The 288,358-nt window shown below is 42.5% G+C and overlaps 3 protein-coding genes and 1 long non-coding RNA gene across 17 annotated transcripts in view; 2 read left to right on the top strand and 2 right to left on the bottom strand.

Annotated features, from left to right (window-relative positions):
* Positions 1–17,528, bottom strand: part of LOC129855643 (DENN domain-containing protein 1B-like) — a 179,712-nt gene extending 162,184 nt beyond the window's left edge. For 3 of the 6 annotated variants that reach the window (XM_055923525.1, XM_055923519.1, XM_055923520.1), the window contains exons 1-2: positions 17,072–17,526; positions 16,402–16,466 (exon numbers count right to left, since the gene is read on the bottom strand). In XM_055923525.1, the coding sequence (XP_055779500.1) occupies positions 16,402–16,466; positions 17,072–17,088 (82 nt within the window). In that variant the 5' untranslated portion in view covers positions 17,089–17,526. Of the gene's footprint in view, positions 1–16,401; positions 16,467–17,071 lie in introns of those variants that run through there. The other 3 variants (XM_055923522.1, XM_055923524.1, XM_055923521.1) reach the window with 2 other exon arrangements.
* A 50,696-nt stretch (positions 17,529–68,224) lies between these two features.
* Positions 68,225–80,949, top strand: LOC129855639 (LIM/homeobox protein Lhx9). 5 transcript variants are annotated; one of them, XM_055923510.1, is made up of 6 exons: positions 68,225–68,382; positions 71,791–72,026; positions 73,001–73,203; positions 73,790–74,148; positions 76,757–76,956; positions 77,559–79,769. In XM_055923510.1, exons 2-6 carry the CDS (start codon positions 71,844–71,846, stop codon positions 77,808–77,810), a joined length of 1,197 nt encoding a protein of 398 aa, XP_055779485.1. In that variant the 5' UTR covers positions 68,225–68,382; positions 71,791–71,843; the 3' UTR covers positions 77,811–79,769. The 5 variants fall into 5 exon arrangements, with proteins under 5 accessions (XP_055779485.1, XP_055779483.1, XP_055779486.1 ...); XM_055923508.1 differs by having other exon boundaries at positions 71,652–72,026; XM_055923511.1 differs by lacking the exon at positions 68,225–68,382 and having other exon boundaries at positions 71,252–72,026; positions 73,793–74,148.
* A 691-nt stretch (positions 80,950–81,640) lies between these two features.
* Positions 81,641–275,408, top strand: LOC129855640 (serine/threonine-protein kinase Nek7). Of its 5 annotated transcripts, none has more exons than XM_055923515.1 (10): positions 81,641–81,831; positions 183,412–183,499; positions 201,170–201,310; positions 214,171–214,233; positions 216,786–216,896; positions 218,871–218,979; positions 219,068–219,175; positions 225,505–225,599; positions 235,206–235,319; positions 240,300–247,457. In XM_055923515.1, the coding sequence occupies exons 2-10, from the start codon at positions 183,440–183,442 to the stop codon at positions 240,411–240,413; spliced, it is 915 nt and encodes a 304-aa protein (XP_055779490.1). In that variant the 5' UTR covers positions 81,641–81,831; positions 183,412–183,439; the 3' UTR covers positions 240,414–247,457. The 5 variants fall into 5 exon arrangements, with proteins under 5 accessions (XP_055779490.1, XP_055779491.1, XP_055779492.1 ...); XM_055923516.1 differs by lacking the exons at positions 81,641–81,831; positions 240,300–247,457 and adding exons at positions 107,285–107,708; positions 274,865–275,408; XM_055923514.1 differs by lacking the exon at positions 81,641–81,831 and adding an exon at positions 107,288–107,708.
* LOC129855642 (uncharacterized) lies at positions 219,970–223,443 on the bottom strand. Its single transcript, XR_008759530.1, has 2 exons — positions 222,748–223,443; positions 219,970–220,683 (listed from the first exon to the last, which is right to left on the bottom strand). It is a non-coding gene; the product is annotated as an uncharacterized LOC129855642 (long non-coding RNA).
* Positions 275,409–288,358: the final 12,950 nt, after the last annotated feature.

The following is a 288,358-nucleotide window of genomic DNA, read 5'->3' as shown; positions in this document are numbered from 1 at the left end:
ATATTGTAGCAAGGATCTGAGGATCACATGAGGAGCCTGTCAGACAGCTATCAATCTCCAGCAGAACGACACCACCACTGCTGCTGCTTGAAGGGTTCGATGCAGGCAACACGATACTGTTGGAAAGATGGACAATCCTAAAGTGTTTCTGTTTCTCGTACCGTTATTAAAGTAGCTAGGTGGACACTATTTGGTTCTGTCGATTTTTCAGTTCAAATAAAAATGTGCACAGCTCCAGATGTTTGTGTGGGGTACTTTCTGGACCACCTCAGAAAAAGACCCATGGGAAACACTCAACCTGAATGTATTTTTTAGCTCGAAGAAACAGCATTGGGGGTGTTTTAAAGTTGCCCTTGTATCTGCTTTCACTGAGACTAGTCAGGCTACACTCAGCATACATTTACATATTTGTCATTTAGCAGTGCATTCATCTTAGGATAGCTTGGTGAGAAACAACTACATCAATACAGTTTGTAGTTATCCTGCCTCAGCATCAACAACAAATGAACAACAACGATTCACGTAAACAAACCAGGAGTAAGCAATGACTTGGCCTACCACTACACAAGGGCATTAGGTAGAGAGAGGCAAGGTTGAATGTGTCTTCACGAGCATATTTCACAACGCCATTGCTCTAATCTGTTAGCCCTGTCATGTTGCCGTCATCATAGCCGAGTCCTCTCTACTAGCCAGTAACGGAGACACTACAACTACAGAAGGGCTTTCTTTCCTCACCTTGAAAACTAGACAGGAACTAGCCTAGATGAATGTCCTGAGGTATTACGACAATGAAGCCCGACGGAAGAGAATGGTGAGGTGGATCAGAGCATGCACCAGTGCACTTAAACAATGACAACACTGAATATGCAAATTCCCTCTGACACTCAGAGATACAGAACACCCATGGAACAATCATGTGAGAGAATGATGTGTGACAACAAATGAGCCAAATGTTGCGCAATGACAAAATGGCACTACTCATCCCTCACAATGACAGCCATTGGCTGTGACCTACATTCCGTTGTGAAAAATGGGCTGCTTCCCAAATAAGGGGCCAATGCTCCCCGTCTAAACGCCAGCATATTCCCAGTAAGCGTATGTACCCAGATCGTGTAAATGGGGGTGTTGCTGGCTGGCTGAGGAACAGTTACAGCCCCCAGAGGACATACGGAGTGGTTAAGGAGATGCAAGACAGACACACACTCCAGACTATAGGTTACACGTTTATTTTGGCACGGCATGGCACTTGATTTTTCTAACCTTCATAAATGACCCACAGTATCAGACACCAATAATGGAAATGAACAAGAGGATGAAGATTATTTTGTAGTTTCCTTCTGCAGGGTGATCAGTTAGGCTATTCCATGTTCCTCTGGGTAAAGATGCTAACGTTTCATTATGAGAAGTAGTGGAGCCATAGGTCTTGGCCTAACTCCTGACTCAACACAAAATCCTGTCAGTCAACTCAAACATCTGTGTAACAAGTAGAGTTGCAAAGGGTCGGAAACTTTCCGGGAAATTTCCGGAATTTTAAATGGGAAGTTAAGTCCTGGAATTTGGGAAATGTTGCTTAAATTCAGCTAAAAAAGTTTGCTTATAACAGTGAACCTTTTTTCGTGGGATACACATATGGCAATTCTAGGTCTTGTGGCTTATTTTGGTTAAATTATGTCCAATTCAATGGAATTGCAACCCTCTGCATGCACAGTGCATTCTTACATCACCTGTAAAGCTGATTTTCAAGATCTTGCACACTAATGAGATGCTATTGAGCCCACACTACTACACTGTCTGAGCCAAGGACTATATACTGCTTTACGGTAAGTTTTGATTACAATACTGGGTGGGGTTAATATATTTTATATGCAAAACAAAAGGCAAAAGTCTTCTCATGCTTTGTTGATTTCAAAAAAAGCTTGACTCAATTTGGCATGAGTGCCTGCTATACAAATTTAAGTGGTGTTGGGGGAAAAAACATACAACATTATAAAATCCATGTACGCAAATAACAAGTGCGTGGTTAAAATTGGCAAAAAACACACATTTCTTTCTACAGAACCAGGGGGTGAGACAGGGATGCAGATTAAGCCATACCCTCTTCAACATATAGATCAACGAATTGGCAAGGGCACTAGAACAGTCTGCAGCACTCGGCCTTAGCCTACTAGAATCTGAAGTCAAATGTCTTCTGTTTGCTGATGATCTGGTACTTCTGTCCCCACCCAAGGAGGGACTACAGCAGCACCTATATCTTCTGCACAGATTCTGTCAGATCTGGGCCCTGACAGTAAATCTCAGGAAGACAAAAATAATGGTGTTCCAAAAAAGATCCAGTTGCCAGGAACACAAATACGAATTCCATCTGGACACTGTTGCCCTAGAGCACACAAAAAACTATACATACCTCGGCCTAAAGATCAGCGCTACAGGTAACTTCCACAAAGCTGTGAACGATCTGAGAGACAAGGCAAGAAGGGTCTTCTATCTCATCAAAAGGAACATCAGGATCTGGCTAAAAATACTTGAATCAGTTATAGAACCCATTGTCCTTTATGGAGGTCTGGGGTCCGCTTATCAACCAAGAATTCACAAAATGGGACAAACACCAAATTGAGACTGTGTACAACGTAAAACACCAAATAATGCAGGCAGAGCAGAATTTATTGAACCTTTATTTAACTAGGAAAGTCAGTTAAGAACAAATTCTTATTTACAATGATGGCCTACCGGGGAACAGTGGGTTAACTGCCTTGTTCAGGGGCAGAACGACAGATTTTTACCTTGTCAGCTCGGGGATTCGTTCCAGCAACCTTCCGGTTACTGGCCCAACGCTCTAACCACTAGGCTACCTGCCGCCCCAATTAGGCCGATACCCGCAAATTATCAAAATTCAGAAAATAGACGTTAAATTCTACAACCACCTAAAAGGAAGCGATTCCCAAACCTTCCTTAATAACAAAGGTATCACCTACAGAGAGACGAACCTGGAAGTAAGCTGGTCCTGGGGCTCTGCTCACAAACAGAGCCCCAGACCCCACAGAGCCCCAGGACAGCAACACAATTAGACCCAAATCATGAGAAAACAAAAAGATAATTACTTGATACATTGGAAAGAATTAACAAAAAAAACTGAGCAAACTAAAATGCTACTTGGCCCTAAACAGAGAGTACAGTGGCAGAATACCTGACCACTGTGACTGACCCAAAATTAAGAAAAGCTTTGATTACGTACAGACTCAGTGAGCATAGCCTTGCTATTGAGAAAGGCCTCCGAAGGTCAACCTGGCTCTCAAGAGAAAACACACTATGTGCACACTGCCCACAAAATTAGGTGGAAACTGAGCTGCACTTCCTAACCTCCAGGCAAATGTATGACCATATTAGACACATATTTCCCTCAGATTACACAAATCGACAAAGATTTCGAAAACAAATCCAATTTTGATAAACTCCCATATCTATTGAGTGAAATACCACAGTGTGCAATCACAGCAGCAAGATTTGTGACCTGGTGCCACAAGGGCAAGAAGAACAAACACCATTGTAAACACAACCTATATTTATGTTTATTTATTTTCAGTTTTGTACTTTAACTATTTGCACATCGTTACAACACTGTATATAGACATAATGACATTTGAAATCTCTTCATTCTTTTGGTACTTTTTGGAGTGCAATGTTTACTGTTAAATTATTATTGCTTATTTAACTTCTGTTTATTATCTATTTCACTTGCTTTGGCAATGTAAACATATGTTTTCCAAGCCAATAAAGCCCTTAAACTGAAAATTAATTGAGAGCGAGAGAGACTATAGCGGAGAACCAGAGTTGTAGTTTCTCTTCAGTTGTCAGACAGACAGCTCCAACATTGGCAAGACAGACAGACAGCTACAGGGTTGCCAAGCAGCCAGAGGCCAATCCTCCGCTGCCCAGTAACATCCACCCTGCTGTCTGTCTCTCTACAGTCCAACAGAGCAGGGCCCAGAGACCAGCAGGACTCTAGAGCAAGACTACAGAGTCTCAATGTATGAGTGACAGATGAGAGGGAGCTACAAATTATCCAAACAAACAAAAGACCAAGGCAGAATGAGGTGCAGATAACTTCATAAGTGAGTGTCAAACTCTGAGCAGTTATGATGAGACTTCCTAATTTCAATTTAAGAAGAAAAAAAAACAAGCCAGACATTTTTCCATCTACATGGAAGCCAATTTAACTAACAGAAAGGAGAGTGAGAGATAGAACAAGAGAGAGAGAGAAAGAGAGAAAAGGGTGTGAGACCCGGGGGTTGTCCAGGAGTGTTGGTGCCTGTGTGTGGAGTATGGCCTCTCTTATGACCAATCAACACCCTCCTCATTACCGTGGCATCTGCAGCTCCTCCAATGGCCTTCCGCCTGGGTGTGAGCCCGCCGCGACCGCACCACGAGGCCCACAACCAATCAAAACACAGAACCAGCGCGCGGGAGGTCAACGTGCAAAAGTGACATTTTTGCAGAATGTCAACATTCAACCTTTTCTAAAAGTGCTACCATGCGGGTGTTTGCAGTGCGAAGACGCAGGAAGGGAGGGGGGAGGGAGGAAAAGAGAAAATGCATATGGAGAGAATATGTGGAGAGAATAATGCTTGAGGGTGTGATACGGTAGCAGGGAGGCAGAGAGCAACGCAGCCGGCTAACTAGCTGGCAGGAGGTGACATTCTGAGACCTTGGGTTGCAGTGAGAGAATGTTCTCTGGCACAAGAACAATAGTTCTGATTCATAATTGGTGCATGCATGGAGCGAGTGAAGTTAGGAGGGCATCTGAATCAAAGGCCATTCTGTTATTATGGCTGTCTGGTTCCTCAACTCAAGTCTATGGAGATGCAACTCTTATCCGGATAGAGAGAATGCATCAATATCAATACAGCCATCAAGCAAATCTCAGTAACTCAGTTCAATGTGAACTCCTACAGTATTACCAGTAAAGAGCCATCTGAGGCCCTTGAGACAGGCCATGAATTTGTCCACAATTCAGTGGAACAAGACACATTACTCGATGGAACACGACCACTGTTCCAGTTCCATCGCCGCACACAGAAACCAACGGTCCATAAATCAAATACTGATAAACAAAAATCAAAGACTGATAAAGCCACTGACTGGTGTTGTGTTTTTTTTTTTTTACAACAGCAAATCGTTCAGCTAATTGCAGCATGAGTGCAGTTGTAAAATAGATATGGTGATCTATTAACTTTATAGCTTTGTTACCGGGAGCAATCTGGCTGGAGCGAGCGGCTAGGACAGGTAGCATCTGTTCCCACCTACTGCCGTTGTTTGGCACCGCACCGCTAGCATCATCTGCTAGCTTTGGCAGGGCCCTGGAAACACATCAATATGGCTCTATGTAGCGGAGTGCCGACAGGGGCCCGCACTAGCTAGCATGCCAGTCACTCTCAGGGAGCCGACATGATCTAGCTCAGCTCACTGCCTGCCTGCCTAGGCATCCACTACTCTGAGCCAAGAGAACTGAGCAGGGCAGAGAGGACTGCTCTCTGTAGGCCTGCTGGGGAAAGCAAAGGACTCACAGTCATAGAGAGTTTGACTAGGTTGGCCAACGTTACAGTTAGACCCTGTTGCTTCCTCTGAGCATTCAATTCTTCTGCCCATAATGAACATAGGAATTGTAGGCTAATTCTAATTCTGTTGCAGAGTGAAGTTGCTCACCTTTTAATTTACCTGAATATTGAGCCCTGATGATAACTCTACAGAATCACAAACCACATTTCTGCCTCCACAGTTGCAATAATTCTTAAGAATGGGGTACTGAATGCTAGTAAATATAGCCTAGTCTAACGACTCTAGGCTAGCCCATGAACAAATCAACAAGATGTCACTCTCCTAAAGGTTTTGATGACTCCTGGTCAGACATTTTTCAGTGTCATGCTCATTGTTCAACACAATCTCTATGAGACAAATCATTTCCAGAGGATTTCGTATTCATTTTTATGCATTGTAAGAATGAAACCACTCAACACTGTGGCATAGCTCCCCTAAATTATATAACATTACATATTATCCCAAATGTATAACCCTAAATTACATAACACCAAAAATTTGCATTGAAAAAAGTACTGCATCCATGTACCAGAGTTAGAAGCCGACTTAAATCCAAGGCTTTAAGTCAGAGTCCAGCCCAAAGTAATGTGCAACAATATCTCCTATGGGTGAGTGGTCATCCAGCCCTGCGAACAATGCAGTCAATCAGAATAACCCTGTACTGCAGGGTGCTGATCTCAGGCCTCTTATGAAACCCTGTGTGCTGTGCTATACTACAGGGAGGTGGATGAGCTGGGCTCATTCAGTGATGTAAAGTTAGATTGCCTTTAGACCTATAGTATTATTACTAGTGTGTGCATGGAACTGGGAGTGGTATAAGACTTATATTGCCTACGGAGCTGTGAGGGGAACGGCACCTCCGTACCTTCAGGCTCTGATCAGGCCCTACACCCAAACAAGGGCACTGCGTTCATCCACCTCTGGCCTGCTCGCCTCCCTACCTCTGAGGAAGTACAGTTCCTGCTCAGCCCAGTCAAAACTGTTCGCTGCTCTGGCACCCCAATGGTGGAACAAACTCCCTCACGACGCCAGGTCAGCGGAGTCAATCACCACCTTCCGGAGACACCTGAAACCCCACCTCTTTAAGGAATACCTAGGATAGGATAAAGTAATCCTTCTAACCCCCCCCCCCTTAAAAGAGTTAGATGCACTATTGTAAAGTGGTTGTTCCACTGGATATCATAAGGTGAATGCACCAATTTGTAAGTCGCTCTGGATAAGAGCGTCTACTAAATGACTTAAATGTAAATGTAAATGTAATAAGACAATACATGTATGCTAAATAGAAAACCAATACTGAGCAGTTCTCAAACATGGTTAATGTTAAGCGCCACATGCACTGTGTGTTTAATGATAGTTAATTATAGTTTAGTCAGCAATTCCCACACACAAGTGACACATACTGTACGCAAAAAAACGCACAAGACCATATGCACATATTCTCTCTTCTGGCCAAAATCTCAGCTCAATCAATGTGAAACCTGCATCAGAAAAAACCCACTCTGTGTCCTGAAGTTGCCCGTCTCCCACTGGCCTAATGCCACTACTATAAATGGAAGGTGTTAACGGCTGTGTTGACACATACAACAGAGGACAGACAGAGCGGTAGGAGGGTGTGAATATATATAGGCTGTTTTAAAGTTTTATTAGTCGTATGTACAGGATAAAAATTGTCCAACTAAATACTTACTTGCGGGTTCCTTCTCGACAATGCGATAACAGTAAGGAATAATAAAAGATAAGAATACGAACATGGCTCAGTAGAATAAACATTTTAGCATAAGTATAATACAGGAACGCACAATTGATAGTCCAATATTTACACATGTTTTGGGCAAGAGGGGAGTGGGGGACAAGTGTTTAAATTGTGCAGTATTTAAGAGTCTGGTAGCAGCAGTTGTGATGTGTGTGTGGCGTGAGTGAGTGTGTGGCGTGAGTGAGTGTGTGGCGTGAGTGAGTGAGTGAGTGAGTGAGTGAGTGAGTGAGTGAGTGAGTGAGTGAGTGAGTGAGTGAGTGAGTGAGTGAGAATCTTGTTTCTCATGGTCAGAGTTCTTTAGGTGCCTTTGGGAAAATACAAGCTGGCTGTCGTGTGCCTTTTACTGAGGAGTGGATTCCATCTGGCCACTCTACCATAAAGGCATGATTGGTGGAGTGGTGCAAAGATGGTTGTCCTTCTGGAGTTCCCACAGAGGAACTCTAGACCTCTGTCAGAGTGACCATCGGGTTCTTGGTCACCTCCCCGACCAATGCCCTTCTCCCCCGATTGCTCAGTTTGGCCGGGCGGCCAGCTCTAGGAAGAGTCTTGGTGGTTCCAAACTTCTTCCATTTAAGAATGATGGAGGCCACTGTGATCTTGGGGACCTTCAATACTGCAGAATGTTGTTGGTACTATTCCCCAGATCTGTGCCTCAACACAATCCTGTATCAAAGCTCTACAGAAAATTCCTTCGACCTCATGGCTTGTTTTTTGCTCTGACATGCACTGTCAACTATGGGACCTTATATAGACAGCTGTGTGCCTTTCCAAATCATGTCCAAACAACTGAATTTACCACTGGTAATCAACTTGTAGAAACATCAAGGATGATCAATGGAAACAGGTAAGACCTGAGCTCAATTTCGAGTGTGACAGAATATTATGTAAATAAGGTATCTTTTTTATACACTGCTCAAAAAAATAAAGGGAACACTTAAACAACACAATGTAACTCCAAGTCAATCACACTTCTGTGAAATCAAACTGTCCACTTAGGAAGCAACACTGATTGACAATAAATTTCACATGCTGTTGTGCAAATGGAATAGACAAAAGGTGGAAATTATAGGCAATTAGCAAGACACCCCCCAAAACAGGAGTGATTCTGCAGGTGGTGACCACAGACCACTTCTCAGTTCCTATGCTTCCTGGCTGATGTTTTGGTCACTTTTGAATGCTGGCGGTGCTCTCACTCTAGTGGTAGCACGAGACGGAGTCTACAACCCACACAAGTGGCTCAGGTAGTGCAGCTCATCCAGGATGGCACATCAATGCGAGCTGTGGCAAGAAGGTTTGCTGTGTCTGTCAGCGTAGTGTCCAGAGCATGGAGGCGCTACCAGGAGACAGGCCAGTACATCAGGAGACGTGGAGGAGGCCGTAGGAGGGCAACAACCCAGCAGCAGGACCGCTACCTCCGCCTTTGAGCAGGAGGAGCACTGCCAGAGCCCTGCAAAATGACCTCCAGCAGGCCACAAATGTGCATGTGTCTGCTCAAACGGTCAGAAACAGACTCCATGAGGGTGGTATGAGGGCCCGACGTCCACAGGTGGGGGTTGTGCTTACAGCCCAACACCATGCAGGACGTTTGGCATTTGCCAGAGAACACCAAGATTGGCAAATTCGCCACTGGCGGCCTGTGCTCTTCACAGATGAAAGCAGGTTCACACTGAGCACATGAGCACATGTGACAGACATGACAGAGTCTGGAGACGCCGTGGAGAACGTTCTGCTGCCTGCAACATCCTCCAGCATGACCGGTTTGGCGGTGGGTCAGTCATGGTGTGGGGTGGCATTTCTTTGTGGGGCCGCACAGCCCTCCATGTGCTCGCCAGAGGTAGCCTGACTGCCATTAGGTACCGAGATGAGATCCTCAGACCCCTTGTGAGACCATATGCTGACACATGCACATTTGTGGCCTGCTGGAGGTCATTTTGCAGGGCTCTGGCAGTGCTCCTCCCGCTCAAAGGCGGAGGTAGCGGTCCTGCTGCTGGGTTGTTGCCCTCCTACGGCCTCCTCCACGTCTCCTGATGTACTGGCCTGTCTCCTGGTAGCGCCTCCATGCTCTGGACACTACGCTGACAGACACAGCAAACCGTCTTGCCACAGCTCGCATTGATGTGCCATCCTGGATGAGCTGCACTACCTGAGCCACTTGTGTGGGTTGTAGACTCCGTCTCGTGCTACCACTAGAGTGAGAGCACCGCCAGCATTCAAAAGTGACCAAAACATCAGCCAGGAAGCATAGGAACTGAGAAGTGGTCTGTGGTCACCACCTGCAGAATCACTCGTTTATTGGGGGTGTCTTGCTAATTGCCTATAATTTACACCTTTTGTCTATTCCATTTGCACAACAGCATTTGAAATGTATTGTCAATCAGTGTTGCTTCCTAAGTGGACAGTTTGATTTCACAGAAGTGTGATTGACTTGGAGTTACATTGTGTTGTTTAAGTGTTCCCTTTATTGTTTTGAGCAGTGTATTTTATACATTTACTAAAATGGTGATTAAATGAAAACGTCATACCGCAAAATTTAATAGCCTGGGCGTTTATTTGCTTAAAATCACAGAACACAACAGGAGCTAAAAAGAGACAGGCTTCTAATTTCCTTAATTTTGTACTGATATGCAGCCAGGACAATTCAATTGTAAAGTACCTCAATAAACAATATTGTTGCTTTGATCACATCAGAAGATCTCCTCGCAATCTCCAAAATAAAACAGCCACAGGACAACTTTGTTTGGACCTCGTAAAGGACCATTCTCCGAAACGGAAGACATATAGCTAGCTAACAACCTCTTTTTCCACATGGGAAAAAAAAAACTGTGGACAGAGACTGGCTAGCTACGTTAGCTAGCTCGGATTTTCTACAAGGAATCTGCCTTCCGGAAAAAAAGCTTCTCCCAAGTGGGTGTGATACCTACTCCCTTTGCCTGTCTCCCCCTGTCTGGTACAGGTACCCCCGCCACACTCCGCCCTCTCTCTAAGATTTCACTTGCCTCCAGAACACATGCACTGTTGGGGCGAGTGACTCTGAACTTAAAATGATTAGCCCCAAGTCGTTATATTTTTTATTGTGCTTTATGCTATTTGCCTCCTGCGTGCTTTGTTGACTATGAACTTGCTTGTTTACCCAACCGTGGGACAGACTGTTTGTTCCCACACTCGGTAATCTGACTCTCTATTGGTTACAAGGACTCTTGGCCTCCCATCTAATTCTAACCACCTCTGCCGGCTTTGTATTCATGTTACCTGATGCAATTGCTGTACAATATGATATTGTTTCCATCTAATGCACATTCAAATGTCATAAATCAACAACGCAGAGCTCTCCCTGTCCTCTGCCGTGTCCTAATTGTATTACTGCTGATGATGTCTGGAAATGTGCATGTACACCCTGGCCCATCTACTGTCGCTATCCCCAATTCTGACTTGTACTCTGATATCTGCTTCACTGATTTCTGCTCTCGTAAAAGCATGGGTTTTCTGCATGTTAACACTAGAAGCGTATTACCTAAAATAGATCAATTGAAAGTGTGGGTTCACAGCTCAAATCCAGATGTGTTGGTCATTACTGAGACGTGGTTAAGAAAGAGTCTTTTGAACACTGATGTTAACCTTTCTGGTTATAACCTTTTTCAGAAAGACAGATCTTCCAAAGGTGATGGAGTGGCAATCTTTACCAAGGAACACCTTCAGTGCTCAGTTGTCTCCACCAAGTATGTATCCCCAAATAATTTGATTTGCTGGTTTTAAGCATTAAACTTTGAAATAGCTCTTTGTTGACTGTTGCTGGGTGTTATCATCCACCATCAGCACCAGCAGGTACCCTGCCTGCCCTAAGCTTTCTCCTGGCACCTTATACTTGTCCTGCTAGGTGACCTAAATTGGCACATGCTTTATCCACCTGACCAAGTCCTAAAGCAACTCCCTAAATATGATGTAAACCTCGCCGCCACTGGACTCTGGAGCAGGGGAAACTTGTTCTCTGGAGTGATGGATCACGCTTCACCATCTGGCAGTCCAGTGGACTAATCTGGGTTTGGCAGATGCCAGGAGAACGCTACCTGCCCGAATGCATAGCGCCAACTGTAAAGTTAGGAATAATGTTCTGGGGCTGCTTCTCATGGTCTGGCTAAGGCCCCTTAGTTCCAGTGAAGGGAAATCTTAACGCTACAGCGTACAATGACATTCTAGGCAATTCTGTGCTTCCAACTTTGTGACAATGCCTCCGTGCACAAGCAAGGTCCATACAGAAATGGTTTGTCGAGATCGGTGTGGAAGAACTTGACTGGCCTGCACAGAGCCCTCACCTCAACCCCATCGAACACCTTTGGGATGAATTGGAATGCCGACTGCGAGACAGGCCTAATCGCCCAACATCAGTGCCCGAACTCAGTAATGCTCGTGGCTGAATGGAAGCAAGTCCCCCGTAGCAATGTTCCAACATCAAGTGTAAAGCCTTCCCAGAAGAGTGGCGGCTGTTATAGCAGCAATGGGGGGGGGACCAACTCCATATTAATTTTGGAACGAGATATTCGACGAGCAGGTGTACACTTTTGGCCATGTACTGGATCTGACTTCAAAAGATCACTACATAACAACTGTTCTCCTCTCCTCTCTCAGCTACCAGGGAACTCCTCATTGTAACAGCCATGTAGGCTAATAATAGGCAGCGGCACTAGGCAGCACAGTGTGACTAAGTGGTCTACTCTGCTGACCAAGGTTACCATACTGTCCCATCAGCAAAAGGAGGAAAAAAAACATACAGACCTAGGCCTACCTATAGCCTTCCTACGGTCATTCTAACAGGGTTATTCTACAGGCATGTGACGAAGACGCACTACAAAGCCCCATTTGTGAATCCGATGTCATTAAACGTAAGCTACATTCAATTTTATAAAGGACTTTATTAAATTGGACTTCTGATAAACAGAAATCAAATAATGAATGAAGCCCTTATTAAATTAAATGTAGCCCACATTTAATGACATCGGATTGACAAATGGGGTTACACTAGGTGTAATCTCTTGTAGACAGATGCACGTAACATAACTGGTAACATAGCAGCTGTCAACAGACTGTGGGATGCGACGACTCATTTGGTTATTTTTTAAATAATGTTTAATTTGGACATATCACGAGTTTGCAGGTTTTAGCATCTTTCGAATTGGGGGGGACATTTGACCCATAGACTTGCAAAGAGAGGGGGTGGCCCTCCTCGTTCAGCTTCTGTTTTCTAGTATCTTTTCTGACATATCTACCCTAGAAAGTAATAAAGCATCTGAGCAATTACACAAGATTTTAGTTCTGGCTATCTGAGATTCCCGCCATTTCAGACCGCTTTATTCCTGCATTTTGAATGTTTGTTCATGTTTCCCCAAATTAAACTTAATTTCTGCTAAATCTACACTCCAAATAATCTTACAATAATCGCGAGAGTTACAACATTTAATTCCCGTTACTTGCAACATTGTAGAAATGTCTGTTATATTTAGGTACGATACATCGTAGTTTTTTTGTTTTCTTACTTTTTACACCAATTTTCTCCCTAATTCCATGGTATCCAATTGGTAGTTACAGTCTTGTTTCATCGCCGCAACTCCCGTACGGACTTGGGAGAGGCAAAGGTCGAGAGCCGTTGGACGAGAGCCGTGCGTCCTCCGAAACACAACCCAACCAAGCCAGACTGCTTCTTGACACAATGCCCACTTAACCCAATGTGTCGAAGGACACACCGTACACCTAGCAACCGTGTCAGCGTGCATTGTGCCTTAGACCACTGCGCCACTCGGGAGGCCCACGATACATTATACATACATTATTGCATTTCATTGAACATTTCCTCTCCTCTGAGATGTTTAAAGTGCACATGAACATTTGAAATACGAAGTTGCCGATTTATTTAGAATAAATGGTGTTTGTTTGCTGGAGCTCCTCATCTGTGTCAAATGGACGATAAGCCTACCTTTTAAAATTACAAGTGCACGCTAATTGTGAATTAAAGTTCCTTTATGGATGGGTTATGATTATGATTGTCTGCTTTAGACTATTATTATACAATGTAATTACAAATTGAATACCAGTTTGGTTATTTAAATGTCATTTTGACAGTGATATATCCCAGGGAAGGGCTACAAGAATATACCCGTTTCAGCTTTCTTTGGCAGTTCGATCTTGGCAATTGTGAGCCGAGGCTGACAAGGCCCCAAACTAAGTCTTTATTGAATAGACAGGTTTGCCTGCTCCAATGCATTTTCTTTTGCTTGAACAGTTATATAGCCTGTTGAAAAGTATGCAAATATAAATTTGGATTATTTGGAAAATATTGCCAAAAGCTCTCTGGACCACTATCATCTGTTGTACAAACACAACCTCTGCACCTGCATGTCCTGCAACATTTCCGCACTTAATTTAAAAAATTGGAGGCCCCTTACACTTCAGTGTTGTGACGCAAAAATTCTAGCAAAATGCATCGAATTAAAATGATATTGTTGGATATTATTCATCCTAAATCAGACAGGTTTTTTATGGATAATACTTTGGAGATAATAAGACTGGAAACAATAGAACACTATGAAAAATCTGGGAAACCAGGCATGGAATTCATAGCTAATTTTGAAAAGGCTTTAGATAAAGTATGACTGGAATTTATTCATAAATGCTTGGATTATTTAAATTTTGGAGAATCTCATATACAATGGGTTAAGGTTATGTATAGTAACTAACCCTAGGTGTAAAATAGTAAATAATGGCTACTTCTCAGAAAGTATCAAACTGTCAAGAGGAGTAAAACAAGGTTGTCCACTATCGGCATATCTATTTATTATGGCCATCAAAATGATAGCTCTTAAAATCAGATCGAACAATAATATCAAGGGGCTAGAAATTTTATTTGGAATGGCAAGCCAGACAAAATGAAACGGGCCTATTTAAAAAAACATCACGACTAAAACCTTCTGTGATATCGCTAAGTAGTTGGAAGTGAAACTTCTTCCATTATGAACAATAGAAACATGAAGAGGCTGAAATATGAGAACTACTTCTTCATTTAGGCTATTAGCTGTGAAAACATGGCCGATTTTGATAAAATTATTGGAAATCAAATCTATATCAAATGAATTGTCTTTAGCCATGTGAAGACAGTGGGTAGATATATGCAAGGTGCTTTTGGCAGCGTACCTAACACATGTTCAGCGTACCTAAGGCATGCTATGGCTGGGCTGTGGTGAGAGTAATAGAGGAAGTTTCAAACAGCTAGGCCAAAGCCTGTCCATTATGACTCAGAAAGAACACCATCTAATACCACACACACACACAAAAACAAGACAAACTTGTCTTGAGGAAAAGAGTCTAAAGCACACAGTGGAGCTCAGCATCACCATAGCAACCTAATACCTCAATACAGGCCTAAAGTAAGTACACATTTCATGCTCCCACACAATCCATCAATCTGAATTGAATAATATCTTAAAAACAAGACAATCTATTTCATTCATAAGCAGCAGTGTAGAAGAAACGTATCATTCCACACATCCCCATAGACTAGAACGCAGGCCAATTTTAAAGGAAAAGGGAAATCAATAAAAATTGGAAGTTTGGTCAATTCCCTGTTTTGATATCTGAAACCCATTATTTTAAAACAACAACCTGTCAAAATCACAAGATTCCATTTGCAACAAATATATCTCTCTGGATCTCCTGTGAGCCTAACAACCTCTCCTAATGCCTGGCCATTCATCCACATCATAACCCACTTCCTGTACCCTACAACTCTCCTGTCCAATGAGGAGGTAGTAATCGGCTGTAGCAGCACACTTATCCAATGAGGTATAAGCATTTGGTTGTTCCATGGGAGCTGAGGGGAGTGTAATGTAGATGTGAGCTCCTGAGAGTCTGGCTCCGGATACGAGTCTGACCCTGGATCATTGAGAGAGAAGCCAGTTATTTCAGTACAGGCCCAAGGTTTATGAGTTTGGTTTTAAATCTAATATCTTCGTTAGGTCCAAGGATAAGTTTCCCTCTTTATTCTGGTCAGCTCAGCAGCTGCACCACTGAACCATCCACAGAACACCTCTTTAATGTCAGAACTGAGGGGGGAAACGAGAGAGCTGGTATAATGTGTACAACAACTGTTTTTACCTGATATTCGACTTAAGGGTGGACATTGGATATCAATGTGAAATATAGGTTGTTTTGTTTCCCATAGGCTACTCAGAAAAGTTAGAACCATTCTTTGTTGACCGGAATGATTCCCTGGTTATTCTAAGCACTTGTGTTTTCTATTCGACTGGTGGAATGTTTGACAATCACAAATATAAAGAACAGCTGATGCTGGCTACTCATGGCCTGGACTGGACCCAAAACAGTCTATGTTGGGAGTCGCTGCTGGAACCTGGGTTGTTGTGGTTAAAACATTTTTAGAATAATCTATTTGGTGAGTCACAAGAAAATGAAAAATGGTAGATCTGGACCATAATGCAAAAACTTTCAGAAAACAACTACTCCCTTAACTTTCCCACATCCCCTGTGAGAGAAGGTGAAATAAGACTCCAAACACTGGAATCTATGCTCCCAACTAAGTGTGAGTTTCTTAGTCAACATTCCAACCTTTAACCTATCCTTAGATCTTCACCAGGTGTCAGTCTGTTAACTGTTGTAAGCCTGTTATATTGGCGAAACAGTCTGGTAGTCTTGGGCCACGCCTAATAACTACACAGACTTACCTAATCACCACCTCCACTGTAGCCTAGGGCTTACTGTACCAACGTGGACTCTGATTCAAGCATGTCTGGTGAGAATGCGACTCTCACTAATGTCTGTTATCTGCAGTCTAAGAGTTTCCTAGTATTCAACCTAAATGGGCACGCTATTCACAGCTTTTATAAAGGCAAACGTCTCTGTTTCTAAAGTGTATTGATAGTATTGTCTGGCAGTGTGTACGATACTAACTAGGCAGAGGGAAAAAAAGATCTGTCCATTTCTCTCTCTCCATCCAGGGCAAATCAATAAGGATTTGTGGTGTAACACAAGCATGCTCATGTTATCTTACCAACCTTCATTTTCAGATGTTGGGCATGCAATCTGTAGTACCAAATCAAACGTCCTTTCGGGAATCTCGCTGTAATAAAAACGAGATTATGACTTTAGCTAGGGGCAAAATAAACGTATGTGTACAAACATAATTTACGGTATGCAACAATTGCTAACTTGCTACATCAACAATATATGCAACATAGCAGTTCATATAAAGGAATCATCTGTCGAGTTCGCTCTGTGAGCTGGCCAGACATCAAAGCAATTGGATTCTCGCGTGATTCATTTGATGGTCGAGAAATAACTTGATGATAGCTAGCGGTAGCTGACATTCGTGGTGAAATGCCTTGTACCTAAAAGTCTGTATTGATACCAGATGATATTGTTTACTTTTGGACCGTTAAATACTAGAATATCGGTGAGCTTTGTCCTAGGCTAACAGGCTACTTAATTTAGCAACTTGATGAAGATGTATGGCTAGCCGTTAGCAGGCTTGCTAATTGGTCAGCTAGCGCGAGACAGCATTAGACTGACCCAAATGCTAGCGCATGCCTGACAGACGGCTAAACAATTCCATCATTAACTATAGATATCTCAAATTACGCCATGCGTTGTTCTACAATTCACACACGTTTAATAACAATCCATAAAACAGTGTTATCTATATAAGTAAATAAACTCTCCTCTTACTTTATTCTGCTGTCCATGGTTTACAACATCGCGACAGATCGCGCCACCGGCTTTACTGTTCGAGACCAAGCTTGCGTTCTGAAGCAGCGTGAGGTCCGTAACTTGTTCAACCTTTCTGTCTGATCGCTGCCGATAGTACAGGCACACTTCAAATATGCATGGTATCTAGTAGCGATGTGTCTTCCTTGTTCCTGATCTGTGCAGCTGGAGGTTTCAGTGCCACAGTATTGCTCATCGCTAGATGGGATGCAGTTTATGTCAAATATACGTCAAAAGTAGATTTATTTTAACCTAACCTTGACCTAATTATCCTAACCTGTGACATTGATTATCGTAACCTGTGTGACTTCTCCTAACCTACGAAAAGTCAATTCTGACACAAACTGTATCCAGTCTAGGCTAAATCCATGGTATTGCCACAACAAATAACACCAGGAAGTGGCTGTCAAAAATGTAGTGACGTCACCTCGTTTGATAAACCCTTTGGAGTGTCTCCCCCAAATCCTCAGAACAGGAGTGGTTTCATCATGTCTCCCTCCTTGATTAAATCTGATCTCCTTATTATGTTGTTTCATAGTAAATGTTTAGTAATTGAGTTTTATGTTTTTATTTTGTTGTTATTACACAAGTGGAATAGGGACTGCTTCTTCACAAGTAAGAGCAGTGATGTGTAATATGTGTAATGCTATGGCATGAAGGTAGCTTCCTAGGTTGTTATTGTGTGTTATTCACCTTCACTCGACTGCCTGGATCTGATGTCATTTACAACAAACATGACCAGAGCCTTTTGATTGTTATAAAATGCTTCTCTTGATGCAGAGGATTTTCCAGTGTGCATATTTTGGGCATTTATGCATGCATTCCACATTTGCTGCGGTAAATAGGCAATAATTCACACACAACTCTTAGTAGCCCAGCCTAAGATGCTTACTCATTATATGAAGTATTGGGAGAGAGCCCCTGTGTAAGCCCATATTTGTCCCTTGGTAAATTGAAACCAGTGTGTGTGTGTGTGTGTATGTGTCTCCTAGCCCTCTTGAGAGTAGACCTGGCTGGGAGCCAGTTTCCTGCAGGCAGACTGAAGGTAATTAAGTGGCAGCAGACTGGGACATGCTGTTGCAGGTTTCTCCTATGATATGATAATGGAAGGATCCTGCTGGTGCTGTCTCAACCTTCACAAAAGCATTACCTATATGCACAATACGCATAGGGCTGGAGTCAGGAGGGAATAGCCTACTGTGGATTAAATACACCACTTTATGTGGTTCAACATTTATTTTATTTCTTTGTGTGTGTGTGTGTGTGTGTGTGTGTGTGTGTGTGTGTGTGTGTGTGTGTGTGTGTGTGTGTGTGTGTGTGTGTGTGTGTGTGTGTGTGTGTGTGTGTAATAGGGATGGTTTGGTAAATCATGCTTGTGTGATGAGTAACATTGCCTGAGAGCTGAAGACTATAGGCTTTAGCTCATCAAGCAGGCATATATTTTTGTGGCATGCAGATGACCCAGTCAGTCACATACACAGGGTTGGTTCACAGTATATTTTATTTCAATGTACAGTTTATGAGGCAAGCATACACAGTGCAGTAGCAGTTCCACTGAACATTATTTGAAGCAAAAAATAAAAACGTATTAGGATAAACCCTATTAAACAGGACAGTTGTAAAGGTATATAATGACAGTGATGTCCATTGGATATGTAAAACACTCTTGCATACCAAAGATAGAGGATCAAAATAAAATGACACCAGAAGTCCGGAGTTCCGGTTCCAGTGGCATGCATTGAAACACGTGGTCTCTTCATGGCTTTCTTTTGCAAATTACTATGAATTAGCAGACTTATTTTGTAAAACTTGTCAATACTTAACATCATATTAAGGTGTGGGACACTCATTGTGTGACAAGAATTTGTCTATCTACAATTCAACTGTGGAAACATGACATCACTCAACAGAAAGAGCTGGCCGCTTCTACTGTATCCAGAGATTGTTTATGAGGAGATTACCTCGGCCTTTTAGGTCAGGGTATATGCTGATCCTCTTCCCTGCATAGGTCAGACCCCGGATTCCGCTTGACTTCAAAGCTGTGGATCTGTACAATCATACACCGAGATCCGTTCCGGAGAAGACCCGTGCAATACGCAATGTTAATCAGTGGCATGGGACCCAGCTTCTCCTGCTTCAACAGTTCATAGAAAAGATTGCCCATGAAGGCAGTTGGGTTGCCCACTTCCACACCAGTTTCAAGTCCTGTGACCTGCACATGAATTTACGGGAATTCTTTTTGAGTGATTCTGTCTTCTCTTTTAGGAGTTTGATTATCCCTTCGAGCCTACCTTGTTGTTTCCAGGTTATACAATTGTGCCGCTGTTGCATTGGCTGTCCTCTCCAAAATGTCCACTTCTGTTGAATAGGTCTCCACTTCAGCACTGAGCACTGCCAATGATTCATTTACAGGTTTTAATTGTAAGTCAAAGGCGACCTGAGTGCCGAACTGTTAAAACAAAGGGGGACCTACAATGAGGTGAGATCCCAGCTACGCAAGCTAAACCAGAGATGCATCTTCATCCACCCAGCAAAAGTCCTCTTGACCTTCCAAAACACAACGCACACATTTTCCACTGTCAAGGAAGCTCAAGACGTCTTTGAGAAGCACATCAAACCCAACGCACAAGGGGACAAGCCGACAGATGGAACCCCATGACTGGTGTATTATCCAGGTATGCTATCGATTCACAATCATGTAGCCTAGCCTATGGTTATGATGCTTCCCTCAGCATGAAGGTGGCTCGTTGATCGACGGAGTCAGTTTTATTGGGGCAGCACGCACTTTTGTCCAAATCCTCGTTGCCTTCCACCTAGAGAGGAAGTCTGCCTTGTGTAGTGTATATACACTAGGGGGCTTTGGATTCCAAAAGTAGCTTACCAAACATAAGGGTCCAAGGCACTCTTTGACTGTAGCTAGCAACAACATTTCATCTTCTTGATCAATTTTATATGCCTTTTTAGTCTAGCTAGTCTGGCGTTCTATATTTTACGACGTTACTTTGTAGCCATCTTATTCAACTGTTACTAATCACCTACATTAAAGACTACTCAGATATGCGAATTTTAGCCACAGAAGCAAACTTGTCTCTCTAGCAGTTGCTAGATATTGTACACCAAGAGCTTAAACTGCTCTTACTACTCAGGAGGAGAAGAAGAAAAAAACAACTGAGAAAATGGCTAGTTCGTCCACTGAACGCTACAAGAGAGGGGACGATGGAGAATACATGTCTCTCTCCCGAGTGGCGCAGCAGTCTAAGGCACTGCAGTCTCTGGTTCGAATACAGGCTGTATCACATCCGGGCGTGATTGGGAGTCCCATAGGGAGGCGCACAATTGGCTTAGCATTGTTCGGGTTTGGCTGGGGTAGGCCGTCATTGTAAATAAGAATTTGTTCTTAGTTATAAAAAAAAATACTTAATACAAGAATATATATTACATTTGTCAAACCTATGTGAAGCATTGACATTTTTAGCAAGTGGCAGTACACAGTAAAGTATCGCTGAGAGTTATAAGCTAGGAATCTCGACAGTTTGTGCCATCGTCACGGAAGTGTGCCAGGCTATCTGGCATGTTCTGAAGGAGAATTTTGTTGCTTATCCCGCAGTTGAAAATGGGTAGAAATAGCCAGAGAGTTTGGGGATCGTTGGAATTATCCGTTTTGTGCAGGAGCTCCCCATCCAACCTGGCAGAGCTTGAGAGGATCTGCAGAGAAGAATGGGAGAAACTCCCCAAATACAGGTGTGCCAAGCTTGTAGCGTCATACCTAAGAAGACTCGAGGCTGTAATCGATGCCTATTCTTCAACAGAATACCTTCGTAAAGGTTCTGAGTACTTGTGTAAATGTGAAATATCAGTTTTTATTTTTAATACATTTGCAAACATTTCTAAAAACCTGTTTTTCCTTCGTCATCATGGGGTATTGTGTGTAGATTGATGAGGGGGGAAAACTAATCAAACCATTTTAGAATAAGTGGAAAAGTGGATACTGAATACTTTCTGAATGCACTGTATACTCTCTGATGACAACCTCATTGATGCTCATAATACTAATGCAAAAGAGTACACTTTCTATTCAAACGGGCACAAAATACAAGTTTTACATATGAGCCTATCTGATCATCATGCGTTTTACTGTTAGGCACAAACATCAGAATCTCCTAAAAGAGCCACAAAATGGGGCTTTAATGTTTCCTTCCTACAAAATTCTAATTTCTATGAACAATTTGAAAGTGAATTAGGTGAACTATTATCAGAACCAAAATGAATCAACCAAAGATTATCCTGCTTCTAAAGACTTGTACACCTCTGAATGTAAATCCACACCAAGGCAGATTAAGTCATTTTTTAAAGAATTACAACTACTCTTCTCTCAACTGAAGAAGATGGCTTGCTGGGACCCCAAATGATGTATCTCTCCTTGAATTAAAAAGGGTATTGGCTAACATGAATAAGGGCAAATCACCTGGTTGTCACGGTATTCCTATTGAGGTCTATTTAACATTTTAGAACCATTGTTGTCCACTGTTACTTGAAATGATTAAGACAGCCGTTCACAAAGGTTCATTCGGAAAGGATGGAAATACAAAACAAATGTAGCTTTTATTTAAAACAAGGCATGGACGCCACCCAGTGCTCTCACTATCGCCCTCAATCTTTGATAAACACAGATATTAAATAACACTACATGACCAAGAGTATGTGGACACCTGCTTGTCGAACATCTCATTCCAAAATCGTGGGCATTAATATGGAGTTGGTCCCCCCTTTGCTGCTACAACAGCCTCCACTCTTCTGGGAAGGCTTTTCACTAGATGTTGGGACATGCAGGGACTTGGTTCTATTCAGCCACAAGAGCATTTGTGAAGTCGGGTACTGATGTTGGGCGATTAGGCCATGCTCACAGTCAGTGTTCCAATTCATCCCAAAGGTGTTCGATGGGCTTGAGGTCAGGGCTCTGTGCAGGCCAGTCAAGTTCTTCCACACCGATCTCGACAAACCATTTCTGTATGGACCTCGCTTTGCGCACGGGGGCATTGCTAAAACATGCTAAAACCACCACCAAACTTTACAGTCGGCACTATGCATTCGGGCAGGTAGTATTCTCCTGGCATTTGTCAAACCCAGATTTATCCGTCGGACTGCCAGATGGTGAAGCGTGATTAATCACTCCAGAGAACGCGTTTCCATTGCTCCAGAGTCCAATGGCAGCGAGCTTTACACCACTCCAGGCAACGCTTTGCATTGCGCAGGGTGATCTTAGGCTTGTTTGGGGCTACTCGGCCATGGAAATCCATTTCATGAAGCTCCTGACGAACAGTTCTTGTGCTGACGTTGCTTCCAGAGGCAGTTTGGAACTCGGTATTGAGTGTTGCAATCGAGGACAGACGACTTTTACGTGCTACGCACTTCAGCACTCTGTGGTCCCGTTCTGTGAGCTTGTGTGGCCTGTTACTTCGTGGCTGAGCTGTTACTGCTCCTAGATTTTTCCACTTTTTCCATCTTCCTTTCCACTTTGTTGGAAAGGTGGCATCCTATGACGGTGCCACTTTGAAAGTCACTGAGCTCTTCAGTAAGGTCATTGTACTGCCAATGTTTATCTATGGAGATTGCATGGCGGTGTACTCAATTTTATACACCTGTCAGTAACGGGTGTGGCTGAAATAGTCTAATCCACTAATTTGAAGGGGTGTCCACATATTTTGTATATATAGTGTATTTTCTACAAGTCTGTTGTCTCATCTCGAAACTTATTTACCCAAATTGGTACATCTTAACCAAATGTTAACAAATGTATGTCAACAAACAATTATCAATTATCCTCAGATAACCTTCGTCGTCTATTTACATATCTTACATGCATCATCAGAAACTTCCACAGTTATATCTCTCGATGCAGAAAAAGTTTTTGATAGACTAGAATGGTCATACCTTTGGTCAGTTTAGGAACATATGGAACTTGGCTTTAATTTCATTCATAAGTTTAAAATACATTATGCCAGTCTCTTATCCATAGTAATAACAGGCAATACCTGCTCTTTTCCATTCAGAATAACTAGAAGTAGCAGGCAAGGTGATCCCATCTCACCTCTGCTATTTTTATTGCCTTTTGAGTCCCTGTCCCAGGCAATTAGACAATCAAAAGAAATTACACCAGTATCTCTCAATTCTACAGATAATTTAATCTCACTATACGCCAACAATATCTTACTTTATCTAGACAATGTATCCCAATTCCTCCCAAAAGCTCTGAAGATTAAACTGAATTTGTCCATCTCAATAAATAATAAACCTAACCAAATGTACCATATTGCTCCTCAATTCTCTGATGGAGGACAATACTTATTTCCGTCCTTAGATAAAACCATTGCCAGAAACTTTAACAGAATGCTCAAATCAATTAAATTCGACCTAAGTAGATGGACTAATATCCCAGTTTCTTTAACTGGCGGAATATCTATTGTCAAAATGAATATATTGCCACGGCTGCATTTCTGTAGTTCAATGCTTCTCTTGTCTCCCCCTTCTGGCTATTGGGATAAAACCTATAGTTCGGTTTCAAAATGTACAGTTGAAGTCGGAAGTTTACATACACGTAGGTTGGAGTCATTAAAACTGGTTTTTCAACCACTCCACACATTTCTTGTTAACAAACTATATTTTTGGCAAGTCGATTAGGACATGTACTTTGTGCATGACACAAGTATATTTTCCAACAATTGTTTACAGACAGATTATTGCACTTATAATTCACTGTATCACAATTCCAGTGGGTCAGGATTTTACATACACTAAGTTGACAGTGCCTTTAAACAGCTTGGAAAATTCCATTTAAGTAATTTAGCAGATGCTCTTATCCAGAGCGACTTACAAATTGGAAAGTTCATACATATTCATCCTGGTCCCCCTGTGGGAATTGAACCCTGGTCCCCCCGTGGGAATTGAACCCACAACCCTGGCATTGCAAGCGCCATGCTCTACCAACTGAGCCACACGGAACCTGTGTGATGATGTCACGTAGACCTTGTAGACCTCCACAAGTCTGGTTCATCCTTGGGAGTAATTTCCAAATGCCTGAAGGTACCACGTTCATCTGTACAAACAATAGTACGCAAGTATAAACACCATGGGACCACGCAGCCGTCATACCGCTCAGGAAGGAGACGCAGAACGCCTCCTAGAGATGTCTCCTAGAGATGTCTCCTAGAGATGAACAGACTTTGGTGCGAAAAGTGCAAATCAATCCCAGTACATTAAAACGAGTCCTATATCGACATAACCCGAAAGGCCGCTCAGCAAGGAAGAAGGTGGTAAATGACCTTTTAATGGCGTCAGACCGAGGCTCTGCATCTGTCCTCGTGCTACTAGACCTTAGTGCTGCCTTTGACACCATCAATCACCACATTCTTTTGGAGAGACTGGAAACCCAAATTGGCCTACACGGACAAGTTCTGGCCTGGTTTAGATCTTATCTGTCGGAAAGATATCAGTTTGTCTCTGTGAATGGTTTGTCCTCTGACAAATCAACTGTACATTTCAGTGTTCCTCAAGGTTCCGTTTTAGGACCACTATTGTTTTCACTATATATTTTACCTCTTGGGGATATTATTCGAAAACATAATGTTAACTTTCACTGCTATGCGGATGACACACAGCTGTACATTTCAATGAAACATGGTGAAGCCCCAAAATTGCCCTCGCTAGAAGCCTGTGTTTCAGACATAAGGAGGTGGATGGCTGAAAACTTTCTACTTTTAAACTCGGACAAAACAGAGATGCTTGTTCTTGGCCCCAAGAAACAAAGAGATCTTCTGATTGGCCCTAACTCCCAACTGTTCACTGTGTCCCCTAAATCAGGTAGGCAAATTCCTCCATATGATGTGGGAGTGCCCTGCATGTAAATGCCTCTGGGGTATAGTTACAAAACTAATTTTGAAGTGCATGAATATAAATACTCAATGCTTTGCATCTATTATGTAACTTAACAATGATAGCTCCTTGACTCTCTCAATCGCTCAGGTGACTGACGAGCAATCCTACTTGCTAAGGGGTGGTGGGGAAACATGTTTTCCAGGAGGGGGGGGGGGGGGGGGTCTTCTGAGCAGCAGCCTACAGGTACAGGTTCAATAAAGTCCAAGGTGGCTTAGCAGTTCAGACGTCTTTTTCTGTTCCGTATTGTCGTGTCCTGTATATATATATATTTACACCTTTCTTCGCATATCTTTTATTTATTTATTTTATTATCCAAGAACTCAACTACAAAAGCTTTTCCTGCAAAAGCTTTCCTGCAACCCGCTTCACCAATTACAAAAAGTGTTATTTACCTCAATCTGAAAATCCATCGTGGAAGCTAACCAGGGGCTAATTCAGAAGCTAGCCTGAAAGCTAACCAGAAGCTACTCCGATAGCTAGCCAGAAGCTAATCTGTAGCTGCCCCGAAATTAGCCGGTTTGCTGGCTAGCGTTGGTGTTTCAGCTGCCCACGTTTAGTGGTCATCAGTTATTCCTTTAGCTCGATAATCTACCGGCACTTTTGTGCAACGCGACTCGGACCGGAGCATTCCGGGACTCTTTTTCTCTCAGTTTCCCCGGATTCCAGCCGCAGGCTCTGGACACTTGCACCTTGATTTCGCAGCTAGCTAGCTGCAAACCGTGTGACTATTGGCTTACGTCGACCCCGGAGCAAACTCAAATCATTCTGGAGCTAGCCAGCTGAGGAGTTCCATCACCATCCGGACCCGTTTCTTTTGTTGCTGCTGCAGATACGGAACCCCACCGGGCCTTCACGACTGACTGCCGCGACTGACTGCCGACGTTATCTGCCCGAGGGATTTATCCAACTGGCACCTCCGTCCCGACGTTACCTGAACGCTCATCTGAGGCCCGCTAATCGTTAGCTGTCTTATCGGCTGCTATTTGAACAAGTATATCGGACAACTATTATTATTATTATTATTTATTTATTTTATTTTTTTCCTTGGGTCACTATATCTATTTTGCCAATTCGGATTGATCCCCTCTACCACACGGAACCCCACTAACCTACCGACGGAAACGCACGAGGTATCTACAAACAGACCTCCATCCTATGCTGCTACCGATAGCCATATACCCGGCCAGCTGTCTGGATCGCCACGACCCCAACCAACCTCTACTCACTGGACCCTTATTGATCACTCGATTAGCATGCCTCTCCTTAATGTAAATATGCCTTGTCCATTGCTGTTCTGGTTAGTGTTTATTGGCTTATTTCACTGTAGAGATTCTAGCCCTGCTCTCTATACCATATCCAACCTCTCAGTTCCACCACCCACATATGCGATGACATCACCTGGTTTCAATGATGTTTCTAGAGACAATATCTCTCTCATCATCACTCAATACCTAGGTTTACCTCCACTGTATTCACATCCTACCATACCTTTGTCTGTACATTATTCCTTTAAACTATTTTATCGCCCCCAGAAACCTCCTTTTACTCTCTGCTCTAGTAGCTCTAGGCGACCAATTCTCATAGCTTTTAGCCGTACCCTTATCCTACTCCTACTCTGTTCCTCTGGTGATGTAGATGTGAATCCAGGCCCTGCAGTACCTGGCTCCACTCCTATTCCCCAGGCGCTCTCTTTTGATGACTTCTGTAACCGTAATAGCCTTGGCTTCATGCATGTTAACATTAGAAGCCTCCTCCCTAAGTTTGTTTTGTTCACTGCTTTAGCACACTCTGCCAACCCGGATGTTTTAGCCGTGTCTGAATCCTGGCTTAGAAAGACCACCAAAAATTCAGACATTTTCATCCCCAATTACAAGATCTTCAGACAAGATAGAACGGCCAAAGGGGGCGGTGTTGCAATCTACTGCAAAGACTGCCTGCAGAGTTCTGTTATACTATCCAGGTCTGTTCCCAAACAATTTGAACTTCTACTTTTAAAAATCCACCTCTCTAAAAACAAGTCTCTCACCGTTGCCGCCTGCTATAGACCACCCTCTGCCCCCAGCTGTGCTCTGGACACTATATGTGAACTGATTGCCCCCCATCTATCTTCAGAGCTCGTGCTGCTAGGCGACCTAAATTTGAACATGCTCAACACCCCAGCCACCCTACAAACTAAGCTTGATGTCCTCAATCTCACACAAATTATCAATGAACCTACCAGGTACCACCCCAATTCCGTAAACACGGGTACCCTCATAGATATCATCCTAACAAACTTGCCCTCCAAATACACCTCTGCTGTTTTCAACCAAGATCTCAGCGATCACTGCCTCATTGCCTGCATCCGTAATGGGTCAGCGGTCAAACGACCTCCACTCATCACTGTCAAACGCTCCCTGAAACACTTCAGCGAGCAGGCCTTTCTAATCGACCTGGCCGGGGTATCCTGGAAGGATATTGATCTCATCCCGTCAGTAGAGGATGCCTGGTCATTTTTTAAAAATGCCTTCCTCACCATCTTGAATAAGCATGCCCCATTCAAGAAATTTAGAACCAGGAACAGATATAGCCCTTGGTTCTCTCCTGACCTGACTGCCCTTAACCAACAGAAAAACATCCTATGGCGTTCTGCATTAGCATCGAACAGCCCCCGTGATATGTAACTTTTCAGGGAAGCCAGAAACCAATATACACAGGCAGTTAGAACAGCCAAGGCTAGCTTTTTCAAGCAGAAATTTGCTTCCTGCAACACAAATTCAAAAAAGTTCTGGGACACCGTAAAGTCCATGGAGAATAAGAACACCTCCTCCCAGCTTCCAACCGCTCTGAAGATAGGAAACACTATCACCACCGACAAATCCACTATAATTGAGAATTTCAATAAGCATTTTTCTACGGCTGGCCATGCTTTCCACCTGGCTACCCCTACCCCGGACAACAGCACTGCCCTCCCCTCTGCTACTCGCCCAAGCCTTCCCCATTTCTCTTTCTCCCAAATACAGTCAGCTGATGTTCTAAATGAGCTGCAAAATCTGGACCCTTACAAATCAGCCGGGCTAGATAATCTGGACCCTTTCTTTCTAAAACTATCTGCTGAAATTGTTGCCACCCCTATTACTAGCCTCTTCAACCTCTCTTTCGTGTCGTCTGAGATCCCCAAAGATTGGAAAGCAGCTGCGGTTATCCCCCTCTTCAAAGGGGGGGACACCCTTGACCCTAACTGCTACAGACCTATATCTATCCTACCCTGCCTTTCTAAGGTCTTCGAAAGCCAAGTCAACAAACAGATTACCGACCATTTCGAATCCCACCACACCTTCTCCGCTATGCAATCTGGTTTCAGAGCTGGTCATGGGTGCACCTCAGCCACGCTCAAGGTCATAAACGATATCGAAACCGCCATCGATAGGAAACAATACTGTGCAGCCGTATTCATTGACCTGGCCAAGGCCTTTGACTCTGTCAATCCCCACATCCTCATTGGCAGACTCGACAGCCTTGGTTTCTCTAATGATTGCCTCGCCTGGTTCACCAACTACTTCTCTGATCGAGTTCAGTGTGTCAAATCGGAGGGTCTGTTGTCCGGGCCTCTGGCAGTCTCTATGGGGGTGCCACAGGGTTCAATTCTTGGACCGACTCTCTTCTCTGTTTACATCAATGATGTCGCTCTTGCTGCTGGTGATTCTCTGATCCACCTCTACGCAGACGACACTATTCTGTATACTTCTGGCCCTTCTTTTGACACTGTGTTAACAACCCTCCAGGCGAGCTTCAATGCCATACAACTCTCCTTCCGTGGCCTCCAACTGCTCTTAAATACAAGTAAAACCAAATGCATGCTCTTCAACCGATCGCTGCCTGCTCCTGCCCGCCTGTCCAACATCACTACTTTGGACGGCTCTGACTTAGAATATGTGGACAACTACAAATACCTAGGTGTCTGGTTAGACTGTAAACTCTCCTTCCAGACTCACATCAAACATCTCCAATCCAAAGTCAAATCTAGAATTGGCTTCCTATTCCGCAACAAAGCATCCTTTACTCATGCTGCCAAACATACCCTTGTAAAACTGACCATCCTACCAATCCTCGACTTCGGTGATGTCATTTACAAAATAGCCTCCAAAACTCTACTCAATAAATTGGATGCAGTCTATCACAGTGCCATCCGTTTTGTCACCAAAGCCCCATATACTACCCACCACTGCGACCTGTACACTCTCGTTGGCTGGCCCTCGCTTCATACTCGTCGCCAAACCCACTGGTTCCAGGTCATCTACAAGACCCTGCTTGGTAAAGTCCCCCCTTATCTCAGCTCGCTGGTCACCATAGCAGCACCTACCTGTAGCACGCGCTCCAGCAGGTATATCTCTCTAGTCACCCCCAAAACCAATTCTTCCTTTGGACGCCTCTCCTTCCAGTTCTCTGCTGCCAATGACTGGAACGAACTACAAAAATCTCTGAAACTGGAAACACCTATCTCCCTCACTAGCTTTAAGCACCAGCTGTCAGAGCAGCTCATAGATTACTGCACCTGTACATAACCCATCTACAATTTAGCCCAAACAACTACCTCTTTACCTACTGTATTTATTTATTAATTTATTTTGCTCCTTTGCACCCCATTATTTCTGTCTCTACTTTGCACTTTCTTCCACTGCAAACCAACCATTCCAGTGTTTTTTTAGTTTTTTATTTGACTTGCTGTGTTGTACTCACTTCGCCTCCATGGCCTCTTATATTTTTATTTATTTATACATATATTTGTTTGCCTTCACTTCCCTTATCTCACCTCACTTGCTCACATTGTATATAGACTTATTTTTTTTTTCACTGTATTTTTGACTATATGTTTGTTTTACTCCATGTGTAACTATGTGTTGTTGTATGTGTCGAACTGCTTTGCTTTATCTTGGCCAGGTCGCAATTGTAAATGAGAACGTGTTCTCAATTTGCCTACCTGGTTAAATAAAGGTTAAATAAAATAAAAAATAAAAATAAACATATAATTTGAAATGGATAATGTAGGTGTACTCCCCCCCCAACAAACAAATAACAAAACAAATAAAATGTGGGTAAAATATAAAATAATAATGCCAACACTAAAGGAAGATGTCATGTCAGATTCTATCATTTCAAAGCAAGACTTGTCTTCAGATAGCTAGGCATGCTTTATTGTTGGTGCAGAGAAATTATGAAGTTATAACATTCTCAAATGACTGTGGCTGCTGTGTAGTGTGTACTCATGTGTAGCATATGTACAGTGCCTTCACAAAGTGTTCATACCAGTTGACTTCTTCCACATTTTGTTGTGTTACAGCCTGCATTTCTTAAATTGAGATTTTGTAACACAATACACTGTTAAAATAGAAAGTCTCAAAACACCATCATTGTGTAGTATAACCAGCAAAAGTAGTACACCTATGCTGAGATCTGGTGTTTCAGTGCATGTAAAAGGCAGCATCAAAACACAAAAATAATGTTTTGGCAGACTGTGTCTCGCTTACAATCAAATGGTTTTAAATTGAAAATGGTTTATAGCATAAATATTGATGATTTTCAGTCAATATTTTGATTAACATTTTAAAGACAAATTGAATACTTTCCCAATGGTAGGCTTTGGCACTAATTATAAACTACAGTTGCCAGGCCTATTGTGAGATTAGAAATAATGGCGCAATCAAAAATTATTTGAGTTATGTAAGTTATAGCAGAGGTAATGTGTAAAGTAGGTACTCATGTTAAGAGGTGTATGTGAACCTGGGTCTCCTGCTTGTCAAAATACTTCCTAGTCCACTCAGCCAGTCTTCCGACTTGATATAAGTAGACTTAACATGAACTCAATAAAACATTTATTTAAGTCCATGTTAAATCAAATTATGTTGAATCTAAATAGGTCCTAGGGAGAATATTGTTTGTGAAATTCAACCTTCATTTTTTCTGTGCTTTGTTTAGACAGTTTATAAACAGAGAAGGGGTGAAAGTAGGAATTTAACGCCACAACTGCTGAGGAAGTAAGATGGAACATTTCTTTGGAATTTTACCCACTCAACCACACAGCCACGTACTGTGTGAGGAACTTGCCCCACCCCCCATGAGGCATAGAGGTAAAGATAATGCGTTCGTGGCAGGTGTGCCTTCTGACAAACTCTATGGTCAAGTATAAAAGCATGCAAGTTTGCGGGCGCCTCTCCTGTGTTCTGGTCCTTCACAAACTTGGACAGGTGGAAATACACCAAACGCTCAAATGAAACTCTCCGAAACATTCGAAGAAAGTATGTGCCAATGAAAACGTGAGTATAAAATGAAGTAAACAGAAAATGACTTCACTTAATAGCTAGGTTTCCATGGAATTGGTGACAAATTTCCAATGCAAATATTCTATAATCAGTATAAAGAAAATGTGCGCATTTTCTCACCAGTGGTGTTTCCACCATACTGATTTGTTGCAGATAAAAATCAGTGTGTGATGACGTAGTGCACACAGTTTACTTTTTTTGCTTAAGTTTTCATGTACCGAATAAAAATCTAATGTTGAATGTGTTTCCATTGCATTTTCAACTCGACTGATAGTTTTGTCACAAAAACGGTTGCGTTAAATAGCTAACGTGCCTACTCTGATCTTGGCACGTGCGCTCAAGCCAACAGCTCGCAGATAGTGTGGGTAGGCGAGCCTACATGATGTGATTATTATGGATATTACTGTCAAACGGCAGTCAAGCATCGATCATCATGTCACCAGAATAAGACCCTCGATATTCATTTGAAAGGATCATTAAGATCACTGTGCACTTTCACCACCCTGGGAAGTTCATCATAACTTATTTCATCTGTAGCATGGTTTCCCTAGCATCGGGGGCAGCTCTAGTGCGGGACGAAGAACCCGCTCGGCTTGCGGATCCACCATCTTTGGTGGCGGCTCTGGTGCGGGCCGAAGAACCCGCTCATCCTGAGGATCCAGCCATGGACCCAGGTTGAACACTGTGCCTGGACTGGACCTAGATGCCGAGGAAGGCTCCTGCCATGGAGCTGGACTGGATGCCGTGTTTGGAAGCCCGGACCGTTGACCTTCGCCGAAGGTTCCGGGCCGTGGACCGTCGCCGGAGGTTCCGGGCCGTGGACCGTCGCCGGAGGTTCCGGGCCGTGGACCGTCTCAGGAGGTTCCGGGCCGTGGACCGTCTCAGGAGGTTCCGGGCCGTGGACCGTCTCAGGAGGGTCCGGGCCGTGTACCGTCTCAGGAGGTTCTGGACCGTGGACCGTCTCAGGAGGTTCTGGACCGTGGACCGTTGTTGGAGGTTCCGGACCGTGGACTGTCGTTGGAGGTTCCGGACTGTGAAACGTCGCCGGAAGCTCTGGACTGGGAACTGTCACGGAATCTCTGGACTGGGAACTGTCACCGGAAGCTCTGGACTGGGAACCGTCGCCGGAAGCTCTGGACTGGGAACTGTCGCCGGAAGTTCTGGACGGAGATCTGTCGCCGGAAGCTCTGGAAGGAGAACTGTCGCCGGAAGCTCTGGACTGGGTATCGTCGCAGGAAGCCTGGTGCGTGGGGCCGGCACTTGTGGTACCGGACTGGTGACATGCACCTCAGGGCGAGCGCAAGGAGCAGGCACAGGACGTGGAGGCCTGATGCGTGGGACCAGCACAGATTGCACCGGACTGTTAACACGCTGCTCCAAATGCCTGCGTTGCCACATACTCCTCGCCAACTCCATTCTCCGGTATCCCGCCAAGGAAGGCGATCCTGTCCTGCCAGGATTTCTTACCAAGTCCAGGATCCCTTCCCATCCAGGATCTCCTCCCAAGTCCAGGATACACTCTCCTCCTGGGCACACTGCTTGGTCCTGTTGTGGTGGGATATTCTGTCACGTTCGTTTGTAGAAACGGACCAAGGCGCAGCGAATGTTGAGTTCCACATAATTTATTAATAGTGAAACTTACCAAAAACAATAAACGAACAACGAACTGTGACTACAGAGGTGCTACATACACTTACTCACAATACAATATCCCACAAACACAAGTGGGAACAAACACTACTTAAATATGATCCGCAATTAGAGACAACGATTACCAGCTGCCTCTAATTGGGAATCATACAAACCACCAACATGGAAACATGAAAACTTAAACACCCACATAGAAACAATAAACTACACTAACCCCCCAGTCACGACCCTGACCTACTCCACCATAAAAAATAAGGACTCTCTATGGTCAGGACGTGACACCCACCATGTTGAGCAGACAAATGATCTGTCAGCATTTAGAAAATTGTACAGAAACTTACTGTTTCCATCACAGCTGTCATTTTTAAAATTTGTATTTATGACTTTACTCACATAACTGTGGATGGAAACGTAAAAATGACATTTGTTTTGTGTACCAAGATCTTTAGCATTTTGATATATTTAATAATTGCATATTTGTATTGCAATGTATTAATACTATAGTAAGCGTTTAATAACCTAATTATGCATTCACGTATTATCATTATTGCTTGTTATTTGCTATTTCTCGGTCTCCCTACAGAAAAACATACATACATACATTCTACTTTATCCACCAGCTGGTCAATCCTAACCAAAGCCGATCAAGACAAGAATCACAGACTAATGCCAACTGTCTACGCTGTCATCTAACTCAACTGTACTGTAATTCAATCCATCTGAACAACTTTCCATGCCACGCATCATCTTAATTATATAGACTCAGTGGATGACTGGCGGATCTTATTCAGTTTTGTTCAAGTGCTACTGCCAGCATTAGCAGTCATTGCTGTATTCCCCCCCCCCCCCCCATGAATGTGAAATATAATGACATTTCTGTTGATTTTGAAGAATATTAATATGATAAATACCTTAGATCTTTGAACTGTCTTTATCCATATAAAAATGTGTAAGACCTGTTAATGTTTTGTCATTTGATCATTTGCAAAGAGAATAAAGCATTTGAAGCTTTAAAATCATGTCTTAAAAAATGTATTTTGAACATATGAATAATCCTGTACAAACCAAATTTGTGTTTTCACAAATCAATCTTTCCTCCTGTCCTTTGTTTGACCATAATACTGTACATTCAACCTTTTGGAATTACTGATGAGTTCATAAACACACCATATACTGTAAGAGCAAGGAATATACAATAAAAAGGAGAGATTCCTATTTTTAGTATGGAAACTCTAGAAGAAGGGATCTAATTCTGCACTAGACGGGATTCGAAACACCACAATAATGTTTGCGCTTTTGAGAGTGAAAACAACACCAAAAGAGAAGGGATCTAATTCTGCACAACTCGATGACTCGAAACGCCATAATAGTGTTTCCAACCTTTTCCAGGTTAATATACACAGTCTCTGGCAAGGTGTTACACAACTCTTGATTCTGTGGTATTACAACACACCATGTCATGTTTCAGAACGCCTCAGAATGAATATTTCAGTACACCTTAAATCTGTCCCAATACCCTCTCAACCATGTGTTAAAATACTCCAGAAATGTTGAGGTTTCATCTCCTTTAAGGTGGTGGCAGTTCAGTTGTCGCTAGTTGTAGTGTTACAGAGCACTTCATTTTAACAGTGCACCCCATAATGTCAAAGTGGAATGATGGTTTTAGAATTGTTTTCATATTATTAAAAAAAGAAAAGCTGAAATGTCTTGAGTCAATAAATATTCAACCACTTTGTTATGGCAAGCCTAAATAAGTTCAGGAGTAAAAATGTGCTTAACAAGTCACATATGTTGCATGGACTTTTGACATGATTTTTGAATGACTACCTCAACTCTGTACCCCACATTGACAATTACATTTATGACCAAATGTATGTGGACACCTGCTCGTCGAACATCTCATTCCAAAATCATGGGCATTAATAAGAAGTTGGTCCCCCCTTTGCTGTTATAACAACCCACATTCTTCTGGGAAGGCTTTCCACTAGATGCTGGAACATTGCTGCTGGGACTTGCTTCCATTCAGCCACAAGAGCAATTTGTGAGGTTGGGCACTGATGTTGGGCGATTAGGCCTGTCTCGCAGTCTGTGTTCCAATTCATCCCAAAGGTGTTCGACAGGGTTGAGGTCAGGGCTCTGTGCTGGCCAGTCAAGTTCTTCCACACTGATCTCGACAAACCATTTCTGTATGGACCTCACTTTGTGCACGGGAGCATTGTCCTGCTGAAACAAGATATGGGCTTCCCCAAACCGTTGCCACAAAGTTGGAAACACAGAATCATCTAGAATGTCATTGAGTGCTGTATTATTAAGATTTCCCTTCACTGGAACTAAGAGGCCTAGCCCGGACCATTATTCAGACTTTAAAAGTCGGCACTATGCATTTGGGCAGGTAGCGTTCTCCTAGCATTTGCCAGATGGTGAAACATCACTCAAGAGAACGTGTTTCCACTGCTCCAGAGTCCAATGGTGGCGAGCTGACACTTGGCATTGCGCATGACTCGGTCAACTTACAGACGACCTGGGCAGCTCTAGCAGGGCAGAAATTTGACAAACTGACTTGTTGGAAAGGTGGCATCCTATGACAGTGCCACGTTGAAAGTCACAGTGCTTTTCAGAAAGGCCAATATTTGTGTATGGAGATTGCATGGATGTGTGATCAATTTTATACAACTCTCAGCAAAAGGTGTGGCTACAATAGCCAATCTACTAATTTGAAGGGGTGTCCACATACTTTTATATATATTTTGTTAACCTTTATTTAACTAGGCAAGTCAGTTAGGAACAAATTATTATTTTCAATGACGGCCTAGTAACAGTGGGTTAATTGCCTTGTTCAGGGGCAGAACGACAGATGTTTTACCTTGTCAGCTCGGTTACTAGTCCAACACTCTAACCACTTGGCTACCTGCCGCCCCATAGTGTATTTTTGTATGTATAGTATATTTCATTTAAACATTAAACATATGTTGAGGATTAGCCTATACAACTAGATAAATGTGGTATAAAATTCTGATTTCCAACGTTGAAAGCAAACCATTTCACTGAAGTTCTCACGTCCTCTGCATTTCCGACCACAAACAATCTTTATTTTAATACACATGAATACACATTTTGTGTTATTAGTCTCGGGCAGAATTAACCCACCACTGTCACTCAAATTCAGTTGCCACATTACATTAGCTGGATATGCACAGTAGACACATAGTAAACAAACATGGCTCAGAGCAGAACATAACCTTGAAAGGACCAATTATTGCCCACTCATCAACCTCATGTTTTACATGTGTAATACAATGCATGCATACTACAGTAAAGTATTGCTGTGTGTTTTCTGTCGTCTACATTGCTGTTTTCTTTTGGCCTGTCTCGAACAGTGAGCTTGTTCATGTTTTGAAATCCTTGATTTTGGGAGAAATACAGCAGGGCATATTTGAGTAATCTTTGTGGCGAATTACAGTAATATTCCTGGTTGAAATGCGTTGGTTACTACAATAGCTTTTTATCACGTAGAATTTGACTTGAATTATTTCTATAAATCTCATAGCAATGCAAATTCAATACAAGTAGGGGTGCCGTGAAGATGATCGGACTGCTGTGATGGTCACCTGCCAACAGGCGACAAGGACTGAGGAAACGCATGATACAATGTATTGATTTTACTTTAATCTGCCACATTTTAGCCTACAAGTTGCTGTAACTGCAACTATTTCATATTTTGCTGCACCAATGTGTCGGAGGAAACACTCTCGAACTGACTACCGAAGTCGACCGACCGGCCCACCACAAGGAGTTGCTAGAGCAGAAAAGGACATCCCGGCCGGCCAAACACTCCCCTAACCCGGACGACACTGGGCCATTTGTGAGCCGCCACACGGGTCTCCCGGTCACGGTCGGCTGTGACACAGCCCGGGATCGAACCCGAGGCTGCAGTGGCGCCTTTGCACTCATTATTGAATTTGTGATTTCCAACTTGTTGCGTAATGTTTATGTCCAATGGCCGATGAACACTGATACGTTTTGTCTATAATTTCTCTTCATATGACAATGATTGAAAAGGATTTGCCAGTAGATTGCCGAATTGAAGCGTGATGATGACTGCTTGCTAAGATTTTGAAAGTATGATGTTGACATGATCAGTCAAATCAAAGCTAAGATAGACATAACGTGATTTAACGTAATTTTATCTGTGGCCGATGACCTTGAGCCTTCTTGGATGGGCACTTCTAATGTAACTCTATGGCAGCACCCGAGGGGCTTGAACTTTCAAGCTCTACCCGTAGATTTTGCGTTGACGTAGTGTCCCCATGAGTGACAGAACACTGAGCAAATCACGGCGCAACTAGAGAACATTACCAACCCCTACGCTCCTTATTTTCCACTGGCTGCGCCACCACCACAGAAAGCACTTAGCTAGGCTGAAAAACCTGCATTTTGGAACTGCCTTACTCAAGGAAGCAAAAAAGAGACCATGTTTCTATGCAGCTTTATTAACTAATTTAGATACACTACCGTTCAAAAGTTTGGGGTCACTTAGAAATGTCCTTGTTTTTGAAAAAAAAAAAAAATCCATTAAAATAACATCGAATTGATCAGAAATACAGTGTAGACATTGTTAATGTTGTGAATGACTATTGTAGCTGGAAACGGCAGATTTTTTGATGGAATATCTACATAGGTGTCACGTTCCTGACCTATTTATGTTAGTTTTGTGTGTTAGTTGGTCAGGACGTGTGGTTGGGTGGGCATTCTATGTTATCTGTTTCTATGTTGGTTTTGGTTTGCCTGGTATGGCTCTTGATTAGAGGCAGGTGGTTTGCGTTTTCCTCTAATCAAGAGTCATATTTAGGTAGGGCATTCTCACTGTTTGTTTGTGGGTGATTGTCTCCTATGTCTGTATGTACGTTCGTACCACATGGGACTGTAGCGTTTGTTTGTTTGTTTCGTTTCGTTTCGATGTCGTCCGTTTCCTGTACGTAAGTTTATGTTTAGTTATGTAAGTTTATGTTCAGGTTTCGTTCAACGTCGTTTTCTTGTTTTGTAGTTTGAAAGTGTTGTTTCGTTTCGTGTTTCCATCTTTATCGTTGTTTAATAAAGATGGCTTATTTCCCAAAGCCTGCGTTTTGGTCTTCAGATCCCTCTCTCCTCACCTCATCCGAGGATGAGGAGAGCGTCACTCGTTACAGAATCACCCACCAACAACACGCTAAGACCAAGCGGCAAGGGAAAACGAAACGGAGTAAGGGACAGGAGAGAAAGGAGCAATGGACATGGGACGAGGTTTTGGATGGAAAGGGTTGCTACACTTGGGAGGAGATCCTAGCTGGTAGAGATCGCCTCCCATGGGAACAGCTGGAGGCACTGAGGAGAGCGGAGGCTACCGGAGAGAGGAACCGGAGCTATGAGGGAACGCGTCTGGCACGGAAGCCGAAAAAGCCCGTAAGTAATTCCCAAAAATTTCTTGGGGGGGGGCTAGGAGGTGGTGGGCCAAGGGCAGGTAGGAGACCTGCGCCCACTTCCCAGGCTTACCGTGGAGAGCGGGAGTACGGGCAGGCGCCGTGTTACGCAGTAGAGCGCACGGTGTCTCCTGTACGAGTGCATAGCCCAGTGCGGGTTATTCCACCTCCCCGCACTGGGAGGGCTAGATTGGGTATTGAGCCAGGTGTCATGAGGCCGGCTCAACGCGTCTGGTCTCCAGTGCGTCTCCTCGGGCCGGCATACATGGCACCGGCCTTACGCATGGTTTCTCCGGTTCGCCTACATAGGCCGGTGCGGGTTATTCCACCTCCCCGCACTGGTCGGGCAACCGGGAGCATTCAACCAGGTAAGGTCGGGCAGGCTCAATGCTCAAGAGAGCCAGTACGCCTCCACGGTCCGGTATTTCCGGCACCACCTCCCCGCCCCAGCCTAGTACCTACAGTGTATACACTACGCACTAGGCTACCAGTGCGTATCCTGAGCCCTGTTCCTCCTCCACGCACTCTCCCTGTAGTGCGTGTATCTAGCCCGGTGCCTCCAGTTCCGGGTCCACGCACTAAGCTACCTGTGCGTCTCCAGAGCCCTGAACCCACTGTATCTTCTCCCCCTACTAATCCTGATGTGCTTGTCCTCAGCCCGGTGTCACCAGTGCCGGTACCACGCATCAGGGATAGAGTAGGCTTTGAGAATACAGTGTGCCCTGTCCCTGCTCCCCGCACTAGTAGGAAGGTGCTTATCCTTAGCCCGGTGCCTCCAGTTCCGGCACCACGCACCAGGTCTACAGTGCGCCATATCCGGCCAGAGCCATCCGTCTCCTCAGCGCCATCTGAGCCATCCGTCTCCCCAGCGCCATCTGAGCCATCCGTCTCCCCAGCGCCATCTGAGCCATCCGTCTCCCCAGCGCCGTCTGAGCCATCCGTCTGCCAGGAGCCTGCAAAGCCGCCCGTCTGCCATGAGCCTGCAAAGCCGCCCGTCTGCCATGAGCCTACAGAGCCGTCAGCCAGACAGGAGCCGCTAGAGCCATCAGCCAGACAGGAGCCGCTAGAGCCGTCAGCCAGACAGGATCTGCCAGAGCCGCTAACCAGACAGGATCTGCCAGAGCCGCCAACCAGACGGGATCTGCCAGAGCCGCCAACCAGACAGGATCTGCCAGAGCCGCCAACCAGACAGGATCTGCCAGAGCCGCCAGCGAGCCATGAGCAGCCAGAGCCGTCAGAGCGCCATGAGCAGCCAGAGCCGTCAGCCTGCCATGAGCGTCGAGAGCCGTCAGCCTGCCATGAGCGTCGAGAGCCGTCAGCCTGCCATGAGCGTCGAGAGCCGTCAGCCTGCCATGAGCGTCGAGAGCCGTCAGCCTGCCATGAGCGTCGAGATTCGTCAGTCAGCCATGAGCTGCCCTTCAGCCTGAAAAGGCTAAATACCCAGAACTGCCCATCAGTCCAGAGCTGTCTCTCTGTCCGGAGCTGCCTTTCAGTCCGGAGTTGCCCCTCTATCCTGATCTCCCTCTCTATCTTTATCTACCTCTATATTCTTATCTATCCCTCTGTCTTGGTTTATCTCTCTGTCCCGGTGTTGTCATTATTAGATGTATTATTAAGAGAATTGTGTGGGGGAAAAAAGAGGGTGGACATTCTTGGAGGGAGGAAGTTAGGATGGATTATGGTGGGGTGGGAACCGCGCCCGGAGCCTGAGCCACCACCGTGGTTAGATGCCCACCCAGACCCTCCCCTAGACTTTGTGCTGGTGCGTCCGGAGTTCGCACCTTGTGGGGGGGGTACTGTCACGTTCCTGACCTATTTATGTTAGTTTTGTGTGTTAGTTGGTCAGGACGTGTGGTTGGGTGGGCATTCTATGTTATCTGTTTCTATGTTGGTTTTGGTTTGCCTGGTATGGCTCTTGATTAGAGGCAGGTGGTTTGCGTTTTCCTCTAATCAAGAGTCATATTTAGGTAGGGCATTCTCACTGTTTGTTTGTGGGTGATTGTCTCCTATGTCTGTATGTACGTTCGTACCACATGGGACTGTAGCGTTTGTTTGTTTGTTTCGTTTCGTTTCGATGTCGTCCGTTTCCTGTACGTAAGTTTATGTTTAGTTATGTAAGTTTATGTTCAGGTTTCGTTCAACGTCGTTTTCTTGTTTTGTAGTTTGAAAGTGTTGTTTCGTTTCGTGTTTCCATCTTTATCGTTGTTTAATAAAGATGGCTTATTTCCCAAAGCCTGCGTTTTGGTCTTCAGATCCCTCTCTCCTCACCTCATCCGAGGATGAGGAGAGCGTCACTCGTTACAATAGGCATACAGAGGCCCATTATTTAGACTAATTGAGTATCTGGAGCATCAGCATTTGTGGGTTTGATTACAGGCTCAAAATGGCCAGAAACAAAGTCCTTTCCTCTGAAACTCGTCAGTCTATTCTTGTTCTGAGAAATGAAGGCAATTCCATTCGAGAAATTGCCAAGAAACTGAAGATCTGGTACAACGCTTTGTACTACTCCCTTCACAGAACAGTGCAAACTGTCTCTAACCAGAATAGAAAGACGAGTGGGAGGCCCTGGTGAACAACTGAGCAAGAGGACAAGTACATTAGTGTTTCGTTTGAGAAACAGATGCCTCACAAGTCTTCAACTGGCAGCTTCATTAAATACACCAGTCTCAACATCAACAGTGAAGAGGTGACTCCGGGATGCTGGCCTTTTAGGCAGAGTTCCTAACAATGCAATCAAATGTCAAACAATTCAAATGTAAAGGGAAAAAAATCCCCCCCCAAAATCAAGAATGACGGGATGAATCCAATTAACAACCCAAATAGCACTGTAGCGGTATCAAAATGCAATCTATTCATACTGTTTGTACACCGGGGGAATTAACACAAGATAAACTAAGAATGATATGTACAGCAGTAGATGCAGTGCATTTGGAAAGTATTCAGACCCCTTGACTTTTTCCACATTTTGTTACATTACAGCCTAATTCTAAAATGTATTAAATCGTTTTGTCCCCCTCATCAATCTACACACAATGCCCCATAATAACAAAGCAAAAACAGGATTTTAGAAATTTTTGCAAATGTATTAACAATAAAAAAATGAAAATATCACATTTACTTAAGTAAGCACCTTTGGCAGTGATTACAGCCTCGAGTCTTCTTGGGTATGAAGCTTGGCACACCTGTATTTGGGGAGTTTCTCCGATTCTTTTTGCAGCTCCTGTCAAGAACTCAGGTTGGATGGGGTGTGTCGCTGCACAGCTATTTTTCAGGTCTCTCCAGAGATGTTCGATCAGGTTCAAGTCCAGGCCCTAGCTGGGCCACTCAAGGAAATTCAGAGACTTGTCCCGAAGCCACTCCTGCATTGTCTTGGCTGTGTGCTTGTAGTTGTCCAGTTGGAAGGTGAACCTTCGCCCTAGTCTGAGGTCCTGAATACTTATTTTCCACCATAATTTGCAAATAAATTCATTAAAAATCCTACAATTTGATTTTCTGGAGAAAAAAATTCTCATTTTGTCTGTCATAGTTGAAGTGTACCTATGATGAAAATTACAGGCCTCTCTCATCTTATTAAGTGGGAGAACTTGCACAATTGGTGGCTGACTAAATACTTTTTTGCCCCACTTTATGTAAATAAGGTATTTAAAATATATATATATATATATTATTTGTAAAAAAAAAAAAAAAAAAACATTTTTTAAATCACTTTGTCATTATGGGGTATTGTGTGTTGATTGATGAGGAAATTGTTTTATTTAATCAATTTTAGACTAAGGCTGTAACGTAACAAAATGTGGAAAAAGGGAAGATAAAAAGGGAAGAATACTGTGCGAATGCACTCTATATTAGAGTGAGCTGTGTCAAGAATCCAGTATATAAATAAATATGAAGTGTGTATAAACCATGTAACTAAAATACAAAGTAGCAGAGGTGGGACCAAATCATTGTTTTACAAGTCACAAGTAAGTCTCAAGTCTTAGCACTCAAGTCCCAAGTCAAGACAGGCAAGTCCGAGTCAAGTCTCAAGTCCTAAACGTTGCGTTTCGAGTCCTAAATAAGTCATATCTTCACCAAATGTAATACCATTTCATATTTTTAACAAGAGTAATAGTTAGTATATTAAGTATATTACATTTACGCAAATCATGAATGCTTTAAAAAATATCTATATTTATTGCTTTCCAAATAATCTCTATTTTTCCATGGAAATTCATGGGTAGCCATGAGAAAGACCCCCCCATAGCGATCGACTATCCAGGATCGCTATGGGGCGCTATCGGGCGATGTAGGCTTGTACACAATCGCCCAACCTTAACACACACACACACACTCTCTCTGTGTGTGGTTACAGTAGGCGAATGTATGTCAATGGTTTTAGGAACAGCAGTAACATCAGGCAGGATTTAGGCTGCCAACTGCCTAGCCAGTTGTAGCGCAATCTTGGGTGCAATGATCACGTTCCCGCACTAACTGACTGTGTAGAGGCTCATTGATTTAATGTTACGTTAGCCTACATGCTACACTAGCAAAGTTATATATAGCTGTCGGATATATTAGCCACGACTTACCGTTTCTTGTGCAGCTTCAAATGTTGAACAAATTTGGAAGTTGTTGCTCCTCCGTCTGTAATTTTCTTCCCGCCGCATGTTTTGCAAGTTGCAATCTGTTTTTTGTTGACTACTGCGTAGTACTTATATCCTAAAATAATAATTTGCGGTATCATCTTTCCAAGGGCTCCGTCTGAATTCACCAAACGACGTTCCTCTGCACTGCCAAGCGCAACTTTTTCTCAGCTGGCACAATTTGATTGGATGCTGTCCGTATCAAACTGTAATCCATTAAATGAAGAGTTGATGCACTGCACACTTTTTTTAATAGCGTCATTTTTCATATTTGGGCTTTGGGACGGTATCAAGTCAGTTCGAGTCAAAAGGCTCAAGTCCAAGTTAAGTTACGAGTCATTGGTGTTAAAGTCAAAGTCGAGTTGTAAGTCATCATATTTGTAAGTCATGTGACCCAAGTCCACACCTCTGCAAAGTAGTGTTGACCAAAGCCATAAACTATCTTAGGTGTGCGTGAGATGTCAATTTCCATTATTGATACTAAGCTTTTTCTATGTCATGTTAGCTGTGTACTGCGGTGGACGCGAGGCGCTTGCTGCTAGCGCTAATGTTTACATGCTTATACAACTCCACAGCTAAAAATATTCAAGTTGTTGGGAAACTGAACACAGATACAGCATGTGGAGAAGAAATTACTGCTATCAATTCTGCTCCAAGAGTCCTAACATTTTCCTGCTCCAAGAGTCCATGCAATTCTGAGCAGGCACTCCGTTAGAGAGCCCTGTCAGTCGAGCACGCTCATAAAGTATGGTGCACGAGATAACGTGCGTTCAAGTGCAGGCTTGCAATTACTCTCACTGCCATCGGCATTGACATTGTGCCAAAAGTCAAAACGTGTAAATTACCACTTTAAATATTACATTGTTGTAATAATGTTAACACTGACTGGGGTGATGAGATGGGTAATAGCTGGACAAGACATGCAAGTGTGTTCACTGTTCTACCTTCCAAGGTGTCTCACTTAACCAAACACTTAACATTTGTATAGACCTAGTTTTCTTAACATTGGCTCATAATGTGTGTGTGTGTGTGTGTGTGTGTGTGTGTGTGTGTGTGTGTGTGTGTGTGTGTGTGTGTGTGTGTGTGTGTGTGTGTGTGTGTGTGTGTGTGTGTGTGTGTGTGTGTGTGTGTGTGTGTCAAGCCACTGATGTTCCCCACCAAACCTTTGACAGAACTCTTTCTCCATTAACCCACTCCCAGCCCGGTCCGCAGCAGCAGCAGCAGTAGGTGTCACCCTTCAATGCCTGCTGGGCTTCTCTGTAGTAAATATTTTCCATGGCTCCTGAGTCTGGACTGAGTGAAGCAAAGTTGGGTGAGAGAGACTTGAGGAGTGTGGCAGTGGCAGACAGTGGGTGGGGAAAGAACAATGCAGAGAGAGCAGTGCCAGTACCTGCTCCTCTCTGGGGCCCCTGCGATGTCATGTGAAATGACAGGCCGTGTCATCAGAGAGCCCCAAGCCTTTCTCCGATTGTGGCCTGGCTGACTGTGGGCTGGCTGCATGGCTGCCTGTCAAAGCCGAAACTAGTGAACTCTGCTTTTTGAAACAAACTGAGAAGTGACGTTTTGGAACTTCAGAACAGAATGAAGGGGTTTGGTTCATGTTTTTCTCATGTACAGGAAGGTGTTGGCTGATGTCTCATATACCTCATACACCATGTCTCATAAACACACAGGCGGTGGGGTTGAGTACGCCACAGTTTATCTTACAATTTACACAAATCCCCATTTAAACCCCTTGTCAAGCTCTCCATTTCGCCATTTAAATGTGCTTAGTGTGTGTGCGCTGTACAATCTCAGGCAAGAATTCTCATCAGCTCAGCTGTGTGTATAAGCTTTTGATTCTGTTCTTGGCACGGTATACCCTCTGTGTGCAGTGGTACCTGTAGTGAAAAATCAACATCACAAGATCCAGGCAGCTCTTTACATCTGTTTCCATGCTTAGGGTCGTGTCTTCTCTCCTCTCTGACCTAACGCAATCTGTTTGTGTGTGTGTGTGTGTTCCAGGCTAAGAGGCGGATGTACATGCACCCAGCCAATGGGTACAAGGTGTAAAAAGAGTTTGCACACCGCCAGAGAGGAAATTGCCGCGGTAGTGGCAGTAGACACATGAGTTCTGTTTTCTTGGTCTGACACAGACAAACACACAGCCCTGCTGTTACAGTAAAACTCACTCACACTCTGTCCCCCACCCCTCAACCCAAACCTCTGTTTCCTCTTTAACTAATTTCATTATTTCATTCTTCTCACAGTGTCCATATGGCCAAGTCGATGTAGACCCAGCCAACAAAAAACAGTTTAACTCAATGTTTTATGTACAGTTTACAAACACTTAGGTTGCACTCATTAAAACTCATTTTTCAACCACTCCACAAATTTCTTGTTAACAAACTATTGTTTTGACAAGTCGGTTAGGACATCTACTTTGTGCATGACACAAGTAATTTGTTTACAGACAGATTATTTCACTTAAAATTCACTGTATCAGAATTCCAGTGGGTCAGAAGTTTACATACACTAAGTTGACAGTGCTTGGAAAATTCCAGAAAATGTCATGGCTTTAGAAGCTTCTGATAGGCTAATTGACATCATTTGAGTCAATTGGATGTATACCTGTAGATGTATTTCAAGGGTCTACCTTCAAACTTAGTGTCACTTTGCTTGACATCATGGGAAAATCTAAAGAAATCAGCCAAGACCTCAGAAAAAGAATTGTAGACCTCCACAAGTCTGGTTCATCCTTGGGAGTAATTTCCAAATGCCTGAATGTACCATGTTCATCTGTACAAAGATGAACAGACTTTGGTGCGAAAAAGGCAAATCAATCCCAGAACAACAGCAAAGGACCTTGTGAAGATGCTAGAGGAAACAGATACAAAAGTATCTATATCCACAGGAAAAACGAGTCCTATATCGACATAACCTGAAAGGCCGCTAAGCAAGGAAGAAGGCACTGCTCCAAAACCGCCATAAAAAAAGCCAGACTACGGTTTGCAAATGCACATGGGGACAAAGATCGTACTTTTTGGAGAAATGTCCTCTGGTCCGATGAAACAAAAATAGAACTGTTTGGCCATAATGACCATCTTTATGTTTGGAGGAAAAATGGGGAGGCTTGCAAGCCGAAGAACACCATCCCAAAAGTGAAGCACAGGGGCGGCAGCATCATGTTGTGGGGGTGCTTTGCTGCAGGAGGGACTGGTGCACTTCACAAAATAGATTGCTTCATGAGGTAGAAAAATGATGTGGATATATTGAAGCAGCATCTCAAGACATCAGTCAGGAAGTTAAAGCTTGGTCGCAAATGGGTCTTCCAAATGGACAATGACCCCAAGCATACTTCCAAAGTTGTGGCGAAATGGCTTAAGGACAACAAAGTCAAGGTATTGGAGTGGCCATCACAAAGCCCTGACCTCAATCCTATAGAAAATGTGTGGGCATAACTGAAAAAGCGTGTGCGAGCAAGGAGGCCTAAAAACCTGACTCAGTTACACCCAACTTATTGTGGGAAGCTTGTGGAAGGCTACCCGAAATGTTTGATCCAAGTTAAACAATTTAAAGGCAATGCTACCAAATACTAATTGAGTGCATGTAAACGTCTGACCCACTGGGAATGTGATGAAAGAAATAAACCAACCAAATCTTGCCTAGGCCCCCCAAAAGGCTAGCTCCGGCCCGGGATGCACCAAGCACACTGGTTTAGTGTGGAAGGCATGATATAGTCTGTGTACTGTGTTATTTTGGACTGCTTTGAGGGTGTGTGTGTTCTTTCTCAGCGCCATGCTAAATGATGAAATTCAGAGTGGTGTGTGTGCAATACCCTCATCCTATGAATCACTAGTATTCTGAGTGGGATTTTAGTCTCACAACAGTGGGGGGCTGGAGAAGGGGTTGCTCACTGCAGCCTACATTTGTTTAAGTTTTAACATTTGACCATGTTCATTTTTCATCAGTGATGGAATGTACTGCAAATAAGTACATTCTTTCCCTTGACTATGACTTGAAATGTATTTATTTTATTTCAATGAATGTCTGAGTTAATAATGATAATACTGTTACTGTATCCAATTTATTTAGTTACTGTCTAGATTTTTTGAGGGAGTATGTGAGATAGGCATCCAGCACACTCAAAAGTGCATTACAGGATCTCTGCCTTCAGGGTAGAACTATTGGAGACAAAGCCAGAGGAAACCCATATCTCTTCATTTTCCCTAGGTATTTATCTTCCAAATGTACACACGTGAATTTGAGAACCATTTAAAACACAAAACACTCCACTGAACTGTCTGTCTACTACTGAAAGGATGTGCAGTTAAAAATAGTGTGCAGGTCAAGGTTCATCTCTCAGCCTGGCTAGCTGGTTGTACATAAGTTGATGGAGCCAGCCTGTTAACAAACAAGCGGTGGACATCAACAGGCTCGCTCCCTGCTGTATTTACCAAGGAGCCTTCTGGCATCGCAAGGCTTCTCCATGTCTCCCTGCGGCTGCTCCCCCGATACACAGCCCTAATGAACCCTGGGCCTCTCATCAGCCCTGCAACACTGGGAGGCAGACCACCCCGACACATGCACACACTCAGGCACATGCACAAACGCACGTACCCACAGACATGGACACACACAAATACACAGACCTGGGCAGATTGCAATGAAGGTCTCCTCTAAAACCAGACTTTAGGCATTGTAGAAGACACCGCACAGCGTAGCCCTAAAGCCAGAGTGAGCTGAGGACAACCTTACATTGAAGTACCTGTGCGCGTGTGTTTGAATAAACCAGAGATGTTTAAACCTGTGTGACTTGTGTGTATGTGGGTGGTAGGAGGTAGCGCTATACCCCTGGGCACTGGCTCCGAACCTGCCACACACACTTGCCCATCTCCGCTTGATGGGGCAAACAGCGTCGGGATGAGTGAGTGTGTCTGCCGCGGAATCCTGTTGAAGCCGCCTACTGGCGCGGCCACAATTTTCCCGGACAGGTGGGTCCCAAAGGCAAAGTGCTTAGTGATCAGGAGCAAACCCCGGCGAGCGGCTACAAGGAGATTCATGATCCCAACAGTGCTGAGCAGGACAGGTTTGCCGCAACGCGTCGTCAGCCCAGATGAGAGGCAAATTTATTGGGCAACGGTTATGAAGCGAGGCAGCGGAGCGTAGTGGCAACAACAGTTCTACACGGAATGGCGAAGGAAGGTGTCACAGTCATCAAGTACCTGGGCCCGCCTGCCTGCCACGGGTCTGGGAGTTTTGCCTAGGGACTAGTCTGTCACATTACACTAGATGCATTGCCATTCAGGGCCTGCGCGCTCCCGCAGCCTGACTATGAAATAGGCCAACTTTCATGTCTGCCTCATCTCTCTCAGTCGCCTCACTCCACTGATGGCACAGTTGGAGAGTTTTTTTCTTCTTCTGTGCTACAGCAGTTGGCGACTGAAATGCAAACACAGCAGCAGAGCACTCAGTCAGTCCCTCCGCAGCGCTAGCTAGACAGATATCTGGGAAACTCACAGTAGCAAGAAACAGGAAACTGGAAATGTCCCCCGCTCTCTCCTGGCTTGTCGCGTTGTCAGGACCTGGTGCTGAATTTGCTCATGACATATAGGGCTATATTTGTGAATTCTGGATTCTTTAGAATATCTCAGGGAATTGTTTGCGTTTAAGTATTTAACCTATAATGAATATGTTACATTGTCCTGTGCAATAGCTACTGTATTGTTACATATTATTAACCATAAAGAAATGAGTGTGATTACATATTGTGTTGATAGAAATTATTGTTATATTTAAGTAGTATCAATAGTTGTGTCAAGCATGATCCATATTGACTAAGGACCTGCATTTAGTTCCATGAAATACTGTATATCAATGATTTAAATCAAACTGTACGATGTGTCTGAACATTTTCTTTGTTCCAAGGACTCTTGGATGATTAGTCCAAATGAGGACTGAAAGAGATCCTAATAAAATAAAATACATCTCAGACAAAATCTCAGACAAAGGAAAATGCAATGCAGTCCCATTTCACCGTGTCTGTTATTGTCTTGGCAGAACCATAGCCCATCGATTCCAGGCTGTGACTTGAGTGGCGGTCTGCCTGGGCAGTGGCTAGTAGTGCATTTATTTCAAGCTATTTGGACTGAGCCACTCTGACTGACCTTCAAGCTGAAGCATATGTTGTTCAGGAGCGGCTAGGTCCTGCTGCGGTCCTGCCGTATGCCTGAAACAGGATCGCAGGCAGGGAGATGTCCAGTTTGAAGCCCTGACTGGCCAGAGAGGCTTCTATCCTCTCCAGCTGACAGGCCAAGCTCTCTCCATCTCTTTCTCAAACACACAAACACACACAGCCCCGCGGCAAAAGGCCCAGCCACAGTCACTCTCAGCCTCCATCACTGCTGTCCAGCCAGGGTTTGACACGGGTTGGCGGGCAAAACGGGAGTGTCAGCCGCTGTGTGAAAGGAACATCAGTCTCAGCATCTGTCCGAGCAGTGTGTGTGTGTTTGTTTGTGTGTGACAAAGACAAATCACAGTGGGAGGGTGGTTTCTTTGCACTGTGTGTGTGTGTACATGCGTGCGTGTGTGTACGTGTGTGTGTGTGTGTGTGTGTGTGCGTGTGTGTACGTGTGTGTGTGTGTGTGTGTGTGTGTGTGTGTGTGTGTGTGTGTGTGTGTGTGTGTGTGTGTGTGTGTGTGTGTGTGTGTGTGTGTGTGTGTGTGTGTGTGTGTGTGTGTGTGTGTGTGTGTGTGTGTGTGTGTGTGTGTGTGTGTGTGTGTGTGTGTCTTGAGCCAAGCAGCAGCTGAGCAGCCCCTACAAACATCAACGTCTGGTCGTGCAACAGAGACAATGTCATCTGGCCCCGGGGCTGGAGCTTCACCACTGATCAGATGGACAAGCAGCTCCCTGTGGTAGAATTACAGCCTGACAAAAACACCATACACCTCTGAGTGACAGTCTACAAACCAGATTCCCTTGGACAGACAGGCCTGCGAATAACACCGAGCAGCAGTAGGCTTTTCAGCAACATCTCAACTGGTGGTCAAACCAGCTGCGCCTGGCCAGAACACTGCCACCGCCAGACGAGACCGTGTACAGGGGGGGAGGAATTTGAATTTGAATTTAACCTTTATTTAACTAGGCAAGTCAGTTAAGAACAAATTCTTATTTACAATGACGGCCTACACTGGCCAAACCCGGACGGCGCTGGGCCAATTGTGTGCCTCGCCCTATGGTACTCCCAAACACGGCCGGTTGTGATACAGCCTGGATTCGAACCAGGGTGTCTGTAGTGATGCCTCTAGCACTGAGATGCAGTGACTTAGACTGCTGCACTACTCAGGAGGGAAGGGAGAGAGTGGGAGAGGGAGGAGCTGTAGCCTTGAGATACTGCAGAGTTTGGGACTGCACTTTTTGTGTGGAGATACTAGATTGTGTGGAGATACTAGATTTGTGTGGAGATACTAGATTTGATGTGGAGATACTAGATTTGATGTGGAGATAAAGAGGAGGCAGCAGTTGGCGTTCATAGGCTCAGGCTGGCTAGTTAAGAGCTAGCTCTCCTATTCTCCATCTGGCAAGGAACTGTACAGGGGGCTGTGATGTGGGGCTCCGGCAGAGCATGGAGTGGGGGAAGGGAGAGGGGGTGGAAGAAGGAGAAAGCTGTTGGAGACAGAGAAAGAAACGGAAAGGAGAGAGAAGGAAAAGGAGAGAGATATACAAATAGAGGGGGAGAGAACCTTCCAAATGATTCTACAGGGAGCTAATTGCCAGACCCAATAAAACCAAATCAGAAACACAAAGTCACACATTTCCACTTTTTTGTTTTCTACAGGCCTAAAACGTAATGAGGTATGCCCATCATGCCCACTCTGTGTTTGTAAATAATTCCACGATGGCTTACCCAAGTGGCCACCCACAGCCTCACGTGATGCTCGACTAACAGTACACTCTTAGAAAAAAGGGTTCCAAAAGGGGTTCTGCGGCTGTCCCATAGGAGAACCACTTTTGGTTCCAGGTGGAACTATTTTAGGTTCCATGTAGAACCCTCTGTGGAAAGGGTTTTAAATTGAACCCAAATGGGTTCTACCTGAAACCAAAAGGAGATCTTTAAAGGGTATATCCTATTTAAAGGGTTACCCTACAGCCGAAAAACCTTTTTTGGTTCTAGATATAACCTTTTTTTGTCTAGTAGTGTACAGTCTCCCTTTCACCACCACTCCCTCTCTCCTGCCCTCCACACCTCCCTCTCTCCTGCCCTCCACACCTCCCTCTCTCCGGCCCTCCACACCTCCTTTTTGCCTCTCCTTCCCTCTTCCCCTGTCACTGTTTACCTTTCTTTACAGTATCCTCTTCTGATGCTTTCCTCTCCCACGCTGCTTTGGGAGTTTCTCCATGAGATGTCACATGAGGTGACCAATAAATTATTCTTCCAGATGAACTCTAGATGTATGGTAATATTATATGGCCCACAGCTGCAGGCATCCACGCTGTGTGTGTGTGTGTGTGTGTGTGTGTGTGTGTGTGTGTGTGTGTGTGTGTGTGTGTGTGTGTGTGTGTGTGTGTGTGTGTGTGTGTGTGTGTGTGTGTGTGTGTGTGTGTGTGTGTGTGTGTGTGCGTGTGTGTGTGTGTGTGTGTGTGTGTGTGAGAGATGTTTTCATGCTGTAGCATGTTGATGTCGTTGCATTACAGATGAGCTCCATTTTAATGTCAAACAAGTGAAAGAGTTGCGCAATCTGACAATACACTATGATCATGTTTTCAAGTCATTCTATAATTGGTACCTATTGGTGTCAGTGCTCACTACTTTCAATATGAATATTATGCATCACTTTATTCAACAAAAAAATCTAACTCTGTTGTATGACAAGTTATAAATGCCAACATTTTGGAGACCATGACTTGTTATTTATCATGCTCAAGTAGGCTTAAATCCCACCCTTCTTTTAAATCATATGATGACATACATTATGCTGTGCACTGCAAATACTGTGGCAGCTCCGTTCATCAGTAAGATTCAATATTATCCCAGTGTAAGATATCCTCATGTATTAAAAAATGCACATTATGTCCAAAAGCTTTACTGCAAATAATTTACTGCAAAAATTGTTACATTGATATTGTGAGGGGGGGTGGGCACAAAGTCATGTAACCCAATATTGCAAGCTCTGATATTGCAAAAATGTGGAATATACTGTAAGTAGTCAGTTGTCTGCCCTACAAACAAACAGCTTTAGGATATCTTAATGTATCGTGGAAATGTATCCCTGTGTTTACAGGTTTATAATATGCGGAAATATCAACTATGAATTTTGAATGTACAGTAAGCTTTAATTTTTGGTAGCTGATTAATAGACCACTTTCCAAGTCAAATTTGCTCTCATTCAATGCTGTATGGTCCTGCCTGACAAAATACATACAGTTACAGATCTTTTAACGTTGTGGCTACTGTAATTGGCTCTAAGGGGATAAAAGGGGGCTCAAATTTATATTTTTGGGATCCAGCGTTCCTTAAAGGATTTTGTATCTTTTGCCCCTACCCCTGCAATTTAGTCAGGGGGCCACCACAGATGTATCTTCGGGGTCACCCTGGATTTTGCCTCAAATCCAATACGGCATCCAAAATCCAATATGGCTGCCATAGTATCATTTAATGGAGGTCAAATCACCTGTAAATATGAATTTTGTAGATGGGAGGATTTTTCAGAATTGTGTACAACACGCATGCCCATAAAGACTGTTGTGGTGTAAATAAATGTTTCTCTGAATCAATATGGCCAACATAATTACACTCAGACACCTTCGCCTGCATATGAATTGCCCTGGTTTATTTTGTATTATGTTATTTTGTCTTTAAAATGGTTTCATACGGCTCTTGGTATAACTAGAACCACGTATGAATGGCACTGCCATGCCTCTGTTGTGTTTGAATAGCGGAAGTCAACTACCTTTTCAATGTGTGTTCATGTTCTTCACAACACAAGCACGTAGTACTGTTAACAAGTTACAGGAAAGCAACCTGTAATACAACAGTCAGCCACTCTAGTAGCATACAGTGCATTCGGAAAGTAGTCAGACCCCTTGACTTTTTCCACATTTTGTTTTACGTTACAGCCTCATTCTAAAATGGATTTAAAAAAATAAAAAAATACTCCATAATGACGAAGCGAAAACAGGTTTTTGGAAAATACTTATTTACATAACTATTCAGACCCTTTGCAATGAGACTCTAAATTGAGCTCAGGTGCATCCTGTTTCCATTGATCATCCTTGAGATGTTTCTAAAACTTGATTGGAGTCCACCTGTTGTAAATTCCATTTATTGAACTTGATTTGGAAAGGCACACACCTGTCTATATAAAGTCCAACAGTTGGAAGTGCATGTCAGAGTAAAAACCAAACCATGAGGTCGAAGGAATTGTCTGTAGAGCTCTGAGACAGGATTGTGTCGAGGCACAGATCTGGGGAAGGGTACTAAAACATTTCTGCTGTGAAGGTCACCAAGATCACAGTGGCCTCCATCATTTGGAACCACTAATACTCTTCCTAGAACTGGCTGGCCGGCCAAACTGAGCAATCGGGGAAGAAGGGCCTTGGTCAGGTAGTTGACCAAAAACCCAATGGTCACTCTGACAGAGCCCCAGAGTTCCTCTGTGGAAATGGGAAAACTTTCCAGAAGGACAACCATCTCTGCAGCGCTCCACCATTCAGGGCTTCATGGTAGAGTGGCCAGATGGAAGCCACTTCTTAGTAAAAGGCACATGACAGCCCGCGTGGAGTTTGCCAAAAAGCACCTAAAGGACTCTCAGACAATGAGAAACTCTTCGGCCTCAATGTCAAGCGTCACGTCTGGAGGAAACCTGGCACCATCACTACGGTGAAGGATGGTGGTGGCAGCATCATTCTGTGGGGATGTTTTTCAGCGGCAGTGACTGAGAGACTAGTCAGGATCGAGAGAAAGATTAACTGAGCAAAGTCCAGAGAGATCCTTGATGAAAACCTGCTCCAGAGCGCTCAGGACCTCAGACTGGGGCGAAGGTTCACCTTCCAACAGGGCAACAACCCTAAGCATACAGCCAAGACAACGCAGGAGTGGCTCCGGGACAAGTATCTGAATGTCCTTGAGTGGCCCAGCTAGGGCCTGGACTTGAACCCGATTGAACATCTCTGGAGAGACCTGAAAATAGCTGTGCAGCGACGCTCCCCATCCAACCTGACAGAGCTTGAGAAGGTCTGCAGAGAAGAATGAGAGAAACTCCCCAAATACAGGTGTGCCACGCTTGTGGCGTCATACCCAAAAAGACTCAAGACTGTAATAGCTGCCAAAGGTGCTTCAACAAAGTACTGAGTGTCACGTTCTGACCATAGTTCTTGTGTGTTTTGCTTGTTTTAGTGTTGGTCAGGACGTGAGCTGGGTGGGCATTCTATGTTGTGTGTCTAGTTTGTCTGTTTCTATGTTTGGCCTTATATGGTTCTCAATCAGAGGCAGGTGTTTTGTGTTGTCTCTGATTGGGAATCATATATAGGTGGCTTGTTTTGTGTTGGGGTTTGTGGGTGGTTGTTTTCCTGTCTCTGTGTTTTCTCTGCACCAGCTAGGACTGTATCGGTTTTGCAACATTTTGTTATTTTGTATCGTTGTAAGTGTTCACTGTTTCGTTTTATTAAACATGTTGAGCACTGGCTACACTGCGTGTTGGTCCGATCCCTGTTACACCCTCTCTTCTCACGAGGAAGAGGAAGGCTGCTTCTGTATACTTCTGTACGTAAATGTGATATTTCAGTATTAGATTTTTTTTTACATTTGCTTTGTCATTATGGGGCATTGTGTATAGATTGATGGAGGGAAAAAGTTACAATTTCATACATTTTAGAATAAGGCTGTAAGGTAACAAAATGTGGGAAAAGTCAAGGGGTCTGAATACTTTCCAAATGCACTGTATATGCACAGCTCTAACATTTCCCTTCTTTTTCAAACTAAAACTAAGTGTGTAAAATTGAATCAAAGTATTTGAGATGACCAGGACATGAGTGTGTCCTAACATAGTGAGGAGACAAAGTGCCAGTGTAGTTCTGTGCCCTGGTCAGGTTGCTGTAGTATCCAGTGTAGTTCTGTGCCCTGGTCAGGTTGTGTAGTATCCAGTGTAGTTCTGTGCCCTGACCAGGTTGTGTAGTATCCAGTGTAGTTCTGTGCCCTGACCAGGTTGTGTAGTATCCAGTGTAGTTCTGTGCCCTGACCAGGTTGTGTAGTATCCAGTGTAGTTCTGTGCCCTGGTCAGGTTGTGTAGTATCCAGTGTAGTTCTGTGCCCTGGCCAGGTTGTGTAGTATCCAGTGTAGTTCTGGGGCCTGACCAGGTTGTGTAGTATCCAGTGTAGTTCTGTGCCCTGACCAGGTTGCTGTAGTATCCAGTGTAGTTCTGTGCCCTGGCCAGGTTGTGTAGTATCCAGTGTAGTTCTGTGTCCTGGCCAGGTTGTGTAGTATCCAGTGTAGTTCTGTGCCCTGGCCAGGTTGTGTAGTATCCAGTGTAGTTCTGTGCCCTGACCAGGTTGTGTAGTATCCAGTGTAGTTCTGTGCCCTGACCAGGTTGTGTAGTATCCAGTGTAGTTCTGTGCCCTGGCCAGGTTGTGTAGTATCCAGTGTAGTTCTGTGCTCTGGCCAGGTTGCTGTAGTATCCAGTGTAGTTCTGTGCCCTGACCAGGTTGTGTAGTATCCAGTGTAGTTCTGTGCCCTGGCCAGGTTGTGTAGTATCCAGTGTAGTTCTGTGCCCTGGCCAGGTTGCTGTAGTATCCAGTGTAGTTCTGTGCCCTGACCAGGTTGCTGTAGTATCCAGTGTAGTTCTGTGCCCTGGCCAGGTTGTGTAGTATCCAGTGTAGTTCTGTGCCCTGGCCAGGTTGCTGTAGTATCCAGTGTAGTTCTGTGCCCTGGCCAGGTTGTGTAGTATCCGGTGTAGTTCTGTGCCCTGGCCAGGTTGTGTAGTATCCAGTGTAGTTCTGTGCCCTGGCCAGGTTGCTGTAGTATCCAGTGTAGTTCTGTGCCCTGGCCAGGTTGTGTAGTATCCAGTGTAGTTCTGTGCCCTGGCCAGGTTGCTGTAGTATCCAGTGTAGTTCTGTGCCCTGGTCAGGTTGTGTAGTATCCAGTGTAGTTCTGTGCCCTGGCCAGGTTGCTGTAGTATCCAGTGTAGTTCTGTGCCCTGGCCAGGTTGCTGTAGTATCCAGTGTAGTTCTGTGCCCTGGCCAGGTTGCTGTAGTATCCAGTGTAGTTCTGTGCCCTGGTCAGGTTGTGTAGTATCCAGTGTAGTTCTGTGCCCTGGCCAGGTTGCTGTAGTATCCAGTGTAGTTATGTGCCCTGGTCAGGTTGTGTAGTATCCAGTGTAGTTCTGTGCCCTGGCCAGGTTGCTGTAGTATCCAGTGTAGTTCTGTGCCCTGACCAGGTTGTGTAGTATCCAGTGTAGTTCTGTGCCCTGGCCAGGTTGCTGTAGTATCCAGTGTAGTTCTGTGCCCTGGCCAGGTTGCTGTAGTATCCAGTGTAGTTCTGTGCCCTGGCCAGGTTGCTGTAGTATCCAGTGTAGTTCTGTGCCCTGGCCAGGTTGCTGTAGTATCCAGTGTAGTTCTGTGCCCTGGTCAGGTTGCTGTAGTATCCAGTGTAGTTCTGTGCCCTGGCCAGGTTGCTGTAGTATCCAGTGTAGTTCTGTGCCCTGGTCAGGTTGCTGTAGTATCCAGTGTAGTTCTGTGCCCTGGTCAGGTTGTGTAGTATCCAGTGTAGTTCTGTGCCCTGGCCAGGTTGTGTAGTATCCAGTGTAGTTCTGTGCCCTGGCCAGGTTGCTGTAGTATCCAGTGTAGTTCTGTGCCCTGGCCAGGTTGCTGTAGTATCCAGTGTAGTTCTGTGCCCTGGCCAGGTTGTGTAGTATCCAGTGTAGTTCTGTGCCCTGGCCAGGTTGCTGTAGTATCCAGTGTAGTTCTGTGCCCTGGCCAGGTTGCTGTAGTATCCAGTGTAGTTCTGTGCCCTGGTCAGGTTGCTGTAGTATCCAGTGTAGTTCTGTGCCCTGGCCAGGTTGCTGTAGTATCCAGTGTAGTTCTGTGCCCTGGTCAGGTTGCTGTAGTATCCAGTGTAGTTCTGTGCCCTGGCCAGATTGCTGTAGTATCCAGTGTAGTTCTGTGCCCTGGTCAGGTTGCTGTAGTATCCAGTGTAGTTCTGTGCCCTGGTCAGGTTGTGTAGTATCTAGTGTAGTTCTGTGCCCTGGCCAGGTTGTGTAGTATCCAGTGTAGTTCTGTGCCCTGGCCAGGTTGCTGTAGTATCCAGTGTAGTTCTGTGCCCTGGCCAGGTTGCTGTAGTATCCAGTGTAGTTCTGTGCCCTGGCCAGGTTGTGTAGTATCCAGTGTAGTTCTGTGCCCTGGCCAGGTTGTGTAGTATCCAGTGTAGTTCTGTGCCCTGGTCAGGTTGTGTAGTATCCAGTGTAGTTCTGTGCCCTGGCCAGGTTGTGTAGTATCCAGTGTAGTTCTGTGCCCTGGCCAGGTTGCTGTAGTATCCAGTGTAGTTCTGTGCCCTGGTCAGGTTGTGTAGTATCCAGTGTAGTTCTGTGCCCTGGCCAGGTTGCTGTAGTATCCAGTGTAGTTCTGTGCCCTGGTCAGGTTGCTGTAGTATCCAGTGTAGTTCTGTGCCCTGGCCAGGTTGTGTAGTATCCAGTGTAGTTCTGTGCCCTGGCCAGGTTGTGTAGTATCCAGTGTAGTTCTGTGCCCTGACCAGGTTGTGTAGTATCCAGTGTAGTTCTGTGCCCTGATCAGGTTGTGTAGTATCCAGTGTAGTTCTGTGCCCTGACCAGGTTGCTGTAGTATCCAGTGTAGTTCTGTGCCCTGGCCAGGTTGTGTAGTATCCAGTGTAGTTCTGGGGCCTGACCAGGTTGCACAGCTAACAGCTACGTCATTCTGCCCAGCTGCAGCAACAAGGGCACATCAAATAAAAAAATCCAATCAAATGTATTTGCCACATGCTTTGTAAACAACAGGTGTAGACTAACAGTGAAATGCATACGTACAAGTCCCTCCCAACAATGCCCTCCATTTCCTGTAGTTCACGATCAGCTCCTTTGTCTTTCTGATGTTATGGAAGAGGCTGTTGTCCTGGCAACACACTGCCAGGTCACTGACCTCCTCCCTATAGGCTGTTTCATTGTCATCGGTGATCAGGCCAACCACTGTTGTGTCGTCAGCAAACTTAATGATGGTGTTGGAGTCGTGCATGGCCCCACAGTCATGGATGAACACAGAGTACAGGAGGGGACAATGGACGCACCCCTGAGACGCCCCCGTGTCGTGGTGAGGGTCAGTGTGGCGTATGTGTTGTTGTCTATCCTCACCACCTGGAGGCGGCACGTCAGGGAGTCCAGGATCCAGTTGCAGTGGGAGGTGTTCAGTCCCAGGGTCCTGAGCTTAGTAATGAGCTTGGAGGGCACTATTGTGTTGAACGCTGAGCTATAGTCAATGAACAGCGTTCTCACATTGGTGTTCCTCTTGTCCAGGTGGGAGAGGGCAATAAGGAGTGCAATAGAGACTGCGTCATCTGTGGATCTGTTGGGGCAGTATGTGAATTGGAGTGGGTCCCGGGTGTCTGGGATGATGGTGTTGATGTAAGCCATGACCAGTCTTTCAAAGCATTTCATGCTTACAGATGTGAGTGCCACGGGGCGATAGTCATTTAGACAGGTGCCCTTGGCGTTCTTGGGCACAGGGACAATGGTGGTCTGCTTGAAACATGTAAGTATTAAAGACTGGGTCAGGGTATATGCAGTATCATTCCTGTATTGATTGGCAGGGTATTCAGAGAGGGCAGGGTACTCGGTGGTGATCAATTTCTATTTCTACAACAGTTGGGTGCAGGCACTCAGCAGATGCGGCTTGCCTGCTAACTAAACCCATTGACTAACTGGAATGTTATCTCAGCCTGAATGATGCTGGGGATACTCCAGTAGTGGAATGATTGGTTGTCTGGTTGTGAAGGAGAATCTGTGAAAGGGCTGTGGCAAATGGATCTGCTGTTAGATCTTTCCAACACCTAGTTAACCTGTGATTTCATTTTTTTATGTTGAATGTGGGAAAGAAATCCTGCAGGTCACGTCCTACATATTCCTTTAAATTTATTTGGGAGTCGGGCGGGATGTTTATTTGGCCGATATTTACTGTGGGTAGTTGGCTGTGATTACGGTCTGGAGCAGGCCCGGCAGGAGATGAGGAGAGTGATAGAACCTGTGAGGTTGACCTCAGGTTACCTAGAGGTTACTTGGAGTATAGGTCATAGAGTACAACTATGACTCATTGGTTATGAGGGACCAGGGGTTGGAAATGCTTCAGGGAACAGAACCAAACACCGGGAATAAAAGTGATCCATACTGTTCCGGAACAGAATCGTTATTTTAAAAATGCTAGGAAACAGGATAATAACAGTATTGTACGTTCCAGCCATTCTTTTCTAGTGCCACAAAAAAACTAAACAAAGAGCCTATGCAAAACCCTCACTCTGTCATTCAGAAATGTATTCCAGTGTCTGCCTGCAAGCTGAAAATCTTTGCCACTGTGTGTATGTGTTTAGGCTACTTGCACCTCTCCCCTCCGAAGCAAAGGCTACTGTACTGATGTTAGAAGCGTGCGACGATAGGGAGAGAGATTCTTTATTCGCTTTAGTTTTTATTCGTTTTTAATTCTGGTGCTGCTCTGCACACACAAGCTTGTTAGCTTGCTAGCTCAAGCTTGTTAGCTAGCTAGTTCAAAGGACATTCAAACTTCCTTCATAGAAGCTGCTCCACTAGGCATAATTCTGTGGACCTAATTCGGATAATGCATGTCATAACAAGATGCCTAGCGCTTCAAGCCTGCTCCTCAAAATTCTCTTGCTTTTTTTCACAAACCAACTTTATTTTGCTGGTCGGAACAGTGGAACGGAACTGAAAAAATAGTGGTTCAGTTCAGAACAAAATGATTGGAAAATAATGTTGGTTCCAACCCCTGTGAGGAACTTAAGCACAGCACCACACACATATACATTTGAAGATGACCCCTGGGCTTTGATGGGAAGTAAAGGGGTTGCAGAGGTGGTGGAACTGATCAAGCATGGTGCACAAAGACCACTATCTCAGAGTCAATCCCCAACCACCATACACGATGACATACAGCGTCTTTAAGTTTGCCATCCTAAGGGGCGTCTTTTTTTGCCACAGGTGGCATTATGTCCTTATATGGATGTTGGGATTACTGAACATTTCCCCAGACCAATGCATGAGTCATCAAAGCATGAGCTCATTCTTCAAATGCAAGTTCAGTTCAGGTGTCACATGGGCTAGTCAGCCATGGGTGGTAGCAAAATAGGTACATATCAGGGCAATGCACGCCAGCACTTTCCAGATGGCATTTTGTTGAATGGCCTCCTGACATCCAGTTCCATGGTGTCTATATTAACTGCTAGAGGGGGGACTGATGGTGGAGTGGGCCTATCGACAGTTCTGGGAGATTCAGGATGGAATTGATATTGATCACCTGCCTTATGTGCTTGTCATGTGTGGTTGCATCCACCCCATTAGAGTCCTGCACTGACGGGGCTCCCGAGTGGCGCAGCGGTCTAAGGCGTCACTACACATCCGGGTTCAATCCCGGGTTGTATCACAACTGGCTGTGATCTGGAGTCCCATAGGGTGGCGCACATTTGGCTCAGCGTAGTCCAGTTTAGGGGAGGGTTTGGCCAAGGGGGGGTTTACTTGGCTCATCGCGCTCTAGCGACTCCTTGTGGCAGGCCCGGGCGCCTGCAGGCTGAGCTCAATCATCAGTTAAATTATGTTTCCGCCGACACATTGGTGCGGCTAGCTTCCTGGTTAAGCGGGCGTGTGTTAAGAATCGCAGTTTGGTGTTTCGGAGGAGGCATAACTCGACTTTCTCCTCCTGAGCCTGTTGGGGAGAAGTTTGAAATTGGGGGTAAAATACACAAAATAGAAATTTTATTTTTAAAAACTGCGTGGGCATGAATTATAAGCCCAAGCCCTACCCATGCCCGCAACGTTCAGACCCTACCCTACCCAGGCCCGATCGCTTCAGAAATAACTTCCTCTGTTAGTATCCATCTGTCTGTACCTCGCGCTGCATGTGCTCTGTGCATGGTGTGCTTGTTAGTATCTATAGCAACGCCTCTGCTTGCTGTTCTGTTCAACGACGAGACAAAGAGCAGTTAGCTGTAAACTAGCTACTTTGTCACTCTAAACTCCAGCAAAACTCAAGGAAGATTACTCTATACCAGTACCCCCTATATATAGCCTCGCTATTGTTATTTAACTGCTGCTCTTTAAATATTTGTTACTTTTATTTATTTTATTGTTTTATTTGTATTAAAACTGCATTGTTAGTTAAGGGCTTGTAAGTAAGAATTTCACTGTAAGGCTGTTGTATTTGGCGCATGTGACAAATATTTAGATTTGACGAGGTTGAAGCATTTCTGACACCATGATATGCACTGCGCAGCAGAGCACAAGCAAATGGCTCAGCTTCAAATTGTTAATGATCAATTTAGTGATACCCGAGTCCTACCTGTACCCTAGTTATTGATGAAATAACAGGCCCTACCCAGCCCTAACCCAATGTATAATGTTGGGACTTGGGTCGGATAGTAGAGCTCTACACCACAATGTCACCAAGTTAACATACTGTATATAACAACTCCAGGGCAGACAGCCTGGATGGTGGACATTATTTAATTTTTTAAAGAAATGTGCCATCTTAACCCAAACAGCATAAAAGTGGACCGGAACATCCCAATGCCCATCACAAATGCAGTGAGGCAGCGGAAGTTCATGTTTGATTTAGGCAACTGTACTAAACTAGCACTGAGTCAAAACTTAATTCTAATTAATACGGAGGTGACTTAAGAGGCTAATCCTGGAGGCACAAGTTATACCACAGTTGGTATACCTCAATTTGTATAGCTATGGAGAGGGTGTCCAGGGTTCTCTTTCCTTAAGTTGGAGATTTCGAGTTGCCTCATTGATCTTCAAAGAGGCTCACGACTTGGAATGCTTGGTGTTGCCATGCCAAGCAGTCTGCTGCCTTTTCTACATCCAGACAGTGATGGGTTTGAGTGTAATTATAGCATGCTTTTTGGATTCCCAACATAGTTGAATTACACAAAAATAGTACTGAGTACTGGTCATAAGTACAATAAATGTATGAAATTCCATTTCGTAAATGGGAGACATTAGAGATGTGAAAAAACATGGTTGTGTTTTGTTCTATCTAGAGTAGGGGTATCTGAAAATGAGAGCGCTTTTTGAGGACTAGCCGCTAGCCTATAAGTGGAATTGCAACAGCCATGGAGCAGTTTGTATCTGGACAGTGCAACATAGGCCTACCTAATATGACACACCTTATTTGGGATTCTACAGGTAATGGAATGATCTACCCAGACTGAACAATTTCTGTAGCTAAATTTCCATCCAACTGGTGAAAGATTTTCATACAAATATTCTAAAATCAGCATTAAAAAAAAGATGTGCATTTTCCCACCAGTGGTATGTTTCCACCAAATGGACTTGTTACGGATACAAATCAGTGTGTGCTGACATAGTGCACACAATATTTTATTTTTCGCTTAAGTTTCCATGTACTGAATAAAAATCTAAAGTTCAATGTGTTTCCATGGCATTTTCAACTATACTGATACACTGTATATACAAAAGTATGTGGACACCCCTTACCCTGGACACCATATGTGAATTGATAGCCCCCCATCTATCTTCAGAGTTCGTACTGTTAGGTGATCTAATCTGGGATATGCTTAGCACCCCTGTCGTCCTACAATCTAAGCTAGATGCCCTCAATCTCACACAAATTATCAAGGAACCTATCAGGTACAACCCTAAATCCGTAAACATGGGCACCCTCATAGATATCATCCTGACCAACTTGCTCTCTAAATACACCTCTGCTGTCTTCAACCAGGATTTCAGCAATCACTGCCTCATTGCCTGTGTCCGTAATGGGTCCGCGGTCAAACGACAACCCCTCATCACTGTCAAACGCTCCTTAAAACACTTCAGCGAGCAGGCTTTTCTAATCGACCTGGCCCGGGTATTCTGAAAGGATATTGACCTCATCCCGTCAGTAGAGGATGCCTGGTCGTTCTTTAAAAGTGCTTTCCTCACCATCTTAAATAAGCAACTAAGAACCGATATAGCCCTTGGTTCACTCCAGACTTGACTGCCCTTGACCAGCACAAAATCATCATGTGGCGTACTGCATTAGCATCGAATAGCCCCCGACATATGCAACTTTTCAGGGAAGTTAGGAACCAATACACAAAGTCAGTTAGGAAAGCTAAGGCTAGCTTTTTTAAACAGAAATTTGCATCCTGTAGCACAAACTCCCAAAAGTTTTGGGACACTGTAAAGCCCATGGAGAATAAGAGCACCTCCTCCCAGCTGCCCACTGCACTGAGGCTAGGAAACATTGTCACCACCGATAAATCGACGATAATCAAGAATTTCAATAAGCCTTTTTCTACGGCTGACCATACCTTCCACCTGGCTACCCCTACCCCGGCCAAAAGCTCTGCACCCCCCACAGCAACTTGCCAAAGCCCCCCCCCCCCCCCAGTTCCTCCTTCACCCAAATCCAAATAGCTGATGTTCTAAAGGGGCTGCAAAATCTGGATCCCTACTAATCAGATGAGCAAGACAATCTTGACCCTCTCTTTCTAAAATTATCTGCCAAAATTGTTGCAACCCCTATTACTAGCCTGTTCAACCTCTCTTTTGTATCGTCTGACATCCCAAAAGATTGGAAAGCTGCCGGGGTCATCCCCCTCTTCAAAGGGAGTGACACTCTAGACCCACACTGTTACAGACGTATATCCATCCTGCCCTGCCTTTCTTAAGTCTTCGAAAGCCAAGTTAACAAACAAATAATTTTGAATCCTACCGTACCTTCTTCCACTATGCAATCTGGTTTCCGAGCTGGTCATGGGTGCACGCTCAAGGACCTAAACAATATCATAACTGCCATCAATAAAAGACAGTACTGTGCAGCCATCTTCATCGACCTGGCCAAGGCTTTTTCCACTCTGTCAATCACTGCATTCTTATCGGCAGACTCAATAGAATTGGTTTCTCGAATGACTGCCTCACCTGGTTCACCAACTACTTCCCCGCTAGAGTTCAGTATGTCAAATCGGAGGGCCTGTTGTCCGGACCTCTGGTAGTCTCTATGGGGGTGCAACATGGTTCAATTCTCGGGCCAACTCTTTTCTCTGTATATATCAACGATGTCGCTCTTGCTGCTGGTGATTCTTTGATCCACCTCTTCGCAGACGACACTATTCTGTATACATCTGGCCCTTCTTTTAACACTGTGTTAACAAACCTCCAAACGAGCTTCAATGCCATACAACACTCCTTCCGTGGCCTCCAACTGCTCTTAAATGCTAGTAAAACTAAATGCATGCTCTTCAACCGATTGGTGCCCGCACCCTCCCTCCCGACTAGCATCACTACTCAGGACGGTTCTGACTTAGAATATGTGGACAACTACAAGTTCCTAGGTGTCTGGTTAGACTGTAAACTCTCCTTCCAGACTCACATTAAGCATCTCAAATCCAAAGTTAAATCTAGAATCGGCTTCCTATTTCGCAAAAAAGCCTCCTTCACTCATGCTGCCAAACATACCCTCGTAAAATATACTATCCTACCGATCCTTGACTTCGGCGATGTCATTTACAAAATAGCCTCCAACACTCTACTCAGCAAATTGGATGTAGTCTATCACAGTGCCATTCATTTTGTCACCAAAGCCCAATATAAACTGAGCAAAAAAAGAAATGTCCTATCATTGTCAACTGCATTTATTGTCATCAAACTTAACATGTGTAAATATTTACATGAACATAACAACATTCAACAACCTCTTTAGTGTCCTAAGTTTTCATAATGTTCATTAATTGTTAATGGTTCATTGAGCAAATATGGGAAACAGTGTTTAAACCCTTTACAATGAAGATCTGTGAAGTTATTTGGATTTTTACGAATTATCTTTGAAAGACATGGTCCTGAAAATTTGACTTTTTTTTTGTTGTTGCTGAGTTTCCTACCCACCACTGCAACCTGTATGCTCTTGTTGGCTGGCCCTTGCTACTAATTCATCGCCAAACCCACTGGCTCCAGGTCATCTATAAGTCTTTTCTAGGTAAAGCCCAGCTCACTGGTCACCATAGCAACACTCACCCATAGCATGCGCTCCAGCAGGTATATTTCACTGGTCATCCCCAATACCAACACCTGCTTTGGCCGCCTTTCCTTCCATGTCTCAGCTGCCAATGACTAGAACGAATTGAAAAAAATCACTGAAGCTGGAGACTTATATCTCCCTCACTAACTTGAAGCATCAGCTGTCAGAGCAGCATACATATCACTGTACCTGTACACAGCCCATCTGTAAATAGCACACCCAACTACCTCATCCCCATATTGTTATATATTTTTGTTTTGCTCTTTTGCACCCACGTATCTCTACTTGCACATCATCATCTGCACATCTATCACTCCAATGTTAATGCTAAGTTGTAATTATTTTGCCACTATGGCCAATTTATTGCCTTACCTCCCTAACCTTACTACATTTGCACACACTGTACATAGTTTTTCTATTGTGTTATTGACTGTACGTTTGTTTATCCCATGTGTAACTAACTCTGTGTTGTCATTTTTGTCACTGCTTTGCTTTATCTTGGCTATGTCGCAGTTGTAAATGAGAACTTGTTCTCAACTGGCCTACCTGGTTAAATAAAGGTGAAATATATATATATTTTTTGCAAATGTGCCTACTCTGGTCTTGACACGTGCGCTCTAACCAAAAGCTAGCAGATACAGTGCGGGATGGCTAGTGTACATGGTTAGACTATTATGGATAATACTGGGGGGGATAATTCTGGAAAGGAGCATCACGTTTATCACCGTGCACCTTCACCACCCTGTGAAGTTCATCATAACTTCATCTGTAGCCTAAAAACTGCATGGTTTCCCAAGTTGTAAAGGGAGGATAGAAGACCATACATCATAACATCCCGTGTCTCCAAGTTCACTTCCATATGATGGTTATGTGGTCCCGTGTAGCTCAGTTGGTTGAGCATGGCGCTTGCAACGCCAGGGTTGTGGGTTCAATTCCCACGGGGGGCCAGTACAAAAAAAGTATGAATGTATGTACTTGTAAGTCGCTCTGGATAAGAGCGTCTGCTAAATGACTTAATTGTTGTAATTGTGGTTATTATTTTCATATTTGCGGATAAAGGCGTTTCCTCCACCATGTCTCGCATAATTAATTTTAACAACACAAAAAGATCCCACCATCATGTCAAAAAAACAAATTTTATATTAGCAACTTTTGAAAATTCCTGTTTCCATCAAAGCTGTCATGCTTTTTTATATATGGTATGACTTTACTCACATAAAAACTGTGCATGGAAAGTTATTAGCTATGTTCCCATCCAATTGGCCACAAATTTCGATTTGAATATTCTAAAACCCACATGAAAAGAATATGCACATTTTCCCACCAGAGATGTGTTTTCATTAAATAGATTCATTGCAGATTAAAGGCTGTGCGTGATGACGTAGTGCACATAAAAATAACTTTTGCGGTTAAATTCCAAAATACTGAATAAAAAATAAAAAGTTTTTCAACTCTACTAATGGTTTTGTCACAAACAAATGTGCGTTATGTAGCGAATGTGTTCTCTCTGGTCTTGGCGTGTGCGCTCTAGCCAGCAACTCGCACTTGCAGATACAGTCTACTACATAATGAGATTATTATGGACAAAAGAGAGAGATTTGTTTTATTTGTCAAACGGCAGACAAATATCGATTTTTAATACATTTTACCACAAAAAAAGATCCCACCTTGTTTAGCATATTTGTTCTGTCAACATTTGGAAAGTTTACTGACATATTTTTATCAGGCCTGTCATGAAATCTTTATCCGATGTAGTTCTACTTTCCTCGCATAAAAACGACGGAAACCTTTCCAATAAATATCAAAGGTCTTATTCAGGTGACAGCAATGCTTGGCTGCAGTTTGACAAAAAAAAAGTATTGCTCTTTTGTCCATAATAATAGCATCATGTAGGCTATACTCGCACTCTATCTGCGAGCTGTTGTCTATAGAGTTCACGTGCCAATACCAGAGTTCGCACACTTGCTATATAACGCAACATTTTTTTGTGAGAAAAACATCAGTAGAGTTGAAAATGAGATGGAAACCCATTTAACTTGTATTTTCTATTCAGTACATGAGAATATAACTGCAAAATGTTTTTTTTATGTGCACTGAATCATCACCTACAGCCTTTATCCTTTCTGGTGGGAATATGCGCATATTGATTTATGAGGATTTTATAAATATTCAAGAAAATCTGTCAATTGGATGGAACCCTAGCTAGTGTAGTAGAATTATGTTGACCATCTTCCATTTTTCATTGTAAGGCCTACCGGTAGACCTATTGACTGGAGGAGAGACGGAGATTGACTCAAATTGGAATGGAACCATTCAAAAACATAGAGGATATTTTTTTCATGTGATTAGAAAACACTACATGTGAATGCCAGAAGCCTAGACCATTTCAGATCAGAAAGTCAATGTAATGATTTTTTCCTGTCTTCAAAATCACAATATTTCGTTTCAACAGTTTTCAAGATTTCCCCTGATTTGGGCAATATACCTATATAACATATTAGGTTAATGACATGTGACACAACATAGATTCATGTTAAGTTTCATAATAATCTCAATTGAATAACATTATTTCTATGCACTGTAAGGTTATTAGGAGTGCAACTTGCTGTTTTCATCTTCAACAGATATTGTTAAGACTGTTTGACTGCTGAGCTCAATCATTTATTAACATGGATCCCTGCTATCAGGGTGTATGTAACAAACACTTGACCTGATTTTATTCATATGGGCAATGACATACTGATATTTTGGACAAACCGGTGATGTGTGTGTGTGTGTGTGTGTGTGCTCGTGCGTGCGTGTGTCTCAACGTTGGCTCGTGAGCTCTCATTAACCGTTTGTTTGAGAGGGTTTGGTGGAGGGAGAAGAATATATATATATATAAATATCTTCTCGCCAAGCGGTAGGTTTGTTTTAATTGACACTCACTAGGACTACAAGAAACAAGGAACAACCCCCATCTACCGGCAGAATCTCTGCTATCCTCTCCTCCTCCTCCTCCTCTCCTTTCCTCTCTTCTACAGGCCCGCAACCTTCTCAATACAAGGTTGGTTTCTATACCAGGACAGCGCATTATCAGCCTGAAGGTAACCTCAACTTTCACCTGAATTACACATTTTCACACAATTATTCGATGTGCTATACATTATATGCACATGGTTGCTATTTTCCGAGGTGCGTGTGCAAAAGTTGTGCGTGTGTGTAAGCTATAAGACTTTGCATTCATAATGACGGATATAGTGAGCGGTGTAACTGAGCTTTGAGAAAGCCTATGTTGACGGATTGGCGATATTTCTTTCATTCACAAGAAAACAAAAGTCAGCATTGAGCCGCCCGTGGAATAGTTCAAATATAGCTGTCTTATCTGTCATTGTTCCGAATACAGTATGTTCATGGTCAACATTTTGTTTGAAAGAAATCAAGGTGGGAATTGAGAAGAAGCTGCACAGTACATTGAACTGCGTGATTCTCAGCAAAGCCGCAGCAAAATAGTGAAAAGGCACGAGAGGGAAAACGGACTAAAAAGGAATTCATAGTAGCCTAAATGTGTTGCCAATTCTCAAATGTCATGATAAATAGTCTTCTGGCGCCACCCAAATAATAGTAAAATAAGGAGGAATTCTGACAGGAATGTAAATACTCTTGTTGGCTCATATATTTCATTTTATTTATTTTATTCTTCACGAGACAAAACCCCCGCATGGTTAAGAACAATACAGAGATGAATTCAAGGCTAAATATAAAAGCCCACTCGTTTAAAGACCAATACATTATTTTCGTAAGAGGATAATTATATGTGTCGGAGTCATTATTATTGGCATTAGGCTCTAAATTGCATCATCAATGGGCATTTCTTTTAAACATATAGCAGACAATTACGCATTTATATAGACTAACGAAGAACCTGCTATAGGCCTATAGACTTGTGAAATACTAAGAGGGGATAAACTAAGAGGGGATAACGTTAAATATCGATCTAAGTTTAAAAAACGAAATAGGTTGTTTTCCATTTCAGATATGAACACTGGGAGAGCTCGTGCATGCACTGACGCATTTTAATCCATTTTCACTTGGATGAAATGTCATTGCTGGAGGCCAGGGAGACACATGCATCTAGGGGCTATGTAACATTTCCTATTCCTTCTGAAGAGGCACAATGAAATAATAATAATAACAATAACATGGATAATTTTATTTTCTCAAATAAATAAGTAACAACAGCTATAGCCTACATTTTGTATAGGCGTTTTTAAATTAGGTGGGCCACTTCTGCGTGTTCTATGCTCTCTTGGGACCGCATAATAAACACTTCAAGTAAATGTCACACTGAACTGCACGTTTTCCGTTTTAGGTTTTCTTTGTCCAAGTGAAATTAATCCTGAGTACCTTTTTTTTATATTATTTTTTTTACTTCAGTTGTTTGAAACTGACAGACCGCAAATTAACTCCGCTGCTGCTATATAGCACATCCACCTCCTTTAAAGTTTAGACATTTACGCGCGGTGTTATCTAGGGGGCCCCAATTAAACACACGACTTTTGATCCCCGCGACAAAATGGAAATGTAACAGGTCTTAAAATGATTGGTGTTGGCGTGAGGAAGCGCACCTGCAACTTCATGGAGCTTTGGGGAGTCTAATGGTCCGGACTGTAAGGAGAGTTATCTTTTGTCCTCTGACACAAAACCTTTAATTCTCCCAGACGTGTTTTATTGTCTGTCAGGCCTCGGCCGGGAACTTAGGCACAAAACGATACACACATTCGTTATAGATAATATAAATTACTTCTTCAACCACATGCTATACAAACAATAAATATATTTTATGGAATTCAATATCTTGGATTAAGGTGCACAATTTAAATGTAAAAACAAAGAAACAAACCGATTTAGCAAATATCATGGGTGTGTGTTGTCACACATTGGAGAGCGAAGCCTGTCTGTCAGTGTAAGGTGATAGTTTGAGTACAGAATGTTTAATTGGAGAGACGAGGGACATGCTAATGAGTCAGTGACGGATAATTAGTTTACGTTGATTTTAGGTTACTGTTTAATTGAGAGAGCATTGATCTGCCTTTAAAAGCAGTAATTAGGGCCTACGTTACTTAACACAGAATGCAGCCTACCACTGTCACTTCAACACATGCAGCTATATAACTCGACAATTCATATAAGCTAATGTCTTCTTAATTGGGAAAGGCCTAACGTATTATGTTGGTTATCAGAAAAAGAGAAAAGGGCCTGGCATTTGTCCGTTTTAGAATGGGCCTATGTATTTGCCATGCACTATTTGAGGCATATTTATCGTATATAGGTCTAATATTATTTCGTAGGCCTACTCGTGTTTTGTAGGCTAAACTGGACATATGTTGGCTATGACACACACACATACACCCACCATGTATTCTATAGTATTAATTCATCAGAATCCGGGTAAATTGAACCGTTTACCAATACAACTAATATTTTAAAAATCCAATCCAGAATGTTAAACTTTTTTTTTTTTGTAAACATGTTATAGCCTTACTTAGTTATTAGGCCTACACAGCACGCTCACAGGTAAACGACTATCACATTTAAAAATGCACGGCGGCAAAAAATACATGACAAGGAAAGGTATCACCCTCACACGACTGTTTCACTTATGACGTGCCTTTCCACTCGACGTTTCACATAGTTATCGAATCAAATTCAACAAGTGAGGCTACTGAAACTCCATATTACATTTTATACAGATTAAAAGACGTTCAAATTACAATTCAATATCCAAGGTTTATCCTTCTAATTCAATCACACCAAGAGATTATGCAAATATCACTAAACCGTATCGTGTCACTGCGATTTAGACTCCACTAATGTCGTCGGATAACTAAAACCTATAGAAAAGAAAAGTAATGAAAATGTCAATAACCAAAGTGTCTCTCTCCACGCTCTCGCAGCCTGCATGCACGGCGGGTTAGAGGGGAGAGTGACAGCTCTTTGTTGGTGAATAGAAATCAGTGGCATAGAGAGAGGGAACGACTCCTCCTACCAAATTATCCAAACTGGGCAGGCTTTTGCTCTCTTCACAAATAGGACACGGCTCTCCAACTCAGGCAGTCCCAATCTGACCTTCAAGCACACGGAACCCTATAACGTGAGATCGGCGCGGGACTGTCGAGAGAAAAACACCTAATCTAAACTTCTGCAATTTTAACCGTCCATCACCACCATCATCATCAGTGCATAAACTGGCCACCGCCGGATCAGCTGGACTATACCTATTTAAATTTTTTTTTTTACAAAACATTCAGGGGAGAGGAAATAATTTCTTCCTGCCTTGATTTCTCCCCGTCCCTCATCTCTCCACCACTTGCAGGGGAGGTGAGCTGAGCTGAGTGTGTCTCTTGTTTGTGTGTGTGTGTGTGTGTGTGTGTGTGTGTGTGTGTGTGTGTGTGTGGTGTGTGTGTGTGTGTGTGTGTGTGTGGTGTGTGTGTGTGTGTGTGTCTGTCTAACAGTCTAACAGCAGAGCCAGTCGGATGCTCTGAGCCTACGGGACGCAGAGCTGTCTATGGAAGTTGTGGGCTGCAAGGCAGAAGCGAGCAGTTGCACATTGCGTCGTTCAGGAGCGGGAGCCATGCTGTTCCACGGGATCTCCGGTGACCACATCCAAGGCATCATGGAGGAGATGGAGAGGAGATCCAAAACCGACTCGCGCCTGGCCAAGGGCGTTCAGCTCAACGGAAGGGAATCGGTAAGAAAAATGAACTAAATGCAATGTTTTCTTTTCTTGTTCTGACATCCATGAGGATTAACACTTACATCCAAATGGGCATAACTGTTTAAATGCAAGGAAATGCTTTGTGAAGCTGTAGTTGGGGTAAGATAGCTGCAAGAAATAATCACTCGAAAGAAAATGTTGGGGTTAATATTGCGTTTATAGGTTCCTATATGGACAAAAAAAAATGTTTTAAACACCATGCATGTGTGTGGAAATGTTCGTATGTAATACAAATACATCCAGTTATCAACTAAACTAAGTAAAAGTGCATAAAGTAAAAGTGACAATTATTACTCACATTTTGCCCAAATTGTTACACAATTTATATTTTGAGCAAATAACTAATTGCTGTTATTGTTTATTTATATAATAGATAGGCCTAATTAAACAGTTATTACATAGATAATAGTTTGGATATTATTAGCATCTACATAATAATTCATTGTTATTATTATTATTATTAATTGTTGTTCTTTTGGCAGTAATGCTAAGTTATAGACGTTTGAAAGTAGCTGGACATAGCGCACCAGGCTGTCGATACAGCTTATTTTAAATGTGCAATGAAGCGCAATTAATTATTCTTTGTCATTGTAATACATGTATGTATACAGGCTCCATTTGTTAGATACATTGAATGAGTTACTCCCTAAACACAACGGGCCCTGCATGTTGACACATTTTCAGCTCCGCAGGAATATCTTGGGATTGGCTTTAAAACCGAACTGTCATAAATAGGCTACTTAAGAAAGTCTAACGATCGTTCTACTATTTATTTATTTTTAAGAAAATGGTGCAATGCTCATATTAGGCTAATATGTAATTTTTCAGATAAGTTACAGTTTTATCACACACAAGCCAAACCCCACATTGGGAAGTATAGTCCTCACCACATTCACAGGATGTGAGCCATGCATTTCCACATGTATTAATATTCCCCTCCTCTCCAGACCATGCCTTCAATGGGACCGGAGAAGCCCGCGTTGTGTGCTGGCTGTGGAGGCAAAATCTCGGATAGATATTACCTACTCGCTGTGGATAAACAGTGGCACCTGCGGTGCCTCAAATGCTGTGAATGTAAACAACATTTGGAGTCAGAACTCACGTGTTTTGCCAAGGATGGCAGCATCTACTGCAAGGAGGATTACTACAGGTAAGAAAGCATACGGTTATGAATTGTTTTTTTTTCTATAGGCCTGGTGAAATGATTGATTTTAATATTCGACGATTGAACACACACGCTCTCTCTCCCTCACTCCCTGTGTGTTTGGCATTAGGCCTGTCATACAAACTATTGTTAATGTCTGAAACAATAGACCTATAAACACACAGGCCACAGAACATTTGAAATAGGCTATAGGTTAAATGTACGCACAGAAGGCGTATTGGTTCGATCAGCTATAGCTTTGGCATATTCAACAAGTCATACAAGGAAGGCCCCATATAATGCATCTACTACATGGAAATATAAATAGCTGTAATAGCCAAGCAGCCTAAATATCAGAGGCAATCTGTCGTCTCTTGACCATGCTGCATATGCGAGGTGTTATTAAAGGCCTGCGGATGGAGGTTATGACATTACAAGCAAACTGCTGAAAAAAACACAGTAAGAACATGGAGTTGTATTTTATGTAGCCACTCGCGGTGTGTGTTTGTGTTCCATTTTTTCAATCCTATTTTGAGTGTTTTATAAGTGTTATGTCTGGGCGTGTTTTTAAGGAATTGCGTCCTTGTTTCAGAAGGTTCTCAGTGCAGAGGTGTGCGCGCTGCCACCTCGGGATATCGGCATCGGAGATGGTGATGCGTGCACGAGACTCGGTGTACCATCTGAGTTGCTTCACGTGCACCACGTGCAACAAGACCTTGACCACCGGCGACCACTTCGGCATGAAGGACAGCCTGGTGTACTGCCGGGTCCACTTCGAGACCATAGCCCAGGGAGAGTACCCACATCCCGGCCTCAACTACTCCGAGCTGGCGGCTAAAGGCGGAGGTCTGGCGCTGCCTTACTTCAATGGCACTGGGACAGCTCAGAAGGGAAGGCCTCGCAAGAGGAAGAGCCCCGCCATGGGCATAGACATCGCCAGCTACAACTCAGGTGAGGAGACGGAGAGGAGAGGAGTTGCTGGTTGGGGAGTTGTACGCACAGAAGGCTATTGCGCTGTTTGAAAATAACGTTTCGGTGGGGATGTTTTGATTAAGGCCTATAACCTGTTGTTAGGCTACATGCTAACTAACAAACCCATGACGCGCGCTGGTGAACTGAATAGAAAAGAGAATGTCGAATATGGAGATTTCATTAATTATTTGGCTTGATCCGTGTTTAAGGGCATAGGCCTCATGTCTGTAGTCCTACACCAAAAGCAATTTTAACCAAAAAAGGGGGGACAAGAAAGAGAACAATTAGCCATCCCACACCTTGGAAGATGCCTGCTATAAATGTGTGCTCTGTTCATGAAGTAGCGTATTTGCATTTCTCCTCTTTAGGCTAAATTGCATGCTGTCAAAATGATCAAAAATGTACCCCCAGTTAACCATTAGATTGACTTTTATAGCCTAATTATGGCTCTCATTAGGTCATCGAATTTGTAAAATGGGTACACACATGAACTTGAACCAGTGACCTAAGCACGTGCAGGGGGTAAAAGTAATTTGGGCTCAACTATTTAAAATGTCGCCTTTCGTCTTTCTTGGGGGAAATTGCCTCCTCGTTATACATTACAGGTAATTTTACAATTAAAAACTGGCTTTGGAAACGTGAATGTTATAATCTAACCAACCCCGCGGCGTCTCTTTTGTTGTCGCTTTTTACAATTAGTGTCCGGTTGAGAAAGTTCGTCACTGTGTGCCAAATTTGTTCTGTTCTCCATGCATGGAGAGGAATAAGGGTAATCTGCGTGTTAAATAATTGTTCTGCGTTAATTGAAGGTGATGTAGGAATCCCTGGCTTCCAACCACTGAATCATACTCGGAAGGTCAGCACAGTTCTCAGAAACAGAGTGAGTGAGATGGAGCGGGATACAAAAAAAACAAAAAAAACAAACAAGCAACAACATTACATCCTCTCCAGTATCTAACGTTAAATAAAAATTAATTTGAATTGTTTTCATGCGATGCTTTTGTTATGTCCTCTAATATAGTCTATCCCAGGCCTAATGTGTTATGTTTCTTGGACTACAGTATTTTGCTTTAATAACGACAAGGGTGGTAAGGGTTCTTTTCAACATGTCCATAGGCCCCTTAATTTGTTTTCTGTTTTGTATTTATGTCCAGCTGTAGATGTTGTGCTCTTTCCATATTTTAAACACTTTTGGTTGCACTGCAAAGAAATATGATTGAATTTAGCTCTGAATTAAATCCTGCTTTTGTCTATAGCATTCAAAAAACATTCCATTAGGTATAATCAGAAATTGCCTGTCTTTCACAGTCAGTTTCGAGCAAAAATGTTGATATTGTCTATATCCGGTTTAATGTTTACGTTCCATCGACTCTATATGCCTATAGCCTACGTCTTTAGATAATTATTCCATGCGGTCAGTCCCATGTCGACCTTGCAGTTGGTATACCTACTCAGCATGTTTTGTTAGCGACCCCTGGTGGGTAGTTGTAGAAATAAAGGCACTCAGCAAGCAATCATAGCTGAGGAAAATGGGATACCCAAGATTGAAAGATTTAGGTGTTATTTTATTGCAGTGCTTTTAAGATGCTTGTCTAACATGAATTAAGATGCATATTTGACATCTGAAAATGAGTGTTTTAAGTTACAAGTTACTGATGAAATATGAGTGGTAGTCTTGGACTATGGCCAATATTTATTTGAAAAATAAATAGATTCTGTAGTCCAGAGATATTTCATCCTAGCTTTATCTGTGTTCATGTTTAGTTCTGTATCAACTAAACGTCTAGTTTGGGTCTGTGAAACCAGCACTAAAGTCTGTCATTTGAACTATGTTTTGCATTTGCAGGGGGCGGAAATATCAAGATAGCTGTCTTGAATATATTAACAGCCTGCTATAGCCTTTGCTCTCTTTTATTAGTCAGAGATTTAGAGATGACCGCTTTAGCTAATAGGCCTATAGTAGAATGAGTAAAGTCTGTTATAGGAATATGCTTTAAGCATGTCTGCTGGATGTGTTGAAAATACTAGTCTTTTGATCGTGGCATGACAATCAATTATTTTAAATATTTTCCAATAAACATAGGACAGAATATTAGTATGGTGCATATTGGAAGTAGAGATTACATTTGAATGACGAGACATTATTTCTTTCTTTAAGCACAGAGGAGCAGAAATGCTAGCTAGACCAAATTTGGGGACTGATCAACTCCTACTGTAGATATGGATCTGCTTGACATTCTTTCTAAGGGGTTTGTGTCCGTTACATTTTGAATAACTTATGTTTGATTCAATTAAAGATTTAATTCAATCTTAACTGAAAATGATGGCCAGGTTTTGGCCATTATATGCCTTTAATTCCTGTTCAATGGAATCATAACCTTATCCTAACCCTGACCGGATGTGCTGTATCTTTCTATAACTAACAACCTTGATTTTGGGAGTGCTGTCTATGTTGTCAACTCGGGATTATATGTACGAGGACCAACAGCACCCTCCTTTTTGTTTGAAGAATTATACTGCAATGCACACTTTACCACAGTATATCCGTTCTAACTTTGCACCCCCTCCTTCTCCTTCTCTTGGTCAGGTTGTAATGAGAACGACGGAGACCACCTGGACCGTGACCAGGCCTACCCTCCCTCCCAGAAGACCAAGCGCATGCGCACCTCCTTCAAGCACCACCAGCTCCGCACCATGAAGTCCTACTTTGCTATCAACCACAACCCCGACGCCAAGGACCTCAAACAGCTTGCCCAGAAGACAGGCCTCACCAAAAGAGTTCTACAGGTAAGCAGCAGCCATCGCCCTCATTTCTGACCTCTGACCTAGTATGACATCATCACTCTATATCCCCCAGTCTATTGTCTGTTCTCACATTTGACCATCAGCACCATTCAAGTCCATTGAAATCATCTTTTTTTATACAATTTTTTTCATTGGTTTTCTACCGATGTTGTATGGAATGTTGTTAGGCACCAGGTTCCTTGATGTACTGTATGAAGGAGATGTATGGTATTTGTAGTGTTTAGGATTTCTAGACATATAATTCATCCACGTATCACTCCCAATCTCCCTGGGTCAGTGGTGGGAAGAGTAATTTAAGAGAGAGTGCACAAGTCTGTAAGGATCTTTTACAAAATAAAAATACTCTTTCAGCTGGTCATTTCTCATTTGGTTTCTACTCCCTGAGCCCAAAATAATGGCGTCAAAAACAGTTTGTAGGTATTGTTCTTTACTCTTTCTACTCTACGGGGAGAGTCAGGTAGTGGACAACACTGTGATGTCATAATCATTGCATTTTTTTTTAGAAAGAAAGAAAAGAGACAAAGAAAATAAGTTCATAAATTAGACATAAACATAAAGTAAAAGCCATTGGATTGGATTTGCAGGTATGGTTCCAAAACGCAAGAGCCAAATTCAGAAGGAACGTTTTGCGACAGGAGAATGGTAATGACAAGGCCGACGGCACGTCACTCCCGCCGCCCTCGTCCGACAGCGGCGCTCTGACGCCCCCCTCCAGCGCGGCCACACTAACAGACCTGACCAATCCCTCTATCACTGTAGTGACCTCCGTCACATCTAGTTTGGACAGCCATGATTCGGGGAGCCCCTCACAGACTACCTTGACAAACCTTTTCTAGCAAGCTCTACGACTCTAAGCTCTTAACTCATTTATGTTTTTTTTTTTCATAATTTGCATTTACATTTTTTTTAAACACCTTTAAAGAAAACAGAGACAGTTCTGTGGATACAGGAAGTACTGTACCCAACAAAAAAAGCAACAAGATCAACAAGAACAACTACAGCAACATTTAAACAGGAGGAAATGATGTTGATGTGTAGCATTTGCAACCGCTTGGCAGCTGTTTGTAGTCAACGTATTTAGTGATTGGTTTTGTGTAGAGGACATTTTGAATCTGGACGGCATTGAACAATTATGAAGAGGGTTCAACAATCTTGAACCGAGCCCAAATGCAACTATTTAAAATGGGGAAAGTATATTATTTTTACTTTATTTTATTTCATTTGGTCATTTGATTGAGTCTAAATTTATCCGTCCCTGATAATTAATGTATTTTTTACTGATCAATTCATTTCAAATCATTAATATTTTGCTCTAGAAATGTGTATGTTAGCACTATCCTATTTAAGACATATTTAGATATTTAGTTTTTTTTTCGAAATCGTTGGAATATACATTCGAAGAATACGCTGTAAAATATAATTCAGAGTTATCCTGGACCTAACAAAACATTGGATTATTTTATGGATTAGTAATTCTAATCTCTAAATTGCATTGTATACATTACAAGAACCCGGACAATACAACTCAAATGCCAGGTGGCTGCTGTGACCTCAACATGCATTTTGTCTTGACACACCTCAAATGTGGAAAAAAATCAATAACAACGAAACAAATCTATAGATCTGTACAGTGGTAACTGTCAAAGATGTAATGCAGTAACATTGATATTAGAAAGAGTTCCACAAAAGAAATCAGTGAGTGAAATTCTGATTGGGACACAGTTTAATTGGCACTGTTTGAAAGGATTGTTTCCATGACAGTGCACTTTGTCTAATCTGCTGGCCAAATTTTACATACCAACACACAAATGGATTTTTAAAAAGTTTATCTGGATTCAACGTTCCCGTAGAATTACTGTTAAATAAAATACTGCCCATAATTTTGCTCAGGGTAAAGAAGGGTTGATAAAAAAAAGGGAAAAGGGAGGGATGACAATGTGGCAGATTAGAGGCGTAGAGCTGACAGAAACTTTACAATGACCTCAGAAACCTAGAGATAGTAGAAGACATGCAGCCAGTGGGACAAATAAATCATCCTCCATGTTCACGTTAGGCCATATTTATACTTTCTTTACGATCACTTGCCACTGAACAGACCAAAAACATGTTTCCTCTCAATGAATTAAGAGAAAGAAAGAGAAGCAGTCCTTCTGCAGGGTTCTAACATTTTAAATTAGTATTTTTTTGTCTTCTGGGCCAGCTGTTTAAGGTCGTTGGCGTTGGGGTTGTGGTTGATAGCAAAGCAGGACTACATAGTGCGGATTAAGAGAAAGAAAGAGAAGGAGTTCTTGCTGCTGGGTTAAAACATTTTATTGTAATTGTCACTATTTGTTCTATTGTAGAACAAAGCGTTATTCTCAATCTACTTGATGAAGTAGATGCCTAACTCAGTTCTATGTGCCTTATGATATAACTTGGAAGAAAGTTTGTGAACTTCAGGATTATATGTGTTGTTTGTTAACTGATTCACATACTTGTGACGCCTCACTAGTTTTGTACTGTTTTACATCTTATTTCTGAAGATCTTTTTATGGTGTATCCTGTTAAAAGGGGGCAGCGATGTCATAGAAAGCGTTTGTGCACTCTTTCAGATATAGTTGGTTAATCCAAGAATCTTATAAATTGATTTTCGTGTTAATAGTTCAGTACAGTAAGTGTTCTATCAAGATTGTCCATGTTGCCCTGTTTCTTGATAAAGATGGTGTATAGAAACTATTTCCCCTTAAATATTTATGGACCAAACGGTTGTTATATATCTTATTAAATTTGTGTGAATAAAAATACTTTGCTTTAAATGAGTTTTTTATTTTTCATTACACTTGCCATTTTTGTGTTGTTCCTTAGATACTGTTTTATTTTTTACTCACATCAACAAATGAAAAAGCATTCAATGATTGATTGACCAATTCAAAACAAGCGTTCCACATTTTTACTCTTATTTTAATTTCCTATTTTATGGTGTTTACAGTTTTAAAGTAATGCCCCATGGATTTGCACCTAAACCAGGTAGTCCAAAAATTATGAAAATTGCTTTTTAATGCATGAATATGGCTATAACTTTTTAAAATTGAAAAAGGAATGCTGCAAAGCACACATTGATTGATATATCTATGTAGAGCTAAAGTGAAGAGTAAATGCAGACCCATAAAGCCAGGTTGCTCTGTAGTTAATATATTGTTACTCTATGATTTCTTTCAGGGAGAACAAATCTTGGGGCATTACAGCCAAACTTCCCGACGTTTGAAAATTCCCTAAAGTATTAAGAGAAGGGGAATTCCTCACCATTGAAGACAAAGACAATATTAGGATAAGACCATAGAATAGAGGAAAAAAATAAACAAAAACATGTTTTAGTCCAAAACAACAAAATAAATATTTTAAACGTTTTTCCTGAACATTTGAATCCAACTACAGAGGATAATAGTGTGTGATTACTGATATCCTTATGAAAAAAGACTTGACTGCTCTTTGTATTGGAATGCCATTCACACACAGTGAAATAAAGTTGTATAGTAACATAGTTGTATATAGCAGAGCAGCCTGGCAGCACAGGAGATGCAGTGGGATTAAAAGACAGCAGACCTTAAACAACACTACAGGACACGAACACACACAGAGACACACACCCACTCCCCTCCCTTACCCCACACACTCCTAACCCCACCCTCTACAGAATCGGCTTACTCTATGAAAAAAGTGATTTTGTCACAAATGTAATTTTGTAAACACATGGCCTCCTTGAAACTTGGGAGCAGGACGGCCATCAAACAGGCTGATGAAGAGGACTGCAGAATTGGCGCTTTGCAATCTGGCTTCACTAAGGAAAAGAGGAAGTAACAACAAAAAAAAAGACGAAAAAGATTCCCATTTTGCATGCACTTCATCTTGATAACATTATCCTTGAGATGTATTTTGTTTGATGCGTTGTATTTGTATCATTCATTGTCAGCTGTGAAATAAACCCTGTGAAAATCCTGTCCCTGATCCTGGTCATGCCCACATATTTTATGATGGAAAATGAAATGTCATTGTGAGGACATGGATGGATTGTAATGCTTGAAACCTATTTATGCATGTACATGACATTCAGCTAACCAAGGACAATATTAACAATACAATTATTATCTGATTTCAATATTGTGGTTATTCTTAGGTTATTGGTTACTATGCAGCATTACTTTCAATTACACAACCAGCACATGCAATTCCTAAGTGTGTGATTACTCATAATACTGTAGATTACATTAATTAATGTAGAATTCAAGCTATTTACGATCTGTTTTCTGTTCAATTACATTTTTAAAGCTCTGGATGGAGTCTATTCAGACTCCTGACAAATGTGGGCACTACATTTCATTCCAGAGATAAACAACAATTATATTTGACTATCCGCGTCTCACGAATCACATTGCGTGGACTTTAGCAGCAACATGATCCCACCTCCTTACCCTGGTTCCTTCAGTGTGGTGTACTTACTGCTCTACGATGAATGCTACATATCCATGTTAGGAAAGAGTGAGACAGAGGGGAGCAGAAGGCCGGGATTGGAGGGAGGGAGGTAGGTAGGAGGGAGGGGAACGTTGGTGCCACATGGGGCCTAGTAAAACAGCTCGCTGTTGAATTCCAACAACGTAGGAAACAGCAAACGCTACAGACAAGTCCAAGCCTAAACCTCACTCACTGGGGTGCCGGCCGTGCTGTTTTCCATGCCCGGGTGGTGGACGGTTTACACTAGCGAGCAGCAGGAAGTGGGATTGCAACATGACACAAACAAACAGTGTCGGCCATCTTGGATTCAGGAGATTCTGGACATCATCACAGCATCCTGCTGACTGACAAGAATGTGAAGGGATGGAGGTTGGTGACTGGAATGCTTCTTATTGTAACAATTAGTGTGCAAGTGTGTTTATGTGTGTGGCAAGTAAAAGACAAGTTCAGCTGTTGACTAGTTGTGTGTAAGATATGTGGTTTGTAGAATGCCTCAGATTATAATGGAGCATTGCGCAGACTGCAGGGTCTTAAATACTAGTAGATACCATTGTACAATTACATTCATTTTACAGTTGTCTCAAATATGCTTTGTAATTTTATTTATATTTTCGGATTATTAAACATTTTGCGAGGGATAAAATCCCCAAATCCCTACAGGTGAATGTTCCAACATCTAGTGGAAAGCCTTCCCAGAAGAGTGGAGGCTGTTATAGCAGCAAAGGGGAGGAGCAACTCCATATTAATGCCCATTGTTTTGGAATGAGATGTTCGACGAGCAGGTGTCCTGTCCACATACTTTTGGTCATGTAGTGATGCTGAATTTCTGGTTTCCTGTTGAAAGAAAATGGAAGAATAGCCTGTTTGAATAGAAAGGGAACTATTTTGCTTTAGGGTTATGAGCTTGCCAGGTGTCAATGAGGTTGTAATCAGAGAGTATATGTTGGAGAGACTTGGTTGCCTGTGAATTGGAGTTGGTCTTATTAGTTTTGTCCTGCATGTCCAGAATTGCATTCATGTCTGTCCCAATTACCAGTTGGAATTCAGTTTATTCAAGATGTTATTTATAAGAATTTTTGAAACAATAAAAAACATACACACAGACGCACACAAACATCCCCCCTGCCCAGACCCAACTGCTTCTCCCCTCTCCAGCATACGCATCACTCTCCGCCACATGGCCTCAAACTGCACCATTTTGTTTCTCTCCTTCGCCCATGCACTTTCAATATTTAGATAAAGCATTTAACCTTTCCATTGTGTTAAAGATGGATGATTGGTTGATCTCCAGCTTTTAAGTATACGTTTTTTTTTCAAGATAATTGATGAGAAAAGTATCATCCAACTCATTGGGTATCTCACTGCATCCTCATATGCAGTGTTAATTCTAACAATGTCATTGATTGCTAACCACCTTAAGATCGAGTTATTTGTAAATATTCTGAATATGTTCATGGTCCTACAATATATGCTTAAACTATTGAATCACTTGCTGTGGTAGACATAAGGGATAATATTTGCTTTATAAATCTTGTTTTATGTTCTGAATCTAGGAAAACATGCCAAAATGCTAACAAAAAATTGCAGCCATTTGTGTTGCACCGACTGTGGTCCAAACACTTAAAAGACACACCCTTGTCCATTTACCCTCGCCTTATGCCCTTGGAGGGTGGTCTAAATGATAAGCCAAGCAAGGGAAGTTTGCAACATAAGCCCCTCAGCCCTCGTTTTTAGTCGGCTTTGCGAGTGTACAATTATGTTCACCCCGGGGCCTGTAACTCTCCACAATTCAATTTGCGACGATTGTACATCCGCTAAGAAAAGTCCGTAAAAACAACATTAATGGAGAAGTCAACATACAAGTGTAAGTAAAAACTAATGCAAATAAGTTAGAAATGTTGCTACTATGTAAAAAGTAAATATGTTTTTGTTTGGTTACATTTTGGAAATTGTAGTAATAAAACATTTTCCTTCTTCAGAAGATCCAGATGGGCAGGCTAACGTTTGTTAGCTAATTAATTTGCTAGCTATCATACAGTAGGTGTATATTAAGAATTATATATATATATATATATATATATATATATATATATATATATATATATATATATATAATTGACTGTAGCGCATATAAAGCACCCACAAGCTACCGGTGGCTGAAAACACAATCATTGCGGGATGAACGAGTGACGAATTTCCGGCCAAGGGTGGTCCATTTAAAAATCATTCCTTCCTCCCTGGCCCCTTGCCCTGCAAGTGTATACTCGTCAAACGTAATGACACGTCATCAAAAGTGTCCACTTAATTTGAGGGCTGAGGGGATAGGGTGTGTCTTTTAAGTGTTTGGACCGAATCCCCTCAGTCGGGGAAACTGGAAACATCCCGTTTTGAGGGGAAAGGGAAGGGAGCTTGTGACGCAACTTCTGCTTTTGGACGTGAGTCCCGCTGAAATGAAACATATATGGATGTCTATAGTTGTTCCAGGCTGTATCACAAACGGCCATGACTGGGAGTCCCATAGGGCAGCGCACAATTGGCCCAGTGTCGTCGGGGTTAGGGTTTATTGTGAATAAGATTTTTTTCTTAACTGACTTGCCTAGTTAAACAAATGTTAAATGAAAATAAAATAGTGCCTGTCTTTCTTCGAGGTTAAGTTCTTGCCACAAAGTCTACAGACACCACACCAATTTTGTTGGTGTCAATTTTGTCGGAGATTCTGTTATCGTTATATAACGCTAGCTAATATCTGGAGAGCAGTTATCTGAGGCACGTGCTAGCTTGCTCTCTGAAGTTGCTTCCATCCGGAATATTAACAAGGCGACACTCCATTAACTGGTTGAACAGTGCAGAAGAGTACCAACCCTACAATTGTTTTTCTCTCATCATGACCAGAATGTGGGGCATTTAGTTTCAGCCGTTTCTTTTACGTCTGCTAAGTTAAGTTATTTGTGTTGTATCGGGGGCAGTTATGCATAAGGTGATGGGTCAAGTCGTAGGTTAGGTAAGGTTTACATTTGAAAGTAAATCTCAAGGGCTGCATTGCAACGAACAAGCTGAACTTCGCACGTACCTCTGTGTTAATGCTGGTTTCCTTAAAAAGATACTACCAGGAAATTACACAGAGTTCTAGGCTAAAATAACCGTGGTTACAACGAAAAGAACACCAGAATAAATTTGCAGACCATCTGCTCTGACGTTGTTACGTTGTCAAGCCGGCTTGATACTAGACAGTGGAAATGGTAATTGTCTGCGTTCACTACTCCCGCCCCAATGAAGTAACGTCCTATCAGCAGGGGCGAAAATCTGATATCAACCTTGGAGGGGACAATTACATGAAATTTTCTCAGGAGCAATTCCTGAGGGGGACACCAAAAGTAGTGCTGTAACACATAGACTATGTTGTAATATGTTAAATGTATATTGAGGGACCATAATCACTACTACTGGATAATTGTTAGGTACAGTAGTTAACTGAAGGGTTGTCCCAACTTGTTTAAATCATTATAATACTACTAATAATAATAGTTATAGCAATGTTCCTTATCAGTGCAGTGTTCCTCTCTCTTGAAACGTTTGCAAGAGTTTGCGGTTCTATAAATTGTGGGTGTGGCTGATATGGTTTTGTGTCATCACTGAGGTAACTGGACGATGCTGTGCCACTGTCCCCTATACTGGTGCTGCTGGCAACAAGGGTGACACCTGGTCCTGCCGTGGCTGTGACACTGTCCTCTGAAGTCTCTCTCCTTGGCTCTTTCCCTTTCACCACCCTCACTGACTCACAGTCTGTCTCCTAGAAAAGAAATAAGGTGTTTGCTGTACTCCTAACTACCGGTACCCAAAACTACACAATTAATCACAACAGCAATACCATTGCCGTAAACAAATCTTAGTTTAGTCACCAGTTTGAGTTGAGTGGGGGTATTCATGGCATTTTCCAATTATGTCCCTATTTTACAAATCAAAAAAATTGAGAACCTTTCATAATGTTGCCAAACAAAGACTCAACAAACTTACCTGAGACTCCCTGTCTCTGCCAGTCTGTCCCTGCATATCTGTCCCCAGCTCTGCTGTCTGTGTGCCATCTGTTGCCTGCTCTGCCTAATGACATCATTGTGAAATATTTCCATTAGCATTTCACTTATTTCTTATGAACATTTTATCAACTGGTCTTTGAGATATTAGGCTACTAGAGTTCTTACTTTGCGTTTTGGTGTACTGAAAAATACTCTGATGTCCGTCTTTTTACTTTTTTCTGACATTTTTCTACCTGGCTGGCTGGCTGACCGGTCTAGCTGCACACACACATTTACACAACACATGCTGCAACGTTTTGAAATTTTAACATAGTTTGTTTCATATTGGCAGGCTTCCAACAATAGCTGAATTTGCAAAGCTAGCGAGCACCAATTCCGTTTCTGTGGTGTTTGCTATAATCTTTGCTACCTGGTTAAAGGTGAAAAAAATAAAAAATTCACTAGCGACAATTTAGCTTTTGCAACGAAACCATTAAATATATTTAAGACAATGGTATAAGAGAGTGTAGTTCTGTTCAGTTTGGACTTCAGTTTATCGCTAACCTTATCACAGGGACTTTGAACAGCCGCATGCTAATCTTGGAATAAACTGACGATAGCAAATATTCCATCTTTGACGACGCCACATAAATGGAATAGGTACTAGCTAGCTTGATAGTTAATGTTTGCTTTAGTTTGCGCGCTAGCTCTGCAAATTCAGCTAGTGTGTGAACCCTGCAACGTGAAAAAAATATATACATTGCTAAAGCGCGATTGACTGGATTACCTCACGTCAGTTACGTACATTGAGTGCCTTTCGGACAGTAGATACGAGCCCTCGATTACCTTGCCAGCTAAAGAACTGGCAGTGGATCAAACCATTGTGAGGCAAAGGGCGGGGGGGTCGCAATCTTGTGAAATTTAAAAACGCGCTATTAAGTGTCTATAATCAGCACAAGTGCTTTCATTGCGTATTATTAATATTATTGAAATTACATAGTTATGTTTACAGTGATATATTGGGGGGGACAAATCATATTTTCCCCAGGATGGGGGGGTCGTGTCCCCCCCGTCCCCCCTGGGATTTCCGCCTATGCCTATCAGGGACAACAAAATCGGAAATACGATGTCAATTACGATGATTTGGTTAACACTTTTAATTGCAGACATTTACTTATGCCTACATCGAGGCTACTCTTCTGTGAAAAAAAGTTATTGAAGACCAACTTAAAATGAATTACATTGTAAATGAAAGTTATATGGATTGCAGTAACATGTGTGAAAGACAATCTTTAATTAAGATAATAACTTCCAAATAAAAATACAAGATAATTTCATAAAATACAACAATCATGATTAGTTTTAAATGTCAAATGTGTAGTCTACAGTTCATTAATATTTAATTTTCCCCTATTGATAAAAATGGCCACATTTTATTTAGACAAGTAATTAATGGATTACATAAATTGTAAACAAACAAATAGTTTACAACATTACTTTTCCATTCAATCATAAAATGTCTAGGGTAGGCTACATTGCCAAAGTAGATTTGCCATGGTAAACGAGGAAATGAAATACTCTATTTCAGTTGTACAGAGTGATTGTGAAATAGATAAATCATCCATATTCTGATAAAATAGCAAGATTAAATTGTTCCAATGATAATCCTCACCAGAGGGCGAAATAGTCTTGAAAAATCGACATCTGCTTTTGGGAGAGGTAAATCAGGGGTCAATAATGGTTGTAATTGAGATCAACTGTGTGGGTGATTTTAGCATGTATTGATGGTTTAACGAGCGATCAGGTGACGATAATCTGGTGGCCATCGATGGTTGCAATTTGTCCAATGTAATTGGATTTAAAAGCAATAGCGCAGAGAGTGGTGCGAAGAATATGGTGGAAGGAAACTCTCTCGACCATGTTTACACCAATCCAATGCTCCAATGCTTTTTAACTTCAGTAGTACTTGTAATAAGAATCAAGTTAGCTACCTAGTCAATTTTTTTCCCTGAGCTAGTGATTACGATGCACAAGCTAGGCCTATTTTAAACATTACAATCTCCTGGCCGCATTTACCCGCCAGATTCAGTAGCTTGAAAACCCCCCAAAAGCTTGAAGACTTTATAATGTTAGTTAGTTTTGGAGTCAAAGATAATAGTTTCAGTATAGTTTAGTTTTTCAAACCGGTTTGTTAATAATTTTATTTCAGTTCACAAAATAGTTTTTTCATGATTAGTTTTAGTTTGTTTCAGATTTTGTTTACTATAACAACCTTGGCACGCAAGAACGCACGCACACACACACGGGCCAAAACAAAGTATGGTATTGGTATTATCACAGATCTGTGGGTCTCTCACGTGACGTACATGTTTCTCTGATAGTGTCAGTTCAAGGTGTGTGTGTGTGTGTGTATATATGTGTGACTGTTCCGCACCACCGCCAATAAAGGTGTGCATTTCACCTCTACAGAAACACACACAGACAAACACACACGGATGTCAGAGATGTGACGATCTCGACAAGACACTGCTTGGCAGGTAGCCTAGTGGTTAGAGCGTTGGACCAGTAACCGAAAGGTTGATAGATTGAATCCCCAAGCTGACAAGCTAAAAATCTGGCATTCTGCCCCTGAGCAAGGCAGGATTTGGATTTAAAAGGAATAGCGCAGAGAGTGGTGCGAAGAATATGGTGGAAGGAAACTCTCCCTCGACCATGTTTACACCAATCCAATGCTTTTTAACTTCAGTAGTACATGTAATAAGAATCAAGACTGTTCCTAGGCCGTCATTGTAAATAAGTGACTGACTTACCTAGTAAAATCAAAGTAAAAAAAACAAACAAGTAAACTCACAACAGCCTGCAGGCTGTTAAGACACAGCAGTGATAGAGGGGAAGAGGGTGTTTTGGGGCAGAGGGGGAACAGGTCTGCCCTGTGAAGAGGTGGAGAGATCTGGGGAGGGCAACCCCCCCCCCCTCCCAAAGAAAACCTTAATTCCAATCATAGATTTCTACTGCTCCTGTAGCCAAATTATCATTTTTTAACATAGGACTTTATTTTCTACAACAACACGCTCACTCATCACACATTGCAGTCTAAGCAAGCTAGAACCACATATGAAAGGGAGTTGATTAAAAGTATCTTTGCTAGAACCACTAATATGTAGGCTATATCAGTTTATCATCACGGTTTCACTTCAGTATTCTATGGGTGAAGTGAAAGAAGGTAAGGGTTAAACTTAACAATTAGGAATTCATTCCCACTGGTTAAGGTAAGGGTTAAGGTTTGGGATAGGGTTTAAACAGAAATAATAAAAACTCAAAACAAGTGCCAATGCCAAGCACTGGGATTGATCCCGCGATCCTCGGAGCCAAAGCTCATGGTTTAATGGGAATTGTCACCCTAGCAAGCCACAAGCCCACTAGATGTTAATATGCACTTGCGTTGCCCCTATTGGATGGCATCTCTCGATGTCCTATGGATCTGGATAAACGTCTAATACTGCAGTGTGATTTGGTGTGACCTGGCTAGAATGTAGGCCAGAATAGATGAATCAGCTCGTTAACTAGACAATGCTGTCAAAATAAACTAACTAGTCTTTAATTGATCCGAATTTGTTCTGCTACTGACAAACAGTTGACCTGCAGTTGCTCCGTTCCCTGATAGTAAGACACATATAAGCAACTCCAAAGTAACCTACTACTGACAGTATTCATTTCAAACTCACCCCCCAGCGCCGGTAAGTAGCTTGTGCGCTTGCAGTAGAGAGGACTTTTTTTTCAAGATTCATGAGTAATGATCTACTTTGATGGGCAATTCGTTACATTTAATGTTGCAATAGAGAAAAGAGACTAAAAATGTTAAAAAGTTATTTGTTTGAAATAAAACCCGCCACCAATCAAAAGGACACTTTTTCATAGGACGGCTGTATCTGTGCACGTGTCTGTCTGCACACACAAAGGATAAGTTCATATACACGACTCATCCTTCACATCATTATAAGGCATCTCTCCTGTGTCTCAATTATACAGAGCTCTCCCTACAGCTAAAACTGTATCTCTCTCTGTTTCTAACGGCGTTATTATTCCGTATCTACATTTAGTTGGTCTGTGAAGTCTTACATCTAAACAACCTTGAATATACAATGATCAGGGATACTGACTATGGGTTGCAATTATACTTGTGCAAACCTCACACACATTGCCTGCAAGTTTATCTGGCTATCAATAAGTAACATCACATACATACTTTCCTGTGGCTGGGAGATGGCATATGGAAACAAATGCCCTGACTGACTGCTGTAACAGGTCAGCTTTACTCTGCCTCACTCTAACCTTTAAAACTCCTGGACACATGTTTTATTTATTTAACCTTTATTTAACTAGGCAAGTCAGTTTAGAACAAATTCTTATTTACAATGACGGCCTACACCGGCCAAACCCTGACAATGCTGTGCCAATTGTGCTCCGCCCTATCCCAATCACGGCCGGTTGTGATACAGCCTGGATTTGAACCAGGATGTCTGTAGTGACGCCTCAAGCACTGAGATGCAGTGCCTTAGACTGCTGCGCCACTCGGGAGCCCACATGCTCCTCTCCTATCCTCTGATCTCTCCATCTGCTGGCTGTATGAAGTATGATCTCTATCACATCGGCTTTGACTACAGCCTCTGTGTGTTTCACACAGCAGTCATAGTCAACCCCAGACACAGACAGTTAGAAAAAAAGACGACAGTGAAAATAAGAGTTGACTTTTACAGTAAACATATGATGCCTGTGGCTCTACCAAGGTGACATATGTAATAGATACATAAAAATGACAGACAATGTATAGTGTACAAAAAATGTAATAATTTCAAACGCATGTCGAAATACAGTAATAACCTGTTAAATCTTTAAAGATGTGATATTATACTTATCATACTTATAAAACTTTAGATTTGCAGAAAACAATTTTATGAAATAAAATGTATTTTTATGAAATACACTTGACCATATTTCTGTACGTGTTCAGATTTCATTGTGCATTGGTGACAATGTAAATAATCTGTAGTTTTTATAATGAATTTGACCATTTCAAATCAAATCGACTTTTATTTGTAACGTGCTGAAATGCTTACTTACAAGCCCTTAACCAACAATGCAGTTAAGAAAAATAAGAATTAAGAAAGAGTTACTGAATAAACTAAAGTAAAAAATAAAAGCGCAACAATAAAATAACAATAACGAGGCTATATACAGGGGGTACCATGCAGGGGTACAAATTATTGGATGGTAATAAGTAAATGTAGGTAGGGGTAAAGTGACTATGCATAAATAGATAATTAACAGCGAGTAGCTGCATCGTTAAAAAAAGGATGGGGGGGGGTCAATGCAAATAGTCCAGGGAGCCATTTGATTAGCTGTTGAACAGTCTTATGGCTTGGGGGTAGAAGATGTTAAGAAGCCTTTTGGACCTAGACTTGGCGCTCCGGTACTGCTTGCCGTGCGGTAGCAGAGAGAACAGTCTATGATTAGGGTGGCTGGAGTTTTTGGCAATTTTTAGGGCCTTCCTCTGACAATGCCTGGTATAGAGGTCCTGGATGGCAGGAAGCTTGGCCCCAGTGATGTCCTGGGCTGTACACACCTTGCGGTCGGAGGCCGAGCAGTTACCATACCAGGCAGTGATGCAACCTGTCAGGACGCTCTCGATGGTGCAGCTGTAGAACTTTGAAGATCTAAGGACCCATGCCAAATCTTTTCAGTCTCCTGAGGTGGAATAGACATTGTCATGCCCTCTTCACGACTGTCTTGGTGTGTTTGGACCATGATAGTTTGTTGGTGACTTGGACACCAAGGAACTTCAAGCTCTCAACCTGCTCCACTACAGCCCCGTCGATGAGAATGGGGGCGTGCTCGGCCCTCCTTTTCCTGTAGTCCACGATCATCTCCTTTGTCTTGATCACTTTGAGGGAGAGGTTGTTGTCCTAGCACCACACTTCGAGGTCTTTGACCTCTTCTCTATAGGCTGTCTCATTGTTGTTGGTGATCAGGCCTACCATTGTAGTGTCGTCTGCAAACTTAATGATGGTGTTGGAGTCGTGCTTGGCCACACAGTCATGGGTGAACAGGGAGTACAGGAGAGGACTGAGCACTCACCCCTGAGGGGCCCCCGTGTTGAGGATCAGCGTGGCAGATGTGTTGTGGCCCACCCTTACCAACTGGGGTCAGGAAGTCCAGGATCCAGTTGCAGAGGAAGGTGTTTCGTCCTTAGCTTAGTGATGAGCTTTGAGGGCAAAATGGTATTGAAAACTGAGTTGTAGTCAATGAACAGCATTCTCACATAGGTCTTCCTTTTGTCCAGGTGGGAAAAGGCAGTGTTGAGTGCAATAGAGATTGCATAATCTGTGGACCTGTTGGGGTAGTATGCAAATTGGAGTGGGTCTAGGGTTTCTGGGATGATGGTGGTGATGTGAGCCATGATCAGCCTTTCAAAGCACTTCAAGGCTACAGACGTGAGTCTGCTTGAAACATGTAGGTATTATAGACTCGGCCAGGGACAGGTTGAAAATGTCAGTGAAGACACTTGCCAGTTGGTCACCGCATGCTTCGAGTACACGTTCTGGTAATCCGAGTGGCCCTGCGGCCTTGTGAATGTTGACCTGTTTAAAGGTCTTACATTGGCTACGGCGAGCGTAATCACACAGTCGTCCAGAACAGCTGGTGCTCTCATGCATGCTTCAGTGTTGCTTGCCTCCAAGCGCACATATAATTAATTTAGCTCGTCTGGTAGGCTTGTGTCACTGGACAGCTCGCGGCTGGGCTTCCCTTTGTAGTCCGTAATAGTTTGCAAGCCCTGCCATATCCGACGAGTGTCAGAGCCAGTGTAGTAGGAAATAATCTTAGTCCTATTTTGATGCTTTGCCTGTTTGATGATTGATCTGAGGGCGTAGCGGGATTTCTTATAAGCTTCCGGGTTAGAGTCCCGCTCCTTGAATGCGGCAGCTCTACCCTTTAGTTCAGTGCGGATGTTGCCTGTAATCCATGGCTTGTGGTTGGGGTACATACAGTCACTGTGGGGACGACATCATCGATGCACTTATTGATGAAGCCGGTGACTGATGTGGTGTACTCCTCAATGCCAGCGGATGAGTCCCAGAATATATTCCGGTCTGTGCTAGCAAAACAGTACTTTAGCTTAGCATCTGCTTCATCAGACCACTTTCGTATTGAGCGAGTCACTGGTACTTCCTGCTTTAGATTTTGCTTGTAAGGAGGAATCAGGAGGATAGAATAATGGTCAGATTTGCCAAATCTAGGGCGAGGAAGAGCTTTATATGCGTCTGTTTGTGGAGTAAAGGAGGTCTAGAGTTTTTTTCTCCTCTGGTTGCACATGTAACATGCTGGTAGAAATGAGGTAAAACGGATGCATTAAAGTCACCAGCCACTAGGAGCGCTGCCTCTGGATGAGCATTTTCTTGTTTGCTTATGGCTTTATACAGCCCGTTGAACGTGGTCTTAGTGCCAGCATCGATTTGTGGTGGTAAATAGACAGCTGTGAAAAATATAGATGAAAACTCTCTTTGTAAATAGTGTGATCTACAGCTTATCATGAGATACTTTACCTCAGGCGAGCAAAACCTATAGACTTGTCTAATATTTGATTTTGCGCACCTGCTGTTATTGACAAATAGACACAGACCGCAACCCCTTGTCTTACCGGAGGCAGCTGTTCTGTCTTGCCGATGCACGGAAAAACCAGCCAACTGTATGTTATCCATGTTGTCGTTCAGCCATGACTCGGTGAAACATAAGATATTACAGTTAATGTCCCATTGGTAGGATAGTCTTGAAAGGAGCTCATCCAGTTTATTCTGCAATGATTGCACGTTGGCCAATAGGACGGATGGTAGAAGCCTGTTACCCACCCGCCGACGAATTCTCACAAGGCACCTAACCTGTGTCCCCTGTATCGGCATCTCCTCTTCTTGCGAATGACAGAGATTTGGGCCGGGTCGGGTGTCTGGAGTAAATCTTTCACATCTGACTAGTTAAAGAAAACATCTTTGCCCTGTTCGAGGTGAGTAATCAATGTTCTGATATCCAGAAGCTCATTTCGGTCATAAGAGACGGTGGCAGAAACATTATGTACAAAATATGTTACAAACAATGCACAATTGGTTAGGATCCCGTAAAACGGCAGCCATTCTTTCTGGAACTCTTCTGATAGCTAGTAACTTTGTAAAAAAAAGATTTACATGTAAAGCTGAAATGTCTTGAGTCAATCAGTATTCAATGCCTTTGTTATGGCAAGCCTAAATAAGTTCAGGAGTAAGGATTTGCTTAACAAATCACATAAATTGCATGGACTCACTCTGTGTACAATAAATGTTTAACATGATTTTTGTTATGACTATCTCCTCCGTAGCCCACAAAAATAATTATCTGTAAGGTCCCTCAGTCCAGCAGGGAATTTCAAACACAGATTCAACCACAAAGACCAGGGAGGTTTTCCAATGCCTCGCAAAAAAGGTAATTTACTGGTAGATGGGTAAAAAAATAGAATTAACATTGAATATCCCTCTGAGCATGGGGAAGTTATTCACTACACTTTGGATGGTGTATCAATATGCCCAGTCACTACAAAGATCCATCCTTCTTAACTCAGTTGCCGGAGACGAAGGAAATCGTTCAGGGATTTCACCACGAGGCCAATGGTGACTTTAAAACAGTTACATAGTTTAATGTCTGTGATATAAGAAAACTGAGGAAGTGTCAACAAGACTGTAGTTACTCCACAATACTAACCTAACTGAAAAAGTGAAAAGAAGGAAGCCTGTACAGAATAAAATATTCCAAAACATGCATTCTGTTTGAAAAAAGGCACTTAAGTAAAACTGCAAAAAATAAGGCAAGGAAATTAACTTAATGTCTTGAATACAAAGGGTAATACTTGGGGCAAATCCAACACAAGACATCACTGTGTACCACGTTTCATATTTTCATGGATGGTGGCGGTTGCATCATGTTATGGGTATGCTTGTCATCAGTAAGGACTAGGGAGTTGTTTATGATAAAAATGAATGGAATAGAGCTAATGGCTGTCTAGCAATGATCAACAATCAACTTCACAGAGCTTGAAGAATTTTAAAAAGAATAGTGGGCATATATTGTGCAATCCAGGTGTGGAAAGCTCTTAGAGGCTTAACCAAAAAGACTCAAAGCTGTAATCGCCGCCAAATGTGCTTCTACAGTTTTGACTCAGGGGTGTGAATACTTATGTAAATGAGAGACTTTGTCATGTAGTGTATGTGGACACCTGCTTGTCAAACATCTCATTCCCAAATCATGGGCATATATATGGAGTTGGTCCCCACTTTGCTCAGCCTCCACTCTTCTGGGAAGGCTTTCCACTAGTAGTTGGAACATTGCTGTGGGGACTTGCTTCCATTCAGCCACAAGAGCATTAGTGAGGTCGGGCACTGAATTTGGGCGATTAGGCCTGGGCCAATTCATCCCAAAGGTGTTTGATGTGGTTGAGGCCAGGGCTCTGGGCAGGCCAGTCAAGTCCTTCCACACTGATCTCGACAAAGCATTTCTGTATGGACCTCGCTTTGTGCACGGGGGCATAGTCATGCTGAAACAGGAAAGGTCCTTCCCCAAACTGTTGCCACTGATCCAGAGTCCAATGGCAGCAAGCTTTACACCACTCCAGTCGACGCTTGTCATTGCACATGGTGATCTTAGGCTTGTGTGCGGCTGTTTGGCCATGGAAATCCATATCATGAAGCTTCTGTTGAACAGTTATTGTGCTAACATTGCTTCCAGAGCCAGTTTGGAACTCAGTAGGGAGTGTTGCAACCGAGGAAAGACGATTTACGCACCACATGTTTCATGACTAGAAGATCCCGTTCTGTGAGCTTGTGTGTCCTAACACTTTGCAGTTGAGCTTGGTTGCCCCTAGATGTTTCCACTTCACAATAACAGCATTTACAGTTGACTGGGACATCTCCAGCAGGGCAGACATGTGACAAACTGACTTGTTGGAAAGGTGGCATCCTATGACGGTGCCACGTTAAAAGTCACTGAACTCTTCAGTAAGGCCATTCTACTGCCAAACGGGTGTGGCTGAAATAGCCAAATCCACTAATTTGAAGGGGTGTCCACATACTTCTGTCTATATATTGTATATTGTATTTTGGTATTTCATTTTCAATAAATTTGCAACAATTTCTAAAAACATGTTTCCAATTTTATCATTGTGGGGTATTGTGTGTAGATGGACGAGGAGAAAATCTATTTAATCCATTTTGAATTCAGGCTGAACACAACAAATTTTGGAATAAGTCAAGGGGTATGAATACTTTCTGAAGGCACTGTAGTTGCTTACCAAGACATTGAATGTTCCTGAGTGGCATAGATACAGTTTGAAAGTGGTTGTTTACCAATGATCAACAACCAACTTGACAGAGTTTGACAATTTTTTTTAAAGGATTATGTGTAAATATTGTACACTCCAGGTGTGCAAAACTTTTACAGACTTACCCAGAAACTCACAGCTGCAGTGTCTGCCAAAGGTTGAATACTTATGTAATCAAGAAATTGTCACGGCTCAGGAGAAGACCCAGACACAGACAGTTAGAAAATAAGTAACAAAAGTTTAATACAAAAACAGGGGGCAGACAAACGACAGGTCAAGGGCAGGCAGAGGTCAGTAATCCAGAGCAGAGTCTAAAAGGTACAGAACGGCAGGCAGGCTCAGGGCAGTAGAATGGTCAAAACAGGGACTAGAGGAGAAAAAAAATAGGAGTACGGGAAAAACGCTGGTAAGCTTGACGAGACAAGACGAACTGGCAACAGACAAACAGAGAACACGGGATAATGGGGAAGATGGGCGACACCTGGAGGGGGGTGGAGACAAGCACAAAGACAGGTGAAACAGATCAGGGTATGACAGATATATTTGTGTTTTATTTATCTTTCATGTTTTACAAATGTTAGAATTTTTCTTCCACTTTGACATTACAGAGTATTTTCTGTAGCTCTTCAACAAAATAAATTAACACATTTTTCAATTTTAATCCCAGTTTGTAACACAACAAAATGTGGAAAAAGTAAAAAGTTGTGAATACTTTCTGAAGGCACTGTATACAATATTGTTGAAATAAAGAGCACTAAAGACATTTGGCGATGTCACCTTTTAATCTGAGCCATTTTGTTTTCAACAATTAAGAAAGAGCTCAACTTCTTTTTTTAATGTTTGTCAGTCAGTCTACCTCAGAAAGATACCTCAGTTAGATACCTCATTCACCCATCCAGCTACAGTAGATTACCCCCCCCCCCCCCCATCCTTCTCAGCTGATTGTACCCTGGAGAAGACAGACACCTAGAAGTTTGCAGATGGGGAAGAAAGTAAAAGAGAACACAATCTATACACACACAAAAAAATCCTCAAATCAAATGAAAGATCTCAGCTAAATAAACAATATCAGTGTGAGAAAATACGTTTGCCATTGGTTTAATGCAGATCAATGGTGTGTGCCACTTTTAGAACAATGGAAATCCAACACCATTATTAAACAGATTTCCACCACAGAAACAGCTAGGCGCGGCGCGTGTGTGCGGAGTGCATATTAAACCATGAGGATCTCTTGTTGCAGCTCCCCTCGCTGCCTGATGCATTACGTTTCATCCAGCCATCTAATTATTCCCTCAGAAACCTGAATTTTGAAGTTACAAAAGAGCGTCCCTATCTGTCACTGAGCGCCATTGATCTTATTGAAAGAAAATGTGGGTGTAGAGGAAACCCAATATAACTCCATGCCATTAAATTCCACACAGCATTATTCACCAACAGAATTGACAGATTTCCCTGAGACATTTCTTTTAATCTTCAACTGTTGTTCAAGAAGAGAAAAAAAAACTACACTTCAGGCCTTTTCCCTCTTTCCATATTTGTGAGGAGGTTAACAAAAAGGCTATTGAAGTAGGGAGAAAAAAATACTCTTCCTTATAACTTGTTGATTATTAACAATGAGGAGGAAAATACATGTGTATGTGTTGTATTAGGGTTGTGTGAATTGTCAGGCTGTATTATTCATTGTCGAAAATACACACTGAGTGTACAAAACTTTAGGAACACCTGCACTTTCCATGACATAGACCAGGGGTGTCAAACTCATTCCATGGAGTTCCTTACTAATCCGTGACCTTAATTCATCAATCAAGTACAAGGGAGGAGCGAAAACCCGGAGACACTCGGCCCTCCGTGGAATGAGTTTGACACATGAAAACTATGATCCGTTATTGATGTCAGTTGTTAAATCCACTTCAATCAGTGAAGATGAAATAGAGGAGACTGGTTAAAGAATGATTTTTAAGCCATGAGACAATTGAGACATGGATTGTGTATGTGTGCCATTCTGAGGGTGAATGGACAAGACAAAATATTTAAGTGCCTTTGAACGGGGTATGGTAGTACGTGCCAGGCGCACCGAGTGTGTCAAAAACTGCAACGCTGCTGGGTTTTTCACGCACAACAAGTGTCCCATGTGTATGAAGAATGGTCCACCACCCGAAGGACATCCAGCCAACTTAACCCAACTGTGGGAATAATTGGAGTTAACATGGGCAAGCATCCCTTTGGAACACTTTCGACACATTGTAGATGAATTGAGCAAAAGGGTGTGCAACTCCATATTAGGAAGGTGTTCCTAATGGTTTGTACACTCCGTGTAGTTTTCAGGGTCATTATTGTTACCAATTTTTATGTAGGTCTATTGTGTGGGTTTGTGACAAAGAGAGAGAGAGAACCTGAAGACCTATATGTGTTTGTGCATATGTCTGTGTCCAGGTATGGGATGGAGGGGGCAGCTCAACCTTTTCTTTCTGTAATGATCACAGTACGGTAATTGGTAAACATTAGAATAATATAGAGGTTATAGGAAGAGCTGTGTCTTCAACGAGGTCCGGAGGGCAGCATTGTGAAACTAGTGACATTAAGGTCACGTGATTATACGGCCACTTTTCAAAATAAAGGTCCCCCCTGACATTTTTTTCTTAAAGGAATGTTTTTCTGATTTAAAATCACAAAAAAATATATAGTTTAAGGTACGTAAACATACATTTATTAAAAATACAAACAATATATTATTACAATTAATTGAACAAAGATCTATTTAATGTATTATATATATTTTTAACTGTAATGATGTGTTTTATTCCCCTTTAAAAAACAACAACAAAAGAAACACAATACCAACACTGTTGCTGGAAGTTTATTTCTATTTATTTAACCTTGATTTAACCAGGAAGGGCTCATTGAGATTTGAAATGTATTTTTCAAGAGCGTCCTGGCCAAGATAGGCAGAACAAGTCATTACACAATTACAGACAGACAACAGGAAAAACTACAGGTAATCTAGACAAAAAACATAGAATTCACCAGAGTATAACAAAATCATAAAACAGAAAATTAAAAACATTGACAGGTCAAGGAATCAGCCTCCAAATCCTTCATCAATGATTTAAAAACACCAATCGGGACAAGTTCTTCCAGTTGAAAAGTATTTTGAAAGGCTTTCCGAGGCCGATGGCGCAGAATACATAAAAGCCCTTTTACCAGATTCAGTTCGGACATTTGGAACAGTTAGCAGGATAAAGTCCTGAGAATGAAGAGAGTACCCATCACATTCTGAACAATAAAAATGCCCAAATAAAATGGTAGTAAATCCAAAATGGCTTTGTAAATAAAAGTATACCAGTGACTGAGCCTACAATTAACTAGAGAAGACCAGCCAACCCTGGTATATAAAGTACAGCGGTGCGTAAGGGTTTTGCAGTTTAAAATAAATCTCATTAACTGCTGTCAACTCGTAACAGAACAGGATTTAATCGTGTTTTGAAGAGAACATTTACAAATTGTCTCTGTCTACTTTGGAACTGTAACTTTGGAAGGGGCACAGAGTCCGTCCCCCCCCCCTCTCAGTGTCTTCAGAAAGTATTCATGGATCTTTCTATAAACTGGGGTACCAGTGAGGATTTCCTATAGTGGACAACTTCTTACAGCTGTTGATTAGTCATTGATAATAATCTGCACATTTTATTTCATTTCATTACATTAAGATATAAGCGGGGAGCACTCAATAAAATTTAAAACCTGTTTAACCCTTTATCATAGTTGGTGTCTTGACAGATTTGTCCAAAATCATGCAACATAAAACATTACTTTTCTGTCCTTGCATTTATGGCAGTGTAAGTTGTCGTTATATTATATATTAAGCATTTCTTCAGTTAAATTAGATATTGAACTTGAACCCTGTAAGAATCCTCCCAGCTAGCAAAGAGGACTCGGCCCAGTCACGGCCCTATCTGGTGCGCCGGAACTGATTTAAATCGGTGGTGTCCGGCTCGGCGATGTCATATAGAATCACTGCCCAGAATCGGCCTGAGTACATCAGGCTGATTCTGTCTGCTATAACTAAGCCAACACTGCCGGTGCCTTGCCTGAATCCCCCCAATTCATATTTGCATCGGGCCACTAACTAATGTATTAATATTACCCATGCAACCCCCTGATAGTTTTCAATACAGTTGCATTATACTCGTTCAAAATACAAGCAGCTCATAACGCACATAACACATCATAGGAAATGGGTGATTGACAACCACAAATGAATACATATCATACTAAATGGAGTGTCTCGCATTTACATAAAAATAATACGAAATGCTCTGAAACCAGGTTGTACATCCACAACATCAACTCCAGCTGCTGCATGGCCTGTGACTAAAAACTAGCCTTTCACTACAACCAATACCATTGACATCCATCTCTCTCTGGTCATGGTTTTAAAAGTTTTGAAATATCACTGCAATATATGGGGCTCCCGAGTGGCGCTTCATCTCAGTGCAAGAGTCATCGCTACAGTCCCTGGTTTGAATCCAGGCTGTATCACATCCGGCTGTGATTGGGAGTCCCATAGGGCGGCGCACAATTGGCTCAGCATCGTCCGGGGTAGGCCGTCATTGTAAATAAGAATGTGTTCTTAACTGACTTGCCTAGTTACATTTTTTTTTAAGTATCAACTTTGCTGTGGGCTCGTTGGAAGCTGCAGTTTTGAAATATAATTGTAACATTGTCTTAGAAGAACAATATTGGCAAGCCAATTCAAGCATTGCCAATATGCCTAACTTTACTAGTGTCTTTAGTAGAGCATTTTGGCCAGTTTTATGGTAAAGAGAATTTGGTGAATAATTTGCATGGCCTTATACATCTAAGTGATGACTGAATATTATCTCAGGGTTTCCTTTTGAAAACTTCTTAGGTCAAAGAAAGAAAATGGTTTGAAGTTATAAGACGTATGTCAGAGTTTGAACATGCAACTTCTGATTGTTGTACTAAGGTACTATGTGAAAGAATCTCACAATGATGGTGCTATTATAAGATTAGGAGATCTTTAAAAAAAACATGGCATGCCATTGCTCCATTAAATACTGCATGATGCGTAGGCTGGAATGCTTTCAATTCTTGAATACCTGATATTATTGAGTAATACAATAAATCACTATGCTTCATAGTGATGTCACATACCAGTCAGTGAATGTAAGGAAATACAGTCTAGCCTATGAGCGTATAATGAGTTCACTTCTGTCACAAACCTTTTGACAATCCAATGAACTCAAATGACAGTGTGGCTTTAATGTTTTTCTGAATAATAAATGTACATATGTAAATTGATTATATATAAAATGTAAAGTAGTGAGAACAGTTGCAAATGCAAATTGGTCTTCATTTTTAACTTGGGTCAAACTTTTCGGGTAGCCTTCCACAATCTTTCCACAAGAAGTTGGGTGAATTTTGGCCCATTCCTCCTAACAGAGCTGGGGTAACTGAGTCAGGTTTGTAGGCCTCCTTGCTCGCACACGCCTTTTCAGGTCTGCCCACACATTTTCTATAGGTTTGATGTCAGGGCTTTGTGATGGCCACTCCAATACCTTGACTTTGTTGTCCTTAAGCCATTTTGCCGCAACTTTGGCAGTATGCTTGGGGTCATTGTCCATTTGGAAGACCCATTTGCGACCAAGATTTAACTACCTGACTGATGTCTAGAGATGTTGCTTCAATATATCCACATAATTGTCCTTCCTTATGGTGCCATCTATTTTGTGAATTGCACCAATCCCTCCTCCAGCAAAGCACCCCCACAACATGATGCTGCCACCCCCATGCTTCACGGTTGGGATGGTGTTCTTCAGCTTGCAAGCATCCCCCTTTTTCCTCCAAACATAACGATGGTCATTATGGCCAAACAGTTCTATTTTTGTTTCATCAGACATTTCTCCTAAAAGTACGATCTTTGTCCCCATGTGCAGTTGCAAACCGTAGTCTGGCTTTTTTATGGCGATTTTGGAGCAGTAGCTTCTTCCTTGCTGAGCGGCCTTTCAGATTATGTTGATATAGGACTTGTTTTACTGTGGATATAGATATTTTTGTACCTGTTTCCTCCAGCATCTTCACAAGGTCGTTTGCTGCTGTTCTGGGATTGATTTGCACTTTTCGCACCAAAGTACATTCATCTCCAGGAGAAGGAACCTGACTCCTTCCTGAGCGGTATGATGGCTGCGTGGTCCCATTTTTATTACATTTTTAAAAACCTTTATTTAACTAGGCAAGTCAGTTAAGAACAAATTCTTATTTTCAATGACGGCCTAGGAACAATGGGTTAACTGCCTTGTTCAGGGGCAGAATGACAGATTTTTACCTTGTAAGCTCAGGTATTCGATCTTGCAACCTTCCGGTTACTAGTCCAATGCTCTAATCACTAGGCTACCTGCCGCCCCATGGTGTTTATACTTGTGTACTATTGTTTGTACAGATGAACATGGTACCTTCAGGCATTTGGAAATTGCTCCCAAGGATGAACCAGACTTGTGGAAGTCTACAATTGTTTTTTCAGAGGTCTTGGTTGATTTCATTTGATTTTCCCATGATGTCAAGCAAAGATGCATTGAGTTTGAAGGTAGGCCTTGAAATACATCCTAAGGTACACCTCCAATTGACAAAAATTTTGTCAATTAGCCTAACAGATTTTTCTAAAGCCATGACATAATTTTCTGGAATTTTCCAAGCTGTTTAATTAAAGGCACAGTCAACTTAGTGTATGTAAACTTCTGACCCACTGGAATTGTGATACAATGAATTATAAATGAAATAATCTGTCTGTAAACAATTGTTGGAAAAATTACTTGTGTCATGCACAAAGTAGATGTCCTAACCGACTTGCCAAAACTATAGTTTGTTAACAAGAAATTTGTGGAGTGGTTGAAAAATGAGTTTTAATGACTCCAACCTAAGTGTATGTAAACTTCTGACTTCAACTGTAGGTATTCCTCTTGTCCAGATGGGATAGGGCAGTGTGTAGTGCAATGGCGATTGTATTGTCTGTGGTCCAATTGGGGCGGTAAGCAAATTTAAGTGGGTCTAGGGTGACAGGTAAGGTGGAGGTGATATGATCCTTGACTAGCCTCTCAAAGCACTTCATGATAACAGAAGTGAGTGCTATGGGGCGATAGTCATTTAGTTCAGTTTCCTTTGCTTTCTTGGGTGCAGGAATAATGGTGGCCATCTTGAAGCATGTGGGGACAACAGACTGGGATAGGGAGAGATTGAATATGTCCGTAAACACACCAGCCAGCTGGTCTGCGCATGCTCTGAGGACGAGGCTATGGATGCTGTCTGGGCCGGCAGCCTTGCACGAGTTAACAGGTTTAAATGTCTTACTCACATTGGCCACGGCGAAGGAGAGCCCAAAGACCTTGGTAGCGGGCCGCGTCGGTGGCACTGTATTATCCTCAAAGCGGGCAAAGAAGGTGTTTAGTTTGTCTGGAAGCAAGACGTCGATGACGTGGCTGGTTTTCTTTTTGTAGTGCGTGATCGTCTATAGACCCTGCCACAAACGTTTCGTGTCTGAGCTGTTGAATTGTGACTCCACTTTGTCTCTATACAGACATTTCGCTTTTCTGATTGCCTTGCGGAGGGATTAACTACACTGTTTGTATTCGGCTATAACCCCAGTCACCTTTCCATGGTTAAATGCGATTGTTCGCACTTTCAGTTTTGCACGAATGCCGCCATCCACGGTTTCTGGTTAGGGTAGATTTTAATAATCACAGTGGGTACAACATCTCCTATGCACTTCCTTATAAACTCACTCACCGAATCAGCGTATACGTCAATATTATTCTCTGAGGCTACCCGAAACTATTAGCGAGCTGGACACAGTCAAGACACTGTATGAATGTAAGTCCATTATACTTTCTACAGTTTCAATTTGGTTTAAGTCATTTTAAAATATATTGAGTTAATTTTCCTCACCCCAAAAATCCATAAGGTGTTGATTATGACGTGTCCACTGTGGGGCTCTATAGAACAGGTATGTTTGCGGCTCCTCTAGAACAGGGGTGTCAAAGTTGACACGTCATAATACCCATAAAACCTAGTGGTCAAACACGTAAATGGTTCCAATAGTTTTTTCACCTTTCGTTTTTCCTATAGGGGATTTCTAAACCACTTAGAACAAGGTCTGTGTTTCATGTAGGCTTTCCCTGGCGTGACATTTTGATAACCATGTAAATCTCTCAGACAAGGTGACTTATATCAATATATTCAGCTCTATTTACTGAGATTCGAAAATGCTAATTAGTATCAAAGGAGACATCGTACAAGACTACAACATCCCTGCAAGCACCTGTACGCCATCTCTAGCTGGGCAGTGTGGAGTGCAATAGAGATTGCATCATCTGTGGATTTGTTTGGGCGGTATGCAAATTGGAGTGGGTCTAGGGTTTCTGGGATAGTGGTGTTGATGTGAGCCATTACCAACCTTTCAAAGCACTTCATGGCTACAGACATGAGTGCTACGGGTCTGTAGTCATTTAGGCAGGTTGCCTTTGTGTTCTTGGGCACAGGGACTATGGTGGTCTGCTTGAAACATGTTGGTATTACAGACTCAATCAGGGACATGCTGCAAATGTCAGTGAAGACACCTGCCAGTTGATCAGCACATGTCCTGGTAATCCATCTGGCCCCGCAGCCTTGTGTATGTTGACCAGTTTAAAGGTCTTACTCACGTTGGCTACGGCGAGTGTGATCACACAGTCATCTGGAACAGCTGATGCTCTCATGCATGCCTCAGTGTTGCTTGCCTCAAAGCGAATGTAACAGTATAACTTTACGTCGTCCCCTCGCCCCGACACGGGCGCGAACCAGGGAACCTCTGCACACATCAACAACGGTTGCCCACGAAGCATCGTTACCCATCGCTCCACAAAGGCCGCGGCCCTTGCAGAGCAAGGGGCAACCCTACTTAATGTCTCAGAGCAAGTGACGTAACTGATTGAAATGCTACTAACGCGCACCCGCTAACTAGCTAGCCATTTCACATCCGTTACACGAGCATAGAAGTGATTTAGCTCGTCTGGTAGGCTCGTGTCGCTGGGCAGCTCGCAGCTGTGCATCCCTTTGTAGTCTGTAATAGTTTGCAAGCCCTGCCACATAAGACGAGCGTCGGATGATTCAATCTTAGCCCTGTATTGACGCTTTGCCTGTTTGATGGTTCGTTGCAGGGCATAGCAGGATTTCTTGTAAGCTTCCGGGTTAGTGTCCCACACCTTGAAAGCGGCAGCTCTACCCTTTAGCTCTGTGTAAATGTTGCCTGTAATCCATGGCTTCTGGTTGGGGTATGTACGTACAGTCACTGTGGGGACGACGTCCTCGATGCACTTATTGATAAAGCCAGTGACTGATGTGGTGTACTCCTCAATGCCATCGGAAGAATTCGGGAACATGTTCCGGTCTGTGATAGAAAAACAGTCCTGTAGTTTAGCATTTGCTTCATCTGACCACTTTTTTATAGACCGAGTCACTGGTGCTTCCTGCTTTAATTTTTGCTTGTAAGCAGGAATCAGGAGGATAGAGTTGTGGTCGGATTTACCAAATGGAGGGCGAGGGAGAGCTTTGTATGCGTCTGTATGTGGAGTACAGGTGATCTAGAATTTTTTCCCCTCTAGTTGCACATTTAACATTTTGATGGACATTGATAGAACTGATTTAAGTTTCCCTGCATTAAAGTCTCTGGCCACTAGGAGCACCGCCACTGGGTGAGTGGTTTCCTGTTTGCTTATTTCCTTATACAGCTGACTGAGTGTGGTCTTATTTATTTATTTATTTACCGTTATTTTACCAGGTAAGTTGACTGAGAACACGTTCTCATTTGCAGCAACGACCTGGGGAATTGTTACAGGGGAGAGGAGGGGGATGAATGAGCCAATTGTAAACTGGGGATTATTAGGTGACCATGATGGTTTGAGGGCCAGATTGGGAATTTAGCCAGGACACCGGGGTTAACACCCCTACTCTTACGATAAGTGCCATGGGATCTTTAATGACCTCAGAGAGTCAGGACACCCGTTTAACGTCCCATCCGAAAGATGGCACCCTACACAGGGCAGTGTCCCGAATCACTGCCCTGGGGCATTGGGGTATTTTTTAGACCAGAGGAAAGAGTGCCTCCTACTGGCCCTCCAACACCACTTCCAGCAGCATCTGGTCTCCCATCCAGGGACTGACCAGGACCAACCCTGCTTAGCTTCAGAAGCAAGCCAGCATCTGTCTGTGGTGGTAGCACAATTGGTTGGGCGCTTGTAAAACTGCTGCCATTTCTTGCGGCGCCATTTTAAGGAGTCTACTACTGTATGTATGTGTGAATGGTGACAGAATATTACCCCAGCTGTAGGTCCATTTGAGTGTGTGTGGTCACTTAGGCCTGCATATCAACCAGTTCTGGGAACATTCAATATTTGGGCTGCTTGCTCTCAAAGTGCTGCTTGAATATCTTCAGGCTTGTGTCTATAAAAGGTCAAGTACAAAATGGAGGACCTTAGTCTGTGGCTTAGGTTGAATTCAAAGTTGACACAAATGATAAACTAAGCAATAAGTTGCAACAAACTACAACACATATTAAAGACTGTACCACACAGGCCAAGTTTCCCAAAAGCATCTTAAGGCTAAGTTCATTGTTGGAACCTTCGTATGAGCATCGTTAAATCTCTGAGCTGTTTCCCAAAACCATCATTACTAAAGTGGCACTTGAAAACCGTAGCAGGTATGACTAAATAAGGTTACATAACCTTGCCTACTTGCTATAACAATGATCTGCTGTACAGATTGTAACAGAAAACAGATCAATGTCTTCCTGCAGTAAAGTTTGTACACTGTTGACTCAAGAGAAGATGCTAATCAGCCAATCTCTTAAACCTTTCAAAATGCCAGACCAAAATAATTCAGTTAACTAGGGTAGCTACAAGTCAAATAATACTTGAAGTGCCCACCCCTCACCCACAGGCACAAACAAACGTCAAAAACACCTAGCTTCACCAGCTACATTAGCTAGATAGTTAACTAGCAAGCTAGACTGTTGGTTTATAAAAGCCAAGGAAAGCAAATTTGTATAACTATTTCTCATACATTTAAATAGCTAGACATATAGACGGTGGGTATAATTTGTTGAACGTTCCAACCGAAATCTGTTCCAAAAACTTTGTAAATAACACGGTTGCCAACAAACAGTTGTATAGCGGCAGAATAAGATAGCGTGTAGGGAGTGGGCTATTCAATTACGTAAATACAGGCAAATGTATTGATAAACATCAAAACGTCACGCCAGGGTAAGCCTACTCTGAGCACAGATGTTATTTGAAGACGTTCTAAAATCCGCTATGGGAAAAATGAATGGGGAAAAAACGATTGGAACCATTTCCGTGTTTGACCGCTAGGTTTTATGGGTATTGTGATTTATATTGCTGTACTCTATAGGCTACTACTTCTGATACCTGTAAATCTGCCCTTAAAGATTACTGAAAATAAATATATATATTTTCGTTTCACGCCAGTGGAATTTGACAGGTCCCCTCAATTCTTTGACGTTTACCCCGCCCCATCAATCCTGGGTTGTTTACAATACTGCCACAGGCCAGGAATTGTGAGCGGCTGACGGACTCTTTTGGAACATACCTCGTCAACTAGCTACTTTTACGATAGAGGTCGTCTCTGAAAAGTATTAGCGCACAGGGAAAGGTGCCACGCAAGAGCGGCCCGGCAACTCGACTGCAGCACGACCTTGGATTGGAAAAGTAAGCACCAAAGAAAACAACGCCATCGCCACCCGAAAATAATAGTAGCGAGGCGCCCACTTCCTGGTAAGAATGCAGAAGTTTGCTAGCTAGCTAACGTTAGTTAACAAACTTATCGAAATTGCGGGGTAATTTGCTAGCTAGCTAACGTTAGCTAGGTTCGAGTGTCCATACCATTGTCACATGTAAAACTTAACTAACGTTAGTTGGTTAACAAACTAAGCGAATTTACGGGGTAATTTGTAAATATTCCACGGAAAGTTTAAGTAAACAAGACGAAAGCAATGCGACTCAACTTTTCATCGTACTTTAACTAACTCGCTAGCAATCCATCTGTTTTATAGTTTCTTGCAAGTTACTAATAACGGTATGTACTGTCAACAGTTAGCTAGCTAGGTTGGCAGGTGTTGTATAGTGATAGCTAATGTGCTACCTAGCTCATATAACGTTTGTCGTCAGTTTAGTGAATGCCAATATTTTTGCTTTTCCAAACTTTTGCCAGCCTGCCCTGTGTTTCAGTTCTCGTGTCTTGTCTGATGTCCCAATGGAAATATGGTGTTATTTCAGAACAGTTATAATTCACAGACGGGTTGGCTGACAACGCCACGAAATGATGTGGCCGGAAGGTGTGCGTTGTTATGATTCTGAACGTTGTCATGTCTAGATGGGATCCATCATGTGTCAAATTTACCAAAAAAGTTTAGCATTTTAGCTAATCCTAACCGTAACATAATTCCCCTAACCTGCCATGTTCATTCTTCTTATATGCTGCGTACGTTCTCCTAAACCTGCTACGAAAAGTAAATCATTACAAAAGCTTCTAGCCATGACCTCCTGCACTGGGAGCCACATTTTAAATGGAATACATGGATCAGGGTGGGAAAAAATCGAATTAAAACAATTTAAATGTGTTTTCGGAAGGGCTGTGGTCACCATTCATGTAATACATTTAAATGTATACATCAGATAGCTCCTCAATACTATTTCATAGTTTTTTCATAGGGACATTATTTTCCTATTTCAATCCTATGCTTGGTGTGACTTTTATGGACAGAGCAGACCATCTGATATGCCCTTAAATATTATGATATGCAACCTGGAATAAAAATTTAAGAGGAACAGTGTTATATAGCGATAAAAAAAAAAAAATCTCACATCTGTGCAGTTTGCAAGCGATGTTGTTTGGCTACATTGTATTGTTGTTTCCTCTCCTGAGTGTACTGGTTGTATTGTATAATTATGCTTGACTGAGAACCACGGGTTTAGGGCTGTCCCCAACCCCCAAAAATGTTGGTCGAACGAAAGTGTTCTTTCAACTAGGAATCGGCCGATATTAGCTAAAAATTCCAACATCGGTATTGGCCCAATGTCTAGTTTAACGCCTATGTGCAAAACCGATGTCAAAGCTGACGTGCATACCTATATAACGTAGATAGATTATGTAATGACGCCACAAAAAATATAGCGCTACAGGTGCAACACAGCATTCCTAACCTAGCCCACAATGTCTGCTGTGTGGATCGAGCAGTCAACAAGTCAAGCAGTCATTTGAAAGAGTAAGACAATTTCAGCGAGACAACTCAAGATAATGGAATTCATTGCCCTTGACAATCAACCGTTCTCTGTTGTGGAAACTTGCCTAGAAGGACGGTAGGGGGAGGATTCTATCATCAAATGTATTTCTTAGTTAGGTTGGCTGTGATTGGTTGCAATTTCAGTTTAATCCACCAGAAAATAAAAAACATCATTCAACAAAAAGTATTATTAATATGTGTCACATCCGACTGTGATTGGGAGTCCCATAGGGCAACGCACAATTGGCCCAGTGTTTCTCTCCCTCTAAAAACAGAAATAAATGTTTTGGCCGTTACAAATATTATTTTGGCCTTTTATTCAGATTACAATTGCTCACTTTCGTTTTTTTGAGAAGGAAATAACCTCCAAAATATCGTTCTATATTATGAAGTTGATGGCACAGTCATATAGCCCGGCACCTACATAATAAAGCTGAGTGACTCACTCATTCATGGCTTTGGATCAAAATAAATAAGTACCAACATTCTTTCTGATAGCCTTTAATAAATACATGTTTTGATTATCCTGACCTGGACACCATGTACAGTATTATAATAGCATTCCCGATTGGCAAAATGCGTTGCTACAGATGCAGGCTCGATACCCGTGCCGTCGATACCCGTGCCATCCGCCACCGGGAGACCAATATGTAATTATTAGCGGTCACGTCATTTAAATAAATATTTTTCGATATACTGGAGGCCTACCGTAGGCGACATGAGTCTCACTAGTGTTGAGTAATGTGCTGTTAAAAGTGGTGTAGGTCTTATTTATTTAAAAAGCATATTGAAGTTAGAAGCAATAGGATTTGAAGCAATAGCCTACAACTATTTTAGCACCGTTTCACGCTGCTCTGAGACAAACATGGGGACTGGTCTTGATAAATCAATGAGATTTTTATTTTCACGATCTCCGTTTGGGTATTGGTTAGACTAGAATTAGAAAATTAGGGTGTAGAAATGTTATGCTCTTAGTGTAACCTTATTTAACTAGGCAAGTCAGTTAAGGATAAATAGTTATTTACAAGGACAGCCTACTCCTTCCTCCCCGTCGGGGAATTGAACCCCGGTTTCCCGCGTTCCCGCACAACACGGGGGTTCTTTAGCTAAATAGCCCAGTACTGTAGCCTACTCCGACCGTCACATTGTACAGCGCCATATTTTCCGTCCCATCCTAACGGAAACCTAGAGGGTTTGTCTTGGAATAGAAACACCTTACTCAAATGAATTAAGCAACATTTTTCAAAATCAGTCCCATATGCTATGTTCTTACAAAAAGGTTTTACATTCTATAGTACAGCCACTATTGAAGGCTATCAAATGCTTCTCAAAGATTCCCTCTGGTGGTCAAACTAGAACTAACTAGCTTTAATGGCTATAATGGCTGACGCTTAAATAACGTGCCATAGAATTATGCGGCACTACGCAAGCTGTGCTGCAGAACGCTGCAACTTTTAAAGGACGAACCACTGTAGGCCTGTTTTGACGTTTCCACTGGTTCAGTGTCCCATTTATCACTTTCATGCTGAGTGGTTATCAAAAGTGAGCGAGCCGGGAAGATTTTTCAAATACATTAAACTCAATGGATGTAAAAACAGACTTTGTTTGCTTGCTCTTCTGAGATGAAGAAAAAAAATTACATTGAAGCTCCACAGCTCATTAGTAGTGTTGCGTTAAGCCAATCAGAAATACTATCAGACCCCCAAATTTGGCACATTTATATGCCTACATTTGTGACTCACCACCTGGATTCGGTCTTATGTAGCAAAATGTGACATTTTTATTTTTTATTTTTACAGTGGATAAAAGTAGAGATTCAGAGCTACAAAATTGTATATCATACACTGCATTTGAGGAACAATGGGAAAGTAATTCTGCTTTGAAAGTTGATGAACTTGTAAACTCTCTTTTGAGAGATTTTCGCCTTTTAAATGTTTTGGTATGTAGTGAATAGCTCCTCTTTGTCTAAACCCATTCAGCATCGTTCACACCCTTTTAAGCTTCAGCACCACCCATCTCATTTCGCTCTCGGAGCGCACACTTGATTTATTTACCTCCTGATAACATGAAAACAGCCTAACTAGCTCTGCTAGGAACCATTTCATTACGCTTTTTTGCAGACGTTTACTGACACCGGCCATATTCAACGGTGTTGTAGACATGTCACGTAAGGTTAGCTAACGAGCCAGCCAGCTAACATTAGGTAGTTAACCTTTGTAGCACAGGCGTTCCGCTTGCGACCCACCTCGACAACATCCCGGTGAAATTGCAGAGCGCGAAATTCAAACTACAGAAATATAAATATTTAACATTCATGAAAATACATGTGTAATACATCAAAATAAATCTTATCTTCTTGTTAATCCAGCTGCTGTGTCAGATTTCAAAAAGGCTTTACGGCGAAAGCACACCATGTGATTATCTGAGGACAGCGCCCCGCATACAAAACCATAAAACATTTTTCAACCAGGCAGGTGCGAAACGAAAGTCAGAAATAGCGATATAATAAATGCCTTACCTTTGAAGATCTTCTTCTGTTGGCACTCCAAAAGGTCCCAGTTACATCACAAATGGTTATTTTGTTCGATAAAGTCCTTTATATCCATAACTCAGTTTAGCTGGCGCGCTTCAGTCAATAATCCACCGGTTTCCCTCCAAAATGCGTACAAAATGAATCCCAAACGTTAGCAATAAACTTATCCAAACAAGTCAAACAACGTTTATAATCAAGCCTTTGGTACCCTAAAAGGTAAATATACAATACATTTTAAGATGGAGAATAGTATGTTCATTACCGGAGATAAATAACAAGAAACACACTTTCCTCCATGCGCATGGAAACACTACAGCCAAAATGGGAGCCACTTAGAAGAACTACAACTTCTAGCTAATTTTTCCAAAAACCAGCCTGAAACTCTTTCTAAAGACTGTTGACATCTAGTGGAAGCCCTAGGAACTGCAATCTGGGAGGTTTTCGCCTTATAATAAAAGTGACAGCCATTGAAAACAGTGGTAGGCTGAATTCTTTTTTTTTGGGATGGTTTGTCCTCAGGGTTTTGCCTGCCATATCAGTTCTGTTATACTCACAGACATTATTTTAACTGTTTTAGAAACTTTAGAGTGTTTTCTATCCAAATCTACCAATTATATGCATATCCTAGCTTCTGGGCCTGAGTAACAGGCAGTTTACTTTGGGGACGCTTTTCATCCCGACATCAAAATACTGCCCCCTTGCCCAAAGAGGTTTTAAACAACAATGAACAAAGTGCCAACAATGTCTAACATTAAGCTCTAACTAGAAAAGTAAACAACTCTGGGGAAACAAATAATAGCATCCGCTAGGGAGCCTGCCAGCTAACGTTAGCTAGCTAGCTAACAGTACACTATAGCTTGAAATGAAACCCCTTTCTGTCAAATTTGAAACATGTAATTTCTGAAAATGTAGCTAGCTATCTTATCTGTACACACCATCATGCATGATGGACACGTCTCCCTGTCAGGAATGCCATACCACGTTTTCCCTTAGTTTGAAGATGTAATCCGGAGACAGGTGTTTCTCCATCTCATTAGCTATCATACTCTAATTCCACTGATTTCAAAACTTGACACTCCAGAAAGTGGAGAGCAACACTTATGCAGCTCCACTACGCAATCATTTAAAAAAAAAGCCGCGTTCGACAGGATTACCAACACACTGACAAGCTCAAATAGACAGCAGCCTTCAATATGGCAGACCAATCTGAACTCCCCTCTCAGCATGTCCAGCCCACTCATTATCTCAGCCAATCATGGCTAGTGGGAAGGTTGCTCACTTTTTCTGTGGCTTAACCAACAAGGCTCGTAATTTGACAATTTTATTCATATTTACAGATGGCATACAAGTTTTGTTATTAAGGCACATGAAAGTTCACATGTTCGAGAAGGCATTTCTGCCAAAAAACGCATTTTGACCAAAACAATTTTTTTTTTACGTTCAAAAGGCTTTCCTGTGAAGTTGTTACTTGCGACATACGCCTAGTTTCCTGAATCAGGTCACATTTGCATACAGGCCAAGTAGCCTTTAGGCCTACTTCTATGCCTAATCAGGTGCATGTCCTTACTCAACATTGACAGCAGGGCGCAAAACACAAGACAATTACTAAATTGACAAAACTCATAAATGGAATGAAATAAACCAAAACTTGTTTCTCACACATGTAGCATAGGTTGTGCACTCAACATCGTGTTCTCTCTGACAATGAGAACGGTAAAGACTGAAATAATAATATATTGAATGCATTAACAAAAATGACCTTAAACAAACTAACATTGTAGATTGTACATTTACCGTTAATTCCTAAAATGTCTAATCAAACTTGAACAATTCGCACACGTTATGAAACAATGAATGTGCACAAATTGGCGGGAGAGAGCTAATTCTGGAGAGAGACGTGCATTTTAGCCACACTCCCCTTCTTGGACTGTGCCATCCCCGTGGCCTCTGCAATGGATTAGTTCACTGAGATGGGCGCAAATCAGACAGGTGTCTCGTGTGCCATAATTTTTTTTTTTTATATATTTGCTACTGCTTTACAAAAACAAAATATTGGTTGACCAACAGCGTATAGGCTATTACATGTCACTGGAGTAGGCTAGCATATAGGCCTATATTTCATTTTCTCACAGCATCTAAACTGATTGGACCAACTTCTGAAAATACCATGCTTAGATTCATAATGACATCTCCGATTGAATTCTTTGCTAACTGCGACAGTTTTGTTGCAAACAAGACAAACTGGTTTGGCATTGGAGAAATATGGTACGAAGAATATCTTTTAATAGGGTACATACGCCTATTAATATAGACCATGGTAATCTTTCCACTGTAATCAAATCAAATTGATCTTATTGTCATTGAATTGATTAGCCCACTAACCACGTTAAATGTGTAGTGTAGCCCACACTGTGTAGGGCTATGAATTGGGCCGCTAGTAGGATATTGGTGACCTTTTAGTAGTGGTTTCTTTGTAGCAATTCAACCCTGAAGGCCTGATTTACTCAGTCTCCTCTGAACAGTTGATGTTGGCTTGTCTGTTACTTGAACTCTGTGAAGCATTTATTTGGTCTGCAATTTCTGAGGCTGGTAATTCTAATGAACTTATCCTCTGCAGCAGAGGTAACTCTTTGTCTTACTTTGCTGTGGAGGTCGTCATGAGAGCCAGTTTCATCATCCCGCTAGATGTTTTTGCGACTGCACTTGAAGAAACTTTAAAAGTTCTTGAAATATTCTGCGTTGATTGACCTTCATGTCTTAAAGTAATGATGGAGTGTCGTTTCTGTTTGCTTATTGTAGACGTTTGCTTACTCTAGACATATCTCCCATGTCATGTTAATGGGTAGCTGCCCATACAAATATAATGAATAGAATGGGCTTGTAGCCTCTCAACCTAGCAATTATGACTGGTAAACTCATTGTTACACTCGCAATGGCTGCATGCTATTGTGATGCAATTCCCATGGTATTGTCCCAGTCCGTATTACACAGAACATTGCGGCCCCGACCGCTAGGGCTGCAAGATTTGGGCAAAATATCTAATTGCGATTTATTATTTTTGGGCAGATATTGCAATTGTGACTATGAATTGCATTTTTTCAAACACGTAGGGGAAAACTTGGTAATTCCATCAGACATCGTTTTAAGTGTCAGTGTAGAGAATAACACTTCTAAAATGGGACCATGTGAATGAGTACATACTGTGCTAACTGAATACAAAACCAAAGGAAATAAATATTTTCCAACATTGTTATAGGCTACATATGATAGTAGATATGATTATTACACCTACATATTAACAAACATGCATTTTTAAACTATACTATGCTATACGACGCTTCTCCCCCGATTGCTCAGTTTGGCCGAGCTGCCAGCTCTAGGTAGAGTCTTGGTGGTTATAAACTTCTTCCATTTAAGAATGATGGCCACTGTATTCTTGGGGACCTTCAATGCTGCAGACAGTTTTTGGTACCCTTCCCCAGATCTGTGCCTCGACACAATCCTGTCTCTGGGCTCTACATACAATTCGACCTCATGGCTTGGTTTTTGCTCTGACATGCAGTGTCCTCTGTGGGACCTTATATAGACAGGTGTGTACCTTTCCAAATCCTGTCCAATCAATCAATCGAATTTACCACAGGTGGACTCACATGAAGTTGTAGAAACATCTCAAGGATGATCAATGGAAACAGGATGCCCCTGAACTCAATTTCGAGTCTCATAGCAAAGGGTCTGAATACGTATGTAAATAAAGTATTTCTGTTTTTATTTTTAATACATTTGCAAGGATTTCTAAAAACCTGTTTTTGCTTTGTCATTATTATTCCATCCATTTTAGAATAGGCTGTTATGTAACAAACATTTGCGAAACTGAAGGGGTATGAATACTTTCCGAATGCACTTCACTAACCTAAATAAGAGAATGAAAGGAAGCCTGTACATAATACAAATATTCCAAAACATGCAATAAAGTAAAACTGCGAAAATTGTGGCAAAGAAATTCACTTTGTGCCGAATAATAACCTAAAAAACGCAAGACAAAATGTGTACTGGAGTTGCTTACCAAGACAACCCTGAATGCTTCTGAGTGGCTTGGTTAGTTTTGACCTAAATCGGCTTAAAAATATATGGCAAGCCATGAAAATGGCCGTCTAGCAATGATCAACAACCAACTTCAGTTAGAAGAATTTTAAAAAGAATAATGTGCAAATATTGTACAATCGAGTGCAAAGCTCTTAGATTTAGCCAGAAAGACTCACAGCTGTAATCGCTGCCAAATGTGATTCTAACGTGTATTGACTCAGGGGTATGAATGAGATATTTATGTATTTCATTTTCAGTAAAAAAAAAAAAAGAAAACATGTTTTTACTTTGTCATTATGCGGTATTGTGTTTAGGTGGGTGAGAACCCCCCAATATAATACATTTTGAATTCAGGCTGTAACACAACAACATGTGGAATAAATCAAGGGCCATGAATACTTTCTGAAGGCACTGTGTCAGGTAAGCAACCTTTGCAGTTAACATTTAATTGAGAATGTTTTTGGGGAAAATATTTCTGACTGTTATCATAAGCATCGCTAACTGGCTACATAGAGTGATAGACAAACGCGCGCACCAAACAGACAGACAGGCAATTTTGATGGAAATTAATTGGCAGATAATGTTACGTTTGCCTTTTTAAGCCAGTTGTGGCTAACTGGGGGTCAATGTGGCATTACCTATTAAGCCCACTTCCATCTTTTGGATTCAAAATAAAAAAAGACATTTTCTGCAGTTAATGTTATACCTATTCATCTGGTGGTTATATCAATAACAGCTTTTATTCTAAACCAATCTTTTGTTTTATTAAGTTATTGACAATTATTTTTAAGTTCTCACTAGTAGCCAATTTCAAAGCTGCAATTTTTTGGGGGTGTTTAGGTGACCTGCAGATAAACACTTTTCTTATATTATTTGTACCTTAACCAATAATTGATCAAACTTTATGTAAAATGAAAAGATTAATGTACTGATATATGCACAAATAGGATGGCATTTCAGGGCCATTTTTTTTCATGCTGGCAGTCGTGCCTGCACGCCAGAGTCACACAGTAGCAACAAGGAAATAGATTTCAGGCATTCACAAGTTACATTTTTAAATGCATCTTGTCTTATTTTACTTTTAAATTAACCTGGCGTTGTTATGCATGTATTACATTTGAGTAAATTTGAACATTTCTCAGGTGGGCTTAAAGGGTACAGTAGCACAAACACTCCCTGTGAATGTAAATGGCAATAAACAAATACTAACTTTGCATAATATTGTGGTTTAAAGTGTATATTTATACCCCAAACCTTTCATTTCCAAATATTAAACTAATCATATCTTGTTTGAAGTCTATGATTAGTTGAATCAGTTGTGTACTGTTTTGGCGAGAACAAAAGTCTAAGTCCACATTGATCTCTGTGGATATGATTGGACACCCCCCCCCCCCCCCTCTTAAGAGTGCTAGGCTTCATGATGAGTAGTCATGATTGGTTTATTTTGATTACTTGAGAGGAGATTATATTAATCACTTTATGAATAAGAATGGTCAGTTTTAAGTTTTGAACATTTAGGAAATTAATTAAAATAGATGATTTAAGAGGTGGGCTTATTTGGAACACCCATGGGGCTTACAGGGTACATTCGGTATCCATTAAGCTCAGTCCAGAATTTGTTTAATCTCATGTAAAGTTTTATGAAATATGTCAATCTTTCATTTTGTCTCGACCTTTTCTTACAGAAATTAGGACAGTATATGTTAGAAATGTCTCAACTTAGATTTTGTTGGGCTTAATAGGTACACTTTCGCTAGATAGTAGATAAAGTTTATGACAGTTCGCGAGGGATCACATGAATAAGTGCATGGACTTTCAGAATTGATTGGCGGGTTACTACCTGTTGGAGACCCCTGTTCTAGACCCCTATGGTAGAAGTTGAACTATGTACCTAGGCCTTTTGTCCCACTCCCAGAACACTATATTGTGTCGTACTGGATTGAGAACAATGAGCTCACCTCACAGCTCACACAGCCATTGTTTTAACAGCCCCATGTCTCTCAGCTCTATTCCATCAGTAGGCCAGAATAGAATGCAACCAAAGATTATCCAGGAGTGGCTGAGTGGTATCACATCATTCTATTGACCTTTATTATTACTCTCCCTTCTGTTTCTACATCCCCTCTCCGTCAAAGACAACAAACCAAGCCAGCATCAGCCAGGTGATGGAGATCAGATCACTGTCTGATTCTCTGAATTACACGATCAATGATCTAGTCAAAAAAACCCGATGGCTGCTCAATCAATGGCAGCCAAAAGCTGCCTGCATCAGACAGGGCTGAGCGTCAACAGGTTGTAAAATTTAGGCAGGGCCGCCTGCCAGTAACCTTGTTTTTGATTGCTGATGAGACGTGAATTGTTTTTGGCAGCCTTTGGTGAAATGTCATGAATTGTTGCATTGTAAACCAGGTTATGCCTTTGTTGTTGCGTAGTCTATAAATCTGTCTCGCATAGGCTTATCTCGTTTTGTCTCATGTTTGATATCGTAACAGTTTCCGTCATTAGAGTTATGTTTTTAGATTAGACCTATATGCCAGGGCTCTATAAAATCTGTTTTATTTTTTATTTTATTTTAAAGTTTTTCCTTATTCTGCTTTCTCCAGGGGCCTTTTCCAGTTTTCACACTCAATCACTCTTTTTTAATAGAACATCCACAGTGCTTAAATCACATCAGGAGACTACTTTTGACATCTGGGGAAAATATGGGATATTTTGGGTGTAGTTACACTTTGTGATGGTAGAGTTTGCAAAAAAAATGCCCACGAATGAATCAAAATAATCATAATATCATTTTGCCAGGTAAACATAGAGCCTCGTGAAATTATGCAATAGGGCATTTCCACAGAAACCGAATTACGCTTTGACTCAGTTTTTTCCACTTTAAAATGTATGCCAAACAGAACCATTGATTTTAAAGTTTAACAAACCATACAACTCTATGCACAATGACTACTTTTAACAATTTCCACAGGAAAAAAAGGGGGAAAAAACTAATTTAGTGGAAGAACTGTGCAGATGCAAACTTTGGTAACGAAATTACGGTAAAATCTCCCTCAGATTTTTATGCGACCTCTGAATTAAGATTCAAAGATGTCTGCAGAAAGAATGGGGTGTCAGCTATGGCCACCTAACCACTAGGCTACCTTTTGGGGCGGCAGGTAGCCTAGTGGTTAGAGTGTTGGACTAGTGACGGAAAGGTTGCACGATCAAATACCCGAGCTGACAAGGTAAAAATCTGTCATTCTGCCCCTGAACAAGGCAGTTAACCCAGGTGGCCGTCATTGAAAATAAGAATGTGTTCTTAACTGACTTGCCTAGTTAAATAAAGGTAAAAAATAAATAAAAATACAACAGCGTAGGGTAGAGTTCAGCATAGTAAAGTGGAGTACAGTACAATATACTTGTTGTACTTTTGCATTGTACTGCTCTCTACTTAAGTGATAATGCCAGTGAAGCCGGTGCCTTGAAGATATATTGGCACGGGTGTTGTGAGTCCCGAGACGAAGTCGAGGGCCGGCAAAAACAGGGGCCAAATATATCCTCCAAACACTGGCTTCAAGGGCATTATCACTTTTATACAACAGCTTACCAACATCTTCAAATAAAGATGAACATATTTTATTTTAAAAACCATTTTTGATGAATTTATTCATACTATTTCATCCTTCCACAAGATATAGTCCCGAAACAAATCTAGGGTTGCTACCCAAGCCGGCTGGTTGTTCGTTCTATCGGTTCGATTGCCAGAGACGTGACCCATTCGTTCAGTCTTTTTGTTCTGTATCTATGGACGCAACTCAGCCGTTCGTTCTAAATGCTCTATTGCCGTACTAGCGGGCAACGTTCTTATCCCTTGCCTGCTAGGTAGCCAACTACGGCTACCTTGCAGTCACGTCAGAATAACAACAAAGTATTTGCATTTGTTTAAGCTGATTTCTAGTGACATTTATTTGGATAAATCCGTATCAATGATCTAATGATGCACGATTTCACCTGGCATGGAGAATGTGCTCTCTCGTTAGGACACAGTCGTCCAGAGGAGCTAGCCAACAACACAGCTAACACAATAACTTCAAACGGAAGCTGGAAAGACTGCAAACTAGTGGCACTTCATTTAGTTTGACCTGTTTTCTATTGATATTTCTTTGTATATACACTGCTCAAAAAAATAAAGGGAACACTAAAATAACACATCCAAGATCTGAATGAATGAAATATTCTTATTAAATACTTTTTTCTTTACATAGTTGAATGTGCTGACAACAAAATCACACACAAATTATCAATGGAAATCAAATTGATCAACCCATGGAGGTCTGGATTTGGAGTCACACTCAAAATTAAAGTGGAAAACCACACTACAGGCTGATCCAACTTTTTGATGTAATGTCCTTAAAACAAGTCAAAATGAGGCTCAGTAGTGTGTGTGGCCTCCACGTGCCTGTATGACCTCCCTACAATGCCTGGGCATGCTCCTGATGAGGTGGCGGATGGTCTCCTGAGGGATCTCCTCCCAGACCTGGACTAAAGCATCCGCCAACTCCTGGACAGTCTGTGGTGCAACGACTGTTGGTGGATGGAGTGAGACATGATGTCCCAGATGTGCTCAATTGGATTCAGGTCTGGGGAACGGGCGGGCCAGTCCATAGCATCAATGCCTTCCTCTTGCAGGAACTGCTGTCACACTCCAGCCACATGAGGTCTAGCATTGTCTTGCATTAGAAAGAACCCAGGGCCAATATGCACCAGCATATGGTCTCACAAGGGGTCTGAGGATCTCATCTCGGTACCTAATGGCAGTCAGGTTACCTCTGGCGAGCACATGGAGGGCTGTGCGGCCCCCCAAAGAAATGCCACCCCACACCATGACTGACCCACGCCAAACCGGTCATGCTGGAGGATGTTGCAGGCAGCAGAACGTTCTCCACGGCGTCTCCAGACTCTGTCACATGTGCTCAGTGTGAACCTGCTTTCATCTGTGAAGAGCACAAGGCGCCAGTGGCGAATTTGCCAATCTTGGTGTTCTCTGGCAAATGCCAAACGTCCTGCACGGTGTTGGGCTGTAAGCACAACCCCCACCTGTGGACGTTGGGCCCTCATACCACCCTCATGGAGTCTGTTTCTGACCGTTTGAGCAGACACATGCACATTTGTGGCCTGCTGGAGGTCATTTTGCAGTGCTCTGGCAGTGCTCCTCCTTGCACAAAGGCAGAGGTAGCGGTCCTGCTGCTGGGTTGTTGCCCTCCTACGGCCTCCTCCACGTCTCCTGATGTACTGGCCTGTCTCCTGGTAGCGCCTCCATGCTCTGGACACTACGCTGACAGACACAGCAAACCTTCTTGCCACAGCTCGCATTGATGTGCCATCCTGGATGAGCTGCACTACCTGAGCCACTTGTGTGGGTTGTAGACTCCGTCTCATGCTACCACTAGAGTGAAAGCACCGCCAGCATTCAAAAGTGACCAAAACATCAGCCAGGAAGCATAGGAACTGAGAAGTGGTCTGTGGTCACCACCTGCAGAACCACTCCTTTATTGGGGGTGTCTTGCTAATTCCCTATAATTTCCACCTGTTGTCTATTCCATTTGCACAACAGCATGTGAAATTTATTGTCAATCAGTGTTGCTTCCTAAGTGCACAGTTTGATTTCACAGAAGTGTGATTGACTTGGAGTTAAATTGTGTTGTTTAAGTGTTCCCTTTATTTTTTTGAGCAGTGTATTTCAACTGGCTGAGAAAAGCTGCCTGCCTGTCTCTGTCTCATCCCGACTCCAGCCTCATTCATTACTGTGTGACAGCTGTAGATCGAATTTGAATATTGAAACTATGTTGCAAATGTCGGAGAGACAGACAGTAATGTTTATACAAATCTCCGCTGTTGAAAGCCAAATGTTAGTCTAAAGGAAATGTGAGATAATGTCTAGAAGATTTTTATATTGGAGATCAAGTTTATAAATTGCCTGGGTGGTCTGATGAGACAGTGGATTGTGCAGTCAGATCGAACAGAGTAAATAGGCATTTTAACGTCATAGATTTAGCCAGTGTTAACTTGTAAAATAGACCGTCTGGAATGCAATTTCAACCAATCAGCATTCAGGATTTCACACACACATTGTAAAATGTGCTCTACTCACTGTGCTGTATTGCATTGCTGTATTCTTCTGTATTGTACTATACTGTGTGCTCACTACATTGCTGTACTGTACTCAGGGCCTAAAATGAACACCCGCTACCTGCCAAATGCGGGTATATTTTGGCATTGGCGGGTAAGCATGTCTAATTCACCAGCCAAGTTGGCGGGTGGCCACACTCGGGGCTCTACAGTGAGAGCATTTCATACAAATAGTCAATTGTCAAGTATAGGCACATGCGCGAGTTATGATTTTATAGAAAAATAAATGCGTCAGTAGCGGTTTTTAAAGTATTTATGCTTTTGTTTCATATCTGGTTATCCGCAAAGAAATCCTAATCCTAAAATTATAGCAATCCCACCAGAGCAGCAACACTGCCTGTCGGAGGGCCTGTGCGTGCTGTTAATGAAGTACGGAAATATTTGTTTTTAGAAGCATTGGCACAGGCATAAAAGTTGGTCTAATTTACTTGAATGTCTACTGAAGTGAGACTTTGTCTTTGTGTTTCCTGGCTATTTACATTGTGTTCTCAAGCTAGGTTGCTTTTCAATGTTAGCAAAGAGACATCATAGTCCTCTACTAGTATAATTCTCACAGGCACATTGATGACTCAAGTGGCCCGTTACCAAGGTAACCTTAAAGGGGACCTGAACATTTATATCTTATCTGTGATATTTTGTTTAAAAGACTCCATTCACAGAATATCAAATTAAGTTTCCCACATTTACTTCTTACTAGTAATACATTTCTTGTTTTAGAAACATTACTATGCATGCTCGTCTGTTATGGAAACAACAAATTGGCTGGTAAAAAAAATCTGTTACATTTGATCTACCTGCCACGGTGGATGGAATACGGAAAAGTATTATAGGCCCTGACTGTACTGTACTCGAATGTGCCCAACTCACCGGACTGTACTATCCAAACTTGTGGAACATACAGTACCAGTCAAAAGTTAGGACAGAACCCTACCAATTTCAGGGGGTTTCTTTTACTATTTTCTACATTGTATAATAGAAGACATCAAAATTATGAAATGACACACATGGAATCATGTAGTGACCAAAAGTGTTATTTTAGATTATTCAAATTAGCCAGCCTATCACGTTTTAAGGTATGACCCAGGTGCAGACAGTGTTAAAGAAACAAAAGTTTATTCTTTAAACAAGGGGCAGGCAAATGACCGGTCAAGGCAGGAAGGTGTCAAAAGTCCAGAGAGGGTGTAAGGCACCGGAACAGCAGGCGGGGTCAGGTCATGCAGAGGTCGGTAAATCCAGAGTAGAGACAGAGGTACAGGACGGCAGGCAGGAAAGGGTAAATAGAAGATAGCCCTATTTGGTAAAATACAAAGTCCATATTATGTCAAGTACAGCTCAAGTAAGCAAAGAGAAATGACAATGTTTAACACTTTAGGTTACTACATGATTCCATATGTGTTATTTCATATTTTGTCTTCCCTATTATTCTACAATGTAGAAAATAGTAAGAATAAAGAAGAACCCTTGAATGAGTAGGTGTGTCCATACTTTTGACTGGTACTCTACGTCTACAGTGACTTCAGAAAATATTCACACTTTTACTTTCTTCCATATTTTGCTGTGTTACAGCCTTAATTTACAATGGATTCCGTTGAGATTTTGTGTCACTAGTCTACACACTACCCCATCATGTCAAAGTGGAATTATGGTTTAAGAAATGTTTACAAATGTATTAAAAATGAAAAGCTGAAATGTCTTGAGTCAAGTATTCATCCCCTTTCTTATGGCAAGCCTAACGTTCAGGAATAAAAATGTGCTTAACAAGTCACATACGTTGCATGGACTCACTCTGTTTACAATAATAGTGGTTAGAATGATTTTTGAATGACCACCTCACACGTACAATTATCTGTAATGTCCTTCAGTAGTAAATTTCAAACACAGATTCAACTACAAAAACCAGGGAGGTTTTCCATTGCCTCGCAAAGAAAGGCACCTACTGGTAAAATGTCTTCTTCGCTGCTGCATAAATTATGTAATATGCCCGGGAGATATGAATACTGTAGCTAGCTAAGAAAGTAATATTAAAGCGTATGTTGTGTAGTAAGCAGTTAGTAGCCCATGTGCCTCACCCTAATAATTTGGTCCCTTTCCCCCTCATAACTTGTACATCTCAATTGTCAGTAGGAACCAACTTTGTTTAAGCAAGTCAGCCATATCCGCTATGCTTTTTTAAAAAGGCAGTGAATGCGGCTGAATGAACTGTTTCGCTACCAGACAAGGCTCTGCTGATAGGCAGGTGTAGCAGTGGTAGATGGGCAGTGGTAGATGGGCAGGTGTAGCAGTGGTAGATGGGCAGTGGTAGATGGGCAGGTGTAGCAGTGGTAGATGGGCAGTGGTAGATGGGCAGGTGTAGCAGTGGTAGATGGGCAGTGGTAGATGGGCAGGTGTAGCAGTGGTAGATGGGCAGTGGTAGATGGGCAGTGGTGGTAGATGGGCAGGTGCAGTGGTGGTAGATGGGCAGGTGTAGCAGTGGTAGATGGGCAGGTGTAGCAGTGGTAGATGGGCAGGTGTAGCAGTGGTAGATGGGCAGTGGTAGATGGGCAGGTGTAGCGGTGGTAGATGGGCAGGTGTAGCGGTGGTAGATGGGCAGGTGTAGCGGTGGTAGATGGGCAGGTGTAGCGGTGGTAGATGGGCAGGTGTAGCGGTGGTAGATGGGCAGGTGTAGCGGTGGTAGATGGGCAGGTGTAGCGGTGGTAGATGGGCAGGTGTAGCGGTGGTAGATGGGCAGGTGTAGCGGTGGTAGATGGGCAGGTGTAGCGGTGGTAGATGGGCAGGTGTAGCGGTGGTAGATGGGCAGGTGTAGCGGTGGTAGATGGGCAGGTGTAGCGGTGGTAGATGGGCAGGTGTAGCAGTGGTAAGGATTCACTCCATGGCGCTGAAAAGAAAGCTCTGCTGTTGGGACAGATGCTATAGTGCAAGTAATGTATTATTATTTTAAAAAAATCACCTTTATTTAACCAGGTAGGCCAGTTGAGAACAAGTTCTCATTTACAATTGTGACCTGGCAAAGCGAAGCGACAGAAACAACAACACAGAGTTACACATAGAATAAACAAACGTACAGTCAATAACACAATATAAAAAAATGTGTGTGTGTGTGTTTATATATATAAATGATTTTTGTTCAGTGCTGTGTAGTGTCTTTGCTGGCATGCGTACAATTTAATATTTTTAATCGTTTACACCATCAAGATTGACATGCTAAAATTGCCACTGGCGCTGTGAAATGTTATAAAACCACTTCTCTATCACACAAATCTGTCTCTGTCATTCTGTCTGCTAGTGTCCCTCTCCCCGCCTCTAACTGGGTCAAGTTACACAACCGGCTCATGCGGCTGCTTCAAACATCGGCGGCAAAAGCAATTCTCTGATGTGATTGAGGTTGTGGCCACTTGTGATGACTTATAAAAGCAATTATCGGCTTACTTTCCAGTGAGAACTGCATGTTGTTAATCCTTTTCTGGATGTAATGAAACAATGGCTAAGATGACTGGGCACGAGTCAGCCTATGTAGCCTTTCTCTTCCTGACCGTTCGAGTTGAGATGAACTCGTTCCAAATTCTTGCAGTGACAGTTTTTCTGGGCCGCTTCAAATTAGTTTGTTTACAATGGAGTTTGTTTTAATAAAATGACTTTATTCCAACCAGCAAATGTCTTTTAGGAAATCATGCAATCATCGCAGAATACAGGCTAATGCATAACATGGTGGTTTTGAAGATAATATTAATATTAACATTGCTGGACTGTGGGCAGGAGCTGGATGAGATCTGGCGGGATGACGGCAAATAAACCTGCGGGGAAAGCTCGTGGGAGAGGGTGGGCACGGTACCAAAAAATCTGTCCCGCGCAGACCCTTCAACCAAACCAACAGTCCTAGCTTGCCATTATGAACCTCAAATTTAACAATGCCAATATTGTTTTCAATTCGACTTTTGCTTTCAAAAGCAGCTCAAACAGGACATGTACAAATGACCTATAGCCATTGAAATCTGCAGTGCAAATAACATGCATTATAGGGAACTAATGCACGCTCTAGAATGCCTTTCAATACAACTATTCAACAATACCATGGTATAAAATACTGTCTTATATCACACATATAGGTGGGCTATATTATCTGAAAAATACAAAATAAGTGTGACATCTTGTGATACCCTTCAGCGTGATGTAAAGAGCTGAAATTGTGTGGTCATGGCTCAGGCTAACCCAGTTTGTAGTCAGTTTTCCTTCGGAGCACAGCAGACCTTGATGAGAAAGGGATCAATGTTTCAGAAAATTGAACACTTTCATATCAAACTAGGAGCCGGGATGCATCCTCTAAGGATATTTGAATCTGTGAACATCAGTGACCCTCAGAAGATAGAGAGAAATTCTTGTCAAGCCTGTTCCTCAGATAGGAGAAATATTGACAGCCTAGTTGTTTGACGGGATAAAAACAGCCTACTCTTAGCACCCCACCAAATATCATGATAAGACCGTAGAGCACTTTTAGAGGCCAATTTTGGCACACAATAAGGTTGGTCAATTTATTAAGCTAACATACTGTTCAGGAGAAGCCTCGTAAACGTTCTACCTATAGCCTAGGCGTAGCATGTATCATTTCTGTAGCGGCGGAGAGGGACTCTCTGACATCATGCAAAAGGCAGAACTTAATGTAGCTTAAACAGCCTCAGGAGGCTTCCTAAGTCGAACGTGCATTGAGATAGGGGGGAAAAAAACGAACAAAAAAATTGTTATTGTAAAATCCCCAAGGGCATGATGACTGTAAAAAGTGGTCAGATGACAAATGTCTCATCCCATCTTTAATACGATACTGAACCTCGCTGCACGGCTACAACAGGAAACTGCCACAGCAGAACAGATTTGGGAAATTCCACTGTGCCGAGGCACCAAGGCATTTGAACAATAGAAAGGGACAGGGGGATACCTAGTCAGTTGTACAACTGAAAGCATTCAACTGAAATGTGTCTTCTGCATTTAACCCAACTCCTCTGAATCACAGAGGTGCGGCGGGCTGCCTTAATCGACATCCACAGCGCCTGGGGAACAGTGGGTTAACTACCTTGCTCAGGGGCAGAATGATAGAGTTTTACCTTGTCAGCTCTGGGATACGATCCAGCAACCTTTCGATTACTGGTCCAACGTCCTACTCGCCAGGCTACCTGCCGCCCCAAGAGGTGAAGCAGCACTGATTCACGGAAACCTCTACAAATATAATTGCACTGTAGCCATTTCAAAACATATTTCAATCAAACATTTAAATTTAACGGATAAAATAAATATATAATATTAGGGCAGGCACGCGGACGTAATCACAGAATACCGACATTTAAAATGGAATTCAACAATATTCAAAAATGGATTAAGCATGCTAGGGAATAAACCAAATGGATTGAATTTGCCCAAATGTATCATAAGACATTAACAGAATGTAGGGCTGTCCCCGACATAAAAAAATAATAATCTTGGTCGACTGAGTCGTCTGTTCTTTCAACCAATTAATTGGTCTACATTTTAAAGTGTATTTAGTCTCTCTCTCTCTCTCTCTCTCTCTCTCTCTCTCTCTCTCTCTCTCTCTCTCTCTCTCTCTCTCTCTCTCTCTCTCTCTCCTCTCTTCTCTCTCTCTCTCTCTCTCTCTCTCTCTCTCTCTCTCTCTCTCTCTCTCTCTCTCTCTCTCTCTCTCTCTCCTCTCTCTCATCTCTCTCTCCTCTCTCTCTCTCTCTCTCTCTCTCTCTCTCTCTCTCCTCTCTCTCTCTCTCTCTCTCTCTCTCTCTCTCTCTCTCTCTCTCTCTCTCTCTCTCTCTCCTCTCTCTCTCTCTCTCTCTCTCTCTCTCTCTCTCTCTCTCTCTCCTCTTCTCTCTCTCTCTCTCTCTCTCTTCTTTTTATATATATATATATATATATATATATATATAGAACAAAAATAAAGAAATCAGTCAATTGAAATAAATGATTTACTCCCTAATCTATGGATTTCATATGACTGGGCAGGGGTGCACCTGGGAGGGCATAGGCCCAGCCACTCAAAATTAGTTTTTCCCCACAAAAGGGCTTTATTACAGACAGAAATACCATCAGCTGTCTGGGTTGCTGGTCTCAGACGATCCCGCAGGCGAGGAAGCCGGATGTGGAGGTCCTGTGCTGGCGTGTTAACACGCATTCTGCGGTTGTGAGGCCGCTTGGAGGTCAAATTCTCTAAAACAACGTTGGAGGGGGCTTATGGTAGAGAGATTAACATTCAATTATCTGGCAACAGCTCTGGTAAACATTTGTGCAGTCAGCATGCCAACTGCACGCTACCTCAACTTGAGACATCTGTGGCATTGTGTTGTGTGACAAAACTGTATGGAACATTCTGGGATCTTTCATGAAACATGGGACTAACACTTTACATGTTGCTTTTATTTTTGTTCAGTATACAGTACCAGTCACCTACTCATTCAAGGGTTTTTCTTTGTTTTTATTATTTTCTATATTGTAGAATAATAGGGAAGACATCAACTATGAAATAACACATATCGAATCATGTAGTAACCAAAAAAGTGTTAAACAAATCTAAATAGAATTTAGATGTTAGATTCTTCAAAGCCACCCTTTGCTTTGATGACAGCTTTGCATACTCTTGGCATTATCTCAACCAGCTTCATGAGGAATGGTTTTCCAACAGCCTTTTTTTTATTTATTTTTTATTTAACCTTTATTTAACCAGGTAGGCAAATTGAGAACACGTTCTCATTTACAATTGCGACCTGGCCAAGATGAAGCAAAGCAGTTCGACACATACAACAACACATAGTTACACATGGAGTAAAAACAAACATATAGTCAATAATACAGTGAAAAAAAATAAGTCTATATACAATGTGAGCAAGTGAGGTGAGATAAGGGAGGTGAAGGCAAACAGATATATGTATAAATAAATAAAAATATAAAAAGGCCATGGAGGCGAAGTGAGTACAACACAGCAAGTAAAATAAAAACAAAAAAAAACACTGGAATGGTTGGTTTGCATTGGAAGAAAGTGCAAAGTAGAGACAGAAATAATGGGGTGCAAAGGAGCAAAATAAATTAATAAATAAATACAGTAGGTAAAGAGGTAGTTGTTTGGGCTAAATTGTAGATGGGTTATGTACAGGTGCAGTAATCTATGAGCTGCTCTGACAGCTGGTGCTTAAAGCTAGTGAGGGAGATAGGTGTTTCCAGTTTCAGAGATTTTTGTAGTTCGTTCCAGTCATTGGCAGCAGAGAACTGGAAGGAGAGGCATCCAAAGGAAGAATTGGTTTTGGGGGTGACTAGAGAGATATACCTGCTGGAGCGCGTGCTACAGGTAGGTGCTGCTATGGTGACCAGCGAGCTGAGATAAGGGGGGACTTTACCTAGCAGGGTCTTGTAGATGACCTGGAACCAGTGGGTTTGGCGACGAGTATGAAGCGAGGGCCAGCCAACGAGAGTGTACAGGTCGCAGTGGTGGGTAGTATATGGGGCTTTGGTGACAAAACGGATGGCACTGTGATAGACTGCATCCAATTTATTGAGTAGGGTTTTGGAGGCTATTTTGTAAATGACATCACCGAAGTCGAGGATTGGTAGGATGGTCAGTTTTACAAGGGTATGTTTGGCAGCATGAGTGAAGGATGCTTTGTTGCGGAATAGGAAGCCAATTCTAGATTTGACTTTGGATTGGAGATGTTTGATGTGGGTCTGGAAGGAGAGTTTACAGTCTAACCAGACACCTAGGTATTTGTAGTTGTCCACATATTCTAAGTCAGAGCCGTCCAAAGTAGTGATGTTGGACAGGCGGGCAGGAGCAGGCAGCGATTGGTTGAAGAGCATGCATTTGGTTTTACTTGTATTTAAGAGCAGTTGGAGGCCACGGAAGGAGAGTTGTATGGCATTGAAGCTCGCCTGGAGGGTTGTTAACACAGTGTCAAAAGAAGGGCCAGAAGTATACAGAATAGTGTCGTCTGCGTAGAGGTGGATCAGAGAATCACCAGCAGCAAGAGCGACATCATTGATGTAAACAGAGAAGAGAGTCGGTCCAAGAATTGAACCCTGTGGCACCCCCATAGAGACTGCCAGAGGCCCGGACAACAGACCCTCCGATTTGACTCACTGAACTCTATCAGAGAAGTAGTTGGTGAACCAGGCGAGGCAATCATTAGAGAAACCAAGGCTGTCGAGTCTGCCAATGAGGATGTGGTGATTGACAGAGTCAAAAGCCTTGGCCAGGTCAATGAATACGGCTGCACAGTATTGTTTCCTATCGATGGCTGTTACGATATCGTTTATGACCTTGAGCGTGGCTGAGGTGCACCCATGACCAGCTCTGAAACCAGATTGCATAGCGGAGAAGGTGTGGTGTGATTCGAAATGGTCGGTAATCTGTTTGTTGACTTGGCTTTCGAAGACCTTAGAAAGGCAGGGTAGGATAGATATAGGTCTGTAGCAGTTAGGGTCAAGGGTGTCCCCCCCCTTTGAAGAGGGGGATAACCGCAGCTGCTTTCCAATCTTTGGGGATCTCAGACGACACGAAAGAGAGGTTGAAGAGGCTAGTAATAGGGGTGGCAACAATTTCAGCAGATAGTTTTAGAAAGAAAGGGTCCAGATTATCTAGCCCGGCTGATTTGTAAGGGTCCAGATTTTGCAGCTCATTAAGAACATCAGCTGACTGTATTTGGGAGAAAGAGAAATGGGGAAGGCTTGGGCGAGTAGCAGAGGGGAGGGCAGTGCTGTTGTCCGGGGTAGGGGTAGCCAGGTGGAAAGCATGGCCAGCCGTAGAAAAATGCTTATTGAAATTCTCAATTATAGTGGATTTGTCGGTGGTGACAGTGTTTCCTATCTTCAGAGCGGTTGGAAGCTGGGAGGAGGTGTTCTTATTCTCCATGGACTTTACAGTGTCCCAGAACCTTTTTGAGTTTGTGTTGCAGGAAGCAAATTTCTGCTTGAAAAAGCTAGCCTTGGCTGTTCTAACTGCCTGTGTATATTGGTTTCTGGCTTCCCTGAAAAGTTGCATATCACGGGGGCTGTTCGATGCTAATGCAGAACGCCATAGGATGTTTTTCTGTTGGTTAAGGGCAGTCAGGTCAGGAGAGAACCAAGGGCTATATTGTTCCTGGTTCTAAATTTCTTGTATGGGGCATGCTTATTCAAGATGGTGAGGAAGGCATTTTAAAAAAATGACCAGGCATCCTCTACTGACGGGATGAGATCAATATCCTTCCAGGATACCCCGGCCAGGTCGATTAGGAAGGCCTGCTCGCTGAAGTGTTTCAGGGAGCGTTTGACAGTGATGAGTGGAGGTCGTTTGACCGCTGACCCATTACGGATGCAGGCAATGAGGCAGTGATCGCTGAGATCTTGGTTGAAAACAGCAGAGGTGTATTTGGAGGGCAAGTTTGTTAGGATGATATCTATGAGGGTACCCATGTTTACGGAATTGGGGTGGTACCTGGTAGGTTCATTGATAATTTGTGTGAGATTGAGGGCATCAAGCTTAGATTGTAGGGTGTTCAAATTTAGGTTGCCTAGCAGCACGAGCTCTGAAGATAGATGGGGGGCAATCAGTTCACATATAGTGTCCAGAGCACAGCTGGGGGCAGAGGGTGGTCTATAGCAGGCGGCAACGGTGAGAGACTTGTTTTTAGAGAGGTGGATTTTTAAAAGTAGAAGTTCAAATTGTTTGGGAACAGACCTGGATAGTATAACAGAACTCTGCAGGCAGTCTTTGCAGTAGATTGCAACACCGCCCCCTTTGGCCGTTCTATCTTGTCTGAAGATCTTGTAATTGGGGATGAAAATGTCTGAATTTTTGGTGGTCTTTCTAAGCCAGGATTCAGACACGGCTAAAACATCCGGGTTGGCAGAGTGTGCTAAAGCAGTGAACAAAACAAACTTAGGGAGGAGGCTTCTAATGTTAACATGCATGAAGCCAAGGCTATTACGGTTACAGAAGTCATCAAAAGAGAGCGCCTGGGGAATAGGAGTGGAGCCAGGTACTGCAGGGCCTGGATTCACATCTACATCACCAGAGGAACAGAGTAGGAGTAGGATAAGGGTACGGCTAAAAGCTATGAGAATTGGTCGCCTAGAGCTACTAGAGCAGAGAGTAAAAGGAGGTTTCTGGGGGCGATAAAATAGTTTAAAGGAATAATGTACAGACAAAGGTATGGTAGGATGTGAATACAGTGGAGGTAAACCTAGGTATTGAGTGATGATGAGAGAGATATTGTCTCTAGAAACATCATTGAAACCAGGTGATGTCATCGCATATGTGGGTGGTGGAACTGAGAGGTTGGATATGGTATAGAGAGCAGGGCTAGAATCTCTACAGTGAAATAAGCCAATAAACACTAACCAGAACAGCAATGGACAAGGCATATTTACATTAAGGAGAGGAATGCTTAATCGAGTGATCAATAAGGGTCCAGTGAGTAGAGGTTGGTTGGGGTCGTGGCGATCCAGACAGCTGGCCGGGTATATGGCTATCGGTAGCAGCATAGGATGGAGGTCTGTTTGTAGATACCTCGTGCGTTTCCGTCGGTAGGTTCCGTGTAGTGGGGTTTTGTTCAGATAGCAGCCGATAAGACAGCTAACGATTAGCGGGCCTCAGATGAGCGTTCAGGTAACGTCGGGACGGAGGTGCCGGTTGGATAAATCCCTCGGGCAGATAACGTCGGCAATCAGTCGTGAAGGCCCGGTGGGGTTCCGTATCTGCAGCAGCAACAAAAGAAACGGGTCCGGATGGCGATGGAACTCCTCAGCTGGCTAGCTCCAGCATGATTTGAGTTTGCTCCGGGGTCGACGTAAGCCAATAGTCACACGGTATGCAGCTAGCTAGCTGCGAAATCAAGGTGCAAGTGTCCAGAGCCTGCGGTTGGAATCCGGGGAAACTGAGAGAAAAAAAGTCCCGGAATGCTCCGGTCCGAGTCGCGTTGCACAAAAGTGCCGGTAGATTATCGACCTTGAAGGAGTTCCCACATATGCTGAGCACTTGATGGCTGCTTTTCCTTCACTCTGCGGTCCAACTCATCCCAAACCATCTCAATGGGGTTGAGGTTGGGTGATTGTAGCACTCCATCACTCTCCTACTTGGCCAAATAGCCCTTAACTGCCTGGAGCTGTGTTGGGTCATTGTCCTGTTGAAAACAAATGATAGTCCCACCAAGAGCAAACCAGATGGGATGGGGCGTATTGCTGCAGAATGCTGTGGTAGCCATGCTGGTTAAGTGTGCCTTGAATTCTAAATAAATCACAGACAGTGTCACCAGCAAAGCACCATCACACCTCCTCCATGCTTCATGGTGGGAACCACACATGCAGAGATCATCCTTTTATCTACTCTGCGTCTCACAAAGACACGGCGGTTGGAACCAAAAATCGAACATTTGAACTCATCAGACCAAAGGACAGATTTCCACCAGTCTAATGTCTGTTGCTCGTGTTTCTTGGCACAAGCAAGTGTCTTATTGGCATCCTTTAGTACTGGGTTCCTAGCAGCAATTTGACCATGAAGGCCTGACTCACACAGTCTCCTCTGAACAGTTGATGTTGAGATATGTCTGTTACTTGAACTCTGTGTGAAGCATTTATTTGGGCTTCAATTTCTTAGGCTGGTAGCTCTAATGAACTTATCCTCTGCAGCAGAGGGAACTCTGGGTCTTCCTTTCCTGTGGCGGTCCTCATGAGAGCTAGTTTCATCATAGCGCTTGATGGTTTTTGTGACACACTTTCAAAGTTCTTGAATTTTTCTGTATTGACTGACCTTCATGTCTTAAAGTAATGATGGACTCTCTTTGCTTTTTTGAGCTGTTCTTGCCATAATATGGACTTGGTCTTTTACCAAATAGGGCTATCTTCTGTATACCAACCCCCCCTACCTTGTCACAACACAACTGATTGGCCCACAAATGTACTTTTTAACAAGACACACCTGTTAATTGAAATGCATTCCAGGTGACTACGTCATGAAGCTACTTTGAAGAATCTCATGTATATTATGTATTTTGATTTGTTTTAACACTTTTGTGGTTACTGCATGATTCCGTTAATTCATAGTGTTGCTGTATTCACTATTATTCTACAAAGTAGAAAATAGTGAAAATAAAGAAAAGCCCTGGAATGAGTAGATGTGTCCAAACCGGTACTGTATATACACACCCTAATGTGTTTTAATAAAATCAGCTATATACTTGTCTGATACTGTTTGATGAAATTAAACACACATTACTCAAGAGGGAGACAGAGATCAAGATAACCAGAAGAGGAAAACCTTAACCTGACCGGCAGTCCTCCTTCTGCTCCTGCTGGCTTTCGCAGAATCCACCATTACTCTCCTGAAGATCCCGGTAATAGGCAACAAGAGGAGTCGGCAACCTTTCTCATGTGGAAATGCCTTTTTATCTTAGAGTTTCTACCGATCTGCGTGCCAGTTATGGTTTTCATATGCACATTTTTCGTGGAACAGTTTCATTTCATTTATAATAACGCCTTCGTATCTCAAAATCGTTGTCATGTGCTTAATCAAAGTTCTATCCAAATCAGGATCAAAATTATACAAAAACAAAAAAGTAACTTAAGTTGCCATTGCCAACTATGTAAAAATAGCCTACATAAAGCCAACAAATAAAAACATCACAGCCTGCAGGTAGAAAATATGCTCATAAAAATAAATTCCTATAAAACACATTGGCAACGCTTGCACTAGCAAACTTGCAATATTGTACAAATTATTTTTCCGCCCTCAGTTTCGATTGCCAGTGAGCTCAGGACAGACACAGCTGTAGGCTATTTTGCGCAAGGGATAAGAGCTCATCAGGTAGACCTATTTATGGTTCCTTTCGATCAGAGCATGTCATTTTTCCCTTTCAGGCTGCGTGGTTATCGTAAGAGAGAGTTGGAAAGATTTTTCAAATACATTGAGGAACTATTGTCATTCTCAATGGATGTAAAACAGACTTGTTTGCTTGCTGTTTGAAGAAAATATTACTTTGAAAAGCTCCACAGCTCATTAGTGGTGGTGCGTATAGCCAATCAGAAATATATCAGATCCCTAAATGGGCACATTTTATATGCCTACATTTGCGCACAGGCCAGGTAGCCTATAGGCCTACTTCTTTGCGTAATCAGGTGTGCGTTCTTACTCAACATTGACAGAAGCTCTCCAAACAAAAGACAATGACTAAATTGACAAAACTCGTACATTTTATGAAATAAAACAGTTTCTCACAAGTGTAGCATAGGCTTTCGGCTCTGCAAACAATGTGTCCACTCTGACAACGAGGATGATAAAAGACTGGAATGATCAAATATTGAATGCATTAACATAAATGATCAGAACCAAACATATATTGTAGTTGAGAAATTATATGATTTAACAGTAAATGTAGGCTTTTTACTGGTGATATGTAATGTGGAATTGATAGACACTAACAATCAAGGAAAAATTTCACACATTGAATTCATGAAACAATGAATGCGCACATATTGGCGGGAGAGAGTACATTTTGGAGAGAGACGTGCAGTTTAGCCATTCTCCCCTTCTTCCTGGACTGTGCCTCTGCAAGGGATTAGTCTCAGCCTCCGCAATGGATATGTTCACTAAAATAGGTTTCACGTGTGGCATAATTATTATTATTATTATTTTTTGATATACTAAACAAAAATATAAACTTAACATGCAGCAATTGCAGCGATTTTACTGAGTTACAGTTCATATAAGGAAATAAGTCCTTATATGGGAGGCCCACTCATTTGGGGGCAAGGCCCACCCACTGGGGAGACAGGCCATGCCAGTCAGGAATCAGTTTTTCCTCACAAATGTACTTTATCACAGACAGAAATACTCCTCTGTTTTATCAGCTGTCCGGGTGGCTGGTATCAGAAGATCCCGCAGGTGAAGAAGCCAGATATGGAGGTCCTGGGCTGGCGTGGTTACACGTGGTCTGTGGTTATAAGGCCGGTTGGATGTACTGCCAAATTCAACGAATCCAACCGGCTTATGGTAGAATGGTAGAAAAATTAACATTTCAATTCTCTGGCAACAGCTCAAGTGGACATTTTTGCAGTCAGCATGCCAATTGCATGCTCCCTCAGCTTGAGACATCTGTGACATTGTGTTGTTTGACAAAACTGCACATTTTAGAAAGGACTTTTATAGTCCACAGTACGAGGTGCACCTGTGTAATGATCATGCTTCTTGATATGCCAACTTTGTGGCAACAGTTTGGGGAAGGCCCTTTCCCGTTTCAGCATGACAATGCCCCCGTGCACAAAGCGAGGTCCATATAGAAATGGTTTGTTGAGATCGGTGTGGAAGACCTTGACTGGCCTGCACAGAGCCTTAACCTCAACCCCATCAAACACCTTTGGGATGAATTGGAACGCCGACTGTGGGCCTAATCGCCCAACATCCGACCTCACTAATGCTATTGTGGCTGAATGGAAGCAAGTCCCCGAATCTATGTTCCAACACCTAGTGGAAAGCCTTCCCAGAAGAGTGGAGGCTGTTATAGCAGCAAAGGGGGAGCAAATCCATATTAATGCCCATGATTTTGGAACGAGATGTTCGACAAACAAGTGTCCACATACTTTTGGTCATGTAGTGTATATATGGCCTTGGGTTTTAGATTATTAACCTGCTGAATGGTGAATTTGTCTCCCAGTGTCTGTTGGAAAGAAAACAACCAGGTTTTCCCTCTAGGATTTTGCCTGTGCTTCGCTCCATTCAATTTTTTATTTAATTAAAAAAAAATACTCCTTAGTCCTTGCCGATGACAAGCATACCTATAACATGATGCAGCCACCACAATGCTTGAAAATATATGAAGAGTGGTACTCAGTGATGGTGAAATTCCTGTGCAGTTTCCTTCCTCTCCGACAACTGACTTAGGAAGGACACCTGTGTTTTTGTAGTGACTGGGTCTATTGATTCACCATCCAAAGGTTAATTAATAACTTCACTATGCTCAAAGGGATGTTCATTGTCTGCGTTTGTATTTTTTTAAGACCCTGAATGACGGGTCGCCACTGCACAGCGCATTTTAGACAGCGATAAAAATATTCTGAAATAATTTGCGCAAGTAAAATAATATTTTCATCCCAGATTTGTCTTTCTGACCGACGCCAACAGCATGAACCATTCCAACCGTGCCACAAACTTCTCTGATGGGCGACGCGGGAGTCCCGCAGTAATACAGGGCTCTAGTTTGGTTAGCTAAACTAGCAAATCTGTTTGTTTGGTTACCACGGCAACTACTGCATTGATCTAGGAAACTACTTCAGTGGATGTTGAACACATTTCTAATGGCAAATGTGTTCAATTATAACCATGGTATAAAAGGGATAATCAACGAGGGGCTATGCATTCTCTGGAAAATAATGCAACTTCGTGGAAGTTCAGTTCTACTCCGCTAGCGCGTTGTGGAACACACCTTCCAATTTGTTCATTATTTCCAGCGAAAGCAGGAAATACTAAATAGATCCCTTACTAAATAGATACCGCTATTTTAGCCTCTTATACTGTGTGATTACCAATATTGCCCTAGAGTAGGCCTAATTAGGCTTTAATTAATAAAATGTTTGAAAATGAAAGATTATGTCTAGTAATTAAATATAATGAAGACATGATAGCAGAATAGGGTTTTCCTGATTTTATCAAGAACTTCTGACATGATTCCCCCCCAAAAACAAAATAAATAAATATCCTGGACCGCTGTCTAAACCTTATAGCACCTATGACTAATGAATTTAGATAAAACCTACAGAATTTCTTTATGCTTCAGCCCATATGATTTTAGTTATTTAATCTCTTTCTGTATCATTTTTATTTTATTGCTCAGACACTTGCGAGGCAGGCATAGCTGGGGTGGCAGGTAGCCTAGTGGTTAGAGAGTTGGGCCAGTAACCGGAAGTTTGCTGGATCGAATCCCCGAGCTGACAAGGTAAAAATCTGTCGTTCTGCCTCTCAACAAGGCATTCAACTCACTGTTCCCCAGTGGGCCGTCATTGTAAATAAGAAATTGTCCTTAACTGACTTGCCTAGTTAAATAAAGGTACATTTTAAATTATTGTAAGACGCTGTCTGTTATCTTAACTGCAGCTCAAGCCATGTTTGTGGCAGATTGTGAACTGTGCACAAACAGATTGCTCAAAAGCACAAAGTGCCTTTATTGGATGTTGTGTAGGCTAGTCCCCTTCCCTCTACATCTCTTTTGATTATCCCTACACACAGACTACAACTACCCCAGGATGCAGATTCACTTTCATGGAGTAATTACAAGATGCTACGAGCCACTGTAAGCAGTGACAGCTGCAGTATGCATTTGTCAGCATGAGACGAGACAAAGGCAGAAGGAATTTGCACTTGGAATGGCAAAAAAATAAAAAGAGAGAGGGCAGAGCATCATTCCAAATGGAGGCGTGTTTACTGTGGTGCTATGGGCGTTTGTTTCAACGTAGATGAGTCTTAATGCTTCACAGAGGATTTACAGCAGAAGAGATTGACTACAGCGTGTGACTATGTTAAGGCCTGTATCTGGATGTTTCACCTCCTTTTGCTATTGTCAGCTAGGGAGGGACTCTTCCTCCATTTGTAACCCAACTCGGTGCAGCCTTCTCTTGAGCTCTCAGGTCCTGGGTTTGGCCTGGGGGTCTGGAGCTCTTGTCAAGTCCGAGAGGCATGGAGAGAGGTTCTATAGAACCCTACTCTCCTGCCCGGCTGTCCCTAAACACTTTGGGATTCTCCTCTAGCCATGACCCCATCTCTCTGGGTCTCTGTCAGTGGCAGAGAGGTAGATGTATATATTTTTTTATTTTTACGCATGTCCAACTTGACACAGGAGCTAGACAAAACTAGAAATAATAAAGTAATATCCACTCTGTGGGCTTCTCCAACACGTGTTTGATACGCAAACAACATTTTGACCATCATGCTATATCAGATGAAACATTGTTTGGGTATCACATTTAGGCAACGCTTTTATTAAAGTTGCCTTGTGGGATCAAAGGGCGAACGGTGAGCACCTGGTCCTGGATATTACTCATATATGTTTTTCTCCAGTGTGAGAGAAGATGCTTAGGCAGCCATTTCCTTCCTTGCAGTAGGCTAGGAGCTGACGGATGCAGCAGGCAGGAGGGAGGCTGGGCTGTAGAAGCAGCCATGAGGTTCAGGAGCTGGGGCTGGCTCTGGCTCCTTCAGAAGTCCTGCCAAGCTGCGGCCGGGAGACTGAAGACCTCTGCCAGTGTGCTGCGGTCGTGGGCCAGCGAATAAAAATATTTTACAGATGTCTGAAGCCAGGCCCGGGAGCCAGCGGGGTATTTAGCTGTTGTTGAAGGTCTCAGGGTGTGTGTGTGAGAGAGGGTTGTGTGTGTGTTAGTTTATTAAAGTGAAAGGTGGGGCTACAGCAAACAGGAGCTTACATTGGTCAGTACTTTAGGAGCGGTTGGAGTGCCTGTTGGGGGTGAGTTTGGGGGCTGAGGAGGAGGAAGTTTGCTGTTGGAGAATAGCCTGGCTATGCCATCATACTGTGCTGGGGGGGTTGGAGTACAGTAGTGCCTCAGTCTGGTTCATGCCACCATACTGTGTTTGCTCTGCTGGGCTAACAGTAAATACATTTTAATAGTAAATATTTAAGTGGAGCAGTAGCAGGCAAGCGGCATGCGGCAGCAGGCTGTAAACAGGAGCGCGCCTCAGCCCAGCCTAGTCGTTTTGAAGCCTGTGCACCAGGGCCCTTGGAAGCCTCAAAACACACCGCTTCGCTCCACGACACAGCCCAACGCAGCCCATGTCTCAAAGTAAGCGTTTCGTCAGAAGAAGGCAGGTGGCAGGGGCTGGCGGTGTCGCGACAAAAGGCATCCCCTGATTAAAGAAGTTGCCTGTCTTTGAACGGGAGGTCTGGTGTAGCGGCGCGGCCGGTGTCTCCAACGTGGCTCCGGGTCAAACAGTTGCCACGGAACTCCTGGAATTTATGCTTTTTTAAGCTTTTTCATGTTCAAATCGTAACACACACACACACACACACACACACACACACACACACACACACACACACACACACACACACACACACACACGCCAGTCAAAGGTTTGTGTGTGTGCGCTTGCATAATACACACACACTCCCTACCGGTCAAAAGTTTTAGAACACCTACTCATTCAAGGGTTTTTCTTTATTTTTACTGTTTTCTACATTGTAATATAATAGTGGAGACACAAGCTAGGAGGGAGGGAGGGAAGGCCTAGTTGGTATCAGGACTGCCAGGGCTGGCACCTTCTCTATTGTGGAGAGAATCTCTCCCCCTCCCCCACTCTTCCCTGCTCTTCCCTGCCTTCCCCTCTTCCCTGCTCTCTCCCTCCCCATCTCACTCTATTTTTTCCCCCTTTCCATCTCTCGCCTTAGGTCATTTCTATCTAAAATGACCCATGAGCACCAACAATCGAAGTTCATAGGAGCATGTCAAATTGGGTGTCGAATTAAAGCGAAGAGTCTATTTATATATATATATATATTTTTAATTAAGGCATGTATATATTTTAACTATTTTACATCCTAAAATTGTGGAATAAGCAAAGGCTTTGATTTCTTGTCAAACAGATGGGAAAGGGGTCTTAGAAACATCTACCAGAAAAAGTCTTAAAAGGTATTAGAAAAGCTTCAAAACATAATAATGTTGAAATAAAGACCCCTGCCAACTAATATCAACACTTATTTTTAGTTTTTGAGAATATTTTCTGCCTTCTGTAAGTTTAAGAAACATTGCCTTGTGCCTTTTTTAATTCCATGACCAAAAACCACATACTATATCTTTAAGATATTTTCCAATTTCTCTCCCTCATGAAGTTCACAGAAGTAACAATTAAAGGTTGACCTATTCATTGGTTATAGTGTTTTTACTGATATCAATTTTGTTTCTGAATTACTCATTTTATTTATAAATTATTAAATCGGTAATAGAATATCCGAAAAATCTAACGGAATTTATGCAATTGAATTTGCTACATTGGGAGGTCATAGCAGTCACAAACCACCGTTTGGTCACCTGCTACTATCCTCACTACCACTGGCATACTTATGTTCAGCTCATAACTGCTTTATCTTTCTGTTGTCTTGGTCAATGCAAGTCTGGACAACCTGTCCTGTCCATCGGTTGGTCTGTCTGTCTGTGTCTCCAATTAATGTCACCTCGTGCGGCTCTTACTGACACCTAACCGTGAGCCCCCTTTGTTTCCATTTACTGTAACCAGCATCCTCACCCACCGGACCAAATCTGAACCAATCATAGATGTCTATGTTTGGGCCAAATGAAGGCCGGTCCAGATGTCTGTGGACGTTGAAATCAAGGCTGGTCTCGATCGGACCAAAAAGCTGTCTGTGGACTACTTTTGGACAACATTTTAAACTACTTTTCAACGTCCATGGACATGTCACGGGGCAGCTCTCAGCTATGCTTCTCTTTTGTAGTCTGTAATGGTTTGCAAGCCCTGCCACATTTTGACGAGCGTCGGAGCCGGTGTAGTACGATTCGATCTTGGTCCTGTATTGATGCCTTGCCTGTTTGATGGTTTGTCGGAGGGCATAGCGAGATTTCTTTTAAGCTTTCGGGTTAGAGTCCCGCTCCTTGAAAGCGGCAGCTCTACCCTTTAGCTCAGTGTGAATGTGGCCTGTGTCATGTCTCTGACTATGATTTAAATGAGATGACATGCTATTTTCAAATCGATTACCTTACGTTTAATTTTTGATTAAATAATCAGGCAATGACTAACTCATTAGGAATCCTGGGGCACCACGGAAGCATTCGTTTATGTAGAGCGGCTATCTCCCAAATCCACTCTTAAAGATCTGAAGATCTTTTATATCAATAGCAGTCACTTGTTAATCGTCACCTTATTCATTCTCATTCTGATTGTCGTAAAGTACTTGGTTATCTGTACGAACCCTAACGAACAAGTTGAATCAGCAATACACAAATTGGCTTAATTATTTATTTACTAAATACCTAAACGATCACACAGATTTACATATATATACAGACAGGGTAGATCATACATCGATTACTAATCATGTCATGAAAAGACCCTAGTGGGCTAACCCGATATGACTGCTGGTTACACAAAGGAAGGGGGTTGGGTTTAAATGAAAGAGTGGGAAGACTAAGAGACAAAGGGATTGGGTCTATCGGACCTTGAGAAGCTATGCAACTGTAAATACAGAATCTTATGCATTCCAATAACCGCCCATTCGGGGAAAAGGAAAATGCAAGATATATATATTTACTCTAAGCTGCGCTTCGATAAATCGGTCGAAGATGGAAGACTGGTTTTCCCAGCAAAGATCGCCATTGTCCTTTGACAAATTTTTCTGGTCGTAATGTTATAGAGCGGATACGTTGAAATACCCTGTCGTTCTTAAGAGATTGTCTGTCCTTTTTCTAGGCCACGTACGTTTATAGCAGCAGCTGATAACTCAACGTCTAGGATGTATCACTTCTTCTTTAGTGAATAATAGTTCAAAATTCATACCAAGATGCCATAATAAGCTCGTGCTGTATTCTGGCTGGTCTAGTCGAAATTCACCATTCCAGCGTGGTGATCGTCACCTCCACGTGATCTGGTCTCATGTAAATTTAGTCGTTAAACCATTCGCAACCACAGCTCATGCCGGGGTTTGCTTAGTCTAATGTGAATTGGGTCACGGGGGCTTTTGTACTGTGGACGAGAAGGGCGTGTTTCATCCCTCTTCAACAAATGTCTGTTCACTTGGGGTGTGGCCACTGAGTGAGCATAAGTTTACTTATGAAAACAATTCTCTCATTTAGAAGCTAAAATCTAATTTTCATCTTCTCACAAATAGTTTCATATTTTAAACATTTAAATTGCATAACAATTCCACGTGAATCTGATAACTAGAATGTGTGGACTTTTGAGATACAATTTATGCCATCCTATCATCAGATGTCCCAGACAACAACTGATTTGACATCATATTCTTTAAGTACCAAAGGACACTTTTAACTGGTTGAGGAAGGGAAATATTGTTCCTTTCCCCAGCCTTTTGATTTTACCATACGTTCTCTGTGGTAATACAGGATTTTCCAAGAGTCCATTCTGTGTAGACTGGAGAGAAAAGGGGGAAAGGTATTTATGGGGGGGTCATGAACCTCACCCAACAGGGCAACGTCATGACACCTGTAATCCATGGGTTTTGGTTGGGGTATGTCCGTACAATCACTGTGGGGACGACGTCATCGATGCACTTATTGATGAAGCCAGTGACTGATGGGGTGTACTCCTCAATGCCATCGGAAGAATCACAGAACATATTCCAGTCTGTGCTCGCAAAACCGTCCTGTAGCTTAGCATCTGCTTCATCTGACCACCTTTTCTTTATTGTCAGTCACGGGTGCTTCCTGCTTTAACTTTTGCTTTTATGCAGGAATCAGGAGGATGGAAATATGGTCAGAATTGCCAAATGGAGGGCGAGGGAGAGCTTTGTACGCGTCTCTGTGTGAGGAGTAAAGGTGGTCGAGAGTGCCCCCCCCCCCCGGTTGCGCTGGTAGAAATTAGGTTAAACGTATAAGTTTTCCTGAATTAAAGTCCCTGGCCACTAGGAGCGCCGCCTCTGGATGAGCATTTTCCTGTTTGCTTATGGCAATATAGAGCTCATTGAGTGTGGTCTTAATGACAGCATCGGTTTGTGTTGGTAAATAGACAGCTACGAAGAATGCAGATAAACTCTCTAGGTAGATAGTGTGGTCTACAGCTTTGGTCATGAGATGCTCTACCTCAGGCAACAAACCTCGAGACTTACTTAGATATCTTGCACCAGCTGTTGTTTACAAATATACATACACCGCCACCCCTTGTCTTACCACAGGCTGCTGTTCTATCCTGCCGATACAGTGTATAATCCGCCAGCTGTATGTTATTCATGTCGTCGTTCAGCCAGAACTCGGTGAAACATAAGATATTACAGTTTCTAATGTCCTGTTGGTAGGATATACGTGCTTGTAGTTCGTCCACTTTATCATCCAGCGATTGTACGTTGGCCAATAGTACCAATGGCAAAGGCAGATTAGCCACTTGTCGCCGGATCCTCACAAGGCACCCCGATCTCCTTCCGCGAAACCTCCATCTCTTTCTCCTGCGAATGACGGGGATGAGGGCCTGTTCGGGTGTCTGGAGTAAATCCCTTTCATCCGACTCATTAAAGAAAAATTATTTGTCCAGTTCAAGGTGAGTAATCGCTGTTCTGATGTCCAGAAGCTCTTTTCGGTCAAAAGAGACGGTAGCAGCAACATTATGTACAAAGTAAGTTACAAACAATGCGAAATAACAAACAAAATAGCACGGTTGGTTAAGAGCCCATAAAACGGCAGCCATCCCCTCTGGCGCAATCTTTACTTTTTATTTTACATTTTTATTTTTTTGACTCCGAAAGTGATCTTGACTCAAAGGTTCGTGATCGCTGATTTATAGTATGACTGCACCAGCCGTTAACATGTCTGCCAGCTGTTGATTGCTCACTTAGTTACTTTAGCTTTAATTAGTGTTATTTAGATGGAAGACGTGAGCCAAATGTGGTAGCTCTACAGTTAGCTAACGTTACCGTAGACGTAGTAAGCTAGCTCTTTCACTTATCCGGTAAAGTCCTGATAATCTATGCTGGTGCTGCTGACTGTTTTGTGATCCGTTATAAGCCACATTGTTGGTTGGGACAGCATCCACTTTGAAAAGTAACATATTGCTGTAGCCCTCCTTCCATTGTTGATAGCCATAGAAGTTTTCAAGGAGGAAATGTGCCCCTTTTTAAATAGTGCTATTTAAACCGCTCTAGCTCAGCCCCTGTTAATCACACAAACTAATGGTTGGTACCATCGGATACAGAAGAAATAGACAAATCCAAATAGATGAGTCCAGTGGTAAAAAGAAGTCTAGCTCAAACACACTATGTTTAAAATGGGTTAGAAGTCCAAATCGTGTTGGCGTTGCGGCGGGACTAGTTGGGTTAAATAACCCATCAATCCAATCAATCAATTTATCTGTTTTAGAATGCAGCTCTCACTCAGGTCTGACTCCTGGTAGCCTATGCTAATTGTTAGTTCATGTGTGATCAAGGTTTTCTAATTACCCTAAGGTCAGAAAACGCAAAGCTATAATGCAAGCTCACTGATTAGCATAATTTGTTGACAGTTCAATATTGCAAATGCATCTCAGTGGCTTGGGGAATTATTAAGTGAGAGATGAATAAATTAGGTATTTTAATATATGATGGTTGAGCCCAGTAACTTTAACCCTGTAGGTCAAATGGTGTTGAAGATCTGTAGTGGTGTGTGAGTGAATGTACGGCGCCTATGGCCTTAAACTTCTTATGGCTGCAGTCCCGTTAACGGGATCGATATGACAACAGCCAGTCGAAGTGCAGGGCGCCAAATTCAAAAAACAGAAATCTCATAATTAAAATTCCTCAGACATTCATGTGTTTTATATCATTTTAAAGGTAATCTTGTTAATCCCACCAAAGTGTCCGATTTCAAATAGGCTTTTCAGCGAAAGCACTACAAACGATTATGTTAGGTCACCACAAAACCACAATAACCACAGCCATTTTTTCCAGCTAAAGATGGCTTCACAAAAACCAGAATAGAGATAAAATGAATCACTAACCTTCAATTATTTTCATCAGATGACACTCATAGGACTTCATGTTACACAATACATGCATGTTTTGTTTGATTAAATTCATATTTATATAAAAAAATCAGAGTTTACATTGAGGCGACTAGATTCACTAGTGGCAAGAAAAACAAGTGACTTTGCATAGCCACATCGTTTCAACAAATACTCATAAATATAGATGATAATACAAGTTATACACATGGAATTATAGATATACCTCTCCTTAATGCAACTGCTGTGTCAGATTACAAAAAAACTTTACGGAAAAAGAAACCCACGCTATAATCTGAGACGGCGCTCAAAAGTAAAACACCACAGTAGCAAAGATGGCGTCAACATAAACAAGAAAATATTTGATAAATATTCCCTTACCTTTGATGATCTACATCAGAAAGCACACCAGGAATCCCAGGTCCACAATAAATGTTTGTTTTGTTTGAAAAAATCCGTTATTTATGTCCAAATACCTTCTTTTGTTAGCGCGTCTGGTTTACATATCCAAACGCTAATTCTGGTCAGAGTTATATCGGACAAAAAATTAAAAAAGTGATATTACCGGTCGAAGAAACATTTCAAACTAAGTACAGAATCAATCATTAGGATGTTTTTAACATATAGCTTCAATAAAGTTCCAACCGGAGTATTCTTTCTTGTCTTCGTGAGCAATGGAACGCAAGTGAGTACCACGAGGAAAAAGCATGATCAGAAAATGGCTGCTTGATGGACACCTGACTGATTCTGCTATCATTCTCTCCCACAACATCATAGAAGTCTCATTATAATTTCTATTGATGGTTGACATCTAGTGGAACCCCTAGGCAGTGCACAATCATTCATATCTCAAGGGGATTTCATTAGGGACTCTGGTGAATACATACAAGCTCAGATTTCTGACTTCCTGTTTTGATTTCAACTCAGGATTTTGCCTGCCAATATGAGTTCTGTTAATCTCACAGACATAATTCAAACAGTTTTAGTAACTTTAGAGTGTTTTCTATCCAATACTAATAATAATATGCAAATATTAGCAACTATGACCGAGGAGCAGGCCGTTTGATATGGGCACCTTTCATCCAAGCTACTCAATACTGCCCCTTCAGCCATAAGAAGTTAACTGTGCCGTTCAGTCTTCTCCATTTCAACCATGCTACCAGACCAGAATTACTCCCCTTCTACAAAAGACAGTTCCTCTGTGTCCCATAAAACATTCCGCAGAAGAGACTCTTTTAAGTTACACTGTGCATCTCTGATTAAGAGAGGAAGATGAAGAGAGCAAGAGTGAAGAAAGAGAGAGGATGAGTGGAGAAAGTGATGAGTAAAGGAGCATGGAGGAAGAGGGTCATAGGAGACAGGATTGAGGGATTTATGAGGATAGAGAAAGACAGAATGGGAAAGGAGAGGGGGTGAAGAGAGGAGAGACGTTTCCAGAGGTAGGACTAGGGTGAAGAAACGCTGCTTTGGGTTAACAGGCCAAGCTGGCTGTGTCTAAATCAGGTAATGTGGAGCTGGAGGGCTGTAGAACACACAGCAACATCCTCTCCACAGCTGAAAAGGGAATTCCCTGCAGGAATACATAGGGCAGGAGAGAGGGGTGGGGGAAGAAAGGGGAAGAGGGGAGGTGTGACCCCTTAAGGCGTCCGCAAGCTTCCCAGCCAAAACAGTTCGGGAAGATTGGTGCATATATTATGATGCCGTTTTTGTTTGTTTTGGACTTCAGTGATGTTTTTTTCTGGCTGTTCGGGCACACACCATTTTTTCTGGAGATAAGCTGAAGTCGGTAGCCGAAGTCTATGCCCCTTCGTCAGTGATTGGTCAACAGTTGGGATTCTTCAATAAAGGCTTTGTTGTCATTCAACGAGAGACAACTCGTGTTCACACACATTTTTTCAATGAGATACTGCAACAAACATCTTAGTTAGATATAAAATTGCGCGACTAAGATCTTTTCGGCAAAAACGACCAAATGAATGACTGATTTTCTTTCTTAGAATAATTCAGACTATTTTGAGGAAGTGTGTTTTTTAAATGTATTTAACCTTTTTATTTAACTAGGCAAGTCAGTTAAGAACATATTCTTATTTTACAATGGCGGCCTACCCCGGCCAAACCCTCCTCTAACCCGGACGACTCTGGGCCAGTTGTGCGCCGCCCTATGGGATCACAGCAAGTTGTGATACAGCCTGGGATCGAACCAGGGTCTGTAGTGACACCTCTGGCACTAAGATGCGGTGCCTTAGACCGCTGCGCCATTCAGGAGCCCTAAACTGGCTACGGCATCTCAAAATGGACAAACAGTACTATTGCCACTTTTTTCCCCCCTCATTTAACAAGCAAAGGTCTTTTTAAGAGAGTATGCAAGCACACTCGTTCGGTTCCTCTGCTAGGCGCCAACCAAACTAAATCTGCCGACGCCTTAGGGGCAGTGTGATTCTCTGATGGTTGACTCCACTCACTCTCTCTGCAGGAGTGCTAGCCGATGCGTTCCAACGAAGGGGGTCGATTGCAGGAGAGACGCAACCTCTCGTGTGTGTGTTCTTGAAATCTCTCCAGTCATGTATGTGTGTTCCTAATGTCTTCATGATTCACCTCAGTAAATTATCTGAGGAGACTGGCGCAGACAACATGCTTTCTGTAGTCTGTTCATACCTCAGACATTAGGGTTGACTACCTCAGGTTAGACTTCACTGGCTAGGTTCACTCTCTGGCCTTGACACTAGGAATAAACTCAAATGCTAAACGTTGTTCATTACATATTGACAGAAGTTTGTTTTCTTTCAAATACAGGTAGACTGAATTTGAGCCCTCATTGTGCTTCTCTTTGCTGGATCTGGTTAAGGGTGTAGGGGTGTGTAAGCGGTTGCAGCCAGCGAGGCCTACCACAGAACTAGTGGTGTAACGGTTCACCAAACCCACGATTAGGTATTGCGGTGTTGGGGTCACAATACACTTCAGCTGAAAAATGAAATTCCTGTTATTGTAGATAATTTTATGTTATTTGACAAAATACTCAAAATTAGCCTCCCTTGTGGCGCAGTGTGGTCTAAGGCACTGCATCGCAGTTCTTGAGGCGTTACTATAGACCCGGGTTAGATCCCAGGCTGTATCACAACCGGCCATGACCGAGAGCCAGGCTGTATCACAACCGGCCATGACCGAGAGTCCTATAGGGCGCCGCACAATTGGCCCAGCGTTGTCCGGGTTAGGGGAGGGTTTGGCCCGAAAATCTATCACAATTCAGGTCCACACGTGTTTCCCCAACTCTGTAGTTGGTGAAGAAATGGTGCATGTAGTTGTTGACTGCGCTGCTACCCTTTTTGCCTGCCTCCCATATATATATTTTGGAATTATATTTTTGGAGTGTATATCTATCCATCTATATCCTTAATCAGTATAAATGAGGAAATGTTGCTTACTTGTTGAGCAAAATCAAAGCTGTAATCTCTCCTGATGTCTTTGCTTGCTGGTTCAGTAGGGGCCCCCAGAGACAACTGCAGGTCTTGACAGGTGGTCTTGCAGTCAGCAATCATCTTCTGGTAGACAGACTGCTCACTCTGAACAAGCAGGAGATGCTGCTCTTGCTTCTTCAGCTTGGCTGACTTAACAGCTTCTGCCAGATTGGCAGATCTGAAGACCTGATAGTTGAACCTCTGGCACTGCCAACACAGGTCTGTCCTGGTCTTAGTGCTTGAGATGTGGGGCAGCAATTTTCTCCACAGATTCCTGAAGACAGCCCGACTACACGTACCTCTGGAAAATACAGGAAAATGTGAGATCAATTAAGGTTGTGCCAATCATGTTGGAGGTCAATTAGCTTCTCTGGGGCAGGTGGGACGCAATTGTCCCACCGGCCAATAGCCAGGGAAAATACAGGGAGCCATATTCAAATAACATGATATAAAAATCAAACTTTCATTAAATCACACATGTAAGATACCAAATTAAAGCTACACTCGTTGTGAATCCAGCCAACATGTCAGATTTCAAAAACTTTTCGGCAAAAGCATAAGATGCTATTATCTGATGACAGCACATCAGTAAACAAACAGAGTAGCATATTTCAACACTGCAAGCACGACACAAAACGCAGAAATAAAATACACTGCTCAAAAAAATAAAGGGAACACTTAAACAACACAATGTAACTCCAAGTCAATCACACTTCTGTGAAATCAAACTGTCCACTTAGGAAGCAACACTGATTGACAATAAATTTCACATGCTGTTGTGCAAATGGAATAGACAAAAGGTGGAAATTATAGGAAATTAGTAAGACACCCCCAATAAAGGAATGGTTCTGCAGGTGGTGACCACAGACCAATTCTCAGTTCCTATGCTTCCTGGCTGATGTTTTAGTCACTTTTGAATGTTGGCGGTGCTTTCACTCTAGTGGTAGCATGAGAGGGAGTCTACAACCCACACAAGTGGCTCAGGTAGTGCAGCTCATCCAGGATGGCACATCAATGCGAGCTGTGGCAAAAAGGTTGGCTGTGTCTGTCAGCGTAGTGTCCAGAGCATGGAGGCGCTACCAGGAGACAGGCCAGTACATCAGGAGACGTGGAGGAGGCCGTAGGAGGGCAACAACCCAGCAACAGGACCGCTACCTCCGCCTTTGTGCAAGGAGGTGCGCTGCCGGAGCCCTGCAAAATGACCTCCAGCAGGCCACAAATGTGCATGTGTCAGCATATGGTCTCACAAGGGGTCTGAGGATCTCATCTCGGTACCTAATGGCAGTCAGGCTACCTCTGGCGAGCACATGGAGGGCTGTGCGGCCCCACAAAGAAATGCCACCCCACACCATGACTGACCCACCGCCAAACCGGTCATGCTGGAGGATGTTGCAGGCAGCAGAACGTTCTCCACGGCGTCTCCAGACTCTGTCACGTCTGTCACATGTGCTCATGTGCTCAGTGTGAACCTGCTTTCATCTGTGAAGAGCACAGGGCGCCAGTGGCGAATTTGCCAATCTTGGTGTTCTCTGGCAAATGCCAAACGTCCTGTACGGTGTTGGGCTGTAAGCACAACCCCCACCTGTGGACGTCGGGCCCTCATACCACCCGCATGGAGTCTGTTTCTGACCGTTTGAGCAGACACATGCACATTTGTGGCCTGCTGGAGGTCATTTTGCAGGGCTCCGGCAGTGCACCTCCTTGCACAAAGGCGGAGGTAGCGGTCCTGCTGCTGGGTTGTTGCCCTCCTACGGCCTCCTCCACGTCTCCTGATGTACTGGCCTGTCTCCTGGTAGCGCATCCATGCTCTGGACACTACGCTGACAGACACAGCAAACCTTTTTGCCACAGCTCGCATTGATGTGCCATCATGGATGAACTGCACTACCTGAGCCACTTGTGTGGGTTGTAGACTCCCTCTCATGCTACCACTAGAGTGAAAGCACCGCCAACATTCAAAAGTGACCAAAACATCAGCCAGGAAGCATAGGAACTGAGAAGTGGTCTGTGGTCACCACCTGCAGAACCATTCCTTTTTTGGGGGTGTCTTACTAATTGCCTATAATTTCCACCTTTTGTCTATTCCATTTGCACAACAGCTGTGAAATGTATTGTCAATCAGTGTTGCTTCCTAAGTGGACAGTTTGATTTCACAGAAGTGTGATTTACTAGAGTTACATTGTGTTGTTTAAGTGTTCCCTTTATTTTTTTGAGCAGTGTATAAATCATGCCTTACCTTTGACGAAATTCTTTTGTTGGCACTCCAGTATGTCCCATAAACATCACAAATGGTCCTTTTGTTCAATTAATTCCGTCGATATATATCCAAAATGTCAATTTATTTGGACCATTTCATCCAGAAAAACACAGCTTCCAACTTTCGCCAAGTCACTACAAAAATATATCAAAAGTTACATGTAAATTTACCAAAACTTTTCAAACTACTTTTGTCATACAACGTTAGGTATTTTTAAACGTTAATAATCGATCAATCTGAAGACGGGATGATCTGTGTTCAATACAAAATGAAACCAAACTGACGCAACTTTTTTCATAACGTGACCCTCTCCAAAAATTGACTTCATGTGACCCTCATTTACGATAGCCCTACTTCTTCGGTACACAAAGGAATAACCTCAACCGATTTCCAAGGACTGGTGACATCCAGTGGAAGCGGTAGGAACTGCAAGCAAGTCCATTAGAAATCTGGTGACTCATTGAAAAGACAGTAACATCAAAAGAATACAAATTCTGAATGGTTTGTCCTCAGGGTTTTGCCTGCTACATAAGTTCTGTTTTTCTCACAGACATGATTCAAACAGTTTTAGAAACTTCAGTGTTTTCTATCCAAATCTACTAATAATATGCATATCTTATATTCTGGGGATGAGTAGCAAGCAGTTGAATTTTGGCATGCTATTTTTCCCGAAAGTGAAAAAGCTGCCCCCTGCCCTCAAGAAGTTAAAATAAATAAAATGTGTTTATGCTTTACATACCAAGTGTTGTCATCAATTCCTTGTAGAGACGCCACACTGCTGCTTTTGTCACATGGGATAGCAGCAGCTTTCCACCAAAGTGTTTGTGTCCTAGGTGGCGTCCTGGTAATACTATTGCGTTATCCTCTGTTGTTGAAGTTCACAACTCACTGCAAGTCCTCAAGCTTCAGGTGTAACTTGTGCTTGCTTGGGCCAGCTCTCTTTTTGATGGGAGGCAGTAGACCATTCTCCTTGTATGACTGGTGGAGGGGAGTCAGGAGTTGTTCTACTGATGCTGAAAGACACATTTCAGATACTAACGTTACAGACACTTCATACATGTAAGTTGATGTTAGCTAGCAACCTCCGCTAACGTTAGCTAGCTAACATCAAGCTTTAACTTAGTCTTTTGTTTAGACATGTAACGTTAGCTAGCTAGACATATGCCTAGTTTCCTAAATCGGGCCACATTTGGCAGCGATTACAGCCTTTCGTCTTCTTGGGTATGACGCTACAAGCTTGGCACACCTGTATTTGGGGAGTTTCTCCCATTCTTCTCTGCAGATCCTCTCAAGCTCTGTCAGGTTCGATGGGGAGCGTTGCTGCACAGCTTTTTTTCATGTTTCTCCAGAGACGTTTGATCGGGTTCAAGTCCGGGCTCTTGCTGGACCACTCAAGGACATTCACAGACGTGTCCTGAAGCCACTCCTGCGTTGTTTTGGCTGGGTGCTTAGGGTCGTTGTCCTATTGGAAGGTGAAGCGTCACCCCAGTCTGAGGTTCTGAGCGCTCTGGAGCAGGTTTTTATCAAGGATCTCTCTGTATTTTTCTCTGTTCACCTTTCCCTCGATCCTGACTAGTCTCCCAGTCTCTGCTGCTGGAAAACATCCACACAGCATGATGCTGCCACCAGCATGCTTCACCGTAGGGATGGTGCCAGGTTTCCTCCACATGTGATGCTTGTCATTCAGGCCAAAGAGTTGAATCTTGGTTTCATCAGACCAGAGAATCTTGTTACTCATGGTCTGAGAGTCTTTGGTGCCTTTTGGCAAACTCCAAGCGGGCTGTCGTGGGCCTTTTACATAGGAGTTGCTTCAGTTTGGTCACTCTACCATAATGGCCTGATTGGTTGAGCGCTGCAGAGATTGTTGTCCTTCTGGAAGGTTATTCCATCTCCACAGAAGAACTCTGGAACTCTGTCAGAGGGTTCACTCTCCTCCCCAGATCCTTCCACGTCTTTGGCACCCGGGGAACAGTGAGTTAACTGCCTTGCTCAGGGGCAGAATGACAGATTTTTATTTGTCAGCTCGGGGATTCGATACAGCAACCTTTTGGCTACTTGCCCAACGCTCTAACCGCTAGGCTACCTGCTGATGGATGCCACTGTGTTCTTGGGGACCTTCAATGCTGGAGACATTTTTTGGTACCCTTTCCCAGATCTGTGCCTCGACAGAATCCTGTCTCGGAGCTCTACGGACAATTCCTTCGACCTCATGGCTTGATTTTTGTTCTGACGCACTGTCAACTATGGGACCTTATATAGACAGGTGTGTGCCTTTTTCAAATCATGTGCTATCAATTGAATTGTGGAGTCCAATCAAGTTGTAGAAATATCTCAAGGATGATCAATGGAAACAGGATGCACCTGAGCTCAATTTCGAGTCTCAACAAAGGGCCTGAATACTTATTGAAAATAAGGTATTTCTGTATTTTATTTAATACATTTGCAAACGCATCTTAAACCTGTTTTCACTTGGCCATTATGGGGTTTTGTGTGTAGATTGGTGAGGACATTTTTTTTATTTAATCAATTTTAGAATAAGGCTGTAATGTAACAAAAAAGAGAGGGGTCTGAATACTTTCTGAATGCGCTGTATATATAGCCTACAGCAGAGCCATATACTGTTGCTGCGTGCTCACGTGGAGTGCATGGAACATTGATTATTCTTGGAGAAAGTTACATTTTAAAATAGAGCTCATCTCTTCAATTTTGAGAATTATTTGGAAATGGTAAACATCTTACCTGCATGCGACTCTGTAGGAGAATTTGAAAAAGTAACTTTTTGGCACTCTTAAAACTGCTTATTTCACAATCTTACAATAGACATATTTATGAAAGTCAAGGATTGAGGGGGTTATGACTGGCGGAGATATTTTTTTATTCATATTTAGTCAAAATGACACATCCATTATCTGTCATTTTCACGGTAACGGCGCCAGCCCTAACACACACGCAAGGTCATGCACACACACACACACACAGAGTCCCGGCCCGGTAATCCTCGACATGAGCGGTCCACCTCACGTTTGCACTCAGCTATGGAACTAGACTTGCCTGGGACCTGCTCTTCTCACGTTTTACTAATGGTTCCGACATCTTACTCTTGTTATTTTGCCTTATCCAAACTGCAACATTGATGCAGGAGAGCTACTCCTAACTGCCAGGGGGAAGAAAAAAGCTGCATGGAGGGAATAGGATAGAAACCAATTGTTTTCGTCAGTGAAATACTACCCCAAATGCCAGGTGTTTTTTTTCCCCTTCAAAGATGCAGGGAATAAAAACAACAACGACTTTTATCTGCTAACGCAAGCAGGCACAAACATCACATTCTAATTGGCAGAGAGTGATGAAATGAGTTGTCATCCTATTCCTTGCCTCTGGACATATGCACCAGAAAAGAACCACAGACAGACCGACAGAGAGGGAGGGAGAAAAGGGGGTGGGAGAGAGGGATAGACGGGATGCTCCAGTCACGTCTGTAGGCTTGTGTTAGCATGATCGCTACGCGCCTGCGGGGCTAGCCCTCTAGCCCAGTCTAACACAGGCACCTAGCCTAGCTTGATCACGTAGCCTCGTGCCATGAAGTGTCACATTCCATGCTGGTCCCAGCTCATTTGGGGACGGTCAGCGACATGGCTAAAAAACAAAACCCTGGCCGCCTGATTAGACCTGGAGGTTTGTGTGTAAGTGTTCATTTTGGTCACTTATTTTAGATTTAGTTTTCAGGACCCTGTCTTTCTAGGATAATTCGTAAAAATCTAAATATATAACTTCCGATCTTCATTGCAAAGGGTTTAAACACTGTTTCCCATGCTTGTTCAATGAAGCATAAACAATTAATGAACATGCACCTGTGGACCGGTCGTTAAGACACTACCAGCTTACAGACGGTAGGTAATTAAGGTCACAGTTATGAAACCTTAGGACACTAAAGAGGCATTTCTATTGACTCTGAAAAACACCAAAAGAAAGATGTCCAGGGTCCCTGCTCATCTGTGTGAACGTGCCTTAGGCATGCTGCAAGGAGGTATGAGGACTGCAGATGTGGCCAGGGTAATAAATTGCAATGTCCGTACTGTGAGACACCTAAGACAGCGCTACAAGGAGACAGGATGGACAGCTGATTGTCCTCGCAGTGGCAGACCACGTGTAACAACACCTGCACAGGATCGGTACAGCCGAACATCACACCTGCGGTACAGGTACAGGATGGCAACAACAACTGCCCAAGTTAAACCAGGAACGCACAATTCCTCCATCAGTGCTCAGACTGTCCGCAATAGGCTGAGAGAGGCTGCACTGAGGGCTTGTAGGCCTGTTGTAAAGCAGGTCCTCACCAGGCATCATTGGCAACTATGTCGCATATGGGCACAAACCCACCGTCGCTGGACCAGACAGGACTGGCAAAAAGTGCTCTTCACTGACGAGTTGCGGTTTTGTCTCACCAGGGGTGATGGTCGGATTCGCGTTTATCACCGTAGGAATGAGCGTTACACTGAGGCCTGTATTCTGGAGCGGGATTGAGGTGGAGGGCCCATCATGGTCTGGGGCGGTGTGTCACAGCATCGGACTGCGCTTGTTGTCATTGCAGGCAATCTCAACGCTGTGCGTTACAGGGAAGACGACGTCCTCCCGCATGTGGTACCCATCCTGCAGGCTCATCCTGACATGATCCTCCAGCATGACAATGTCATTCTGCTCGTTCTGTGCGTGATTTCCTGCAAGACAGGAATGTCAGTGCCAGGAATGCCAGGGCCAGTGAAGAGCACAGATCTCAATCCCATTGAGCACGTCTGGGACCTGTTGGATCGGAGGGTGAGGGCCAGGGCCATTCCCCCCCAGAAATGTCCAGGAACTTGCCTGTGGCTTGGAAGAGTGGAGTAACATCTCACTGCAAGAACTGGCAAATCTGGTGCAGTCCATGAGGAGGAGATGCTCTGCAGTACTTCATGCATCTGGTGGCCACACCAGACACTGACTGTTACTTTTGATTTTGATACCCCCTTTGTTCAGGGACACATTATTTAATTTCGGTTATTCACATGTCTGTGGAACTTGTTCAGTTTAAGTCTAAGTTGTTGAACCTTATGTTCTTACAAATATTTACACATGTTAACTGCATTTATTTTGAGCAAACTTAAGTGACAGGACATTTCTTTTTTTGCTGAGTTTAGTTGAGGTTTAGTTTAGTTGAGTGTTGTGTCCTGGCTTCGCATCATTTCAAAAGATTGATGATTGACTGTCAATTCTGCCAATGAGAGGATTGCATGAAATGATTGGACAAAACGGATGAAAACAAACTTCATGTCCATTACTCTCACATGGAATTTTGTAGACTAAAATGAAAAGTAATTTGTAATAGGTATTGTTTTATTTTTTTCAGGGTGTCTTGTTATCGTCATGGTTTTAGTCAGGAAAAATAGGTTGTTGAAGAGTGTTTTGTTCGTCATAGTTATTGTTGATGAAATTACACTGATGTTTTGCGCATGTATGTGTGTGGAGTAGCAGTGTGTTCTGGGTAGTGCTGAGCGATTAGCTCTTTTTGAGGTCTTCTTCAGTTTGTTTTTTGATTATTATTTTTTTTACATTAAATTATGTTTTTTCAATTATTTTAGAGCTTTTCCATTGAAATTCCAAAGATAAATATTCAGAACATTAATTTGCCACAACATTGAAAACATTCCATTGTTTTATTCCTTTTTTTTGGTGGGGGGGGAGTGACTTTATTATTTAATTCCTTAGTCATCATCTCATCTCTGCTCAGGCAGTAGCAGCCAGCCAGACAGACAACTATCTAATGTTCTCTGTGCTCTGCAACGAGTCATCCTATTTAGCTAGGCTAGCTAGTAGCTGCCTATGCTGAAGAGCTATCTGACAAAATCATATTTTTTGTAGTTCTTCGAAGTAGATAGGGCATACTTTAAAGACGGCTAATTACCAAGAAGTACAAATATCAATAGGGTAGAGCTTCCGCACGAAAGGCCTGGGCGATATGGCCAAAATATCATATGATGGTATTTGACAATATTTCATATTTTTGAATAATGAAAGTTCTAAGTATGCTTTACGAGTAGTTCATGACCCTAGGGTGGCAACACATACATTACATTTTGATTTGTTTTATACTGTTAGATTTAAGTCTAAACAAATTATTTTATGCTTTCTCATCGATTTCTGCATTTCCTGCACTTTTGTTTTCATTTCCACACTTTGCCACGCATGATATGGGTATAAAATCTAGACCTAGTTAATTGGTGAACTGATGGAAATATAAAGATTATTCTAATTCTATAGTTTGAATATACTGTAGTGGGCAGCACCTTGAATACATTGTTGTTTGAGAACGAATGAATAAACCAGGGAGGAATTATTGACCGGGTAGGAACCAAAGTTTTGGTCAGTGTTTCCAGGTGACCCTAATTAGAAGTAACATTGTTAACTTACCTCATGTACAGTTGAAATCGGAAGTTTACATACACTTAGGTTGGAGTCATTAAAACTCATTTTTCAACCATTCCACACATTTCTTGTTAATTAACAAACTATAGTTTTGGCAAGCCGGTTAGGACATCTACTTTGTGCATGACACAAGTAGTTTCTCCAACATTTGTTTACAGACACAGTGAATTATAAGTGAAATAATGCATCACAATTCCAGTGGGTCAGAAGTTTACATACACTCGGTTGACTGTGCCTTTTAAACAGCTTGGAAAATTCCAGAAATTGATGTCATGGCTTTAGAAGCTTCTGATAGGCTAATTGACATCATTTGATTCCAGACCCTGCAGAGTGCATGAAATGAACGGCGAGCAACTGATCTCTCCTTGAGTGACAGAGGCAGGGCTTGGTGCTCGGAAGCATCATGCAGCAGGAGGGGGAGAAAGACTACTCAAGTAGCAAACGGAGTAAACTATAAAAACTGACACACGCCGGAGTTGCTTTTAACAAACCAAACATTGAAGGCAAAGTTAAAACCCAAACCGGTCCGTGCATCAATACCAATATATAGTAAAATACGGTATACCGCCCTACCTCACTGTCTCCATGCCTCTCGTCACTGTATACTTAAGCAATAAGGTACAAGGGGTATATGGCCGATATAGCATTGTTAAGTGATGTTCATATGCACGACGCAACGCAACGCAGATTGCCTGGTTCCAGCCCTTAGCCGTGGTATATTGGCCATATACCACAAACCCCCCCAGGTGCCTTATTTCTATAATAAACTGGTTACCAATGTAATTTAGAGCAGTAAAAATGTACATACCCTTAGTATACTGCATGATATCCTACGCCTGTCAGCCAATCAGGATTCAGGGCTATAACTACCCAGTTTATAAATTGCTTTATCATGCGGTCTCTGTCCGGGGCCGGGAAGAACATGGCAGGCAGTGCATGCGCAATGCATTATGGGCATTGTAGTTAACATATGTTCAGTTTTTTATTAAGAAAAATGTATTTCACCTTTTATTGAACCAGGTAGGCCAGTTGAGAACAAGTTCTCATTTACAACTGCGTCCTGGCTAAGATAAAGCAAAGTAGTGCGACAGAAACAACACAGAGTTACACATGGGATAAACAATCGTACAGTCAATAACACAATAGAAAATCTGTATATATCTGTATATATCTGTAAATCTGTATATATTGTTCCAGCAAATGAAGTAAGGCCATAAATAGGTCAATAGTGGCGAAGTAATTACAATTTAGTAATTTACACTGGAGTAATAAATGTGCAGATGAGGATGTGCAGGTAGAAATACTGGTGTGCAAAATAGCAGAAAAACATATGGGGATGAGGTAGGTAGTTGGTTGGATGGGCTATTTACAGATGGGCCCTGTACAGCTGCAGCGATCTGTAAACTGCTCTGACGGCTAACGCGTAAAGTTAGTGAGGGAGATAAGTGATTTTTTTTTGCAATTTGTTCCAGTCATTGGCAGCAGAGAACTGGAAGGAAAGGCAGCCACAAGAGGTGTTGGCTTTGGGGATGACCAGTGAAATATACCTGCTGGAACGTGTGCTACGGGTGGGTGTTGCTATGGCGACCAATGAGCTGAGATAAGGCCGAGCTTTACCTAGTAAAGACTTATAGATGACCTGGAGCCAGTGGGTTTGGCGACGAATATGTAGCGAGGGCCAGCCAACGAGAGCATACAGGTCGCAGTGGTGGGTAGTATATGGGGCTTTGGTGACAAAACAGATGGCACTGTGGTAGACTGCATCCAATTTGCTGAGTAGAGTGTTGGAGGCTATTTTGTGACCAGCTCGAAAGGGCAGACACACTGAACTCTATCTGAGAAGTAGTTAGTGAACCAGGCGAGGCAGTCATTAGAGAAACCAAGGCTGACTGCCCTCCAACTGCTCCTAGATCTGTGCTGAACTAGGTTGAATATTTTCCTGTTGAAAAATACAACTTCCTATAGCGTCACACAGTTCGTTCTTGATTTGATTTCTCTCATGTTTGTTTTGATTTCTCTTTAGAGAAACGGCACGTTGAGGTCACAAAAAACACGGAACTAAATGAAATTCAAATAATTGAACCAACTTTGGTCAATTACTTGTTTAATAACCCCAATAAAAAACATTTTGGTTAATCGCTCAGCACCAGTTCTAGGTTGTGTTGCGAGAGTTTAGTGTACCCTGAGGCAATGCAGATATTTTCAGCCAGGGCCTGGGATTGGCCATCCAGTCCTAAAGGTTAATGTAGGTTCTTCTTTTGAGAAAAAGGTTTGGCAACCACTCTCGGGACTATAGAGCTATAGATAGATAGATTCAGCCCTTCAAACCAATGTCTGGTGGTGTCATATTCAATGGAAAGATCTATGAAAGAGTGTTTGTCATTGAATACACATTCTATGGAAAGTGTAAGTATGCTAGCCAACATACTGACATTATATATATATATATATAATAGTATACCGATCTTATTGGGTTTACAGTGCCTTAAAGTATTCACACCCCTTCGACTTTTCCAAAATGATCTGTAAGGTCCCTCAGTCGAGCAGTGCATGTCACACAGATTCAAACACAAAGACTAGGGAGGTTTTCCAATGCCTCGCAAAGAGGGGCACTTATTGGTTGGTGGGTAAAAATGTAATAAAAAGCAGACATTGGAATATCCCTTTGAGCATGGTGAAGTTATTAAATGCACTTAGAAGGGTGTATCAATACACTCAGTCACTCAGTCACTGCAAAGAAACAGGTGACTTTCCTAAGTCAGTCGCCGGAGAGGAAGGAATCCGCTCAGAGATTTCACCATGAGGCCAATTGTGCCTTTAATACAGTTAGAGTTTAATGGCTGTGTTATTTTGGGGGAAAACACAACATCACTGAGTACCACTACTCATATTTTCAAGCATATGGTGGTGGCTGCATGGGTATGCTTGTCATCAGCAAGGTCTAGGGAGTTTTTTAGGATAAAAAGAAAAGGAATATAGCTAAGCACAGGCAAAATCCTAGAGGAAAACCTGGTTCTGTCTGCTTTCCAACAGACAATGGGAGATATTGTGACTTGTTTCAGGAAACAAGGCATATGTCGCAGGTCACTAAGTCACAGGAGAGCCATTTGAAAGTCAACTTTTTTATTTTTCATAAATGTTTTTGTTGTTGTATAAATGCCTCCTGGAACGTGAACTTTAATGTGCCTTAACAACATACTTGTATGCCATCTGTAAATACAACTACAATTGTTTAATTACGAACCTAGTTGGTTTAGCCACGGAAAAAGCGGGCAATTTTCCCGCTAGCCATGATTGGCTGAGATAATGAGTGGGCTGGACATGCGAAAGATGAGTTCAGATTGGTCTGCCATGTAGCGGGCTTCTGACTATAATATGAGCTGGGCAACCAAGGCATCCATGACAGAGCTGGAGAAGCATCCATGCATGTATACAGGTAAAATAGTCTAGCTAGCTAAATTTTCAAATATTACACGTTTCTAATTTTGTCAGTCTTTTTAATTTCAAGTTAAAGTGCACTGTTAGCTAGCTAATGTTAGCTGGCTGGCTCGCTAGTTCGCTAGCTAACGTTACATGTATGATCTGTGTAGTAATGTTATTTGTATCTCAGATCCATTTACATTGCTTGTTATAGCATTGGACCTGGTTGGTTAGCTACCTGCAAATTCATGCAGGGTTGTAACGTTATGAGTTGGGCTTATGGTTGATTGTTTAGCTAGCTACATGTCTAAACAAAAGACTCTGCTATGCAAGTAACCATTTCAATAGAACGTTCATGATGTCACTGCGACAACTGTTGATAGACGTTGCTGGTAAATTCGCTCTGGCGATCTACTCGGATTTCAGAGCACTCTCGTCTGAGTGTGCCAGAGTGCAGAATCACTGACAAATTGCCGAACGCTCAACACCTGTTGAATATGGCCGGTGTCATTTAAATGTTGACAAAAAAGTGTAATTCAGTTGTTGCCAGCAATACAGTTTCAGTCACCAATGCTCTTGATAACATAAATTGTCCGTTCTTAAATTCAATTGTACAACTCTCTGAGTTTACGAACGCCCAGAAAACACTCCAGGTTTAAATTTACAAACACACCCATAGTATAAACCAGCCTTATAGTCTTGAAATCTTTGGTTGTTTAGTACATGGCCTCACATGTGAATCCTTAAAGAGATGGGTGGGGCTAAAGCTTAAGAGGGTGTGAAAGATGCTGATGTGGGTGTAGACAAAGAATAGCTCACCATTAGGTGTACCAAAATATTCAAGGCCCATTTTCTCAAAAGTGAGGTTAGTTGATCAACTTTCAAAGCAGTATTACTTTCCCATTGTTAATTAACTGTAGTGTATGATATACAATTTTCGAGTCTCTACTTTGATCCAATGTAAAAAAAAAAAAAAAAAGTTTCAAATTTTGCTACATAAGCCCGAATCGAGCTGGTCGGTCACAATTCACCTTTCAGCAGGACAATAACCTAAAATACTAGTACAAATATATACACTGGAGTTGCTTACCAAGACAACATTGAATGTTCCTGTGTGGCCTAGTTACAGTTTTGAATTAAATCTGCTTGAAAATCTATGGCAAGACTTGAAAATGGCTGTCTAGCAATGATCAACAACCAACTTGACAGAGCTTGAAGAATTTATTTTGAAGAATAATGTGCAAATATTGTACAATTCAGGTGTGCAAGGCTCTTCGAGATTTACACAGAAAGACTCATAGCTGTAATCGCTGCTAAAGGTGATTCTAACATGCATTGACTCAAGGGTGTTAATACTAATGATATTTATGCATTTCATTTTCAATACATTTTCAAAAATGTCTAAAACATGTAATCACTTTGTCTCTATGGGGTATTGTGTGTAGATGGGGGAGAAAAAATCGAATACATTGTGAATTCGGGCTGTTTCACAACAAAATGTGGAATAAGTCAAGGGGTATGAATACTTTCTGAAGGCACTGTATCATCTTGACTCTTCTGGTTTTAAGATTACACAAACGCAGGCAGCCATTTTCCACCTGTTATTGAAAAATGGTACGAAATGTACCTGTCTGTATTAATTGCTAGGCTATAATGTTTGTTTCATGTTGTTTCTTTGAAACAAAATGGAAATAGACCACATTGACAGACAGTCATTAGTCGTTTTGTATCAGATACGCCTAGCTAGCTGTCATCCTTTTATGATTGCAATCATAGTTTGTCTTTACAAACACAAGTGGAATGTGTTTGTTTGTCAAGTGATCATTAGCATCCTCCTTGCCCTTCCATCTCCAGACATCAAACAGAGAGGGTCATACTCAGCGCTAACTATGCTGCCTTCTGCTGTAAGCCACCTGCAGGAGTGACGGCAGCGGGACAAAAGGCCTCCCACCACTAAATGTCCTCAGAGCTGGCCTGAAGAGGACAGGACAATAGGCTGAGAGGTGGCCTTAGCATTCACACATGTGCCAACTAGTCTGAACAACAGAGGAAAGGAGGAGGAGAAGCCTGACACCTGCATGCACTTTAGGCCTCGGCTCAATGGCAGACATTTGTACTGTATGTGGGTGGTGAGGTGGGTTGGGCAACTGAGAGGAGAGGGTGGATGGAGAGGAGCATGCATGCACAGTTTACACACACACACACACACACACACTGGAGAATTGTGTGTGCGTTTGTGTGTAGAGGAGAGGTGCTAGAGTGAGGCCACCATTGAGATGAAGACAGAGGAGATAGTATTGTAGTGAGACTGGAGGGCTTCCAGCTTTAATGGGCTGACTAAGTCCTGTTGGCCCAGGAGACCGAGGCCAGATACTTCAAAGCTAGGTGGGGAAGGATGGAGGCAACAAAAGCCATAACACACACACACAATGTGGGCTGGTGAGCTAGTTTGTGTGGGCAGGCAGGCAGGCAGAGGCAGGGGTTTATAAATCAAGCAGGCCTCCCATGCAGCCAGGCAGGCAGCGCCATTTGTGTTGTGCTATTTACTTCTGCTGGGAAATAATGATTAGCCTATAAACCTGTGTGTGAAAAAAAAATGTAAAGGAGGCCTATTTATAGTGGGAGAGAGAGCAGTAGAAATATGGATCGCTGCTCTGTGGCCTGCCTCTTCCTTAAGGCCTCAGCACTTTTCCCTCTCTTCTTTCTCGCGCTCTCTCATCTTCTCCCTGCTCTGTGCTCCCTCCGGTTGGAGAGGGTGAAGGTTTAAGGAAGAATGGATGAAGGAGAAGGAGAAAGAGAGACTAGTGTGTTAGCCGGTATCCAATTCTTTACCAGTTGAATATCGCTATCAGGTCAATTTGATATAATTATTGCTTTGTTCCCGTTTTATTCAGATCATTTCTTTCACTATCATATCTGATTTAACATCCGTTGTTGAATTCTGATTGAGAACATTTGAAAGTGGAAAGTGTTTGACTGTGTCTGTGTTGCTAACTGTTCTGTGAAGCCAGTTTCAAAGCCTCCTCTCCTCTCACACCCAGAGAGACAATGAGGTCTCTATTTCTTATTCCATTACATCCTGAGATACCAATTGAAAGACCGCTGGTGGTGGAACGAACACGCACGCACGCACACACACACACACACACACTTCCGTCTGTACTAATGATTTTAATAGTGATTAAAATAAGTGGGAGAATGTAAAATATGTCTCACTTCTTTAATATCCCGAGCCTGCCTTCATTAGTTTGTGTGGCTTCAGTCAAAGCCTAGCTGAGCCGAGCAGCGCCATAATCAGTCCAGATGAGGCATGGGCCCATGGCTTTCATGAAGACTGACTGAAAGGTCCCTACTTCTTGTAATCATGGGCACCACTTCCACCGTCTTCTGTTGCTCAAAGGTGCCTTTGATTCACACAGATCCTGTTCTCAAATCACTGCCACAGTCACATCTCTATCTTTCTGCCCTCCCTCTTTTTTTTTCTCTCTTTCTCTTTACTTAGGCCTCTACTCCCTCTTTCTTTCTCTCTATTGCTCTGTATCTCTTGCTTTACCTCCTCCCTCCATCCTTTTTAGCTGTTTCCCGTTCTCAAACATATACACGGGTCTGGGCTGTATAGGGAGGAACGTCGCTCTCTTCTCTACACCTCCCTCCCATCTCGCCTTGATCCACTGTTTAATCCCCCTCCCTTTTTGTTTTTCTTCCCTCTTTTCTTAAATGAATAACGCAGATGGGAGGAAGTGGGGATGAAAGTGAAGCTAAAGCCAGTGTCCTCTCTCTCTCTCTCTCTCTCTCTCTCTCTCTCTCTCGGCGCTGCTCTCCATCACACTCTGAACCAGCTCATCAGGCGAACGAGGAGAGAGACTGGGGAGGGTAGGGGTTTAGGTAACTGGGTTTGGGTGGGAAACTGAGGGGTGAAATTATGTATACTTGTCCGTGTGTTTGTAGCCAAAATTCAGAAAACATTGCTCAGAGATAATTTGAGTCAAGATGGGATTGAACATAGGTGGGATTGAAAAACAGCTGTATGAACATTTTTTAGAATAAGAAAACATTATCTAGATGTAGACCTATCTTTCTTTCTTAAAAGATCTCTGAAGATTTATTTTGTCTCCCCAGAAACATTTTTGACTGAATTGAACTGTGTGTTTGTTTGAGTGCTACATTGCTCACATGGTTTGCTCCTCCAGAGTGAGTGCTTGCCGTTAATTGTTCTTTCGTCGTTAGTGGTCTGACATAAACTAGCAGTCTTAATTGATCCTGTTAAGAGATGTAGAACCCAGATGCCTCGTGGGTATTTTGACAGGAGCCCGGGTAAGGGAGAGGAGAGGTGCTCGAGTCAGCTCCCAGCTGAAACATCAGCAGGAGAGGAGACTGATGTGTTAATAACCACTAGTGAGGGTGACTAGTGTCCCAAATAACACTCCAGCCTTGCCAAAATGTCAGGCTGGACCAACGCAGACACTCACGGCGTCCTCTCTACTAGCTTATGGACCACAGCAAGGGATCAAGAGGGGAGTGGTCCAGCTAGAAGAAAAAGACCACGTCAGTTATGGACATTTTATTTATAAAATGTTATTTTTGGCGTGGCAGAGTATGTCATTTAGCCATCTGTTTGTTTTTTTATAAATGTGGGCAATTTTTTGATACAAGATTTAGGGTAAGCTGTCATGCTTTGTTTCAGTTATTCCTTGATCACTTTATTCAAAAATGTCTGAGCAGATCACATTGTAAATAAAATCAAGATTGGATGGGACACAGACTGAGCTGTTCTGATGGTATTATAGTCTCCCTCTCCAGCATTTGTGTATTATTTCATACCATTAGTTGGAAAAACCCGTTGCATTTTGAATGATGATAAATTGCTTGGAAACAAGCTTTCAAAGGGCGATTGAATCTCATGATTTGGCCTGGTTTTTCATCAGTGCTCATTAAGAAATGCTAGCGGCCGTGACTGAAGGCAAACGAGAGTTGTCTTGAGGGTGTGGTTTGATGTGGGTGTTTCTTGGCTGTGTCTTTGCCATTTAATCACAGCAAGCAAGGCCAGAAATGAGTACAGCGAGGTAAGCTGAGCTAACTTTGCTACGGAGAGAACATAGGTTGAAGTTGAGGACTTCTCCCCTCCTGACTCGCCATCTCAAGATGGTCAGCTAATTCAGTTCTAAATGCAGTACAGTGAAATGCCTTCCTTGCAAGCTCTTTTCCCAACAATGCAGTAATCAGTATCAGCAGTAAAAATATTATAAACATATGTACTATGTAGCTGATATTTCTCTGTCAAATTGGCTATGGCAAGATGGTAAAAGCCCGTGTCTTAGAATGTGTTTCATAAGACTCTCGTTTTACAACACCTTGCTACGAAAGTGGCTTGCAACTTAGGTTCATCACGTCATGTAAATGCATGTTACCGTGGAAATGGTATCACCTCCGAGTTGAATGCCCGGTCTTGGGTCAGCTGTCTTACATCTATGTAATGCACAGCTAGTTTTGTCTCATCTCGTCCATCCTTATGTCGTCTGTTTAGATATTTCCCGGGGAGAAAATCCCAAAACTACTTCAGTCCCTACAATGGGTGTAGGCTACATGTGGACATTGGACAAACATTACCCTGCAATGAGTTTGTTTGTGTTACAAAGACATTTTATGCTGTAAATATCATATTGTTGTGCTTATAAAGACTGTATGCCTACACTTACCTAGCAAATCAAAAATAAGTTGTATTTAGAGTAACCTGTCTAACCAGAACTAGATCTTCATTCTATTTGGCTGTCTAATCACACACTGATATGCACAGCTCTCTGGGGTGAGGTTCTGTCTTCAAGTCTTCAGAGGGTGATGAAGTCCATTCCATCTATGTAATGTATTACAGGTGGTGGCAGGAAGGGTGGAGTGCATGGCAATCCCTCCAGGATATCACAGAGTGTGCCTCAACCCATGGGTCCAGCAGGCGGAGTTCAATAACTACAGGCAGATGCGAGATGCAGGAGGATGGCACTCTTCTCATACCACTCTGTAGGCTACTGACCAGTTCAAGGCTTTCTCCAGGAGGATGCTTTGCATCGGTCAGGAGCTTACCAAGTAATATGAGAAGAGTGCAGTTGCTTCACTTACGTGGATGATCTAAACAAAGTTATTTAGAGATCCTGATTCACAGCAAATTCACAAGGGACACGTGCCAGCGTGGCACTGACTTGATGGCATTGCTCACTTGGGCCAGGAGTAATAGATTGGCACAGTGGAAGGGGGCACCTCGTTGCAAGACACAAGACACATATATACACACAGCACTGATTACATTATCAATGGTGTTTCGGTGAATAACAGGACAGCTAGTATTTTGACCATTGACAAGATAAAATGTGACCAACCTGATTTTAAGTGTCTTCCATTACTCTAAATCGGGACTGGTGTCTGGCAACTGCTTCAGCCTTCTGTAACACCTCCTGATCTGGTAGGGGGGTTTCCCACGACGCTGCTGAACAACAAATCCACCAGGTTTTATACGTAACCTGTGAATGAGATCAAATATCATCACTCAATAAACCTATAGCAAGATAATTACTTTCTGTAGTTTGAAAGTAATTTATATGCTAATAGATGGACTGTAAGTACAGAATAGACACCGTTACTATGCAACCAGTTGTTTGTTGCTGAATACTTGCTGATACATTTTGCTATTTGCTGCCATAGCTATATTTGTAGTAGATAAGTACCATCCTTCATTTATTTTTGCCCTAGAAAATAAACAAAATTTTATGAGAACAGGCATGTTGTTTTGGGTAAGCAGACTAAGCCCCAAATGCTAGGTAGCTAGCTACCTAACCTGCAAATCAACGGCTCAAACACGAGATGTATGTGGCAGGGTCTACAGACAATCACGGATTACAAAAAGAAAACCAGTCCAGTCGCGGACATAGTCTTGCTCCCAGACAAATTAAACAACTTCTTTGCGTACTTTGAGGACAATACAGTGCCACCGACACGGCCCGCTACCAAAGACTATGGACTCTCCTCCTCCGTGGCTGATATGAGTAAAACATTTTAAACGTGTTAACCCTCGCAAGGCTGCCAGCCCAGACGGAATCCTTAGCCGCGTCCTCAGAGCATGCGCAGACCAGCTGGCTGCTGTGTTTACGGACATATTCAATCAATCCCTATCCCAGTCTGCTGTCCCCACATGCTTCAAGATGGCCACTATTGTTCCTGTTCCCAAAAAAGCTAAGGTAACTGAACTAAATTACTATCGCCCCGTAGCACTCACTTCTGTCATCATGAAGTGCTTTGAGAGACTAGTCAAAGATCATATCACCTCCACCCTACCTGATACCCTAGACCCACTTCAATTTGTTTACCGCCACAATAGGTCCACAGACAATGCAATCCCCATCACACTGCACACTACCCTATCCCATCTGGACAAGAGGAATACTTATGTAAGAATGCTGTTCGTTGACTACAGCTCAGAAGTCAACACCATAGTACCCTCCAAGCTCATCATTAAGCTTGAGACCCTGGGTCTCGACCCCACCCTCTGCAACTGGGTCTTGGACTTCCTGACGGGCTGTCCCAGGTGGTGAAGGTAGGAAACAACATCTCCACTCCGCTGATCCTCAACACTGGGGCCCCACAAGGGTGCGTTCTCAGCCCTCTCCTGTACTCCCTGTTCACCCGCGACTGCGTGGCCATGCACGCCTCCAACTCAATCATCATGTTTGCAGACGACACTATAGTGGTAGGCTTGATTACCAACAACGACGAGACCGCCTACAGGGAGGAGGTGAGGGCCCTCGGGAGTGTCGTGTCAGGAAAATAACCTCTCACTCAATGTCAGCAAAACAAAAGAGATGGTCGTGGACTTCAGGAAACAGCAAAGGGAGCACCCCCCTATCCACATCAATGGGACAGCAGTGGAGAAGATGGAAAGTTTTAAGTTCCTCTGTGTACATATCATTGACAAAGTGAAATGGTCCACGTACACAGACAGGGTGGTGAAGAAGGCGCAGCAGCGCCTAAATGTCACCACATTCACAGATGCACAATTGAGAGCATTCTGTCGGGCTGTATCACTGCCTGGTACGGCAACTGCGCCACCCACAACCGCAGGGGTCTTCAGAGGGTGGTGCGGTCTGCACAACACATCACTGGAGGTGAACTACCTGCCCTCCAGGACACCTACAACACCCGATTCACAGGAATGCAAAGAAGATAATCAAGGACAATAACCACCCGAGCTACTGCCTGTTCACCCAGCTTCCATCCAGAAGGCGAGGTGAGTACAGGTGGATCAAAGCTGGGGCAGAGAGATTGGAAAAACAGCTTCTACCTCAAGGCCATCAGACTGTTAAAAAGCCATCACTAGCACAGAGAGGCTGCTGCCTACCTACAGACTTGATATCATTGGCGACTTTAATAAATGGAACACTAGTCACTTTAATAATGCCACTTTAAGAATGTTTACATATCTCCCATTACTCATCTCATATGTAAATACTGTGTCCTTCGCTATCTGTTCTTGACCATCTATTGCATCTTAGCCGCTCTGTCACTGCTCATCCATATGTTTTTGTACTTATATATTCTCATCCCATTCCTTTACTAGATTGTGTGTTAGGTTTTGTTGTGGAATTTGTTAGATATTAGGTTTTGTTTTGGAATTGTTATACTGCTTTACTGCCGGATCTAGAAGCATAAGCATTTCACTACACTCGCAATAACATCTGCTAACCATGTGTATGTGACAAATAAAATTTGTTTTGATTTCGTTAATTATATCTTTGTCTGAGTTGAAATTAGTTGGCTAGCTAACGTAAAAAAAATATCCTATTTACACTTTGTAGTGAATTTTGACACGAATGAATGTTTCTAACTTACATCGATGCAACATATGCCGTTTAAAACCAGATACGTTGGTTATAAGGGACAGATGACCTTTAATGTACATATAAGAAGAGTAATTTTTCCCCCCCAATATAAACAAACTCAGGAGAGATTGCGTTGTGCACACTTTTTAAGAATTTCAAAGCTCGGCACTCTTAGGCAAATGAAAGCTGAATACTTGAAAACAAAAGCCTAACCAAACCAAAGTAAACAACAGTGGCGGGCGGACGCGCAGCCCTGGTGCGTGCCACACTGCCACTCAATGACGGGTTGGCAGATTGGCAGCTAATTAGCATGATTAACCTTTACTAAATCACCCTGATTCTATCACCACGGAGACGGTGTGCCACTCAGTAACTCCTAAACTGGGCATTTTAATTGGCTACGTGGGGGAATACTGGAGCTCTGTCTTCTGTCCTGACAACCAGACGGAGATGGACAGACACTGTCACAGTGAAGGATACACACATCAACACAAGTGTGACTTGTGTGTGTGTGTGTGTATCTCAAGCAGTGTGTTTGAAAGGAAATGTTCGTATTGCATTCCACTCCGTCAGTGCCACAGAATAGTGTGTGTGTGTCATGCTGCAGTGGCGTGAGAGAGCCGATGGTGACAGATGGTGAGTCATTATAAATGTTGAAGCCTTTATCTACCTACAGTGCCTTAAAGTATTCATACCCCTTGACTTATTCCACATTTTCTTGTGTTACAAAGTCGGTTTAAAATGGATTTAATTGTCATTTTTTTGGTCAACGATCTACACAAAATACTCTTTCAAAGTAGGAAAGAAATTCCAACATTAGTTTTAAAAAAGTATGAAAAATAAAACGCTTATCTTGATTACATAAGTATTCCATCCCCAGTGTCAATACATGTTAGAATCACCTTTGGCAGTGAGCACAGCATTGAGTATTTCTGGTTAAGTATCTAAGAGCTTTCCACACCTGGATTGTGCAACATTTGCCCATTTTATTATTTAAAAAATTCTTCAAACTGTCAAATGTTTTGTTGAACATTGCTAGACAAACATTTTCAGGTCTTGCAAAGGTCAATTCATCTCCCAGTGGCTGGTGGAAAGCAGACTGAACCCGGTTTTCCACTTGGATTTTGCCTGTGCTTAGCTCCATCTCGTTTCTTTTTTTTATCTTGAAAAACTCCCCAGTCCTTAACGATTACAAGCGTACCCATAACATGATGCAGCCACCACTGTGCTTGAAAATCTGGAGAGTGGTACTGAGTAATGTGTCATTGGATTTGCCCTAAGCATAACACTTTGTGTTCAGGGCACATGTTTTGCAGTATTACTTTAGTGACTTGTTGCAAACAGGATCTATGTTTTGGAATATTTGTATTATGTACAGCTTTCCTACTTTTCACTCTGTCATTTAGGTTTATTAATGTGGAGTAATTACAATGTTGTTGTTGATCCATCCTCAGTTTTCTCCTATCACAGCCATTAAACTCTTAACTGTTTTAAAGTCACCATTGGCCTCATGGTGAAATCCCTGATTTGGTTTCCTTCCTCTCTAGCAACTGAGTTAGGAAGGACGCCTGTATCGTTGTAGTGACTGGGTGTATTGATACATCATCCAAAGTGTAGTTAATAACTTCACAATGCTCAAAAGGATATTCAATGTCTGCTTATTTTTTACCTATCTACCAATAGGTGCCCTTCTTTGCGAGGCACTGGATAACCTCCCTGTTCCTCGTAGTTGAAATTCACTGCTCGACCGAGGGACCGTACAATTATCTGTATGTGTGGGGTACAGAGAAGTCATTCAAAAATCATGTTTAACACTTTCACAGGGAGTGAGTCCATGCAACTTATTATGTGACTTGTTAACCTCTCTGGGGGTAGTTGGGACGCAATTGTCCCACCTGGCCAATAGCCAGGGAAAATACAGAGCGCCGTATTCAAATAAAATGATATAAAAATCTAACTTTCATTAAATCACACATGTAAGATACCAAATTAAAGCTACACTCGTTGTGAATCCAGCCAACATGTCAGATTTCAAAAAGGCTTTTCGGCGAAAGCATAAGATGCTATTATCTGATGATAGCACAACAGTAAACAAAGAGAGTAGCATATTTCAACACTGCAGGCACGACACAAAACGCAGAAATAAAAATATAATTCATGCCTTTGACGAACTTCTTTTGTTGGCACTCCAATATGTCCCATAAACATCACAAATGGTCCTTTTGTTCGATTTATTCCGTCGATATATATCCAAAATGTCAATTTATTTGGCGCGTTTCATCCAGAAAAACACAGCTTCCGACTTACGCAACGTTACTACAAAATATCTCAAAAGTTACATGTAAACTTTACCAAAAGATTTCAAACTACTTTTGTAATACAACGTTAGGTATTTTTAAACGTTAATAATCGATCAAATTGAAGACGGGATGATCTGTGTTCAATACAAAAAGAAAACAAACTGACACCTTTTCTGGTAATGTGCCTCTCTCAAACAATTTACTTCAAGTGACTCTCATTTAAGATGGCTGTACTTCATTACACAAAGGGAAAACATCAACCAATTTCCAAAGACTGGTGACATCCAGTGGAAGCAGTAGGAACTTCAAACAAGTCCCTTAGAAATCTGGTGTCCCAATGAAAACTCTTTAAAAAAAAGTAAAAAAAAAAAAAAGACAGTGACCTCAAAAAAAAGAAATTCTGAATGGTTTGTCCTCGGGGCTTTGCCTGCTACAAAAGTTCTGTTATACTCACAGACATGATTCAAACAGTTTTAGAAACTTCAGAGTGGTTTCTATCCAAATCTAATATAATATGCATATCTTATATTCTGGGGATGAGTAGCAGGCAGTTGAATTTGGGCATGCTATTTATCCAAAAGTGAAAATGCTGCCCCCTACCCCGACGAAGTTAAGCAAGTTCTCACTCTTGAACTTAGATAGACTTGCCATAACAAAGGGGTTGAATACTCAAAGCACTTCAGCTTTTCATCTTTATTTAATTTGTAAAAATATATTTCCATTTTGACGTTATGGGGTATTATGTGTTAGCCAGTGATTTAAAACAAAAATTCTCAATCCATTTTAAATTAAGGCTGTAGCATAATTTTTGTTGAAAAAAGTAGTGGTGTGAATTACTTTCTGAATGCACTCGGATCAATCGATCGATCTATCTACTGTGCATTCCGAAAGTAATTCACACCCCTTGCCTTTTTCCACATTTTGTTACGTTAGACTTTTTTAAAAAATGGATGAAATAATTTCCACCCCTCATCAATCTACACATAATACGCCATAATGACAAAGTGAAGAAAGGTTTTTTGACATTTTTGCAAATGTAAAAATATATTTTTTAACATACCTTATTTACACAAGTATTCAGACCCTTTCCTATGAGACTTGAAATTGAGCTCAAGTGCATCATGTTTACATTGATCATCCTTGATGTTTCTACAACTTGGGAGTCCACCTGTGGTAAATTCAATTGATTGGACATTATTTGGAAAGTCACACACCTGGTCTGTATAAGGTCCCACAGTTGACAGTGCATGTCAGCGCAAAAACCAAGCCATGAGGTCAAAGGAATTGTCCGAGACAGGATTGTGTCTAGGCACAGATCTTGGCAAGGGTACCAGAAAAATTCTGCAGCACTGAAGGTCCCTAAGAACACAGTGGGCTCCATTATTCCTAAATGGAAGAAGTTTGGAACCACCAAGATTCTTCCGAGAGCTGGCCATCCGGCCAAACTCAACTCTTTGGCCTGAATGCGAAGTGTCTTGTCTGGAGGAAACCTGGCACCAGTGGTGGAAAAAGTACCCAACTGTCATACTTAAGTAAAGATACCTTCATAGAAAATTACTTGAGTAAATGTCTCTAAAATTATTTGGTTTAAAATATACTTAACTATCAAAAGTAAAAGTATAAATCATTTCAAATTCCTTATATTAAGCAAAAGCAGATGGCACAATTTTCTTGTTGTGTAAATTTACGGACAGACACGGGCACACTCCAATATTCAGACATCATTTACAAATGAAGCATGTGTTTTTAGTGAGTCTGCCAGATCAGCGGCAGTAGGGATTACCAGGGATGTTCGGTTGATGCGTCAATTTGACGCTTTTCCTGTCTTTCTATGCATTCAAAATGTAACAAGTTCTTTTGGGTGTTAGGAAAATGTATGGAGTAAAGAGTACAATATTTTCTTAACCTTTCTGGCGCAGGCGTTATGCTAGCGACCCACCTCGACAACATCTGGTGAAATTGCAGAGCGCGAAATTCAAATTACAGAAATATAAATATTTAACATTCATGAAAATCCAAGTGTAATACATCAAAATAAAACTTAACTTCTTGTTAATCCAGCTGCTGTGTCAGATTTCAAAAAGGCTTTATGGCGAAAGCCCCCCAATGCTATTATCTGAGGACAACGCCCCGGTTACAAAACTATGAAAAACATTTTTCAACCAGGCAGGTGCGCCACGAAAGTCAGAAATAGCGATATAATAAATGCCTTACCTTTTGAAGATCTTCTTCTGTTGGCACTCCAAAAGGTCCCGGCTACATCACAAATGGCCCTTTTGTTCGATAATGTCCTTATTTATATCCATAAAAACTCAGTTTTGCTGGCGCGCTTCATTCAATAATCAACCGGTTTCCCTCCTTCAAAATGCATACAAAATTAATTCCTAACGTTACCAGTAAACTTATCCAAACAAGTCAAACAACGTTTAGAATCAATCCTCAGGTACCCTAATACGTAAATAAACGATACAATTTAAGACGGAGAATCGTTATTGTCTTTACCGGAGATAAACAACAAAGAACGCGCTCTCATCCATGCGCATGAAAACATTACAGCCAAAATGGGAGCCACTTAGAAAAACTACAAATTCTAGAATTTTTTTCCAAAACAAGCCTGAAACTCGTTCTAAAGACTGACATCTAGTGGAAGCCCTAGGAACTGCAAACTGAGGTTTTCACCTCATAATATCCATGAATAATATCCATGACAGCCATCGGAAACAGTAGTAGGCTGAAAATATTTTTTGGGGGGGTGGTTTGTCCTCGGGTTTTCGCCTGCCATATCAGTTCTGTTATACTCACAGACATTATTTGAACTGTTTTAGAAACTTTAGAGTTTTCTATCCAAATCTACCAATTATATGCATATCCTAGCTTCTGGGCCTGAGTAACAGGCAGTTTACTTTGGGCACGCTTTTCATCCAGATGTCAAAATACTGCCCCCTAGCCCAAAGAGGATTTATTAAGGAATGTAGTGAAGTAAAAGTAGTCAAAAATATGAATAGTAAAGTACAGATTCCACTTACAGTTGACGTCGGAAGTTTACATACACCTTAGCCAAATACATTTAAACGCAGTTTTTCACAATTTCTGACATTTAATCCTAGTAAAAATTCCCTGTTTTAGGTCAGTTAGGATCACTACTTTATTTTAAGAATGTGGAATGTTAGAATAATAGCAGAGAGAATGATTTATTTCAGCTTTTATTTCTTTCATCACATTCCCAGTGGGTCAGAAGTTTACACACTCAATTAGTATCTGGTAGCACTGCCTTTAAATTGTTTAACTTGGGTCAAATGTTTTGGGTAGCCTTCCACAAGCTTCCCATAAGTTGGGTGAATTTTGTCCCATTCCTCCTGACAGAGCTGGTGTAACTGAGTCAGGTTTGTAGGCCTCCTTACTCGCACACACCTTTTCAGTTCAGCCCACAAATTTTCTATGGGATTGAGGTCAGGGCTTTGTGATGGCCACTCAAATCAAATAAAAGTTTATTTGTCACGTGCGCCGAATACAACAGGTATTCTTACCGTACAGTGAATTGCTTACTTACAGGCTCTAACAAATAAGGCTCTTCACGACTGTCTTGGTGTGTTTGAACCATTCTAGTTTGTTGTTGATGTGGACACCAAGGAACTTGAAGCTCTCAATCTGCTCCACTACAGCCCGGCAATGAGAATGGGGGCGTGCTCGGTCCTCCTTTTCCTGTAGTCCACAATCACCTCCTTAGTCTTGGTTACGTTGAGGGACAGGTTGTTATTTTGGCACCACCCGGTCAGGTCTCTGACCTCCTCCTTATAGTCTGTCTCGTCATTGTCGGTGATCAGGCCTACCACTGTTGTGTCGTCTGCAAACTTAATGATGGTGTTGGAGTTGTGCCTGGCCATGCAGTCATGGGTGAACAGGGAGTACAGGAGGGGGCTGAGCACGCACCCCTGGGGAGCTCCAGTGTTGAGGATCAGCGTGGCAGATGTGTTGCTACCTTGTAAGAAAGCTAACGTTTAAGTTCCTTGCTCAGAACATGAGAACATATGAAACCTGGAGGTTCCTTTTAACATGAGTCTTCAATATTCCCAGGTAAGAAGTTTTAGGTTGTAGTTATTATAGGAATTGTAGGACTGATTCTCTCTCTACCATTTGTATTTCATTAACCTTTGACTATTGGATGTTCTTATAGGCACTTAAGTTTTGCCAGTGTAACAGTATAGCTTCTCCTCGCGCCTACCTGGGCTCGAACCAGGAACACAACGACAACAGCCACCCTCGAAGCAGCGTTACCCATTGCTCCACAAAAGCCGCGGCCCTTGCAGAGCAAGGGAAACAACCACGCCAAGTCTCAAAGCGAGTGACGTTTGAAACGCTATTAGCGCGCACCCCGCTAACTAGCTAGCCATTTCACCTTGGTTACACCAGCCTCATCTCGGGAGTTGATAGGCTTGAAGTCATAAACAGCGCAATGCTTGTCACACAACGAAGAGCTGCTGCAAAATGCACGATAGTGCTGTTTGAATGAATGCTTACGAGCCTGCTGGTGCCTCGCACCGCTCAGTCAGACTGCTCTATCAAATCATAGACTTAATTATATCATAAAAACACACAGAAATACGAGCCTTAGGTCATTTAATATGGTCGAATCCGGAAACTATCATCTCGAAAACAAGACGTTTATTCTTTCAGTGAAATACGGAACCGTTCCGTATTTTATCTAAGGGGTGGCATCCCTAAGTCTAAATATTCCTGTTACATTGCACAACCTTCAATGTTATGTCATAATTACGTAAAATTCTGGCAAATTAGGTGGCCCAATCCGTTGCATATACACTGACTCTGTGCAATGAACACAAGAGAAGTGACACAATTTCACCTGGTTATTATTGCCTGCTAACCTGGATTTCTTTTAGCTAAATATGCATGTTTAAAAATATATACTTGTGTATTGATTTTAAGAAAGGCATTGATGTTCATGGTTAGATACACATTGGAGCAACGATACGCACCGCATCGATTATATGCAACGCAGGACACGCTAGATAAACTAGTAATATCATCAACCATGTATAGTTAACTAGTGATTATGATTGATTGTTTTTTATAAGATAAGTTTAATGCTAGCTTGCAACTTACCTTGGCTTACTGCATTCGCGTAACAAGCAGTCTCCTCGTGGAGTGCAATGAGAGGCAGGTGGTTAGAGCGTTGGACTAGTTTACTGTAAGGTTGCAAGATTGAATCCCCCGAGCTGACAAGGTTAAAATATGTCGTTCTGCCCCTGAACGAGGCAGTTAACCCACTGTTCCTAGGCCGTCATTGAAAATAAGAATGTGTTCTTAACTGACTTGCCTAGTTAAATAAAGATTAAATATCAGTGTCCAAAAATACAGATTTCCGATTTGTTATGAAAACTTGAAATCGGCCCGAATTAATCGGCTATTCCGATAATCGGCTATTCTGTAGTCAATTAGGCAGGTTGCCTTTGTGTTCTTGGGCACAGGGACTATGGTGGTCTGCTTGAAACATGTTGGTATTACAGACTCAATCAGGGACATATTGAAAATGTCAGTGAAGACATCTGCCAGTTGGTCAGCACATGCCCGGAGCACATGTCCTGGTAATCCGTCTGGCCCTGCAGCCTTGTGTATGTTGACCTGTTTAAAGGTCTTACTCACGTCGGCTACGTAGAGAGTGATCACACAGTCGTCCAGAACAGCTGATGCTCTCATGCATGCCTCTGTGTTGCTTGCCTGGAAGCGAGCATAGAAGTGATTTAGCTCGTCTGGTAGGCTCGTGTCACTGGGCAGCTCACGACTGTGCTTCCCTTTTTAGTCTGTTATAGTTTGCAAGCCCTGCCACATGAGAAGGGGTGTCGGAGCCGGTGTAGTATGATTCAATCTTAGCCCTATATTGACGCTTTGCCTGTTTGATGGTTCGTTGCAGGGCATAGCAGGATTTCTTGTAAGCTTCCGGGTTAGAGTCCCGCACTTTTGAAGCGGCAGCTCTACCCTTTAGCTCAGTGCGAATGTTGCCTGTAATCTATTGCTTCTGGTTGGGGTATGTACTAGAGGTCGACCGATTAATCGGAATGGCCGATTAATCGGGCCGATTTCAAGTTTTCATAACAATTGGAAATCGGTATTTCCGGGCGCCGATTTGCCTATTTTTTTTACACCTTTATTTAATCTTTATTTAACTAGGCAAGTCAGTTAAGAACACATTCTTATTTTCAATGACGGCCTAGGACCGATAGATTTTTAACCTTGTCAGCTCGGGGGATCCAATCTTGCATTGATTACATTGCATTCCACGAGGAGCCTGCCTGTTAGCGAATGCAGTAAGCTAAGGTAAGTTGCTAGCTAGCATTAAACATATCTTATAAAAAAACAATCAATCAATGACTGTCATTGCTCCAATGTGTACTTAACCATAAACATCAATTCCTCTCTTAAAATCAATACACAAGTATATATTTTTAAACCTGCATATTTAGCTAAAAGAAATCCAGGTTAGCAGGCAATATTAACCAGGTGAAATTGTGTCATTTCTCTTGCGTTCATTGCACGCAGAGTCAGGGTATATGCAACAGTTTGGGCCGCCTGGCTCTTTGCGAACTAATTTGCCAGAATTTTACATAATTATGACATAACATTGAAGGTTGTGCAATGTAACAGGAATATTTAGACTCATGGATGCCACCCGTTAGATAAAATACGGAATGGAATAAACGTTTTGTTTTCGAGGTGATAGTTTCCGGATTAGTCAAAGGTATATGGTTTAAACCGCCTCAACGTTTTGATACCCGTGTAAATCTCACTAGGATAAGGTAACGATTGTCAACATATTTTCATAAATCCACCCTACAATTTTTTTTATCTTCGCTTATATTTAGCCAATATTGATCAGAGTTACCTTGTCCTATGGATATCTACACAGTTATAAAATTGGCACGGTGATGTAAGCCTACCCGAAACACAGACCTTATTTCAAGTGAATCTAAAAATATCCTATGGAATAAATGAAGAAACCGCTTTTCAGATTTTGCATGGGAATTATGACTCACACTTTGGTTGTCAATTCTTACCATGCCCATTATTAAAATAGGATTTCCTGCATATAGAAATTAAAGTTTTTGTTTTCAACATTCATCACAGGTAACTTAAACTCTATTTTTATTCAAACAATTGAGAGTATTTGTCTCCTAAGCAGACTCTTCAGTATCATTGTCACTTCAGAGCTGTGTGCGTGGGTGTATTTATGTATTATATTAAGTTAAAATAAAAGTGTTCATTGTTTATTCAGTATTGTTGCAATTGTCATTATTACAAAAATGTGTGTGTGTATGATATATATATATTTTAAAAACATTTAAAATAATAAAATAAATCGTCCGATTAATTGGAATCGGCTTTTTTTGTCCTCCAAGAATCGGTGTCGGCATTGAAAAATCATAATCGGTCGACCTCTAGTATGTACGTACAGTCACTGTGGGGACGACGTCCTTGATATACTTATTGATAAAGCCAGTGACTGATGTGTACTCCTCAATGCCGTCGGAAGAATCCGGGAACATGTTCCAGTCTGTGATAGCAAAACAGTCCTGTAGTTTAGCATCTGCTTCATCTGACCACTTTTTTATAGACTGAGTCACTGGTGCTTCCTGCTTTAATTTTCACTTGTAAGCAGGAGGATAGAGTTGTGGTCGGATTTTCCAAATGGAGGGCGAGGGAGAGCTTTGTACGCGTCTCTGTGTGTGGAGTACAGGTGATCTAGATTTTTTCCCCCTCTAGTTGCACATTTAACATGTTGATGGAATTATGCTAGAACTGATTTAAGTTTCCCTGCATTAATGTCTCCGGACACTAGGGGTGCCGCCTCTGGGTGAGTTGTTTCGTGTTTGCTTATTTTCTTATACTGCTGTCTGAGTGTGGTTTTAGTGCCAGTATCTGTCTGTGGTGGTAAATAAACAGCCACAAAAAGTAGAGCTGAGAACTCTCTAGGCAAGTAGTGTGGCTTACAATATACTCTACTTCAGGCGAGTAAAATCTAGAGACTTCCTTAGGATTCGTACACCAGCTGTTTTGAAAATATGCACAGACCGCCCTCCCTTGTCTTACCGGAGTGTGCTGTTCTATCTTGCCGGTGCAGCGTATATCCCGCTAGCTGAATACCCATGTCATCGTTCAGCCACGATTCCGTGAAACATAGGATATTACAGTTTTTGATGTCCCGTTGGTAGGATATTCGTGATCGTACCTCATCTAGTTTATTGTCCAATGATTGCACGTTGGCGGGTACTATTGACAGTAACGGCAGCTTTCCCACTCGCCTTTTCTGGGTCCTGATCAGGCATCCGGCTCTTTGTCCTCTGTACCTGCGTCGCGTCCTCTTGCTAATAACGGGGATGATGGCCCTGTCGGGTGTTTGGAGATTGTCTTGTGCTTCTTGCTTGTTGAAGAAAGAATCTTCATCTAATCCGATGTGAGTGATCGGTGTCCTGATGATATCCAGAAGCTCTTTTTTGCCGTAAGATACGGTTGCAGAAACATAATGTACAAAATAGGTTACAAATAACGCAGGAAAAAAACACTTAATAGCACAATTGGTTGGGCGCCCGTAAAACTGCTGCCATTTCTTCCGGCGCCACTCCAATACCTTGACTTTGTTGTCCTTAAGCCATTTTGCCACAACTTTGGAAGTATGCTTGGGGTCATTGTCCATTTGGAAGACCCATTTGCGAACAAGCTTTAACTTCCTGACTGATATCTTGACATGTTGCTTCAATATATCCACAATTTTCTTCCCTCATGACGCAATCTATTTTGTGAAGGGCACCATTTCCTCCTCCAGCAAAGCACCCGCACAAAATGATGCTGCCACCCCTGTGCTCCACGGTTGGAATGGTGTTCTTCGGCTTGCAAGCCTCCCCCTTTATCCTCCAACATAACGATGGTCATTATGGCCAAACAGTTCTATTTTTGTTTCATCAGACATTTCTCCTAAAAGTACGATCTTTGTCCCCATGTGCAGTTGCAAACCATAGTCAGGCTTTCTTATGGCGGTTTTGGAGCAGTGGCTTCTTCCTTGCTGAGCGGCCTTTCAGGTTATGTCGATATAGGACTAGTTTTACTGTGGATATAGATACTTTTGTACCTGTTTCCTCCAGCATCTTCACAAGGTCCTTTGCTGCTGTTCTGGCATTGATTTGCACTTTTCACACAAGTACGTTAATCTCTAGGAGACATAACGCGTCTCCTTCTTGAGTGGTATGACGGCTGCGTGGTCCCATGGTGTTTATACTTGCGTACTATTGTTTGTACAGATGAACGTGGTACCTTCAGCCGTTTGGAAATTGCTTCCAAGGATGAACCAGACTTGTGGAGGTCCACAATTTGTTTCTGAGGTCTTGGCTGATTTCTTTGGATTTTCCTATGATGTCAAGCAAAGAGGCACTGAGTATGAAGGTAGGCCTTGAAATACATCCACAGGTACACCTCCAATTGACACAAATGATGTCAATTAGTCTATCAGAAGCTTCTAAAGCCATGACATCATTTTCTGGAATTTTCCAAGCTGTTTAAAGGCACAGTCAACTTAGTGTATGTAAACTTCTGACCTACTGGAATTGTGATACAGTGAATTATAAGTGCAATAATCTGTCTGTAAACAATTGTTGGAAAAATTTGTGTCATGCACAAAGTAGATGTCCGAACTGATTTGCCAAAACTCTAGTTTGTTAACAAGACATTTGTGGAGTGGTTGAAAAACGAGTTTTAATGACTCCAACCTAAGTGTATGTAAACTTCTGACTTCAACTGTAAGTAGCACTTTAAAGTACTTTTACTTAAGTGCTTTACACCACTGCCTGGCACCATCCATATGGTTAATCATGGTGGTGGCAGCATAATGCTGTGGGGATGTTTTTCAGTGGCAGGGACTGGGAGACTAGTCAGGATCAAGGGAAAGATGAGCAGAGCAAAGTACAGAGAGATCCTTAATGAAAACTTGCTCCAGAGAACTCAGGACCTCAGACTGGGGCGAAGGTTCACCTCCAACAGGAAAATGAGTCTCTGCACACAGCCAAAACAACACAGGAGTGGCTTCGTGGCAGGTCTCTGAATATATTTGAGTGGCCCAGCCAGAGCCCGGACTTGAACCCGATCAAACATCTCTGGAGAGATGGTGATCATACGTAATTGGTGATGGACATCCACAAATTAATGCATACCATACTAAACGTAACATATCATATGAAACGGAGTGTATCGGATTTACGTACAGTGTAATGCAAAATGCTCTGAGACCAGGATGGGAAATTGCTCTCGCATTGCAGTGAGTGGGGGGCTATATAACCCTGTGACGTACCTTTCACTCTTCCTGAGTGAAAGAGGTGCGCATTTTGACATGCAGTCCAGCAACGAGTCTGAGGGTTTTAGGATCATAGCCAAATTTTCGAAATCTGCTTTCATTCCCCCGTTTAAGATAAATTACCATAATCTAAATGTGATTTCTGTCATTCTGAGCACTGTGGTTGGATGCCCTAATGGGTTATGGAAATGGGTCCATTAAATTTCCAATAATCTGTAAAGAAAATCATCCAGGTCACGTTGTCCTGTGTCACATTTTCCTAACGGAAATCCTGGTGTGTGTCTGGAGCCTTTCAGATCCATAGAGACCCAGCCAGCGAGGCAGATCCAGTTCTACTGCAATGTGACACCTTCTGGGCCACAGACAGACAGAGCGACAGTACACAGGCAGCAGAGTCCTCAGCAAAACACTATTGGCTCAGGCGCCGTAATGCTCAGGCTCCGTAATGCTCAGGCGATCCCCAGGAGTCTGATATTTGTTACTAGTCTGTGTATACTGTCTGTCTGGTGGCAGAGTTCTTCTGTAGAAGGTATGTTCAGGTAACAGGAGGATCTACTTATGTTTCTACCTGGTTGTGAGGGAAAAGAGTCCGGTGTTTTTGTGACTGTAACGTTAACTGAAGGTTGTGTTTGTGTTTCCTTAGGGGTGTGAGGGATTGATCTCCTGTCACCATGGACATGGACACCCAGCCACAAGGCCAGCAGGCAGCAGTACCCGTGTTCCAGCCACAGGTAGGACCCCCTAACCCTAACCCAACCACAAGGCCAGCAGGCAGCAGTACCCGTGTTCCAGCCGCAGGTAGGATCCCCTCACCCTAACTTACCCTCACCCAAACCGGTTTGGCCGGTGTAGGCCATCATTTTAAATAGGAATTTGTTATTTAACTAGGCAAGTCAGTTAATAAAGGTTAAATAAAAAATATTACAACATCACTTTTACCCTAACTCTAACCCAAACACAGCAAGCTGCAGTACCTGTGTTCCAGCCACAGTACGATCCTCTTACATTTATGTTTACTCACAAATACTCATTCATATTTAGGGTAGGCCTATACTTGAATTTTAAGCCTGTCAATGAATGTAAATTAAGTCGAGTACAAATTAGGCTACGGGCGATTCCCAGTAAAGTTGGGAACAAAATGTATGTCAAAATTACTGTATTTGTCATTTGTATTAACAATACAGGTTGTAATTTACTAACCCCTCAATCGTACAGTATAGGCAGATGAAGGCCGGAGAGAGAATAAGTATTGATTGAAACTCCGGAGGCTTGCAGAGCTTGACCTCCCAGTGAGCAGCTTTTGATACGATAACATTCAGGTTGTTATGTTGCAAATCTGGCCACCGTTGGAATTTAATAGCAATATCGTACATAAGCTTCATCAATCTCCTTCATAGCACAAAGATGTTTCTGGCCCCACTATGTATTGAATGGACTTATAACAGAGAGGATTCGCCCGCTATCCATATCCATACGCTGAAGAGGAAACGGGAAAAAAACTTTTTTTTCTTTTTTCGTTAACGCAAAAAATGATCCTATTTTTCTTGTGTATGCAAAGCCAGTGCAATATTAACTGTGAAATCGCCAGGGTGTTAATTTATTTGAATATGTTTAATTACTAATTGGGTTGTGCACAGAAAAGGAAAGAACGAGAACTAGCATCCCCCACACTCGAGATATCATATTCCAATTTAACAGAGTTGTGGTAATAATGATTTCCTCTGTTTTTCACACACTATTTAGCGTCATTTCAGTTTTTTTTCCTCTTTCATTATTGTCTTAAAATAGATTAAATATATTTAGAAGTAGGCCTAATAACATGCATATTATTAGTGTATGCAAGATCAGATTTTACAGTTTGTATTTCAAACACCAGTCCTATGCAGATCCAGACATTATTTTGCTTCCTGTTAGGCATCCAGTGTCATACTGTGTCTATCAGCAGACGGATCCTTCTCTTTCAACAAGTCCTCAATCTATTTCACACTTTTTCTCAATTTAATCTGCTCGGCAAAAATTCCCCTCCTGAAAATGTGAATTGTATCACATCTCTAAGTCCCGGAGGTATGATGCATATGCATTAGGTAAAGTGGATGAGCTGGTATCATGTGCATTTTTAATGGTGCATTTGCTCTTTGAGTGGGAGAGAGAGATTCTCAAAATGGAATTTGAACGTCGCAGCAGGTTTTGACAGAGTCAGATCTCTGTGTGTGTGTGTGTGTGTGTGTGTGTGTGTGTGTGTGTGTGTGTGTGTGTGAGAGACAAGGCGGAGGGTTATAAGTGAGCTAACACACCGTGGTACAGGAACAGATTGAAGAGGAGCAGAGAGAGAAACACCAGCGGGGTAGGGAAGGATGGATGGAGTGATGAATATTGTATGGCGGTGCTAAGCTGGCTGGGGCTGAGGAGAGATGTAGGTGAAAGAAGAGGGAGGTGAGGAGTACAGACCGAGGCTGGTGATGGGGAGAGGGGGGGTAGAGGGTAGGTTGGTGCTCTGTGGGAGATGGCACCCTTACTGGCTCCCGCTGGCCTTTTTCTGGCAGCCGCTGGCAGTGCCACACTGTCGCATCACACCTCACATCTCTCCTCCTCTTTCTCTTCCTCTCCCCCTCTGTCTCGCTCTCTTCATTTATTTTCATCTCCTTCCCTCTCTCTCCATCTCTCCCTCCCTCTCTCTCTGTCTGTCTCTCCCTCTCTCTTATCTTAAATTCTCTGTCAGTTGCTCTGTGTCTCTGTGTCACCACATATCACACGTCATCTATGCTTCTGTCTTCATGCCTTTTCTCTTTTTCTCTCTCCCTATCGCTCTTCTTCTCATCTCCTTGTCAGTGAGTAGCCCAGGGTGTGTGCATCTGTGTCACTGGTGGCCACCCTGTCCCTCTGCCATCTCTACAGCACAGGCACATGCTGTCCCTCACAGACATGCTTGTCCACTCCTCTACAATCCATCACTCTTCCCAACAAGGAGGAGCTTGAGCTAGACACCACAAGTCTGATTCCCCAAAGCAGAGGCCTAACTTCAGCTCTCACCAACTAAGGGTGTGTTCCTCATTCACATTTATGGCCCAAATTCCCACGATAACTGATTGGAAATTGAGACAGTAACAGAGATGTCCATCATTTTCTAACTCCTTTCAAACACGCACACACCTCTCCTTCCACAAGCTGCAATCTGTACAAACCTCTCCTCTCCTCTTGCGGTTTGCCCAGTGACCCCTCTGTCGTCAGGGGTCGAGCTGCTGCGCCTCACCCACGTGTGTGTGTGTGTGACGCCAGTGCGGGCAATGAGACAGCCTGTCAGTCAGGAGGGCCCGGCTGCCCTTTGAAGGCCAGGCCAGGGGCCGACAAGGTGCCGCAAATGGCCTGTGAAGTTTATATACACTGCCCACTGCTAAACAGATTAGCTCTAATGAAGTGTCTAATGCCGGGCCCCCGCCTGACATAATCCTGCCTGGCAGCCCAGCCCCTCGGCTCACAAAAAATGGACCCCCTCCGGCCCTCTGCGCTCCCCCTCTCCTAGCCCTCCCCAGCCCTGGTTCACCCCTCGCCTAGCCCTCCCCAGCCCCCTTGCCCGCTACCCAAGGCGACTCCACGTGGGAGGTGCCCGTTGTTAATCACACTGGACAGTGTGCGATCTGACATGCAAATATAGGTCATTGCATATGTAAATGTGTGATTAGGGGGCCGGCGTGCCAGAACACATTAGTGAGACTGTGCTCTCAGCAGGAGGCTGTCACAGCGCTTTATGGGCTCATGCTAACATTCGTCAAGCTACCATGCAGCGAGTGAAAGCTATGCCCTCGCTCTATTTCTAGATCTAGCTCTCTCTTTTTTCTCTCATTCCATTTCTCTCTTCCTAACCTAACACCATGGCCTCTGCTCCTCCACTCCTGTTTTTCTTTGTGTGAAAAACACTGTCGTGACCACTATTTACCTCTCTCTTTGTTCTCTGCGTTTGACCTTGGACAGGGTTCAATATAACATCTGTATAAAATGGTCTTTTAAAGGTATGTGTGGGGTACAGATATTTAAAAAATCATGTTAAACACTATTATTGCACACAGTGAGTCCATGCAACTTTGTGAATTGTTTGCCACATTTTTACTCATGAACTTATTTAGGCTTGCCATAGCAATAGAGTTGAATACTTTTTGACTCAAGACATTTCAGATTTTCATTTTTAATTAATTTGCTAACAATTCTAAAAACAATATTCCACTTTGACATGATGGGTTATTGTATGTAGTGACAAATCTAAATGTAATCCATTTTAAATGCAGGCTTTAACACAACAAAATGTTGAAAAAGTCAAGGGGTGTGAATACTTCCTGTGTGTAACCTTAATTTATACTTTTTGAAGGCACTGTAAAAAATTCATACGAAGAGGATATAGCGGTATAAAACAGTAATGTATAACGGTAATTTGCGATCTATCAGGGAGTAATGAATATTGTAATCAGATTACAGATACTTTTCAAACACTGATTACTTCTAGGATTACTTTTAAAATCAGAAAGGATGTTTGCGGGAAAAAACGGTCACCTTTCTGTCCTCTCAATGACATTCAAAGCAGCATTGGGGAAAAAAAGCATAAGTGTTAAGTTTGTGCCGCCTGAGCGAGTCTGACCGCAAGTCAGAGACCACTATGATGACACACCAAATGCATTTGACGGATCACAGGGAAAAGAGCAGGACTAGGCTTTTGTAGGCTACAGTTGTCTACCAATGTTGCGACTGCTGTTGACATCCAAAGATTATCCAACTTGTATAAACGCTTTGAGAGAAGGACGAGAGCAGTGGTGTAGCCTACAGGCGATATGGATATCACATTGATATCTGCAGTTGAAGTCGGAAGTTTACATACACTTAGGTTGGAGTCATAAAAACTTGTTTTTCAACCACTCCACAAATTTCTTGTTAACAAACTATAGTTTTGGAAAGTCGGTTAGGACATCTACTTTGTGCATGACACAAGTCATTTTTCCAACAATTGTTTACAGACAGATTATTTCACTTATAATTCACTGTATCACAATTCCAGTGGGTCAGAAGTTTACATACACTAAGTTGACTGTGCCTTTAAACAACTTGGAAAATTCCAGAAAATGATGTCATGGCTTTAGAAGCTTCTGATAGACTAATTGACATAATTTGAGTCAATTGGAGGTGTACCTGTGGATGTATTTCAAGGCCCACCTTCAAACTTAGTGCCTCTTTGATTGACACCATAGGAAAATCAAAGAAATCAGCCAAGACCTCAGAAACAAATTGTGGACCTCCACAAGTCTGGTTCATCCTTGGGAGCAATTTCCAAACGGCTGAAGGTACCACGTTCATCTGTACAAACAATAGTACGCAAGTATAAACACCATGGACCCACACAGCCGTCATACCGCTCAGGAAGGAGGCTCGTTCGGGCTCCTAGAGATGAACGCACTTTGGTGCTAGAAGTGCAAATCAATCCCAGAATAACAGCAAAGGACCCTGTGAAGATGCTGGAGGAAGAAACAGGTACAAAAGTATCTATATCCACAGTAAAGCGAGTCCTATATCGACATAGCCTTAATAAAGGCCGCTCAGTAAGGAAGAAACCACTGCTCCAAAACCACCCAAAAAAAAGCCTGACTACAGTTTGCAACTGCACATACAGTGGGGAGAACAAGTATTTGATACACTGCCGATTTTGCAGGTTTTCCTACTTACAAAGTATGTAGAGGTCTGTATTTTTTTATCATAGGTACACTTCAACTGTGAGAGACGGAATCTAAAACAAGAATCCATAAAATCACATTGTATGATTTTTAAGTAATTAATTTGCATTTTATTGCATGACATAAGTATTTGAAAACCTACCAACCAGTAAGAATTCCGGCTCTCACAGACCTGTTAGTTTTTCTTTAAGAAGCCCTCCTGTTCTCCACTCATTACCTGTATTAACTGCACGTTTGAACTCGTTACCTGTATAAAAGACAACTGTCCACACACTCAATCAAACAGACTCCAACCTCTCCACAATGGCCAAGACCAGAGAGCTGTGTAAGGACATCAGGGATAAAATTGTAGACCTGCACAAGGCTGGGATGGGTTACAGGACAATAGGCAAGCAGCTTGGTGAGAAGGCAACAACTGTTGGCGCAATTATTAGAAAATGGAAGAAGTTCAAGATGACGGTCAATCACCCTCGGTCTGGGGCTCCATGCAAGAACTCACCCCGTGGAGCATCAATGATCATGAGGAAGGTGAGGGATCAGCCCAGAACTACACGGCAGGACCTGGTCAATGACCTGAAGAGAGCTAGGACCACAGTCTCAAAGAAAACCATTAGTAACACACTACGCCGTCATGGATTAAAATCCTGCAGCGCACACAAGGTCCCCCTGCTCAAGCCAGCGCTTGTCCAGGCCCGTCTGAAGTTTGCCAATGACCATCTGGATAATCCAGAGGAGGAATGGGAGAAGGTCATGTGGTCTGATGAGACAAAAATAGAGCTTTTTGGTTTAAACTCCACTCGCCGTGTTTGGAGGAAGAAGAAGGATGAGTACAACCCCAAAAACACCACCCCAACCGTGAGGCATGGAGGTGGAAACATCATTCTTTGGGGATGCTTTTCTGCAGAAAACAGGACGACTGCACCGTATTGAGGGGAGGATGGATGGGGCCATGTATCGCGAGATCTTGGTCAACAACCTCCTTCCCTCAGTAAGAGCATTGAAGATGGGTCGTGGCTGGGTCTTCCAGCATGACAACGACCCGAAACACACAGCCAGGGCAACTAAGGAGTGGCTCCTTAAGAAGCATCTCAAGGTCCTGGAGTGGCCTAGCCAGTCTCCAGACCTGAACCCAATAGAAAATCTTTGGAGGGAGCTGAAAGTCCGTATTGCCCAGCGACAGCCCCGAAACCTGAAGGATCTGGAGAAGGTCTGTATGGAGGAGTGGGCCAAAATCCCTGCTGCAGTGTGTGCAAACCTGGACAAGAACTACAGGAAACATATGATCTCTGTAAGTGCAAACAAAGGTTTCTGTACCAAATATTAAGTTCTGCTTCTCTGATGTATCAAATACTTATGTCATGCAATAAAATGCAAATGAATTACTTAAATCATAATGCAATTTTCTGGATTTTTGTTTTAGATTCCGTCTCTCACAGTTGAAGTGTACCTATGATAAAAAATACAGACCTCTACATACTTTGTAAGTAGGAAAACCTGCAAAATCGGCAGTGTATCAAATACTTGTTCTCCCCACTGTATATCGTACTTTTTGGAGAAATGTCATCTGGTCTAATGAAACAAAAATAGAACTGTTTGGCCATAATGACCATCGTTATGTTTGGAAGAAAAAGTGGGATGCTTGCAAGCTGAAGAACAACATCTCAACCGTGAAGGACAGGGGTGGCAGCATCATGTTGTGGGGGTGCTTTGCTGCAGGAAAAGCATGTGCGAGCAAGGAGGCCTACAAACCCTGACTCAGTTACACCAGCTCTGTCAGGAGGAACGGGCCAAAATTCACCCAACTTATTGTGGGAAGCTTGTGGAAGGCTACCCAAAACGTTTGACCCAAGTTAAACAATTTAAAGGCAATTAGGCAAATACTAATTGAGTGTATGTAAACTTCTCACCCACTGGGAATGTGATGAAAGAAATAAAAGCTGAAATAAATCATTCTCTCTACTATTATTCTGACATTTCACATTCTTAAAATAAAGTGGTGATCCTAACTGACCTAAGACAGGGAATTTTTACGAGGATTAAATGTCAGGAATTGTGAAAAACTGAGTTTAAATGTATTTGGCCAAGGTGTATGTACATTTCTGACTTCCAACTGTACATAGCGCATTGATGTGAATCGTGGTTGTTGTGGATGGCTGTTCACAAATGCAGATGTTTATTTTAACCCAGTAATGGTTGAATTGAAGAAGTTTAAGCTGCCTATAAATCATTGTTTTTGCGAACCAGTGGACAACCAGTGAAAAATTTGCTCTTGCAACAGCTGCATAGTGCGGATCCCAGCCCGTGGAATACAAGTTTGATGGAGTTTCTACCTTCTAATCTCCTCCACGGTATTGTGCTCCATACTCTCAAACTAGTTTAATTTAAGAAGACCACAAGTTGGGCTTTTATTGCTCAATATAATTTGTGGTGATGAATAATACATTGCTCAAAAAAATAAAGGGAACACTTAAACAACACAATGTAACTCCAAGTCAATCACACTTCTGTGAAATCAAACTGTCCACTTAGGAAGCAACACTGATTGACAATAAATTTCACATGCTGTTGTGCAAATGGAATAGACAAAAGGTGGAAATTATAGGCAATTAGCAAGACACCCCCAAAAAAGGAGTGATTCTGCAGGTGGTGACCACAGACCACTTCTCAGTTCCTATACTTCCTGGTTGATGTTTTGGTCACTTTTGAATGCTGGCGGTGCTCTCACTCTAGTGGTAGCATGAGACGGAGTCTACAACCCAAACAAGTGGCTCAGGTAGTGCAGTTCATCCAGGATGGCACGTCAATGCGAGCTGTGGCAAAAAGGTTTGCTGTGTCTGTCAGCGTAGTGTCCAGAGCATGGAGGCGCTACCAGGAGACAGGCCAGTACATCAGGAGACGTGGAGGAGGCCGTAGGAGGGCAGCAACCCAGCAGCAGGACCGCTACCTCCGCCTTTGTGCAAGGAGGTGCACTGCCAGCGCCCTGCAAAATGACCTCCAGCAGGCCACAAATGTGCAATGTAACAGGAATATTTAGACTCATGGGTGCCACCCATTAGATAAAATACGGAACGGAATAAACGTTTTGTTTTCGAGGGGATAGTTTCCGGATTAGTCAAAGGTATATGGTTTAGAGAGAAATAGTCGACGCGTTATAATTCCTGTTATAACTTGCGGCTGAACTTGAAAGGGGTTCCTTTGTTATTTTACCGTTCATGTCTTCCATAGAGAATGTCTTGATCTACTTCAAATAAGGTCTGTGTTTCGCGGAGGAGCAGACTGACAGGGGACCATGCAGACAAGCTCTGCTTTCTGCACTACAACCTAAAACTTCTTACCTGGGAATATTGAAGACCCATGAAAGCTGGTGGTTCGTTTTAACATATGTTCTCATGTTATTTGAGACTAAATAGATTTTATTTATGTATTATATTAAGTTAAAATAAAAGTGTTCATTGTTCATTCAGTATTGTTGCAATTGTCATTATTACAAAAATGTGTGTGTGTGATATATATATATATATATATATATATATATATTTTTAATCGGTATTGGCTTTTTTTTGTCCTCCAATAATCGGTATCGGCGCTGAAAAATCATAATCGGTCGACCTCTACTCTGTAGTGCCTTGCGGTCGGAGGCCGAGCAAAATGATTTGGCATTTATGTGTTGCCAGCCTAGGGTCATGCACAACTCATAAAGCAAATTTTAAACTTTTATTCAAAAACACAAAATACTGTCAAAAAATGAACAATATTGTCTCATATTATTTTGGCCAAATCAAACTTTATTTGTCACATGCGCGGAACACAAGTGTAGACCTTACCGCGAAATGCTTACTTACAAGCCCTTAACTCTTCTTGAACTGCACTGTTGGTGAAGAAAATATTTACCAAATAAACTAAAGTAACATAACAATAACGAGGCTATATGCAAGGGGTACCGAGTCAGTGTACAGGTTAGAGGTAATTTGTACATGTAGGTAGGGGTGTAGTGACTATGCATAAGATAATAAACAACGAGTAGCAACAGAGTACAAAACAAATGGGTCAATGTAATAGTCTGGTGGCCATTTGATTAATTGTTCAGCAGTCTTATGGCTTAGGGGTAGAAGCTTTTAATGAGCCTTTTGGTCCTACACTTGGCGCTCCGGTACCGCTTGCCGTGCGGTAGCAGAGAAAACAGTTCATGACTTGGGTGACTGGAGTCTCTGACAATTTTATGCTTTCCTCTGACACCGCCTATTATATAGGTCCTGGATTGCAGGAAGCTTGGCCCCAGTGATGTACTGGGCCGTACGCACTACCGTCTGTATTGCCTTACGGTCAGATGCTGAGCAGTTGCCCTACCAGGCGGTGATGCAACCGGTCAGGATGTTCTCGATGGTGCAGCTGAATAACTTTTTGAGGATCTGGGGACTCCATGCCAAATCTTTTCAGTCTCCTGAGGTTGGGAAAGGTGTTGTCGTGCCCTCTTCACTGTATTGGTGTGTTTGGACCATGATAGATCGTTGGTGATGTGGACACCATGGAACTTGAAACTCTTGACCCACTCCACTACAGCCTCGTTGATAATGGGGGCCTGTTCGGCCCGCCTTTTCCTGTAGTCCAAGATCAGCTCCTTTGTCTTGCTCACATTGAGGGACATGTTGTCCTAGCACCACACTGCCAGTTCTCTGACCTCCCTATAGGCTGTCTCATCGTTGTCGGTGATCAGGCCTACCACTGTTGTGTCATCAGCAAACTTAATGATGGTGTTGAAGTCGTGTTTGGTCACGCAGTCATGGGTGAACAGGGAGTACAAGAGTGAACAAAGTACACACCCCTGAGGGGCCCAGGTGGTAGGGGTTGTTGCCTACCCTTACCACCTGGGGGTGGCCTGTCAGGAAGTCCAGGATCCAGTTGCAGAGAGAGGTGTTTAGTCCCAGGGTCCTTAGCTTAGTGATAAGCTTCGTGGGCACTATGGTGTTGAACGCTGAGCTGTGCTGTAGTCAATTAACCTCCCTGGGATCGTTCGGGACGCTAGCGTCCCACCTCGCCAACAGCCAGTGAAATTGCAGGGTGCCAAATTCAAAACAGAAATCTCATAATTAAAATTCCTCAAACATACAAGTATCTTTTACCATTTTAAAGGTAATATTGTTGTTAATCCCACTGCAGTGTCCGATTTTCAAAAAGGCTTTACAGCGAAAGCACCACAAACAATTATGTTAGGTCACCGCCAAATCACAGAAAAATAACAGCCATTTTTCCAGTTAAAGAGGGAGTCACAAAAAGCAGAAATATAGATAAAAGGAATCACTAACCTTTGATGATCTTCATCAGATGACACTCATAGGACTTCATGTTACACAATATATATGTCTTGTTCGATAAAGTTCATATTTATATCCAAAAACCTCAGTTTACATTGGCGCCATGTTCAGAAATGCCTCCAAAACATCTGGAGAAGTTGCAGAGCCACATCAAATAACAGAAATACTCATCATAAACTTTTATGAAAGATACATGTTTTACATGAAATTAAAGATAAACTTGTTCTTAATGCAACCGCTGTGTCAGATTTCAAAAAAGCTTTACGGCAAAGCACAATATTAATAATCTGAGTACAGCGTTCAGTCACCAAAGCAAGCCATACAGTTACCCGCCAAATTGTGGAGTCAACAAAAGTCAAAAATAGCATTATACATCTTGTCTTACCTTTGCTGATCTTCATCGGAATGCACTCCCAGGACTCCCACTTCCACAAGACATGTTCGTTTTGTTCGATTACGTCCATATTTATGTCCAAATACCTCCGCTTTGTTCGCGCGTTTAGTTCACTATTCCAAAGGCACAATGCGCGAGCGCAAAATCCAGACAAAGTCAAGAGATCCATTACAGTTTGTAGAAACATGTATAACGATGTTTACAATCAATCCTTATGGTCTTTTTATAATTAATCTTCAATAATATTCCAACCGGACATTAGCGTATTCATTACAGAGGAAAAAGAAGGAACGGCGGGAAACAACGCATTGGCCTCAGCCTAGTCCACTTGTTGAAACAGCTCTTATTCGACCCCCTTCCACAATAGAAGCCTCAAACAACTTTCTGAAGACTGTTGCCATCTGCTGGAAGCCCTGGGAAGTGCAATCTGGCCCCATAGACACAGCATATTGGATAGGCAATCACTTAAAGGAAACTACAAACCTCAGATTTCCCACTTCCTGGTTGGATTTGTCTCAGGTCTTTGCCTGCCATATGAGTTCTGTTATCATCACAGACATTATTTTAACAGATTTGGAAACTTTAGAGTTTTCTATCCAAATCTACTACTTATATGCATATCATAGCTTCTAGGTCTGGGTAACAAGCAGTTTACTCTGGGCACCTTATTCATCCAAGCTACTCAATACTGCCCCCCTTTCCCAAAGAAGTTAACAGCGTTCTCACATAGTTCCTTTTGTCCAGGTGGGAAAGGGCAATGTGGAGTGCGATTGAGATTGTGTCATCTGTGGATCTGTTGGGGCGGTATGCGATTTGGAGTGGGTCTAGGGTATCCGGGAGGATGCTGTTGATGTGAGCCATGACCAGCCTTTCAAAGCACTTCATGGCTACTGACGTGAGTGCTACGGGGTGGTAATCATTTAGGCAGGTTACCTTCGCTTCCTTGGCCGCAGGGACGATGGTGGTCTGTTTGAAACATGTAGGTAATACAGACTCAGTCAGGGAGAGGTTGAAAATGTCAGTGAAGACACTTGCCAGTTGGTCCGCCCATGCTTTGAGAACCAGTCCTGGTAATCCATCTACCCCCGCGGCTTTGTGAATGTTTACCTGTTTAAAGGTCTTGCTCACATCGGCTACCTAGAGCGATATCACACAGTCATCCAGAACAGCTGGTGCTCTCGTGCATGCTTCAGTGTTGCTTGCCTCGAAGCGAGCATTAAAGGCATTTTGCTCGTCTGATAGGCTCGCGTCACTGGGAAGCTTGGGTCTGGCTTTCCCTTTGTAGTCCGTAATAGTTTTCAAGCCCTGCCATATCCGACGAGCGTCAGAGCTGGTGTAGTATGATTCAATCTTAATCCTGTATTGACGCTTTGCTCATTTGATGGTTTGTCTGAGGGCAACGTTTGATTTCTTATAGGCGTCCGGATTAGTGTCCCACTCCTTGAAAGCTACAGCTCTAGCCTTGAGCTCTAATCACATCAAATGATATTGGTCACGTACACATGGTTAGCAGATGTTAACTTCTCTAGGGTAGGGGGCAGCATTTGGAATTTTGGTTGAAAAGTATGCCCAAATTAAACTGCCTGCTACTCGGGCCCATTTATTTATTTTTTATTTATTTAACCTTTATTTAACCAGGTAGGCAAATTGAGAACACGTTCTCATTTACAATTGCGACCTGGCCAAGATAAAGCAAAGCAGTTCGACACATACAACAACACATAGTTACACATGGAGTAAAAACAAACATATAGTCAATAATACAGTGAAAAAAATAAGTCTACAGTATATACAATGTGAGCAAGTGAGGTGAGATAAGGGGGGTGAAGGCAAACAGATATATGTATAAATAAATAAAAATATAAAAAGGCCATGGAGGCGAAGTGAGTACAACACAGCAAGTAAAATAAAAACTAAAAAAAACACTGAAGATATGATATGCATATAATTGGTAGATTTGGATAGCAAACACTCTAAAGTTTCCAAAACTGTTAAAATAGTGTCTGTGAGTATAACAGAACTGATTTGGCAGGCGAAAACCTGAGAAAAATCCATCCAGGAAGTAGTTTTGTGTTTGTAGTTTTCTATTCAATGCCATTACAGTATCCATTGGCTTAGGACTCAAATTGCAGTTCCTATGCCTTCCACTAGATGTCAACAGTCTTTAGAAATTGTTTCAGGCTTGTATTCTGAAAAATTAGGAAGTAAGAGCAGTCTGAAATGAGTGGACCCTAAAGTGTTACAGAGCTTTTTCATGCGCACGACTGAGAGAGTGCCTTTCTTGTTTACCTTTTATATTGACGACGTTATTGTCCGGTTGAAATATTATTGACTATTTAGGCTAAAAACAACCTGAGGATTGAATATAAACATCGTTTGACATGTTTCTATGAACTTTACGGATACAATTTGGATTTTTTGTCTGCCTGTTTTGACTGCGTTTGAGCCTGTGGATTACTGAAGAAAACGCGCAAACAAAACAGAGGTTTTTGGATATAAAGAGACTTTATCGAACAAAAGGAACATTTGAGTAAATGAATGTCTGCTGAGTGCAACCATATGAAGATCATCAAAGGTAAGTGATTCATTTTATCTCTATTTCTGACTTGTGTATCTCTTCTACTTGGCTGGTTACTGTTTGTAATGATTTGTCTGCTGGGCTATGTTCTTAAATAATCATAAGGTATGCTTTCGCCGTAAAGCATTTTTTAAATCTGACACAGTGGTTGGATTCACTAGATGTTAATCTTTAAACCTATGTAAAATATGTTTTGTTTTCTGAATTTTTATAATGAGTATTTCTGTATATGAATTTGGCGCCCAGCAGTTTCACTGGCTGTTGAAGAGGTGGGACGCTACCGTCTCACGTACCCTAGAGAAGTTAATGTGAGTGTAGCGAAATTCTTGTGCTATGATAGATGCGGATGTTGCCTGTCATCCATGGCTTCTGGTTGGGATATGTACGTACGGTCAGTATGGGGATGACGTCGTCGATGTACTTATTGATGAAGCCGGTGACTGAGGTGGTATACTCCTCAATGCCATTGGATGAATCCCGGAACGTATTCCATTATGTGCACGCAAAACTGTCCTGTAGCTTGTAAGCAGGAATCAGGAGTATAGAATTATGGTCAGATTTGCCAAATGGAGGGTGGGGGAGAGCTTTGTATGCATCTCTGTGTGTGGAGTAAAGGTGGTGTAGAGATTCATTTTTTTTCTCTGGTTGCACATGTGACATGCTGGTAAAAATGTGGGAAAACTAATTTAAGTTTGTCTGCATTAAAGTCCTCGGCCACTAGGCGCGCCGCTTCTAGGTGAGCATTTTCTTGTTTGCTTATGGGCTTATAGAGTTGTTTGAGTGTGGCCTTAGTGCCAGCATCGATCTGTGGTGGTAAATAGACAGCTACGAATAATATAGATGAGAACTCTCTTGGTAGATAGTGTGGTCTTCAGTTTATCATAAGGTACTCTACCTCAGGCAAGCAATACCGCAAGACTTCTTTAATATTAGACATCGCTCACCAGCCCAGCCCTAGTGTGTGTGCTGTCCTAGGAACCTCTTCTGTCGTTGCCGCAGGTCTGTGTTCTGTTCATGCAGACTTTGTTTAATTGTGAAACGAATCTGAAGTGAACACATCTAAAGCTGCTCCTTCCCTCCCTCCATCATGACACTGTGCTCTCACCCTCCTCCTCCTCCTTCCCAGAGTCTGCCTGCCTGTGAGGGTGTCCCCGGGTCGTGGTCGGGGCCAGGCACCGGTGACATGTGGCATTGTGATATCTGTCGCCTCTTTTCTCCCTCCACCACACCAACAGACACGTTTACAAAATGGCTGCAAAGGTCACATTCTGCTCTGTGTGTTTTCACACATCACAACCCCAAGGCTCATTCCAGCCTGTTTTCTTAGCTTTTTAATTTTAGACATTCACTGGCGAGCCGAGTTTCAGGGCGCCACATGCATCCCTTGGAAGAGGAGGGCACTGTGGGGGGGGGGGTTTGTCGCTAGCTGACTGGTCCAACATAAGTCACCTCAAGTGCAGCAGCGTCATGTTAACTGTGATGTGCCATGGCAGACTACAGCACAGACACACACTCAAATTATTGTCCTCGTTGGACATAATAATGACCTAATAAGATTTAGTGGTTCAGGAAGAGTCAAATTTTTTCTCTGTTAAAGGGATACTTTGGGATTTTGAGTCAGATGAACTCGTTTATACCATTTTGATGTCTCTGTGTCCAGGATGAAGGAAGTTAGAGACATTTTCCTGAGCCAATGCTAACTAGTGTTACCCACAGACTTCCAGTCAATGCGCTATCTGCTAGCATGCTCAAATCAAATTGAATTTGTCACATGCGCCGAATACAACTTGTGTAGACTTACCGGGAAATGCTTGCTTTACAAGCCCTGCCCAACGATGAAGAGTAAAATGTATATATATATATAGATATGTATATATATAAACACATGAGGAATTACATTTTATTTATATATCTTTATTATATATTAGATACTGTATGTACATGAAGGCAGGATAAATTGACTAGGCATCAGGATAGATGATAATACGAGCAAAATAAAGTAGCAGCAGCAAATGAGTGTACAAATGTGTATGAAAGTGTGTTTGTGTTGTGTCAGGGTGTGTGTTGTGTGCATCTGTGTGGGAGTGTTAATGTAGAGTATCTATATAGTCTAGTGAGTGTGCGTAGGGTCAGTGCAAGATATAGTCAGTGCAGATAGATTGGGTACCATTCATTGACTATTTAGCAGTCTTATGGCTTGGGGGTAGAAACTATGGCTTGGAGCGGTCCGAGAGCTGATGCTCCTGTACTGTTTGCTGGACGGTAGCAGAGTGAAGCGTCTATGGCTTGGGTGGCTGGAGTTTTTGGCAATTTTTCGGGCCTTTCTCTGACACCGCCTGATATAGACGTCCTGGATGGCAGGGAGCTTGGACCAAGTGATGTACTGGGCTGTACGCACCAAGCTCTGTAGCGCTTTGCTGTCAAGGGCGGTGCATTTTCCAGACCAAACAGTGATGCAGCCAGTCAATATGCTCTCGAAGGTGCAGTTGTGTAAATTTTTGAGCATCCAAGGGCCCAGGCCAAATCTTTTCAGCCTCCTGTTTTGGACCATATTAGTTTGTTGGTGATGTGGACGCCAAGGAACTTGAAGCTCTCGACCTGCTCAACAACAGCCCTGTTGATGTGGATGGGGGTGTGCTCTCCCCTCTTTCTCCTATAGTCCACGATCAGCTCCTTGGTCTTACTGATGTTGAGGGAGAGGTTGTTGTCCTGGCAACACACTGCTAAGTATCTGACCTCCTTTCTGAAGGCTGACTCATCGCCGTCGGTGATCATATATACCACCATTGTGTCGTCAACAAACTTGACAATGGTGTTGGAGTCGTGTGGGGCCACGCAGTGGGTGAACAGAGAGTACAGGAGGGGACTAAGCACACACCCCTGAGGGCCCCCCTTGTTGAGGGTCAGCATGGCAGAGGTGTTGTTGCCTACCCTCACCACCTGGGGCCGGCCCGTCAGGAAGTCCTGAATCCAGTTGCAGAGGGAGGGGTTAATCCTGAATGAATTGTGAATAATGATGAGTGAGAAAGTTAGAGGTGTACTGTAAATATCATACCCCTCAAAAAATGATAACTTCCCCTGTTATTGTAATGGTGAGGGGTATGATATTTGTGCGTCTAACTTTCTCACTCGTCATTATTCCCAATTCATTCAGGACTATCCGTAATCATGGTTGCATCCACATTAATGTAGAAGTGTTTAGATTCATATTATAGTCTTATTTTCAATAAAAGTGACTCCAAAATGGCAGAATAAATGTACCAATCATTTCAATTGGGCACAAAATCATCTGAAACACAACCAAAACAAACAGCCAATGCATTCAACATGTTTCCAGAGTCACAAGCTTGATGTAATCATTGTGTTCTAGGAATATGGGACCAAATACTAAACTTTTCACTATATCAATACACATATACAGTGGGGAGAACAAGTATTTGAAACACTGCCGATTTTGCAGGTTTTCCTACTTACAAAGCATGTAGAGGTCTGTATTTTTTTTATCATAGGTACATTTCAACTGTGAGAGACGGAATCTAAAACAAAAATCCAGAAAATCACATTGTATGATTTTTAAGTAATTAATTTGCATTTTGTTGCATGACATAAGTATTTGATACATCAGAAAAGCAGAACTTAATATTTGGTACAGAAACCTTGTGAGGCCGGTTGGACGTACTGCCAAATTCTCTCAAACAACGTTGAAAACTGCACATTTTCGAGTGGCCTTGTATTGTCAGCATCAAAAGATGCACCTGTGTAATGATCATGCCGTTTAATCGGCTTCTTGATATGCCACACCTGTCAGGTGGATAGATTATCTTGGAAAAGGAGAAATGCTCATTAATAGGGATGCAAACAAATTTGTGCACAAAATTTGAGATACATTTCAGGAACTTTTATTTCAGCTCATGATACATGGGATCAGCACTTTACATGCTGCGTTTATGTTTTTTTTCAGTATATATCAGATGGGCAAAAGCTGCTGGCAGATACCCATAGACTTCCAGTCATTGTGCTAACGCTAGTTAGCAATTCACTAGCGCTAGTTAGCAACTTCCATCTCTGCACGCAGAGACATAGAAATGGTATCCACATCTGATGCTGGGGGAAGTAGATAAAAGGCCTCATTGCCAAATCCTGAATTATCCCTTTAACTGTAAATATGCATAAATAATCACTAAGTTCAATGTTGTTTTTCTGGACAGGAAATGCAACGTTCAGTAGAAAAACTAGGAGATAAGATGGATTCTGCTTTATCACACAATCTATTGTAAACGATTCCATGTTCAACATGCTGTAAAACTCAAATCATAACTGCAAGAGAAAGCATCAGGGGTGTAGGCCTACGTGTGTGTGTGTGTGTGTGTGTGTGTGACTGTGTGTTGTCTGTGTCGGCCTTGCAGAAGCCGCTTCAGCCGGACATGGGCCACAACTCTCTGGCTAACTTCCAGATTGAGAAGAAGATTGGGCGGGGCCAGTTCAGTGAGGTGTACCGGGCCAGGTACCTGATGGACAACACCTCCATGGCCCTCAAGAAGGTTCAGGTGAGAGAGGCGCACACACACAGCACACATCATCATTTTCCCCCCACCTTTCAAGATACCCAAGGACACATTTCAGGGGTATGATGTCCCCAATTTTCCTACATATATTCTCAAACTACTTCATATTTTCTAGTTCATAGAGAAAGAATGATTTTAAATTGTATAACCGACTTAAGTCAATATCTATATCTGAATGTTTATCAAAGTTAGCTGACTAACTTCAAATTTATTAGTGTACTTCCTGAAAGCAAGACCACTCTAGAAATGTCACATACTTGTATTATTATAATTTGCCTTCTTCCACTCGCCCTAGTGCTTTAACCGTTTAAAACATTTTGGGGGCATAAAATAATTAGCACAAAATAATCCACCAACAGTAATGGTAACTCTTGAACTAGAGACACCAAACTAACTTTCACATGTTCAGGCTATCTGATCAATCAATCACTCAATCGATCAATATTTCCATCTACCTACTTTTTCAACTATAACCAGTCACTACCGTTACTACTGCAGTCATTAACACTGCTGCAACTTATTTTACAACCATAAATACTTTAAGACAAGCTAACAAGTACACACATTTTCTTTAGGAAATATACTTTTGTCCTGCTTTGTGATTATTACTCTCTACTAGTGTATACACGATATACCGGTCCAATAATGTCCACTTCACTTTCATGCGTATCTCATGTAGAGCATCTGTGATCAGCCAGCCGATATCTCTTTCCAGCCATCACTCACCTGCATGTCTCTCCATCTGCTCTTCCTTTGCATCTATTCCTCCATCAGTTTTTAAAATATAATTTAGCCATGATGGCGAGCGGGGTTGCAGACCCTGATGTCTTCTGTTGTTACATTTGTAAATGTTTTACATTAGAGCAGTGTGCAGAGCGAGCAAAGTTGATACATTGTATAATTTCATCGCCTGGTATAACCAAGAGCACAGGCCAGTCTGAGTAGGCTTTGCAATTGCATGTTCGCTAGTCACAGAGGAAAATGGAATGACAACTTGGCGACAGGCATGTTTGCAGCTTTACAGCAAAGAAAACGGCGTGTCTAGCCCAAAAGGTTAGAAAAATGACCCATATTACCAGAGTTACCTTTTTAAAATTTCACAAACCATGTCGCAGGCCATTTTACATTTTTTATTTTTTTTGACCCCCTTTTTCACCCCAATTTCGTGGTATCCAATTGTTAGTAGTTACTGTCTTGTCTCATCGCTACAACTCCCATATGGGCTCGGGAGAGACGAAGGTCGAAAGCCATGCGTCCTCCGAAACACAACCCAACCAAGCCGCACTGCTTGCATCCAACCCGGAAGCCAGCCGCTCCAATGTGTCGAAGGAAACACCGTACACCTAGCAACCTGGTCAGCGTGCACTGCCCTCGGCCCGCAACAGGAGTCGCTAGTGCGCGATGAGACAAGGATATACCTACCGGCCAAACCCTCCCTAACTCGGATGACGCTAGGCCAATTGTGCGTCGCCCCATGGACCTCCCCGGTCGCGGCCGGCTGCGACAGAGCCTGGGCTCGAACCCAGAGTCTCTGGTGGCACAGCTAGCATTGCGAAGCAGTGCCTTAGACCACTGCGCCACCCGGGAGGCCTGTCGCAGGCCATTATAAACTAATCCTGTTGTTCATTCATGTTACCGAGCTAGCTAACAACCTATTAGCTCTAGGCAAATTAGATTGACACGAGTAAAGTAAAATGGTCTGCAAAGGTAGGATTTATATAAGCCTAATGTAAGCCTAAGCTATATAAAAAAAATCTACCGCTTTCTGGTGTTCCTTAAATTCTGTTTGGTGCCTAATCCTTTTAAAGTTGGGAGAAGTTTGAGGGAGGGAGATTCTTCTCTATGTTAACTGAAGTGTAAAGAGGGTTTCATGCAGTGTTTTCCCCTTACTGCCACAATGACATGCAGATCATAATGCATGTATATTCCTCCAGCCAAATCACGGCCTCTGCAAATTTGAGCAAATCAGCATTTCTATGCATTATTCTATTTTACAGTGAACAGTGTGAAGTTAATTCAATATGTGTTGTATTGAGTTGAATTGTGAATATCAGTTACAGGTTTTTTGCATAGCACATGCGCATTACATTTATAAAACGGGAACAAGTGTTCGGGGTATAGGGCGAAGAGGACAAGGAAACTACACAAACAGTACATTTCTCCTTCTCCTCCAGGTGTTGTGAACAAACAATACTACTTGGTTATCGTGATACTTGGCCTGGTATTGTATTGTTAGTAAAATGTTTGTGTCTTGACAACACTACTCTCTACTATCTCTGTATTTAATATTTAACCGTGTCTTTATTTGGGTGTACTGCATTATTGAAATGCTTTATTAAAATATGTATGTGTTAAACAGAGTGCTGGAAGACCGACTCGTCTAACTAGATTCAACTGTCAGTGTTCATGTCTGGTGGTGGTGTGACAGTCTTCATTTCCAGATTTCATCTCTAGACTGTAGAAAGTTGGCTCAGAAAGTAGGAAACTAGTGTCTTCGGATTATTCCTTTATAACATGGGAGTGCTTGCCACACTCTAGTGACACATACAGTAGTTTCCACCATCATGTCACCTGAAGTAAATGGTTGAACACACATTTCTATGTTTTTAAGGTGCATTATGGCTCTAAAAATATAGAATTCCTCTTTATGCTGATTCGCGTCGTGTGTGTTCAGACAGCGCTTTCTAAAGGAAGTCAACCCACCACAATTTACCCCCTCGTCTCAGCAACATCACAAGATGAGGTCAATGGGTTCACTTTACTGAGAACCACGCTTGTGATTCTCAATACAGCTAGCTATCAAATTTTATTTGTCACATGAGCCGAATACAACAGGTATAAGACCTTATCGTGAAATGCTTACTTACCATCCCTTAACCAACAATGCAGTTCAAGAAAGAGTTAAGAAAATATTTACTAAATTAACGAAAGTTACATTTAAAAAAATTAAAAGTAACATAATAATATACAAAAATGAGGCTATATACAGGGGGTACTGGTACCGAGTCAATGTGCGGGGGTACAGGTTCGTCAAGGTAATTTGTACATGTAGGTAGGGGTAAAGTGACTATGCATAGATAATAAACAGTGAGTAGGAGCAAAGGGGGGGGTCAATGTAAATAGTCCGGGTAGCCATTTGATTAGGTGTTCAGCAGTCTTGGGGGTAGAAGCTGTTTAAGGAGTCTTTTTGTCCTAGACTTGGCGCTCCCGAACCGCTTGCCGTGCAGGTGCAGAAAGAACAGTCTATGACTTGGGTGACTGGAGTCTTTGACAATTGTTTGGGCCTTCCTCTGACACCGCCTAGTGTATAAGTCCTGGATGGCAGGAAGCTTAGCCCCAGTGATGCACTGGGCTGTACGCACTGCCCTCTGTAGCGCCTTACGGTCAGATGCCGAGCAGTTGCCATACGAGGCGGTCATGCAACCGGTCAGGACGCTCTCGATTGTTCAGCTGTAGAACTTTTTGAGGAACTGGGGACCCATGCCAAATCTTTTATTTATACATTTTTTTCCACCTTTTTTTTTAACTTCTTGATGATAGGGTGCAGAATTTTCACTTAGGGAAAAATAGCGTGCGCAATTTCAACTTCGTGCTACTCATCCCCAGAATATAAGATATGCATATAATTAGTAGATTTGGATAGAAAACACTCTGAAGTTTCTAAAACTGTTTGAATCATATCTGTAAGTATAACAGAACTTATATAGCAGTCAAAACCCTGAGGACTAACTTTTTTATTGTTAAGTTCCTCTATGTTCAATGGATTGTTTTGGGCAAACCAGAATTCTAATCAGTAAATGCGCAGTTTCTACTGCTTCCACTGGATGTCGCCATTGTATGGAAAATGGTTAAGGTTTTTTCTTAGTGAGGTGAACAAGATATTGACCCGGAAGTGGAGGGACGTCGTTTGTTTATGTTTGAGATTTGGGCAAGACGTGAAATGTTCCGTGAGTTTGTTGATATCCTGTATTGAAAACAGATTGACCTGTCTTCAATTTGATCGATTATTAACGTTTACAAATACCTTAAGCTGTATTACAAAAGTACTTTGAAATGTTTTGGCAAAGTTTAGAGGTAATTTTTTTTAGATATTGTGTCGTGATTTTGTTCAAATTGAACGCTGTTTTTCCTGGTACAACGGCGCCAAATAAATGGACAATTTGGATATATATGGATGGAATTAATCGAACAAAAGGACCATTTGTGATGTTTATGGGACATATTGGAGTGCCAACAAAAGAATCTCGTCAAAGGTAATGCATGTTTTATATTTTATATTAGCGTTTTGAGTAGCGCTAGCATGGTTGAAATAGGCTACACTCTCTTGTTTACATTGGGCTATCATCAGATAATAGCATCTTATGCTTTCGCCGAAAAGCCTTTTTGAAATCTGACATGTTGGCTGGATTCACAACGAGTGTAGCTTTAATTTGATATCTTATATGTGTGATTTAATCAAGTTTAATTTTATATAATTTTTTTGAATTTGGCGCTCTACATTTTGACATGGCTGTTGGGACGCAAGCGTCCCATCTATCCCAGAGAGGTTAACCCCGGTAGGCCAGTTGAGAACAAGTTCTCATTTACAACTGCGACCTGGCCAAGATAAGGCAAAGCAGTGCGACACAAACAACACAGAGATACACAAACGTACAGTCAATAACACAATAGAAAATCAATATGCATAGTGTGCAAATATAGTAAGATTAGGGAGGTAAGGAAATAAATAGGTCATAGTGGCGAAATAATTACCATTTAGCAATTAACACTGTAGTGATAGATGTGCAGAAGATGAATGTGCAAGTAGAGATACTTAGGAGCAAAAAAATAAGTAACAATATGGGGATGAGGTAGTTGGGTGGGCTCTTTACAGATGGGCTGTGTACAGATGCAATGATCGGTAAGCTGCTCTGACAGCTGATGCTTAAAGTTAGTGAGGGAGATATAAGACTCCAGATTAAGTAGTTCTTGCAATTCATTCCAGTCATTGGCAGCAGAGAACTGTAAGGAAAGGTTGCCATTGAGGAGTTTGCTTTGTGGATGACTAGTGAAATATACCTGCTGGAGCGCGTGCTACGGGTGGGTGCTGCTATCGTGACCGGTGAGCTGAGATAAGGCGGGGCTTTAACTAGCAAAGACTTTTAGATGACCTGGAGCCAGTGGGTTTGGCGACAAATATGTAGCGAGGGCCAGCTAACGAGAGCATACAGGTCGCAGTGGTGGGTAGTATTTGGGGCTTTGGTGACAAAATGGATGGCACTGTGATAGACTACATCCAATTTGCTGGGTAGAGTGTTGGAGACTATTTTGTAAATTACATCGCTGAAGTCAAGGATCGGTAGGATAGTCAGTTTTACGAGGGTATGTTTGACAGCATGTGTGAAAGTTGCTTTGTTGCGAAATAGGAAGCCGATTCTAGATTTCATTTTGGATTGGAGATGCTTAATGTGAGTCTGGAAGGAGAGTTTACAGTAGAGAGTTTACAGTAACCAGACACCTAGGTTTTTGTAGTTGTCCACATAAGTCGAACCGTCCAGAGTGGTGATGCAAGATGGGCGGGCGGGTGCGGGCAGCAATCGGTTGAAGAGCATGCTTTTAGTTTTAGTTGCATTTAAGAGCAGTTGGAGGCCACAGAAGGAGTGTTGTATGGCATTGAAGCACGTCTGGAGGTTAGTTAACACAGTGTCCCCAGAAGTATACAGAATGGTGTCGTCTGCGTGGAGGTGGATCAGAGAATCACCAGCAGCAAGAGCGACATCATTGCATTGATATATACAGAGAAAAGAGTCGGCCCAAGAATTGAACCCTGTGGCACGCCCATAGAGACTGCCAGAGGTCCGGACAACAGGCCCTCCGATTTGACACACTGAACTCTATCTGAGAAATAGTTGGTGAACCAGGCGAGGCAGTCATTTGAGAAACCAAGGTCGTTGAGTCTGCCGATAAGAATATGGTGATTGACAGAGTCAAAAGCCTTGGCCAGGTCGATGAAGACAGCTGCACACTATTGTCTTTTATTGATGGCGGTTATGATATCGTTTAGGACCTTGAGCGTGGCTGAGGTGCACACACGACCAGCTCGGAAACCAGATTACATAGCGGAGAAGGTACGGTGGGATTTGAAATGGTCAGTGATTTTGTTAACTTGGCTTTCGAAGACTTTAGAAAGGCAGGGTAGGATAGATATAGGTCTGTAACAGTTTTGTTCTAGAGTGTCTCCCCCTTTGAAGAGGGGGATGACTGCGCAGCTTTCCAATCTTTAGAAATCTCAGATGATATGAAAGAGAGGTTGAACAAGCTAGTAATATGGGTTGCAACAATTGTGGCGGATAATTTTAGAAAGAGAGGGTCCAGATTGTCTAGCCCAGCTGATTTGTTGGTGTCCAGATTGTGCAGCTCTCAGAACATCAGCTATCTGGATCTGCTATTTGGGTGAAGGAGAAATGTGGGATGCTTAGGCAAGTTGCTGTGGGGGGTGCAGAGCTGTTGACCGGGGTAGGAGTAGCCAGGTGGAAAGCATGACCAGTCGTAGAAAAATGCTTATTGAAATTCTCGATTATCGTAGATTTAACGGTGGTGTGTTATTCCTAGCCTCAGTGCAGTGGCAGCTGGGAGGAGGTGCTCTTATTCTCCATGGACTTTACAGTGTCCCAGAATTTTTTGGAGTTTGTGCTACAGGATGCAAATTTCTGTTAGGAAAGCAAAGGCTAGCTTTTTCAAACTACCTGTGTATATTTGTTCCTAACTTCCCTGAAAAGTTGCATATCGCTGGGGCTATTCGATGCTAATGCAGTATGCCACAGGATGTTTTTGTGCTGGTCAAGTCTGGAGTGAACTAAGGGATTTATCTGTTCTTAGTTCTACATTTTTTGAACGGGGCATGCTTATTTAAGATGGTGCGGAAAGCACTTTTATAGAATAACCAGGCATCTTCTACTGACGGAATGAGGTCAATATCCTTCCAGGATACCCGGGCATGGTCAATTAGGAAGGCCTGCTCACTAAAGTGTTTTAGGGAGCGTTTGACAGTGATGAGGGTAGTTGTTTGACCACGGACGCAGGCAGTGATCGCAGAGATCCTGATTGAAGACAGCAGAGGTGTATTTAGAGGGTAGGTTGGTCAGGATGATATCTATGAGGGTGCCCGTGTTTACGGATTTAGGGTTGTACCTGGTAGGTTCCTTTATCATTTGTGTGAGATTGAGGGAATCTAACTTAGATTGTAGGATGGCCGGGGAGTTAAGCATATCCCAGTTTAGGTCACCTAACAGTATAAACTTTGAAGATAAATGAGGGGCAATTAATTCACATATGGTGTCCAGGGCACAGCTGGGGGCTGAGGGGGTCTATAACAAGCGGCAACAGTGAGACTTATTTCTGGAAAAAGGTGGATTTTTTTCTCTCTTCAGTCTCCTGAGGGGGAAAGGTGTTGTCATGCCCTCTTCACGACTATCTTGGTGTGTTTGGACCATGATAGTTTGTTGGTGATGTGGACACCAAGGAACTTTAAACTCTCAACCCGCTCCACTACAGCCCTGTTGATGTTAATTGGAGCCAGTTCGGCCCGCCTTTTTCTGTAGTCCACGCGAGATGACATCAACACTGTCTGTGTGTCATTATTAACAGTGACTGGGAAAATTGATTATCTGGAGGAACAATTCAGGAGGACTAACATGGTTGTGGATGGCATACCAGAGTCTACACATAAGTCTGAGGAGAAAGTGAGAAAAATGTCACTGGTAAGCTGCAGATCGATCATGGGAAGATTGAAGTGGAGCGCTCCCACAGGTCTGGAAAATGTAAAACCAGCCCAGGTGAAAGACCCAGGCTGATAGTGGTCAAGTTGCTAAGGTTCCATGACAAGATGGCTGTTCTGGAGAGAGCCAAGAATTTGAGAGGAACCAACATCTTCCACAATGAGGACTTCTGTGAAGCTGTGCATCAGCAACGGAAATAACTTATTCCAGCTATGGAAGCTGCCAGAGAGCGTGGGAACATTGCTTACATCCGCTACGACTGGCTTATTGTCTACCCTCCCAACCACAAGCCTGGGAGGAGTGAGCAAGCCAAGCTTCCAGGCCAGTAGCTTTAGCACAACATCACACACACACCAACTGACACTCACAAGTGCCTGATTGACTGACTATTAGCCAAACAATGTTTTTAATTTAATGTCGTTTTTTTTACGACTGACCCCAATTAGTCAACTGGTTAATTGTTTGGTTGTTAGGCTGTTGGTCGACCGAGATTGTTTTAGTCGAGCAGTAACAAATATGAATACACTGCTCCAAAAAATAAAGGGAGCACTAAAATAACACATCCTAGATCTGAATGAATGAAATATTCTTATTAAATACTTTTTTCTTTACATTGTTGAATGTGCTGACAAAAAAATCACACAAAAATGATCAATGTAAATCAAATTTATCAACCCATGGAGGTCTGGATTTGGAGTCACACTCAAAATTAAAGTGGGAAACCACACTACAGGCTGATCTAACTTTGATGTAATGTCCTTAAAACAAGTCAAAATGAGGCTCAGTAGTGTGTGTGGCCTCCACGTGCCTGTATGACCTCCCTACAACGCCTGGGCATGCTCCTGATGAGCTGCACTACCTGAGCCACTTGTGTGGGTTGTAGACTCCGTCTCATGTTACCACTAGAGTGAGAGCACCGCCGGCATTCAAAAGTGACCAAAACATCAGCCAGGAAGCATAGGAACTGAGAAGTGGTCTGTGGTCACCACCTGCAGAACCACTCCTTTATTGGGGGTGTCTTGCTAATTGCCTATAATTTCCACCTTTTGTCTATTCCATTTGCACAACAGCATGTGCAATTTATTGTCAATCAGTGTTGCTTCCTAAGTAGACAGTTTGATTTCACAGAAGTGTGATTGACTTGGAGTTACATTGTGTTGTTTAAGTGTTCCCTTTATTTTTTTGAGCAGTGTATATATACTGAGATCATGTGACACTTAAATTGCACACATGTGGACTTTATTTAACTAATTATGTGATTTCGGAAGGTAATTGGTTGCACCAAATCTTATATAGGGGCTTCATAGCAAAGGGGTGAATACATATGTACGCACCACTTTTCCGTTTTCTTTTTTTCCCATAAAAAAAAAAAAAAAAGTTCTTTTTTTCAAATTCACTCTGCAAATTTGGACTATTTTGCCTATGTCCATTTACATGAAATCCAAATAAAAATGTATTTAAATTACAGGTTGTAATGCAACAAAATAGGAAAAACACTTTTGCAAGGCAAAATGACGCTGGGCCAATTGTGAGTCCTATAGAACTCCAAATCACGGCTGGATGTGATGCAGCATGGATTCGAACCAAGGACTGCAGTGACGCCTCTTGCTCTGAGATGTAGTGCCTTAGACCGCTGCGCTGCTTGGGAGCCCTTCAGTTGTCTTTTTCTTGTTATTTTTTGAAATAGTCGTGGTGTTCTTAGTTTAGATTTGTGTTGCGGTTCCTGTCCGTTAGTTTTCTGCGTTTTGTGTGGACCCTTCAGCAACTAATGGGGATCCGAATACAAATCATGAATCATATGCTGAACAATTATAGCCTCCAAGGACCTTCTCTCTCTATAAGACAGGGATGGGCAACTGTAGACCCGCGGACCAATACAATTTTATTCAAATTATTGTATTTATTTGTTTGGGGGGGGGAGAGTTAGTATAATAGATGCACGAAGTGCAATTCTGAAATTTGGTTGTGCATCAGCAGTCGCTCAATTAGCCCATTCCAGCATAATATTTTTGTTTGATTGGCCAGCTATCTAAACTTGTAGTAAACATAGTCGAATTACCGACAGGGGTTGGCCCATTGATAATCAGTTATCATATTAAAAACTGGCAACATTTGTCTCCACCCTATGTCAAAATGTGTAGAATTGCAGGAAATTATAGGGGGGTGTTTGCATGTGGATACGCAGACCCACAAGCCACTGTGGCCCCTCATGATGAGTTCTGTTCTTTTTGGGGCCGCACCCCCATCAAAGTAGCCCATCCCTGCTCTAAGACAATGGGTCATAAAAATGGCTCTTGTCACCTAGGTGGGATACCATGTGACCTCGCAAGACTAAAAAAGCACTGCTCCCCCTCTCAATTAAATGCAAAGGTTTTCATTGGCATGGGAAACATATATGTTTACATTGCCAAATATGTCAAATAGATTTCAAAACCTCTCTTATCATTGTCTTCTCTGCCCTCCTCTGGGCTCAACAGCTTCTCAAAGGAGGGAAGAAGAACCTCCGTTTAGGGGCCTTAGCAAGAAATAGTAACTGATAAGAAAGGGAAAGTAACTTTTCGGGACAGAATACCTGCAATTTATTACATTTCTTATTGTGAATGAAGAGCCCAAGTACAAGCAGTCTCAGTAAGGACTGTAGACATCCAGGCTGTATCACAACCGGCCGTGATTGGTAGTACCATAGGGCGGTGCACAATTTGGCCTAGCGTTGTCTGTGTTTGGCCGGTGTAAGCCGTCATTGTAAATAAGAATCTGTTCATAACTGACTTGCCTAGTTAAATACAAAAAAAGACTTAAAGAGCTAGTGAAGCCTGAACCGTACACATAAGCGAACCTTCTTCAAGGAAAGGAGAAGAAACTCCAGATCATTGCCTCTGCAACATCAAGAAGAGAGCCATCAGAGAGAGCGACCAGGAACACAAGTCAAGAAGGAGCACCATAAAGGAGCACAATCCAGAGAAAAAGAACAAGCACAAGGACACTCAGATCGAGGGAAAGGACACACAGCCTTCCCCTTTTGTTCTCGCCATGCGGCCTGAACAACCAAGAAGCCACAATAGACTTTGATTACAGGCTAGAGTGTAACTGTCCTTCAATATTCATATATTCTCGAGGTCTTCACTTAGAATGAAAGATAATATTTCCTACCTGTCCTTGATCAGCGTCATTGTTTTGTAAATATTTTTATTCGTGTAATTAAATGTAGATTGTATAAATACATTGTGTTGTCTAATTATTCTGTTACAAAGTGGGCTCTATTTGATTCTCAAATAATTCATACCTTCTGATAAATCAATTGTTTACTAGTATTCACATTTTTGTCTTATAATGTTATATTAAGTCAGGTCTTCTTGGAATACTATTTTTGTCCAATAACGGACTTGTGCCCCAATAAAAAAAATATAGTTTCAAAAAAAAAAAATATATATATATTAATTAGTCCTTAGAGATGAATTAATTAATAATTTATAGTAATAATTATACACTACTGTACAAAGGAGAGGACAGTAGCAGGGATGGTTTACAGCATGTGCTGAGGCAGGTGTCTCTAGCTCAGCAGGCCAACTCTCTCCTTCCTTTCTTCTCACTCTACTTCACATCATGTCACTTCCTCTGACACACTTACTCACTCACGCACTCACGCACCCCACACACCACACACACCAGGAAGAGAGGGGGAATACTGGATGCAGGCCTAGAAGAGAGTGATTGAAAGAAGAGAGGAGAGGGAGGTTCACCATTTCTAAGTCAATCCCAGGTTAGCCTATGGCACTTGAAGTGGGTTTTGATTTGATTTATTAGGATCCCCCATTAGCCGACGCCAATGGCGAGAGCTAGTCTTACTGGGGTCCGACACATAACAAAAAAATACATTACAGACGAAAGACTTTACAATTTACATACATTTAAAAACGTGTGTGTGTGCCTCAATCAGTTACACCTACATGTCAGTACATACACAACAAGTAGGTCACATGGGGGAAAGGTGTTGTGAGGTGTTGCTTTATTTGTTTTTTGAAACCAGGTTTGCCGTTCAATAGCGCTATATGAGGTGGAAGGGAGTTCCATGCACTCATGGTTCTGTATAACACTGTTTTCTTGAATTTGTTCTGGACTTGTGAAAAGACCCCTGGTGGCATGTCTGGTGGGTAAGTGTGTGTGTCAGTGCAGTAAGTTGACTATGCAAGCAATTTGGAATTATCAACACATTAATGTTTCTTATAAAAACAAGAAGTGACGCAGTCAGTCTTTCCTCAACTCTTCGCCAAAAGAGACGGTATGCATAGTATTAATAGTAGCCCTCTGATTACAAGGAAGAGCAAGACATGCCGCTCTGTTCTGGGCCAGCTGCAGCTTAACTAGGTCTTTCTTTGCAGCATTTGACCATATGACTGGAAAAGAATCAAGATAAGATAAGGACCACTTTTTTTCTTCTTTTTTTTAAAATATATTTAACTAGGCAAGTCAGTTAACAACAAATTCTTATTTTCAATGACGGCCTAGGAACAGCGGGTTAATTGCCTTGTTCAGTGGCAGAACGACAGATTTTTACCTTGTCAGCTCGGGGATTCGATCTTGCAACCTTTCGGTTACTAGTCCAACGCTCTAACCACTAGGCTACCTGCCTCCCCGCTTTGTGGAGTGTGGTGTTAAAAAGCAGAGCATCTCTTTATTACAGACAGACCATTAAATCTATATGTTTTGACCGTGACCGTTCACAATCGAAGGTAACACCAAGTCATTTAGTCTCCTCAACTTGTTCAACAGCCACAGATGTGAAAGATTGTGTGCGGTAGCTATAGGTCTAATTAGCAGTATGGTAATTGTCCTCTCATAGGGGAGTTTAAATGTTTTATGAATGAATAAATGGGGTGATGCGTTATTATTGTTATTGTGGCTGAGAGCATCACTTACTGCTGCTGAGAGGTGTGTGTGTCGTTTAGACACTAAAGCCAACACCACCCCTCTACATACAGCATCAGCAGCCATGATGTTTTGTTGTCATTCTATTAGTGTTTTTTTCTTCTCTTTCTCCTTTCCTTGAACATGCTGCAACAATCTCTCCTTTTGATCTCTTGATAGATATTCGACTTGATGGATGCCAAAGCTCGGCAAGATTGCATCAAAGAAATAGATCTCCTAAAGGTAAAGAACCAGAGAGAGCGAGAAAACAATTGATCTGTACCAGACGCCCGCATGCGAGTGTGTTTGTGTGTGCCTCTCTCTCTTTTGTGTGTGTGTGTGTGTGTGACTCCTCCAGGCTTACATTGACTCTTTTTTTAAAAAAATTTTATGCCCAAAACATTTCTTTTTTTTCTCTCTCAGTATTGTTTAGAAGGGGGGCAATAGTGGATCGCCATGTAAATTTAGCAGACTCCCTTGTGTGTCTCTTGATGTTTTGTCCCCCCCCACCCCACGCCCCACCCCACGCCCCTCATCTTTTTTGTCTTTCTTCTTTTAAATGAAGTGTTTTCATTGATCAAACTAGCTTAAACATGCGCTGCTTGTCTCTGGTCTCAAAAGCTAACGAACAAATTAATGACAGGTTGAATAACTCCCTCTGTCTAGGTGATCAGAGGTGTGTGTGTTCTCCAGGTTGTTGCTAACTCTGTTCATAGCACGTTACTCTCTCTTCCATACACACCTAGCACACCACCATACACACCTAGCATTTCGCTACACCCGCAAAAACATCTGCTAAACATGTGTATGTGACCCAATACAATTAGATTTGATTTTGATTTGATGAGGTCTGGATTAGCCAACCACAGAGGAGACTAGTGTTATGCCAGGCTTAGCCACATGCCCCCTCTTTTTCCCTCCCTCCATTTCCCCCCTCTCTCCTCCATTCTAGGGCTCAGGAGGCTGATGCACAAGATATGTCACTCCATCCCTCTCTCTCTCCCTCACGCCTCTCTTTATCCCTCCTCCAGGAGTGTGTGTGCTTTTCTGTCTTTCCTGTGTGAGTGCTAATGGTTGTTGTGGTTAGTTCCAACAGTCTGGCTGTGTGTGTGTGTGTGTACTGGGCAGGACTAACAAGGCCAGATTGTGAACGGGGGAATCCAGCCTTCCTTCCATCTATCCATCCTTCTACCCCAGTAGACAGGACAACACGACACACAGCCAAATCAGAGTAATGAGATGCACACTGCCATGGGCCTGACACACACACACACATCTTGGCATGTACGCTCACGGTCCTCTATCTATCTGTTCATATGCTTTGTAAAGTATAGGCTAGATGATCCTGTTGTCTTGTATGGCTCAGTTGGTTGAGCATGGCGCCTGTACCGCCAGGGTTATGGGTTTGATTCCCGGGTCCACCCATACGTAAAATATATGCACGCATGACTGTAAGTCGCTTTGGATAAAAGCGTCTGCTAGAAGGCGCATACTGTATATACATTGATGAATGACCGTCTATACTCTTAGACTCAATTTCAATTTGCTTTATTGGCATGACGCATTGATACATTATGCCGAAGACACAATGTTACTCGCTCACTCTCACATTTCTCTGTCCATCTCTCAGCCTTTGTGTTGTAGTTTATGTCCATCCAACCCTTACGTGAGTTCTGTGAGATGAGATGCAGTACAACCCCAGCCCAGTCCCAGTGTCCGGCTCAGATTCAATTACTCCAGTCTGTTTCACGGGCAGTCCTGAAGCCTGCTCACATTAACCTCATTTAACCTGAACTAACTGGACAGAAGCCTGGCCCCTTTCTGCACACACACCCTGTAGCTGTCCAGGCCTGGAGCTGGGGAGCCAGCATCTACAGTCATATCTCTTAGCATGGCCAGGGTCTTCATGGGTCAGTGTGAGTAGGGGAAGGAGAGAGATGGAGGGGGGGGGGGGGGTGACACGGATGTTTCTCTTGCTCTGAAATGACGCATCACAGAGCTGCAACCCTGATCCAAAAATACGTCTGCTGCAGTGTGTTTGTTTGTGTGTGTGTGTGTACAGTATGTATACATTGCTTCTCCTGTGGATCAGTCCACAGAGTGAACATTTCTTTAATCACGTCGGAGCAGTGTCATACCGCATGCCTGGGCCCCGCTATCGCTGCTCACATCACAACCCCTGACACGCAACACGTCTACTGTAGCTCTCTCACTCTCTCCCTCCGCTCTCTCTGTCTGACTGCACCTGATGTGGTTAGTCACTTATTGACCGATCAACAGGAAATAATCTGTTGAGGAAATGAGAGGGTTTTCTAGATCTATTTATTTCTCTGCCAGCGGCGTGTTGAGAGCTGTGTGGAACAGCAGCCTGTTGTAATCAGACAATGGCTGTTGTTGACATGTCACACTGCTCTGTCACACACAAGGACAAAGCCATAGCCTTCTCATTCAACTACGCGGTTCTACACCGGCGTAGCCGGCCAAATGACCGACAACGTTACACATTACAGGAGCACCTGATAATGTTTATTTGAAAGGATTGCAACACTTGAACATACTCGTTGTCACATTGCGTTGTATATTATATCTGTGTAAGAAGGGGTGATTGGTTGGAGACTTGGGACAAAATATGTGTTGATTTCACAAAGGTTTACAAACCCTGGGAGCCAGTTAAACAGTCATTGTTCCCTCATCTATTCTCTCTCGCGCTCTCTCTCGCTATATATCTATTTGTCCCCCTCTCTCTCTTTCCCTCTCTCACCATCTCTCTCTCGCTGTTTCTCTCTCTCGTACAGCAACTGAACCACCCAAACGTGATCAAGTACCATGCATCATTTATTGAGGAGAATGAGCTGAACATTGTGTTGGAGCTGGCCGATGCTGGTGACCTCTCCCGGATGATCAAGGTAAGATATTTGCTGTTCCCACACAGGTCAACCTTCCTCACTGGAATCCACCCTGGTGACCTACTACCCTGTTGACCCGCTGAAGTGACGATCTCTGGTGTTGATCCACTGGCGATCCACTATAGGGATGGTCCACTCCGGTGATCATTAACAGTAGGCCGCTATAGTGATCTACTCCTATGGTGATCCGCCCTGGTGATCTTCTCTGTCGATCTACTCTGGTTGATTATTATTTTTAACTCTTATGTCAAATGTGTTTGCCTGCTGTAATCTCTCATACAGTACAACTCTCCACCAGAACCATAGTATTCACATTCTTCACTCATGCCAGTGTCAAATTAGTGGTATGTTATGTATGTATGTATGTATGTATGCATGTAAAACCCTGGGCAGAGCAGCCTCTCCATGTATAAATGATGCCTAGCCAGGGTGTATCTGAGCATCTCAACAAGCTCTTAGCACTCATTTACTGCAGCTCTCAATGTCCAACCATCCAGTGCTGTCTCACACTGCAAATTAGGACAGCACGATTAGCACTGCCTGCGAGAGATACCACATGGCAGGCTACACACACTACACACACGCGGGCACAGACACGCACTGACACACACACAGGTCTTCCTTCGCGCCTGCCTCCTGCCCTCTCTTTACATGATTTGTTTTCCTAATTGAACTGTGCCAGTCCAGGGGTTGGCATCATGACTACGAACCTCCTCGCTCCCCCTTCACTGCCCTGCCGCAATATGAAGTAAATACACCATTCTTACACTGTGGTGCCCCCCCCCCCCCCACACTCTCTCTCCCTTCCTCTCCCTGGCACTGGCCCTGACCATCTCAGGGTTCTAATCAAATCAAATGGTCCTTGATTTGCATGCACTTACAGAATATTGCATGTGCAGTTTTTTGCAGTGGAAGGCATGGAAGGCTTTCTTCTGCTTCCCCATTGACATCAAACACTTCTCTGATATGCTAATGCGGTGCAAGGGGAAGAATGGCCCACCATGCTGCCTTTGTTTTGGATGTGGGCCAAGGTCTCTCTATTTCACTCACGTGCGCCTACGCAAGCGCACACACATGGACGCACGCTGGGACAGACGCGAGCACGCACAACACACACACACACACACACACACACACACACACACACACACACACACACACACACACACACACACACACTGACAGATGCACGTGCACACACACACTTTCTTGCTATCATTCCTGTTCACTCTCTCTTTCTCAACTACTGTTCCCATTTCCTCTCTCTGTTTCTCGCTATCTTTTCCGTTCCCGTCACTCTCTCTGCACTCCATTTTGCTAGTTTTTGCCAATCAGTATCCCATCCAGCACAGCAACAAAGCTAGCTCGCCAGTCCATTTCTCAGCCGATTGGCTATTACGCTGCCCTAGCTGATAGTTTGCATAAACTTTGTCCCATCGCTCGTACCATTGATTTCCGGTAATCCTGTCGCACGGCGACTGTTTCTGTGACCTCTGAAACAGAATGAAGTCATAATCGACCGCTAGGAGCTGCTGGGAGGGTGAGGGGGTTAGGGTTGCGGGAATTGTGTGTTGTGTAGTTTGTGTGTGACTGGTTTACATATATATGTAGGAGCTATATACCAGATGTGAGCGTTTTGAACATAACCCCAAATGCCTTTTCTCTGGTTCTGAGAAGTCATGTGCTTTCCATCGCAGCATAATGAAAATGAGCAGGGGCTCGGTATGAGAAAGAAAGAGTGAGCGAGCGAGGTGAGGGGGGGTAGAAGGAAAAAGGGACCGAGAGAGGCAGAGCGAGGGGAAAGAGAGAGGTCAGGGAGAGGGTAGGGAGAGAGGCAAAAAAGAGAGAGGTCTGCATCATATTAACGATGGAGTCAAATACATACAGAGGGACTCGAGGGGCTTAGCTAGTTCGTTGTGTATGTTAAGCTTGTGTATGTTGTCTGACATTGTTGTGCTGTGTGTATCTGTGCAGCACTTCAAGAAGCAGCGGAGGTTAATTCCAGAGAGGACAGTGTGGAAGTACTTTGTCCAGCTGTGCAGTGCGCTGGAACACATGCACTCCCGACGGGTCATGCACAGAGGTACTACACACGCTCGCACGCACGCACGCACGCACGCATGCGTACACTTAAACCTCAACTTGAACTATGTACCCTGTCCTCTCTACAGATATAAAGCCAGCTAATGTGTTCATAACAGCCACAGGAGTGGTGAAGCTGGGAGATCTGGGACTAGGACGATTCTTCAGCTCTAAAACCACCGCTGCCCATTCTTTAGGTAAGACACGCACACACACAAACAAACACTTTTGTTTGACTATCCTTGTGAGGACCAAACAATTGATTCCCATTCAAACTCCTATTTTTCTTAAATCCTAACTCCTAAACCTAACCCCTAACCTTAACCCAAACCGTAACTTCTAACCATAAGCCTAACCCCTATACTTAATTGTAACCCTAACCTCTAAGCCTAAAATAGCCTTTTTCCTCGTGGGACCAGCAAAATTAAGCCAACTAGTCCAATTTTCATGGATTTACTATCCTTGTGAGGACTTATGGTCCCCACAAGGATAGTAAAACCAAACATACACACACACACCCACACAGTAAGGCGGGGATGTGTTTCATTAGCTGGTGCAGCCCAGAACCAGAACCATTTGTGTGTTATAAAGTTGGAGGGTTTAGGCCTTCTTATGGCAGCTTAGGGGCTGTCACCTCTTCATTTGCCAGTTGTCACTTCCTGTTGCCTTGACCTCTGACCTCTGACTTCTGAACTGTTGTCTGGGCGGAACCTGCCTGAAACACACCTCGCCTCTGCTGCCGGATACATAGTGATGGAAAAAGTACTCAATTGTCATACTTGAGTAAAAGTAAAGATACCTAAACAGAAAATGACTCAAGTAAAAGTGAAAGTCACACAGTAAAATTCTACTTGAGTAAAAGTCTAAAAGTATTTGATTTTAAATATACTTAAGTATCAAAAGTAAATGTAATTTAAAAATATATACTTAAGTATCAGAAGTAAAAGTATAAATACTATCAAATTCCTTATATATGGCAAACCAGACGGCATGGTTTTCTTGTTTTTTAATTTACAGATAGTCAGGGGCACACTGCAACACTCAGACATAATTTACAAATGAAGCATTTGTGTTTACTGAGTCCTCCAAATCAGAGGCAGTAGGGATGAGCAGGGATGTTCTCTTGATAAGTGGGGGAATTGGAGAATTTTCCTGTTCAGCATTCAAAATGGAACGAGTACTTTTGGGTGTCAGTGAAAAATTACATTTTCTTTACTAATGTAGTGGAGTAAAAGTTGTCAAAAATATAAATAGTAAAGTAAAGATGCCACAAAACACGATTTAAGTAGTACATTAAAGTTTTTTTTACTTAAATACTTTAAACACTGCCGATACACAGCTCCGACTGCTGTTAAACAGTGGCCCACTGGCGCGTAGTGTGTTGTTGTGGGGATTGTGCCACTCTTGTCAAAAATGCTCAGTTAACATATTCTCACACTCTCAAAAACTTGCCCGGGACAGGATTTTCTCAAATAAACATGTAATGAAAATTACCTTTTTAATTAAGAGAGAAAGTCATTACACAATTGTAAACTGTAAGACCCACACTGACAGTTTCCATTTCATTTGGAAAACACAAGCCACAGCGCCCTCTTCAGGTGGTCTGTGAGTAGGCTGCTTCTTCAGCCCCTTGGTCAGGGTGGGGAGAGGAGAGGAGCGTTTGGTTTATTCGGATCCCCATTAGCTTTTGCCGAAAAGCAGCTTCCTAGGGTCCACAAGAAAACATAACAGAGCAAGTAGCAAAACAATGATACACTGATAAATTAAAAATACAACGATATACAAATAATACAACTAAAGAATAATGTGTGTGTTAATGTGATTTCACTGTCCCTATTGTGCCATGAGATAATGTTTTATAAAGAAATGTAAAGGTCATTTTGCCGTTTGCTTCTCTTTCATTATTAGATGTTTTATACAAAAATATGATGCTTCACTGTTCAATGTTGTCATTTCACTTCTGAGTGTTTCCACTATGCTAGTGAAATAGTCATTGAAATGATTGGCAATATCGTATATAAATATAAATATAAATGACCCATCAACTTCAATGAACGATGGAGATGATTTGGGTTTTCTGCCCATGATATCACTTAAGGTACTTTAGTCTTTTCCCATTGTGTTTTATGACATTTCTTCTTCTTTTTGTTAAGTTTAGTCACAACATTTCTCAATTTTCAGTATGTCAACCAATCAGCTGAGCAGCCTGACTTGTTTGCCACCTCTTTCGCATAATTTTTTTGGACCGTACCATTTTTCAATTCGTCATCAATCCAGGGGTCTCAGTTTTCACAGCAAATTTTTCAACGTTGCATGCTTGTCAGTAGTAATTGTACAAATATTTCCAATGCTGCATCTGGATTCACTTCCTCATACACATCAGACCAACATACATTTTGTACATCTTCAACAAAACATTTTGTGTGATCTATTCTAAATTACTTTAGGCCCAAACTTTGGCATTTTGGCTTTCCTTGTTATTGCCACAATTTTATGGCCACTACAGCAAAGGGGAACTCATATTTCTCTGAAGCAAAGTTCTGCAGCGTTAGTGAAGATAGGATCAATACCTGTGACAATGGATGTCATAGATCCAACACAATTGGTATTCACTCTAGTTCGTTGAGTTACAACCTGGGTCATATTATAGGCATTAGTCACAATTAGAAGCTTCCTCTTGAGAGGACTGCTAGTTGTTAACCAGTCAATGTTCAGGTCACCCTGAAAATAGACCTCTGTGTTAACAGCACACATTATCAAGCATTGCACACACATTATCCAAATACTGACTGCTAAGACTTGGTGGCCTATAGCAGCACCCCAAAAGAAGAGGCTTTAGATGAGGCAGGTGAACTTGCAACCACAACAATTTCGACAACATTTGACATGAGGTCCTCTCTAAGCTTTACAGGAATACGACTCTGAATATACACTGAGTGTACAAAACATGAACACATTCCTAATATTGAGTTGCACCCCGTTTTGCCCTCAGAACAGCTTCAATTCGTCGGGGGGGCGTGGACTCTACAACGTGTCGAAAGTGTTCCACAAGTTTGCTGGACCATGTTATGCTTCTTGCCAGGTCACCCTCGCAAAATAGGTTTTTAACCTCAATGGTTCTTACCTGGTTAAATAAAGGTTAAATAAATGGTTCCCACAGTTGTGTCAACTTGGCTGGGTGTCCTTTGGTTGGTGGACCATTCTTGATTCACAATGGAAACTGTTGAGCGTGAAAAATCCAGCAGTGTTCTTGACACACTCAAACTGGTGTGGCTGGCACCTACTACCATACCCTGTTCAAAGGCACTTAAATATTTTGTCTTGCCCAGTCACTCTTTGAATGGCACACGTACACAATCCGCGGCTCAATTGGCTCGCTGCCTAAAAGTCCTATGTCATGGAAAGAGCGAGCGTTCATAATGTTTTGTACACTCAGTGTATACAGCAACACCTCCCCCGTAGGCATTCCTGCCTTTTCTGCAGATGTTATATCCTTGTATTGCTACTGCTGTATCATCAAAGGAATCCTGTTAGTGAGTCTCCGAGATGGCCAGTATATCCGATCTTAGCACGTTATTGATTTCATGAACTTTTCTAAGGCTACATGTATTAATATGGGCTGTTATTAGCCCTTTTCTGGGTAGCTTATCGGAGACAGACATAATATGGAGGAAAAAATATATACAACATAAAAACATTGTTTGGCTAATAGTCAGTCAATAAGGTATTTATGAGTGCATGTGTGTGATGTTGGGCTGAAGCTACTGACCCGGAAGCTTGGCTCTCTCTCTCTTCCCAGGTTTTTTGGGAGGGAGGGTGGACAATGAGCTTGTCGTAGCGGATGTAATCAATGTCCACACGCTCTCTGTCAGCTTCCATAGCTGGGATAAGATCTTTCCGCCTCTGGCGCACAGCTTTAGAGAAGTCCTCGTTGAGGAAGATTGGGGGGGGGGGTTCGAGAAGAGCAGAGTGGTTCAGAGGCTAGTTTCTCCACAAAGGGTTAATCTCCCCCACGGGCATGGAGACCCAGAATCCATCCATTCCCTAAAGCCTCTCTTCTCCTCTCCGGCCCTCACCTTTCTCTCCATTGCTCTCTCCCTGTCTCCTGCTGCCTCTTTCTTTCTCTTTCCCTCTCCCTTTTTTTCCCTCCTTTTTTCTTTTCCCATCTCTTTCTTTCTGCCTCACTGTCTGTCCATGTCTCTTACTCCAGCTCTCCGTTCTGCTCTTGCTCCTTCTCCTCCATTCTCTCCTCCCCCCAACACATTTTTCTCACTCTCTCCTTCCTTCCCTTGCTCACCCTCCCTCCCTTCCTCTACCGCCGTCTCTTTGGGAAGATCTCAATTGCGTACTCCTCGTGTCGTCTCTCCTCGTCTTCTTCTTGAAACCCATTGGACGCGAAGCCCCTCTGACCTTCTCCTCCATTGGGTTTTGAGAAGGTGAGGAGAGAGGACGCCCGGAGTAATCAATTGAGATTCTTCCTTTATCTTTCGACATCGACTTTCTTTCCTGCCCCCTTTCTCCCTCCTACCCCCTCTTCCCCCCCCCCCCCCTTTCTCTCCCCCTAGCCCTCTTCATCTCTCATTCCCTCTCTCCCTCCTTCAATTCCCCTTTCTCTCCTTCTCTCCCCATGTCTCTCTCTGCATGGGGGCGGTAAAGTTTGTGTGTGTGTGTCTGTGTGGGGTGGGGTGTAATAAGTCAAACCACCCCAGTAGAGCAGGGAGGTGCTGGCTAGATGGAGGTCCAGGCTTAGAGTCTGTCAGCTTTCTCGCTCTATCTCCCTTTCAACTCAGCACACACACGCACACACACACACACACAGACAACACGCATAGGTTCCATCCATAGATTGCTACCATGACAATATTCTCTTCTCTTCCCCGAGAATGCCACTCAGTTGTCTTAACAATTTCTAATAATGGAACTCAATCCCAACATGACTTCTAGTTTATCCGCATGAATAAATGATTGTGTTTTAATTGGGAATGAATGAATGCTGACTGAGGCACTGTTGCTCTGCTCCTCAATACAACTATTAGCATAAGAGAGGGTGATGATCTTTAATCAGCTGGTAATGAATGTTAGGGGAACACTGTTCAAACAGCACCAGGAGACCTCCGTAGAAACGCACGCACGCAAGCGCGCACACAGGAACGCATGTGCGCATGCACACACACACCACCAACCTGATGACCTGAGCTCTCGCAAGCCAGCTCTCTCTCTCTCTCTCTCTTTCTGTCTTTTCTCTCTCCCCCTCTCTCCCTCTTTCTGTAGTTGATGGTGGAAGTGAATGATGATTTTTAGAGTTATAGGTCACCATTCATTATAGAGACCTCACATTTACAGATAAAGAAATATTTTCGCAGCCCAATTAAAAACCACACTCTAATAAAGAGTGCTCACTTTCAATTCTGCACTGAAAGACATCAACTCTTATAGAATTCCCCGTAATAGGTTTATTAAAACTAATTTACATTATACATTGGAATATTTCCCCTTAACATGTTAATGTGTGCGTTTGTGGACGTGTTTAACTGTGCTTGTGGGCCAGATGTCCCCACAAGAATAGTAAATGAACAAACATTTGACCAACTGGGGACATTTTGTTAGTCCCCACAAGTTCAAATGCTATTTGTAAGGGGTTTAGGGTTAAGGCTAGAATTAGGTTTAGGATTATAATTATGTTTAGGGTTAGGAGCTAGGGTTAAGGTTCGGTTTTCGGGTTAAAGAAAAAGGATTTTGAATGGGATTGAATTGTGGCTCAAAAGCATTAGGAAGGAAATAAATTAAACAAATTAACTTTTAACAAGGCACACCTGTTAATTGAAATGCTTTCCAGGTAACTACCTCATGAAGCTGGTTGTCATCAAGGCAACGGATGGCTCCTTTGAAGAATCTCATATATAGAATATATTTTGATTTGTTTAACACTTTTGTTTTTGGTTAAGACATGATTCCCTATGTGTTATTTCATAGTTTTGATGTCTTCGTTGTTATTCTACAATGTAGAAAATAGTACAAAAACTCTAAGAGTAGGTGTCCAAACGTTTGATTGGTACTGTAGCTAAACCACCTGTATTTGACATATGTATTTGGTCTCTCTATCAGCCATCTTCTCCCCAATCAGGCCCACTAGCGCTCTCTGTGGTGTGGCAGTGTAACTACACCTATCTGTACATGATCTGTGTGATTGTACTATATGATTGTGTGGTCTGGAGCTGGGCCAGGCAGCATGGCATTGAGTTTCAGAGCCAGAGTGTAATGTCTGTTTGACTCCTGTTTCTGATCAATGATGAGGTATGTTAATGAGAGCTGAACCAGAGCTGTGATGTAGTGGACTAGCAGTTCGCATGCATGTGTGTGTTTGTGAGATCTCTTGGATCTCTTTTTCTGCCCTTCTCACTCTCTCTCTGAGGTTGTGTGTGTTGGGACATATGTGGTGTGCTGGAATGGCTAGGTTGTGAGAGGCAACAGGCTAATGTCTCTCTCTCTCTCTCTCTCTCTCTCTCTGTCTGTCTGTCTGTTCCAGTGGGGACCCCGTACTACATGTCTCCAGAGAGAATACATGAAAACGGATACAACTTCAAATCTGACATCTGGTCGCTAGGCTGCCTGCTCTACGAGGTAACGTATACACATATACTGCACTGTGGCATACTGTACACAGAAAGCCATACCCACACACATTACTGGGACAAAGGTGGATGTGAGAGCTGTTGTGTGTTTGAAGCTAGCGGGGAATTCACAGTGACATGCCCATGTGGTGCAGATCAACTGGGTGGTTGTGCTGAGCACTGATACTGACTAGTAAAATTACCCTCTCAGAACCCTTTCCACCTTACAGACCACATGAGAGAGGGGGAGAGCGAGGGGGAGAGCGAGGGGGGACAGGTCTTACAGGTGTGTGTGTGTTGGATGTAAGGATCTTGAATGTCTGTGAGGGTCATACACGTGTGTTTTGAGAGAACATACATGTTTCAGTGTTATGCCTGAGGTTCTAGATGGGTGGAAGACAGACAATACCTGGCCATTGTCTCTCTGTCTGCATCTCCTATACTGTTTGATGGAGGATCGTGTGTGTGCGTGCCCACATGCATGCATGTTTGTTTGTGATGAGGTCACCCCATTATATTCACCTGACCTTGCCCACCTCCGGCATTGTGGTAACGGGACGATGCCTAGTTGCCGGGGTGGTCTCCCTTGGTGACCGGGAGGGCGCGACAACAGCAGGTTGGAGATTGATGATGGCGCCGGAGAGGATGGCTGCCGTTTTATTGGCTCTTAACCAACTGGCCACTAGGAGCGCCACCTGAGGTAGAGTATCTCATTATAAGCTGTAGACCACACCATCTACCAAGAGAGTTTTCATCTGTATTTTTCGTAGCTGTCTACATGCCACCACAGGCCGATGCTGGCACTAAGACCACACTCAAAACCCTTTACTCCAAACACAGAGACGCGTGAAAAGCTCTCCCTCGCCCTCCATTTGGCAGATCTGACCATAATTCTATCCTCCTAATTCCGGCTTACAAGCAAAAATTAAAGCAGGAAGCACCAGTGACTCGGTCTAAAAAAAAAGTGGTCAGATGAAGCAGATGCTAAACTACAGGACTGTTTTGCTAGCACAGACTGGAATATGTTCTGGGGTTCTTCCGATGGCATTAAGGAGTACACAAGACAAACTAAACACCTTCTTTGCCCGCTTTGAGGATAATACCGTGCCAACGTCGCAGCCCGCTAACAAGGACTGTGCCCCTTCTCCGTGGCTGACGTGAGTAAAACATTTAAACGTATTAACCCTTGCAAGGCTGCTGGCCCAGACGGCATCCCTAGAGTTGTCCTCTGAGCATGCGCAGACCAGCTGGCTGGTGTGTTTACGGACATATTCAATTGCTCCCTATCCCAGTCCCCACATGCTTCAAGATGTACACCGTTGTTCCTGTACCCAAGAAGGCAAAGATAACTGAACTAAATGACTACCGTCCCGTAGCACTCACTTCTGTCATCATGAAGTGCTTTGAGAGACTAGTCAAGGATCATATCACTTCCACCTTACTGGCCATCCCAGACCCACTTCAGTTTGCATACCGCCCCAACAAGTCCACAGACGATGCAATCACCATCATACTGCACACTGCCCACTGCCCTATCCCATCTGGACAAGAGGAATACCTATGTAAGAATGCTGTTCATTGACTAGAGCTCAGAATTCAACACCATAGTACCCTCCAAGCTCATCATCAAGCTGGAGGCCCTGGGTCTCAACACCGCCCTGTGCAATTGTGTCCTGGACTTTCTGACGGGCCGCCTCCAGGTGGTGAAGGTAGGAAACAACATCTCCACTTTGCTGACCCTCAACACTGGGTCCCACAAGGGTGCGTGTTCAGCCCCCTCCTGTACTCCCTGTTCACCGACGACTGCGTGGCCATGCACGCCTCCAACTCAATCGTCAAGTTTGCAGGTGACACAACATTAGTGGGCTTGATTGCCAACAATGACAAGACAGCTCATAGGGAGGAGATGAGGGCACTTGGAGTGTGGTGTCAGGAAAACAACCTCTCACTCAACGTCAACAAAACAAAGGAAATGATCGTGGACTTCAGGAAACAGCAGAGGGAGCACCCCCCTATCCACATCGACGGGACAGCAGTGGAGAAGGTGGAAAGTTCCCCTGCGTACACATCACGGAAAAACTGAATTGGTCCACCCACACAGACAGTGTGGTGAAGAAGGCGCAACAGCGCCTCTTCAACCTCAGGAGGCTGAAGAAATTTGGCTTGTCACCCAAAACCCTGACAAAATTTTACAGGTGCACAATCGAGAGCATCCTGTCGGGCTGTTAAACAGCCTGGTACGACAACTGCACCTCCCTCAACTGCAAGGCTCTCCAGAGGGTGGTGCGGTCGGCACAACGCATCACCGGGGGCAAACTACCTGCCCTCCAGGACACCTACAACACCCGATGTCACAGGAAGGCCAAAAAGATCATCAAGGACAACAACCACCTGAGCCAGTGCCTGTTCACACCGCTACCGTCCAGAAGGCGAGGTCAGTACAGGTGCATCAAAGCTGGGACCGAGAGACTGAAAAACAGCTTCTATCATAAGGCCATCAGACTGCTAAACCGCAATCACTAACTCAGAGAGGCTGCTGCCTACATTGAGACCCAATCACTGGCCACTTTAGTAAATGGATCACTAGTCACTTTAAACAATGCCACTTGAATACTGTTTACATATCTTACATTACTCATCATATGTATATACTGTATTTTATACCATCTATTGCACCTTGCCTATGCCGCTCGGAAATCGCTCATCCATATATTTATATGTACATATTCTCATTCACCCCTTTAGATTTGTGTGTATTAGGTAGTTGTTGGTAAATTGTTAGATTACTTATTAGATATTACTGCACTGTCGGAACTAGAAGCACAAGCTTAAACATCTGCTAACCATGTGTATGTGACCAATTAAACATTTCATTTGACATCAGTCACTGGCTTCATCAATAAGTGCATTGATGACGTCGTCCCCACAGTGACTGTACGTACATACCCCAACCAGAAGCAATTGATTACAGGCAACATTTGCACTGAGCTAAAGGGTAGAACTGCCGCTTTCAAGGAGCGGGGCTCTAACCTGAAAGCTTATAAGAAATTGTACATATTACCTTAATTACCATGACACCGGTGCCCCCGCACATTGACTCTGTACCGGTACCCCCTGAGTATAGCCTCACTATTGTTATTTTACTGCTGCTCTTTAATTATTTGTTACTTTTATCTTGTTCTTTTTTTTAGGTATTTTCTTAAAACTGCGTTGTTGGTTAAGGGCTTGTAAGTAAGCATTTCACTTTAAGGATGTGACATGTGACAAATACAATTTGTTTCGATTTGGTCACATGTAGGTCAATATGGTGGTCTACCTGCACCCACTCCCCGGCCCAGACCTACCGATTGTAAGATGGCATGGCGCCAGAGGGGATGGCGGCCGTTTTATGGGCTCTTAAACAACCGTTCTATTTACATATTTTTTTCTCATTGTTTAATAACTTATTTTGTACATAATGTTGTTGCTACCGTCTCTTCTGACCGAAAAGAGCTTCTGGACATCAGAACAGAGATTAAAGCAGGAAGAAACAGTGACTCAGTCAATGAAAAAATGGTCAGATGAAGCAGATGCTAAACGACAGGACTGTTTTGCTAGCACAGACTGGAATATGTTCCGGGATTCTTCCGATGGCATTGAGGAGTACACTACATCAGTCACTTTCAAGGAGCGGGACTCTAACCCGGAAGTTTATAAGAAATCCCACTATGCCCTCCGATGAACCATCAAACAGGCAAAGTGTCAATACAGGACTAAGATCAAATCATACTACACCGGCTCTGACGCTCGTCGGGTGTGGGAGGGCTTCCAAACTGTTACAGACTACAAAGGGAAGCACAGCCGAGAGCTGCCCAGTGACACGAGCCTACCAGACGAGCTAAATTACTTCTATGCTCGCTTTAAGGCAAGTAACTATATGCGTGAGAGCATCCACTGTTCCGGACGACTGTGTGATCACGCTCTCCGCAGCCGATGTGAGTAAGACCTTTAACCTCTCTGGGATATGTGGGACGCTAGCGTCCCAACTGGCCAACATCCAGTGAAAATGCAGAGTGCCAAATTCAAATAAATTACTTCTATGAAATCACACATTCAATATACCAAATAGAAGCTACACTTGTTGTGAATCCAGCCAACGTGTCAGATTTCAAAAATGCTTTACGGCGAAAGCAAACAATGCTATTATCTGAGGATAGCACCCAAGCAAACAAACACAGACCATCATATTTCAACCTTTCAGGCGCGACACTAAACGCAGAAATAAAGATATAGTTCATGTCTTTGACGAGCTTCTTCTATTGGCACTCCAATATGTCCCATAAACATCACGAATGATCCTTTTGTTCGATTAATTCCGTCGATATATATCCAAAATTTCCATTTATTTGGCGCGTTTGATCCAGAAAAACACCGGTTCCAACTTGCACAACGTGTCTACAAAATATCTCAAAAGTTACCTGTAAGTTTTGTCCAAACATTTCAAACTGCTTTTGTAATACAACTTTAGGTATTTTTTTTACGTAAATAATCGGTAAAATTGAAGACGGGATGATCTGTGTTCAATACTTGAGGAAAATAACGTGTAGCTAGCCTCTGTGTAACGTGCCTCTAACAAAGAGTACACTTCCCTCCAGCCTCATTCTGAACAGTGTTACTTCTTCATTTCTCAAAGGAAAAACCTCAACCAATTTCTAAAGACTGTTGACATCCAGTGGAAGCGATAGGAACTGCAAGAAGGTCTCTTAGAAATCTGGATTCCCAATGATAACTCATTGAAAAGAGTGACCTAAAAAGAAAATCTGAATGGTTTGTCCTCGGGGTTTCGCCTGCCAAATAAGTTCTGTTATAGTCACAGACATAATTCAAGCAGTTTTAGAAACTTCAGAGTGTTTTCTATCCAAATCTACTAATACTATGCATATCTTAGCATCTGGGCATGAGTAGCAGGCAGTTTAATTTGGGAACACTTTTCATCCAAAATTCTGAATGTTGCCCCCTATCCTAGAGAAGTTAAACAGGTCTACATTCAAAAGGCCGCAGGGCCAGACGGATTACCTGGACATGTACTCCAAGCATGCGCTAACCAACTGTCTTCACTGACATTTTCAACTTCTCCATGTCTGAGTCTGTATTACCAACATGTTTCAAGCAGACCACCATAGTCCCTGTGCCCAAGAACACTAAGGTAACCTGCCTAAATGACTACCGACCCATACCACTCATGTCTGTAGCCAAGTGCTTTGAAAGGCTGGACATGGCTCACATCAACACCATTATCCCAGAAACCCTCAACCCACTCCCTTGTACTCCACACTGCCCTTTTCCATCTGGACAAAAGGAACACCTATGTGAGAATGCTATTCATTGACTATAGCTCAGCATTCAACACAATACTGCCCTCAAAGCTCATCACAAAGCTAAGGACCCTGGGACTAAACACCTTCCTCTGCAAATGGATTCTGGACTTCCTGACAGGCCGCCTCCAGGTGGTAAGGGTAGATAACAACACATCCGCCTACTCTGATCCTCAACACAGGGGCCCCTCAGGAGTGCGTGCTCAGTCCCCTACTGTACTCCCAGCTCACTCTCGACTGCACAGCCAGGCACGACTCCAAGACCATCATTAAATTAGCCGATGACACAAGAGTTGTAGTACATCACTGGGGCCAAGCTTCCTGCCATCCAGGACCTCTGTACCAGGCGGGGTAGGTCAGAGGAAGGCCCTTAAAATTGTCATCTAGTGTTCTCTCTGCTATCGCACGGCAAGCTGTACCGGAGCGCCAAGTCTAGGTCCAAGAGGCTTCTAAACAGCTTCTAACGCCAAGTCATAAGACTCTTAAACATCTAATCCAATGGCTACTCAGACTATTTGCATTGCCCCCCCTCCTCCGTTACGCTGCTGCTACTCTCTGTTATTATCTATGCGTAGTCACTTTAATAACTCTACCTACATGTACATATTACCTCAATTACCTCGACTAACCGGTGCCCCGGCACCTTGCCTTGACTCTGTACCGGTACCCCCTGTATATAGCCTCGCTATTGTTATTTTACTGCTGCTCTTTAATGATTTGTTACTTTTATTTCTTATTTTTTTTGTATTTTTCTTAAAACTGTGTTGTTGGTTAAGGGCTTGTAAGTAAGCATTTCACTGTAAGGTCAACACCTGTTGTATTCGGTCATGTGTCAAATAACATTTGATTTGATTTGACATCATGTTAGCATTATCGGCTCACACACAAGAACAAGTTTCCTCTCTGTCCTTCCCTCCCTGTTACTCTCCAACTCTCCCATCCCTAACCGTTGGTCGTCTCTAACGTGCGCTAATGTGATTAGCATGACTTTGTAAGTAACAAGAACATTTCCCTGGACTTAACCATGTTTTATATGGGCAGAAAGCTTACATTCTTGTTAATCTAACCGCACTGTCCAATTAACAGTAGCTTTACAGTGACAAAAATACCATGCTATGGTTTGAGGAGAGTGCACAACAACAAAAAACTTTTATCATGGCAACTGGTTATTTACCTCTGAAGGGAAATAATGTACTTACATTCAGTAATCTTGCTCTGATATGTCATCCTGAGGGTCCCAGATGTCGGAACTGGGTTCTACAGTTTGAACCCCTGCTGTGTCTTTCCCCCTCCATCTAGATGTGTGAAGGTTAATGTCTTTTCTGTAGGGAAGCTAATTATCCATCATTTATGACATTCCTGGAAGTGTGTAAACATTTTTTTTTTTATTACCATATCATTTTTGTATGTTCTCTATAGGTATGTACTTAAAAATGTATCAGTTGACCAATTTGGTACGTTTGGGTAGACTTGATACAACATTTTGAACAGTAATGCAATGGTTCATTGGATCAGTATAATGGTTTACACATACACTGCTGTCATCTAGTGGTCAAAATCTAAATTGCACCTAGACTCCTAAGTGATATAATAGCCTTTCTCTTGCATTTCAAAGATGATGTAACCAACATTTTTTGGGGAAAAGGCATGCTTTTTTTCTTTGTATTATATTTTACCAGATCAAATGTGTTATGTTCTCCTACATTAATTTCACATTTCCCCAAACTTCAAAGTGTTTCCTTTCAAATGGTATCAAAAATATTAATATCCTTGCTTCAGGTCCTGAGCTACAGGCAGTTAGATTTGGGTATGTCATTTTAGGTTGAAAATGGGAAAAAAGGGTCTGATCCTTAAGAGGTTTTAAAGTTTTACCATCAACATGAACACACCAGTTTAAAGTCTTGATGTCTCTCTCTGTTGGACCACGTGTTTCTGTTTGAAACCACTCTCCCCTCACTTCCCTCACCTCCCTCCCTTCAAATATAGCTTTATGCCACTGGGTGTTTGACCTTTTTAAATGGGACACATACAAGATGAGAACATGCTAAAGATTGTTAAGAGATCTTCCATGTCCCTGTTGTGGGACATGGTGCAGCGATCTAAGGCACTGCATCTCAGTCCCTGTTTCCGGCCATGATTGGTGAGTCCCATAGGGCGGCGCACAATTGGCCCAGCGTTGTCCGGGTTTGGCCCGGGGTAGGCCGTTATTGTAAATAAGAATTTGTTCTTGACTGACTTGCCTAGTTAAATAAAGGTTAAATCAAATGTTTTAATATATCAGTCATAGTAAGTACATTTTTCCTCTCATGTTAGATAACAGCTATAAGTCCTTAAAAGCCCCTGGTCTACTGTAGGTCTGCTGTAAAAACAGTTTCATTTCACATTAACTTAATTTCACTTTAACTTTTAACATATATTTAGAAAGGCTTCATATAGTATTCCAGTGTTAGTTATCCACTGAGCTTTACCTTTGTGCCTGCTCTCCCCACTCCTCTCCCTACTGTCAGAGTTTAATGTAATAGCTTAGTGAATTAATTTGTGTGTACACGAGTGCTCGTGCACACTCACATTCTCTCCCTTTCCCTCTCAGCTAGGCCTGCAATAATTAATACAGTACATTAATACAGCAGATTAGCGGACATAAACGTTCTGTTTTCCCACATCATTTGTCACGTTCTATGACTACGGAAAGAAAAATGAAAGAAAGAAAGAAAGTGATTGCATCTGAAATGTAGTTCTTTACAACAGTTGAGTCAGGAGGGAGAGGGGGAGAGCTAGATAGATAATAGAGAGGGATTAATGCAGAGGGATCAATATTCATTAAGAGAAGCTAGACCTCCTTATACATTCTCTTTAACACGGCAAGGGCCTCATGCTTACACACGAGCTGAACTATAGAGGACACACACGAACACACACACGCTGGACAGCTAGAGGGTAGAGGAGGAGGCAAAGAACCAGCGAGAGAGAAATTGAGGTGTGTGTGTATGTGTGCGTGCCACTAGCAGCCCCTTAGACAGACAGACAGCAGGCGTGCGTGTGCGGAAGACGACCCTGGAATACCAATGAGCTGACCCCCCCCCCCCCCTTCCTCCCCCCCCACACACACACACACACACACACAGGCCCCGGAGGTCATAGAGCGAGTCAATCATTTCGCCCAACCTGAAATGAGCCTGTGTGTTCGTGTGTGTGCAGGGCCGGCAGCTGTCAGGGGCCAGGAGTAGCAGACATTAATGAACCAGATGAATAGTGCAAAAATTCCCAAATACAAACAGGACAGTTGACATTTTTCATCTGTCAAAAGAAGAAGATTCATGAAAATACCAGGGTCCTTGTTTAACCCTTTACTGGCTACAGCTGCTGCCTGCCTCCCCCTCCTTTCTCTGTTTTTCTCTCTTCTCTCTCTTTCTCCTCTCTCTCTCGTTAGCTTGCTCGCTCTCTCTCTCTCTCTCTCTCTCTCTCTCTTGGAATACATGCAGTAACCCTACATATCCCCCTGCCACACACACTGTGCTAGTGTGGGTAAGTGATGGTGCAGCGGGGGGAATGTCCAGGGGAGAGACTTCCTGCTGAGATTCTAGCACAATCATCCTTATTTCTCATTGGCCGATGTGACAGAGGCTGTCTTAACTATATCCAACACTCATTGGGCTCCTTGATCTCTATTTTATCTCCTCCTGTTGGCACTCTGAGATGGAGGGACGGGCCAAGGGATGGAGAGAGGGGTATATAGTAACTGCTTCAGTGGAAGCAATGGGTCTCGTTTTCTATCCTCCCCTCGTTGCTAGGCAATTTCCCATTTGCTTGATGAAGCGGTGGTAAATTATAAAGATGGTGTGAGGAGGAGAGAGGACAGGGGGAGAGAGAGCGTAACATCTGGAGGAGAAGTGACGCCAGTCTCAATGGCTACTTCTGCTCATGTCTGCCTCTCCTCTCCCAGCTCTTCCCTGCCTCCCCCCTTTCTCCACCCTCCCTATAGCCTCCTTTACCCACGCCCCCTCCTTCCCCTTTCCACCACTCTTCCTCCTCTTTGTGGCTACAGTCTTCATACTGGAAACAGAGAGATAGAAATGGTATGCACAAGTTCATCTAACTCTGGGGAAGTAGATAAAGGGCCTCATTGCCAAAATCCCGATATATCCCTTTAAGTCCCATGGTCATTGAGAAGGCCAAATTCAGATAGTGCAGTAGTGTGTTATTTTGTCTTCCACTAAGCAGAGAATGTGTGTAACTAACTTATCTCTCTCTCCCTCCCTCAGATGGCAGCTCTCCAGAGCCCGTTCTATGGCGATAAGATGAACCTGTACTCTCTGTGTAAGAAGATAGAGCAGTGTGACTACCCTCCGCTCCCTTCCGACCACTACTCTGAAGAGGTAATGCTTCAACATTCACTTTACCCTCTTTCACCTGACCTTCTCTCCATCTCTCTCACCCTACCTTCTCTCCATCTCTCACCCGACCTTCTCTCCATCTCTCTCACCCTAACTTCTCTCCACCTCTCTCACCCGACCTTCTCCCCATCTCTCTCACCCAACCTTCTCTCCATACCTCTCACCGACCTTCTCTCCATACCTCTCACCGACCTTCTCTCCATCTCTCACCTGACCTTCTCTCCACCTCTCTCACCCGACCTTCTCTCCACCTCTCTCACCCGACCTTCTCTCCATCTCTCTCACCCCCAAATCACCTCATCATACTGTGGGGTCTGGAATTATTGACACCCTTGATAAAGATGAGCAGAAATGACTGTTTAACTCAAGTATTGAGCTATATTGCATTCAACATTTTGTAAATTATATTATTTTATGCAATTGCTTAGAGAAATATTTTGTTTAACAATTTTCTTCAAAAAAGCAAGGGGTCAAATTTATTGACACCCCTGTGTTCAATACCTTTCAATACATCACCTTGTGAGGATAATGGCACTGAGGCTTTTTCTAAAATGAGTTGGAGAACACATTGGGAGGGATCTTAGACAATTCCTCCGTACAGAATCCTTCCAGGGCCCGGATTCCCGATAGTGAAAGTTACATAGGCTTAAGAGTGTTTTTTAACGATGCATCTTTCCCAAAACACCACGCAGAGAGAACGTTCGCTAAGTGCATCGTTGAGGCTTGTGTCGATACTGATAGGGTCGGAAGGCAACGCTGCCTTCGGGTCAGCTTTCTCCATTCAAATCTTACCTCAACATTAGAATTATTGCACCATACTGACGACGGATCAGACTGCAAATATTGAGACGGCTTATTGAAATGTTTCCCCAGAATCATACACTAAATCAAGATTTGGCACCTCATTTCGCACATGTTAGGCTACACAGCGTGAAATATATAGGGACATATTATGGACGGTAGCCTACAAGTAGCAAAATAGAACTCTGTTGAGTGAACATGAAATGTATTTCAATTAGATTAAAATAGGCCTATAGCCTACTGTATTTATATTTTAATGCAGTCACCTCAGTTTTTATTTGAAGTATCTTTTTATACGTCGCTTGGTTGTATCAATTGCAAAGACATTGGCAACTTTGTGTTTTAGTCAACTTTGTTCTGAGGTTATCGGTGGGCACAGAAGAGGAGGGCAGTACATAAGAGGGCAGTACAGAGGGCAGTACATAAGCACAGATGAAGGATATCAAAAATCTGGAAGTATTATGTGAGGAGGAATGGTCTAAGATCCCTCCGAATGTGTTCTCCAACTCATAAAACATTTTAGAAAAAGTCTCAGTGCCATTATCCTCGCAAGGTGGTGTTTTGAAAGGTATTCCAAACAGGGGTGTCAATAAACTTAACCCCTATCTTTTTGAGAGAAAAACATATTACTTCTCTGAGCAATTGTACACGTATACATTAATATCATTTCCCCAATTTTTTTTTACAACAATATACATTTGTATACAGTAATCTCTGCTAATCTTTATCAAGGTGGTCAATAGTTTCAGACCTTTCAGATCCAACCATACAGATGTCGGCTCTTAATTTGACACTTTTCTTTGCATGAGGGAAATTTAAATATCTGAAGAAATATTTTGAGTCACCGCCAGGGGGCAACTGGAAGCGGCGATTTAATATGCAGTACTGTACCTACATTTTACCTTATGTAGTCTATGTGCAGGCTACAGCACTTCTCTTGTGAATTCCTATGTGGATTTTAATGAATTGACATTTGTAGGGGGTAGGTGTATTTTTTGTTCGGGAAATGTAGTTGATTTAGATCAATTGTTTTATTAAATGTTGAAGGAAAGCAATAGGCAAAATACCTTTTTGGAATTGTATAAATGTATATATTTTTTTATACCTTATTTACATAAGTATTCAGACCCTTTGCAATGAGACTCGAAATTAAGCTCAGGTGCATCCTGTTTCCATTGATCATCCTTGAGATGTTTCTACAAATTGATTGGAGTCCACTTGTGGTAAATGCAATTGATTGAACATGATTTGGAAAGGCACACAGCTGTCTATATAAGGTCCCACAGTTGACAGTGCATGTCAGAGCAAAAACCAAGCCATGAGGTCGAAGGGATTGTCCCTAGATCTGGGGAAGGGTACCAAAACATTTCTGCACCATTTGAAGATCCCTAAGAACACAGTGTCCTCCATCGTTCTTAAGTGGAAGAAGTTTGGATCCACCAAGACTCTTCCTAGAGCTGGACGCCCGGCCAAACTGAGCAATTGGGGGAGAAGGGCCTTGGTCACGGAGGTGACCAAGAACCCGATGGTCACTCTGACAGAGCTCCAGAGTTCCTCTGTGGAGATGGGAGAACCTTCCAGAAGGACAACCATCTCTGCAGCACTCCACCAATCAGGTCTTTATGGTAAAGTGGCCAGACGGAAGCCAGTCCTCAGTAAAAGGCGCATGACAGCCCGCTTGGAGTTTGCCAAAGGGCACCTAAAGACTCTCAGACCATGAGAAACAAGATTGTCTGGTCTGATGAAACCAAGGTTGAACGTTTTGGCTTGAATGCCAAGCATCACGTCTGGAGGAACGTCTGGCACCATCCCTACGGTGATGCATGGTGGTGGTAGCATCATGCTGTGGGGATGTTTTTCAGCGAGACTGGGAGACTAGTCATCGTTTGTGGGGGACGACATGTTTACTGTGGCCTTGTTTAGTTCAGTTACCTTCCCTTTCTTGGGTACAGGTGGGCATTTTGAAGCAAATGGGGACAACAGACTGGGATGAGGAGAGATTGAATATGTCTGTAAACACACTAGCCAGCAGGTCTGCACATGCTCTGAGGATGCTGCTTGGGAGCTTTGCGAAGGTTAACACGCTTTAATGTCTTACGTTGGCCACGGAGATCGGGGGCACACAGTCCTCGTGAGCGGTGGGGTCCCGCGTCGCCAGCTCCGTGTTTTTTTCCCCTCAAAGCGGGCAAAGGTGTTTAGCTTGTCCAGGAGCGAGGAGTTGTGTCCGCGACGTGGCTGGCTTTCCCTTTATAGTCTGTGATTTTCTGGACTCCCTTCCACATGCGTCTTGTGTAGGAGCCGTTAAAATGGGGCTCAACTTTGTCCCTGTACTGTTGTTTTGCCTCATTGATTGCCTTACGGAGGACATAGATGGTCTGTCTGTACACGTCCAGGTTCCCAGTCACCTTGCCATGGTTAAATGTGTTGGTTCGCTCTTTCAGTTTTGCACGAATGCTGCCACCTATCCATGGTTTTTGGTTTGCATAAGTTCTAATCATCACAGTAGGAACAACATCCTCTATACATTTCCTGATTAACCCAGTCACCGAGTCCGTGTATACGTCAATACAATTCCCAGAGGCGACCCAGAACATTTCCCAGTCCGCGTGATCAAAATAATCTTGAAGCATAGATTCTAATTGGTCAGACCAACATTGAACAGTCCTTACCAAGGGTACTTCCGGCTTAAGTTTCTGCCTATAGTGTGTGTGCGTGCATGCGTCTCGCTAGTCGCTACCCGTGAGCCATCCATCTTCCCCCACCCAGCCCCCATATCACCCCTCTATCACCACATCCAGGAAAGAGAGAGAGATGGGAAGGGAAAGAGCGAGATATGGAAAAGAAGATGGAGGGATGGGATGGGTGTTGCCTGCAGCGACTGTCTGGATATAAACAATGCTCCTGAAGCATCGGCAGGAAACTGTCAGCTGCTCATCTTTGTTGTGTCATTTACTGTCTCCTCCGTTTGCTCCCCCCTTCTCTCCCTCCTCCACCTGACACCATCCCTCCGTCCCCCCTCCATCTCTCTGCTGCAAAGAGGCAAATCAGTATTTTACATATCTGAATCTCTTCATCGCTAAACCCCCTCTTTCTCCGTTCTGTGGGACTAAGACTGTTTGCATTTGCATCACACACACACACCCTGACACACATGCGCACACACACTCACTTTTACACTCTGTTCTTTATTGAGCTGCTACTCTGTTCTTTATTTTACTCTTATTATTATTATTATTATTATTATCTATCCTGATGCCTAGTCACTTTACCCTGCCTTCATATACATGTCTACCTCAAATATCATATACCTCTGCACATTGATCTGGTACTGATACTCTGTATATAGCTCCATTCTTGTGTATTTTATTTTATTCCTCTTGTGTTACTTTTTATTTTTATTATTATTTTTAAACCCGGCATCGTTGGGAAGGGCTCGTAAGCAAGCATTTCACTATAAAGTCTACACCAGTTGTTTTCGGCGCATGTGACGAATACCATTTGATTTGATTTGACACACACCCTACGCTGCCTGACGAGGGCTCGCCGAGCGCCACGCAACAGCAGCCAGGAAGTTGGCAGGCGGTTACCATAGTGACCTTACACAGGCGCTTTCGATCTTTATTTTTTCCCTTTTTTTTTTAATGATGGCGGTCGCTGTTCCACCTCTGAACCGTCTATCTGCTCCAATCAGCCGCTCCGCTCGGCTTCAAGTGTAAAGGCTGTCTCCGAGACGGTGTGTGTGTGTGTGTGTCTTTATGTAATACACGTGCATGTGTCTCTGCCTGATATGGCGATGTGCGAGCGACGTGTGTGTGTGTCTCTCAGGTTGGCTGAAAGTAGATTCACAAGGCCGTGGGGCAATTAACATACTTACCCACTTGCTATATTTAGTTACCGCACCTGTAGCTTGTTAGCTGCTATTGAAACAGGAAGAGGGTGCCAATGAGAGATTTGTGTTTCTGTCATTAGATTTCTTCATTTGTGTGGAATGTTCTTTTAACACGAGACTTTGTGCTTTCTCTCAGGATACTGCCTAATAGCTGATATCTCTGTCTTCCTCTCTCTGTTTTCTGTCTCCATCTCAATCTCTCTCCCTCTCTCTGCCCACCCCCCTGTCGCTGTCCCTCTCTTTCCCCTCCTCTTCTTCCTCTCTCCATCTAGCTGAGGAAGGTGGTAGATATGTGTATTAACCCCGACCCAGAGAAGAGGCCGGACATCATGTATGTGTATGACGTCGCCAAACACATGCACGGCCAGACGCAGCAGGGCAGCTAAGTCTACACCGGAGGATACAATACGACCCGCATCTCTTCCTCTCTTCCCTCCTCCTCTCATCCCTCGCTTCCACATAAGGACAGGCAGACACCGATCTTGTCTTTCACACAATCATGTATTGAGAAGTTCTGCAAAAAAAAGTTCTCTAATATAAGTGTTTCGTTTTGTTTAAGAGAAGGGGGTTATGTACTCTGCATTCGTAAAGTATTCGGACCCCTTCACTTTTTCCACATTTTGCTACTTTACAGCCTTATTCTAAAATGGATTACATGTTTTTTGCCCCTCATCAATCTACACACAATACCCCATAATGACATACAGTTGAAGTCGCAAGTTTACATACACCTTAGCCAAATACATTTAAACTCAGTTTTTCACAATTCGACATTTAATCCTAGTAAAAAATCCCTGTTTTAGGTCAGTTAGGATCACTACTCTATTTTAAGAATGTGAAATGTCAGAATAATAGTAGAGAGAATGATTTATTTCAGCTTTTATTTCTTTCATCACATTCCCAGTGGGTCAGAAGTTTACACACTCAATTAGTATTTGGTAGCATTGACTTTAAATTGCTTAACTTGGGTCAAACGTTTTATGTAGCCTTCCACAAGCTTCCCACAATAAGTTGGGTGAATTTTGGCCCATTCCTCCTGACAGAGCTTATGTAACTGAGTCAGGTTTGTAGGCTTCCTTGCTCGCACACACTTTTTCAGTTCTGCCCACAAATTTTCTATGGGATTGAGGTCAGGGCTTTGTGATGGCCACTCCAATACCTTGACTTTGTTGTCCTTAAGCCATTTTGCCACAACTTTGGAAGTATGCTTGGGGTCATTGTCCATTTGGAAGACCCATTTGCGACCAAGCTTTAACTTCCTGACTGATATCTTGAGATGTTGCTTCAATATATCCACATAATTGTCCTTCCTCATGATGCAATCTATTTTGTGAAGTGCACCAGTCCCTCCTGCAGCAAAGCATCCCCACAACATGATGCTGCCACTCCCGTGCTTCACGGTTGGGGATGGTGTTCTTTGGCTTGCAAGCTTCCCCCTTTTTTCTCCTAACATAACGATGGTCATTATGGACAAATAGTTCTATTTTTGTTTCATCAGACCAGAGGACATTTCTCCAAAAAGTACAGTCTTTGTCCCCATGTGCAGTTGCAAACCTTGGTCCGGCTTTTTTTATGGCGGTTTTGGAGCAGTGGCTTCTTCCTTGCCGAACGGCCTTTCAGGTTATGTCGATATAGGACTCGTTTTACTGTGGATAACAGTACATCCACAGGTACACCTCCAATTGACTCAAATTATGTCAATTAGCCTACCAGAAGCCTCTAAAGCCATGACACCATTTTTGGGGAATTTTCCAAGCTGTTTAAAGGCACAATCAACTTAATGTATGTAAACTTCTGACTCGCTGGAATTGTGATACAGTTAATTATAAGTTAAATAATCTGTCTGTAAACAATTGTTGGAAGAATTACTTATCATGCACAAAGTAGATGTCCTAACCGACTTGACAAAACTATAGTTTGTTAACAAGAAATTTGGAGAGGGGTTGAAAAATTTGTTTTATTGACTCCAACCTAAGTGTATGTAAACTTCCGATTTCAACTGTATACAAAAAATAATAATAATAGTATGAAATATTACATTGACATAAATATTCAGACCCTTTACTCAGTACTTTGTTGAAGCACCTTTGGCAGTGATGACAGTCTCGAGTCTTCCCATTCTTCTCTGGATTCCTCTCAAGCTCTGTCAGATTGGATGGGGAGTGTCGCTGCGTAGCTGTTTTCAGGTCTCTCCAGAGATGTTCGATCGGGTTCAACGATGAGACAGCCTATAGGGAGGAGGTCAGAGAACTGCCAGGACAACAACCTCTCCTTCAATGTGAGCAAGACAAAGGAGCTGATCCTGGACTACAGGAAAAGGCGGGCCGAACAGGCCTCCATTAACATCAACGGGGCTGTAGTGGAGCCGGTTGAGAGTTTCAAGTTCCTTGGCGTTCACATCACCAATGAACTTTCATGGTCCAAACACACCAAGACTGTCATGCAGAGGGCACGACAAAACCTTTTCCCACTCAGGAGACTGAAAAGATTTGCCATGGGTCCCCAGATCTTCAAAAAGTTCTACAGCTGCACCATTGAGAGCATCCTGACGGTTGCATCACCGCCTGGTATGGCAACTGCTCGGCATCTGACCGTAAGGTGCTACGGAGGGTAGTGTGTACGGCCCAGTACATCACTGGGGCCCTGCTTCCTGCCGTCCAGGACCTATATAATAGGCAGTGTCAGAGGATAAAAATTGTCATAAAAAAGAGGATAAAAAAGTCCATAACATTATCAAAGACTCCAGTCACTCAAGTCATGGACACACACGTCAAGCGGTACCGGAGCGCCATGTCTAGGACCAAATGGCTCCTTAACAGCTTCTACCCCCAAGCCATAACACTGCTGAAAAAATAATCAAATGGCCACCGGACTCTTTCATTGACCCGTTTGTTTTGTACACTGCTGCTACTCGCTGTTTATTATCTATGCATAGTCACTTCACCCCTACCTACATGTACAAATGACCTCAACTAACTTGTACCACCACACACGGACTCGGTACCGGTACCCCCTGTATATAGCCTCGTTATTGTGTTATTTTTTTATTTAATTTTTTAACTGTTCTTGAACTGCACTGTTTATTAAGGGCTTGTAGGTAAGCATTTCACGGTAAGTTCTACACTTGTTGTTTTCAACTCATGTGACAAAAAAAGTTTGAAGTCCGGGCTCTGGCTGGGCCACTCAAAGGCATTCAGAGACTTGTCCCGAGACCACTTATGAGTTGTCTTGGCTGTGTGCTTAGGGTCGTTGTCCTGTTGGAAGGTGAACCTTCACCTATCTGAGGTCCTGAGCGCTCTGGAGCAGGTTTTCATCAAGGATCTCTCAGTACTTTTCTCCGTTCATCTTTCCCTCAGATCCTGACTGGTCTCCCAATCCCTTCCTCTGAAAAACACCCCACTGCATGATGCTGCCACCACCATGCTTCACCATAGGGATTGTATTGGCCAGGTGATGAGCGGTGCCTGGTTTCATCCAGACGTAACATTTGGCATTCAGGCCGAAGAGTTGGTTTCATCAGACCAGAGAATCTTGTTTCTTATGGTCTGAGTCCTTTAGGTGTCTTTTGGCAAACTCCAAGCGGGCTGTCATGCATCTTTTACTGAGGAGTGGCTTCCATCTGGCCACTTTACCATAAAGGCCTGATTTGGTGGAGTGCTGCAGAGAAGGTACTCCCATTTCCAGAGTGAACTTCGGTTCTTGGTCACCTCCGTGACCAAGGCCCTTCTATCCCGATTGGGCGGCCAGCTCTAGGAAGAGTCTTGACGGTTCCACGCTTCTTCCATTTGAGAATGATGGAGGCCACTTTGTTCTTGGGGACCTTCAATGCTGCAGAAATCTGTTGGTACCCTTCTCCAGATCTGTGCCTCGACACAATCCTGTCTCGGGGCTCTACAGATAACTCTTTCAACCTCATGTCTAGGTTTTTGCTTTGAAATGCACTGTCAACTGTGGGACCTTATATAGACAGGTGTGTGCCTTTCCAAATCATGTCCAATCAATTTAATTTACCACAGGTAGAGTCCAATAAAGTTGTAGAAACATCTCAAGGATGATCAATGGAAACAAGGATGCACCTGAGCTCAATTTCGAGTCTCATAGCAAAGGGTCTGAATACTTATGTAATTAAGGTATTTCTTTTTTTTATTTTCAAAAATGTTCACAAATGTCTAAAAACCTGTTTTCGCTTTGTCATTATGGGTTATTGTGTGTAGATTGGGGAAGGAAAAAAATGGAATACATTTTATAATTTAAAAAAAATAAGTGTCACATTTGCCTAATACAACAGGTGTAGGCCTTACCGAGAAATGCTTAGTTACAAGCCCTTAACCAACAATGCAGTTCAAGAAAAAGAGTTAAGAAAATATTTACTAAATAAACTTTAGTAAAAAATTTAATAAAAAGTAAAATAACAATAACGAGGCTGTATACAGGGGGTACCGAGTCAATGTGCAGGGGTACAGGTTAGTCAAGGTCATTTGTACATGTAGGTAGGGGTGAAGTGACTATGCATAGATAATAAACAGCGTAACGCTGTAACGTAACAAATTGTAGATTAAGTGAAGAGGTCTGAATACTTTTTGAATGCACCGCGTCCCAGATATATCCTCTCTCTATTCCTGTTGCGTTTAAAGATTGCTGCGGTTAAGAAACTGTAGATTTGTCTGTTGTACCCTCCTGCCCTGCCCTGGGGTGATGGAGGACTTTCAGAGGATTAGGATCTCAAGTTAGGATTTAACATTAAAGTAGTCTGCTGACACCTGTGTTACTAATGTATTTTGATAAATATCAATGAATATGTACTATATACAAACACACACACACACACACACACACACACACACACACACACACACGCAGCAGAATCTGCAAAATATTCATGTTGAGTATTGTTATTTTAGGAACAGAATACTGTTAAGTGTAGATTCTGTAGATTAGATTCTAAATCGTAACAACAACCAGACAGGAAAAAATAAATTAAGTGTTTTGATGGTTAAATGTTGCTGCGTTGCACTTTTTACCCCGGTACTGATAGGAAGGTGTGGTAATATGGCAGTGAATGTATTTCAGGAAGGATTGTGCTATGTATTTTACCAAAAGGGAAGGGTAGTGAGCGAGTGAGAGCGTGTGAGAGAGAGAGAACTAGGAATGAGGTACAGTAGGTAGAGAGACGTCGCTAGTTAACAGCAAGGTTATCCATGTATGTACTTGGTAATGTACATTTTATTGCTAGATATGCACTGTTGGAGCTAGAAACATAAGCATTTTGTTGCACCTGCGATAACATCTACAAACCGTGTACGCGACCAATACATTTTGATTTCATTTGAATGTTAATGAAATAATAACTAATATAAAAGCTTTGTCTGGGTAGTGCGGTCCATGACATGAGAAACAAAATGAAAACAGAGTGCCTTTTAAAGTTATTAGTGATAATTCTAACTAATACTCCAACCCTATATTTTAGTTTTAAAATAAGCCCAGTCTTAGACTTAGGAGTAGGCTCACCATAGATTTTAAATAGGACAGCAAGTAATCAACCATTTTGTTTTTGTGTGTGCTTTAGTTTTTTATCTGTGGTAGGGTGGTGAACTGAACTGATGCCTAAGTTTAAACAATAATCACGTTGATACATCAAATCACCATTGTGCTGATGTCTGTCGTTGTTGTTTGATTGGGGAAATGAACAACAGTGATACAATTAATTTCCATTGCACGTCTTGCTGATGTTTTTCTTTGTTTCCACAGTTCTCCACAATGTCTTTCAGTGTCTGTAACTAATGGAAAATTAGCTGTACAGTAAGGGAGTTTTGTTAGTTACAATACATGCCTTATCAATAATGTCCTACTAACAGAATGGCTTTTGCACAACACCATCATCAGTTTATGGAAAATGTTTCAAAGATGATACCAAATGTAAAATGGTATTTATTTGATCAGATAACAGTTAAGAGGATTGACAGTTTATTCAAGTGTCTTTTTAAATGTTTTGCTTTTCTTTCGGCTCTTGTTTTGGTAAAGATAAACATCATTTAGTCCTATTGCTTTGTAGAAGATTAAAGATGCCGTCCTGGATCTTAAGCGCTTACAAATTCGTAAAAAATATTGTATGAATTTTAATTCGTAACATATCATATGAATTGCAAAAAAAAACTGCATTTCTACAAAATGCATTATGTAGTACACAGTTTTCGGGATCCGTTTTGGCTTGTGAGCACTACTTTCAAAAATACTGGCTGAAATTTATACAAAACCTCTACAGGATCACTCTAATGTATTTGCCTTAAAAAAAATGTATAACCCTGTAAACACACACAGGTTGTCGTATGGAGGAAAGCACCAAGGCTCTTTTTTTAATGCTCATTGTGGGCACACACACACCCCGTTCTTTCGCTCGATTAGATTGCTCACAGGGGTGATGACCTCGGCTCCATTGGTAGTGTGATGAGGATACTACACTCCCCTACATATGTATTTGGACAGTGAAGCTAAAACTTTTAATTTGGCTCTATACTCTAGCTTTTTGGATTTGAGATCAAATGTTTTATGAGGCAACAGCACATAATGTCAACTTTTACTCACCTTTTACCTCATACTTATCTTTTTTACCGTTTAGAAATGAAAGCACTTTGTGTATCTAGTCCCCCCATTTGAAGGTGTAGTAAGTATTTGAACAAATTCACTTATAGTGTATTACAATTAGAGAAGTTTAGTATTTGGTCCCATATTCCTACACACAATGACAACATCAAGCTTGTGACTTTACAAATTTGTTGGATGCATTTGCAGTTTGTTTTGGTTGCGTTTCAGAGTATGTTGTGCTCAATAGAAATGAATGGTTAAGGGTTGTCATGTGAGTCACTTTAATTGTAAATAAGAATATAATATGCTTCTGAAAACTTCTACATTAATGCGGATCTTACCATGATTAGGGATAATCATGAATTAATTGTGAATATTGATGAGTGAGAAAGTCATAAATATTATATCCCCCACCCCTGAAAAAATTGTGCTAACCTCCCATGTTATTGGTAATGGTGAGCGGTTTGTTTTTGGGTCATGAACCTTTGTGCATCTGTAAGTGAATTTGTTCGAATACTATAAGTGCATTCATGTCTAACTGCTAAAACAGATGTGTATGAAAATACCTTCAAATAAACAGTGGCATTCTGCACTGTCGCCTCATATAAAACATTTCATCTCAAGTCCAAAATGCTGGAGTATAAAACCAGATTAAAAGTTTTAGATTCACTGTCCAAATAAACACGTAGAGGAGTATATATTATTCCTACCAGCCCTCTGAAGTTCTTATTGAAGTATTGGGAAGAAAAAATCGTTTTTGAACATTTCATGGCTGTCTTTCAAGATGATGTGCATCATAATTGCTTTGTATGCTAACTGAATGCAATAAAGTAAAAATGATTTTGCAACATTGTCTGGATGATAACATGTCGCCCGCATACACTTCTTTTGAATGAAGATGGATCTCAGAAAGTCTCACAACTCGTTCAGACATCATTCTATCAGGGAATGCCTTTGACTGTACAAATCAATCAAATCCTGTCACATTCTTTATACTGTACGCTGCTTGTCAAATGAGAAATGCTTGCTAACACAGATGTAAACACATTTGTGTACAAAATTTGAGAGAAATACCTTTTTTGTGCGTATTTGAACATTTCTGGGATCTTTTTTTTAAACTCATGAAACAGGACCAACACTTTTATTTTTTTAAGTTAATTAAGAACAAATTCTTATTTACAAGGACGTCCTACACCGGCCATACCCGGACAACGCTGAGCCAATTGTACGCCGCCCTACAACCGGCCCAATCACGGCCGGTTGTGATACAGCCTGGATTTCTTTACATGTTGCATTTTTGCTCAGTGTATAAACATGATTGTTTTTGTGTTATGAGAATATTTTCCACAAACTAACAAATGTTCGGAGAACTTTCACAGACCCAATTTTGGTTTGCTAGGAAAACATTTCTAGTACATTGTGTTATTACATTACCTGGAAACCTAATTAGAAATTATGCGGAATGTTCTATGGTGGTTGTTACAGATGTTGTGCACAACATTCCAATGAATATTAGGATACATATATATTTTTTAAAGGGGATAGACCAGCTATGAAATTAGCAGGTAGAATTGAAGTCTATCAAATAACATTTCAAATCCTCTTATACACTCAGTGGCCAGTTTATTAGGTACACCCATCTAGTACTGGGTTCGACTCCCCTCTGCCTAGAGAACAGCCTGAATTATTTGGGGTATTGACATATTGCTCAATTCGTATCAAGGGACCTAACCTATGCCAGGAAAATATTCCCCACGCTATTACACCACCACCACGAGCCTGTACCGTTGACATGAGGCACAATGCTGCTTATGCATATCCTGCCTCTCCCATCAGAATGACGCAACAAGAACCGGGATTCGTCGGACCAGGCAATGTTTTTCCACTCCTCAATTGACCAGTGTTGGTGATCACGTGCCTATTGGAGACGCTCTTTTAGCTGATAGGAGTGGAACCTGTGTGTTCGTCTGCTGCAATTGCCCATCCGTGACAAGGATCGGAGAGTTGTGCGGTCCGAGATGCCTTTCTGCACATCACAGTTGTACTGCTCCGTTATTTGCCTGTTTGTGGCCCGCCTGTTAGCTTGCACAATTCTTGCCATTCTCCTTCAACCTCTAATCAATGAGCTTTTAGTCCGCAGGACTGCCGTTGAGTGGATGTTTGTCGCACCATTCTCGGTAAACCCTAGACCAGTGGTCACCAACCTTTTTCCAAAAGCTAACCGAGATCTTCCCGCTCAATATTTTTTTAAACATGACTTAAAAAACATGTCTATTAAAAATCATTCTGTAGCAATTAGGTTTGTGCAGTAGGCTATAGGCACAATACATTATCACGGCACTTCAAAATTGTAGGTACAGTATATGATCGCAATGGTAATAGATCATTTGTTGTATTACTTGTGAGGCACAGCTGGGTGCACAATAATTTGCTTTTTTTATTGTACTGATCTGATGGCATGCATTTGATGGTCAGTCTGAGGGGAGGGAGGGAGCAACGGTGAGGCTGCCTCTCACCCCGCTCACTGTCCCTTCGCAGAGAAAAGGGGACACAGTCTTCCAGGTGATGGAGAAACTCAAGTCGCACTGCATTATTTCTGCCTCGTACACCAATTCATGTTCTTACTCCTATGACCAGAGGATGTGAAATATTCCTTGATATTAAAAAAGACACAACGCTAATAATAACAACGCAAGTTTATTGACACACTTTGCTATACTCAAACATTGCAGCTGCAGTGCTGGTTGTAGCGCGACTGGAAGTAGGAAGAACGCTCATTTTAAGTCTTATAAAATTGTTCAACTTAAACATGAACTTAGTTATAAAAACATCAGCTCTTTGCTGCATTCTTTGTCTCGCTCTAGTCATGGTTTTAAAACTTGAAATCTCACAGTATCAACTTTGCTGTGCGCTCAAGGCTTCTTTTTACAGCCTATGGCTTGAGAAAACTGCAGACATGGTGAGCTGAGCTATCTGATTGGCCAGCGGTAGGCCTATAGGTGCACTTGATTTGCTTATCTGGGCCTGCCGGGTATTCTGAGTTCTACCTTCACACACATGAAATGGTTCAAAATGGGAACACATTGCCTTTCCTGGCGCTAGGGCTGGTTAATCAAGTGCAGCCACCGCCAACAGGGCAACTTTTTTTAATAATTAGGAATGCAAGGCTTTAATTATTGTTGTTTTTTACATTTTTTTTTTTTTTTTACAGACTACTGCCCTAGACATTGTCGTGCGTAAAAATTACAGGAGGTCAGCCATTTCTGAGATATTGGAACCCGACGAGCATACCACGCTCAAAGTCACTTAGGTCACTAGTTTTGCCCATTCTAATGTTCAATCGAACAGTAATTGAATGCCTGTCTGCCTGCTTTATATAGCAAGCCATGTATTTCCAGCGGCGATTTTAGCATGTAAATCTTGGTGGGGCAAAAAATAATAATGTGGGATGTTTGCCAGCAAAGCCACTACACTTTTGTATGCCAGCAAAGCCACTACACTACTTTTGAAATGTACATCGACAGAATTCAGAACATGGGCTGTTCTTACAGTGTTCTCCCTGTACGACAAGTCAGAACCGTAGGATAAATAAAGGGGGCATTTAAACAGACAATGAAAGATCTTATAATTTTCTATGATTACATTTCTCAAAACCAGGTTATATGCTACATGTGCACCCCCAAGGGTGAGGCACATGGGCTACTAACACCTTACTACATAACATCCTTAGAATTACTTTCTTAGCTACAGTATACATATCTTCCTGGCATATTACATCATTTATGCAGCAGCATACAAGACATTTTTGGACTCATCGTGTTGTGCTGTGCTCACTTGAACAGGAAGGTGGTGCGGCGGTCCTTCGTGAGCAAATTTTGTCATCAAAGTCTGGCATTCTCTGAATTTATGGTGCTTTCAAGACAACTGGGAAGTTAAATCATGATGACGTCAGTGATCTTCAACTCGTAGCTCTAGAAAGAGGCTTGAGTTCCCTATTTACAATTCCGAGTTGGAGGAAAGTTCAAAACATATTTTCCCAGTCGTAGCTCATTTTCCCAGTTCCCAGTTGTCTTGAACTCACTGACGTCAGATTTTGCAGTTCCAAGTTAAGTTGTTTTGAGCACGGCACAAATCATGCTTCATTGACAGCATGGCCAATGTTGAATGTTTATAATTTTAAACTAGGAAAAGAGACCCTTAATATTAGACTTGGGACCACACAGCCACTCCACTGAATAGCGGGCCAATGATTGCTTTGCAATGCTTGCAAATAGCAACTGATTCCTTCCAAACCACTCATTGTTGAATTTTTATGTCCAATGGCCGATGAACACTGATACGTTTTAACTATAATTTCTATTCATTATTTCTCTTCATATGACAAGGATTAAAAAGGATTTGCCAGTAGATTGTTGACTTGATTTATGATAATGACTGAAACTAAGATTTTGAAAGTTTGATGTTGACAGTCCAATCAAAGCTACTGTAGATATAACGTAATTTTATCTGTGGCCAATGACCTTTAGTCTTCTTGGATTGGCACTTCTGATTTAACTCTATGGCAGCACCCAAGGGGCTTGACTTTTCGAGCTCTACCCTTAGACTTGGTGGCTACGTAGTGTCCCCATGAGTGACAGAACACTGAGCCAATCACAGCGCAAAGCTCCATATTTTCTGCTGGCTTGCCCCACCACAGAAACACCTGCATTTTGGAGCTCCCTTGCTATGCCGCTTTATTAACTCAATGATATATATTTTTTTACATTGGCAAAACAGGCCAGCCCAAAAAATCTAACTTTAAAAATATATTATTTTTTTCACTGCGTGAATCACATTTTCATGAATGGGTTGGTGTACTTAATAAACTGTATGTACACTGCTCAAAAAAATAAAGGGAACACTAAAATAACACATCCTAGATCTGAATGAATGAAATATTCTTATTAAATACTTTTTTCTTTACATAGTTGAATGTGCTGACAACAAAATCACACAAATTATCAATGGAAATCAAATTTATCAACCCATGGAGGTCTGGATTTGGAGTCACACTCAAAATTAAAGTGGAAAACCACACTACAGGCTGATCCAACTTTGATGTAATGTCCTTAAAACAAGTCAAAATGAGGCTCAGCAGTGTGTGTGGCCTGTATGACCTCCCTACAACGCCTGGGCATGCTCCTGATGAGGTGGCGGACTAAAGCATCCGCCAACTCCTGGACAGTCTGTGGTGCAACGTGGCGTTGGTGGATGGAGCGAGACATGATGTCCCAGATGTGCTCAATTGGATTCAGGTCTGGAGAACGGGCGGGCCAGTCCATAGCATCAATGCCTTCCTCTTGCAGGAGCTGCTGACACACTCCAGCCACATGAGGTCTAGCATTGTCTTGCATTAGGAGGAACCCAGGGCCAACCGCACCAGCATATGGTCTCACAAGGGGTATGAGGATCTCATCTCGGTACCTAATGGCATAGCATGACGGCTACCTCTGGCGAGCCCATGGTGGGCTGTGGGGGCCCCCTAAAGAAATGCCACCCCACACTATGACTGACCCACCGCCAAACCGGTCATGCTGGAGGATGTTGCAGGCAGCAGAACGTTCTCCACGGCGTCTCCAGACTGTCACGTCTGTCACATGTGCTCAGTGTGAACCTGCTTTCATCTGTGAAGAGCACAGGGCGCCAGTGGCGAATTTGCCAATCTTGGTGTTCTCTGGCAAATGCCAAACGTCCTGCACAGTGTTGGGCTGTAAGCACAACCCCCACCTGTGGACGTCGGGCCCTCATACCACCCTCATGGAGTCTGTTTCTGACCGTTTGAGCAGACACATGCACATTTGTGGCCTGCTGGAGTTCATTTTGCAGGGCTCTGGCAGTGCTCCTCCTGCTCCTTCTTGCACAAAGGCGGAGGTAGCGGTCCTGCTACTGGGTTGTTGCCCTCCTACGGCCTCCTCCACGTCTCCTGATGTACTGGCCTGTCTCCTGGTAGCGCCTCCATGTTCTGGACACGCTGACAGACACAGCAAACCTTCTTGCCACAGCTCGCATTGATGTGCCATCCTGGATGAGCTGCACTACCTGAGCCACTTGTGTGGGTTGTAGACTCCGTCTCATGCTACCACTAGAGTGAAAGCACCACCAGCATTCAAAAGTGACCAAAACATCAGCCAGGAAGCATAGGAACTGAGAAGGGGTCTGTGGTCACCACGTGCAGAACCACTCCTTTATTGGGGGTGTCTTGCTAATTGCCTATAATTTCCACCTGTTGTCTATTCCATTTGCACAACAGCATGTGAAAACTATTGTCAATCAGTGTTGCTTCCTAAGTGGACAGTTTGATTTCACAGAAGTGTGATTGACTTGGAGTTACATTGTGTTGTTTAAGTGTTCCCTTTATTTCTTTGAGCAGTGTATATACTGTATGTAACTGGTAACAATTTACTTTGACTACGTATCCATAACATATTTATGACACATCTGAAAGCATTTCTTGAACGTTGTTATAACAGGTTCCTACCGCATTATTATGCAAGAGCTCATATTTAGGTATCTTAAGAGATGCATCATTATAATGAAATATGCTGATATTCAGTGAGCTCCAAAAGTATTGGGACAGTGACAAATTGAAATGGTACAATGCCTATGAGGTTAACCTCTAACGCCTACCAAACCCGGATCCGGGAGCACCCCCATCACAAAAACTGACTAGCATAGCCTAGCCTAAAGTTACAGGGATATCATAAAATAAAATGTTCATGAAATCACAAGTCCAAGACACCAAATGAAAGATACAGATCTTGTGATTCAAGCCATCATCTCTGATTTTTAAAATGTTTTACAGGGAAGACACAATATGTAAATCTATTAGCTAACCACGATAGCAAAAGACACAACTTGTCCACCATTTTTTTCCTGCATAGGTAGCTATCACAATTTCGACCAAATAAAGATATAAATAGCCACTAACCAAGAAACAACCTCATCAGATGACAGTCTGATAACATATTTATTGTATAGCATAGGTTTTGTTAGAAAAATGTGCATATTTCAGGTATAAATCATAGCTTACAATTGCAGCCCCCATCACAACTCTCCCCAAAGCGACTAGAATAACTACCGAGACCATCGTGTATTAGCTAATTACTCATTATAAAACATTTCTTAAAAATACACAGCGTACAGCAGATGAAAGACACAGATCATGTGAATATAGCCAATATGTCAGATTTTCTAAGTGTTTTACAGCGAAAACACAATATAGCGTTATCTTAGCTTACTACAATAGTCAGTCACACGGCAGCATTGATTCAAGGCAAAAATAGCAATAACGTTATAAACCACCAAACGCTATTCATTTTTTCACTAACCTTCTCAGAATTCTTCAGATGACAGTCCTGTAACATCATATTACACAATCCATATAGGTTTTGTTCGAAAATGTGCATATTTAGCAGCACACACCGTGGTTATACAATGTGATCAGTAGCAACAGGGCATGCATTCTGGCCGGCGCCATCTTGGAAAGGCACCTACTCTTATCGAAAGCTATTCATAAACTTGACTATAAAAATACAGGTTGGACAGCAATTGAAAGACAAATTAGTTCTTAATGCAATCGCTGAGTTAGATTTTTTAAATTAACGTTACAAGACATACAGTGTGCGCTACAGCCAGACTAGTGCCGAAATAATTGCGGTCAAATCCGTTTACATTTTTACACATAAATACGGAATAACATCATAAATAGCTCTTACTTTTGGACGAGCTTCCATCAGAATCTTGGCCAAGTGGTCCTTTGTCCAAAAGAATCCTTGCTTGGTTGTAAAACGTCGGCCTCCAACTTCGGAATTAGCCGCTAACAGTAGCTATGTGGTCACGCATGCCCAAATCCCCAAAACGTAATTCTAAGGAAATTCCGAAAATAGCAATATACTCGCATAAACTGATATAACTCGGTTTAAAATAACTTCGTTATGATGTTTCTAACACCTATATCAAATTAAATTAAAGACGGATATATTTCAGGTCGATAACTGAGCGTTCCAAAATGCCATGCTGAGGTCCTGCTTTGCGTAAAGGCAAAAGTCGAAAAGAGAGGTCCTCTCGCTTCTTGGCCATTTATAAACTCTGAGAATGACGTAGAGACCCCATTCCACTTCTCATTGGTTACTGACATCCAGGGGAAGGCGGGTGCAGTTCATGTCGATCCATACGATACATACAGGGCTTAAAACTGATCTCAGAACAGAGCTTCGTTTTCAGACCTTCGCAGTTCCTGTCATGGATTTCGCTGCAGAAAGAGTTCTGGTTCACCCACAGACATAATTCCAATGGTTTTAGAAACTAGAGTGTTTTCTATCCAATAGTAATAATAATATGCATATTGTACGAGCAAGAATTGAGTATGAGGCCGTTTACATTGGGTACACATTTGTGCTATGTCGAAATGGCACCCCCCTAGTGGCAAGAAGTTAAAGTGCAGACTGTCAGCTTTATTTTGAGGGTATTTTCATCCATATCCGGTAAACCATTTAGAAATTACAGCACTTTTTGTACATAGTACCCCCATTTTATGGGACCAAAAGTATTTGTTCAAATTCACTTACAGTATATGTGTATTAAAGTAGTCAAAAGTTTAGTATTTGGTCCCATATTCCAAGCACGCAATGATTACATCAAGCTTGTGACTCAACAAATTTGTTGGATGAATTTGCTGTTTGTTTTGGTTGTGTTTCAGATTAGTTTGTGCACAATTAGAATTCATGGTAAATAGTGTGTTTCATTTGAGTCACTTTTATTGTAAAAAACACTTCTATATGAATGTGGATTCTACTATGATTTCAGATAGTCCTGAATGAATCATGAATAATGATGAGTGAGAAAGTCACTGAAGCACAAATATCATACCCCCAAGACATGCTAACCTCTCTCCATTACAATAACAGGGGTGGCATATGATATTTGTGTCTAACTTTCTCACTAATCAATATTTATGATTCATTCAGGATTATCCGTAATCATGGTAGCATCCACATTAATCTGTCCACAATAATCCCAATGCCCAATGGCCCCCTCGCCCGTGGTTGGAGGATTTAAGATTCTTTCGTTTATTTCTTAATCCCACTGTTTCAGCCAATCAATCACTCCAATCTTAATTCCAACCCGCAGATGTCCACAAACTTTTAAACATTGGCGTACATTAATACTTTTGTCTCTAATCCATACATTTTATGCCCCCCTTAATGTTATCATTAGATCAGAATTTTAAAGCTAACAATTCAATGGCCATAATAAATAAATATGGTGACAGAGGGCAGCTTTTTTTAACGCCTTTTAACAATTCAAACTTCTCAGAGTAGTAACAGTAAATTAAAGGATTGTTGTACATTACTTTTACCCATCTTATGAGAGATTCTACAAAGTTCATCCAGGCACTTATAAAAAGATTCTAGACGTACTGTATCAAAGGCTTTCTCAAAATCCCCTATAAACATTATACTTGGTATCCCTGCATTCTCATAGTTTTCAATAATTTATAGTGATTTTCTAATGTTGTTGCCAATATATCTTCCTTTTAAGAATACCATCTGATCGTGATGAATAATGTTCGGTTGGACCTTTTTAATTCTATGAGCGATACATTTTGCCAAAATTTGTGCTTCGGAACATCAAAGGGTAAGGGGCCTTGAATTTTTTTTAAGAGACTGGGTCTTTGTACTGCCCTTCAGTAGAAGAGATATCAGTCTCTCTTTTGTGTGTCCAACAGGTTGCCATTTATATATGAGTAATTAAAACATGATATTAATGGCTCTTTTGGTAGTTCATAAAAAGTTTGATTGGCGTGCCATCGAGGCCAGGGGTTTTCTCCTTCTGAAAGGAATCAATTTCCAACCATAGGCATTCGCAATAATTGTTTTGTGTTGAGTATAGTTTCACATGCTTGTTTTGGGAGAAGGATATCACAAAACTCATCCTCAAGTGAGGTTGGAGGAACTTGACAAGAGAAAATTGTTAAAATATTTTACTCCTTCGGTGAGAAGGATTTCTCCATTGTTTAACTATTTTCTGTAGGTTATTTTTGGTCGTGTTTCTGTACTGAACAAAAATGTAAATGAAACATGTAAAGTGTTGGTCCCATGTTGCATGAGCTGAAATAAAAGATCCCAGATATGTTCCATACACACAAAAAGTGAGCATTTCTCCTTTGCCAAGATAATCTATTCACCTGACAGGTGTGGCATATCAAGAAGATGATTAAATGGTATAATCATTGCAGTACATCCAACCGGCCTGCCAACCACAGACCACATGTAACCACGCCAGCCCAGGACCTCAGCATCTGGCTTCTTCACCTGCGGGATTGTATGAGACCAGCCACCCGTGCATTTGATGAAACTGTAGATTTGTACAACCGAAAAATGTCTGAAGAAACCGTCTCAGGGAAGCTCATATGCATACTCGTCCTCCTCTCCAGGGTCTTGATCTGACTGCAGTTCGGCATCGTAACCGTCTTCTGTGGGAAAATGCTCACCTTAGATGGCCACTGGCATGCTGGAGAAGTGTGGTCTTTACGGAGAAATTGCGGTTTCATCAGTACCAGGCAGATGGCATACGGTGTCGTGTAGGCGAGGGGTTGGCTGATGTGAACAGAGTGCCCCATGGTGGCTTGGGGTTATGGTATGGGCAGGCATACGCTACAGACAACAAACACAATTGCATTTTATTGATGGCAATTTGAATGCACAGAGATACCATGTCGAGATCCTGAGGCCCAGTTTTGTGCCCTTCATCCGCCGCCATTACCTCATGTTTTAGCATGATAATGCATGGCCCCATGTCACAAGGATCTGTACACAATTCCTGGAAGTTGAACAAGTCCCAGTTCTTTCATGGCCTGCATACTCACAAGACATGTCACCCATTGAGCACGTTTGGGATGCTCTGGGTCGATGTGTACAGCAATGTGTTCCAATTCCCGCCAATATGCAGCAACTTCGCATAGCCATTGAAGAGGAATGGGACAACATTCCACAGGCCACAATAAACAGCCTGATCAACTCTATGCAAAGGAGATGTGTGGCACTGCATGAGGCAAATGGTGCTCACACCAGATAGTCAGTGGTTTTCTGATCCACGCCCCCCCCCCCCCCCCCCCCCCTTGTACCGAGTCATGTGAAATCCATAGATTAGGGCCTAATTAATGTATTTCAATTGACTGATGTCCTTTATATGAACTGTAACTCAGTAAAATCGTTGAAATTGTTGCATGTTGCATTTATATTTTTGTATTTGAAGGTTTTGGAAGAAGGTTTTCTTCGCCGTTCAATTTGCTGTTTTATAAAAATAAATAAAACCCAATCTTTCCTGAATAAGTTTCTCAAACTCCTTTTGTTTTGCGTCTAGATTATTCAGTGCTTCTATTTCTGTTGGAAGTCTGTTCTCCGTAGACCAATACCAATTAAGACTGACCAGGTGAGTCCAGGTGAAAGCTATGATCCCTTATGGATGTAATTTGTTAAATCCACTTCAATCAGTGTACATTTAGGGGGGGAGACAGGTTAAAGAAGGATTTTTAAGCATTGAGACAATTGGGACATGGCTTGTGTATGTGTGGTATTCAGAGGATGAATGGGCAAAACAAAAGATTAGTCCCTTTGAACGGGTATGGTAGTAGGTGCCAGGCTCACCGGTTTGTGTCAAGAACTGCAACGCTGCTGGGTTTCTCATGCGCAATTGTTTCCCGTATCAAGAGTTGTCCACCACCCAAAGGTCATCCAGCCTACTTGACATGGGCCATCATCCCTGTGGAACGCTTTCGACACCTTGTAGAGTCCATTCCCCACCGAATTTTGGCTTTTTTGGGGCAAAGGGGGGGGGGGGGGGTGCAACTCAATATTAGGACGGTGTTCTTAATGTTTTGTACACTCAATTGAAGTTGATGATCTGATGGCATTCAATTCTCAATCAATACTTTTTAAACTTTTGGCACCATAGAAAAGGATACCAGAAAATCATACTAGCTTGATTAAGGCTCCAAGTATATCTTTTGAGGGTTTTTAAGCCTCCGAATGTCAGTCAATTCCAACGTGTCCATAATATTTGTAATCTCTTTGTGCACCAGCAGAGGTTGATACTTGGTAGTATGATTGTCTTTATTGTCTATTAACATACTTAAAACTGTTGTAGTACCATACCATTATAATAGTTATTTGTATTTTGGAGACTAATTTGATTATTAGATATATTTTCAAAGATGTTTGGATCATCATTATTTGGTCCATTTAGATTTTTGAGCCATATCTGTTTATAAACAAGTAGTATATTCAATGCAATCTATCTATAGCAGAATGTACCTCAAGATCTAGATTGTTTATAATATGATCATAACAGCTTTTGAATTATTTGGCAGAAATAGATTTGACCATTTACCATCCCACTCTTTCCCCCAGGCCACTTTGAATATATTTAATGAGTTTCTTATAAACAATAAATATGGTCATCCTTGTAAACACTGCCTATAATTTTCCTATTATCAGCAAAACCATTGGAATTATAGCTAGCTATAATCAATTCACCAATTACCACGACGGGTTATATTTTGAGAGACTTACCTCTATCTTTGTCACTATTTTGACATATTTATCCATACCTACCAGAATCAATGCCTGTCTGTTAACACATAGCTGTATCATGATAGATGCCTTGCTAAACATACTGTAGCTCCAGCTGGCTCTTAAGAAGAACTCAAGTAGTCCTCCAATTTCCCACCTGCAAAAACCTCCCTCCATCCCAAGTAGGGTTGTCGTCCCTGTGACTGGCAGACCACCCCTGTACACATGGATCCTAGGGCCCTTAAGAAGTTGGGTCCCCGAGGGCCTTCCAAGTGGCACAGTGGTCTAAGGCACTGCATCGCAGTGCTTGAGGCGTCACTACAGACCCGGATTCGATCCCAGACTTTGTCACAACTGGTCGTGATCGGGAGTCCCATAGGGCGGCACAGAATTGGCCCAGCGTCGTCCATGTAAAGGGAGGGTTTGGTCGGGGGGGCTTTACTTGTCTCATCGCGCTCTAGCGACTCCTTGTGGCGGACGCCTGCAGGATGACTTCGGTCGTCAGTTGAACGGTGTTACCTCCGACAGATTGGTGAAGCTGGCTTCCGGGTTAAGCGGGCAGGTGTTAAGAGCGGTTAGGCGGGTCATGTTTCGGAGGACGCATGACTAAACTTTCGCCCCCCTCAAGCCTGTTGGGGAGTTGCAACGATGAGATAAGATTGTAATTTGATTGCAATTGGAGAAAATTGGAGAGAAAAATTGGGTAAATGGGACCCTTCCCTTGAAAAGAGGACAAGGTGCCACTTACAGAACAAAACCAGGTTAGCATCCATAAGCATTTCGAACCCTTTTGCCTCGGTTGTACTATATATAATTATCACATTTTTATCTGCATTCCGAGAATGTCATTTAAAACATATATATATATATATCAAAAACATTGAATGTTTTTGGGATGTTATCCTAACGTTAGATAAAACCCTAATGGGATTCTTAGCTAATGTTCTGGGAATGCCTGTAAGCATTGTTAGCGTGTATGAGGCTATTAACCAAATGTGTCTACTACCGTTGCCCCTCAAGACCTCCCCCACTCGTCCCCCTAATAATCTATATAAAGTACAGTCATTTGTTATATTACAGACAAGTGTGAAAGTGAAACCATTGTTAAAATACAATAAAATACTGAGATAATGGAAAATCGAATGAGAAATGGCTGATCTTGCTCTGTTGGAAGATTTGGCACGTGGTACATTTACCAGACAGTGCATTTTTAGAGACGGGTGGGACTTTTTTGTTGTTGCAGGAAGTACAGATTGGTTTTGGGAAACAATATCTGATGAGCCAATCTTCTAGCATTTTTGCAAGGATTTAAGACCTACTTTAAAGTAGGTCATTCCAGTGCACATGTACAGTTGAAGTCGGAAATTTAAATACACTTAGGTTAGAGTCATTAAAACTCGTTTTTCAACCACTCCACAAATTGCTTGTTAACAAACTATAGTTTGGGCAAGTTGGTTAGGACATCTACTTTGTGCATGACACAAGTAGTTTTTCCAACAATCGTTTACAGACAGATTATTTCACTTATAATTCACTGTATCACAATTCCAGTGGGTCAGAAGTTTACATACACTAAGTTGACTGTGCCTTTAAACAGCTTGGTAAATTCCAGAAAATGTCATGGCTTTAGAAGATTCTAATAGGCTAATTGACATCATTTGAGTCAATTGGTGGTGCACCCGTGGATGTATTTCAATGCATACCTTTAAAACTCAGTGCCTCTTTGTTTGACGTCATGGGAAAGTCAAAAGAAATCAGCCAAGACCTCAGGAAAAACATTGTAGGCCTCCACAAGTCTGGTTCATCCTTGGGGGCAATTTCCAAATGCCTTAAGGTACCACGTTCATCTGTACAAACAATAGTACGCAAGTATTAACACCCTGGGACCATGCAGCCGCCATATCGCTCAGGAAGGAGAGGCGTTCTGTCTCCTAGAGATGAACGTACTTTGTTGCATCTTCACAATATATACAATTTAAAGGCAATGCTACCAAATACAATTTCAGTGTATGTAAACTTCTGACCCACTGGGAATGTGATGAAATAAATGTGATGAAAAGTAAAATCATTATAAATCATTCTCTCTACTATTATTCTGACATTTCACATTCTTAAAATAAAGTGGTGATCCTAACTGACCTAAGACAGGGATTTTTTACTAGGATTAAATGTCAGGAATTGTGAAAAACTGAGTTTAAATGTATTTGGCTAAGGTGTATGTAAACTTCCGACTTCAACTGTATATAGTGTGTGTCTTGCAAAATACAGAGCTTTTTTTTCATAATTTTGTCCAACGTGGATGAGGAAAGGCAGGAATATGGAGTTGTTTTGGAGGACGCCAAAGCCTTTTTTTCTCCCGATTTATCAATAGTATTTGCACATTTGAAATTCTCGTGGTGCATGAATGGCAACCAAAGCTTTAAAGATATTAGTTTGCTCGTTGACAAGATTCACCAGGAAATGTCTCCAACCTCAAGAGTATACACTCTGGTTTATGATTTGAAAGCTGGTATTGTTAAAAGGTACTTTTTTTATGTGTCCTAATGAATTTGTATCAACTATAAACAGGTTCAACTTAACATTTCTGTAGCTCTCAGTGCTCTAAAGGGCAACATGTTAGAGAGAGAGAGAGCGTGGGGTAGAAAGAGTGAGAAAGAGAAAGTGAGACACAAAGAGAGAGCGTTTTGATCTACAGTACTGCAACATCCATCCTTTAACTGATAAACTGCATAGCCCAGTTGGCAGCTGGTGTCAATCCCTAACATTATCACATACACACAAGGACTGCTTATCCTTAATCTATTATGGTCAGTCCAGCGCTGAGGGAGCACAGTGAAGTACAAGCAGCCAAAATAAAATGCCAAATACCTCTCTAAAACAGTTGAGGGGTTTTAAAAGGCACGCACGGCCTGGTGCAGAAGCACTATCAAAATTTATAGAACCCCGGGCCTGTAAACAAAATTCGGAAGTATCACTGGAGCCTTCCGGAATTGGCGTTTTCACAAACTGTAACTATTGGAAACAAATGCTGTGTTAAAGTGGTTCAAAAGAAACCTGATCCACAATGTGGCTTTAAAGGTGGCTGTGGTGGCGGGGCACATCTCAACCCCTCAACACAGCTGGTTTCACTTCCTGGGGGAGACTTTACTCACCCCAAACCCACTTTCTGTTGATCAGTCAGGAGAGACAGTAAATCTAAGATAAGGACACCATGGTTTTTTGGGATGTGGGTTTCTGTATGGCTTTCAATTGAGGTAATTTTGAATAAAAACAACACGTTTTGAGAAATCAGGATAAAATCTAAGTGTTTGATTTAATTTCTGGCCTCTATTTTAATCCAATTTTTGGATGTCTTACAGGTGACTTTAACGTCATGTGTCCAGCACAGTTATTATAGTAAATTAAAACTTAAACTAACCATGAAAACAATTATTAGTTCACTGAAATAAAATAATTTAAAAATCTGTTTTAAAACTAAAACTATACTGAAACTATTATCTTTGACTCCACAACTAACTAAAATAGTTCGGGGGGGGGGGGGGCTAAAGCAACCGACTAGACGGTTCATGACCTTTGATCATATAATTTTTGCAACGTTCATGCAGTCAACAATTTTTATCCCCAGAATGCAACACACTTTAAAAGGCGGTAGCAGCTACAGGACCAAAACAGTGGAGAAGTTTAGGCACGCCCTTCAATGCTCCTGAGCCCTATACTACATAACTGGTTTGAGGAGTTAGCGAGGTAAATTTGGTCAACTCTGACTTCAACTCGTTCAACTATCATTGCTCATCCATATATTTATATGTATATATTCTTATTCCATTCCTTTACTTAGATTTGTGAGTTTTAGGTGGATGTTGTGGAATTGTTAGAGTACATGTTAGATATTGCTGCACTGTTGGAACTAGAAGCACAAGCATTTTGCTGCACTCGCAATAACATCTGCTAACCATGTGTATGTGACCAATAAAATTTTATTTTATTTGATACCCAGTACCTCAAAAATGTCTCACCTTTTAGCCAGGCACATTTCTATGCCAGCAATTTTTTCAGGACTAACCTGCTCCGGGGCAGGATAACTCAAGGCTAACTCCATTTATGTCTGAGCCGCGAGTTGTGAACCAATGAAATCAGATTCCCTGCCTCTCGCAAAGATGCGTCATCTTCCTTTTCATTTGAGGAAGATGACTGATAAAATATTTTATTAATACAAAAAATGTGTGTTCGGTATTTTTACATGACTACTTATCACATTATACATTTAGTAATGGCAGAATGAATTTGAACCTTCAGGCACAATAAAACTTTTCTATTTAATACAGTTATTTTATCGATAGGATTGGGGGGGGGGGGGGGGGGGGTGCTTGTGCATTGATAAGCACACCAAAGATGGAATCAAAAATAAGTAATAAAATAAAGACTGCACTTCTAAAAACCTATTTCACATCATAGCCTGCTGAATTTGCTAAATAGCTTTTCTTTCACTTTTATTTCGGCACAAATAAAAATGTGGAACTGACACTCCCATGGATTGATGTTGCAGCATTGTCTCAATGAAGAGTTCGGCATTCAACTAGCCTCAGCTTGAATGTGAAGCTAACTGAAGCTGGCTAGCTTTAGAAAACTCTGAGTAGATCTTGCATGTATCATAGTATACCCCTCTGGTTGTTATGGAAGTTGACCCATTACTACTGTTACAATTGTCCCAGCGTCGTACGGGTTAGGGGAGGGTTTCAAGTTGCTTTAGTGACTCCTTGTAGCGTGCCGAGCACCTGCTAGCTGACTTCTGTCGTCAGTTGGACGGTGTTTCCTCCTACACATTGGTGGGGCTGGCTTCCGGGTTAAGCGATCAGTGTGTCAAGAAGTAGTAAGGCTTGGCAGGATGTGTATCAGAGGACGCATGGCTCTCGACCTCCGTAGGGGAGTTGTAGTGATGAGACAAGATTGTAATTACCAATTGGATACCATGAAATTGGGGAGAAAAAAATGGGTTAAAGTAAAAATGAATAAAAAATTAAATAGAAATGTTTTTATAAAACTTAAACTAAATAAAAACTAGTAAAACTAGATCTGAAAACTTCTTTATTTTATTTATTTTTTATTTAACCTTTATTTAACGAGGCAAGTCAGTTAAGAACAGATTCTTATTTACCATGATGGCCTAAACTAACTGAAACTAAACTGAATTTCAAATAAAAATCTAATACTAATAGAAATAAAAACTGGTGGGTCCTGCAACATTTGTTAGTACCATCAGGCAGTTTTACGGCCTCCTTAGGCCTCCTATATTTCAGCCTGTATGCCAGACTTCCTAAAGGATTTCCTTCACTGTCACGTGTCTGGGTCTAGAAAATAAGTAGTTGGCTCGTAAACCTGCCATTGAGCTGTCCCAAAATAACCACTTCTGTCAGTCTGACTTACCATGGCCCTAAAGACACATGTTCAAAGATGGAGGGAGGTTAGTCAGAGGAGGACTGAGGAGGCAGACACTCAAAGAGAATGGCTACATCAACCGGTGACATCACAATCAAATGCAAAATCTGAAATTCATGTAACAGTTGGACTGTAAACAGGAATTCAAATGGATTGAATTTAATGCGTCTTTATATGTTTACTCTAGAGGAACAACGGAGCTTTAGAAGAAATATGTTGCTTTCACTGACTAAAATGTAATGCACAACAAACCTGCTAATTTCTCCACACTGTCCAACTCTAATTCAGCGTCCTGCTTTAATACCCTTTAATATCTTCCACCGTCTGTGTGTGTGTCATGGTTGGATAGGTTACTTTCTAAAACAAACTTGAACTTTTCAATGCTGAATTGAATGTCATTGAGAAAACAGAAAGCTGTCATAGTTTTTCAAAAGCATCTGTAATCTGATTTACAGCATTTTTGCTGGTAATGTAACTGATTACAGTTCGTTTTTTTGTAATCCGTTATTCCCCGACCCTATTGTGTGTTTGTGTATACACCTTGTCTTTCGTGGTGTGCATTCTGTAACTCTGTTATGATCTCCAGTCAACTAAACCACTCCCAGTGGCGCCATAGGAGATGGCTGCTGTTTTATGGGCTCCTAACCAATTGTGCTATTTTGTGTGTTTTTTCGTGTTGTTTGTAACTTATTTTGTACATAATGTTTCTGCCACCGTCTCTTACGACCGAAAAGAGCTTCTGGATATCAGAACAGCGATTACTTTTCTTTAACGAGTCGGACGCGAAGGATTTACTCGAGATACGCGACCAGGTCCAAATCCCCATCATTCGCATGAAGAGAAGACGCCGATACAGGGGACGCAGGTCGGGGTGCCTTGTGAGAATTCGTTGGCGAGTGAGTAACTCGCCTCGACCATCCGTCCTATTGGCCAACGTGCAATCATTGGAGAATTAACTGGATGAGCTCTGTTCAATACTATCCTACCAACGGGACATTAAAAACTGTAATATCTTATGTTTCGTTGAGTCGTGGCTGAACAACAACATGGATTATATACAGTTGGCTGGGTTTTCCATGCATCGGCACGACAGAACAGCTGCCTCCGAAAAGACAAGGGGTGGCGGTCTGTGTCTATTTGTCAATATCAGCTGATGCACGAAATCAAATATTAAGGAAGTCTCGAGGTTTTGCACTCCTGAGGTAGAGTATCTCATAAGCTGTAGATCACACTATTTACCAAGAGAGTTTTCGTCTATATTTTTCGTAGCTGTCTATTTACCACCACAAACCACACTCAACTGTATAAAGCCAAATAAGCAAACAAGAAAATGCTCATCCAGAGGCGGCGCCCCTAGTGGCCAGGGCAACTTAAATCCGTTTGACCTAATTTATACCAGCATGTTACATGTCCAACAAGAGGGGGGAAAAACTATTGATTCCTGCAAAAACGAAAGCAGGAAGTACCAGTGACTCGCTTAATACGGAAGTGGTCAGATGACATAGATGCTAAGCTACAGGACTGTTTTGCTAGCACAGACTGGAATATGTTCCGGGACTCATCCAATGGCATTTAGGAGTATACCACATCAGTTACCAGCTTCGTCAATAATCGCATCGATGAGGGTGTCCCCACAGTGACCATACGTACATACCCCAACCAGAAGCCATGGATTAAAGGCAATATCCGCACTGAGCTAAAGGGTAGAGCTCTAACTCGGACGCTTATAACAAATCCCGCTATGCCCTCAGACGAACCATCAAACAGGCAAAGCGTAAATACCGGACTAAGATTGAATCCTACTACACCGGCTTCGACACTCGTCGGATGTGGCAGGGCTTGCAAATTATTACGGACTACAAAGGGAAGCCCAGCTGCGAGCTGCCCAGTGACACAAGCCTACCAGACGAGCTAAATGACACTGAAGCATGCATGAGAGCACCAGCTGTTCCAGACAACTGTGTGATCACACTCGCCGTAGCCAACCTTTAAACAGGTCAACATTCACAAGGACACAAGACCAGACGGATTACCAAGACGTGTACTCCGAGCATGCGTTGACCAACTGGCAAGTGTCTTTACTGATATTTTCAACCTGTCCTTGGCCGAGTCTGTAGTTTGGCCGAGTCTGTAATCCGTTCCCAAGAAAGCTAAGGTAACTGAGCTAAACGACTACCGCCCCGTAGCACTCACTTCCGTCATCATGAAGTGCTTTGAGAGACTAGTCAAGGACCATATCACCTCCACCCTACCTGACACCCTAGACCCACTCCAATTTGCTTACCGACCCAATAGGTCCACAGACGACGCAATCGCAACCACACTGCACACTGCACATTGGCTCGGTAACGGTACCCCCTGTATATAGCCTCGTTATTATAATTTTATTGTTGCTCTTTTATGTTGTACTTTAGTTTATTTAGTAATCATTTTTTTAACTCTTATTTTTATTAAAACTGCATTGTTGGTTAAGGGCTTGCCTACAGTTACAGCTGGTGTGTGTGTGTGTGTGTGTGTGTGTGTGTGTGTGTGTGTGTGTGTGTGTGTGTGTGTGTGTGTGTGTGTGTGTGTGTGTGTGTGTGTGTGTGTGTGTGTGTGTGTGTGTGAGTAGAATTCAATTGCAGTTAATCTAAGGTCCATTTTTCACCCTGATTCTAAAAAGCATGAATTGGGGGAAGGTAAGATGATCCTAGATCTGTGCTTATGGGCCTGACATACAATACCTTCACCCCCAAACTCCAATTAACACCCTTTTCCTGGCTTCAACGCTTTCCGTAGTCGCTTTACCATCTCTCTCTCTTTCTATGTGTGTGTGCGGATGTGTGGGTGTGAAAGAGAGAGAGAGAGTACATTGTACTGTAGTGATTGTTTGCTGCTGAAAGGTTTCACTATACTTTATCAATAACATCAAGCCATACTTAATGGAAAATGCTCAGTTAAGAAGTTAGAGGTTAAGACAAGGGCAAATTGAAAGGCAGGACCTGGGGCACTATGTTAAAGGTGAATTTAGCTTTTTTACATCCAAAGCTCTATTTTTGATGTACATGTTATAGAAGCGTCATGAGACAATTATTTTTCTATTTCACTTGTTTTTGAGAAACGTAACCCCAACCAGTGATTCATTTCCTCATCCTTGTTGGGCAGAATGGGGGCTCTGAAAGAACATGAACGAATGCTCCAAAAAACACCCAAATACGTCCTTTTAGAAACTGAAACGCTCTCAGTATAGTGATGCAGGTCTTTACATCTTGTACACATGAAATTGTGTCATTCTGAACTTTGTCCGCAATGTTATTTTCCATTTTGTTGCGACTCGAGCGATACCTCTCCGTCCATTCTACAGGTAATTGCCAATATAAAGGAAACTCTTTCGTAAATTAGGGCTACAACGTATTAAAAGCAGGTGCTTCCACACAGGAAGTGCCAGAGACTTGTAGAATCTAGGCTAAGGAGCATTGAAGCTGTTCTGGTGCTTTGTGGTGGCCCAATGCCGTGTTAAGATAATTTATCTTGATATTTCCTTTATTTTGTCACTTTCCTGTAGCAGCAAGCTACACGGAAAATGGAACAATTGGATAGGGGAAACGGCTTTAGTCGCACAAAATCGAATAAAACATTGCGGATAAAGTTCGGAATGACACAATTCCATGTGTACAACATCTACAGCCTCACTATACTGACAGAGTTTCCATTTTTAGAAGGATGTATTTGGGTGTTTTTGGAGCATTTTGTTCATTTATCTTTTTTCAGAGCCCCCGTACTGCACAATAAGACTAAGGAAATGAATCGTTGGTTGCAGTTTTTCTTTGTCAAAAACAAGTGAAATCAAAACAAAAGTGTCTGGACCCTTCTATTATATCATTTACATAAAAAAATATAGATTTCTCCTTTAACTCAATGTTGTGCATGATGCAGTTGGAAGTGGTTTACATGGAGACAGTTGTGAGACGTTGTTTTGACACAACATAATAAATAGACAATGTGAACTTGATCATTTCACTGCACATCTAACATTTTGTTCTACGCTGAGTAAATATGCTGTGTGAAATGAGTGAAATATGCATTAATGCAAATGAACGAAGATGGAAAAGTGTTGGTTGAAGTTATATAAAGACCAATATTAGCAAACAGAGTCCTAATGAACCCTGTGTACAGCCTCAATCCCTCAGAGTTTAACACACTCACTGCACTCTGTCCATCACACACACATTCTCGCACACACACATGCACTCTGTGACAGGCCGTCACTCCACCCCTCTCACAGCACAGCCAGAAGAAAGTTCAGCGCAGAGAAGCAAACATCCTCTCCCTAACAAATCAGCATAAAGCAGCGTTGTGATGAGGATTGCGATGAGAGTGATGAGATCTAACAGGCTCAGTTTGTTGTTTACCCCGCAACGCAACGTGGCTCAGCAGAGACACACCCGCTACCTCTCTCTCTGTGACCTTGAGGCACACAGGAGTCACTTGATGCTCCTCTTGTCTCTTTGACACAAGCACACACACACAAACACACACACACAGACAGAGCAACAGCAGTCCCCCACCGTTATAAACCCTATAGTTGCACTCCGCATCCCAGCGGAGGCCATGCATCTGCGTGCCCCTCTAGGCTAGTCCTGGGGTGCATTTTCCCTGCCCCCCACACACACACACACCACACACACACACACACACACACACACACACACACACACACAGAGAGTAACAGCAGCCCCCCACCGTTAGAAACCCTATAGTTGCACTCCGCATCCCAGCAGAGGCCATGAATCTACGTGCCCCTCTAGGCTAGTCCTGGGGTGCATTTTCCCTGCCACACACACACACACACACACACACACACACACACACACACACACACACACACACACACACACACTTCCACTGCATGGTAATGAGGGTGAGGGTTGTGGGTATAAAGGTGACAGCCTACTCACCAAATACTGACCCGCAGCTCATGGGCGGGAGCGAGCACGATGGGGGAGCACGCTGATCAGAGGGAAGCGCCACGATGCGGCTCACTCACGCTGAAGGCACAGGCAAACCGGCTGATTAGACGCTACGATGCCGCCGCTTCAGCTGAGCTGGCTGCCGTATCTTTATTTTAAATGTTTTAATGTTTGTTTTTTGCTCTCCTTTGTTTTTTTTCTTTGTCCTCACAGAGACGGCGGTGGATGAGAGATGTGTGCGCGAGGGGTTTTGCACGTAATTAACTGAAATGTATTCCCATCCGAGACAAAAATTGTGCCATTTAAACTTATTATACTCGGCTTTTTATTTAAAATGTATTTTTAAAGTCACTGCTAGTTTTTTTCCTTCAAAGATCAAAACCTATTCACCCAATGAAAAACAAACGGAAACTTATTGTAGTCCTATTTCCAACTTTTTAACGCCTAATGCAGAGACAGTGGATGACTGGACATCCATTTTGTGTCATCTTGACAAAGAACAATCAGACAACATGCAGAATTGGGGAAAGAAGCCTAATGAGCTTTCTGTGCAAATTGTCTCAAATGTATTGAATTCTCTGTCTCAATAATGTTTTCTCAAAGACAAAAATATGTGAACTGAATTTCTCCTTCAAGAGATTTTAAAAGTTAATGATTTTCACCTGTCGTGTGCAGATACTGTATCTTTTGGTGCCAATCTATTCCTGCTTTAGCCAACCTGTCGGTACCTTGCCAAATGAGACAACGGTGTGCCATTATTGAGAGCAGAAACCAGACTGGCACCCAGGCTAGAGTTAGCCAGGCTGTGCCCACTCGTCTGTGCTTTTTGGCCTGGTTGTAAGACAAAGAGTAAGGGAGAGAGACAGAGGGCCAGGCCTCCCTCTCTGCCATGCGGGAGTTAACTGGCAGACCCATCCTGGAACATGCAACCCCCAGCCTATCCTGGTTCAAAGTGACAGTGAGAACAATGACAAACTCTACCTTTTAGGCTCCACCACTAAAGCATTCTGGCAACGATGCTGTCTCTGGCCAAGATGGACAGATTATGGAGAAGTTGGAAGAAAGACAGGACAATGACCCATTGCAACATCCTTGAATGAGAGAACGAGAAACCGAGAGAGACCATGGCCAACTTATCTATAGCCCTGGCCAGCTTTTCATTTCTCTTTCCATATCTTCTGTAAAACTAAATTCAATGAACCCTGACCTCAGTGTGACAACCCTGAGGATGTGGAGAGGAGTAAGTCTACCTTATCTGGGTGGAAAAAGGGCATGAGAGTGAGATATGATTTGGGGAGAGGGAAAGGAGTAAGAGGAGAGGGAGAGAGAGAGAGAAGAAATTGAGAGGGAGAGGGGTGAAACAGGGAGGGGGGTGAGACATGGATATGGGAGGAGAGAGGGTTAGAGGAGTGAGAGGCACAGAGGTGAGAGAAGGGGGCTGAGCGTGCCAGTGTGAATTAGTGTCCAGCCCGACAGGCACAGGAAAAGCAGAAAGAGGAGAGATCCTGTGAGGCAGTCTGATCAGCACGGCAGAGAAAGAAGAGGAGGAAGACGAAGAAGAGGAGAGATCTTGTAAGTCAGAGCAGTATGGCTGCCAGCACAAAGGATGGTCCTCCCTGTTATTTTCAGCCCCATTAATATCTGAACGCTGAGTACAGCCTCATCCATTATTCATTAGGATCCCAGTACGACAGAGAGGATGCATGTGTGTGTGTGTGTGTGAGAGTGACCCCGAGGCAGAGAGACAGTGGGGCCAAAGGCAGATAGAGCAGATAAATAGTCGTATAAGTGACACTGAGTGACAGAGCCTGGGGCTTTCACTGTGCTCTGTCGGCGGTGCTCTGTGGTGCACGGTGGTGCCGCGGCCAAAGGTCCAGGCTGATCCTCTGCTAACGACCTGCATGATGTATGAGTGGGGCTGGGACCGCTGACATGGGGGCTGGACGCACACTGGGCTGGGCTGGGCGACACACACTGACACATATACTGTATCACAATGACGACATGGCTTTCCCTAACACCACCCCAGGCAACCTCACTCCCCACACTCTAGCCTTGCACCCGGACCTGGGTCCAGATAGTATTTATCTTTCGAAACGAACGCACCCAAAGTATTTGAAAGAAAACAAATGCTATTTGGACCCAGTTCTACCTAACATCTCCCCACCCAATGTGGTATACTGTATAGCTTGTTTGATCTTTCTAGAGGTATTTTGGCGTATTACTTTAAACTCAGAGATAATAATACCCTGCCTAACCCCAGTGTATCTGAATGCAATGCGTGGGGATTTAACGATACAGTGAGTATTGACCTAGTGAACATTCACCAGTGAGGATTCAGATGATTCAATTCTATTTCAACTCATGGCGACCGACAGGGAGGGAGAGACGGTCCCTGTGGGCTTTGTGTTGCATGCCCTATTCTCCAGTGATATCGACTCCATCGGATTTGAACCCCTCTCAGCTGGAACCACATTCAGACAAACGCTCTCAACTTAACAAAGGCGGTGTGCTGTGTTTGTGTGTGGCTATCTTAAAACGGACTATTAATTGTAGCAATGTGAATAGAGCTCACCTAGGGGAATACTACTATGCCTTTCGGGGTTTTCCTTTATTAATTCAAATAAATAACTGTTACCCTTCACTTCTTTGTCTATAAATCAACTGTCCTCATCGTTTGAGCTGAGAACGCGATTCTCAAGTTAATCGTAACTTATTTGTCCCGTGTCGCTCAGTTGGTAGAGCATGGTGCTTGCAACGGCAGGTTTGTGGGTTCGATTCACACGGGGGACCAGTATGAAAATGTATGCACTCACTACTGTAAGTCGCTCTGGATAAGAGGATCTGTGAAATGACCAAAAAAAGAAAAAGACTACATCGCATAATCACTGTATATACCCATTGGGCACAGACATCAGTTCAACGTCTTGTTTGGATTTACGTTTGGTTGAGTTGTCAACTAACGGCAGGTAGCCTAGTGGTTAGAGCTTTGGACTAATAACCGAAAGGTTGCAAGATCGAATCCCTGAGCTGACAAGGTAAAAATCTGTCGTTCTGCCCTTGAACAAGGCAGTTAACCCACTGTTCCTAGGCGTCATTGAAAATAAAAATTTGTTCTTGACTGACTTGCCTAATTAAATAAAGGTAAAATAAAAGAAGAAAACATCAAATCAACAAAAAATATCACCATGTCATTGGATTTAGGTTAAAAGATGGTTGAAAAAAATACACAATTCCCTGATATTGATTACTTAAAAAAAATTCAATCACTTTCCCATGTTGATTCAACATGATCACATATACACTACCGTTCAAAAGTTTGGGGTCACTTGTTTTTGAAAGAAAAGCAATTTTTTTGTCCATTAAAATAACATAAAATTGATCAGAAATACCATGTAGGCATTGTTAATGTTGTAAATGACTATTGTAGCTGGAAACGGCAGATTTGATATGGAATATCTACATAGGCGTACAGAGACTTGTTATCAGCAACCCTCACTACTGTGTTCCAATGGCACGTTGTGTTAGCTAATCCAAGTGTATCATTTAAAAAAGATAATTGATCATTAGAAAACACTTTTGTAATTATGTTAGCAGAGCTGAATACTGTTGTTCTAATTAAAGAAGCATTAAAACTGGCCTTTAGACTAGTTGAGTATCTGGAGCATCAGCATTTGTGGATTCGATTACAGGCTCAAAATGGCCAGAAACAAAGACCTTTCTTGTGAAACTCGTCAGTCTCTTCTTGTTCTGAGAAATGAAGGCTATTCCATGCGAGAAATTGCCAAGAAACTGAAGATCTCGTACAACGCTGTGTACTACTCCCTTCACAGAACATCGCAAACTGGCTCTAACCAGAATAGAAAGAGGAGTGGGAGGCCCAAGTGCGTAACTGAGCAAGATGATGAGTACATTAGAGTGTCTAGTTTGAGAAACAGAAGTACTAAACTGGCAGCTTCATTAAATAGTACCCGCAAAACACCAGTCTCAACATCAACAGTGAAGAGGCGACTCTGGGATGCTGGCCTTCTAGGCAGTTGCAAAGAAAAAAACATATCTCAGACTGGCCAATAAAAAGAAAAGATTAAGATGGGCAAAAGAACACAGACACTGGACAGAGGAACAGTTTATAGCTGTGCTAACATAATTGCAAAAGGGTTTTCTAATGAGCAATTAGCCTTTTAAAATGATCAAGTTGGATTAGCTAACACAACGTGCCATTGCTGATAATTGCCTCTGTACGCCTATGTAGATATTCCATGTCAATTCTGCTGTTTCCAGCTACAAAAGTAATTTACAACATTAACAATGTCTACACTGTATCTCTGTTATTTTAATAGAATTTTTAAAATATTTTCTTTCAAAAACAAGGCCATTTCTAAGTGACCCCAATCTTTTGAACGGTGGTATTTTTTTGTTTTTTGTTGAAATGACGTGGGAACAATGTTGATTGAAACAGATTTTGCCCAGTGAGTATCTATTTACCTCATCAAAGAATATGACCTTTTTCATATATTTTCACCATATGTATGTTCAGTTTATAGTTGTAATACTAGAGACTGTACCACAGTAACAATGATTCCTTATACAATTACCATGTGGGGAAACAACTGATGTCTGAACAGATACCAGTCTTCCCTTCATCTTCCAGCATCATCTTTATCTGAACAACAGAAAGAGTCTCTAATTACATCTTACTGGACAAACACTGGTTGAATCAACATTGTTTCCACACCATTTCAATAAAACGATGTTGAACCAACGTGGAATAGACGTTGAATAGACGTTGATGCATGAGGATTCAGTGGGACGATTCAGGGACATCCAATCACTTTATACTGTAGGTCTACTCTGTCTATATATTGGACACTTTTCTATTTAAAGTGACTGCATGTGTTCTTAGTTCGCTGGCCATTGATAAAGAGGTTGAGACTTGCCTGCTGTAAGATGGCCTTCCTTCACAGCAGGATCATTCAGTTCCAGATCAGAGTCTGGGGTCAGCTCCACTCTCATGAAATGCCTCTTGGTTTTTAGAGGCTAAGGAATAAACAGGAATGTTTCAAACTGAATTAATTGAAATGGCATCAAATGGAATGAATTAACCACCTCCCATGATTTGTGGAATACGATTGATCTTTTAGCACATCATATGAGTCAGATAAAGGTCATGTTTGATTTGAATCGCCATTTAGTGTTACAGGGAGAGATTATCTATGCTTAACATTCTGTAAAGGAGTTTATTTATTTTGCGTTTTGCAGGAAAGCCCGCTTTCTCACTGTAGAGGAGATCATCACTCACCCCCGCAGCAAAAGAGAAGGCCTTTTCGGTGTCACAGGACCAATCCGCCCATCTGCCCTTGATGCCAAATGCGACACAGTTCTCTGCCCAGTGGCCAGAAAGACGGTTACTGGGTTGTCCCTCGATCCAGTTTGTGAACGAGGAGTCAATCTGGTCTGACCACATCCAGGGCTCCCTGTCCAGGCTGATCCATACCACCGGGTCACCAGCTACACCAGCTTTCTCGTCGTTCTCATCCTGGTTACTCACGTGTGGTTGTCCCTGCACTGCAGTAGCTTTAAACCTCTCTGCAGCCCATAGCCTCTCCTATGTAAACACTATTCTGCTGTAGCCCGAGCTGTATGTGAGAAAGTATGTACAGTACAATCTAACATACATTTTTACTTTACATTTAGTCTCCCTTAATAAATACTTCATAAATGGTTTGTAAAGGCTGGATAAGTAGTTTAAATACTGTTAATTGTGTCTTTATAAATCAGTATAAATAAGCGCTCAATTGTAAAAGTGTCTCTGTGTGTGTGATTGTAGTTTTTGAGAGCAGAAAATATTGATTGATTCTCCCTATCGTAGCTGATGAATAAATGTTCACTGGAATGTTTGCTCTCAGACCATTCAGACCACTTCGTCATGACCACACAGGACTCACTACTATTAGTGTTACTTGGTTCTCCATCACGCCACAGCCTAAAGTCTGCCTGTCCGGGCCCATAGTAGTGATTGTCTACCATAGACCCCTTGCAGCTGTTCATGACATCGTCATACATCATATTGTAAAACCCTGTCTACTATAATGTCCAGCGGCCTGTCCATCTCCTCCATGTTGTCTACAGTGGCCAGGTCAGTGTACCTCTCGCTGCAGTAACTGGGCCCAGATCAAGGTCTTGAGCTCGTTCACAAAGCGGTACTCACGGGGGAGACTAGAATAGTGGGTGAGGGACCCTGTGAACAGAGGTGTCACTAAACACCCGTTTTTGGTTTACTGATGGGAGTTCCTACAACCAAATATTGACAGTGCAGTAACATAAATATATTTTGAATGAACAAAGTCAGTTCTAAGCGTTTTTTAAAGCATTGTGAGAAATAACAAGTAATGGTAAACAAAGCAGTCAACGTTATTAAGATATTTTTCTGCACAAGTAAATGTCATATAATGTTCAAACATGTCAAATGAAATGTTGACGGCCTAATATACAGCAGTGTATGAATGAATGAATGAATTCATTCATTAATGAATGTCATTTTTTTTTCTCGGGTCAAATCGCCAGCTGGCAACCCATCTCTTATGGGATTAATTGACACATAAACAAACATTACAATAATTCACAGTGATAATTCAGCGATAATTCTTCTTCCGATGTTTTCTGCAGTGCACATTGCATTAAGAGTAAAACAATTTAAGATTCAAATCAATACATAATAGTAAATAAAACAATAATTATATCCCTAGAGCAGTAAAAAAAAATATACATGCTTACATACATACATACATAACATACATAACATATAAATTTAACAGAAGGCATTTGAATCCAGTCTGGCACAAAGAGAAGATTAATGTAAGAGACAAGCCTATACACAAACTATATACACACGTGCCATTTACCACATAGAAGCTAAATGTTTTTACATTTTTATTTATTTATTTCACCTTTATTTAACCAGGTAGGCCAGTTGAGAACAAGTTCTCATTTACAACTGCGACCTGGCCAAGATAAAGCAAAGCAGTGCGACACAAACAACAACACAGAGATACACATGGGATAAACAAACGTACAGTCAATAACACAATATAAAATTGATATGCATAGTGTGCAAATGTAGTAAGATTAGGGAGGTAAGGAAATAAATCAGTCATAGTGGTGAAATAATTACAATTTAGAAATTAAACACTGGAGTGATGGATGTGCAGAAGATGAATGTGCAAGTAGAGATACTGGGGTGCAAAGGAGCAAAAAAATAAATAACAATATGAGGATGAGGTAGTTGGGTGGGCTATTTACAGATGAGCTGTGTACAGGTGCAATGATTGGTAAGCTGCTCTGACAGCTGATGCTTAAGGTTACTGAGGGAGATATAAGACTACAGCTTCAGTGATTTTTGCAATTCGTTCCAGTCATTGGCAGCAGAGAACTGGAAGGAAAGGCGGCCAAAGAGGAGTTGGCTTTGGGGATGACCAGTGAAATATACCTGCTGGGGCGTGTGCTACGGGTGGGTGCTGCTATGGTGACCAGTGAGCTGAGATAAGGCAGGGCTTTACCTAGTAAAGACTTAAAGATGACCTGGAGCCAGTGGGTTTGGCGACAAATATGTAGCGAGGGCCAGCCAACGAGAGCATACAGGTCGTAGTGCTGGGCAGAATATAGGGCTTTGGTGACAAAACGGATGGCACTGTGATAGACTATATCCAATTTGCTGAGTAGAGTGTTGGAGTCTATTTTGTAAATGACATCGCCGAAGTCAAGGATCGGTAGGATAGTCAGTTTTACTACAATATGTTTGGCAGCATGAGTGAAGGAGGCTTTGTTGCGAAATAGGAAGCTGATTCTAGATTTAATTTTGGATTGGAGATGCTTAATGTAAATCTAACAGTCTAACCAGACACCTAGGTATTTGTAGTTGTCCACATATTCTAAGTCAGAACAGTCCAGAGTGGTGATGCTAGACGGGCGAGCGTATGCGGGCAGTGATCGGTTGAAGAGCATGCATTTAGTTTTACTTGTATTTAAGAACAGTTGGAGGCCACAGAAGGAGTGTTGTATGGCATTGAATCTCGTCTGGAGGTTTGTTAACACAGTGTCCTAAGAAGGGCCAGAGGTATACAGAATGGTGTCGTCTGCGTGGTGGTGGATCAGAGAATCCCCAGCAGCAAGAGCGACATCATTGATGTATACAGAGAAAAGAGTCGTGCCGAGAATTGAACCCTGTGGCACCCCCATAGACTGCCAGAGGTCCGGAAAACAGGCCCTCCGATTTGACACACTGAACTCTATCTGAGAAGTAGTTGGTGAACCAGGCGAGGCAGTCGTTTGAGAATCTTTGTATAATTGAATTATAGGTAGCTCCTTTTCTTTTATTAAAGGATTTATCTAAATATTCTGAAAACGGAAATTCACAATGGACAAAACAACAGTTCAGTTTCTCCACATCGCTCAGCCACATACTGCCTGGTGTGCTTTCTGGAATAACAGCAAGCGTATATCATGGAACATCGTATATTGTGTAATTCTAGATTTTGAACGGTCTACCACTTGTCTTGAGAGGCAATGTGGTAGAGAAGTCTCTCCAATTCGCTATCTCTCTCTCTTTTGCTCGCTCGCTCTCTCATGCAAAGTTGGACTAGTCACCATAGAAACCCTTGACTAGGAGTGGTCAGCTGTAGTCCATAGTAAGGTGACTTTGTTCCTAAAAACTGATCCAAGGTTTTGTCTTAACCAGGCCCCCAGTGCCCGGCTGGAGCATGAAGTCAGGAGCTCTGCTGGTCGGCTACTGCCTAATAACCTAGTGGTGCCAAAAGCCCTGGTCTGCCCTAGGAAGCCTATGTAAATTATGATCACCAGAATGGCCCAACATTTTTTTATGGACCCCATTTTGGACTCTAAAATAACTATATTATGAAACATTTCGATCCCCACGGTGAATTATTTTAAAGTTCACTACAAATTGTGATCCATTCTGACTACTACATGTATTGTCACACGTGCTGACACAGACCAATCACGGCTACGTGGAGGCTCGTGCCCTCATGCCATAGACATTAAGGTTGACTCGCTCAGGCAGGAGTCTGTGGGTTGGCCTGCTTGTGTGTACTGGGTATTTTGTGGATTTGATTTTCACTGGGCCATTGAAAATTCCATGGAGTTGACCTATTGGAAGCACTGTGTGTTTTGAAGTATATGTTGTTTAATCAAAAAAGGGCAAAGAGTCTGTCCATTCTGTTTAAAGTGGTAATTTGGTTGTGAGCTGACATGTTTTACTCCCCCCAGTTTGAACAGAGGATAGAGCAAGTGTAAAAAGTCCTCCATGTTGAAGCTACAGTATGGTATGTAGTTATACTTACTCTAAGTACAGTGGACTGTAGTTAGTAAGCCTGAACGTTAGTGAACTGTGGTGTAATCATGTTCAAGTGGTCAAGTGCGGTCGGTCAGGAGATAAGTGGTTGGATGAATGGCAGTGACTTTGCGCCTCATTAGTGTGTGTCTGTGTGTGTGTGTCTCTTGTTAGTAATAGGTCAGTGAACTGCTGTTCACATTTCTAAATGGTCATTCAGACCAGAGCTGTTTGTGTGTGTATTACTATCAGACCACTGGGTTTGTTTGCATCTTCTCACTCAGGCTTGCTGTTTACTGCAGGAAATATATAACCTTTCTTTCAGTTTGTTTTCAGGGTAAAAAGACTGTAAAAATTTCCATATTTATCAGTTTGTTATTTACAATCAGGTATAAAGTGTGTGCTCTGGTTCTCCGTGGCCAACGTGAGTAAGTCATTTAAGCATGATAACCCTCGCAAGGCTGTCGGACAAACACCTCCGCCACGCTGATCCTCAACATGGGGGCCCCACAGGGGTGCGTGCTCAGCCTCCTCCTGTACTCCATGTTCACCCATGACTGCTTGGCGGGTTTGGTAACTCATGTTTTTATACTTCAAAAACGAAGTTAGGTGGTTCGAAAGCTTGTTTAGTATAGCTTTGTAAACAAAAAGGGAATAGTGAAGTGATCCACAGGACTTTAATGAGGACCAGCCAACCTTTTGATAGAGGATGCAGTGATGAGTATTAAAACTGTCACCTGTGATAAAGCAAAGGGCACTAAGGTAGACGGCTGCTGCATTCTGGTAAATTGCGTCACCATAGTCAAGAACTGTCAGGAAAGTTGATGGTACAATCTGTTTCCTGCTGTTTAGGGAGCAGTGGAGACTGCTGAGGGGAAGACAGCTCATAATGATGTCTGGAACAGAGCAAGTGAAATGGCATCAAACACATGGAAACCACTCATTCCACTCCAGCCATTACCACAGGCCCGTCCTCCCCAATTAAGATGCCACCAACCTCCTGTGTTATGGAGAGGCAAGGTATTTTTCTAAAACAAAGCCCACTTTAAATCTTAGCTTTTTAGCTAACTCATCAGTATGTTTTTTAAAGGTTGTCTCCTTGTCAATCCAAAAGCACAGATATTTATAGGTGGGAACCTGATCGATGGGAGGACCATTAACTGGGACTCTAGCGTCCCACTTCGACAACATCCGGTGAAATTGCAGAGTGCAAAATTCAAATGACAGAAATCGTAATATTAAACATTCATGAAAATACAAGTGTCATACATCATTTAAAAGCTTAACTTCTTGTTAATCCAGCCGCTTTGTCAGATTTCAAAAAGGCTTTACGGCAAAAGCACACCATGCGATTATCTGAGGACAGCGCCCCGCACACAAAAGCATTACATACATTTTCCAACCAAGCAGATGCATCACGAAAGTCAGAAATAGCAATAAAATAAATCACTTACCTTTGAAGATCTTCATCTGGTTGCAATCACAATTGTCCCAGCTACATAACAAATGGTCCTTTTGTTCGATAAAGTCCTTCTTTATATCCCTAAACAGTAAGTTTCATTGGCGTGCTTGACTCAGTAATCCACCGGTTTCCCTCGTTCAAAATGCATACAAATGAATCCAGTGAGTTACCAATAAACTTCTTCCAAACATATCAAACAACGTCTCTAATCAATCCTCAGGTACCCTAATATGTAAATAAACGATCAAATTTAAGACGGAGAATACTGGAGATACCGGATAAAAAAGAGATAAATAACGAAGTGCACGCCCTCACCGGAACGCGCAACAAACACTACAGCCAAAATGGGAGCCACTTAGAAAAACTACAAATTGTAGCTTATTTTTCAAAAAACAAGCCTGAAACTCTTTCTAAAGACTGTTGACATCTAGTGGAAGCCTTAGGAACTGCAATCTGGGAGGACTTCCTTTTATATTCCCATTCCCAGCCATCGTAATCATAGGTGATCTGCCATATCAGTTCTGTTATACTCACAGACATTATGTTAACAGTTTTGGAAACTTTAGAGTGTTTTCTATCCAATGCTACCAATTATATGCATACCCTAGCTTCTGGGCCTGAGTAACAGGCAGGTTACTTTGGGCACCTCATTCATACAAACTTCTGAATACTGCCCCCTAACCCGAAGAAGCTAAATTAATAAATACTTTATGTAGTCCATCTAAAACATTTTTGCGAGAATTAGAGAACAATGTATATTTAGTTTTGCACACATTATGTACAAGTTTTAAACCAAACAGAGCATTTTGTAAGGCAACAAAGTCAGATTGCAGCTCTAACAACACATTGTCTACAGTTGGGGCTATGGCATACATAACATTATTGTCTGCATAAAAATGTATATTACACGTTTTAAAAGAGAGACCAATATTATTTATATAAATAATAAAGATATGTCTCAATACATCGTAATATCCAGGAACCTATATTTAACTACTGCTGTACACACCTTTTCTATTCATATACTGTCTAAACACACCATTATATATGTATAACATTGGTCTTTCTGATATTTGTTCATTTTTAACTTTTTTGATTATGTAAGTATTGTTTTCTATTACTGCACTGTTGGAGCTAGAAACACAAGCACTTCGCTGCACCTGCAGTAACATCTGCAAATGTTTGGGGCGGCAGGTAGCCTAGTGGTTCGAGTGTTGAGCCAGTGAATGAAAGGTTGCTGGATCGAATCCCTGAGCTGACAAGGTAAAAATCTGTCGTTCTGCCCCTGAACAAGGCAGTTAACCCACTGTTCCCCGGTGGGCTGTCATTGTAAATAAGAATGTGTTCTTAACTGACTTGTCTAGTTAAAAAAATAAAAAAATATGTGTACACAACCAATAAACCTTGGTTTTATTTCAAATGAATCATTATAATTGATAACTAGGGGCTAGATTAAATCAGTAACGAGGAAGATCTACATTATACCGCAATAGAAATGAGCGTTTACCATGAATGTAGTCTTCGTGAATGTAGGAACCTTTGCATTTAAATTGCACTATTATCGCACTTCCGCAATACAATCCTATCTAATATAATATAGACTCATATACAGTGCCTTCAGAAAGTATTCATACTCCTTGACTTATTCCACATTTTGTTGTGTTCAAAATTCTAAATGTATTAAATATATTGTCTTTCTCACCCATTTACACACAATACCCCATAATGACAAAGTGAAAACATGTTTTTTTCATACATTTTTGCAAAAAATGTTAGAATCCCCCAATTCCATCTGTGAGTCTTTCTGGCTAAGTCTCTAAGAGCTTTGCACACCTAGATTATACAATATTTGCACATTATTCTTTTTTTTGTTCTTCAAGCTGGCTGTTAGACAGCCATTTTCAAGTCTTGCCATAGATTTTCAAGACGATTTAAGTCAAAACTGTAACTAGGCCACTCAGAAACATTCAATGTCATCTTGATAAGCAACTCCAGTGTATATCTGGCCTTGTGATTGAGGTTATTGTTATGCTGAAAGGGGAATTCATTTCCCAGTGTCTGGTGGAAAGCAGAATGAAACTGTTATACATTTTTTACCTCCTGTTTCAGGAAGTGATGTCACTGAATACTGCCCCTATATATAGGACCTTCCACCCCCACATGGGATATGGATGCCTGATGAAGACGTAACGGTTGAAAGGTTGTTGTTGTAAATAAATATCATCTTGGAGCATGAGCAGTAGTGTGCGGCATTTTCCTTTCTGTTTTCCGGAAAACAGAATGAACCAGGCTTTCCTCTAGAATTTTGCCTATGCTTAGCTCCATTCCATTTCTTTTTTATCCTGAACACTCCCCAAGCATACCCATAACATGATCCAGCCACTGCTATGCTTGTAAATATGGAGAGTGGTACTCAGTAATGTGTTGTATTGGATTTGCCCCGAACATAACACTTTGTATTCAGGACAAAAAGTGAATTGCTTTGCCACATTTTATTGCAGTATTACCTTAGCGCCACGTTATAAACAGGATGCATGTTTTGGAATATTTGTATTCTGTCCAGGGTTCCTTTTCACTCTGTCAATTAGGTTAGTATTGTGGAGTAACTAAAATGTTGTTGATCGATTCTCAGTTTTCTCCTATCACAGCCATTAAACTATGTAACTGTTTTAAAGTCACCATTGGCCTCATGGTGAAATCCCTGAGCAGTTTCCTTCCTCTCCGGCCACTGAGTTAGGAAGGATGCCTGTATCTTTGTAGTGACTGGGTGTATTGATACCCAACGCAAAGTGTAATTAATAACTTGACCATGCTCAAAGGGATATTCAATGTCTTTTTTTTTTTTTTTTTTTTTACCCATCCACCAATAGTTGCCCTTCTTTGCGAGGCATTGGGAAAGCTCCCTGGTCTTTTTGGTTGAACTTATGTGACTTGTTAAGAACATTTTTACTACTGTACTTTTTTAGGCTTGCCATAACAAAGACTCAAGACATTTCATCTTTTCATTTTTTATTTAATTTGTAAACATTACTAAAAAACATATTTTCCACTTTGACAGTGTGGATTATTATGTGTAGGCTAGGTAAATGTAATCAATTTCATATTCAGGCTGTAAAAAGTCAATGGGTGTGAATAGTTTTTGAAGGCATTGTAACTCTTCAGATACTTTGTTCCATACCCAGTGTGGTCAGTATTGCATTGTTATTGTGGTGGCAGTTGTAGTGAAATATGAATGGATATAAATGAGAGCTACAGAGCATGAGTATACAGTATTTAAGAGGCATGAATTGTGGAGGATCCTGCAGAGCTATTGTCTGACAAGAAGAGAAGAGCTGCTGCTGGAATGACTGGCAGCTCCCTGTGTCCACTCGAAGGGAGAGAGGAATGGATGGAGGGAGGGAGGAAGGGAGAGAGCGAGCGAGAATGCTGCGATGTGTGTGTGCGCCCGTGTTTGTGCGCCTCCTTGTTTGTGTGTGTTGGATCAGGCCTGCCAGTGGAAGGCATTATCTCCAGGGAGGCCTCTACTCGAAAAGGAGAGGAATAGAATGATGGAAGAGAAACGCATGGCTGTGCGTCTCTGTATGCACACATAAAAAAACGTATGCATTTCTCACACTGTATCAGGAATACGTTTGGCATCCCTTATGGGATCCCTCCAACACACGCACGCACACACACACACAGCAGCATATGTAGCCTATGTGAGTGAATATGATAGCGCTTTACTGTTTCAGCTGAAATATGTATTCATCCATACTTGTTATATATTTTTGATACTGTACATCAACATTTAATGTTGCTGGGAGGGAGAAGAAGCTGCTTTATTCCGGTGAATGTAACAGATCTGTCACTGTGGGGAGAGAGAGTGTCATGGAAGTATGTCTTTCTTCAGGGTATCCATCGACGTGCTATGTTAATTGTCGTACCTTTTGTTCAGCTCCTATAGAGGAGAGAGATGACGGGAGATGCAGGGAGAGGACACACTGCTCCTGGTTCCGATCTTCAGCTCTCCAGCTATGTCGTCTCAGCGTAACTCTCGTCTATAATAACCCCACTGTGTGTGTGTGTGTGTCATTCCTATCCCTGTATCCTAGGTTGTGAAAGCCTGTTTCCTAGGTGTAGGTGGTATTGTGTGGTGTGGTACTACTCTATTTTGTGGCACTGTATGAGTTTGTATTTATCCCTGCAAAACAAAGCCATGACTAGCATTCTCTGTGTCGAGATACGGCGACACACAGGGAGTGTGTAGATGCAGGGCGAGAGGCAGAGCTCTAGGCTGTCCTCCTAAGGAGTCTGTCAGTCAGTCAAACAACCACACCGCCAGAGATAGCCCAAACCACTGCAGCTAACACGCAAGGCAAACACATACACACTATAAGATGAAGACAGTACTTATTTGACCATTGGTGACTGAGGCAGCACACCACTGACTGTAGGTATGCCTTTATCTGACCAAATCTGATGTTTGCAGGTGATATGGTAAGCCACTAGCAGCAGTGAATAGACATCTGCCTCACTCTTCTCTGTTTCCTATCTCAGAGAACGTTAATAGTTAGTTCAACATGGAGACACACTGCCATCTGGTGGCTAGACATGCTACTGCATCCTCAGCAATGCTTCATATTAGTGCACAAAACGCATTTCAGGGGGGACAAAGATTTATTCAATTGAGCCTACCAGTGAAATTAGTGTTATTATTATAACTGATTATACGAGAGTGAGATCCATAAAGATCTGATAGCCATGTAGGAGATACCAAACCGGTTGGCATGCTGTCACATTCAAAACCAACAATAGTCCAGCCTACGCCATACACTCATTACAGTCCCAAGTTAATAAAAAAGACTGGCCTCATTTGAATGGGATGTTCTCTTCGCTGTAACACAGGCCTTTGGACATACAAGCATATGTTCATAAGTTGGCTAAAACACTGTTGACTTTCTACAACAAGATCTTTCTACATACAGTGTGGTCGGAAAGTTTTCAGACCCTTTGACTTTTTCCACATTTTGATACGTTACAGCCTTATTCTAAAATGGATTAAGTAAAAAAAGAATCCTCAGCAATCTACACACAATACCCCATAATGACAAAGCAAAAACAGGTTTTTATAAATTTTTGCAAAATTATTTAAAGAAAATATACCTTATTTACCTTTACGAAATTAAGCTTAGGTGCATCCAGTTTCCATTGATCATCCTTGAGATGTTTCTACAATTTGATTGGAGTCCACTGGTGGTGAATCCAATTGATTGGACATGATTTGGAAAGGCCCCACAGTTGACAGTGCATGTCAGAGCAAAAACAAAGCCATGAGGTCGAAGGAATTGTCAGTAGAGCTTAGAGACAGGATTGTGTCGAGGCACAAATCTGGGGAAGGTTACCAAAACATTTCTGGAGCATTGAAGATCCCCAGGAACACAGTGGCCTCCATCATTCTTAAATGGAAGAAGTTTGGAAGCATTAAGACTCTTCCTAGATCAGGCCGCCCGACCAAACTGAGCAATCGGGGGAGAAGGACCTTGGTCAGGGAGGTGACCAAGAACCCGATGGTCACTGACAGAGCTATAGAGTTCCTCTGTGGAGATGGGAGAACCTTCCAGAAGGACAACCATCTCTGCAGAAATCCACCAATCAGGCCTTTATGGTAGTGACCAGACGGAAGCCACTCCTCAGTAAAAGGCACATGACAACCCACTTGGGAGTTTGCCAAAAGGCACCTAAAGACTCTCAGACCATGAGAAACAAGATTGTCTGGTCTGATGAAACCAAGATTGAACTATTTGGTCTGAATGCTAAACACCACGCCACAGTGAAGCATGGTGGTGGCAGCATCATGCTGTGGGGATGTTTTTCAACAGCAGGGACTGGGAGACTTGTCAGGATGAAGGCAAAGATGAATGGAGCAAAGTAAAGAGAGATCCTTGATAAAAACCTGCTCCAGAGTGCTCAGAACCTCAGACTGGGGTGAAGGTTCACCTTCCAACAGGACAATGACCCTAAGCACACAGTCAAGACAACACATGAGTGGCTTCGGGACAAGTCTCTGAATATCCTTGAGTGGCACAGCCAGAGCCCGGACTTGAACCCGATCGAACATAAATACATTTTAGAATAAGGGGTCTGAATACTTTCTGAAGGCACTGTATATACAGACACACCTACTCAATCAAGGGTTTTTCTTTATTTTTACATTGTAGAATGATAGTGAAGACATCCAAACTATGAAATAACACATATGGAATCATATAGTAACCAAAAAAGTGTTAAACAAATACAAATATATTTTATATTTGAGATTCTTCAATGTAGCCACCGTTTGATGGTCTGAAGAGTCCAGATGTGAGATTTTTGGTTCCAACCGCCGTATCTTTGTGAGACGCAGAGTAGGTGAACGGATAATCTATGGATGTTTGGTTCCCACCGTGAAGCATGAAGGAGGAGGTGTGATGGTGCTTTGCTGGTGACACTGACAGTGATTTATTTTGAGTTTAAGGCACACTTAACCAGCATGGCTACCACAGCATTCTACAGTGATACGCCATCCCATCTGGTTTGCAATTAGTGGGACTAATATTTGTTTTTCAGCAGGACAATGACCCAACACACCTCCAGGCTGTGTAAGGGCTATTTGACGAAGGAGAGTAATGGAGTGCTGCATCATGACCTGGCCTCCACAATCACCCGACCTCAACCCAACTGAGATGGTTTGGGACGAGTTAGACTGCAGAATGGAGGAAAAACAGCTAGTGCTCAGCATATGTGGGAACTCCTTCAAGACTGTTGGAAAAGCATCCCAGGTGAAGTTGGTTGAGAGAATGCCAAAAGCTGTTATCAAGGCAAAGGGTGGCTACTTTGAAGAATCTAACATTTAAAATATATTTTGATTTGTAAATAACCTTTTTTGGTTACTACATGATTCCATATACAGTGGGGCAAAAAAGTATTTAGTCAGCCACCAATTGTGCAAGTTCTCCCACTTAAAAAGATGAGAGAGGCCTGTAATTTTCATCATAGGTACACTTCAACTATGACAGACAAAATGAGAAAAAAAATCCAGAAAATCACATTGTAGGATTTGTTATGAATTTATTTGCAAATTATGGTGGAAAATAAGTATTTGGTCACCTACAAACAAGCAAGATTTCTGGCTCTCACAGACCTGTAACTTCTTCTTTAAGAGGCTCCTCTGTCCTCCACTCGTTACCTGTATTAATGGCACCTGTTTGAACTTGTTATCAGTATAAAAGACACCTGTCCACAACCTCAAACAGTCACACTCCAAACTCCACTATGGCCAAGACCAAAGAGCTGTCAAAGGACAACAGAAACAAAATTGTAGACCTGCACCAGGCTGAGAAGACTGAATCTGCATTAGGTAAGCAGCTTGGTTTGAAGAAATCAACTGTGGGAGCAATTATTAGGAAATGGAAGACATACAAGACCACTGATAATCTCCCTCAATCTGGGGCTCCACGCAAGATCTCACCCCGTGGGGTCAAAATGATCACAAGAACGGTGAGCAAAAATCCCAGAACCACACGGGGGGACCTAGTGAATGACCTGCAGAGAGCTGGAACCAAAGTAACAAAGCCTACCATCAGTAACACACTACGCCGCCAGGGACTCAAATCCTGCAGTGCCAGACGTGTCCCCCTGCTTAAGCCAGTACATGTCCAGGCCCGTCTGAAGTTTGCTAGAGAGCATTTGGATGATCCAGAAGAAGATTGGGAGAATGTCATATGGTCAGATGAAACCAAAATATAACCTTTTGGTAAAAACTCAACTCGTCGTGTTTGGAGGACAAAGAATGCTGAGTTGCATCCAAAGAACACCATACCTACTGTGAAGCATGGGGGTGGAAACATCATGCATTGGGGCTGTTTTTCTGCAAAGGGACCAGGACGACTGATCCGTGTGAAGGACAGAATGAATGGGGCCATGT

Source organism: Salvelinus fontinalis, chromosome 5, assembly GCF_029448725.1.
Source record: "Salvelinus fontinalis isolate EN_2023a chromosome 5, ASM2944872v1, whole genome shotgun sequence".
In the NCBI taxonomy this organism is placed as follows: Eukaryota; Metazoa; Chordata; class Actinopteri; order Salmoniformes; family Salmonidae; genus Salvelinus; species Salvelinus fontinalis.
The sequence above is the reverse complement of the archived record's forward strand: the minus strand, read 5'-3'. Positions and strand labels throughout refer to the sequence as shown.

Coding starts and splice junctions, on each gene's coding strand:
- LOC129855640 (XM_055923515.1), top strand. CDS start 183,440: ATGGACATGGACACCCAGCCACAAGGCCAGCAGGCAGCAGTACCCGTG. Junction 201,311..214,170: donor TGGCCCTCAAGAAGGTTCAG/GTGAGAGAGGCG, acceptor ATCTCTTGATAG/ATATTCGACTTGATGGATGC. Junction 218,980..219,067: donor CCGACGGGTCATGCACAGAG/GTACTACACACG, acceptor TCCTCTCTACAG/ATATAAAGCCAGCTAATGTG.
- LOC129855639 (XM_055923510.1), top strand. CDS start 71,844: ATGGAAGTTGTGGGCTGCAAGGCAGAAGCGAGCAGTTGCACATTGCGT. Junction 73,204..73,789: donor TGCAAGGAGGATTACTACAG/GTAAGAAAGCAT, acceptor TCCTTGTTTCAG/AAGGTTCTCAGTGCAGAGGT. Junction 76,957..77,558: donor TCACCAAAAGAGTTCTACAG/GTAAGCAGCAGC, acceptor TTGGATTTGCAG/GTATGGTTCCAAAACGCAAG.